The 252,902-nt window shown below is 41.7% G+C and overlaps 3 protein-coding genes and 1 long non-coding RNA gene across 9 annotated transcripts; 1 reads left to right on the top strand and 3 right to left on the bottom strand.

Moving 5' to 3' along the window:
* Positions 1-25,630: 25,630 nt before the first annotated feature.
* Positions 25,631-54,969, bottom strand: BTBD16 (BTB domain containing 16). Of its 2 annotated transcripts, XR_010085565.1 has the most exons (11): positions 54,823-54,969; positions 53,683-53,797; positions 41,742-41,811; positions 41,452-41,582; positions 41,083-41,202; positions 39,546-39,637; positions 35,997-36,079; positions 35,315-35,392; positions 33,521-33,619; positions 30,784-30,972; positions 25,631-25,813 (listed from the first exon to the last, which is right to left on the bottom strand). XR_010085565.1 is itself a non-coding variant. In XM_063434204.1 (8 exons), exons 1-8 carry the CDS (start codon positions 54,959-54,961, stop codon positions 35,336-35,338), a joined length of 807 nt encoding a protein of 268 aa, XP_063290274.1. In that variant the 5' UTR covers positions 54,962-54,969; the 3' UTR covers positions 35,302-35,335. The 2 variants fall into 2 exon arrangements, 1 of the variants encoding a protein (XP_063290274.1); XM_063434204.1 differs by lacking the exons at positions 25,631-25,813; positions 30,784-30,972; positions 33,521-33,619 and having other exon boundaries at positions 35,302-35,392.
* Positions 54,970-90,856: 35,887 nt separating this feature from the next.
* LOC134575647 (uncharacterized) lies at positions 90,857-96,327 on the bottom strand. The gene is made up of 4 exons (XR_010085713.1): positions 96,281-96,327; positions 95,311-95,474; positions 94,563-94,722; positions 90,857-90,939 (listed from the first exon to the last, which is right to left on the bottom strand). It is a non-coding gene; the product is annotated as an uncharacterized LOC134575647 (long non-coding RNA).
* Positions 96,328-111,026: 14,699 nt separating this feature from the next.
* TACC2 (transforming acidic coiled-coil containing protein 2) lies at positions 111,027-224,701 on the bottom strand. 5 transcript variants are annotated; one of them, XM_063433626.1, is made up of 22 exons: positions 224,397-224,701; positions 215,161-215,232; positions 210,909-210,971; positions 186,073-186,185; positions 179,409-179,537; positions 172,401-177,566; positions 143,437-143,600; positions 139,184-140,363; positions 134,247-134,307; positions 132,736-132,943; positions 130,043-130,104; positions 129,503-129,612; positions 129,018-129,174; positions 126,379-126,519; positions 126,046-126,135; positions 121,397-121,537; positions 119,181-119,257; positions 117,766-117,809; positions 113,325-113,485; positions 111,886-111,992; positions 111,657-111,777; positions 111,027-111,550 (listed from the first exon to the last, which is right to left on the bottom strand). In XM_063433626.1, the coding sequence occupies exons 2-22, from the start codon at positions 215,194-215,196 to the stop codon at positions 111,485-111,487; spliced, it is 8,397 nt and encodes a 2,798-aa protein (XP_063289696.1). In that variant the 5' UTR covers positions 215,197-215,232; positions 224,397-224,701; the 3' UTR covers positions 111,027-111,484. The 5 variants fall into 5 exon arrangements, with proteins under 5 accessions (XP_063289696.1, XP_063289698.1, XP_063289697.1 ...); XM_063433628.1 differs by having other exon boundaries at positions 143,437-143,597; XM_063433627.1 differs by lacking the exon at positions 224,397-224,701 and adding an exon at positions 216,094-216,173.
* A 4,182-nt stretch (positions 224,702-228,883) lies between these two features.
* NSMCE4A (NSE4 homolog A, SMC5-SMC6 complex component) lies at positions 228,884-247,877 on the top strand. Its single transcript, XM_063435100.1, has 12 exons — positions 228,884-228,983; positions 229,016-229,164; positions 234,923-235,003; positions 236,863-236,993; positions 240,693-240,844; positions 241,021-241,117; positions 241,288-241,378; positions 241,992-242,086; positions 244,207-244,255; positions 245,917-246,008; positions 246,094-246,153; positions 247,604-247,877. The coding sequence occupies exons 1-11, from the start codon at positions 228,979-228,981 to the stop codon at positions 246,145-246,147; spliced, it is 996 nt and encodes a 331-aa protein (XP_063291170.1). The 5' UTR covers positions 228,884-228,978; the 3' UTR covers positions 246,148-246,153; positions 247,604-247,877.
* Positions 247,878-252,902: the final 5,025 nt, after the last annotated feature.

Raw genomic sequence — 252,902 nt, 5'->3', positions numbered from 1 at the left:
TCTTGCAGTGTGTCCCCTGCTCCACTATTGCCTCTGACTGGGCCTGGGTTACCTTGGTAGTTCCCCTGTACAGCCTGTACATTAATTGGCACAGGGGAAGACTCCACCACCCACCACTCTCCCATCTCAACACTGGGATAAATCCTCTGGGGATTACATAGATATGCACCAGGGGGTCACTAATCTATATGAGCATAGCCCCCCCCCCCCCCCCCCATATGTTGTTGTTCGGATTTGCTGTCCTGTTGCAGCATCCAGGATTGGCCTGCCTTTGACTGTGCCCCATGATTGGGCTGCTCTGACTGTGTCACATGATTGGCCTGCCTTGACTGTGCCCCAGGATTGGCCTGCTCTGACTGTGCCATTGCCACTGGGTGACCCCCGGTTTGGCTATTTATATATATATTTATAAACACTAACTATTTTGCCACTGCCGTAATATTTGGAGTGCTGCCCCGGCTATTCTGTTTGTGACACTGGCCCTGTTCTACCATAGGTGTCATTTCCACTGCTATGGACCCCTTGGCCCAAGAGCTAAGCTTACAGGCCACGATTAATGCGGCAGTGGCTGCCTCGGTAGAAAAAGCCCTGGCTAGGACCCTCCCACAAGTGCCACAGAATAAGGGCAGTATGGAGACACCACACACGACAGAAGACTCCGCAGAGTCGGACTCTTCCAGGAGAGAACAGGCAAGAGCACCTAGCGCTATTGGAAGCGTGAAGGTCCTGAGCCACACACCCAGAAGGGCAAGACTCCAGCGACGCGCTCAAGACAAGTGGTCACAGACTCGCCCACCCCATCCATCCTAGACGAATGGCTGGCAGACCAGTCGCCCTCGGAAGATAAGGACAGGTGGGGCGACGATGAGATTGACGACTCCCTGTGGCCCCGAGACAAATGGCGCCCACCTCTCTGCTGGATGAGGAGGTGTTCCTGGATGCTACAGGCGAGCCTCTCTTCGACCCGCGGAACATCCGGCACCCCAGATCCTCTCATTTACTCAGCCTGATGCCGATATGGATACTAATTACATTATTAAGAGGGTGCGGCCCTCGCCTAAACTCAGCCGGATGCTGATAGGGTTACTTATTACCTTATTAGAGGATGCTGCACTCTTACATACTCAGCCCACTACTGATATTGTTACTATTTCTCTATTAGAGGGTGAGCCTCTCTCGAAACTCAATGCAACGCTGGTATTGATGCTAGCTACATTATTAAAGGGTGAGCCCTCCCATAAAATCAGCCGTACACCGATACGGATATCAGTTACATTATTAGAGGGTGCGGCCCTCTCATAAATTCAGCCTGATGCTGATATGGCGACTAATTACATTATTAGAGGGTGCGGCCTTCTCATAAATGCAGCCCGCTGCAGATAGCGATCCTAATTTCTCCATTACGGGGTGAGTCAGTAACTCGGCACAATACTGACTTGTTACAAATTAGGGTACTAGAGGGTGACCCCCTCTCATACACACAGGGGAGTACCTATATTTATTCTGTTTTCCGTCAGTTTACCGCTTACGTTACTGTTGACCGCAGCACAGGATACTGATTCCCTTATTGGAGGGCGAGCCCATCTCCTTCCTATGTCAGGATCTGATTGCCTATTAGAGGGTATACCCCTTCATGGACTCAGCCCAGTATTGATATTGATACTACATACTATAGTTTTCCCGCTGATGTTACAGCTCGTACAGTAAGTATCGTTGCCTTCCTCACCGGAGCCTCCCAGTGACGCTGTACCAGATCAGCTGGGAAGTTGGAAGGAATCCCTACGTTACATTTTTCAGCTGATCTACCTGCTTGATTTGGCTGTTCCCATTACAGCTCATATGATGGACCCACGTTAGTCGGGTCACTATACCTCCTTGATATGGCTCTCTCTGCTACAGCTACTATGTTTGGCCCGCTTTGTCGGGGCTGCTGTACCTCCCTACTGGATCGACTCCTGGAGGTTTGTTACACGTACTGGGTGATAATGAATGGATAATCAACATAGCACTCACAGGACTTGAATAAATATAAAACTTAACAAAAGTTAAGTTTTATATTTATTCAAGTCCTGTGAGTGCTATCTTGATTATCCATTCTTGTATTTTCGCCTGACAAGCACCGGGCAAGTATATTGATTTTTGTATGGAGTGCAGGATTATTTTTTCATTTTTTATATATATATATGCAGCACCCCATTTATGCCTGTTTAGGTGAGTGCAGCCATCCTCCCTTATTTCATATATTTATATTTGGGAGTCTAGCCAACTCCTTGGTTTTGCACCCCTCCCTGTCACAGGTGTCTCATCCCAGGGCCCTATTTAGCCTTGTACTGCAGAGAGCCCCAGATCGATTTTTTTTCCCCCCAAGTAAGTGGGTTAATCTCATAAGAGCAGACATTAGGCTGTTAGAGTAGGACCTGCCAAAGATGGGGTACATTGACGTTGTGGCAGGCTTATGCAACGTATGATCATATAATGTAACTATAATGTAACTAAACCCCCATTATTTTTGCCTAGATTAGGTGTTTTTAAAAAACAAAAACAAATAAAATCTGTCAACATTGAAGTTGCTGTTTAGTGGATAGGTGAGTGCGCTGGATCTTGTGTAAAATATATATATATATATACTATTTTCTACTATAACCGGATTGTATTGAGCAGGCGATCTCACAATGTTATTTTTGTTTATGCCGCTGCCTACCCAGGAAATTGAGCCTAACCTTGCCCCACGGGTGAGGCTCTTGGGATTCTGGATAAACACACCCTTAAGAGTTCTTGGACTACCACAGTCACAGTTTTCCTCAATCTGCTTCGAGTACCGGAGACATCAAGGGTACGGCCAGGGGCCCCTCCACACACTGTCCCGCGTAGTGGAATTTTTCTTGGATGAGACCACTCGCTTCGTGGATCAAGGGGACGGACGGAAATGTTCCATTCAGTCCTGTCCGAATTGTTACAGTGGACTCAGACACGCATCTTGGGGATTGGAAAACTGCTTGCGCGCCCACATCGACGGATGACCTTGGACAATTGGAGAGGCCTCCTTTCTCATCAAGGTTGAAATAGGGAATATTTCCCTCCCTTTTTCATCCCTCCCTTGTTGGGTTTGTTGTCATATGTTTTGTTTTGTTTTTGTAAATATGTTTATTGAGAAAATGGTTGCTTAGTCAACAAATAGAAACAACTATAGTATGACTCATACATCGAATCATGCTTAGAATACATAAATAACACAAGTGTGAAAGCAAAATCAGTGTCCTGAGAAAAAACAGACATCTTGCAAGCATGTTTGGATGCTCGTTTACGTTTATTTCAACATGGAGTAGTTCCAATTAACCACATTCTACATCAAGGTACATGTGAGCTTAATTCCGTTACAGCCTTGAAATTGACAGTAACAATGTATCATTGTATGGAAACCCCATATACCGAACCTCAATGGGAACCTGGCAGAAAACGTAACTTAGACTTAGTGCTCGGGGTCTAGAGTATCCCCATAACGATTAGCTATGGCAGAGTTCGCGCGGCGTTCAGGCATCCCCCACTTCTCCATGGTGTCAAAAACCTCATCTACAGTCATTGTATGAAGAGTGTCGAGATACCCAGGAAACTGGATATTACTCTTGTACGCGAACGAAAGAAGTCGTGTTTCTATCTAAGTGTCATGTCCTTGTCAAGCTTAGCATATCCCGTTTAAGCGTCGGGTGTCCAGGACACAGGATGTCCCGAAGTCCATGTTCTCGATTAGGTGTCAGTGCATTATCGTCAGTTTCCATTAGTGGGTATCCTTGCCGTCCATGTCTGTTACATGTCTGATGTATCATGTAACCTATCTTAAAGTCACCTCATCCGGCCCCGTTCCCAATCCCAGAGATCCCGGTGTGCAGGTAGAAGAGAGAAGAAAAGGGAGAGAAGCAGGGGAGAAGGGTAAGTAAGTTAGTTACGTAGGTAGAACCCCTCCAACCGGGTCCGCGCCAGCCTGCGCCCCCGCCGCGGGGCCCAGTGCAGCTCCACCTCCACGGTAACGGGAAATATACAAGAACCACGGCATCCACATTTCTGCGTGCCTGGTTCCCCGTCCCGTCAAAGCAGCACGTGCTTCTTCAGCTCCTTGGATCTCTTCCACCCTACGAATCCACTCCGTTTTGGTAGGAACTACACTCTGTTTCCAGTTGGATGGAATGTTGGCCTTTGCGGCATTAAGCAGGTGTCGTAGTATTGATTTCTTGTAAGATGATATGGATTGTGTCGAGACATGTAACAATGCTAATTCCGCGTTCCACTCCGGTAAGTCACCCAAGATAAGCACAATTGCGTCCTTAATCATCACCCAGTACGGGACGATAGCTCTGCATTCCCACCAGATATGTATAACCGTGCCTCTCGTTTCCTGGCATCTCCAACACACCGGCAGAATCGAAGGGAATATACGGTGTAGTAAAGCTGGCGTCCTATACCATAGAGAGAGCAGCTTATAATTCATTTCCTGGTAGTAAGAGCTCATAGAGCTCTTATGTTGCCAAAGCAGCGCTGCATCCCATTGCTGAGTTGTGAGTGATTTTCCGAGTTGCTCTTCCCATTGCCTTTTGAACGTCGCAGCTGCAGACGTGCCTCCGGTTAAGAGATGTTGATATAATGCCGAGAGTGCGAGTTCTATCGTGACTCCACGGTCTAGGTAAGGTCCCTACGCAGTCGGTCTTTGTGAGGCATAGATTCATAGAAGTGTTTCAGTTGCAGATATCTAAATTGGAGGAGAGGGGTCTGTGGTCTGTCACCTAGCAGTGACGGAAGGTCTTGTATTCTCCCGCCCATGAGGACCTTATGTAGGGGTATGTATGTACCAGTACTCTGGATGGGCAATGCTCCGGCAGGAAGTCCTCCTCCCAAGGCTGCATTATACGTGATCGGCATCATTGGGCTGGGTATGGAGGATACGTGGTCTTGTAGTCTCAGCGTTTTCCAACCATGTATGGTCTCTAGGATCAATCCGTCTTCAGCAAGATGAGTTGGTAATCTTCCAGGACTCCCCCATATCTTCGCCTCCATTGTGGGTCCGCGGAGGCCCCTGTCCAGTTCCACCCATTGTTTAGTCGACTGGGCTAAATGCCAGTCCAGTTTACGTTGCATGATCGCGGCCTGATGATATTTCTTAAAATCCGGCAACGCTAGTCCTCCACAAATTCTAGGTCGGCAGATGATGTCATGCCGGATCCTGAATCGTCCTCCCCGCCAGACAAAATTAATCACCGCTGTTTTTAGGGCGGAAAAGAAAGCAGACGGTAGTGCCAGAGGGGGATAGTCTGCATGAGGTATAGGATCCTCGGGAGAATATTCATTTTAACTACCGCAATACGTCCGTGCCATGTTATGTGCGGGTAGGACCATCTGGATAGATCTGCGAGTACTTTCTACAGTAAGGGTGTGAAATTATGTCGATACACATCTCCCAGAGCAACGGTCACCCAGGCACCTAGATATTTCATCTTATCGCGACACCAGTGAAACGCAAACTCCGATTCCTCTGTGGGGAGTGTTAAGTTCAGGACCTCACATTTCGAGATGTTAAGTTTGAATCCGGATATTTGTCCAAATCTTTCAAATTCTGAGAGGAGGCACGGTAGCGTGATCCTGGGGTTGCGCACAAATAAGAGGAGATCGTCCGCATACGCAGCAACTTTATGTTGTGTTCCTTGCCATTCGTAACCCTGTATATCCGGGTTCTGGCGGATAGCTTGTAGCAACGGCTCCAGGGTCAGTGCGAACAGCAATGGAGAGAGCGGGCATCCCTGTCGGGTTCCATTGCCGATCGCGAAATCCCGGGTCGTGGCTCCATTAACCCGCACTGACGCGCGTGGCCTGCTATATATGGCGGATATCCATGTGAGGAGTCTCTGACCGCATCCCTGCTGTCTTAGTGTCGCCAACATGTATGTCCAGTTGACCCGATCTAATGCTTTTTCGGCATCAGTGGATAGTAGGAGCAATTGGGCCCCCAGTTTCCTCGCATGGTGTTGGATAGAGAAAAGTCTAAGGGTGCTATCTCTAGCTTCTCGACCTGGGATGAAACCAGTCTGATCCGCGTGTATCAAGTCGGGGAGGAGATGTTTAAGTCGAGTAGCCAGGACTTTTGTGAACAATTTAGCGTCAACATTTAACTACGAAATCGGTCGGTAACTGCCGCATTGTAATGGATCCTTCCCCGGTTTAAATAGGACAGTAATGGTGGCCGCCAGAGATTCCTTTCCCAAGTTCCCCCCTTTGCCCTCCGCGTTGAGTGCCTTGTGAACCACGGTAACAATATTCCCGAGAAGTGCTTATAATACCCCGTAGAGTAGCCATCTGGGCCAGGAGCCTTGCCGGTTTTAGACGTCTTAAGGGCCGCAGCTAATTCTTCCACAGTGATCGGGGCATCCAACAATGATGCCGATTCTTGATTAATCGTGGTCGCGATCGTGTTGGATAAGAAATCCTGTATCTTTGCGCTTTCTCTCGCAGCCTCAGTGGCCCCATGGGGCGTGTACAAATTATATAGGCGCTCATAGAAAGACCTTAACTCCTCCGCAATTTTCTGTGGGAATGGGGAGATCTCCCCCGAAGCCAAACGTATTTTGCGTATTTGTCTATGGGGCAGAGGGCCTTTCAGTAGTCTGGCTAGGTACTTACCTCCTTTATTAGTGTGTACATAGTAGAAGCCTTTTGTGCGTTGTACAGATCGGAGATGTCTTTTTAAAATGAGATCTTTACGTTTCCGTCATTGTTCCATTAATTCACCGTAAACCGCGTTCAGCTGAGAGCATTTGTGTTGGCGTTCTAACGTCAATATTGATTGATACAATTCAATCATTTCAAGCATGTATGCCTTCCTTTTCTGGGATGCAATGTGTATGAGTATGCCACGAATCACACTCGTGTGTGCTTCCCATATAGATATTGGGGAGGTCTCCGGGGTGTCATTGTCACTAAAATATAGGTCTAACGCTTGTTGCGTCTGTTCCTTGATGGCCGGGTGTCATGGAGTAACACTTCAGGGTTAAGTTCTCAGCAGTGAGGAGCCTGACTCCACCCCCCTCTGACACAGCTCTGACAGTATTTAGGGAGACTGGGCCAGAGGGAGGGTGCTTGGTGATTGATTGTTTGAGCTAACATGTGAGCTCCCTCCTGGAAGCTTCATAGGCTCAGCTACTGGGAAACTGGCACCAGACAAACCCTTCCAGCCTTTGAGCAAATGCAAGGATTGCTGCAAGCCATAAAGGATTACTGGAGAAAGGAAACTTTGCTACTTTACAAGTGGACAATATGTCTGGACTATTGGAGGACTACCCATATAAACCTTAAGTATATCTTTCAGCTAATTGATTACAAAATCATTTATTCTAAGAACTGTTTCTTGCTCTGCAAATATATTCATTGCTACAAGTTACTAATCTCATCAAGGACAACTCCCATCATGCTTATTCACTATGAACTGTTTCTTGCTCTGCAAATATATTCATTGCTACAAGTTACTAATCTCATCAAGGACAACTCCCATCATGCTTATTCACTATGAACTGTTCTTGCTTTGCAACTATTCTCAGCTAATTGATTATTGTTCCTATTGAAGATTATTCTCATGAACTAATGTTACTTAATGCATCTCTATGAACTAAAGTTATTTAATGCATCTCTGAAGAAATACTTAATACTGAACTTTGTGTTGTTGAATTACTTGCAATTCTTATTATTGGATTATTGCCTAAATGCAATTCATTTAAGTTTAACTCTTATTAAAACTTCGGTTGAATCAAGTTACCAGTGATTCTCTCTTTTCTTAAAGCTACAGTATTGATACTTAAGGATTCTCAATTTCTTTACTATTGTAATTAGGGAGTTTACAAGCTGCAGTTGAGTTCCAACCCAAATCACCCCTTGTAGCGTAACAGAATCACCAAGCCCCTAACACCGGGTCTAGCAGTAGCGCTTCATTAAGTCTCCAGGTCCAGGACTGCAGTCTATACAGGGGCGAATCCAATTCTATCCTGACCGATCCATGATCCGACCAAGTGGCCGGCTCAATCTCGGCTCCGCGTAAGTGGGTAAGGCCCTCCTGTGCAATGAGAATATAGTCTATGCGGGAGTACCGATTGTGGAGAGCAGAATAGTAAGTATAATCTTTCACCGTTGGGTGAAGTGTTCGCCAACAATCCACAAACCGCAGGGCTTCCATCGACTGTCGAATGGATCTAATATGTTGTTGCGAGAGGCAGCTATGACCCGAAGAGGAATCCAGTGTCGGGTCCAGCGGGGTGTTAAAGTCGCCTCCTACCAGTAGTATCCCATCCGTGAAGTCCTCTAGTTGGTGCATGACATGACGGATGAATGGAGCCTGTCTCTTGTTAGGCACCTAGATATTCACAATCGTATATATCTTATCGGCGATAACACCTTTAAGGAAGAGGTATCTCCCCTGCGAGTCCTGCTGTCGTCCCAGTTCCCAGTTCCCAGTTCCAGCTCTGCCGCTAGTAATATAGCTACTCCAGATTTATGGGCCGTGGGATGACTCCAGAAGTAATTATCAGGGTAATGTTTGTTCTGTAGTCTAGGAGCCGATCCTTCCCTGAAGTGAGTCTCTTGGAGCATAGCTATTGCTACCCGTTTTTTCTTCAATTCTCGTAGCAAATGCGTTCTACGTTCAGAGATGTTGAGGCCTCTACAATTCTGTGTGACAATGTGCAAAGGTGCGCTTCGGTAGGCCATATCCACTACGTACGTCGGCTACAATACACTATAGTCACAGGGACCGGTGAGCCCTCCGGTAAGCCGCTACTTCAGGGAGATCCACGCGTCAGGGGCACAGGCAGGCCAAGACACGAGATGGGGTGGAGGAGGTAGAAGAAGGAGATGAGGGAAAACTGGGAGGAAGAGAGAGGAAGGCGGGACTTATAGCAGATGCTGCAAGGGCCGGCTGCGTCACGTAAAGTGTGAGATGTAAAAGGAGGCGTGCACCTATTTGTAGGTACCCCTCCAGATACCGGGAAGATCCCGGATCTAGTCCCCTGCCACGAAGGAGGGGGGGGAAACTCGCGCAGTGACCAGTATCCGCAGGGTCTCGGTCCGGAACCAGCCCAGGAGTCGAGGGTCCCCACGGAGTGGCCACTAACTTCTCAGCGTGAGTATTTGTGTGAGAGAACGCGGCTCGAGCTCCGCCCAAGTAAGGTGTCAAGGAAGATGTATACGGGGCATTCCGCTCCGCCGTAACCCCTCAAGTAAAAGTTAAACGGTGATAAGCTAGTAGCGCACAGTTTGCATTCACAGTAAAGGCACATAGGCATTTAACATCCAAAAAAGCAGTAATATACATTAATATACATTGAACTCAAAACAGCTTTCTCGGGGGGGCGGGGCCGGACCGCCGAGCTGGCCGGCCGCAGCAAAGCTGAGCTCCTGCAAACTAATAAGATTTAAGCCTGTAACCTACAATCCCCGACCCAGGAAGAAACCCGGCAGCACTGGACCTCTGTGCAAGGAGGCACTGGATCCAGGGAGAGGCTGGCTCTCCAAGTTACAGTCCCCTGGAGGGGAAAAGGTTCGCTGCCACAGTTGGGGCCTTCCCCGGCGGTGAGTGGGGCAGACGGCCGCTGCTCCGCTATCCCGCCTGATAGTGCCCAACCGGAGGCCCAGATCGGCGTGCAGCTGGCCCTGTTCCCCCCCCCCCCCCCTCTGAACCGGTGGGGGTCATCCCGGTCCTCACCCTGTGGCCCAGACTACTAAAAAACAACTGAAGCCCAGTGACAACACCTTGGTCGGCGGACCGGGCACATCAACCAAAATGGCGGATGCCATGTGCGCTGGAGATAAAGAGAGGGGACGGCTTACCCCTATGTACACTGTCAACCATAAGGTCTCCGGACACAAGATATAAGTGCCCTAACAGGCAAGCAGCAAGCAGACAGTCATGGCAGGCGGAGTGCTTCGGGTGAGAACCTCCCCTCCTGAAGAGAAGGGGAACCGGTATCCCAAGCAAGGTATCACATACTTACTCTGGACTGACACAGCACACATCCCAGCCAGCCCGGACGGAGCCGTGAAGCACACCGACAGCCGGCTACCAGCAGGACCACGCTAAGCTCACATGGGATAATGGCCAAGCAGAGACATAAGCGGACTTTGGTATATGTACCCCACTGGCCCAAACATACTCAGCACGGGTAGAGCACCAACGAGATCCACCTAATCACGCTCAGCCACCCTCATCAGCCATACCCAAGCGTGGTTATAAGGGCCTGCAGGGTGATCCACTGTCCCTAGCGGTTAAAGCAGCCACCCAGCCATACATAAACAGCATGAACTGCCTTTATACAACGTTTGATCTAGCCTGTATAGCATAATTCTTCTCTTCTTGTTTTAATTACACTGTTATGCCTGCTATCACTTACAAAAAATTGTGCTGTATATTCAAATGCCATGTAACAGAAATGTCTTGTTTTACTAATATTTCTTGCCAACGCTGTTGTGGCATTGGAGAAAATCTATGTTAAACTCATGCACACAAAAATAAAGAATTAAAAAAAAAAAAAAAACAGCTTTCTCCTATCCGGTGCACCCTGTCATTCCCCAATTACACCCCCGAACCAATGGGCGCTATCTAGTGTCCTCCAACCTCAATCCCCCCAGGCCAGCCCACGGTCACTGTGTGTAACCGAGTATCATCCCCCTCAAAGTAAACTCCCATAAACTCCCGGCTCATCACAGAAATCACCGGTTTCCCGGTCCACCAACTATGTACAGGTTGCGCCATATGGGTGTGATATACTGCAGTCTGGGTCCCGTCAGATCCTATGAAGGGGGCGGGAGAGGGGGGCGCACGCACCAATCGAATCATATATGTTGAGTGTGGTCATGGACGTGTATAGCCTGGGCTAGAGGGGGGGGTCAGAACTGAATATTTGTGTCTCAGGTATGTCCAATCCACGGTAAATTGCGTGTATATGTAATCGTTGGTTGCGGGGCCTTAACTAAGTCGGGGAATAGTGTATCAGCCCGTCTAGGCATACCAGGAGGCAAGAATAGCTAGTTAACGTAGCGTAGTGGAGCTTCAAGAATATATCACCCACGTGCTACCAATCAGTGCTACCTAAGTACAGCTGTGTAGGAGGTCGGCCGCAGCGGTGGCCACAGGACAGCAAAAGACAGGGTACATCACTACATAACATCAATAATCAAAAAAGTATCCCTCCCTCCCACACCAGCCCCGCGTATCAGAGTTAGTATCTGTAGGCTCTTGCGGCCCAAGCCCAAGGACCCGCCAGCGAAGAAGCGTCCCCTTCACGACATTTACATACATGGTGCAAAAGATCTCGGTGTACAGCGCCCCATCGTTTAGTGCGCCCCATCAAAGCCGCGTTAATATGCGGATTAGGCTGTATTGGGGTCCGGCTGAGCTTTCTCCCTATGCGGCCATCTTGGTCAGAGACGGAACCGGAACCCCCCAGTTGTCATATGTTTGGGGTAATCAGGTATGTATACAACACTGCTTGTTGTCTCTGCTACCTGTCACTTGTTCATGTTTTCACTTCCTACATAAGGGTTGGTATTTCTGTATATTACGGTAATTCTGGTTGTTACACTGGGTGCCTGCATGTTTGTTCAGAGCTCAAAGTACATTTCATTGTTTAACCAGCCCTTTCGATTCTGTTTCTCTAATTTCAGTTTACAGTCCATCCGTGGTGCCATGTTTGTCATTTCTTCTCGGATGCATGACGTTGTTGCATTCATTATATACTAGGTTTTTTCAGCCTTTTGATCGGTTTTGTCGCAGCTTGAAAGAGGAAGTTGTGTGTGGGGAGGGGAGTTTTATTGTACGTAACTTTTTTCTGATTGGTTGTTTTTTTTTTCTCTGTGTTAATGTGCTGCTGTGGAGTTCTACTAAAGATCGATTTAAGCAAATATTTGCCTCCTGCCATTAAAAAAAATAAGATTATAGGTTCACTAAAGCTAGCATAATCTACAATTCTCATTTTAAAGGGACACTATAGGCACCCAGAGCAGCTCATCTTGTCGAAGTGGTCTGGGTGCAGTGTCACTGCCTCCTTAATCCTGCAACGTAGCACATTGCAGTTTTAAAGAAATTACAAAGTTTACACAGTAGGGTTAAGACTGACTCTAGTGGCTATCTCCCTGCAGTTTCACTGCATTTATCTCAGTGAAACGGTGCTGAGCATCCTCACACTTTTCGTGAAGATACCCAGCATCTTGAAAAACCCCATAGGAAATAATTAATTCAATATTTTCCCATGCGGAAGGCTTAATGCTCTTGCCGCACATGCGCATTAGGTTTCCTGATCAATGTTACGGTGAAGGAGTAGCTTGATCTCGGCGCAGGAATCAGGTCAGGGAAAGTTTTTTTTAACCCTTTACTTGCCAGCAGGGGGAAGGGCACACAAGTACACTATAGTGTTAGGAATACAGTTTTGTATTAATAACACTATAGTATTCCTTTAATAATAATCTTGATAATCAATGTATAATATAGACCCATGAAAGCTGAATTATACATTTTTTCTGGATTAGCTATGTGTTCATTTCATTCATATTAACGTCACCTTGAATTGCTGCCAGTTCACAATTTAAGGAATAAACCAGTCCCAGAAAAGCAGTGACAATGCAGTGGAATTTAGAGGTAAAATACAGATATCGTAAAACAATATTTATCAAAGCTGATGTTAATTAACCCCTTTGGCTAATTGGATGTACTATTACATCACCAACATTTGCTTCCCCCAGCCATGTAAAGCATTAAAATAAACCTTTAAACACTTTCCTGATTCAGGAGCTAATGTCCCCTGGTCACTGGATCGGGCTCCGCCTCCTGCGACATCAGTGCAATCTGGGAACCTAATGTGTTGTAAGCACATTAGGCCTTCCCCAAAGGGAAGCACTGAGTTAGTACTTTCCACTGGGGTTTTTTAAGATGCTGGACTTCTTCATGCAAAGTTGTTCCATGGACTCAAACTCCTCCGTGAAACTGCGGACAGCACCTCTAGTGGCTGTCGCTCCTCACCTCCACTAGCTCAGCTAGCGAGTTCCTGCTTATGAGCTTCCCTGTGCTAAGCCTTGAGTGCAGTGTAGTGGAGGTAGCGAGTGGCGGCCGGCAGACCAAAAGTAAGAAGTCAAACCACTGCAAGTTGGTTCAATCCTGCTGGTATCCAGGTATCCAGGAACCCAGAGTGTGTAGCACTGTGCTCTGCAAACTTCACCATACGAGACATGAGGGTGGTTAAAGGACCACTATAGGCACCCAGACCACTTCAGCTCAATGAAGTGGTCTGGGTGCCAGGTTCATCTAGGATTAACCCTGCCTGCTGTAAACATAGCATTTTCAGAGAAACTGCTATGTTTACTTTAGGGTTAATCCAGCCTCTAGTGGCTGTCTCATTGACAGCCGCTAGAGGCGCTTCCGCGCTTCTCACTATGATTTTCACAGTGAGAAGACGCCAGACGTCCATAGGAAAGCATTGAGAATGCTTTCCTATGAGACTGACTGAATGCGCTTGCAGCTCTTGCCGCGCATGGGCATTCAGCTGATGACATCAGAAGAGGGAGGAGAGTCCCCAGCGCCGAGGGAGCCCGGCGCTGGATAAAGGTGAGTGTTTAACCCCCTTCCTCCCCCTTCAGCCCGGCAGGAGGGGGACCCTGAGGGTAGGGGCACCCTCAGGGCACTATAGTGCCAGGAAAACGAGTTTATTTTCCTGGCACTATAGTGGTCCTTTAAGTAGTTTGCCAAGAATAATTAAGAACTTAATTTGACCCAGTAAAGTAATCACAACCTAGAAAACAGCAAGGTGGTATTGCTGTGCTCTCTGGATATAGCAGAATAAAGGTTATGGTTTTATTTTTTCATTGCAGTAGCATACATCATGCTTACAAATTTCACAGAAACAATACAGTACGTGTTAAAACCACACAAAGACAGTAAAAATGAAGCTACTTATTGTGGCGGAAATTGGTGATAAAAATGGTCACATAGGATGAAAATGCTTTGAGAAATATGCCCATATTTGCAAAATGTATGCTTTTATTATGTCAAATGTACCACATGATGCATGCCTGTATGACAATTCCAAGACTAAATACAGATAAGGGGGCAGCTCACATATTCACAACTCCAGCTTCACAAAAAGCTTAGGCAAACCTAATGTGAACACATTTTCATGGGTGGGGGGGGGGGGGGAGGGAGGACACGCTATTGTCATACATTCACACACACACGAATACTCTCTGTCAGACACACACTCTCACAGGTAGACCGTGCATCAATGTGGATATGTGTGCATGTATTGCAACTCTATTTTTTCACTTTGATGTTAGTGGGGCCTCAAGTTTGAGTTTCGCCTAAGGCCTCAAAGTCTAGAGCCGCCTCTACTGATTGCTAAATTGAAAAGAGAAGATCTTCAGATAAACATATGAGTGGGATAGATAGAAAGACAAAACAGGCAGACAGATAGATAGGCGGACAAACAGACAGATAGAGAAAACAGACAGACAGAGATTAGATAACTGCTGGAATCAGATCAGATTGACAATATTTAAACCTGCTTCTACAATTACAATCTATTTTGTTAACCTGCTGGTTTTCGGCTTTTTTTCTTATACTATTTACTACATACATTAATATTTTCTATAAAATGCATCACTGTGTACTGAAAAACAATGGCATGAGGTGGAACACACCACGTTTCTAAAGGAAAATGCAGCTCTATCAAAAACCAGAGGTTGAGTTGAAAGGAATATTTTTTACTGCTTTACCATAAGCCTGACTCCTTAGCCACAGCCCTTCACGCCAACTAAAATCTTCCTTATGCAATGTATGTACACAGCTCAGCCACTGACAGCACTGACTGATTTTAATAACAAAGCAACCTGCATTATATGGAGAGGACATCCACGGAGACATATACAGCGTTATTCACTACGGTGAGAATTCAAAGTGGATTTAAAATTAAAGGCCAGAGGAACTGAACTGAAAGCATAGCTGACCTAGATCATTTTACAGTTCAACTATTTTGACCTTAAATTTGAAATTCACTTAGAATTCTCACTGTAGTGAATAACCCTCATAGTAAGAATATCACTACCCATTTTTATAGTTTCTCTGACAGTCTGCAGCCAGAGTGTGAATTAAAAGCAGCTCACTCAGTTCTGTTGGGGTTAAGTGTGTTTGCATACATTCCATAAGGAAGTCCAGTCTTTCTGGGATGAGAAGGCAAGGCAAAAAAAGTCAGGCTTATGATGCAGGAGTCTGCAAAACATTTTTTTTGTGTGTGTGCAAAACCTAGAAAGATTTAGGCATGCAAAAAAATAAATACAGTACCAAATCATACTATTTAAGCATTCCGCTGTCTGTGTGCTCCACAGGCTGGTTGGAAGAACAACATGTTTCCCCAACTGGCTCTGCATCAACCTTACTACATCGGGGGGCGTGGCTTGGACGCCGAGGCTAATGGCGGCGTAAACCGGGAGCTCCCCAAAGGCTCAGCACAAATCCTCGCCCGACAAGCGATAACGACCGCATAAATGGGAAGAAACCATCGGACATCACAGGCCAGTCAGCCCTCCAGCACCCCGAAGGGGGCACAACACTCAGCCATGAGGCAATTTCTCGTGCCGCCGGCCGAGCCGCCAGCCCAGGCCTCAAATGACTCCGAGGCCTCAGGCCTCTCCCGCCCGACCTCACCACATGTCGAGCACCCAGGGGGAAACAGCACCCATCACCCCCAGCCTGAATGGATCGAGATGATCCGAAACCTGCCCACTAAAGCCGATCTGAAAGAGGCCAACGCCGCCCTACACAAGTCCCTCTCAGAGGAACTGCGCACCATGCGGGAAGACATCCAGGGCACCCAGCAGAAGGTGGCCCAATTGGAAGCCGACTGCGACCACATGGCAGCGGCACAATCCGCAAATACCTGCAAACTCCAACAGCAGGGAGTCCAACTACGGCAAATGGCGCAGCACATTGAAGATCTTGATAACCGTGGGCGGAGGCAAAACATACGGATCAGAGGTATGCCAGAGGACTTAGATCAAACCACCCCTATCAGGGACACGTTGTCAGAGCTTTTCAACAACCTCCTCGGCCGACCGCCAACCACCCACATAGAATTCATTAGGGCACATAGAGCCCTCAGGCCGAGAGGACCCCCAGATGCCCCCCCTAGAGACATCATTTGCTGCCTTGCCCATTTCCAGACAAAGGAAGACATCCTACACAGAGCCAGAGACACCAAACAAGTGATCTCCAATGGGGTAGAGGTACAACTGTTCCCCGACCTATCACCAGCGACACTTGCCTACAGGAGAGCGATGCGCCCTCTCACACGGGCACTGCAGACCAACAAGGTCCGATACAGATGGAACTTCCCTACGGGCCTACAAGCAACCACACAGAACGGTCCTTTCACTGTGAAAAGCGAAGAGGACATGGAAGACCTCCTGAGAGAGCTACACCTCACGCCGGTCCAAATGACCTGGCCAGACCCTCTGAACTTTTACTCCTTTCCACAGGGGCCGAACCCCCCAGCCCCAAGCCAACAGCAACGAGTGAGGAGGCCCCGACAACAAGCTACGAGACCGTCTGGCGCACCACACTAACGGCCCGAAGCAGATATTACCCGAGATTGGACATTGTGAAAGACTTGGCCTAACACTGCACGGCCCTCCTGAACACCCCCGACCACATGCCCCCCCGAGACACTGCCTGAACTATTCACCACACGGAACCAGCACAGCAATGTGGAACTGTTACTGTAAGCGACCCTCCTGACGGGCCGCGCCACCGCACCAGCGGAACCATCGAGAACTGGGGTGGACTAATACTGGTGGACTAATACTAACACTGCCAAACCTGGCATACAGAACTGCTGAGAGCCCAGGCTAATACTAATACTGCCAGACCTGGCATACAGAACTGCTGAGAGCCCATGCTCGCAAGTACACCAGGGCCGAAAAGGAGGGGGGGGAGGGAGGGGGGGAACCTAACTCCCTGGCTGGGGCCTGTCGCCGCCACCCACCCGGCCAGTAACGACCCTCGGCGAGCGGGCCGGGAGGGGTGGTGCCGGCGGGCCACACCTGGGGAGGGGGATCCGGGGTGGCCCGGAGATACTGGAACCCGGGGTAGCCAGATCACAGACTTGACAAAACGCTGATGAAGTGACGACAGGGACTCACGGGGCCAGCACACACAGAGGGGCGACGACTTTGAGGGTGACCTCAAGCCCACTCACTACGCACACCCCGGAGCCAAGACGAAGCGACCAGACCGCTGACGGACAGGGAACACACAACACACACTACCCGCTGAAGTAGAGACCAAAAGGACGGGGGAGATTGTGCGGGAGGGGGAGGCGAGGGAGGGATCCGGGTTAAGGCACAGAGTAATAGGCCTATACAGGCAAGCTTCACGATGACCACAGCTAGTTGGCCAAAACTATGTTATCGTCTTGATAGACTCGTTGTCTAATATATGTAATGTTAATGTTCATGTTTTAATGATGTTTTCGATGTTATTGCTAAATTTCGATGACTTTACTCCCACACAGGCCGCGAGGCCACACAACCTCGGGCGAGGATTACGACACCAGCCACATACGAGACGCGCATTGGAGCCACAGGGGATCGACACGGGTCTGTGACGGCAGTAGGTGACCAAGGAGAGATCCGACGGTTACGGACCGGACTCAGACGTAGCCCGCTAGGTGAGCCTCGACCTCCTTTCACTACCCCACGGGACGAGGCGTCAATCCAAGGTGTGCTGCCCACACGGGTCACAAGTGGAACCGTGCGCCGCAGCTCCCCGACGCCTACACCCAGACGCCACCGCAAGGTGACGAGACCTATACACCCCCCCCACCCCCGTCACTTCCCTCTACACCACGCCCCTACACCCCCTCCCTCATCCTACACCCCCCACTACTGACGGAGAGGCCCCACTAGGCAAGACATGGCACTGACCCCCGCCCCCCTCACTATCATGACTGTCAACGCCAGGGGACTCAACCAGCCCGAAAAACGGACTGGAGCCCTGAGGGACTTTCATGCCCACAGGGCCTCAGTGGTCATGATCCAGGAGACGCACTTTAGGAAAGGAGACAGACCGAAACTGACGGACCACCACTACCCGCACGGATACTTTAGCGACTTCCAAGGAGGCAAATCTAGAGGGACTGCCATCCTCATTAACAAACGAGTGCCGTTCCAGGAGGGGGGGTGCCTCACCGACGACGAAGGTAGATACCTCTTCCTCAAGGGCAAGATAGCTGAGCAGACCTACACATTTGCAACCATTTACGCCCCTAACAGACGACAGTGCCGCTTCTTACTCCAGACACTACGCAAACTCCACACGTTCGCTGAGGGGACACTGGTATTAGGGGGGGACTTTAACATCACACTGGATCCAACCTGGGACTGCTCCTCCGGCACGTCCCATACCCCACCACAACAGCTACAATCCCTCAAGTCACTCCTTAGGTCACACCGGCTGGTAGACTGCTGGAGAGCTCATCACCCCGACGAAAAGGACTACACGCACTTCTCCCACCCACACCAGACATACTCCAGAATAGATCACTTCTACACCACACAATACGCGCTACCCCTAGTAGAAGACGCGACGATTGGTGTGGCGACGTGGTCGGACCACGCACCCGTTACCCTACGCTTAAAATCCCCGCTCTACCGACCCTCCATCACTAAATGGAGACTCAATGAGTATCTCCTGACCAGAACAGACCTCACGAACCACATCGGAGGAAAAATCAAGGACTATTTCCTAGACAACCCCCCAACAGAGACGTCCCCGACGCTTAGATGGGAAGCCCACAAATGTGTGATTCGGGGACACTTTATACAACAAGGGGCCCTACTCAAAAAACGCTCCGAGGCCCGCCTGACCCAGATCCTGACAGACATCCACCACGAGGAAGACCTAAACAAACACTCACCACACTCCACACACCAAACGAAACTCCTGCAGCTGAGACGCGAGTTAACCTCGCTGCTCCACTCTAAGTTCCACAGGGACGCGATAAGACACAAAGCGTTCTTTTCCATACACGGGAACAAGAGCGGAAAACTTTTGGCCAAAATGCTTACCAAAAAGAGACAGCTCACATACATCGACAAAATTAGAGACAAAAGTGGTAAACTCCATCGCCTCCCGACCGACATACTGACCGCTATAAGGACGTACTACGCTGACCTCTACTCCCTACCACAACCACACACAGAGACGGCGAAAACACGACTACGAGACAAAATACGCACATACCTCACCACCCACACATCCCCGACTATAGACGACACAATGGCAGCACTGCTAGACGAACCTATCACTCTGACAGAGCTGGCACAGGCGATTAAACAAACTAAACCGGGCAAGAGCCCGGGCCCTGACGGCCTCCCATTAAAATACTACAAGACCTTCTCGGACAGTTTATACCAGCCACTAGTAGACTCCTTTAACGCGGTGAGAGAGGGCCAACTCATCCCCAAACAAGCCCTGACAGCCCACATCACCATAATCCCCAAGGAGGGTAAGGATGGGGAACATTGCGGGAACTACAGGCCAATCTCCCTCATCAATTGCGATGTCAAACTCCTTGCAAAGATCCTGGCGTCGCGGCTACAGTCGCACATCCCCAGACTGGTCCACCCAGACCAGGTCGGGTTTGTGGGAGGTCGTGAGGCCAGGGACAACACCATCCGCACACTCACCCTCATGCACGGCAGGGGGGCGGGAGCCGGGGGCCTTCTCCTGCTGTCCACGGACGCGGAGAAGGCCTTCGACAGAGTCGGTTGGACATACCTTTTCGACACCCTGACACACGCGGGCCTGGGTACCCACATGATGCGATGGATCACTGCCCTATATCATGAACCGACGGCACACGTCCTGGTTAACGGTGCGCTGACCCCCGAACTCACAATACATAACGGCACCAGACAGGGCTGCCCCTTATCCCCACTTTTGTTCGTCCTAGCCTTAGAACCGTTCTTGACACATATCAGAAGCAACATTGACATCACAGGCATCACGACGGGCGACGTCCACCATAAAGTGGCCGCCTTCGCAGACGACCTGTTATTCTTCATCACCAACCCAGAAATAACCTTGCCCAACATCCAACAGGCCTTTAAGGAATTCGGAGAGATCTCCAACTTAAAAATTAACTATGCTAAATCCCACATCCTGAACGTTAGTATCCCCAAAAGACGCGCTGACCCCCTACGCCAGAGCTTCCCATTCCAATAGGCAGACCAAAAAATCAGGTACCTAGGAACCTGGCTGACTAGGGATAGCAAAGACCTCTTCCAAGCCAACTTCGCCACCACACTCACCACCTTCCAGAAAGACATGAAAGAATGGGCACACCCACATATATCCTGGCTCGGGAGAGTCCAAGTCATCAAAATGAATTTCCTCCCACGCCTACTATACCTTTTTCAAACCATCCCAATTAAACTCCCCGGGGCGTTTTTTGCCACACTAAACACAGCCATGATCAAATACATCTGGGATGGTAGACGTCCCAGGATGAAAACCACCACTCTAATGAAACCAAAAAACATGGGGGGCCTAGCACTGCCGGACTTCCGCTCATACCACACGGCCACACATCTCCAGAGGGTGATGGAATGGACGAAAAGCGGAGTCCGCAAAATGTGGAAAATAGCGGAGGAATCGGAAGCGAGCATGCCGCTTGCAACCATACCCTGGGGCAGGAAGGACCCAGACACCCGAGCCATGTCCCCATACATTAAATCCACTCTGGACATATGGCGCAAAACGGCGAAAACACATAGCTTGGCACCCTACCCATCCCCCCTGACACCTCTGGTACATAACGCAGACTTTAAACCGGGCTTCGACCCGAAAGCATTTCAAAACACCCCCCAGACCCCGATTCCGAGACTGCATCACATCATCACCAACGGCAAATGCACACCACTAGCAACCATGCTAGGGGGTGAGACACCCACCTTCACACAATGCTTCAAACACGCACAACTTACCGCCTTCATTCGCACCCTACCACAAGGCACCGCACTCACCAGGACCCGGACAGCGTTCGAGACACTGTGCGATAGCCCAGACCCACTGCCACACGGTGTCTCCCTCATATACACACTATTACTTACAGGGACACCCACTGCTAAACCTCTATTCATGGGGAAATGGGAAGCGGCACTGAACACGACGTTCACAGACGCAGAATGGGAGCAGATATGCTACCTCACTCACCACTGCTCGACACACAGCAAGACCCAGGAGACAGCATTCAAACTCCTGACAAACTGGTACCGCACCCCACACCTCCTCCACAACATAGACCCAGAACACACCAACCTCTGCTGGAGGTGCGAGAAGGAAACAGGGACCGCAATCCACGTATGGTGGGAATGCGAAACAATTAGACCATACTGGGAAGACATACACAAAATTGAAAAGATGTTCTCGGACGCCCCCCCCTGGAACCGGCAGCAATGCTCCTTCACCATACCACAGTATCTAGATCCAGATACAAGAGATCTATGACGGTTAGGATACTAAACGTAGCTAAACAGATAGTCCCCCTTTACTGGAAACAAAAGACCGCACCCCCGCTGAGGGTATGGTTTGCCAAGATGGAAGAACTTAGGGCTATAGAAAACCTGCTCATGTCAGCCTCAGACAAACCCCAGACCTACGCTGAGACCTGGACAATGTGGCTCCTTGAAACCGCCAAGGACACCTTCCTGGACAAGCTCAAGGACAGAGACACGACTGAACCCCGACCCCCCTCCCCCCTCCCACCACGGCTTAGACTGAACGCGACTCGAGACTGAAACCCAGGACCGGACCACCCTGGAGCTCCAATGCGCACCTCCATTCTACCAAAATAAAGACACGTTCACTCTGCGCTGCTACCTCCACAGCAGTACTCAATACACCACACTTCCAGACACAGGTTTAAGCATCTACCACAGCGGTCGCACACAACGCCCCGCTGCGACACACATAGCTAACAGATCCCGAACGGGAAGGGGACCCACTACCAAGCACTGCAACACTCCTCCCAGGAGGTGAATACTACCATGAGTCTCGAACACACACTAGGGATGCAACTAATTCATGTACACTGAACACGATTAACACAACGCTGCATACCCACATGCAGTACGGGACCTGCGTGTCCGACACTAAAAGGGGCCTGCGAGCCCAACTGAACATGCAAAGTACTGCCCTCAACAAGGGACAGGGCACACAGTATGCTCTTGCTCAAGCACATGTGAAATTGTATCAACCTGACTACTCACCCATGAGGGCCTGCGAGCCCGAGACCTTCTGATACTGAAAGTTAAACCTGTCTGCATATTCTAATATGACTAGAGACCTGCGAGTCTCCAAACCTCGAACGTAAACAAAACAAAAATAAAAACTATATTTACAAAAAAAAAAAACCTTACTACATCGAGGGAGCCTGTGGTCTGTACTTTCAGAAGGTTTAAAGGGACACTATAGTCACCAGAACAACTACAGTTTATTGTATTTGTTCTGGCGAGTAGAATCATTACCTTCAGGCCTTTTGCTGTAAACACTGTCTTTTCAGAGAAAATGCAGTGTTTACATTACAGCCTAGTGATAACTTCACTGGCCACTCCTCAGATGGCTGCTAGAGATCCTTCCTCGGTCATGGCTACCTAAAAAGCATCCAAACATTCAGTGTCTCCTCCCTCTGCATGCAGACACTGGACTTTCCTCATAGAGATTCATTGATTCAATTCATCTCTATGAGGAGATGTTGATTGGCCAGTGCTGTGTTTGAATCATGCTGGCTCTGCCCCTGATCTGCCTCTTTGTCAGTCTCAGCCAATCCTATGGGGAAGCATTGTGATTGGACCAGGCTACCACTTCTGCTGATGTCAGCAGGCAGTAGGCAGGTCTAAAGGAAACAGGGACAAAGTAATCAGCTCCAGACTTGAATACAAGTAAGATTTTACTATATTTAGGGAGGCATGAGGGGACCAGGGTGGCTAGATGGTGGTTTTAACCCTATAGGGTCAGGAATACATGTTTGTGTTCCTGACCCTATAGTGCTCCTTTAAATCTCAATTTTGCCTTCCCCTTTATGATCTAAAAGTTCTGTGAGAATAGGAACAATACCGCATGGCTACCCAGCAAATGCTCTGATGCATGTACAGGCTGAAAGGACTTTTCAAATTGATCTGGAATTGAAGACAAATTACCCCAAGCAGTACTTTCATGTACCTTAGTACTACCTACCCAAATATAAGAGGAAGAAAGCAAATAATAATGAAATGTGTGTGTCAGAAAACTGATAACTGGCTCAGTGTGGGGTATACAGCACTCAAGCAACACACAAGCCTCTCCACGCACATAAAGGCTACCCTTACCATTTGTGGGCTATCAAATTCTTCCAAGCAGAAAAACATTTGTTGAGTTATTAATATCACTTTGGTCACGCAGACATTTCTAAAAACATGGAGTATGTGCCTCCATAGAAATGTATTTAGTATAACAGGAAAAAAAAAATATTTATATTTTCATTATGTCATTCATCAGGTTCCTGTGAATATGTATACATTTGTTGCTTTAAAATGTTTGTGTCATTTTAGTTTTTACTTGTAAAAATGGGTTCCATTGTGTGACCACACTATCTCTTCATAAACCTGGATATTACTATCTATAAATAGTGGCAGCAGCAATCTGTCACAAACTAACAAGTAACTTATTGAATTCTCAATGCGTCTTGACAGGCGGCTGGTAAAAAAGGTTGTCAGTTATTAATAACAGTGCTGGGTTAATTATATATGCACTCACTTTAGTTTTACATTGTTGCTAAGTACTATAGCAAACAATGTGAAATAATACAGTGGACAGAAAAATACGTGGCTCTACACATAATGTTTTTACCTTTTCCTCAACCCATTCTCATTCTATGCACCTGTCCCAAATTTTATTTTATCCCCCCCGACAGCTCTTTATTCTCTTCCTTACCCAATTTCCCATCCTCTATTACCTTCAGTCTTATTTAGCTCCCTTTTTAAAGAAAATGAATTTTTCAGATGTTTAGCTCAACATTCCATCCTACGTTCGTCCTAGCACATCGCTGGTGTTCAGGGAGCATATGTGCGCATTCTAGCATTGATCCTTCGTGGTTCTGGGTCATATGCATATGGCCTGATGTACTGGTTCCCTTCAGTACACACGATGAGGACAAGAAAGCATTTTGAAAGACATTTTATTTAAAAAGTAAAATTTTAACTCCACTGTCACTCACTACAAGAAAGAAGATGCCTCAGTGAGCTTTATTGGCATAAGTCCTATTTAAAGGAATACCATAACTTTAGAAATACAAACATGTACTCTAACGCTATAATATTTTGCTATCTATGTAGGTGTCCCTACCCCCCCAGTGAGGGTTTGAAAAGTGGGTATTACTTGCCTTTTGACACTGCGCTCTTACCATGCCCACCCTGCCTCGATTGCTGAGATCATCAACTTGGATGATCTCAACCAATGTAATGCTTCCTCATAGGGAGGTATTATTGCGCATGGGCAGCAAAATGAGAACCAAGTTTGACTCGGGTCTCACAGTGAAGCACCTGGAAGACAGCCACTATAGGTGTGTTTAATACTGCAATGGGAATCTCACAATTTCTACAAAATTGCAGTGTTTTACATAGCAGGGTAAACACTAAACTGCCACTGCACCCAAACCACAATGAGATGAAGTGTCTGGGTGTCTTTAGTGGTCCTTTAACTTTAAAAACATTCTAAAAAAAACAAACATTAAATTGTGTATAGATCAATAGGTATCAGGTTTCTTTCTGTGGGTGGATTTGTTTGGATTTAGATTGTCCTTTATAACTGTCTCTGATTGTGTATTAGTTGCCTCCTGACTGACCAAACTTAAAGGATCACTATAGTGTCAGGAAAACAAAGTGGTTTTCCTGACACTATAGTGCCGAGGGTGCCCCCACCCTCAGGGTCCCCCTCCCGTGGCGCCGAAGGGGTTAAAACCCCTTCAGCAGCTTACCTTATTCCAGTGCCGGGCTCCCTCGGCGCTGGTGACCTCTCCTCCCCCACAGACGTCAGCTCCCTCTGCCGACGCCAGCGGGGCGAATGCGCATGCGTGGCAGTGCCGCGCGCGCATTCAGGCTGTCAATAGGAAAGCATTTTTCAATGCTTTCCTATGGATGCTCTACGTGATGGAGGCATAATATGCCTCCGGCGTCGCAGATGCGCCTCTAGTGGCTGTCCGGAAGACAGCCACTAGAGGCTGGCTTAACCCTGCAATGTAAACATAGCAGTTTCTCTGAAACTGCTATGTTTGCATCTGCAGGGTTAAAACTTGAGGGACCTGGCACCCAGACCACTTCATTGAGCTGAAGTGGTCTGGATGACTATAGTGTCCCTTTAATGTAAAAACTTAATCAAGCTAAAGTTTTCAAGAAAAATGGGTGGTCTCGTTAGTTATTATTAAAATACAACTGAGGTAAATAAAAGTGAAACTGCTCACCACATCATGCATAAAGTAAACAAAAATAGACAAAAAGCAGCTATATCGTAGTTTATTTCATGTGCACTTTTACAAGGTTTTAGCTTATGGTATTATTCAACGTTTCATATGTTCAGACTCCCAACTAGATATGAAGTAAGTTCTAACTGTTGAAATACGTTATGGCCTCCTGTGGCCTAACTTAAAGTTGGTAGAAATAGGAAGGAATAGGTGACGTATAACGGAACTGATGGCAAAAACAATCTCAAAACCTGTAAATGGCAAAAACTATTTATTAGACAATTTGTCAATTTATTATTTTTTTTCAAATTTTTCAGGGATCCCAGGCATATATGGAAGCTACAGGACAGAAAGACTGGGAAGGCAGCCATACATAAAGATAAGTGGAGGAGATTAAACCAGGCCAAGGGGTGTATATACAGGTAGCAGAGAGAAAAAAAAGTAGGAAAAGGGCCTGGGCAAAATAATGATTTTAGGAAACTTCTCCATTAGACAATAATGGTTATCTTTTATTAATTTTTTTAGTTTTCTTATCTAATTTACATAAAGCTTTACCACAGATTCACAAGTATAGAGTTTCAATATAGACTTGTTACTAGTGCATTTTTCCGATCTACCCAATTTAAAGGGACACTGTAGGCACCAAAACAACTTTAGCTCAATGAAGCAGTTTTGGTGTATAAATCATGTTCCTGCAGTCTCACTGCTCAATTCTCTGGAGTTAAATCACATTGTTTATACAGCTCTAATCACACTTCCTTGCCAGTAACGTATACAGGCTTCCTAAACACTTCCTGTGAATAGTCATCTAATGTTTACACTTCCTTTATTGTACAGTCTGTTTAATGTAGAGTTTTTCTCCTGCTCTGTTAATAGCTTGCTAGACCTTGCAGGAGACTCCTATGTGTGATTTGAAGTGGTCATGGTGGTTAGAGTCTGGGTGTTCAGTGTGTTAGCTTTAAACATTGCACATTCTGACTTTTTGTTAATTGTGTGCTAGCTGCACCCCTAGCACATGTGACAGTGGCAGTACAGAACTCTGTTCCGGGATGCCTAATGTTAATACTGAGCATAAAATATGTCTGTTGTCAAACCTTTGAATGGACCTCAGTTTGGCTCCTGTGACATCAGACGGGAAGCGCCGAGCAGTGCTAGGAGCTTTTCCAAGCACTGGATGAAGGTAAGTAAAACCTTCATTTAGAATGCTTTTCAAGCGTTTGGGGGTGGGGAGGGGTCCGGATGAATATTGCCAGCAGGTCTTTATTCACAGGTTAAAATAAAGGGTTGGAGAAGCTTTTTAGGAAGAAAATATTATACATACTCTTCATAGAGCAGGCACTGTAAGGCATAAAGTTTAACGTATGGAAACCACCTATTTATTTAGGGAATGCTATCAAAGAACAAAGAACTATACTATTTATATAATATATGCCACTCTCCTTGATCTTAGCTGAGAGAACTTGTTAATTTCCATTGGTCATGGCTCAGAAAGCTATGCCAACATTCCATTAAACCACAGAACAAAACAGAGAAAATTACATTTAGCGCCACACCATTTTACATGGACCTACCCAATTTCTGACCTGAGAAATTGTCTCTTGAAATTATAACTCAGTTCCTGCTACATGGAGAATTGTAGAGAGAATATTAATCCACATTCTACTGATCGTTAGCTGATTGGAAGGAATCCTAATGGGATAGAGATTAAAATCTCACTACTGTCCTGCAATCAAATCAGTTCATTCCAAATCAGTCCAGTTTAATAGGCATTGCTTAGTGCAGTAAAATTCTGGACATTGAGGAGGAATGACAAGAAAAATTTAAACTTTATGTAAAATTTATCTTACTCGATTATTTAGCTTTTTTGTTACGTTAACATTTTATAAGTAATTTGTCAATCCCTTTGGTTAGTGAATACACCATACACCTAATAATGATTTATCTTTTTTTTTTTTAATTCTTTATTTTTGATGTGCATAAAAGGTACATACACGCAGGTAGGCCCAATAGCAGATGCTGGCAACTCAAATTAAACAGTTATATGTACCGTATCTTGTTTTTTTCATACTTTAATGCATGGGTACCCAAAAGGTAGATCCCACTATGTTTTGGAACAACAACTCCCATGGTGTTTTGCATGGCTTTAGAATGACTAAGCATCATGGAAGTTGTACAATAACCAATGTGTGAGCGCTAAAATCCCATGCAGATAATATGGCAGCGTTCACAAATACAATGCACAAAAGATTGTGAAAAGCAAAACAATAGTTACCAAAAAGAACGCGCTAAAATAATCTGTAAATATAAAGAAACAAATAATGGTGCAGACCATCTGGTAATAATAGTATGGGGAAAAGGTGTTATATGTAATAAACTCACATGTCCCAGAGCCCTATCACCCCTGGCTCTGGGTTTGAAATGCTCCTTGGGAGAGGGGATATTCCCACACTGCAGGATAGTCAGGAGGATATGTCCACTGATGATTCCGTTGTGCTGTATATAAAAGGAAAGAAGGGCAGGACCTCCAATTGAATAGTATCACAATTCGTTTTATTGTATAAAAAAGGTTAAAAACCCTTACTTTGGATGTGGTGGGTACAAACTCGCAGAGTCACCCACATAAAAGCATAAAACACATGTACTCGAAAAAAACGCTTCCTGGTTATGGTCCGGTCACGTGATCGCTTCCGGGTCCGCCCTCCAATGACGTCCGTGTGACGCGTTTCGCCCGCCTCCACAGGCTTCTTCCGACAACGTCATGGGGTTTCAGTCTTCCTTTTAAGTCCATAGTGCCGCCCTTCTCTCGCCTCATTGGTCGGGGGGCGTGGTTTCACACGATCTTTTTCAATCATTCAATTGCACACTAATAAGCTTCATAGACTTAACCCCTTCCAGCACCCACACTAAAATGGTTATATTCAGTGCCACATAAGAAATGGAATTATCCAAGTGATGTTAATCACAATTATTTCTAATGCATATATAGACCATATCTAAATTATTCTACATAATGATTTATCAAAGAGACATCTTCTTACTTCATTAAATTATATTTTTAAGTATACACAATGGATATTATACGAGGGTGATTGATAAAAATTCTATACAAACAATACAACGAAGATCAATTATATGTAGAATAATTTAGATATGGTCTATATATGCATTAGAAATAATTGTGATTAACATCACTTGGATAATTCCATTTCTTATGTGGCACTGAATATAACCATTTTAGTGTGGGTGCTGGAAGGGGTTAAGTCTATGAAGCTTATTAGTGTGCAATTGAATGATTGAAAAAGATCGTGTGAAACCACGCCCCCCGACCAATGAGGCGAGAGAAGGGCGGCACTATGGACTTAAAAGGAAGACTGAAACCCCATGACGTTGTCGGAAGAAGCCTGTGGAGGCGGGCGAAACGCGTCACACGGACGTCATTGGAGGGCGGACCCGGAAGCGATCACGTGACCGGACCATAACCAGGAAGCGTTTTTTTCGAGTACATGTGTTTTATGCTTTTATGTGGGTGACTCTGCGAGTTTGTACCCACCACATCCAAAGTAAGGGTTTTTAACCTTTTTTATACAATAAAACGAATTGTGATACTATTCAATTGGAGGTCCTGCCCTTCTTTCCTTTTATATACAGCACAACGGAATCATCAGTGGACATATCCTCCTGACTATCCTGCAGTGTGGGAATATCCCCTCTCCCAAGGAGCATTTCAAACCCAGAGCCAGGGGTGATAGGGCTCTGGATCATGGAAGTTGTAGTTTCAAAACATCTGGAGATCTACCTTTTAGGCACCCCTGCTTTATTCCACCTAATATATGTAAAATGTATTCATTAAACATTGAATTGTGCAGAATTAAAAAAAATAAAAAAATAATATATATATATATATATAAACAAAATAATCCTTTAGGCACTCACCCCTGAATGGTGTATAGATAAAGCTTGCCTCCGGTGCTTCCAGCGTCGTATATATATATCCACCAATGAAGAGGAGCACTCAGAAGGACTTTACAATCGTGAATTTATTATTCAAATAGTTTTACATCAGCATGTAAATCCTATGATTCAACGTTTCGACCCATCAGGGTCTTGAAAAAGACCCTGATGGGTCGAAACGTTGAATCATAGGATTTACATGCTGATGTAAAACTATTTGAATAATAAATTCACGATTGTAAAGTCCTTCTGAGTGCTCCTCTTCATTGGTGGATATATATATATATATATATATATATATATATATATATATAATTCCATAGGAAATATAACTATAGGGATGATTTCTTTAGGATTTTGGTTCTCTTGTGTGTTATTATATTTAGACTCTGCTTTCAATAGAGCTTGATCCAATATATCTGTTTTATATCGTCTCCCATCGGCGTCCGTATGCATGTGGATAACCAATAGCCGAAAGGCATTGGTGGCTGCCCGGGTAACGCACCTAATAGACCTGATTGGATGGTGAACCATGCTGTAGACGGCTGGAGGGATCCCCAAGTGCTCCGTGTAGGCGCCCGGGCACGGGAAACATGTCGATCAATTTACTGAATAAGGCTCAGCTCTAGTGGTGAGTAATTAATGTCTTATTTGTCCTATATAAAGCCTCTATCTGTAAGATATGTTTTATGTCCTGATGAAAAGTTCCAAGGAGGAACTGAAACGTTGACTGAAGGATATTTGACAATAAAGGAACAATTCATTACAAAGCCAGGAGTGCCCGTATTTTCTAATAAGGTATTTACAGTGTTTCTTGGCACCGGGTATTTTTTGACTGGAGGTTGGAGTGCAAAGGCTTGGATTTATTTTTAATATATATATATATGGAGAGAGAGAGAGAGAGAGAGAGAGAAACTGTGGCAATAGCCAAGAAGGAATTATTTATTTTTAATATGCTAAGCTTGACGGTTTTCATTATACACCAACTCACTGTTTAGTACATAAACCTATCTGTTTTTATATATTTTAATGTTATCTGGATAGGAATTTCAAAATGAGTATTAGTGTGCTCTTTCAGTTGTGTCTTTCCTAAAGTACATTTTCTCCTATTGATTTATCTTACAAATAACATTAGGTTAGCCTGTTTACATATATATGTCTATTTTTCTTTTGAGGTGAGATTGTAGACATGGTAAGCAGCTACACCTTAGAACTCTAACAATTAAAGCTCCCCCTGGTGGTAAGACCGATGTTGGTGCATTTTTCTTACCTGGCTTTTTCGGGTTTTGGGTGTTACTCCAAATTTTTGGGTTAAAGTACCAGTGGTGAATTCTTGACATTTTTTGTCTGCCAACCTCTGCACTCTAATCTCATATTGAATTTCACGTTCCTGCCGCAGACTGAAACATTCGTTCTCCAAGGTTTGATGAGACAACATGGGGTCTGTGTGTTTCAACCTCTATTAAATTATATATGTTTTAATTATTAAAAAACAAATAATCATATAAAACAGAGATCTATCAATCCTTCTATCTATCTATCTATCTATCTATCTCTGATTCTCCTGCTGAAAATGCTTTCCAATCCCCATTATAGGGGTTTTAAATTTGAAGTTTATTGGCAAATCACTGCAGCAATCTACATTAAATCAGTGAATTTCTGCGGAAAGAGTTCAGCGTGAAGACACTGAACGTAGAACGTGCGAAGATTGGACCTCGCCCAGCAAGTCCACCTAGAGCAGGGGTGCCCAAAAGTTGGATCCCTAAATGTTTTAAAACTACAGCTTCCATGATGCTTTGGTATTCTAAAACCATTCTAAAGGTATGCAAAGCATCATGGGATTTGTAGTTCTACAACAACCGGGGATCTAAGTTTTAGGCACCCCTGCCCTAGAGACTGTTCAAGTGGCAGATACTATAGGTGGACGTAGGCAGCAATGTAAACACTGTCTTTTCTCTGAACATGCAGCATTTACACTGCCAACCCTGCATAGAGAGGCTCTATGCTCCGAACTATTACATTAAGCTGTAGTCATTCTTGTGACTATAGTGTCCAATAAAAATCAGATACATCTAAAGATCAAAATGGAATATCTGGTAATACTCTGATATACAATTAAAAATAAATTAAACATAGAGAAAACCCATCCAAGATATACTGTATACAGGGCCGGCCTTAGGGGTGTGCGAGCTGTGCGGCCGCACAGGGCGCCATGTAGCAGGGGGCGCCGTGCGGCCGCACAGCCGATTTAAAAAAAAAAAAAAAAAAAAATTTTTTTTTTTTTTTTTTTAAATTTGCAGCGGGGGCGGAGCTTACCGTGCGGCGGGGGCGGAGCTAAAAGCGCCGGAAAACTGCTGCAGGGGAAGCAGGAAGGAGTCCCTGCAAGGAGTCCCTGCTTCCCCACCAGTCACCAGGAGCTGCACTGCCTCCACAATTAACTCCACAGGTAACTGTGTGATTGTCATGTGAGTGTGACTCTCTGCCTATGTGTATGACTGTCTGCCTCTGTGTGTGTGTGTGTGTGTGTGTGTGTGTTACTGTCTGTGTGTGTGTGTGTGTGTGTGTTACTGTCTGTGTGTGTGTATGACTGTCTGCCTCTGTGTGTCTGTGTGTATGACTGTCTGCCTCTGTGTGTGTGTCTGTGTGTATGACTGTCTGCCTCTGTGTGTATGACTATCTGCCTGTGTGTGTCTGTGTGTGTGTGTATGACTGTCTGCGTGTGTGTGTGTGTATAACTGTCTGCCTCTGTGTGTATTACTGTCTGCCTCTGTGTGTTTGTCTGTGTGTATTACTGTCTGCCTCTGTGTGTGTGACTATCTGCCTGTGTGTTTTTCTGTGTGTGTGTGTATGACTGTCTGCGTGTGTGTGTATATGACTGTCTGCCACTGTGTGTCTGTGTGTATTACTGTCTGCCACTGTGTGTCTGTGTGTATTACTGTATGCCTCTGTGTGTTTGTCTGTGTGTATTACTGTCTGCCTCTGTGTGTGACTGTGTATGACTGCCTCTGTGTGTATGACTGTCTGCCTCTGTGTGTATGACTGTCTGCCTCTGTGTGTATGACTGTCTGCCTCTGTGTGTCTGTGTGTATGACTGTCTGCCTCTGTGTGTGTGTCTGTGTGTATGACTGTCTGCCTCTGTGTGTATGACTATCTGCCTGTGTGTGTCTGTGTGTGTGTGTATGACTGTCTGCGTGTGTGTGTGTGTATAACTGTCTACCTCTGTGTGTATTACTGTCTGCCTCTGTGTGTGTGACTATCTGCCTGTGTGTTTTTCTGTGTGTGTGTGTGTGTGTGTATGACTGTCTGCGTGTGTGTGTATATGACTGTCTGCCACTGTGTGTCTGTGTGTATTACTGTCTGCCACTGTGTGTCTGTGTGTATTACTGTATGCCTCTGTGTGTTTGTCTGTGTGTATTACTGTCTGCCTCTGTGTGTGACTGTGTATGACTGCCTCTGTGTGTATAACTGTCTGCCTCTGTGTGTATGACTGTCTGCCTCTGTGTGTATGACTGTCTGCCTGTGTGTGTCTGTGTGTGTCTGTGTGTATGACTGTCTGCGTGTGTGTGTGTATGACTGTCTGCCTGTGTGTGTGTGTATGACTGTCTGCTTGTGCGTGTGTGGATGTCTTCCTGTGTGTGTATGGCCGTCTGACTCTGTGTGTGTGTGTGTGTGTGTCACATACAACCAATACACGCATATCACACACTGTTAATATACCCATTACAAATATCACACATAGCATACATATCACACACAGTCATCACACGTACTATTACATACACAGACAACACAAACATAACAGCATACATGGATGACGGGGGGGGGGGGGGGGCGCTGTGAAGATTTTTCGCACAGGGCGTCTAAATGCCTAAGGCCGGCCCTGACTGTATAATATAATATTCTATGTGGTATCCTTTGACAACATTTTGAACCCTTTACAACCTAACACAGTTCTGTAATACTTAAAGAGGTTAATAGCAAATAGCACAGATATCCTTATTGATTACCTGAATGTAGAAGCTGAATAAACCTGGTTTATGTTGTAACGCTTTTAGTTCAAAAAAGAATCCATAACGTGACACAATTTGAAAGATATATTTTGGTTCCTGGAAAAACAATCACATGATTCTGATACAGTCCTGTGGGTGTTAATTATGTATATGTCAACTGAAAAAGCACAGGCAGGGCAACCAATCAATTTTCATTTTCCATGGCTTACATGTCCTTTTGGACACTCTAATTTTATGGTATGCAGTATTATGGATTTTTATTTCTCTTTTATATATTCACAGAGGAAAATCCACATCACCTATATCCTAGAGCGCAGATTATACCACTTCACACATTACTTCTGGAGCCAATACTTACGCTCCATAATATGTGAGTGTCCATCTATTTACATACCTACCCCTGCTTATTAGTTCAACATACTACACTATATACCTTTATTCTGTCTTTCATTTTTTATCAGGATACCCATTGCTATATGGATAACTTTAAGAATCTGTATCACAATATATCCATAGGCGGGTATCATTCAGCCCAGGCGTGCAAGTCAGAGCTGTATTTAAGCTCTCTGAAAGTGTGATTGTACATTTTTTTTATTTTCCTTACTCTATCAAGATGGTATTAACTATACTATTAGTCTTTTTGGTATTTCCCTTTTTCCCCCCAAAAGAACAGTTCAGGCGCTACACCTTCTTTTCCTGTTTTATACCTAATGTAAATTCTGGCAAAAATTAGACCTGTCATCAGTGCACACAGCAGCTGGTAACATATGTAATGAGCTTCTCCCTTGCAGGCAGTATCTAAAAGGGGAAGCTTGATCTTTCTTCCCTCCCTTGCTTCTTTCATTCACATTCTCCTTGTCTCCCGTCATTTACTTTAATCCCTATGTTTTTTTTGCCCCTCCCTCCCACTCTTTGTCCAATCCCACTCCTTTAGGAGAAGCATTTGATTGGACTGTGCGAAGGAGGCTGTGATGTTGGACATAGATATGGAAGCCAGCACTAGATTCCAGGTACATTTATTCTTAGTTGTATACCTTTATTTAGGAGTTTAATACCTTTTTTATGCAACTCTAGTCACTCCTCCCTGCATTAAACGTGCACAACCTTCCTAAATACTTCCTGTAAAGAGTCATCTAATGTTTACACTTCCTTTAACTTACAGTCTATTTAATTTAGAATTTCACTTCAGAGGGCACGGGAGCAGCAGGGTGCATTTGTACAATCTTATTCACTTTTGATTTATAAGTGCAGAAATAAAACAATTTTGTCTTAAGCTCTGTGCATGAAGCCTCCCTTTCACCACAGGTTGGGAAGTGTAATCCCTTAGTAATTGATGCAGTACTCTGAGCTAGTCCCAAAAGGCTCTTTCCTTATTACACCACCCAACATTTTAAATGGAAAATAAGGACACTTTCATTTTAGGGGTGTGAGTGGGGGTGTAACCAGGGGCGGTTTCCCTACTCTGGGAAATTATCAGTTACTTACTAATAACAATTTATGCAACTAAAATTAAATTTTGTACAAAAATAATGTATCTTATTTATATATTTATATAGGTATAATGAATAATTGAACTATAAGTTTGCTGATAGAAATAAGGTATTTGCAAATTAGAAATATAACACATGTATCATTTTTATTTTGTTTTGTTTTCCAATTTTGAATTGTTTTCCACAAAAAAATTTTTTAGCGTCTGTTAAAAGGACATATACACAGGTGGTATAAGTCCTCCTCACTGATCACAATTTTTTCACACAAGACTTTATCAGTACATGTCCCTACATGCCATACCTTGTTCACAATTAACCCAAATCAGACAGCGTGTGTGTTAAAATCCATGAGATTATATAGTTCTCCTCCATTCTTCAGCTGTAAAATATATGTTAAATATCTTGAACCATGTAAAATGCCTAATAAGGTTCAGTGTGGTGCATATTATAATTCACTTGTAAATATTTGCATTGGTGTGTCTATATTTATCACTCTAAAGATCACTATAGCATAAGGAATACAAATGTATCCCTATTCCCTAACACTATAGTGTTATAGTAGGGGTGGTCAACCTTAGGCACACCAGATGTTGTGGTCTACATCTCCCATAATGCTGGACTACATCTCCCATAATGCTAGCAAAGCTTGAGGCAAGATGTAGTCAACACCATCAGGGGTGCTGAAGGCTGCCCACCACTGCATTATCCTGACAATGTAGATTGCTGTCCTTCCTCCAAAAATCATTTTTTAAAAAGGGTGCTCAGGACTCCTTGTGGCCACCCTCCTTTGATGGCAGAGATCATGAATCATGTAGATTTCAGCTAATCCAATACTTTCCCACGGGGAAGCATTTGGAAGCTAGTGCCATGCACAGGAAATCGCCACTCTCCTTACAGAAATGCATTGACTCATTCTTTGCAGAACCTAACCGAGGAAGTTAATTTAGTGACAGCTTTACCCTTGTGTAAAAACAAAGACTCACAGCTTCACAGTGGTTGAAGAGGAGCTGGATCATCCAGTCCGGGGGTAAGATATTTATCTGTGTGATCACTTCTATCTGTTTACCTGCAAGACAGTCCCACATTGCAGTGTATGTCAAGTGTTTGTGTACAAAAAAAGCAGAAAATGTTCATCATGAACCCTCAGCCATATCATGAAGGCTGATAGACATTTATTCAAAGGAAAGTTGATTTCACTAGGAATACTGTAAACTACTAACATAAACCTTCTTAGCACTTCTGCTTTTTTTTTTTTTTTTTAAAGAATTCTGTCCATAATGCTAATTTATCCCCAGTTTTGATTCAATGGTTGTATCTAGTGAGCCAGATGATCAACCTGTACCTACAGATGATGTCCCACTACAACTGTCACACTACTACTCACTGACACACTGGGTACGCAGTAGCAGTAGACCATTTATTATCCATGGGATTAGCAAAGTAAGAATATATTTATTTCATGGCACTGGATATTAAGTTCAGAACCGTGTTCCATGCATATTGTCACCAAGAAATGGCAAACAAATTGTAACAAACTGTCCTTGGCTTGGAAATTATCTTCCTAATACACTATTTTCATAGTATAAAATGTATTATGAATGTATTATAAAATATTGTGTCTAAAAGAACACTTTAAGCACCACAACCAGCGTTCTGTAGTGATTATGGTACCAGGACTGCCACGATGGCCCCATAGTAAGGGTAGTCAAACCTCTAGTAGAAGAAAAAAGTTTGGCTACTTACATTTGGGGATGAGTCAGGGCACTCCTTGCACCATAATCCATAGAATGCACTGTAATGGTTATGGTGCTTTGAGTGTGCCTTTCAACCACAATCAAAATAGTATAGAAGTATTCAAACAATATAAATACAGCTTTATAATGATAACAATCTCTGAAAATAGTTGTCAGTCTCTCATCCTAAATAGGAGACAGGGCAAATTGGTGCAAGGAGTTTTGGCTACACAGGTAAAAATCCATTTTGCCATTTGCCATCCTCCTACCCCCCGTAATGAGTCTGTGCCTGTTTAGGCCTTTGTCTCTCAACCCCCCTTTTGTGAATCTTACCCCAATTTTGTGTATTTGTTTCCCTCTTTTGAGGATTGTATCTCGTTTTTGTCATTGTCATTGCTTTTTTTGTGTCTTTATATCTTATTTTGTGGTCTTTTAACCCTTTATTTGCCTCTTATCCTCCCTATTGAATGTCTTACCCATCTTTAGTGTATATTATCCCTTTTTGCCCCTCTTCTATCTCTTACCATCCGTGCGTATCTCTAATCATCCCTTGTCTTGCTTTTGTGTTTCTCCATTTCTGTCTCCAACCTCCCCCCCACCACCCCCCCTCCCCCACCTTTGTATCTCTCAAGCCCCTGTGTTTTTTTTGCTCTTCACCTTTTTGTGGCTCTCTCTCACACTGTCTGTAGGGTGATCTCATGGACTGCGGTAGAGGATATGTTAATTCCCCTCCAGCAAACAGTCGAGTGTCAATACATCCACTTCTCTGCTCCAGAAGGCAACACAAAGTAAGGTGACTAGCAAGAAGCTCTGCGTACCCTTGTCCTGCCTGTCACCTGTAAATTGTGCACTCTGGGCCAGTGCATCCTAAGGTGGCAACCTGTACCGCTTTATGGTAGCGAGGGCCCTTCTCACTACACACGGCACACCCCTTGCACATGTCTATGATGAAATGGTAAGTGTTGTCAGATCCTTTCCAGTGTATAGCCCCATTTTTTACTTAACAAAGAAGAACTGGGAGAGAGCTCCTGCCGAAAACCCGCTAAAAACGCAAAACTAACGACTTTCCACTCGAGAAAACGAGCTGGGACTCGGCTAAAATACTTCTCCACGCACGAGAGACAGCTTCTCAAGGCTCCTGGCTAATATACCGGAGGTCACACCCTGAAGCCTCTTTGGGCCTACTCGCGGGAACAGCCGAGAGGATACGGCCGGTCTCCCGGCTGCCCACACTGCTGTGGCACCTAGAGGTAAACGGGACCCCTGTTTCCCCCCCCTGCCGTGAGGGACATCACGGCACCCACATAAGCGAGACCATCCCGTTGGGAGGCATCGGACAGCGGGGACGAAGCTAAGATGGCCGCCCATCATAGGCCCAAGAAGCGGAGCACATACGCCCAACACGCCGCGAATCCTCTACTGGAACTCGATCGGCTCTGCGCGAGCCTCTGGGCACTATTATGCGACCGCGGAATGGCCCACAGACAGGCAGTCAAGATAGTGGCCACATGGATCCGTCCTAAAACCCGTCGCCTCCACTACAGGCACCCCCCGCAAGCACCCAGAAAGGCCGAAACGACACGCAAAAGCCAGCGACCTCACAGGCGGGAAAAGTCACCTGGCTACCTGGGCAAACGCATGGATCCACACATACATGGGAGCTATGCCGCAAAACCTGGTCCCCACACAAGCCACTCACCTGTTCCGGGAACCGGGAACTTCTATCATCCCCTTCACGCCACTGCTGCCAAGCGAGGAGCTGCAAAGCTGCACACTCTACGGAATGCAAAGGGAGTTGATTCCCGGCCCAGAGGAGCCCCTGAGACAAACGACGCAGGCAGGACACAAGTCACTGCAATGGGCATAGGCTAAAAAGACTACCCCTGTGACCTATGAACGAGCATGCCTCCATAGGGTCAGTCTACAGCCTTCTATCTATCCTATCAGCCCCCAACCTGATGGACAATGAGGGACTTCAGCTTACCTTCTCGTTTTCATTAAACGGACTCATTAACAAGCATAATAGGTCAACCATACATGGTTTTAAGCAAAATCGATACTAACTCGTTGCCGAGCATGTTTAATAATATGTCAGCATTAAGTGAACCACTTGTCAATTTTTGTAACGCAAACTAAGTTCAATGCTAGGCACACAGCCTGCTTAAATAATGCCTCAACGTGCTATCCAATATGTGCCTCACTTGTATATACCTTGTAAAGATATGCAGATTGCAGATTGTACACTTAGGCAGCCAGACGGTTCTATTAACTAAAACATTATCATATGCTCAGTAATCCTAGTTACATGGTCCAAGCTTGTTTTATTCCTTTTACTTTAACCTGTTGTAACATTTAATATAATCTTAAACGTAACTAAACTTAACAATTCATAGGCCTGTATAGCTTAGTGAATCTATGTATATCTACTATTGTCAGAACGCTAGAAATTTGCATGCTTGCCTCATTTAATATAATCTTAAACGTAACTAAACTTGACAATTCATAGGCTTGTATAGCTTAATGAATCTATATATATCTACTATTGTCATAACGATGGATATTTGCATGTTTGCTTTTAAAAAAAAAAAAGTGCTGTTTAATCTACCACAATTTAATTTGTAAAAATGTTATGAAAGGCCTGCAGCTGCTATTGTGGCTCTGCTCGCCTATTGTTATTTCATGCACAATGAAAATAAAGAATTAAAAAAAAAAAAAAAAAAAACAAAGAAGAACTGGTAAGGTTTCTCTCTCTAATATTCCTATTATTGGGCTAAATGTGTAGTAATAAGATACACTCACTCTCTGTAATGCCGTGGAGACGTAGAGACTGGAACAAAGCTATGTATTGCTCACCGTGTGCTTGCTGGAGGAAGGCACAATGTTTGGGAAAGCTAAAAAAAATAAACATAATAATAATGTATGAAAAATGAACTCCTATTCAATATATCATATTCTGTTAGTGTATTGAATTAAACACTTAACACAATCTATAGTTTCAGAGAGGTGCAGGTATTAGAAGGATATGAACATGAAATACCCCAGCAGAAAGAGGATGGACAGACGTATGAAAATAATAATAATGGTAAAATAAAGAGCCTCTGTACATGGAATTACATCTCCAAGCAACTGAAATAATAAATATAACGTTTCTGTTTTTCCTAGGCTACAGAAAACAGACTGAAGGCAAGTTAAAGGATTACTATAAGCCCCTTAAAACGTTTACATCAGGGGTGCCCAGAAGATAGATCCCCAGATGTTGTAGAACTACAACTCCTTTGATTGACAAAGCATCATGGAAGCTGTAAAATATCTAGGTATCTACCTATTGGGCAACCCCGGTTTACATCATTGCAAAAGATGTGGTACAGAGAAGACTTTGCTCACTGTCTACCTGCACAGAGTGGTTTAGAATTCGTAACATAATTCAGTGACATCAACGGATGAATTTTACTTGTAGTCTTACTATTAAAGACTCAAACAATTTATGCACATGGTGTGCGTAAAAAACTCATACTCAACTGGAAGGGTTATTTACTAAAGTGAGAATTTTCAGGAATTTAGATTGAATTAAAAAGTGAATTTCAAATTTAAGACCAAAATTGTCAATTTGGAAAAATTCTCCAAGTCAGCAAAGCTTCCAGGTTATGGCATGGTAATTTTGGTCCAAAATTTGAAATTTACCTTGAATTCACTCTAAATTCCTAACAATTCTCACCTTAGTCGATAACTCTGCTGGATGGACAATTCTTTCCATACTGTGGTCATATACACATGTGCTGTCAGCAGTTTGTGAAATGATTGCCACAGCTTGAATTGGGCTGTATGTATGAAGTGGTAGCAACAACGCATGGGTGTAGGAACTATGGGGAAAGGAGACACGGATCCCCAAAGAACATCTGGTTTGGTTTTAAGGCCATATGTGGGGCCAGGATTATTATAAAAGGCTGTCCCCCCTCAGATTGTCTTTGTTTCCTATGTTGATTCAGCCATGGGATGGCTGCTAACAGTTTATCGAGCAGTTTACCACTTCCATTCAGACTATGTAATGATTGGCAGATGGGCTGAGCTACCTAATCAATATACACCTGCTGGACAAGGGGTTTTGGGAAAGTTAATTAAAGCATAGACTCAAATTAGAGGTTTTCCTAACTGATTGAGCCAGTTCCCTAGTGAGTTCAAGACAAACCTGTGTGAAAAACTATTATTGAAAGTATATACAAATAATCACTCATGTGCTTCCATAAAAAACCCAAGATGAAATTTAACATATACTAGAATACAAGCAAATGGAACACATGAAGAAAATCCTAGATGTAATAAATAGAATTGCATTCACCTCTTGAAATAATTTAGGACATGGTGGGAATTTGGCACAATTTGTACAGTACGGTTGTGCTGTAAGTACACCCAATACAGAACAGTTCTAAGTAGTCTGTACTCACTGTAGGTAAAGAGCCTGTGAAAGAAGGAGATCGTTAAATATAGAAACATAGTATGTGACTGCAGATAAGAACCATTCGGCCAATCTAGTCTGCCCAAATATTGCAATATGTTTAAAGACACATAAAGGTTTAAAGGGAATCTAAACAAAAAAATAATTCAAATGGAACAATCAGCAGGAACCATTTTTAGAACTTGGCTTCAGATTTTTTCTTCATCTCTAACTCCCTGTTTTATGTATTGTGAAAAAAGTGTATTAGCAGACCTGTGGGATTTCAGCAGTCTCAGCAACAGCTCATATGGAAGATCGCGCAGCATGATGTTTGAACCAAGCTTCGCCACTAGATTTAGTAGAAGCCATTCTTCGCAGGCCTGAATGAGTGCGTACTGTTTATACTAAGGTGAAAAAAATATTGCCTTTAGAGTACTGAAGACTCCTCTTGTGGTACAGGAAAAGCCTGATTATAGTAACTAATTGAATTCGGCTCTAATACACATATTGGGAATATGTTTTAAAACTTCCCATCGATGTGAAACGGATACCGTGAATCTTACCTTGCAGGCGGCGCTGTAATATAAGCAGACATTTGTTTCAGAAATCCCACTCCTCATTGTTAGCACACACCTGCAGAAAAAAAAAACAATGATATTGCTCTAATACGAGAAAAATTAAACTCCCCTTCTGCACTCTGTCCAACTCCGGCGTGGAGTGGACACATTAAGTGTGAGGTCCCAACCAGCAGTAACTATAATGACTCCTGAGACATTGCAGATAAATAAAATGTAAAGAATGAAGCTAATGGAGAAACAAAACACTAAGATTTTAATGGAGGTGCACGGTCAAAGTTTTATGACAGTTTTATGTCAAAAGTAGTCTTTAAAAAAATGAATTATTTGTGGGAATATATGGCCCATGTATTAAAATATCACTGCATTAGAAGTGAGTTATTTAATTGTTTTTTTAAGGCATTGTATTCTTCGTCACAGGTGGTAGTATCTGTAAATGGCCTTAACTCCCCTCCCTTAGGGTCAGGATACATGTTTGTGTTCCTGACCCTATAGTGTTCCTTTAACCCCTAAAGGACCAAACTTCTGGAATAAAAGGGAATCATGACATGTCACACATGTCATGTGTCCTTAAGGGGTTAAGGTTATAATTAGGGTTAGGTAACAGGGTGATAGGGACAGTGCACCTAGATCATTTCAATGAGCTTAGTGGTCTGGGTGCCTATACTGTCACTTTAACCTGAGTGAAGTTACACAGCAGCGCACTTTCACTATATTCACAGATTTAAACACAGTACAGTTCAAGAAGAGCAGAAATTTGCACATACATACATACATTTATACATATGCAGTTGTCAAATATGAATTTTTTAAAAATGTGTTTTTAAGCTTGCAATGTCTAGTAAAAATATTAATCAAAACTTATTTTGGAGAGTGGGGACACCTTAGACTTTTGTGCCTGCCGGCATCTGACATGTAAATCCGGCCCTGGGGACACTAACACTAGCGTAATCTCCTTTACAAGTGCAAAGAACAACAAGAATGCATGTTAAGAAGGCCGCATTTTAACTTCAGTTCCAACATAGCTACACAACACAGAGACAGTAACACACTTGCCAAGGATGACACAAATTATCAAGGTAGATGGTAAAACGTAAACCTAATATCTTGGGTGGTCGGGGGGCGTGGCTTGGACTCTGATCGAAATGGCAGAATTGCCAGAGAGTTCTGCTCCTCTAAGCCCTAATTACACCTAAAATTGTTATTCACTCAGCCACCAAGACCCCTAATGGGGAGACCCCATCAGACAGACCCACCCAGACCCTTAGGAGCAAGTATCCAGGCTCCCAAACTGGACCCATGGACGAGTTCCTACATACCCTGGCAGGGGGCCTATCACGTGGGCTCCAGATCCAACATGGCGCCATCACCTCCAACCTCCCCAGGGGGAACAGAGCGTGCCACACTGGATAATATCTGTGCAGAACTGCTGTCCCTGACCGCCAATATGGCCAATCAAGCAAGACTTCCAGGCCCTTACTTCCACACTCCATGAGACAATTGAGTCAGAGATGACCCCCCCTCCGTGAGGAAGTCACCGCACAAAGTTCCAGAGTACAGGCCCTGAAAAACATAATCCAAGACCTCACAGCTCGGACCTCAGCAACAGACCACGCGATCTCCATACAAATCACTGTGCTATTAGAAATGAGGCACCAGATAGAGGACCTCAACAACTGCAGCCACAGAAACAATATAAGGGTGAGAGGTGTACCAAAGCCGAAAGGCGAGGAAGACGTGGAGGGGCTGCTCACCGCACTATTCCGCTGCATCTTGCAAAAGGACACACCAGAGCACATAGAATATGTGAGAGCACACCGCACACTACATCCTAAGTTGGAAAACTCCGCTCCCAGGGATCTTATTTGCCGTATGAGTTCCTACAAACTCAAGGACTACATCATGAGCAATGGAAAAATAGAAGAAGGTCCAAGCACTCCAGAATACAAAGAAGGCAACTTTTATTGAACCCACCACCACTCACAACATGTCAGGATCACAAACAAGACTTTTGTTCATTTTATTTCTGTTCCTTTAAAACAAGTTCCTGCTCTGATTTTTATTATTTATCACTAGTGGCCTCCCTTGCTCCTCCTAGTTCTGGAATCTCATGTTTAATTACTTGCTTCAGCTACAAAAGGCTACACCCAACTAACCTCAGGGCCTTTACATTGAAGTTGGTGATTTGCCTGAAAGACTTCAGTTCCTGGCTCCTATGAACCTGCTCCAGATTTACCCTCAACCCTGCTCCATACCAACCTGCTCCAGACTTGCCTTCAAACCTGCTCCACTCTTACGTATGATTTTGATCTCTGCCTCTGTTATCAGCCTTCCACTGTAATCAGCCTTCCACTGTAACCAGCCTTCCACTGTAACCAGCCTGCCTCTGTAACCAGCCTGCCTCTGTAACCAGCCTGCCTCTGTAACCAGCCTGCCTTTGATACCAACCTGACTTTGTTTCAACCCTACCTGGAGATCACAGACTTTCTTTATTATTTGCAAGTATCATGTTTTGTGGCATATTGCCTTAATTATGTTTTTTTCTCAAGTTTCATAATGTCTAAAAGCACCAATAAAGTCTCAAATAACAACCCTGGCCAAAGTCTCGAATCTGACCTACTCAAGATCATGACACAACGTGTCGTTTGCAAGTGACCATGTACAATGACCTATATCCACTTACCCTCGAAGCAAGAAGAGCACTCCGGATGGTGACTTCAACCCTGCAAATCCGCAGAATACCGTAAAGATGGGGATTCCTGTTTTGCCTCTTGGTCTGGCACCACAACGAATGACTGCAAATCCGATGGCCAGAAGATGTACCAGAGTTCCTGAACAAACTCCAACTACCACCGCAAGCCATTACCAACTGGGTCCTGGTGCCCTTGGACCGGGGGCCCCATCAGCAAGGAGCCCAATGACGCGCGAGAGAGGACGCTCCAGCAGGCCCCCCGGCTTGACGGCATCCGGACCCGGGACGCCCGGATGCCTAAATGAGTTAACATCCCGTGAGGTAAAGGGGGGACCCAGCTACACCATAGGTATATAGCCACAGGGGACATGGGGTCTGACCACATATTTGGATGGGGGTTTCTGGTGATATGGGCCCGCTCTCGCTTCCCCTCATGGTACCTGGGCCTACTACCTTCCGGGCAGAGATGACACAGTGCTGGGAGCTGCTGTCGGAGAGATCTGGCCACACTTCCCACATAGCAGTATACCTGTCAGGATCGGGACAGGGATCCAACACGCAGAGTACAAAGAGTGGAAAGGTACGTATACCGGGCCTTAGAATGGCCGGACTAACGTACCGAGAGTAATAGAGAATAGTCAGAGACAAGCCGAGGTCGAGGGAACGGGAAGACAGATAAGCGAGAGACAAGCCGGGTCAAGGGAGAACAGAGAAGCAGGGTAGTACAACAAGCCGAGTCAAAACCAAATAGAGTAAACTAGAATACCAGAGCACTGAGTGACTAGACAAGCTAGAACCACGACAGGGCAATGAGCTGAAGAGAGAAGTAAGCTTAAATACCCTGGCTCTGGATGGTAATCACGCCTCTGACAAGTGCCGATTGGATATCGGACACTTGAGTGACAGGTCGCTCGTGATAGCGTCATGACGTCACGTATTGAGCGTCCCGCTAGAAAAGGACGTGGATTCCTCGCGGCCGGTGTTTAAGTGACTGGATGAACCGCGAGGAACGAAGGAAACAGCTCGCCTGGACGGGCAAACCACCAAATCTCTACCTCCCTTAGAGGTAGAGGCCTCAGGTACCCTGACAGTACCCCCCCTCTCAGATACGCCCACCGGGCGGAAGGAACCGGGGCGAGATGGGAAGCGGAGGTGAAATGCTCTGCGAAGGCGAGACGCATGAACGTCCTCCTGAGGTACCCAACTCCTCTCCTCAGGACCATATCCCCTCCAGTTGACCAGATATTGCAATTTTCCCCTTGAAATTCTGGAATCAATGATGGAGCTGACCTCGTATTCCTCCCGACCCTCCACCTGAACAGGACGAGGGGAGGAAACCTTAGAGGAGAATTTGTTGCAAATAAGAGGTTTCAACAAGGAGACATGAAAAGAGTTAGGAATGCGTAAGGCAGGTGGCAGAGCAAGGCGATACGCAACCGGGTTGATACGAGTGAGAATCCTGTAAGGACCTATGTAGCGAGGAGCAAACTTCATAGATGGGACTTTTAGGCGAATATTCTTAGTACTCAACCATACCCTATCCCCAGGAACAAAAACAGGAGCCGCTCTTCTATGCTTGTCAGCGTGTTTCTTGAACAACGAAGAACTATGTAATAGAATTTGCCGAGTCTGATCCCATAATCTCTTCAGGTTGGCGACATGATCATCAACCGACGGTATCCCCTGAGAAGAGGAAACCGAAGGAAAAATCGAAGGATGAAAGCCATAGTTCATGAAGAAAGGGCTAGAGCGAGTTGAATCACAAACAAGGTTATTGTGTGCGAACTCCGCCCAAGGAATCAGACCGACCCAATCGTCCTGGTGTTCGGAAACAAAGCAACGTAGATACTGTTCGATCTTTTGATTAGTACGTTCAGCAGCTCCGTTAGACTGAGGGTGATAGGCAGAGGAGAAGTTCAATTTGATACCCATTTGAGAACAAAAGGATCTCCAGAAACGTGAGACAAATTGAGAACCTCTATCAGAAACAATCTCCGAAGGAATCCCATGTAGGCGAAAAACCTCTCTCGCAAAAATCTCCGCCAATTCAGGAGAAGTCGGAAGTTTAGGTAATGGTACGAAATGAGCCATCTTAGTAAATCTATCCACCACCGTGAGAATAACAGTTTGTCTCTTGGAAGCAGGTAAATCAACGATAAAGTCTATGGACAAACAGGACCAAGGTTTCTCAGGAACGTCCAAGGGGTGTAACAGGCCACATGGAGAAGCATGAGGTAGTTTAGTCTTGGCACAAGTCTCACAAGCTGCGACGAACTCCTCAATATCTTTTCGAAGTGAAGGCCACCAGAAATCCTTGGATATCAGAGAGTATGTCTTGCGAATACCAGGATGACCAGCTATCTTACTTTCGTGAAAACATTGTAAGAGCTCCAGTTGAAGTTCAGGAGGAACAAAGTTTCTTCCCTCAGGAGTGTTTCCGGGAGCTAGATGTTGTGACTTCAAGATCTGGTCAAGTAGCGGAGAATGAATTTTAAGACTGGTATTAGCAATAATATTGCATTTGGGTACAATGGAGGACACAAGTGGTTCAACTGAAGCAGAAGGCTCAAATTGGCGAGATAGCGCATCGGCTTTAGAATTCTTTGAGCCAGGTCTGTAAGTCAGAACGTAATTGAAATGGGTAAGAAACAATGACCAACGAGCCTGCCTGGAGGACAAACGCTTGGCCTCTCCGATATAAGACAAATTTTTGTGGTCTGTTAGAATGGTAACAGGATGTAAAGTACCTTCCAATAAATGTCTCCACTCTTTCAAAGCTTTGATAACCGCTAGTAATTCTCTGTCACCAATGTCATATCTGCTCTCAGTACCGGACAATTTTTTAGAGAAAAATCCACATGGATGTAATGGTTTATCAACACCCAACCTTTGAGATAGGACAGCACCTAAACCAGTCTCTGATGCGTCTACCTCAAGCAGAAAAGGCAGGGAAGTGTCGGGGTGAACTAAAATTGGAGCGGAAGCGAAAAGCTCCTTGAGAGTTTTGAACGCAAGAAGAGCTTCAGTAGTCCAATTCTTAGTATCAGCCCCCTGTTTGGTCATATTAGTGATAGGTGCGATAATTGAAGAATAGCCCTTAATAAAGCGCCTATAATAATTGGAAAAACCAATAAATCTCTGTACGGCTTTAAGACCTTTGGGTAAAGGCCACTCTAGAATGGACTGGAGTTTATCCGGATCCATCTTAAATCCCTCCCCAGAGATCACATAGCCGAGAAAGGTTACCTGGGTTTGATCAAAGCTACATTTCTCCAACTTGCAGTACAAACCATGCTGAAGAAGCTTGTGCAAAACCCTCCTGACTTGCTTGTGATGAGTCTCAATCTCACTAGAATGTATAAGTATATCATCTAGGTATACAATGACGCACTCTTGCTGAAATTCCCTAAGAACCTCATTTATCAGATCTTGGAATACCGCTGGTGCATTGCATAACCCAAAAGGCATAACCGTATATTCATAGTGACCATAGCGAGTATTGAATGCCGTCATCCACTCATGTCCCTGCTGGATTCTCACCAAGTTATATGCCCCTCTGAGGTCTAACTTGGTGAAAATTGTAGAGCCCTTCAAACGATCGAAGAGTTCGGTGATCAAGGGAATCGGGTAGGCATTTTTAATGGTTATCTTATTCAAGCCTCGATAATCAATACAAGGTCTCAAAGAACCATCTTTCTTTTTAACAAAAAAAAATCCAGCCCCGGCAGGGGAGGAGGACCTCCTGATGAATCCCTTGTCTAAATTCTCGTGAATATACTCCTCTAGAACTGAGTTCTCTTTCGTAGATAATGGGTATACATGACCTCTGGGAGGCATGGTACCAGGGAGTAGGTTAATTTTGCAATCAAAGGACCTGTGTGGGGGTAAGGTATCGGCTTTCTTTTTGTCAAATACTGCCTTTAAATCTAGATACTGAGGCGGAATTTGTGTCTCTGTAGGATTGTCAGAGGTAGTCGATGTGTTAGTTAATCCGAGAGGTAAGACCTTCCGCAAGCATTTTTCTTGACAATTCTTTCCCCACGAAACTATCTCCCCTGACTCCCAATTAATAATAGGGTTGTGTCTCCTCAACCAGGAGTACCCCAGGACTATGGGAATAGACGGAGAAGAAATGAGCATTAAGGATATATCCTCTTTATGTAGGATGCCAACAGTTAAGTTAATCGGTATGGTCTCATGGAAAATAACAGGCTCAAGTAACGGTCTACCATCGATGGCCTCAACAGCCAGTGGTGTCTCTTTTAACTGGGATGGGATAGCATGCTTGGCAACAAAACCCTGATCTATAAAGCTCTCAGCAGCTCCAGAATCGATTAGTGCCATAGTCTTTACTACTCCCTTCTCCCACCTCAAAGAAACGGGTAACAGAAGCCTGAACTCTTTGTAGTTGTGAATAGAGGACAAAGTAGAAACACCCAAGGCCTGTCCTCTAGAGGAACTTAGGTGCGAGCGTTTCCCGAACGATTAGGACAATTTAGGCGTAAATGTCCTCTGACTCCACAATACATACATAAACCCTCCCTTCTTCTGTACTGTCTCTCTCTCTCTGTGAGATGAGTACTGCCTATCTGCATAGGTTCAGAAATACGTAAGTCCTGGAACTCAGAATTTTGAAAGGTAGGCGCTAGTTTAAAGGAGGGTCTACGGGTCCTATCTCGAGTGTTCTGCCTCTCTCTTATGCGTTCATCAATACGAGATATAAAAGAAATTAAATCCTCCAAATTCTCAGGGAGTTCTCTAGTAGCGACCTCGTCAAGAATTACATCTGATAACCCATTCAGAAACACATCTATATAAGCCTGTTCGTTCCACTTAACTTCTGCCGCCAAGGACCTGAACTCTAGTGCATAGTCCACAAGTGTTCGATTGTCCTGTCTAAGGCGCAACAGTAATCTAGCTGCATTGACCTTTCTACCAGGAGGGTCAAAAGTTCTTCTAAACGCAGCTACAAAGGCATTATAATTATAGACTAGTGGATTATCATTCTCCCATAAAGGATTGGCCCATCTCAGAGCTTTCTCAATGAGTAAAGTAATAACAAATCCAACCTTCGCTCTATCTGTAGGATAAGAGCGGGGTTGTAATTCGAAATGGATGCTGATCTGGTTCAGAAAACCACGGCACTTCTCCGGTGACCCGCCATAACGTACTGGTGGGGTAATACGGGAAGAAGCACCTACAGTGGCTACCTCTAGACCTGAGACTGCAGGAGAAATAGAAGGAGTACGTGTCTCCTCAGGTGGGTTACTAGCACGAGACAAAAGTGCCTGTAGTGCTAGAGCCATCTGATCCATCCTATGCTCCATGGCGTCAAACCTGGGATCAGAAGAACCAAGCTGACTGTTTGTACCTGCAGGATCCATTGGCCCTGTCGTAATGTCAGGATCGGGACAGGGATCCAACACGCAGAGTACAAAGAGTGGAAAGGTACGTATACCGGGCCTTAGAATGGCCGGACTAACGTACCGAGAGTAATAGAGAATAGTCAGAGACAAGCCGAGGTCGAGGGAACGGGAAGACAGATAAGCGAGAGACAAGCCGGGTCAAGGGAGAACAGAGAAGCAGGGTAGTACAACAAGCCGAGTCAAAACCAAATAGAGTAAACTAGAATACCAGAGCACTGAGTGACTAGACAAGCTAGAACCACGACAGGGCAATGAGCTGAAGAGAGAAGTAAGCTTAAATACCCTGGCTCTGGATGGTAATCACGCCTCTGACAAGTGCCGATTGGATATCGGACACTTGAGTGACAGGTCGCTCGTGATAGCGTCATGACGTCGCGTATTGAGCGTCCCGCTAGAAAAGGACGTGGATTCCTTTCGGCCGGTGTTTAAGTGACTGGATGAACCGCGAGGAACGAAGGAAACAGCTCGCCTGGACGGGCAAACCACCAAATCTCTACCTCCCTTAGAGGTAGAGGCCTCAGGTACCCTGACAATACCCCAGAGACACATCCAATCAATCCACAAAATCCTTTCGAGACATGAGACTTGTTGTATTTTTGGAGAGTCTACCACTCGACAACCAAAGATTACTCAACTGTCCACAACCATTATGCTAGAATTGACTACCTCTTCATGCAGCAAGAAGACCTCACATGCCTACTTTCGGCATCGATAGTCACCTCTACTTGGTTGAACCACAGCCCAGTCTTACTCAAAGTGGGATCCCCTTTGACTAGACCGACAGAATGGACGTGGTGGCTCAATTAATCCCTGCTACGAGACCCAGACATCAAAGACCAAGTGACGCGCGCCTTGACCCTCTATTTTGAGCAAAAGGACACTGGGGATGTACCGCCACTCACAGTCTGGGAGGCACACAAAAGCGTAATACGGGTAATGCCTGATAGATCTCACAACCAAAAAAAGAAAGAAGCGACACAACAACTCGTAGAGGTCACGAACAACATAGCCAACCTAGAGACCCAACATAAACGATCACACTTGGAATCGGTATATGCGGCCATGATGAAGGCAAGACACACACTGACAGATCTTCTGACGAGCAAACATCTCAGCTGCATCCAAAGATCTAAAGGATTTTTCTACACTCACGCTAACATTGGGGGGAAATACCTGGCCCGTATGCTTAGGGGACCTATTCAAAGCACTCAGATCCACAAACTTAAACTATCCTCAGGAGGTACCTCCTAATTCCCACAAGACATCGCTAGCGAATTCCAAGTATTCTACTCCACACTATACAAAGCCACAGGGGATCCCACCCACACCACAGACTCAGAACAACCCAGGCATACCAAATAAACACCACCCTAACAAGATCTCTAGAGACACAGCCGACTCACATGACGCGCCGCTTGAAGAAGAGGAGATCAACGCCGCAATAAAGGCTGCCAAAGCCGGAAAAGCCCCCGGACTGGACAGCTTCTCCACCGCATACTACAAAACATTCACACATATCTTAACTCCGAGATTGACGAAAGCCTTGAATACGATCCCAGAAGGAGGAGATTTTCATAAAGAGTCCCTGGCCGCAACAATCACAGAACTACTAAAACCTGACAAAGACCCTGAATCCTGCAGCAGTTACAGACCAATGTCACTCCTTTATCTGGATGTCAAATTCCTCACGAAAACACTAGCAACTAGGATGCAGATGCACATACCAGACCTTCTTCACCCAGACCAAATGGGTTTTATCTCAGGTAGGGAGGCTAGAGACAACGCCTTCTAGCGCCACAACACCTAGCACGCACTCACAAAAAACACATGCTACTTCTTTCCACAGACGCCGAGAAGGCGTTCGATCAATTTAATTGGGCCTTCATGTTCGCCACCCTGACAGCAATGGGCATCGGCACCAAACTGAAAAACTGGATTGCTGCCCTGTACAGCCGACCCAATGCAAAGGTTAGAATCAATGGGGCATTAACAACAAGTTTCCCGATCCTCAATGGGACAAGACAGGGATGCCCCCTTTCGCCCCTGCTATTCGCAGTTTCACTTAAGCCATTTCTCTTTGCAGTGAGGAAAAACCGAGACATCACAGGATACCGTTGGAAAGAAAACCAAACCCAAGGTGGCCGCTTACATGAAAGACCTCCTCTTCTTCATAACCAGACCAGAGACCACGCATCACTGTGCCATGCCTGTTGAAAGAATTCAAAGAATACGGGAACTTATCCGGCCTTAAGCTGAATCTCACAAAATGTGATGTACTGAATGTTAATATCCCACCAGAGGACGTCACCAACTTAAAGCCCCACTTTCCCTTTCGATGGTGGAACCAAAAGATGAAATACTTAGGAACTTGGGTCACAGAGAAACCGGCCGATCTGTACCAATCTAACTTTACTCCCCTACTACGAAACATATTAGGGGATCTCCGTTGATCGTCTTATCCGCACCTATCCTGGCAAGGCCGGGTGGCGGTTCTCAAAATGAACATCCTGACAAGATTCCTCTATCTATTCCAAGCAGTGCCTCTTTCACCACCCAAGTCATTATTTTCTGCACTAAAGACAGCAGTGATCCGCTATGTCTGGAGGGATGAAAAAAACTAGACTCCGACATGACCTGCTATGCCTGCCAAGACAATGGGGGTGACTAGCCCTCCCGGAGTTCAAAAAAATCACCAAGCTGCTACACTACACTACAACGCATAATCGACTGGCATTCAACTTGCACAAACCAACAGTGGACCTCACTGTATTGGGGAGGAACCAACGCATCGATGCACGCGGCGGTCTGGATGGGAAGATCTGAACCACTGGTTGGAGTAACGGCGACATTTCCCGCCGCACATACTCTCAAGACATGGAGAGCTATGCGGGGACTGACGCACATTTCACCCATCCCGAGCCCTTTAATACCCCTACAACACAACATATCACTCGGTGGTGGCTTACCACAAAGTGTCTAGACTTACATTGACAGAGGACTGTGGTGAGACACGTGGCCTGCCCCTAGAAAAGCCCTAAAATAAGGCCTAGACAGACACAGACATATAAGCCTTTGGGACTTTCCCCCGGAGGAATAGAGTTATTGACCACAACATAGCAATGAAACTCTCCGACCCTACACACTTTGGGGACGAAATGAGATGACTGACAACCTTACAAGCAGCGGACCACCCAAGGGCCATCCTCACTCGATACGCTATCAATTCTAAAGGAGGTCTACACACACAGGGGCTAGCTTAGTCACTAGTTTATTTCACCTACCTTATATCTCCTAGCCCAACCCACCGACACTCCGGGTAGGGCACTTTGCATGGCTCACTAACTGACTTCAGCCAAGCCTGAATTATGTTCATGCTCATTATAGTATGCTAGATTTTCACTTATGTACACCATTGATTAATCTTTCATAACCAACTAGGAGCCTGCGCGCTCCCTCCCTTGTATGTTACTTCTTACAAAACAACAAAATCTCGCAATAAAAACGATTAACTAGAAAAAAAAAAAGGGAGATCACTCTGCAACATTAGATATTGGAAATATGTAAGTGACAAGTATTGTAGCAAATGTATGCATCTAAATTCCTGTCACTGTTATTACTGTGAGGCCTGTGTGCCTCCTACTTTGTTCACCTCTCATGTTCTTGTTCCCTGAAAAAACATAAATAAAGATTTACAAAAATATCTTGTGTGGTCAGTATTGCACAGACAGGAAACATATTATGGTACATGTACATTTTCTGATTTAAGACATTGGTTGTACAACTTTGAAAGATTTTATAATGTTCTACTCACTCCTGGAAAAGAGCTGGAAACTGCAACAAAAATGCAGCAGCGAGGACTCCTGCGGCCTCCTCTCCATCCACATGAATATCGTTCCTATACAGGTTCTGTAGAGCTATAGCCAAGGCTGCCTCCGTTACATGCAATTAAAAAATAAAAATAATAGTTTTGACTTGAATCAACTGTTTCTGAAAGGTAAATATTAAGGTAGCAATTTTTCGTGGGAGCATTTGGATTTTTTTCCCCTCCAAACTGCTCCATAATTCTTTTGACAAAAGGCAGGGGGGATGTACCTCCCCCCCCCCCCCATCCAAACTGTTCTATAATTATTTGACAGAAAACAGGGGGGGCTGTACCCGAACCCGTGGCACGAACAGCACTGCAATAAAGTGTAGTCTGTTTGGCAAGCGGACCCCAGGTATGAAGACAAATAGTTCAAAATTGTAACTACTTATCTTGGGGAAAGTGCCAGAGCTCTTCTTGCACCATAACCACTACAGTAGGCTGTAATGGTTACATTGTACAGAGGTTCCTTTAAATCTCAATTAAAAGGGACACTATAGGTACCCAGACCACTTCAGCTCATTGAAGAGGTCTGGGTACAGTGTCCCCATTGCACTTAGTGCTTCAATATAAAACATTGCAGTTTAAGAGAAACTGCAATGTTTACCATTGCAGCACTAATACAGCCTCTAGGAACATTAGCGCCAGGATCAGGTAAGTAAATAATAATTCAATAATAATAATAAATTCAACGCGAGACAGGGTGGAGGAAGAGGGAGCTATAGTGCCAGGAATACAGTTATGTATAATACACTATCCCTTTAAGCTGCACATGCCACATATTAAAATTGCCTGTGGTTTAAATACAGCTGAATATAGAGATAAAAGCTGTTTTTATGGGCATGCTGATGAGTAAAAACAGTTCATGTCTGGACTCTAAAATAAGGGTTAAGGGAAAGTAAACATCTAGCATGGAAAAACTGCAATATCCTGTAAAGGGTGACGCAGTATGGGTATTTTTTCGTAAATCTGCTTAAAAACTGCTTACACAACTAAGCTTGTATGTTTTAAAAGGTTATGAGTTAACTTAAAATGGCAAACAGAAAATGCACGCAGATATATACAAGTTCAACTGTTGAAGAACCTTACATGTTTGTGTAACTAGTTTATCTTGCACGTCAAGACTGATGTTTAGATTGCCTGTTTTCCTCTCTGTAGTGCTGCTGTGGCTTTGTGAATGTGAGGTATGGGAGGTATCTGTCCCGGAAATCAGTCCAGAAGATTGCATGTCTTTGCAAGCTGGGGAAAAAGAAAAAATGCATATACACACAATAGTAAAAAATGTATCACATGTATGTAATTCCAAGCTTGGAATTGGGAGGGGAGACACACCCAGAAGGGATGGGGAAAAATACACAGGGGATGTAGAGAAAGAGATACATAAAAGGGGCTGAGGAAGGGGAAAAGAGACACACATAGGGGCTGGAGGAAAAGACACCCAGAGGGGCTAGGGGGAGAAAGAGACACAGACAGGGGCGGAAAGAGATACACAAATGGATCTGGGGAAGAGATGCACAAATGGGACTGGGGAAAGGGACACACAAAAGGGTCTGGGTAAGAAAAAAAAGAGACATATAAAGGAGATGAGGGCAAAGAGACACACAGAGGGGTTGAAGGAGAGACACGCAGAGGATCTGGGGGGGGGTGGAAGAGACATACCGAAGGGCTGGGGGGAAGTAGGAGACAGACAAAGTGGCTGGGGATGAGAAAGAGACACACACAGAGGCTAGGGGGATACATAGAAACACTGAAGGGCTGGTTGGTAAGAGACACACAAAGGGATTAGGGAGAGGAAATAGACACACACAGGGGCTATGGGGATAAAGTGGCACACAAAGGGGCTGGGGGTGAAAGAGACACACAAAGGGACTAGATGGAAGAAAAAGGCACACAAGGGGGGTTGTAAAAGACACTCAGAGGGTGTGTAAGACACACAAAAGGGAATAAGATTCAGTAAAGGTGGCAATACATTTAAAAGTAGGGTGTAAGAAACACAAAAGGGGGTAAGAAATCCAAGAGGGGGTTTAAAAGACGCATTAAATTAAGATGTTTTAACTGAGCAATGAGGTGAGGTAACATGCTTTGCATGCTAGGAGAGCCTCATTTTTGTCAAACTACTAAAAATTAGTTTGACAATAGATGGTGGTACAGCAGCTCAAGTTTTCTTTCACTGTAACTATAGTGAGTAATAGTTTTTATGATGTTTAGAGTATCCCTTTAAATTATAATAATCAATAATAATGGGAAGGTGGACATTGGGGGAGTGCATGAAGACCTGTGGCTAATTAGAAGAGGCTAACACTCTAAGCACAGTCAATGAATTTCCAGACATCGATCGACTTAAAAGGTCCCCACTGTTTGTTTGTCTTACAGTCAAATGATATTCTAAGAACAGTAACTTTTACTAAACCAGCAGAAGCAGTCATTCTGAGGACAGTCATAATGATAAGGAAAGAGTAATGCTACCTACACAGGCAGTATAGGGGGTTCTGCTGGGTTAAACTAAAATGACAAGGTCATCGCCTCATTAATATCACCATTAATATTGTTATTAGCATTTACCACAGCACTTTACCATTTTAGAATGGGGATATCAAACAGCAAGTAATTGACATATAAAATTATACAGAGATATAGGAGTCATTAGTAAAATCTAGGGTCCGTAAAAATGGTAACAAAAAATTGGGGGGGGCAGAATGGAGATACCTGTGATTAAAGCACAGAACACTGCGACTGGTGACCCAGCAGGCTGGAATCCTCACATAATTACCATATATGCCTCATGCTGGTACAACACTTAGAGATAGCCAAGCACTGCATGGTGAAGGGACATACAAGGAAGAGTTTAAACTAACCCATGTAGTATGTATGTTAAGCTAAATCAAGATGGTCCAACACAGCATGTAGATAGTGTGCACAAAAGTGTCAGAGGTATTGTCTACTTTAAAAAAAACAGGTCTCCCACCTGTTAGTCATATCTTTGGCATAGACTAACTGACAAGGAAGAGCAGAAAAGACCTCTCACAGGAACGTCCTTCTGCTATCCACAAATAGCAAGCACAGCACATTGAACCATTTTTAATATTTTAATGCTAAACAAGAGTCCCCAGCAACCCAACCCCTATGTGCAGCTTGGGCTAATGAGGAAGCGTTAGCCTGAGCAGCAATGGGTAGCTGTGATTGGCTGAGAGTGTCGGCTAACCTCATTCACCCTGCCACAGTGCCCATTGCTGGTATGTATTGGTGTGGGTACAAGGAAGTGTGTAATCTCTGTCTTAGCATACCTCCAGGTGTATGGAGTGGTCAGGCTGTGGGTGGGTAGGGCCCCTCATTTAGTGTTAACTTTCTCTAAAATGGTTTAACACTGAATGGTGGGAGAGTGTCAGATGACTCCAGGTACTATAACTAATTCTGATACCGGAGAAACTGACGGAAGCCAAGCACAGAGAGATGGACACAGGTTTCTTCAGGAAGGAAGAGATTCTTTATTGGATCACCGATCGGGACTCAGAGGGACTAGCGTCACCAAAATACAGCAAAGTCTGAGTACTGAATACATAGAGTTCATTCCTTATATAGCACTGTAGCTCCTCCCACAATTAACTACACCCACACATACCCTTAACCTATTTAATAAATAGAGTCTAAACTCATCCATCCGGTCTAACCACGTGGCTCATCTGATACAAAGGAGAGGGACGCGTAATTCCAGTTCTTACATTCCTGCACCTGGTCAGTACAGTGATAACAGTATCTTAGCTACGTGTAATTAACTAACTGATACTACAAACACATATACATACATATGCCTTGTGGCAATCTTAGCCTGCTAAACTTGTATTTTACTGGAATTACATCACATTCCCCCCTTTGATGCCTCTGATATTTCACAATTACTTGAGGCATCACTTAACCTTGGTTTGCATATACCTCAGGTTACCATGAACCAGACCAGACTTATCTTATGATGTGAATCTTTTAACACTCATCTTCCTGCATTGGTTCTCCTTGATCTAGAGCCTTATACTTATATATCGCCATTATCTGTGCAGCAGCCTTCCTCTCTGCTATACTTCCTATCAGGCTTTGCACAGACCTAACTACTAAGGGTATAAGACACGGTAGGAGTAGACACAACAGTAAAATCAGTAGGACTCCACCTACCACTGCCTTAAGCCCTCCAAACCACTCATACCAGCTACCAAACCAACTACTTGGATTGTACCCTTTCCATACCTGAGTAGGCACATGCACTAGTTTAACCATATGGCTAGTAAGCTCAGCTATTGCTTGCCCTTCGTCATCTATTTGAAGACAGCAATTGCTCAGGTTAAACTTCCCACATACACCTCCCTCTACTGCCAAAAGGTAATCCAAGGCTAATCTATTTTGGTACACTGCTGTCCTCATCCTGGTATTATGCTTCGCTAGAAGATTGAGTGCTTGTGAGGTCTCATTAGTAATAATCTCAACCACCGCCTGTAATCTTATAATACGGTTGAGCATATAAATTGGGGTTCTATAACCAAAGGTACCATCTTCTGCCCACGTGGCTGGCCCATAATAATCTATGATACGCTGGGGAGGCCATTCATTATCTTCCCAGGTGCCTATCTCTAAGGGTCCCCTTTTCTTCCTATGATTCACATCATACACTTTAACACCTAAAGTCTCACCTGTTTCAATCGGTAACAAGAAGAAGGATGGTTTGAGCATACCCAACACACATGCCCCTTCCCAGTCCTGTGGCAACTCCGAATAGGCTTTCTTACCACAGATCCAGTACAAATTTGCTGGGGCTCTCCAGGTAGATGTGATGGATAAATCAAACCACACATCCTTTAAACTGGCATATCTAGCAAACGGGTTAGATGGTTCTGAGACATTTGAAGCCGACCACCAAGTTGTATTTTTAGTATCATCATCATAAGCTTTTTGCCCTAGACAAGTTAATTCTCCTACAGAAGTATTATACATTATTCCTTTCCTTGCTATGCAAACATAACCTATGATGGAGGTCTTTAATCTCCACTCAGATTTACCTCTAACACTCAAATGATAATCGGCTTGTGTAGATATTAGTTGGTCAACTGCCTCAGAACCGGACATTACCTCCTTTGCTTCCCAAGGCCATTGGTCTCCCATGTTAGTACCTCCACACACATAGCAGTTGGTAACATTAAGACTACCGGCAATACTTTCAGCTAGGTCAATGAACAGGTTTTTAGCGTTATGGGGGATCTTATTATCTATACTCATCTCTTCATAAAAGGAATGGTATACTTGAGTCTGGGAGGATACCGTATCAGTCTCTATTCCTATAAACAATAATGTCCCAGGATCTAAACCCGTCCCGTATATCTGAAACCCAAATAAATTTCCATACTTATCTAGGAACTTGTCGGGGTTATTAATAAGTATATGGACTGGGTTGCATTCCATAGACTTACAATAAGGGCTAGTCGGCAACTTAGTCACTATCATGTCTTTATCTACTGTCTGTCCCCAAGTCGCCCACCCCACACAAGACCAATATGGACAAAAGTTATAGTCTTTATTTGGGCATCTAGGACTCACATATTTATTTTTACTACTGGGACAAATATATTTATCATTAGACCCATACGTCCTCTCCCATCTAAGATCCCCACATACATTCCACGGTTTTCTACCACTTGATATCGCCTTACATGCATCAAATAGCAGAACACCCGAAGAATGTACGGATTCTAACACCGTCTTATTAATTAGGGTCCCCTGAGGATCTCCATTCCTGAGAGTCAACCAAATTGTACGAGGTTGATACTCTGGACTGAAGCACTTAGGTTCTCCTACTCCTAAATGGCACACACTATAGTCTATATTTAGGTATCTACATCTTGATACCTCTCCTTTACATTCGTATTGTGAATGCCAAATTAGGGTTTGGGAAATATGGTTACCTGTTCTCGTAGTCTTAATGCATACCTCACAGCTAGGAGTGTCGGTACCTCTACCTTCCTGAATATAAAAACACATATAAATAAACACAATCAAAAGCACATCTTTCGCCGTCATCCTCAGTCTTCGTCCGTGCGATGGAACCTCAGCTTCCAGGATGTGAGGGCTGCAGGGAATGGAGTTCTGCTCGTCTTCACAGGTGTCCCTTCGAGACTTTCCTGGCTTATACACTATGTGTTGGTAAGCGGACAGGCTTTATTATGGCCTTCTCACTCACACCTGTAACAATAAAATTTGTAATCCACAATAATTCCTCGTTACTCCGACTGAGTAGTGCGTTTCAACCGGATCTTGCAGGGATTCTCTGGATCTGCTGTAATTTGCCAAGAATCGACTGCTGCTGGTTTAACCCTGGAGTGATGTATCCACGGAGTTACTTCGGCTACTTTTATCGCTGTAGGGGTAGACAAAAGAACAACATAAGGACCTCTCCACTTGGGCCCTAACGGTACATTATTCCACTCTTTAATCCACACTTGGTCTCCTGGATGATAACTATGAACAGGGGGATAAATATTCACAGGTAATCTATCTTGTACCCATTTCTGTACCTCCTCCATAGTCTTACCCAACTCTACAACCTGCTGCCGGGTAATTCCTTCTCCCAACTGACTCAAGTCCCCCCTTAAGTTACCAAGTACGGGAGGTGGTCGCCCATACATGATTTCAAAAGGAGAGAGGCCCATCCTTCTGGTAGGGGTACTGCGGATTCGCAATAAAGCTATGGGTAAGAGAACGTTCCACTTAAGTTGGGTTTCCTGACACATTTTAGCCAACTGGTTCTTTATAGTTCTATTCATTCTCTCTACCTTACCAGAACTCTGGGGTCTATATGCAGTATGAAGCCTCCACTTTATACCAAGCATATGAGTCAGTTGTTGTAGGCACTGATGAACAAAAGCTGGACCATTGTCCGATCCTATAGAACAGGGTAGTCCATATCGGGGTATTATTTCTCGTAGCAGGAATCTTACAACTTCTCCTGCTTTCTCTGTACGAGTAGGACATGCTTCTACCCAGCCTGAATAGGTGCACACAATTACCAACAGGTAACGATGTCCACCCGATTTAGGCATTACTGTAAAGTCTATTTGTAGATCGGACATGGGGAGTCCCCCCATAAACTGGACTCCTGGTGGCTTTACTGGTCCTTGTCTTGCATTATTCTTAGCACACGTTACACATCTGCGTACAATGGCCTGAGTCAAGTTGGACAATCTTGGTATGTAGAAATGTTTCCTGAGAGATTCTTCAGTACTGTCTCTCCCAGAATGTGTCCCGTTGTGATAATTTTGGACAATTTCTACCGCTAGTGATGCTGGTATGACTATTCTTCCATCTTCTAGCTGATACCACTTGTTCTCCAAATACTTTCCCGGTTCAGTCTTTAACCACTCCTCTTCTTGAGCTGTATAAACTGGAGTCCATTGGGACAGTGGAGTTGGTATAAGAGCAGCTATATGCCCCACATACTCCTGTCTTCCTGATTCAGCAGCACGCTTAGCTGCACTATCTGCCATCCGATTTCCCTTGGTTACATCACCATCTCCTCTCAGATGCGCTCGACAATGTATGATACCGACTTCTTTCGGCTCCCACACTGCTTCCAATAGTTGTAGGATTTCAGCTGCGTACTTGATTTCTTTGCCTTCTGAATTCAGTAGTCCTCTTTCTTTATACAAAGCTCCGTGGGCATGAGTGGTTAAAAACGCATACTTAGAGTCCGTATAGATATTTACTCTTAAACCTTCAGCCAATTGTAACGCTCGTGTTAGTGCTATTAATTCTGCCTTTTGTGCTGATGTTCCTTTCGCCAGTGGCCGAGCTTCTATCACCTTGTCTATTGTTGTCACTGCATATCCTGCATAGCGGATCCCTTCTTTCACATAACTACTGCCGTCGGTGTAATATTGAACATCGGGGTTCTGGATGGGAAAATCACGAAGATCTGGTCTACTTGAAAATACTTCATCCATTACTTCCAAACAATCATGTTGACTTTCAGTAGGTTGCGGCAAAAGGGTAGCTGGATTTAAGGTGTTTACAGTCTCTAAATGCACTCTTGGGTTTTCACACAACATTGCTTGATACTTGGTCATACGGCTGTTACTAAACCAATGATTTCCTTTGTAATCCAACAACGTCTGTACTGCATGTGGGACTCGTACATAAAGTTCTTGACCCAGAGTGAGTTTATCGGCTTCAGCTACTAGCAGGGCGGCTGCAGCTACGGCTCTTAGACAAGGTGGAAGTCCGCTGGCCACTGCATCCAGTTGCTTAGACATGTAGGCAACAGGTCTTTGCCATGATCCCAAGTACTGTGTCAATACTCCCACAGCCATTCTTCTTTGCTCGTGTACATATAAGTAGAATGGTCGTGTGTGATCAGGTAGACCTAATGCTGGGGCACTCATCAAAGCCTTCTTCACATCTTCAAATGCCGTTTGCTGTTCTTGGGTCCATAAGAAGGGGTCGTGCTCTGTACCTTTGATGGCTGCGTACAGAGGTTTTGCCAGTATCGCATAGCTGGGAATCCATATCCTACAGAAGCCTGCTGCCCCCAAGAATTCTCGCACTTGTCTTCTATTCTTGGGTATTGGTATTTGGCAGACAGCTTCTTTTCTCTCTGGCCCCATAATCCTTTGACCTTCAGAGATATGGAATCCCAGATACTTGACAGTTGGCAAACACAACTGAGCCTTCTTCCTGGACACCTTGTATCCTGCCTTCCAGAGAATATGTAGTAGATCGTGCGTTGCTTGCTGACATTTTTCTTTTGTATCTGCTGCTATCAACAAGTCATCTACATATTGTAACAATACACATTCTCCTGGGATAGACTCGAAATCCAGTAGATCTTGACTTAGAGCTGAACCAAATAGGGTAGGTGAATTTTTAAACCCTTGGGGCAGTCTTGTCCAAGTCATTTGGCGTTTTGAGCCCGTTACAGCGTTCTCCCATTGGAAAGCGAAAATACATTGGCTTTCTGCGGCAATTCGGAGGCAAAAGAAGGCATCTTTGAGATCTAAGACTGTGAAGTAAGTAGCCCCGCCCGGAATTAAAGCAAGCAGGTTATATGGATTGGGTACAACTGGATGTATGCTAACAACCGCATCATTGACTGCTCTTAAGTCCTGTACAGGTCGATACTCATCTGTACCGGGCTTTTGAACAGGCAGCAATGGGGTGTTCCAGGGGGAAGTACAGAATTTTAGGATACCATACCGTATGAACTTATCCAGATAGGATTGGATGTTCTTCTTAGCCTTCTGCGGAATGTGATATTGTCTTAGGCTCACTGGATAAACCCCATGTTTCAGTTCAATTTTTATTGGTGGAATATTGCGGGCCAGTCCTGGTGGGTTGTTCTCTGCCCAAACTCCTGGTATGTTAAACAATGTCTCATCACTCCTAGGGTTTTGGCTAGTCAACACTGTATAAAGTCGCCACTCTTCTTCCTTTGGTACGGATAAAGTCATAATACCTGAAGGTCCATTAAACTTTAAGGATGTTGTTCCATTTGGTAGGAACGTAATCTGCGCTTGTAATTTTGATAGCATATCACGTCCCAGCAATTGGACTGGACATTCAGGCATATAAAGGAATTGGTGTTTTACTACGTGGCCTCCCAATGTACAGAGTCGACTTTTAAGAACCGGTTTTTCAGCACTTCTTCCAGTTGCTCCTATCACAGTAATAGTCCTTCCAGATGGAGGAGCAACTAGATTAGTCACCACTGAATGTTCAGCACCAGTGTCGATCATGAACGCACTCCTTTTCCCCCCTATTGATACATCGACCATAGGCTCCGCTCGACCAAGGGGGAAGGAGCCCGGTCGGTATCAATAGTCCTCCATGACAGTGTCAGCCAATCCTACAAAGTCCCTACCTTCTCTATCGCGGGACCTTTGCGCTGCTGGAATATACCTGTCTTCCCTAACACTTCCTCTGTTCCCATTACTCCCTCTATAACCATTACTCCCTCCGGGGCCTCCTCTACCTCTCGCTCTACCTCTAAAGTTTCCGTAGCCTGCCCTGGGTTGGTCTCTCTCGTACTGCTCTCTTTGCGGACATTCGTTCCTCCAATGCCCTTCTTCCTTGCAATACGCGCATTGATCCCTACTCAAAGGCTCCCTACTCCATCTATTATTGCCTCTATCTGGGCCCCGTTTATCTACGCCTGCGATCGCTACCGCTAGCATATCAGCCTTTTTACGCATCTTGCGCTCTTCCTCTTTCTTACTTTCTGTATCCCTGTTCATATAGACCTTATTTGCTACCTCCATTAGTTGGGTGATGGACATACCTGCAAACCCTTCTAACTTTTGTAGCTTGCGCTTAATATCTCCGTATGCTTGGCTGACAAAGGCGGAGTTAACCATTCGGGAATTGTCTGCGTCTTCCGGATTAAAGGGGGTATACAAGCGGTATGCCTCCAATAATCGGTCATAAAAGACACTGGGCGCTTCATCGCTTTTCTGGATCACCTCAACTGTCTTCGACATGTTAATGGCTTTCTTTCCTCCGGCTTTCATGCCAGCAATTATAGCGTCTCTATAGGCTCTGAGTTGAACCATATCAGCACCATTTACGTTCCAATCGGGATCGGTGTTGGGATAGTGTGTCGCGGCCCATGCTGCTGGATTGGCTTGGTTCAAAGCACGGGCTCTATCCTCTAATGCTTTAATGGCTGCTTGATTTATTCTTGTCCTTTCCTCATTGTTAAATAAAGTCATTAGTAACTGCTGGCAATCAGCCCATGTCGGATTATGCGTCTGTACTATTGAGGTGAACAGATCAGTCATAGCTTGTGGTTTCTCAGTATACGAGGAATTATGGGTCTTCCAGTTTAAAAGATCGGTTGTGGTAAATGGGACATATACGAAGACTGGGTCAGCGTGTGCCATTTGACCTGCGGCATCGATATAAGCTGACCCGGGATTCAGACGAAGAGGCATCTGATAGTGCTTTAATTGTTGGGCACCAGTCAACTGTCGGGTTTGGATGGGGCTACGTAGAGAGGCGTCAGTCATGGGTTCCGGTCGGGGAGAGATAGGGTATGGGGATGTGGGAGGTCGGTTTTGGGAAAAGGTCGTAAATAAAACACTTCGAGCCGAGCTAGATGAAGCTTGACCGGAAGTCTGAAGTGGCGCCAAATCAGGATATTCGTTTCTAATGGGGGTGGATTCTGGTTCCGGAAGGGGAGATTTAGTACGAGGGGGGGTGGATCCTGTACTGGAGGAGGAAGCGGAAGTGGATGAGGGTAATGAGGGGAGGGGTGCAGGACTTCCTGCGTTTGCGTCACTTCTTCTTAACGGAAAGTAAGGGGGCGGCAAAGGGATCTCGGACTCAGGGGGCGTGTCCAAAATGGGCCTAACACCAGTCCTAGTGGACGAGCAAGTCCTAGCTACCATGAGGCGACACTGCTCCTCGTGGCATGTCTGGAGCCATTTTGGCGAGTCATTTACGGCCTGTCTCCAACAGTCAATATAAGGAAACTGGCCGTAAAGTTCAGGCCTACCCGATACAGCCACGTGTAAGCGCTGTACCAGAGTTGGATCCAAACTGCCACGTGGCGGCCATGCCGCAACCAAAGTAGGCCACTCCCTAGTACACAAAGTGACCAAACGTACAGGAGACATCTTTACCCCAAAATCACAAACTTTGAATCCCTTTTTAAAATTCTTAACCATACATCCTAAGGGATCCGGAATCGTTGACTGCGACGCACCCATACTTAACAATGGAACGTCGTCGACAACGAATACTATACACGCGTACTATTCAACAGTCACACCCGTTTCCTCTGGCAACAGCACCACGTGGTACGGTTACCAAGTGAAACGTACACAATAACAATAAACACTCAGGGAATTCCCGTACACACACAGCTGTTACACCAGTCACTATATAATCAATATTATGCCCTTTGGCGTAACTATACAGTCACCCACGCTATAATTCTCTATATACGAATTACCCGTCTATAACACACCCCAGTAACATCGTCTTTTACAAATAGCGGTTACAGTACGGTTAGCATAGGTCAAAGCACAAGTTAAGGTCACAATACAATTATTAGTGGTTATGGTGTTAAACATGCAATGGACGACAATGATTAGTACTTATTATATAATGTCAGTAAATATACAGGGTTATGGTACCGTGCACTATAATACAGCAACACACTATTAACACTCTCGCTAGACGGCTGAGCTCGCGCTATCTAACAAGATATACACTTTACTAAAACAATCGTTAACACATTTACAATTCCCAACTAAACTATTGGCCAGTACCTTGAATGGACTACCTAAAACTATATACACCCGTTTTGGTTAGCCACACTGCCCAATCACCACATATATAGCGAGCTAGAGAACCGAATTTACACAGGCGCCTCTTAGTCGCACTATCAAAAGTCTAGTGGGTTCCAAATTTACACGCCTTCCCACTTAGCCCAGATAGGATGAGAACTAGCGAACCGAATTTACACAGGCGCCGCTTAGTCTCCCGGTCCCTCCGACCTAGCGAACGTAATATACACCCTAGAACGCTAGTCTAGACAAGACACCGGTGTCCGGCTAGGGCTATTTACACCAGGACCCCGCCTGACTAACCAAATCAAACGGTCTGACTAAAGAGCGTTCGATCGAGCGGTGCGCCTTCGCTCCTTCCCTCCGACAGAGGGGGCAGATACACAGATTCAAAACCCCTTTGGGCCTACCGCACAATCGGTATACCCCTAGTGGGTCCTGCCGTCTAAAACAGCAGTTGTCTTACCTCCTCGTTCCTGAACCTGAGTTCACACTCATCGACGGGGACACCCCAGCACTTCTCACGTAGAGGCCGATGATCTCCTGGACAACAGACCAGTGGCGCCGAGACGAAGGGAGGTCCACGCAGAAGTTCAGGGGTGCAGCCGTAGAGAACGTGGGCAAAGATAGACCGTCTCACGCCTCTGCCTCTCAGCTACCGTTGAACGATGAGCTTCCCGGCCAATGCACCAAATGATACCGGAGAAACTGACGGAAGCCAAGCACAGAGAGATGGACACAGGTTTCTTCAGGAAGGAAGAGATTCTTTATTGGATCACCGATCGGGACTCAGAGGGACTAGCGTCACCAAAATACAGCAAAGTCTGAGTACTGAATACATAGAGTTCATTCCTTATATAGCACTGTAGCTCCTCCCACAATTAACTACACCCACACATACCCTTAACCTATTTAATAAATAGAGTCTAAACTCATCCATCCGGTCTAACCACGTGGCTCATCTGATACAAAGGAGAGGGACGCGTAATTCCAGTTCTTACATTCCTGCACCTGGTCAGTACAGTGATAACAGTATCTTAGCTACGTGTAATTAACTAACTGATACTACAAACACATATACATACATATGCCTTGTGGCAATCTTAGCCTGCTAAACTTGTATTTTACTGGAATTACATCACAATTCAATTAGATAAAATGGTTATAGTGCCTACAGTGTCCCTTTAAGTCCTATTTGGTCAATAAGCAGAACTCATATGCAAGACCATGTACAATTTAAAGGCCTGAAACAGCTCAGAGCACATATTAGGATGCCTAGAGGAGTTGTGTGACATAAGCTAAATGAGCAAGCACTATCTCTTAATTACTTATATTGTATTTGGTTGAATATGAATTCCAAAGTTATATTCACAGATTGATTATAATGTATGTAATATTTTATTTTAATAAATTTTTGTAATTGCTTTTTAATTGCATTATCCACTGATTTGCCCTCTGAATTTGTTCTCTTGAAATTTGCTTTCTTCCAAAAGGGCATTCTTCTGCCATCTCTTCCCCAGGTAAACGAAGCACAGTCAGAGTATAGAATAACCCAAAGCACACCAGAGTAAATTTGCACATAAAAATATTTGTATTCATACAGTGGATTAATACACGTTATACAAAGAAAGTGCAAAAAACAGTTCAGGCATGTAAACAATTGATAACATACCCATAACCACTTTAGATACAATAGTAAGTCCTCAAATTTGAAACCTATAAACCCCTAACAATGCAGGCATACTGACCTAAAGCAGGCGATAATACAACCCCAACATTTCGACGTCTAGCCTTCCTGAGGCTGAAGCCCCCATTGAAAGCGCTTTCAGTTGTGGACAGTGGTCATCATGGCACTCTGACCGATTTGTGGCTATGCTAACCCATACGCAGCAAACTGCTTACACTGTATGTTCTGACCCCTTTTTATCATGGCCAGCATTTATTTTTAGCAACTTGAGCTACAGTAGCTCTTCTGTGTGATCAGACCAGACGGGCTAGCCTTCGCTCCCCACGTGCATCAATGAGCCTTGGGCACCCATGACCCTGATGCCGAGTCACCAGTTGTCCTTCCTTGCACCACTTTTGGTAGTCTTCACGTTTTGGAGATGCTCTGACCCAGGGCTGGTGCAAAGATTTTTGCCACCCTAGGCAAACAAAAATTTGCTCCCCCTCCTCCACTATCACATTGTCCCACCCATATGATCTGCCATATGGGCCAACGCCAGTGCTGCACACAGTGTCATTTTTACTTAAAAGACAGTGTGTTTACATTAAAAAGCCTGCAGAGACAGGCTATAGACACCAGCACCACCACATTAAGCTGTAGAGGTTTCTGGTGACTATATTGTCCCTTTAATGTGAGGTAAATTAGGGATTAGTGTCACTAGTAATATACTGGATTGCCTACTTACCAACAGATGAGGACAAGAGGATGATGATGGGCTCAGGCTGCAGTCTGACTCCACTGGTCTGGTGTTAAAACAGGCTCTCTGGAGGCAGTGTTCACAAAAACAACGAACAGGAAGCAGCTCCATTTTTTGTGACCCCTTACACAGATCACGGTCTGGGCACCCGGGGCCTGACCGTGAGTATGCCTACAAGGCCCGCCCATAAGCCTGATGCCTACAAGGCCCACCCACAAGTTCGCTCACAGGGAGTGGAGTGTATGTGTGTAGGGGATGCGTTATGTGTTATTATAGAGGATGTAATGAGTGTGTTCTTATGGAATGGAATGTATAGGGATACCAGTTTGTGTAAGGGATGTAGTCGGTGTGTATAGGGGATGCAGTGTGTGTCTGTGTGTGTAAGGGATGCATTGTGTGAATCTGTGTTTGTATGTGTAAGGGATGAAAGGTGTGTTTCTGTGTATGTAATGTAATGCAGTGTGTGTATGTAAGGGATGCATTGTGTGGTTCTGTGTATGTGTGCAAGGGCTGCATTGTGTGTGTGTGTGTGTGTGTGTGTGTGTGTAAGGGATGCATTGTGTGTTTTCTTTGTGGGAAGCATGGTGTGTTTCTGTGTGAGTGTGAGTGTAGGATGCATTGTATGTTTCAGTGTGTCTGTGAATGCATTCTGTGCATGTGTGTTTCTGTGTATGTGTAAGGATGCATTGTGTGTAGTGTGAAAGAGAGGGTTGTGGGGTAGGATAGGGGCTGAGAGAGGAGCAGCTCTTTATTTTTATTATTATATTTATTTGTTAATATTATTTTTTTGCATTTATTTTCTTTAAGTTTTGTGTCTTACACTCCCCTTTAGTGTATCTCTTACAAGCCCCTTGTGTGTCTCTTACCCCCTTCCCTCTTTGTATGTATCCTACATCCTCCCAACCACTTTGTGTGTCTTACTCCCCCAAGCCCATTTGTGTCTTACTCTTCCCAGCTCCTTGGTGTGTTTCTTTCCCCCCCATGCCCCTCTGTGTGTCTCCCTCACAAGCGACTCTGTGTGTCTCTCTCCTGAGCCCCTCTGTGTGTCTCTCTCCTGAGCCCCTCTGTGTGTCTTTGTCTCCCCTACCATCCCTTCTGTGCTTCTCTTTCACCCATTCCTCAGCCTCTCTGTGAACTCTGAACTCTGAACTCTTCCACTTCCCTCATACCTCAGTGGTCTCAACTCCTCCTGTCCCTTAGTGTTCTCCCCTCCTGTCCCTTAGTGTTGTCCCCTTCACCCTTTCCCATCCCCTCCCATCCGTTAGTGCTCTCCCCTCCCGTCCCTTGGTGATCTCCCATCCCCTCCCCTCCTGTCACTTAGTGCTCTCCCCTCCCCACCTGTCCCTTAGTGATCTCCCCTGCCCCCCTGCCCCCCCCCTGTTCCTTAGTGCTCTCCACTGTCCTCCTGTCCCTTAGTTGTCTCCCCTGGCCCTTAGTGCTCTCCCCTGACCCCCTGTCCCTTAGTGCTCTCCCCTGCTACCCCCTTCCCATAGTGCTCTCCCTCCCCCTGTCCCTTAGAGTTCTCCTCTCTCCCCCATCTTTCCCTTGGTGGTATCTCCTCCCCTCCATCTTTCCCTTAGTGGTCTCTCCTCCCCCCACCTTTCCTTTAGTGGCCACTCCCCCCCCCCATCTTTCCTTAGTGGTCTCTCCCCCCCCCCAATCGTTTCCTCAGTGGTCTCCCCCCCCCACCACCACCTTTACCTTAGTAGTCTCTACTCCACCCACCCCACCTTTCCCTTAGTGGTCTCTCCTACCCCCCCCCTTTCCCTTAGTGGTCTCTACTCCCCCCCATCTTTCCCTTGGTGGTCTCTCCTTCCCTCCAGTGTCCCTTAGTGGTCTCTCCTCCCCACCCAGTGTCCCTTAGTGAGCCCCCCATCTTTCCCTTAGTGGTCTCTCCTCCCCCCGTGTCACTTAGTGGCCTCTACCCCCAGTGTCCCTTAGTGGTCTCCCCCCCATGTGTCCCTTAGTGGTCTCTCCTCCGCCCCCCCAGTGTCCCTTAATGGTCTCTCCTCCCCCTGTGTCCCTTAGTTGTCTCGCAACCCCCCCAGTGTCCCTTAGTGATCTGTCCCCCCACCCAGTGTCCCTTAGTGGTCTCTCCTCCCCCCCACCTTTCCCTTAGTGGTCTCTCCAACCCCCCCCCCCCACACCTTTCCCTCAGTGGCCTCTACTCCCCCCATCTTTCCCTTAGTGGTCTCTCCTCCCCTCCATTGTCCCTTAGTGGTCTTTCCTACCCCACCCCCCAGTGTCCCTTAGTGGTCTCTCCTCCCTCCCCAGTGTCCCTTAGTGGTCTCTCCTCCCCCACCTCAGTGTCCCTTAGTGGTCTCTCCTTCCCCCCAGTGTCCCTTAGTGCCATCTCCCATCCCTTCCCTGTTGTGTCTCCTACCTCTTTGTAACGTGGCCTTGGCGGTGCAGACAGGAGCTTCTGTTTCCTTACTGAGAGAGCACTTCCTTTCAGTTCGGACGGGTACAGGAAGCTCGCCCCCAGTGTCCCTTAGTGGTCTCCCCCCCCAGAGTCGCTTAGTGGTCTCTCCTCCCCCCCAGTGTCCCTTAGTGGTCTCTCCTCCCCCCCACCTTTCCCTTAGTGGTCTTCCCTACCCCCCCCACCTTTCCCTCAGTGGCCTCTACTCCCCCCATATTTCCCGTAGTGGTCTCTCCTCCCTTCCAGTGTCCCTTAGTGGTCTGTCCCCCCCGCCCAGTGTCCCTTAGTGGTCTCTCCTCCCCCCGTGTCCCTTAGTGGTCTCTCCTCCCCCCCACCTTTCCCTTAGTGGTCTTCCCTACCCCCCCACCTTTCCCTCAGTGGCCTCTACTCCCCCCATATTTCCCGTAGTGGTCTCTCCTCCCTTCCAGTGTCCCTTAGTGGTCTCTCCTACCCCAAGTCTCTCCTGAGTCTTCTCCCCCACCCCAGTGGCCCTTAGTGGTCTCTCCTCCCTCCCCAGTGTCCCTTAGTGGTCTCTCTTGAGTCTCCTCCCCCACCCTAGTGTCCCTTAGTGGTCTCTCCTCCTCCAACCCCCAGTGTCCCTTAGTGGTCTCTCCTCCCTCCCCAGTGTCCCTTAGTGGTCTCTCCTGAGTCTCCTCCCCCACCCCAGTGTCCCTTAGTGCCATCTCCCATCCCTTCCCTGTTGTGTCTCCTACCTCTTTGTAGCGTGGCCCGGCGGTGCAGACCGTGGTACAGGAGCTTCTGTTTCCTTACTGAGAGAGCACTTCCTTTCAGTTCGGATGGGTTCAGGAAGAGGTAGGAGACACAACAGGGAATGGATGGGAGATGGCACTAAGGGATGGGAGATGGCACTACTGAGTGACTGGCAGGAAGCCTAAAGGATGTGCTGGCCCTGCTCTGACCCAGCCATCTAGCCATCACTTTTTGGCCCTTGTTAAAGTCAGTCAGATCTTTTCGCTTACCCATTTTTGCTGCTTTCAACTCATGAAATTCAAGAGGTGACTGTTCACTTGCTGCCTAACATATCACATGCCTTGACAGATGGCATTGTAATGGTAGAATCATTGTTATTCAGTGGTTTTGATGTTGTTGCTGATCGGTTTACGTGCTATTAACATGCATTGTAGTAATGAAAACGTTAAGTAAAAGGAACAAGGCCCCTCCAAGGGTAAAGGGGAACAATACCAATAACAGAGCTGGGTTGCCAAGATACAGTAATAAAAACTATATTAACTGGTTGCCTCAAGCGTGGTGTTTGGTTGCCATTAACAATATTCAATGTTAACGGCTTGTAAAGATAGCTGCAAGGTAACCAATATCTAAAATGCTAAGCACAACTCTTGAAAGCAAATCTGTCAAAAAAGAATGTGGGCATGACATTGAATTACAATAAATAAACAAAACTGAAAGACAAAAGTAATGGCTATCAGAAAATAAGAGGGAACAAGACAGAGTAATACGTGGAAGCTCGAAAACTGGAGTGAGTGGGGTTTCACCAAATCCCAAGGATTAACGTAGAAAAGATACAATTTATACAGGAGCTTTTACAATAAAAAGAAGAGAATGCCTTATAGTTACACAATAAAATTCTAATTTCTAAAAATGAGGAAATTCTTAAAATGCAAATGTGTGTACTCAGGCAGACAAAGTTATACTCAGTATAAAATCACAGCAATATGTTTCATAGCAGCAAATAGTCCAAGTATAAATATATAAGTCCCAAATTGGATGAATAATATATACCAGTCTTTTAGAGTGTGTATCATAAACCACCTTTGATCTGCTGGATGAAATAGCAAGATCAACTGGGGTATTTATGAATTTATATACTTTCAATACAAGAAAGATCGAGTGCAAAAGTAGAAAATTAGTGATAATTCAAAAAAATAGATCCAAAATGTCAGTAAATAAACCAAAACATAAAAATGGAAATGGAAATAAAATAAGGGCTAATTAGTATTGCTGACTAACAGCCAAAATGCTTAGTCTCTCACCGAAAAAAATCTGGGCTGACAGCCTGAAAGTGATAATTGTGGCTGTAGCAATCAAAGATAAAAAATATATTGTGTTAAAGTCGTGACAGGATCCGTGTATAATCCGTGTAATGCCAATAAAAGATAAAAACTTGTAGGTGAAAAATAGAGTGTTATTTTATTTAATTAAAAAAGGTAAATCATCTAAATATAGGTGAATAAAATATTATAGAACTGCTCCAAAAAAGAAGAAAGCAAAATTGGCTAAATAACCTGACTGATGATACTGGATGGCTGTGGATGATATTCGTCTTCTACCAAGTGGGTGTTGCAGCAACCGGTGAGGACGGCGTCCGCAGTCTTGGTTAGTCCACCTCCGACCTCACATCGATAGGTGAGCCATCTCGGTGATGTTAGGCAGAAACAGTAGATAGCCAACAGATGCTTTCTCCAAACAGGCCTTAGTTCTCAAACCTTTCCAATGTGGATTGTAGCCTTACGCGTTTCAAAGGGTATTGCCCAATTTCATCAGAGGCATGATGAAAATGCCCCACCCCAGTGGCCCTTAGTGGTCTCTCCTCCCTCCCCAGTGTCCCTTAGTGGTCTCTCTTGAGTCTCCTCCCCCACCCTAGTGTCCCTTAGTGGTCTCTCCTCCTCCAACCCCCAGTGTCCCTTAGTGGTCTCTCCTCCCTCCCCAGTGTCCCTTAGTGGTCTCTCCTGAGTCTCCTCCCCCACCCCAGTGTCCCTTAGTGCCATCTCCCATCCCTTCCCTGTTATGTCTCCTACCTCTTTGTAGCGTGGCCCGGCGGTGCAGACCGTGGTACAGGAGCTTCTGTTTCCTTACTGAGAGAGCACTTCCTTTCAGTTCGGATGGGTTCAGGAAGAGGTAGGAGACACAACAGGGAATGGATGGGAGATGGCACTAAGGGATGGGAGATGGCACTACTGAGTGACTGGCAGGAAGCCTAAAGGATGTGCTGGCCCTGCTCTGACCCAGCCATCTAGCCATCACTTTTTGGCCCTTGTTAAAGTCAGTCAGATCTTTTCGCTTACCCATTTTTGCTGCTTTCAACTCATGAAATTCAAGAGGTGACTGTTCACTTGCTGCCTAACATATCACATGCCTTGACAGATGGCATTGTAATGGTAGAATCATTGTTATTCAGTGGTTTTGATGTTGTTGCTGATCGGTTTACGTGCTATTAACATGCATTGTAGTAATGAAAACGTTAAGTAAAAGGAACAAGGCCCCTCCAAGGGTAAAGGGGAACAATACCAATAACAGAGCTGGGTTGCCAAGATACAGTAATAAAAACTATATTAACTGGTTGCCTCAAGCGTGGTGTTTGGTTGCCATTAACAATATTCAATGTTAACGGCTTGTAAAGATAGCTGCAAGGTAACCAATATCTAAAATGCTAAGCACAACTCTTGAAAGCAAATCTGTCAAAAAAGAATGTGGGCATGACATTGAATTACACTGGGTTTTATTCACTATATAAAGCATTGAATAGAATTGCAAATCATAGGTTGGAATTAGCAGAGATGGAAACATATGGTTGGAGCATTTTTACAGTTTTGGGCTAATTTGTAATTCTCTTATGAATTCTCCCCAATACCCTGTTTAGTAAACAAACTATAAACTGTATTAATGGAAATGTTAAAGGAAAACTAAAAGGCAAAAAAAACATCAAATTTTTAAAAATTATTATTTTTTAAATAACGGTTTCCTTATCTTATTTCCAGACAGGGTTGAAAAAGGGTCTGGAAACACGAGATCCCCGCAATATGTGTTTGAGTGTCTTGAATGGACCTCTACCCCCCCCAAGGGGTCTTTATGATCACCTTCCTTTTGTCCTTATGACCAGAACTCCTATTGTCTCCTCTTTCTACCTTCTTTTTTTTCTTTTCAAGCCTTTTATATTCTTTTTTTGTTTTTGTCTTTTTGTTTTATTAAGATTGTATGTAAGAATACAGAAAGTTATAAATCAATCTGTGCCCATATTTGTAGTGTGGGCGTGATTGTGGGGTGGGTGTGCACCCTTATAAAGGTACTCCCTTTATTGTGCCATGGAATCGTGTGTAGCGGGGCGGCAATCTGTGAGTTTTTAATTTGGACCCATTGTTTCTCATTGTTTGGTCTGGTCCATATGTATATTCTGGTGAGAACCACTGCATGGTAATACACCTCTATGTTACACCTCTAGGTCTAGGCCACCTTCTGATTTTGGGCGTGTAAGCAGAGCATGGGCCAATCGTGGGTGTTTATATGACCAGATGTATGCTGTCAGCATTTTGCGGATTGTGTTGAAAAAGAGCTTGGGTACCAGGATCGGTAGGACTTGGAGAAGGAAAAAGGAAACGGGGTAGGATGTTCATTTTGAGGATGTGGCTCCTATGTAGCCAGCCAAAATGGGGTTTGTGCCATCTCCTGAGGTTCTGTGATAGATTGCAGAATGAGGGGAAGTTAAGGTCGTAGAGTAGAGACAATTTGCCTTATCAGCTCATGAGAAAGGGAGCAAAGTCTTGAGGCTTTGTGTCCTGGGACAGTTCATGGTAGAAGCTCACATTTTGTTAGGTTGGCCTGAAAGTTAGAGACCTTGTTATAGATAGTAATATCTTGTAGGATATGGGGTTGCGTTACCGTAAACAAGAAATCATCTGCGAAAGCCGAGACCTTGTATTCGGATCCTGCCGTTTGGAATCCTTGTATGTTTGGGTTATCTCGGATGCCCTGTAGGAAGGGCTCCAAAACCAGGACAAAAGGGAGAGGTGAAAGGGGGCACCACTGCCGTGTGCCGTTACTTATCGTGACTGTGGGGGGTCTTCGTGAATGGTGCGACAAATACGTCCTGAAATACTTTTAAGTATTTAGCCGAAAAACCATCTGGCCCTGGGCTTTTACCCAGGATTAGGGCCTTGGTGTCTTATTTGAATTCGCTGAGTGTGATTGGTTCATCTAGAGCTGTCTGGATATTGGCAGGTATTTTTTGTGCAATTCTTTGGCTAAGAAAGACTTGAATGTCAGTGCTCGGGTGGTGGGTTCCTTAGGTTGTACAGATTGTAAAAGTCTCGGAATGCGAGTAGGATGTCTGACATGAGGTGTGAAGTGTTTCCTGAGCTTGTTTTAATGGGGGGGATGAAAGTTGTTCATCTCCTCTGTTGTAGTGCCCCAGCTAATAATCCCCCGCACTTGGCCTGTAGCCAAAGGAGAATTTGCAGTTCTGATCTCTTCTGAGTGAGGCAACTATATACTTGAAAAACTGGATTACATTTATGTCTGTCCTCAATGCATCTTATTTCAGCAATTAAGGTGTTTGTTTTGGCGAGTCTGGCTTTTTTGTGAGCTGAGGCTATTTTGATAATCGTGTCTCTCAGGACACATTTGTGAACCTCCCAAATGGTAGGATCGGGAACATCTGGTGTGGAGTTCTATGTGAAGTATTGAGTTATGGCTTCTTTCACTTGGTCTATAACCGTAGGATCGTTTAAGAGAAGGTCATTCAGTTTCCAATGGGAAGTCGTTGTCGGGAGGGGGGGGGTGGATATGGCAAGAGACAGGTGTGCGTGGTCGGACCAGGTTATAGGTCTCTAGAAGCAGGATTGGACTAGGTTGAGGAATCTGTGAGAAAGAATTCTGGTGTAAGAGCCCATAGGGGGGAGTAGAAGGCGTAATCTCGGGTGTTGGGGTGTAAAATATGCCAGCTGTCAAATAGTTGTGCCTGGTCTAGCAGCGACCTGAGGTGTTTGCGGGTTTGAGTCAAATATGTGTGGGAAGTGGAGGAGGTGTCCATTGCACTGTCTAATGTGACTTTGAAGTCGCCCCCCAGAATTACCATACCCTCTGAAAACTGCTAAAGTTTACGTAATTTTCCTCAGTGCATAGTTTTGTTTTTTATTGGGGAGATATTCTTTGGCGAAAGTGATTATAGCATTTCCCACCATCCCCTTGACTTATACGTATCTGCCCACGTCATCGGAAATGTAGGCTTTGTAGGTGAAAGGTACGGTGGCAACGAAGAGTATGGTCACACCCCTTGATTTGGATTCTGTGTAATTGCTGAAAAAACCTACAAAGTACCTACGGTTTTTAGGAGTTTGAGCCCCAGTGTTGCGGAAATGTGTTTCCTGTATGTAGACCACTTGTGCTTTCAATCTGTAGAATTCAGCTAAAGCCATAGTGCGTTTCTCAGGAGTGTTGAGTCCCCTAGTGTTCAGGGACACCAATTGTAGAGTGGCCATGAGGTTTGTACAGGGTAAAAGAGGGTTATGCTCATGAGGTCAGATATTATGTGGCTACAGACAAAGTTTTTCAAAATACAAATGAGACAATTGTGGAGAAATAATACAGAAGAGGAAACAAAAACTAATATAAAACATAGAACTAAGTACAATAATCACAGATGTAGTAATGTTATCGCAGACTATATCGTATTGGTATAGGGGGTAGGGAGAAAATCTGTTGGTGTCGGTACTTGAGAGCACACCACTAGTATAGGTGCGGGTTACGCACTTTAGTGCATTTGGGTAATAAGGGGAATAGAAGGAGTGGGGGGGTACGTGAGGGAGGTGGTCTTATAAAAAAGGCATAAATTGTGGACCTTAAAAGGAGCCGAGTGTGTGAATGAGGTGATCGATAGGGTAGGGCCTAGTGACCCTTGAACCGTCAACCTATTATATAGGTAAAGATAATAGTGTCACCACTACTACAGTATTGTGGGGAAGTGGTTTTGCTCAGAACCGTTGTCCCTCCACGGATTGGTAACTATGTTTGATTATTCGTTTATTTATTTCTATCTATCTATATTATAATTTTTTTCCTTTTTTTTCTGTTTGTGTGTTTGAATTTTGTATCTACCGTACTTCCCTTAGATATCTCAACGGTGGTCTAGGGCGTGTATTTAGCTGTGCTCGTTGTAATATGGTATTGGGGAGTAGTGTCAGGTGAAGGGGTTGGCCCGACCACCTAGCCCCATGCTAAGACCGTGACAATGAGGATGAGATGGGGGTGACAACCAGGCAGTATAGAGAATGGTGGCGGTAGTTTCATATGGAGGATGTAGAGGAGGAAAAAGGCATAATAGTTACAAATACGTTAGTATTAGTGCATGGGCCACCCGGGGGGCCTCCTTAGTGGGCAGGCCGGTGCAGCGCTGTGCAGCCGCATCGCCTGGTCCATGGTGGCTGTGCAAATCGCGGGGCCCACGGGGCAGCTGCTCTGGGGCCCCCCAGGAGCAACTGGGTCCAGGGCAGCTGTCCCGTTTACCCCGCGCTAAAGACGGTCGTGATGATCAATACATGTGAAATTTGAAATTCACTTTGAATCCCAGACAATTCACATTTTAGTGAAAATTCCCGTACAATTAGTTAAATCCATCTAGTTGAAATAGAGATTTGTTACTTATATATTTACCTGCATAATTGTTTGGATTATGGAGATCCTGGGTGAAATCTTCTTCTTGGTAGAGCAGAGCCTCTCTGAGCAGTTCTGTTAATGTAGCAGATTTTTTCATGTATATGCGATGAAGTTCCCACTCTAGCCCCAAACAATGCAAGGTCACATCTGCAAATATAGAATATCTTATATGTTTCTAAAAGAAGTATATGTTGAGAATGCATTGTTACATATGTTTAATTTATTAACCACACACCAAATTCTAGAGAACTGGAAACCAAATTACAGAACCAAGTCGCAAGTATATCGAAGTTGGAGAATTTTTCCAAATCGGATATTTTGTGACTAAATTTTACAGTACACATTTCAATTCACTGAAATCTGATGTTAGATGAATGTGTGTCTGTATGTGTGAGAGAAGAATGCTGTGTCTGTATATGTGTGTGTGTGCTTGTGTCACTGTTTTGCTGTGTCCAGTACTGACCAGATTCTGTGCAGGCAGTCACTTTTTGGGTGTAGTAGAAAAACATTTTCTCTGGATCTGTCAAATGGCACCTAAAACACATCAGAAAGGAAATCTATTAAAAATAATAATAATAACATAAATAGATGTTGAAATCTATTCCTGTGCTTCTTATTTGTTAAAATATGATCTCCTGTCAGATATTTTCAGATCAGTCGGCAGGATAAGTATCCAAGACCTCTAAAGCACTTTGATACAAAAGAGATAGGTCTATAAGCCTTTTTGCTTCAAATCTATTTTTTATCGCAAAGCATCCCTGTTAGCTCCAAGTGTGCTCTGGTCTCTAGGTGAGAATTGATGAGGTTGAATAGATATAGAGAGTGGGTGCTACACTCCCACCTGTATGGACAGATTGTTTTTGACTGATTTGCATGAAGGTGTGCATATGTAGTACTTACCAACAACCCTACACACACTTACACTGTGGCTGTCCTGTAAATTCAAATGTAATCTATGTTTGATGTACAATATATAAGTAGGGGGGAAATTATATAATGGAAAAGCATCCAAGACCCCCACACCCTTCCCCACAGTGACAATAGACCCTCTTAGGGGCTGCCCACACAGCAGGAGGTGGTGTGGGCAGGAGGCTGGCCTTCGGCCTCTTCAAAAGTCAGTGGCACTGGAATTTCCATCAGTGTCCACCTATTTATCCAACATGTTTTGTCATAAGTAGTAGTGATATATACTGATCATCCACAACATTAAAATAACCTGCTGTCAGGGTACCTGAGGCCTCTACCTCTAAGGGAGGTAGAGACTTGGTGGTTTATCCATCCAGGCGAGCTGTTTCCTCCGTTCCTCGCGGTTCATCCAGCCACTTAAACACCGGCCGCGAGGAATCCACATCCTTTTCTAGCAGGACGCTCAATACGTGACGTCATGACGCTATCACGAGCGACCTGTCACTCAAGTGTCCGATATCCAATCGGCACTTGTCAGAGGCGTGCTTACCATCCGGAGCCAGGGTATTTAAGCTTGCTTCTCTCTTCAGCTCATTGCCCTGTCGTGGTTCTAGCTTGTCTAGTCACTCAGTGCTCTGGTATTCTAGTTTGTATTTGGTTTTGACTCGGCTTGTTGTACTACCCTGCTTCTCTGTTATCCCTTGACCCGGCTTGTCTCTCGCTTAGCTGTCTTCTCGTTCCCTCGACCTCGGCTTGTCTCTGACTATTCTCTATTACTCTCGGTACGTTAGTCCGGCCATTCTAAGGCCCGGTATACGTACCTTTCCACTCTTTGTACCCTGCGTGTTGGATCCCTGTCCCGATCCTGACATTACGACAGGGCCAATGGATCCTGCAGGTACAAACAGTCAGCTTGGTTCTTCTGATCCCAGGTTTGACGCCATGGAGCATAGGATGGATCAGATGGCTCTAGCACTACAGGCACTTTTGTCTCGTGCTAGTAACCCACCTGAGGAGACACGTACTCCTTCTATTTCTCCTGCAGTCTCAGGTCTAGAGGTAGCCACTGTAGGTGCTTCTTCCCGTATTACCCCACCAGTACGTTATGGCGGGTCACCGGAGAAGTGCCGTGGTTTTCTGAACCAGATTAGCATCCATTTCGAATTACAACCCCGCTCTTATCCTACAGATAGAGCGAAGGTTGGATTTGTTATTACTTTACTCATTGAGAAAGCTCTGAGATGGGCCAATCCTTTATGGGAGAATGATAATCCACTAGTCTATAATTATAATGCCTTTGTAGCTGCGTTTAGAAGAACTTTTGACCCTCCTGGTAGAAAGGTCAATGCAGCTAGATTACTGTTGCGCCTTAGACAGGAGAATCGAACACTTGTGGACTATGCACTAGAGTTCAGGTCTTTGGCGGCAGAAGTTAAGTGGAACGAACAGGCTTATATAGATGTGTTTCTGAATGGGTTATCAGATGTAATTCTTGACGAGGTCGCTACTAGAGAACTCCCTGAGAATTTGGAGGATTTAATTTCTTTTATATCTCGTATTGATGAACGCATAAGAGAGAGGCAGAACACTCGAGATAGGACCCGTAGACCCTCCTTTAAACTAGCGCCTACCTTTCAAAATTCTGAGTTCGAGGACTTACGTATTTCTGAACCTATGCAGATAGGCAGTACTCATCTCACAGAGAGAGAGAGACAGTACAGAAGAAGGGAGGGTTTATGTATGTATTGTGGAGTCAGAGGACATTTACGCCTAAATTGTCCTAATCGTTCGGGAAACGCTCGCACCTAAGTTTCTCTAGAGGACAGGCCTTGGGTGTTTCTACTTTGTCCTCTATTCACAACTACAAAGAGTTCAGGCTTCTGTTACCCGTTTCTTTGAGGTGGGAGAAGGGAGTAGTAAAGACTATGGCACTAATCGATTCTGGAGCTGCTGAGAGCTTTATAGATCAGGGTTTTGTTGCCAAGCATGCTATCCCATCCCAGTTAAAAGAGACACCACTGGCTGTTGAGGCCATCGATGGTAGACCGTTACTTGAGCCTGTTATTTTCCATGAGACCATACCGATTAACTTAACTGTTGGCATCCTACATAAAGAGGATATATCCTTAATGCTCATTTCTTCTCCGTCTATTCCCATAGTCCTGGGGTACTCCTGGTTAAGGAGACACAACCCTATTATTAATTGGGAGTCAGGGGAGATAGTTTCGTGGGGAAAGAATTGTCAAGAAAAATGCTTGCGGAAGGTCTTACCTCTCGGATTAACTAACACATCGACTACCTCTGACAATCCTACAGAGACACAAATCCCGCCTCAGTATCTAGATTTAAAGGCAGTATTTGACAAAAAGAAAGCCGATACCTTACCCCCACACAGGTCCTTTGATTGCAAAATTAACCTACTCCCTGGTACCATGCCTCCCAGAGGTCATGTATACCCATTATCTACTAAAGAGAACTCAGTTCTAGAGGAGTATATTCACGAGAATTTAGACAAGGGATTCATCAGGAGGTCCTCCTCCCCTGCCGGGGCTGGATTTTTTTTTGTTAAAAAGAAGGATGGTTCTTTGAGACCTTGTATTGATTATCGAGGCTTGAATAAGATAACCATTAAAAATGCCTACCCGATTCCCTTGATCACCGAACTCTTCGATCGTTTGAAGGGCTCTACAATTTTCACCAAGTTAGACCTCAGAGGGGCATATAACTTGGTGAGAATCCAGCAGGGACATGAGTGGATGACGGCATTCAATACTCGATATGGTCACTATGAATATACTGTTATGCCTTTTGGGTTATGCAATGCGCCAGCTGTATTCCAGGATCTGATAAATGAGGTTCTTAGGGAATTTCAGCAAGATTGCGTCATTGTATACCTAGATGATATACTCATTCATTCTAGTGAGATTGAGACTCATCACAAGCAAGTCAGGAGGGTTTTGCACAAGCTTCTCCAGCATGGCTTGTACTGCAAGTTGGAGAAATGTAGCTTTGATCAAACCCAGGTAACCTTTCTCGGCTATGTGATCTCTGGAGAGGGATTTAAGATGGATCCGGATAAGCTCCAATCCATTCTAGAGTGGCCTTTACCCAAAGGTCTTAAAGCCGTACAGAGATTTATTGGGTTTTCTAATTATTATAGGCGCTTTATTAAGGGCTACTCTTCCATTATCGCACCTATCACTAATATGACCAAACAGGGTGCTGATACTAAGAATTGGACTACTGAAGCTCTCCTTGCGTTCAAAACTCTCAAGGAGCTTTTCGCTTCCGCTCCAATTTTAGTTCACCCCGACACTTCTCTGCCTTTTCTACTTGAGGTAGACGCATCAGAGACTGGTTTAGGTGCTGTCCTATCTCAAAGGTTGGGGGTTGATAAACCATTACATCCATGTGGATTTTTCTCTAAAAAATTGACCGGTACTGAAAGCAGATATGACATTGGTGACAGAGAATTACTAGCGGTTATCAAGGCTTTGAAAGAGTGGAGACATTTATTGGAAGGTACATTACATCCTGTTACCATTCTAACTGACCACAAAAATTTGTCTTATATCGGAGAGGCTAAGCGGTTGTCCTCCAGGCAGGCTCGTTGGTCGTTGTTTCTTACCCATTTCAATTACGTTCTGACTTACAGACCTGGGTCAAAGAATTCTAAAGCCGATGCGCTATCTCGCCAATATGAGCCCTCTGCTTCAGTTGAACCACTTATGTCCTCCATTGTACCCAAATGCAATATTATTGCTAATACCAGTCTCAAAATTCATTCTCCGCTACTTGACCAGATCTTGAAGTCACAACATCTAGCTCCCGGAAACACTCCTGAGGGAAGAAACTTTGTTCCTCCTGAACTTCAACTGGAGCTCTTACAATGTTTTCACGAAAGTAAAGTAGCTGGTCATCCTGGTATTCGCAAGACATACTCTTTGATATCCAAGGATTTCTGGTGGCCTTCACTTCGAAAAGATATTGAGGAGTTCGTCGCAGCTTGTGAAACTTGTGCCAAGACTAAACTACCTCATGCATCTCCATGTGGCCTGTTACACCCCTTGGACATTCCTGAGAAACCTTGGTCCTGTTTATCCATAGACTTTATCGTTGATTTGCCTGCTTCCAAGAGACAGACTGTTATTCTCACGGTGGTGGATAGATTTACTAAGATGGCCCATTTCGTGCCATTACCTAAACTTCCGACTTCTCCTGAATTGGCGGAGATTTTTGCAAAAGAGGTTTTTCGCCTACATGGGATTCCTTCAGAGATTGTTTCTGATAGAGGCTCTCAATTTGTCTCACGTTTCTGGAGATCCTTTTGTTCTCAAATGGGCATCAAATTGAACTTCTCCTCGGCCTATCACCCTCAGTCTAACGGAGCTGCTGAACGTACCAATCAAAAAATCGAACAGTATCTGCGTTGCTTTGTTTCCGAACACCAGGACGATTGGGTCGGTCTGATTCCTTGGGCGGAGTTCGCACACAATAACCTTGTTTGCGATTCAACTCGCTCTAGCCCTTTCTTCATGAACTATGGCTTTCATCCTTCGATTTTTCCTTCGGTTTCCTCTTCTCAGGGGATACCGTCGGTTGATGATCATGTCGCCAACCTGAAGAAATTATGGGATCAGACTCGGCAAATTCTGTTACATAGTTCCTCGTTGTTCAAGAAACACGCTGACAAGCATAGAAGAGCGGCTCCTGTTTTTGTTCCTGGGGATAGGGTATGGTTAAGTACTAAGAATATTCGACTAAAAGTTCCATCTATGAAATTTGCTCCTCGCTACATAGGCCCTTACAGGGTTCTCACTCGTATCAATCCGGTTGCGTATCGCCTTGCTCTGCCACCTGCCTTACGCATTCCTAACTCTTTTCATGTCTCCTTGTTGAAACCCCTTATTTGCAACAAATTCTCCTCTAAGGTCTCCTCGCCTCGTCCTGTTCAGGTGGAGGGTCGGGAGGAGTACGAGGTAAGCTCCATCGTTGATTCCAGAATTTCAAGGGGAAAATTGCAATATCTGGTCAACTGGAGGGGATATGGTCCTGAGGAGAGGAGTTGGGTACCTCAGGAGGACGTTCATGCTTCTCGCCTTCGCAGAGCATTTCACCTCCGCTTCCCATCTCGCCCCGGTTCCTTCCGCCCGGTGGGCGTATCTGAGAGGGGGGGTACTGTCAGGGTACCTGAGGCCTCTACCTCTAAGGGAGGTAGAGACTTGGTGGTTTATCCATCCAGGCGAGCTGTTTCCTCCGTTCCTCGCGGTTCATCCAGCCACTTAAACACCGGCCGCGAGGAATCCACATCCTTTTCTAGCAGGACGCTCAATACGTGACGTCATGACGCTATCACGAGCGACCTGTCACTCAAGTGTCCGATATCCAATCGGCACTTGTCAGAGGCGTGCTTACCATCCGGAGCCAGGGTATTTAAGCTTGCTTCTCTCTTCAGCTCATTGCCCTGTCGTGGTTCTAGCTTGTCTAGTCACTCAGTGCTCTGGTATTCTAGTTTGTATTTGGTTTTGACTCGGCTTGTTGTACTACCCTGCTTCTCTGTTATCCCTTGACCCGGCTTGTCTCTCGCTTATCTGTCTTCTCGTTCCCTCGACCTCGGCTTGTCTCTGACTATTCTCTATTACTCTCGGTACGTTAGTCCGGCCATTCTAAGGCCCGGTATACGTACCTTTCCACTCTTTGTACCCTGCGTGTTGGATCCCTGTCCCGATCCTGACACCTGCCTAATATCATGCAGGTTCCCCTTGTGCTGCCAAAACATATCTGATGCTTGGAGGCATGGATTCCACAAGACCTCTGAATGTGTCCTGTGGTATCTGGTACTAAAACAGCAGATCCTTTAAGTACTGCAAGTTTTGAGGTGTGGTCTTTGTAACGGACCGTTTTGCTTACCAGAGGTTAAAAACCATTTAAGCGATATTCCCCTTTCCAGATGCACAGGCAGCAACTGTAAGCACCAATTTCCCGAACGGTAAACTCTATGAATCCTGGAAACAGCCGAACAGGAAAACCATACAAAAGGGTTACACTCCTGGCAGTCAGTATACAATCCAATTCCCCCAATAACGAGACGACACTTAGTTTTGAGGGTTAAGCAGAATCTGACTGTCCTGGCACATACAGTCTCTTTTATTCCCAATCCACAACCACAGTACAGCCCACAGGGTATTACAGAACAACCAATCAATCCGTACAATACACACAGACACTCCCACACAAAATCCTCCCCTCTGCCTGTGATCTGATCACTGAACACAATGGGTAATCTCATTATCACAGGTAGAGGAATACAGTTTTTACACAATATGTATAACTTCTAAAATATACATGTCACAAACATAAAACATACATTTTCATAAGCAGCATACTCCAAATACAAACAGATGTCAAAATCATCCAAATTGGTCCATTGATTCAAAAGATAGATCGAAGTCCTTTGTGACCAAATGAAGCATGGCTTTTCTGCCCAAAACCAGTTCCACAGAGTCTTCTATCCTGGAGATAATTGAGAAGTAATCCAATTATCTCCAAGGACAGAGGCAAAACTCCATTAGCCACATGGCAGACAAAGGACAATACAATACATAAAAATACATACTGTTACATTTATCACACAGAACATACACATTCTACCTATCCCCAGATAGCTTAGATCTGAGCGCACATTATTACCGTATGGCGCTCAGATCACATACATACAGTTCAATCGCCATGGAGCCAAAGTCTTTCATACAGTCTTTCAGTATAAGGCTGGGCTCCATGGTATAGCTATCTGGGGTAACATGGCTTTAACAGTCCGCAGAAAGGTGCAAACCAGCCTTTCTGTAGGAAAAAAGAACAGGGGCCATAGTCTAAAGGCAAGAGGCGGGCAAGCAGCCCCCTCCAAGGACATGTGGCGAGGTCGGTTTCAGCACATTTCTCCCCTTTTCCAACCAGACTAACAGGGTATCTGACCTCCTGTCGGTCAGTGCCCTTGTTTAGTCCAGCAACCCACCCACAGAACACAATTAGCAGTACAGCCCACCCACAATAAAGAGTTACTACACCTGGAGCAGTGGGTCGCTTGTCCCTGTCCAGGAGCTCCACGTCGGCTTTGGGGTTTACTGGCGCTCCGGATCGGTGGGTTGCTGAGTGGGCAGAGACCAGCGGTACTCTGCCCTGCTGCCAGCGCTACCCTGTGAGTAGCCTGGTTGGAGCTCAGTGGAGGGAATGGCGTAGTAAGCTCCTCACTCTGGACCCGGTACTACTGCTGGAGGGCACGACAGGATGTCTCCCCTTTGGACGAACCTCCCTGCTGTCAGAGGACAGGGCCGACCATCCCTTGCCTCTGGGAGGCATATGCAGAGACCACGGTCCCATCTGCACTGGTGTGGGGCTAATAATCTCCCCTTGGTGGGCTAGGCTGCCGCTGGGGAGAGGGGGTAACAAGTTCCTTTCCCTGACTCTCTCTACGCTGGTGGAGGGGGGGACCGACTGTCTCCCCTTCGAATATACCGACTGTCTTCCCCTTTGGGAAATAAGCTGCCGCTGGGGAGAGGTGGTCACCGACTTCTCTCCCTGGCACACTTTCAGCCGCTGGGGAGAGGGGGGAGCAGGTTCCTCTCCCTGACACTCTCTGCTAGTGGAGGGGGGGACTGACTGTCTCCCCTTTCAATATTTTGTCCCGTGGCTGTGGTGCAAGACCGACGGTCTCTGCTCCCTGCAGGACACTCTGCCGCTGGGGAGGAAGGACGGTACCTTCGGCTCCCTGGTATACACACTGCCGCTGGGGAGGAAGGATGACACCTTCAGCTCCCTGGGACTCACACTGCCACTGGGGAGGAAGGACGGCACCTTCTGCTCCCTGGGGTACACACTGCCGCTGGGGAGGAAGGACGGCACCTTCAGCTCCCTGGGATACACTCTGCCGCTGGGGAGGAAGGACGGCACCTTCTGCTCCCTGGGGTACACACTGCCGCTGGGGAGGAAGGACGGCACTTTCAGCTCCCTGGGATACACACTGCCACTGGGGAGGAAGGACGACACCTTCAGCTCCCTGGGATACACACTGCTGCTGGGGCGGAAGGACAGCACCTTCAGCTCCCTGGGATACATACTGCCGCTAGGGAGGAAGGACGGCACCTTCAGCTCCCTGGGATACACACTGCCGCTGGGGAGGAAGGACGACACCTTCAACTCCCTGGGATACACACTGCCGCTGGGGAGGAAGAACGACACCTTCGGCTCCCTGGGGTACACACTGCCGCTGGGGAGGAAGGACGGTACCTTCAGCTCCCTGGGACTCACACTGCCGCTGAGGAGGAAGGACGGCACCTTCTTCTCCCTGGGGTACACACTGACGCTGGGGAGGAAGGATGGCACCTTCAGCTCCCTGGGATACACACTGCCGCTTGGGAGGAAGTATGACACCTTCAGCTCCCTGGGATACACACGGCTGCTGGGGAGGAAGGACAGCACCTTCAGCTCCCTGTAACTCCTTTTTGGCCAAATCTGGTAGGAATTGCAGGTACTCTCCTACTAGTTTCCTGGCGAGCTGCATGGCTCTCTCCAGGGGGGGGGGGGAGGGGCGCACATTATTACCGGATGGCGCTCAGATCACATACATACAGTTCAATTGCCATGGAGCCAAAGTCTTTCATACAGTCTTTCAGTATACGGCTGGGCTCCATGGCATAGCTATCTGGGGTAGCATGGCTTTAACAGTCCGCAGAAAGGTACAAACCAGCTTTTCTGTAGGGAAAAAGAACAGGGGCCATAGTCTAAAGGCAAGAGGCGGGCAAGCAGCCCCCTCCAAGGACACGTGGCGAGGTCGGTTTCGCCACAGTCTTCATGGATCGGATTAGTTGTTCCAGCACATCCCAGAAAATCTCAATAAGATTGAGATTTGGGCAATTTAGAGGCCAAAGAAACACCATAAACTCTTTTTCATGTTTCTCAAACTATTCCTGGCCAATTTTTGCAATGTGGCAGGAGGCATTATCCTGCTGAAAGAGACTACTGCCATCAGGCATGTATGTGGTCTGCAGCAATCTTTAGGTAGGTGGTACATATCAAAGTAACGTCCATAGGATTCAATGTTTTCAGCAAAGTTTCCCAGTATAAAATTGCCCAGAGCGGGGGCGGGGCTGGACCGCCGAGCTGGATAGTCGCATGCACGCTGAGCTCCTGCAAGCCAAACTCAGAAACTATGATTTTCAGCACTAATACCAACCACCAGCGGCGGACCAAGAAGCAAAGGGGATACTGCATCCAGGGCGAGGCTGGCTTATCGAGCTGCAGTCCCCTGGAGGAGAGGGCATCGATGCCCCAATCGGGCCGCTGCCCCACTGTCCTGCCTAACAGAACCTGGGGCCCAAACGAATGTGGACAAGGCCCTGTTCCCCCCCCCCCCTCTGGACCTGCGGGGGTGATCCCGGTCCTCACCCTGGGGCCGAGACCGCTGTGACAGAACCCGAGCCCAGCAACACTAGCACCCTGGAATGGAGCCCAGACACCCCAGTTAAGATGGCGGACGCCATGTGCGCCGATGCCAGAGGGAGGACAAGCACTCTCCCCGAACATACAGTAAGCAAAATGACACCCGAGCGCAAGTTGGCTCGACGCCATCTACCGCAGCATGTGAATATCCGCTACGACACCCAGGCAAGACATCCACCCCCCCAGGGGCAACGCAACACCGCGGCTCCAGAAGCCAGGGAAGGCCCAAAACAGAAAGAAGAGGCGGAGCGGAGGACCGGAGAGTGCAACACATAGCAGACAATCGCCACTCGGCAACCATCGACATACCCTCCAGGCACATCGGGGAGCGGGACTCCCAGGCAAGGTACCATGCTGCACTCCTAGACTGCTTAGCGGCGCATCACAGCCAGCTCCGACGAGCCCACGACGTACAACCCCAACCGACTGGCAACCGGACCACATTGCGCTTAATGAGGACACCAACGAAGCGGAGACCAAAGCGGAATACCCACCACAACACCACCCCGATCCCCTACTGGATCAACTCCCCACAGAGATGAACTCTCCGTTAAAGTCGAAAAGTGGTGTGGGCTGACTGCCCGTGCAGGACTTCGCAGAGGGGCAAAACACAGCTCCTTTACATCTTGTCAGCTCTGACACCAACACGGACGCTACCTGCAGAACATGGACAAACATGCTGTGTATACTATGAGAACTGACCCGCAATTAAAATTGGTTTCACACATGGAAATCACCTAGCATATAGGGGCTGTTTAATGCTTAACTTGTAACCCGCTCTGTCTTTACCATGCTCAATGGTGGGAACTGTGGGGACCTGTGACTGATAATGTTTAACCTTATACTGGGGCAGGGGAGGGTTATGCTGGCTTGTCTGGATCAGGGGCTATATATACCTGTCTAAACGGATGATGCCCCAGTGGTGAACGCAGTAATTCCCGTTTACCTAGCATGCAACCATACAATTACTGCTTTAAACGTAAATATAACCGTTGATATAAGCATCATGAATATCTAGCTAGCATGTTGACCACAAACTACTGAAAACCTACAACCTATCTTACCATGTTATTGTTGCAAGCAACCGCACCCTATACCCTAAAAAATGTGCAAGATATATCAGATACCCCATGTTAATATTGTTTATTTGCATAAGCACGTGAAATGCCGTCGGGGCATCACATGCCTGAATGTTAAACTTTTCTGCACTGCAAAAATAAAAAATTATAAATAAAAAAAATTAAAAAAAAATTGCCCAGAGCATGCCTCTGCCAGCCTGCCTTTTTCCCATAGTGCATCCTGCTGCCATCTTTTCCCCAGGTAAATGATGCACACGCACCAGGCCAAAGGAAAACGTAATTTAAGACCAGGCAACTTTCTTCCATTGCTCCATGGTCCAGTTCGGACACTAATGTCCCAATTGAAGGCACTTTTGGTGGGTGAAAGTGGTTATCACGGGCACTCTGACCGGTCTGCAGTTACACAGTTCCATATGCATAAAACTGTGATGCACTGTGCGTTCTGACACCCTTCTATCATGGTCAGCATTAAGTTTTTCAGGATTTGAGCTACAATCTATGTTAATGGATCAAATGTGCTAGCCTTCTCCCACCACATGCATCAATGAGGTTTATTAGCTGTACTTCCTTGCACCACCTCTGGTAGGTATTAACCACTGCATAACGGGAACACCCTACAAGACTCGCCATTTTGGAGATGCTCTGACCCAATCTTCTAGCCTATCTCACTTCTTGACAGGTACCATTGTAACAATATAATCAATGTAATTCACTGCACCATGTCCTATCCTAGGCTGATGTATGCTATATTTTTTTTCTTTGGATTAGATTGGTTGATTTTGTGTGTTTGCTCATATAAACATGGCTCAGAATCAGTATCCGAGTTGAAAATGTATATTGTATACGTTCTTAATTTGTCATATATATTAAAAATATAATAAAATATTGGAAAAAAAGAAAAGAAAATAAATTACTAAACTGTGATTAGGGAATTTCTTTTAAATTCCACTCGACATTCCTTCACAATACATGGACGCTCACAGAATCACCACAATAAAGAAAGACCTTAGCGGACATGTATAGAATAATTGTTTGAAGATGGAAGAAAAGCTGCAAAATTTCAACCAGTCCCCTGGTGTCTTCATTTTCCACAGATCTTTCAGTTGGAACATGTGGACAAGAAGATGAAGCAATCGCAGTTTGTGTAATGGAGTCATAACCTATAGAACAGAAGAATTTCAAAATTCCAGTTCAGATTTTAAATTGTGCTTTATGGCATGGATTATTTCATGAAACACAAAAACAATATTTAAAACAAACAATAAAATCTACTGACCTACAAATAATGACTGACCTTCCAGTTTGGAACTCAATTTTTGTTTTAAATATTCTAAAATCTAGAGGGTAAGAAATCTAACACGAAATGTTGTATAAAATAATATATTTTTCAAATCAGTCTGAAAATACACTGGGCTGGGCAGAACATTCAAAAGTGATTTTAATTTTTTTTTTTTTACAGGGACCTAAATTGTGTACATGTGCCGTTGATTTTCATGCAAGAGAGTACGTATGCACGTAGTTATAATGCTTTGTTCAAACTATATAAACACCTGTCTTTTACCTGTTGTAGTTTCTCTTTACCCAAAAATACATTACTTGGGAATATTGTCTTTTGTTTTTCTTTTATGAAATGTTTATCTTGTTTCTGGTAACCCTAACCTGGCTTGTTCCAACATCTTCTGTATCCTCATTCCAGACGGTTCTTACTGTTTGCAGACAAGCTATTTCGCCTTTCTATACAGTTTAGCCCAACATTACCCACATACGCCCCTTTCTTACGCAATATGCTACCAAGGAGCTTGTCCATGCTCTAGTAATCTCTAGCATGGATTACTGTAATTCTCTCCTAATTGGTCTCCCCAGCCAGGGCCGCCATCGGGGGGTGACAACCATGACGGTTGTCACGGGCCCGGCGGTCCTGGGGGGCCCCACAATTACTCTCTGCACCTATATATAGCGATGATCGCTATATATAGGTGCAGCCGCGGGCCCCTGGCTCCCTATACTTGCAGAGGGAGCCCAGCGGACTGCAGCTGTACTTTACAGCATTTCCCTCGCTCTAAATCCCGCGAGACGTGTGGCCGTTAACCCATGGCAACGCTCCGCGTGGCGCGCACACCACATCTCGCGGGAGTGAGAGCGAGAGAAATGCTGTAAAGTACAGCTGCAGTCCGCTGGGCCCCCTCTGTAAGTATAGGGAGCCGGGGGGCCCCACAATGCCACCGGACCACCAGGGATCATGGAATCTTCCCCCTTCCCTGAACCAGGTAAGAAACAGGGAGGGGGGGAATAACAGTTATTACATTTACATGCATACACTACTAAACACACACACACACACTGCATTCACTGCACTAACACACACTCTGCATTCACTGCACTAACACACACACTGCATCCACTGCACTAACACACATTCTGCATCCACTGCACTAACTCACACTCTGCATCCACTGCACTAACACACACTGCATTCACTGCACTAACACACACACTGCATCCACTGCATTAACACACACTGCATTCACTGCACTAACACACACTCTGCATCCACTGCACTAACACACACACTGCATTCACTACACTAACACACACTGCATCCACTACACTAACACACACACTGCATCCACTACACTAACACACACACTGCATCCACTACACTAACACACACACTGCATTCATTACACTGACACACACTCTGCATTCACTACACTGACACACACACTGCATCCACAACACTAACACACACACTGCATCCACTACACTAACACACACACTGCATTCATTACACTAACACACACACTGCATTCACTACACTGACACACTGCATCCACTACACTGACACACACACTGCATTCACTACACTGACACACACTCTACATTCATTACACTGACACACACTCTGCATTCACTATGCTGACACACACACTGCATTCATTGCACTAACACACACACTGCATCCACTACACTAACACACACACTGCATTCATTACACTAACACACACACGCATTCACTACACTGACACACACTCTGCATTCACTACACTGACACACTGCATCCACTACACTGACACACACACTGCATTCACTACACTGACACACACACTGCATTCACTACACTGACACACACTCTGCATTCACTATGCTGACACACACTCTGCATTCACTATGCTGACACACACTCTGCATTCATTACACTGACACACACACTGCATTCATTACACTGACACACACACTGCATTCATTGCACTAACACACACACTGCATTCATTACACTAACACACAGTCTGCATTCATTGCACTGACACACACACTGCATTCATTGCACTGACACACACACTGCATTCATTACACTGACACACACACTGCATTCATTACACTAACACACAATGCATTCATTGCGGGGGAAGGCCGGCCAGGGGGGTAGGGGGGGCCCAGACCTTGTGCTTTGTCAGGGCCCCCAAAATTTCTGGTGGCGGCCCTGTCCCCAGCAGCCGTACTGCCCCCTTACAATCTGTGATTTTTTCTCTAATGTCTCTACTCTCACACCTCACCCCTCTGTCGATCCTTACACTGGCTTCCTGTCCCCTACAGATGTCAATTTAAAATATTAATCCTTACTTATAAAGCTCTAACCAACTCTAGCCCCTCTTACATTTCTTCACTGATTCATAGGTATGCCCCCTCTCGGTCTACGCGGTCTATTGGTGATCTTCTCCTGTCTGCTGCTCGCACCCTTACTGTAAATTTACGCCTGCAAGACTTCTCACGGGCGGCTCCTTTCCTTTGGAACAGCCTGCCTACCCCTGTCAGACTCTACCCTAGTCTTCAATAATTTAAGAAGTCCCTCAAAACCCATCTTTTCAGGATTGCTTATGGCCTCCAAGAGTAACTTCTATCTCTCAAACCTTCCTCTTGCTCTCTCCTAAAGAGCCACGCTCCACTCTCACCTCCAGTTCTGCCACTTTCCCACCATGTCTATTTGCTGTCTCCATCAATACCCTTCCTATTGTGTTTTTATACCTCACCTCCGCTAGACTGTAAGCTCAGGGTCCTCAACTACCTATTGTTTCTGTTAAATTTTGTTATTGTCTCATTTGGTAAATTCCCCTCTAATTGTAAAGCGTTTGCGGAATAAGCTGGCGCTATATAAATACCAATAATAATAACCAACCATAAGGACTGGTAAAATGTAATACTCTGCTATCCAGCTATTATGTATCCTTATTTCAGATAAAGGACAAGAGTTGAGCTGTGCAGACAAGTGTTAATATGTAACCCTACCACATTAACGGAGCCAATTGTCTTAGGTGGACATCACTTGTCTTGCACAATACAAAAAGGGACTGATTTTTTTTAATGACGTACTAATAATGGAAGGGCTTTTAAGGAAAAAAAAAAAACACAAGATTTTTGTTAAACATTATTTTATTCTGGATATGTTATATGAGTACAAAAGGTATCTATTGCTTTATAGACGTCTATACACTTCCAGAGTCTCTAAGTAAAGGGGAAGATTTTCAATATCTTGGAGATGACTTTGTTAGAGGCTAGACAAAAGTTTTAATATGTGGCCCAAAGAAGTGGTGCTTTAGTTTAACTCCTTTATTTAAAATTAAGAAAACTTTGATTCCACGTTAGTTACGATATCTGCAAAGATTTTGCCCCATCTGGTTCCCATAATTGGCAAGTAGCTTCAGAGAGTTTTCAGGATTGGCTATTGCTGTTAAGATGGGTGAAAGGAACAGTTCATTTAAATATATGTTAGATCTTACTATCTCACCTGTGAGGTTGTCCCTCATGTTCATGTTGAAGCTGGGCCCGATAGTTTTGACAGCCTGGGAGAGACCTAAAAGATCACCCCCTGTGTCATAGGTCCGTTGCCAGCGGTTAGTCATCCCAGCCTGTTTACGATTCATTCTCTCTCTGTGATTGGAAGGTGCCTACATAAAAAAAAAAAAACAACGGTCAAAATAAATGTTGTGAAATATATATATCACTGTAAAGAATCTAGTCTGGCTTCTAATTAACAATAAATAATAGCATGTCAGCTATATATGAAATTATCTCATTATATCTGACACAATTGTTTTTGACAAATCAGTCCTGACTAAAGGGACATTATAGGCACCCAGACCACTTCAGCTCATTGAAGTGGTCTGTGTGTAATGTCCCTGCCCATCTTCTTGCAATGTAAATCATTGCGGTTTTAGAGAAACTGCAATAATTACATTGCAGGACTAAGACTACATCCAGTGGCTGTCAATCAAAAAACAAACAAACATAAAACATTGTTAATTAAACACAGTATAATACTGTGTGAGATCACCACTGGGTGCATTATTTAAACCAACAGGCTATATGCAATAATATATGTTATTATATAAATCTAGATAAGCATTTACTTATAGACAAACACATAACAGTGACTTGTGTACTTTGGGAATATAATGCCATTGAAAGTTCCTGAAGACTTTATATTAAACATGTTATGTCAGGAAACGAGGTGGGAAGAAGTGCATTATTCTTACTTCTCAGCTATACTTCAACCATATCATGACTGGCAGATGGTTGAACTAAAATGGCGGAGGCTGCAAATAATATAGCATACTCTAGTCTAGGGAAGGCTGCAACATGTACATCCGAGCGCCGACTTGAAGTTAAGGGCCTGTGACTCTCTGGTGCCAGTCAATACCTTCATTAGGGAGAATAACACAGATCACATCATATGCAATACAGGATATTTAAACAACGTCTTCCCATTGATATCAAGGGTAGATCGTGAATATATCGATATTGTACAAAACAGTATCACTACACATTCACAAGTGACAGAATTTACAAACACCTACATAACATTGGCAACGTCATGGTTTTTATTCTCTAAACTGTAAAATGTGTATCATTAACAAGGCGATTGCAAGGTTTAGACGGCCATATTTTGCCTAAAAGTCACATTTTTTTTTCCTCATTAATCTACAGTAACCTGTTCAGTGAATACACCTCATTGTGTTATGGTCAGCCCTTTCCTCTCCCTATCTCTTTGTCACAAACCCTGCTTGAAAATTATGACTGAATTACCCCATAGACACTAATAATAATAATAATAATAATAATAGTATTAATAATTTTAACAATAATAATGATGCACCAAAACTGTGCCCCTGGGCTCTTGTAACTGAATAATGGAGTCAGCACATGATGTGAGCGTTAAGGGGATTTATACCGTCTACAGTCGTTTTCTATAACATTTATCCCAACATACACATGCAAAGGGTTATTCAAAGAACTGTGAAATGTTGGCCATAGGAAGTGAACTCAATGTGGATTTCATACATCTACATCTTCCAGTAATTTGGCTTTAAATCTGAAATTCAGTTTTAGTTTGTAACAATTCACACTTTAGTGTATAGCACTCACATTCAGACACACTATATACATCTCACTCCCATCAGGCACAGCCAACCCATGTCTAACATATATAATCAACCTATCACACACCTATCTCCCACTATCCATGCTAAATTGTAATCGCTGCATTGACTCCGCCCCCCATTAGAAAGCATATCCTTATATATATTCCCTGACTCCTCCCCCCACCCCCCCTTGTAATAGTCTTGGTATCTTCCAAACTCTACACCATAAATATAAAATCTGTAACATCAATTGCAAGTGTATAATCAGTAAAACTCATTAGCAAGCAGACATATATAGCACATTTCACCACAGTATTCCTTTTTTTTTTTTTTTTTTTTTTTTTAAATAAACGCTTATTACATGCACACTGAGAAAACAAAGTTTTATTCACCCAATAAATTACAGTTTAAATGATTGCGGCATTTTAAAATGAACAGATACGCATTACTTAATTTGAAGTTTGAGATAAAATGTGTTCGCTCAGAGAGTATAAGAGGGGCGGCTGCCAGAGAATCACTGAATGGACCACAGCCGCTACAATGAGCTGTAGTGGTTATGGTGCTTACAATGGCTCTTTCAGAAATTAGGTAAACAATACCACATTAATACATGCTTGGTGGCCATGGATATATAATGATGTAGTTAAAGGACCACTATAGGCACCCAGACCACTTCAGCTCAATGAAGTGGTCTGGGTGCCAGGTCCTCCTAGTTTTATCCCTACCGCTGTAAACATAGCAGTTTCAGAGAAAGTGCTATGTTTACACTTCAGGGTTAATCCAGCCTCTAGTGGCTGTTTCCATGACAGCCACTAGAGTTGCTTCCGCGATTTACACTAAATCGCACTCATTTGACGCTTCACGTCCTCAAAAAAGATCCCCATAGAAAAACATTGAGTAATGCTTTCCTATGGGCGGGTTTGAATGCTCGCACGCCTCCGGCCGCGCATGCGCATTCGGCTTCACTCGGGAGCTGACGTCGATGGAGGAGGAGAGGGAGCCCGGCGCTGGATTAAGGTAAGCAAATAAATGGTTAATTAACACTTTTTTCGCCACAAAACGGAGCCCTAATCACCGTTTAGGTGACCAGGGCCCTATAGCGTTAGGAATACATATTTGTATTCCTAACATATAGTGTTCTTTTAATTTTAATGATCTTTATCTCTAATCAGATAATGAGCTGGCACAAGGAAATATGTTTTTAAAGAATGTAGTATTAGTTTAAATATATAACAGAACATCACATCCCTGTCAGCAAAAATATCTAGACTATGGTACTTGTAAACTGCCGTATATTATTCTGGAGACATAACTTGTCCCAGCAAAATTGGTCCTGTGGGTCTGTCTCACATTATCAAATCTGTCCATCAGTTCAAATCTGCCAGTCAGGTTTCAGTATATGGAAGGACAGGTCACTAGGACCATTTACAGCAGAGGTGCCCAAAAAAGGTAGATCTCCAGATGTTTTAAAACTACAGCTTCTTTAATGCTTTGTCATTCTAAAGGCATGCGAAGCATCATGGGAGTTGTAGTTCTACCACATGTGGGAATCTACCTTTGATTTACACCCCTGATTTACAAAGGGATTTAGGTGCGCTGTGTAGATAGTCTGACTTGATTGGTAGCTGCCAGCCTTCCCGGCCACTATAGGGAGATCCTACTCATTGTATGGACTATTAAATGACCTCTTTTAGAGGTTGTTTTCATTGGCAAGTGTGCCCACCTCCATCCCAGATAGTGAGCACAGAAATTGTGCCCTTTGTGGCTTTTATCCAAATATCTGACACCCATCTTCAAGTTAACTTTGTCATGAAATTAGCTCAAAAATACAAACTCTATATATGATACATAAAATTACCAAAACATAGTGCAGTACTGTATGATAGCATATAAGCGCGTTGTTAAATGAATTGCACTCACGACCATGAAGTTATTTAGAGCACCTCAAAAAGCACCTTTGCCGATCACACTTGAGGTGCCAGGACCTCCTGCCTGCGTCCTCCTAGTTGCATCCAACAGGAATCAGGTCTCCAAATCCCGCTCAGTAGTATAAATAATTTACTGACAAAAAATAAGACAATATAAGCAAAAGGAAATAAAAGAAACCAAATTGTCTTACAGGTCCTACGCGCGTCGTTCCTATTTGGAACTTCTTTAGGGACCAAATTATAAAAACAATTAAAACTAATTTTAACAATATGCCAAAATGAAAATTTCAGCCTACCAAACTCCTGAAATTTACTTTTTGGCATATTGTTACATTTTGTTTTAATAGTTTTTATAATTTGGTCCCTGAGGAAGTTCCAAATAGTAACGAAACGCGTTGGACCTTTAGGTCTTTGACTATGCATGTAATAGTGTGTCTATGCATGTGTCTGTATATGTTTCTCTTTGACTGCGTGTCATTGTGGTGTGGTAAATTTTGGGAGGGGGTGTAATCCACGACAAATATATTGTAGTTCCTTATGTTCCATCTTCCTTTTATGGATTCTTCATTACCATTTGAGATTTCTCCTAATAGGTAATTTATTATAGAAGAGATGATAATCCTGAATCATTGAACTCCACACATAGCAACTTCATCCGATTTCCTGCCCACACAACAATAGTGAGAATCAGATCATACATTGATCATATCACCTCTAGTTAGTTTCGGCAAAGATTATATTATATTTAGACAGATATGTAGTATAAACATTGTATACTGTCTATTTGTATAAGCCAAGCCTTTGGACAGTGAGGCATCAACTCAGTGGCTTTGATGACATAGCAGATATTGCAGGCAGCCAGAGGCCTGGGAGCAGGAACCAACGTAGATTGATTTAGGATAAAGCTGGAATACCAAACTGGGCTCGTATAATATATGAGCCGGATGGCCCGGATCTGAAAACACAGGGCACCGTTTGAACTAGAAGTTGGTGCATGGAGAAATAAAAAAATTAAAAAGAGCAAAGCATTATGACTCAAAATAAAACTAGGCTCACATGCCAGGACCCACCACCCTAACTGTATATAGTTTGAGAATGTGCCAATATTTTTTGTATGTGCTAGTACAACACATGTATACCAAAACTCGGGCTGCAATTGTGAAATTAAAGATGTGAGAAAGTAAGGAAGAACTATGGTTGGGAGCGAACCGGGTGGTCTTGTCTTCTGTTTTGGATCCAGGCTTGTTGGTGACATTGTAACAGATCCAGGTAGAGAACATAGAACATTTCACCTGTTGACCGTAAAGTGCAGGTTCTGGGTACAGCACGTTCTTGTAAGCTATGATTATTATTTGAACTCTATCCATTCTAGGAGGTTCTTCTATTCTCGCGCAGTTATTTTGATTGCCAGGAGAATGGGGTTCCTTGTGTCATACTTACTTTAACTGGTGGAAAGAGATGAACAAACAGGGACAAAAATGGCCTGACTATTAGGGTTATTCAATAAAGTGAGAATTCAAAGTGAATTTAAAATTTATGGTCAAAATAACCATATTGGAAAAATGCTCTATGTCAGCTATGCTGCCAGTCTGGATACGTTGGCCTAAACTTTGAAATTCACTTTGAATTCTCACTTTAGTGAATAACCTTCTTTGAGTCTGCCTGGTAAGACAACATCAGAACCATCTTCTGAGGCTTCAAACTCAACAACTACTGTCAAGTCAGGCCAGGTCAGTGCTACCGGGAGGATGTATTGTGGTGAAAGTACAAGTCTGGTGAATGCCAAGGGAGTTTTTGGAGACAGTTCCTGGGTGAGCTCATTTGCTACTGAAACCAGGCGTTGTGAAGATTCTTTCGAGTAATTGTAGATAAACTATAATAATAATAAATAAAAACCCTAACAATCACTGGATCACGTTAAAACCATGCACCGGTTTTCCTCCATTTAGTAACAGCCCTGGATTTTGTATGTCTATCAGAATCAAGCTAATTCTCTTGCATAACTCTGTTTTATGTAACATAGTCCCAAGGATATGACAACCTTGTTTTTTGGTTGTTTTTTTCTGAAGGAAGAAATAATTCTGCATTGTGGTATTTGGAGCAATAGCAAAGGATATTGTGAAAAATTAAAAGCATGTGTACTTGCACATCTAGTGATTCACTGTCGTCCTGCAATTTTGCAAGAATACAGAATGGACATGTGACTCGTTGAATCCACATTTTAAAGAGAAAGTCATCTGCATTATGAGACACTGGAATTGATAACCAATGAACAGTGATTGGATTTATTTTGCTGTCAGTATTCTGCAATACCCATACCCCCAAGTGCCCCTATTTCGGGCCCAAATCCCTCTGTCCCTCTTTTCTAAGAGCTCAATATTGTTGGTGTATACGAGTATATTACAGAGCTCTACATCAATAATACTTCATAAAATAAAAGTGTTTCGAAATCAGTCTGTGCACATAAGATATATTGTTCAACATTTTAGTTGAATTAATTATTAGTAAGTCATCTAAAAAAGCCCCACCACTGTCCACACCCCTAAATTAAAGTGTCCGTCTTTGTCCATTTGAAATGTTGGGAAGGTATGACTATCCATTTGGTTGACTTACACTGTAAACAACACATAACTGTGAAGTTAATATGGTGGAATGATCTCCTGGACAGTGCGTCATCCATCTGCATCATATCACTAAAAATCTGCTATGGATGGAAGAGTGCAAGCGATAGAGCCCAGTGGGATGTGGCCATGTTGAATTGCTGCTGCCATTTACCAAAAGGGTTAATGAAGATTGTACAGAAGGAGCTACATTGATTCAGCTTAGCTGAATCCTGCTGTTGTTCCTGTGTTCAATCACATTTCCCTACCTTGTGAAAATCCCCTACCCTCATCACTTCCGCCTGCACCTCACACAGGTAAGCCGCCCTACACTTGATTCGGCTCACTTACGGTGGCAGTCTTAAAGGGACACTCCAAATGTCTAAAGCAGTTTGGCTTGCTGAAGTGCTTTATGTGTGAAGAGTGACCTCTTTTTTTTCATTTTACAAAAAGTGCAGATTTCAATAGAAATTGACACTTTTATCAATTAACCGTGTTACACCCCCTGGCTGTCAATCAGACAACTGGGCCGATTACTTCCTGGTTGCTTAGCTCCGTGGAGCTAAACTCAAGAGCAGCAATTGCCCAGAGCACCTGCCTTGCAAATACTTCTCATAGAGCTGCATTGGGAGGGGGGTGGGATGCTTGCCTGGATACAGACAAGAAATCTGCATCTTTTGTTAACTATTTTCAGATATACCCCCAATGAAAAAATACATAATTAAATGCATGCATATTTTTATTGCAGATATAACTACTAAATAGTGCTTTGTTTTCTCTTTAATTTGGACAGTGCAGTTTTCCTTTAAGGGGCAGCCTAAGTACCATTACCACTAAATCCTCTTATAGTAACTATTGAGCTAGCAGGCATTTGTCGTATGCACCTGATTATGTTTTAAATTATTTTCAAGCAATTTGGACACAAGCCAAGGTACCTCCAGGAGCTCAAAGAATTGGTCCCTCACTTCTCGTATTGAAGACTTTACACTTTCACATTAGCAATATCAATTTAAGTATCAGTGTCTCCCAGATTTACATGGCATTGATTTGTCGAGAGTGACAGTTTATATGCTCAGTCAAATCAATGCCATCCTAATAAACATAAATACAGGAAACTAAACTTGGGGAAACAACATTTTTTATGTTGAAAAAAGGGCAGAAAAAAAAAATTCATAATTTTACCATCTTTCTTTCCACCATTAGCCAGCATTATTTGACACTATTTGCTGGGACATACGTCATTAGATACGTCATTAGATCAGAGGTGTCCAAAAGGTAGATCCCCAGATGTTTTAAAAGTACAGCCTCCGTAATGCTTTGTCATTCAAAAGGCATTCTAAAAAATGTAGGGATATAACTTTTGAGCACCCATGCTGTAGATCTTTGTGGAACACTTTGTCCACAGAGTATGGGTCAGGGTCATGGGAAGCAGACAGAATTCTATTGATGTATACTATCCAGTTTTCCGAGACAATACTTTGAGAAAAATCTCCCAACGCACATATGGTTTTCCCCGGAGACCAGGCAAATTCTGTGGTCTGTTGACTCCAAGAGGAAGCTTATTAACTTTCTGCGTACTCCCAAATAGTTCCTCTACTGGGGAGAAATTATCCATCTTTACTATCCAAATTCATCTGTCCCTCCATTCAAAGAATTCCTCCTATAATAAAGGTGTTCCTCTCTGTCTATATATAAAGTTCATAAATACACAGTGCACTTTAGTTAACAAGTTTGGAGGATTTTTTTTCTTTAGTATTTTTCATGAAAGTCAGACATCATATTTAAAGTTTGAACACAATTTTATTACATTAACTTTTAAAATATTTTTTTAATATTGTGGAATCATCGCCTCAATTCATCAGTGAAATAATTTGTGTACTTGCTGATACTGTATATGGACGTAAGCAAGACATGTACATGGCTATTGTTTCTGTTAGGAAGGATTTGTTAATATTGGGATATGATGTATCTTGCTTTCCATGGTAATTTAATAAAGACCAAGAAATAGAGCTCTTAATTTTAATACAAACAGCATTTGTTGTGTTTTGTTACACATACGGTTTTATAGGGTATATTATATGCATATTCTGCAGTTAGCACTTAACATGGGTAGTTGGAACCTTTGGTCATTGAAAACACACTTTTGGGGTACGTTGATGTTCTGGAGTATGGAGCTACCAATAGTCCAGTCGGAGTGTCAGCTGTTCAATATACAGATCTGCAACTGATATGTAACATGTTATGGAAGTTCTACCTCAGCAGGAGCATTAGCTGATGATCAGGAGACAGAAACCTATGGCAAGGGATGCAAGAAGACGGGCATAGCTGGCATTGAGCTGGCTGCTGGATCCCTGACTGCCACTATTACAGTTGTTAGAGAAGCAGCAACTAACAGTGACTCCGGGGGTTTTTGACGCATCCTGCAAAGCACGGTCACAGAACGACTTAAAAGAGCAGGACTTCATCACTCCGGCTGCATGGAAAAAGAACATCAGAAAAGAGAACACAAATTTAATTTACCAAAGTGATGGTTTACATGTTTTTGTTTTGAAAGAACATACATATTATACACAATGACGGTATTCAGATAGTGTGTGGGGTGGAGTGTGAGTATTGGACAATAAGAGTTGGTAGATAGAAAAATTTTAATATTAGGTAGATGCTCAGGGGGTAGTAAAAAAAAAATCTATGAATTTTAGGTATTTCTTAGAAAATCCTTATTAGGCCAATATATCTAGATGTTTACAGGGCCTGTGTTCCATGTCACTTGGCATACACATCACTAGTGATGGTTTAGTTTTAATTATGGTATGAGCTGATCTCAGATCAGTGTGTACACTCGTACACTCCACACAGAAAAACAAACAAAAACTATTTAAATGATATATACACACACACAGTATATCTCTACCAGTGCCACCACCTATAATTCAAATAAAGCAAGTGGATGCGGGTTTGATTTCCACCCCAGCTAAGGCATACTCACTAGACTGTCCACGGACAACTGCACATGCATCAGAGTCTCGCGGGCATTGTATGGAACCATGGCGATTGCAGTCACGGTCATTAGCACCCAAACATGAGAAACACTGTAATCCTCCACCTGGCAAAGGGAAATAAACGAGTACAAAATATGAGCTACAAGTGCAAATTATAATATTTATTCAATATTAAGTCAAAACTGTTTGACTTCTTACAAGTGGCACACTGAGTGATGAGCTGACGTTCTCAGCCAATGAGCTGATACTTCAAGGCATAGGTCAAGAGAGTTTTCCTGACCAGAAGGTAAGGGGCAGGAAGTGGCACCCAGCATAAGGACCCCAGGTAAGAAGTCAACCTGTTAGCTGTGACTGAGGGTTTAAAAATAGTGATGGACCTCAAAGATGGCCACTACCAAAGTAACATGTGCGGGTAACCTTAGCATTTTATTTACTTTATTAGGTGGAATCCGTACTATTTAGAATGAGAAATCTAGTTATAGAGTTGGGGGACAACGACACACTGTAATACCTATATTTTAATATAATGAATCACATTTTCCATTAAAATCTGGAACATTGCACAGGGTTTGGCTAAACCCATTATCACTTTCATTTTCTTATACAAGGGGTGAATTGATAGGTTCTCATACAGTCTAATAAGTAATTATATCAACTACCGTGTTTCCCGAAAATAAGCCCTAGCTTATTTTCAGGAGATGCCTCTAATATAAGCCCTACCCTGAAATTAAGCCCTAGTCGTTCGCTAATCTATTTTCCCCAAACATAGATTCGTGGAATTCCATTAGCGAGTAAGCTTATCTAAGTTCGGGGAAAATTCCACAAACATAGATACACAAGATTCCATTCACGAGTGAACTAATCTATATTCGGGGAAGTTTCCCCGAACATAGATTTGCAGTATTCTGTTAGCAAGTAAGCTAATCTATGATCGGGAAAGTTTCCCTGAACATAAATTTGCAGGATTCCATGCCCTAGTGAATAGGTCTATGTTTGGGGGAATTCCCCCAAACATAGACCTGCTTTCTAGCACACGTTTTCTCTGAAATAAGACCCCCCGGTCTTATTTTCCGGGGAAACACGGTACCGCAAAAGAAAAGGATAGGTCTTGTTTTGAACCTAAAATCTAACACGTGTAGCACGTATACAGAGTGCGGAGCAAGATGGCCTGGGAACGTTTCAATCTGAAGGGTATAATAATTGAATTAATTGAAATCTGTAAAATGTAAAAGGCAGGAAACAAATAAACTGTGAATGACTCTCCATGGAGGAAAACCCACAAGATGTTCAAGGCGGACACCCATTCTCCTCTTTGGTTTTAAGCCAAATGAACTGGCCTGGTTTTATTTGAAAAACTATCACTAGCAATACACCAATAATTAGAAACTCTGCAATAATCAGGGGTGGTTTCCCATACCAGGAGGTCTCCTTTGCTGCAATAAAAGCAGCAATTAGTGTAAAGGGATACTAGAAGTAACATTCTAACCACTTTTTTCTCCTTGTTTCCTTAATTCAGGGCCCCGATAAAAATTGTGTTAAATAGATTGAATAAACTCCAACCTTTAGTGGCTGTTTCAACATTCCATTTACTATGATTAGGCAACACAGCATATTGCATATAAAATGTGCGCCCCCTAGTGTCAAACTTTAATAAGTAGTCCAAGTAACAATTTCACATCCAATAATTGCATTTTTACATATACTAAAACTGACATGGTGCTTATTCATGACTAGACACAGAACTATAGTGAATTGGAATCCAAATACAACAAAATATAGCAAAGTAGGGCCCATTTGGAAAAAATGGCTAACTTATAGTCACTGGTTTTTTTTTTAAATCAAATTTCAATTTATTACAGTACAGTGTTTGGTGAATAAACTACATTGCTACTGCACTTGCACATACATAAATGTAATGCACTATTACTATAAAAAGAAGGCTCACATTTCTAATACCATTATAACATTTGCAGTAATATATCAATATGCTGGTTCATAATTTAGTATCTATATGACATGACGTTAGTGAAAAATACATAAAAGGAAGTTTGAAAGATATCTATAAATGGGTTTATTCTGTACTTAAGTTTAATTATTGTGGGATAAAATATATATATTTTTTTAAATATCAAAATTTGGACTTAAAAGCCAAAGGGGAAAAAAAACTGAATTTGAGAAAACTGCCATCTTGTCTGTTATAGCCTACATTTTACAATTTGGTTTTGAAATGTGACTGCCAGTTTGTATCGGAGCAATAGCAGTTTATAAGGAAGTCGAGGTTGATGTAAAATGTTTAAAAAATATATACTGTAATATTCAATATTCAATCTATTAATATTTGAGTCATCAATGGAATTAAAAAATGTCCGTACAAAATGATTCTCCAAACTGCATATTTGTTCTAAATCTTGCAAGATGAATGTCAACTCAATCACAGCTCACCTTGTTATCAGTTTGACAAGTTATGTAATATTTTTCACTGCTTGGTATTTGAAATCTGTGCATCCTGTTTATTCCCTTGATGTGTTAAAGATTTTTGAGTAGAACTGTGTTCTACAGATATCAATTAACAGATCTAAATGTGCAAAGGCCCAATTTCATTCACTCCATTTCACCCCCTCTCCTTTTTTCCTCTTTTGTGACTGCCCACTCTGTTCTTCCATAATCTAGCCATTTGTGTTCCCCATACCATATCTGCTTCTCTCCTCTTTAGATAAATCTCCTCTCCGTTCACCTCTCCGCTCCATTATCTGTCTGAAATCCATCACCCATATTAATATTTATTCTTTATCCCCACCAAGTCTTCCACGACGAAGAGAATTAGCCAAATGTTCCTTGCTATAAGATTAAGACAACCTGTACACTGGAACATATTGTAATCAGCCTGTTGATTAACAGAATTACACATTTGATGTGAATGATTTTTATTCTGCATTGAAAATAAAATCCTGCATCCACCCCCACCTATATATTCTTTACATTGTAATATCTCATGAACATGACCCTTTTGCCCCTGCATTTTAAAACAAATCTTGTTTGTCCATAATGTTCTGTTGTTTTACTCACAGCTGACCAGCATTATACGTTATCACTGTGCTTTTTCCCCAAAATAAAAAAAGCAATAAGGCTAATTGCATTCACTAAAAGTAGCTTGTCAGCTAATAAACCACTCAGGAAAGGTTAACATATGGCCACAGTGCTGCATTTGTTAAACTAAAGGAAAAAGCTGCTTATGTGATCAAGCAAGACGTTGTCTGCAAGCTTTCTAAATTTGCCCAGAATCTTTTTTTTTTTACAGTTTAAAATAAGTTTGTATTTTTTCGTCCATGACTAGTTAAACGGTTGTACATATCATACCTTCCTTATAGTTTAACCCTTGAATGGGACATTCATTGACCCCCCTTTGGTATTCATATTTTATGTTAAAAAGGTAAAACACAATAACTATTGTCTTCATGACAAATAAAGTTTGTGATTGTTATTATTCCAGTATAGTGATGGTTAAAAGCTATTGCACAGGAAATAAATTAAATTACATCATAGAATTTCAGGACAAGTCGGAGATCCTTAACTCAATCTTTACTTAATTTGTTACCACTTCTCCTTTCCTATCATAGAGCCGTATTTCTACTTTCCCCATATTCTATCGTATTTCTTTATTTAGTTTATACTGTTATTCCGGCTACACATTTGCATCATTTGTGAACAAAATTCATAAACAACGGTCACACCTAAATTCACATAAAAAAAAAAAAAAAAAAGCAAGTCAAAATCCTTTAAGGGATAAATGAACCAGAGGTGGTGTTGTGATCTGAAAATGTAAAACATTTAGGGTAAACTGCAATTGTTGCAAAAAAAAAAAAATAAATAATCTCTCCCAATAAATTATTTTTGCCAATCAGCAATTTACATTTTGGTTTTTTAGAACTTACACCTCAAGTCACTACTAATGCCAGAAACCCATTTGTTTTCAAAAGTACTAACTTACCTTGCTGTATAGCGAGAACAGAGAGGAGCAGTAGGGTGTACACAAGCAGCATGATAACAGTCCCAATGGCGTCCTTTCAGACCGGCTAAGAAGAAGATGGTCCTCGTTAACCCAAGATTATCGTCTTTCTTTAATCTCCTGGTGAAGGGGCTAGAACACATTGCTATAAACAACTCATTCCAATTAAAAGCTCCTTCCATTCACTTTATCCTTCAGAAAGACACCCAGCTCTAAGTCTGTTATTCCAACTTTATCCTGAAAGACTGAATTCTATAGCTTGTTAACCTTGTGGATACGCTTTCACATTTCTACATTTTGGTAAAACACTGTATGAACTTTATTAAGATATACAGACACACACATGAAGACACAAACACAAACAAGCACACATTTTCTGCTATAGTGATCAATAATAAACAAAATAACTAGAAAAAAAAAACAGATGTAGTGGTGTACAGGGAGTATACATGGGAGACCGAGGAAATGCTGGATTTCTGTGTTAAGGTGCTGTTTTTAAGGCTGCTACCATGGATTGCACAATAGTATAACACAATATAAGGATAAATCAGAGGTACAGTGATTTTTTGTAAAACAAAGTGTGACAAACTCCCCTTTTCAAGTGAGTTTGCCACGAGTTCTTGGAGGGGCCTTTTTGCCAGCCTCCTACCCTGTGACTATGGCCCCCCGTGTTAAACCCTGAGTAAAACCACTGTCTGTGCCTTTTTGGACTTGTATGGCCACACTTCGAACTAACGAAACGGCACTTAGAATTACCGAACAACCACACGAACCAAAGACCACCATGGAGCTTGTTAACACCTATTAACAACTTGGAACGTTTCTCACCGCAGTGTTCTAATTGTTCGTCTGGGTGGCAAAAATTCCTATGGACAACCACGAGGTGGCGCCATCTAGTTCACATGAAAGCAGGCAGCGGTGTTTGGGCATGAATCTCATGGAATTAAAATCAGATACAGAAACTCCCGAACACCGCTGGACTTCCATCATCGCCTGTGTTTGTTTCTATACAACTTAGAAGGGCACTGTTCGGTGAGATCATTGGTCTGGATGAGGGGAACAAGCTCCAGGGTAAGGCTATTGACTCTGTTAGGTAGTTTGTTCGTTTTCAAACTACCGAACTAGACTGACCACAAGCCCTGATTCTCTGGAACTGTTGTGGGCATGGGACCATGCCTGCGGTCGATCAAATAAATGACTTCCATAAAATTCCTGAACTGAACTGGGTGATTTTTTGGTCGCCCAGATCAGGGCTATCCGGGGATGTAACATTTGTGGGGATATTATGTTTTTTTGTGGTACTTTTGTGGTTTTATAGAAATGTGTTTTTTTCTGCCTGGAGATAATTTGGTTAAATACAGTAACTGACTCCATTATCTCCCAGGAGAAGGGAGGAATTGTGTGCTGTGTGTGGGAGTGTTGTGCCTTGTAACCTTATTGTCATTGTGATTTTGTGCTGCAGTCCCCCACAAAGTCCAGGAGGGGAGTGCCTCTTGCATGGGGACATGCGTATAAGGCCAGTTGTGGCTGCTATAAAAGCCTTCCAGCTTGCACTCCAAAACTGTGTCGTCCTATTATTGGAGGTAAGGAAGATTTAACCCCTGTGTCAGCTTACAGGGGATTCAATGGGGAAAGTCCTTGTAAGGACTAGAGTTCCCAGGACTGAGTGTCGTCCAGTGCCAGGGGGTTTCTAGAGCTAATTCCCCATTCGGCTCCAGGAAGGAGCGGTTCCAGGGCCCCAGTCAAGCCACGGCGACTGTGGGCAGAAGTGCTGCGGTTTTTCCCCTGTTCCAGCTAGGAAGCGGTCCTTGGCGGAGGCACCCAGCCAGGCGTAAAGGGAGCTCCGTTACACAAAGTGTACAGTTTCAGGAGTTTTTAAGGATTAGACACTCAACTTAGGTAGCCGTGCAGTTTGTAGACAGCTTTGTTTATGAAAGAACCAAGGTAATTTGTCTCAAATATTTAATAAATTTGAATGGTAGTGAATAAATCCCATAGTATGGTGCAGGGAAATTAGCTGGTCCAACTAGAGCATCCTAATTTCATGGCAGACAAAGTGTAATGGGAAAATGCTTGTCAACTTTGACCATTCATGAAAAATGTCTCACATTGTGCAGTAAAGAAAGATGAGTGTCATTTTGGTTATGGTAAAAAAAAATACAAATTGACTATGACACTCAGTTACCTATCTCCTCCTCCCCCTCCCCCACCCAACCCCCTCTCTCCTGTCCTCTTAGAACATCTCCTTTGTAAATGTATGTAATTGTTTTCTAAAAATAAATCTTTCTAAAATTGGACTCTTATCTAATTACCCCTTTAAATATTCCACCTTCATCTATCTCCCTACAGATCACTGGAACACCTGTTATCACAACTCTTTAAGCTCGCTGCCTTGAGAGTTACTTTTGACTTGCGTCTCTTCTCCCCACAGCCAGTCTGTCTCCAAATGCTGTAATTTCCATCTGTAAAATATTACTCACATTCGCATCTATCTAATTCAAAATGCAACAAAAAACACTCACTTGCCTTCCAAATAATTGTATTGCCCCCTCTACTCTATAATGAATCCTGTCAAGAGTCTCATCCTTCTGACTAGCTGCTACTGCTACTATACGTCACCCCTTTCTCCAATCCTTACATTGCTTTATCTTATCCTTCAGGATTCAAACAGTTGACAAGAGCTTAAAAAAATTGTTTGTAAATTCACTCCTTACTAAATTTACTCTTTACTTAACAAATACACAAATTTTATTCCATTCGCCGTGTGACCTTATCCTGTGACCATGTTAATGAATAACTCTCATTACAATTGTCCTCCACACCTCATTTGTTTCTACAGCCCAGTTTGCAATACCTCTTTACGATCTTCGTTTAGTTCAACATTTTTAAAAGCTTAATTTTACTCAACTTATCCATCAATCCCTCTTCCCCTCTGACATACTATTCTTCCACTTACGTTTCTTTACCCCATTCTCATGGATTGTAAGCTTATTTAAGAAGGTTCCTTTTAATCTCTCGTAGGTCAATATAATTTTGTATGTACATTACTTATCCCATGTCCTGTAACTGGTCCACGGTGTGGCTCAGTCTCTAACCCCTTTGAAACAAATAACATGATTTGCCCAACTCTAGATCAGATGCTGTGGGCTGAGAGTTGTGAATCATGTATACACGTCTAGAAACAAAAGCAGATATAAAATCTTGCACAAACATGGCTGTTTGGGAAAAAAAAGCTGTTGTGGAACAGGTAACCCCAAAACAGACAGTAACATGCACAAAAGAAATGAGTTCTCCAAGATTCTCATAAGATAAGATTTATTTACAGCACACTTTCTCATGCGTTTATATATCTCTCTCCAGCTATGGATCAGCTGACACTGTTTCAGTAACAAGTCCAGGATGGAATGTCCCACCTAAGAATCAAAAGGCTTTAGACACAAAAGGGTCTTCCTCAGACGTGAGACACAATGAGCTCTAAGCTCTTTTTGACACGATGCAGCATGGGAAAACATCCATATAAAATACAACAAGACACGTGGAGATGCAGGGCCAGGTTTCGGCCTCCCTGATACAGGAAGGACATGCGGAGGGAAGCCTGTGGTACACGCTTCCTGAGCCTTCCCTGTGCCGCAGGTGCCTCCTCTCCACAATTCAACCGGGGGACAGGTACAAAGAATACATGAAATCCCATTTTCCTACATCATCCAGATTGCACACCGCTCGAAAACCAAGCATCCGAAGAAAGGCAGAGGAAGGCTAACTCTTTCCCATCTTCATAATAAGCTCATCACAAATCTTAGTGAGTTCTTCAATCTCTTTATTCTGTAAAAAAGAGAAGAAATAGGGAGAGACTGTTAGAAACCTACCTACAACACCATACTTAATGGAATAATAAAAAAATAAAAAAATAGTGTTTTTGTTACATAACCTTTTGTTCAAGTGTCCTCTCCAAAGCATCCACCTTGAGCTGTTCCTTCCTCAAGCTGGCCTGATAAGCAGCATGTTCTTGCTGAGACTTAATGCGCACTTGGGCAATATCGGCATTGGCCCTAGGAAAACACGGAGCAAACTGTAAGGCTATCTTTTATTACTAAATTCTAAATACATTTAGGGTGCAGTGATGTATTTTGGAGCTACGGCATGCATCCTGTATTTACCTGTCTAGCTTTTCCTCCGCGTGGATTTTCAAAGCATGGTACCTCTGTTCCTCTTTTTTAACCCGCGACAGATATTCCTGAGCGCACTTCTTCAGAACCTCCTCATTCTGTACGAAAAGTAAGAGTTGAAGGCGATCAATCAGATTGTGAATATAAACCTTTCACACTGTGATGTATTCTACATCCTTTATTTAAACAGAATGGTAATGGAGAGCTACAGGAAACAGGCCAATAGCACGGTCATCTTCTATAATTATATGTACCAGTTAAAATTCTTATCTTTATTTAGTTGCACGCTACACATACCATAACTTGGTTTAACTGGACAACAAAGAAGTAAAAATAGTCTGCTGGGTGGTGAGCAATGTGGAAAGAGTACATGTTGTCATGGCTTTTTATTTCAAGAATGGAAAAACGTTATTGAAGAGAAGATGGGGAAAAAAAGAACATCTGCGTTATAAACAGGCCTGTTTATAAATAGAAAATATGCAGGAAGTGGTTTCAAGAAAATGAAATATATATTTTTTTTTAAATGAAAGAGCAAGAAAAAGAAAACACTCGTGAAATGTAGAGGTAAAAAAAAAAAAAATACACAGAAAAATAAACCCCAAATCAGTACAGGAAATGAAACAAAATGAACAGTGATACAAGAAAGACATTGTTTGTGTGATATTAGGGCGCTTTAGATGTAAACGAAAGAAAGTATATATATATTAGCAGCTATAGCACTCTTTGCCCAGACAAACAATAGTGAAAAAAGGAACACTCTGTGTGTGAAAACCAGGTTTAGGTGATATTACCTTTGACATACACAACAGAGTATAGTGCCGCGCTAATCAGGCTTACCCATACAGCATGGGACGTTTTCATATGAACAGTGAGCTTGGGTAAGGTGTGTGGGGGCCTCGTAATTCTGTTACATCTGCCTGTAATTCTACAGAATATACACAGTTGGTTTAGAGACTTGTTGAATTAAGGCAGAGGTGGAGGGTGGATTAGGGTAGATTTTAATTGCCCAAGAAAGATAGGTAGATAGTTTGGAGGGGGAGGAGGGGAGCTTTTTGGGAGGGGGAGGGGAAAGTTGGGGTGAGTATCAATTCTGTTTTCTTTCAATATCGTTTAATGTAAATCTTGGGTGTTCATAGGTGTTCCTCTATGCATCAACTGCGACAGCCACCCTCGCATGAGCAGAAATGGATATATTTAAATATAATTCCTTTAAGAAATGTCAGTGTGTGAATCTTGTTATGCTGTTATAGTGGATAAATTATTTATTAACAAGGAACGAGTTCTAGTTGTAAAAGTAACAGTTTGCCGAGTAGGATATTGACGTTCCATGTGTTCTATGTTCTATGTGCACTGAACAAAATGAAGATACTATGGCCAGATACGATACGCAGAAATAGAGGATCGATAAGAAAATTTTTGAGAGCACTTACTTTTCTGAATCCCTCCAAAACATCCTTCATTTTCTCATATCTACGGAAGAGTTCCGCCAGAGACTTTTCAACAGAGTTTAAATCAGACAGTGCTTGCTCCTTTTCAATGATCAATTGCTGCACCGTGTGGTGTGACACCGACTTCTCCCGCTGCTCATCCTCTGTTAAAAAATAAGTTATAAATAAATGACATGGATCTTCATGAATTATTTAGCCATGGGCATATACCAGAAAACATATAAAAAAGATTAGTTCTCATATTTGCCCCAGTCCAATGTAGTGGTAGGCAACCTTCGGAACTTCAGATGTTATGAACTGCATCTCCCATAATGCTCTTACAGCAGTAACGCTGGCAAAGCATCAGGTGAAATGTAGTCCACAACATCTAGAGTGCTAAATGTTGCCCATCTACAATCTAGTGGATTATGTGAAATATACTTCATTTCAATTCCATGGACAAAAACGACACATAAATATAACTTTTTACAATGGACATTTTAGTGAAATGTATACTATCGAACGGCATTATAATTATTTGTGTTTACAATAATGACTTATGGCACATAGGTAATTGATGGAGAGAGGAATTATGATGTAACTTAGATGACGAATGACTTGTAGATGATGTGATTCTGAGCACCTTAAGAACATCCTTATAAGAGACAAATGTGATGGTAGGAGTACCAGTTGGCATAAACATTGCATCTTGTTTAAGAATGGACTAGACTAGAGCATCCCATCCCAGGTATCGATGTTATTTTATATCTAATATTAACTATCGAGTTGAATGATGTTCCTCTAAAACTTGAGCTAATTAGGGTGTTCAACACTTATTACCAATGGTGTAGGCCTGGTCATAGTGGTGTGCTAATTTTTGGGGAATTGTTGGCCTGTTCAGGACGAGTCTTCCTTGGTTTCTTATGGCTCAATGTTTCTCCTTAGGCAAAAATTTTAGAGTGGTGTTGATTGTATCCTTCCAAGGCGTTTGGGTACACTACGCTGATTCTATATAGTTGTACATGGTGACCTTTGATGGAATCTCTTCTATTCTAACTTCTTTGGCAATGTATAATTTCGATGAAAATGTTATAGCAAGATTGTAAAAATGTTTTTTTAAATATTAGGGAACTGCTTAGACAGGTGTATGCAATATGGGGGACTAGCACTTGCAGATCTTGTTACCTTCATTCCTTTGAACATTAATGGATTTGTGTCCTAACATTTTATCCCTTTTAATTGACCTTAAGAAACATTCAAGATTTACATAATTTTATTTTTCCACCTGTCCTGTTCCCAAGTTCACCTCCCTTCTTCTGAAGCTGACAGAATATTTCCACATCTATGAGTCACCAACAGTAAACTCACAGGGCGAATAAATGTTTGAGGATGGGAGGTGTCTAGGGTAAATATCTACCAAAATCAGTACTTTTCATACATTTCAGGGACATGCCACAGTTACTCTAGTTGGCTTTAATCACTGGTAGGAATAATGGAGATGTAAAAAATAGGAACTGCAAAACACCAGATCTGGAAAAAAAAAGTCAAAGCTTTTCAGCTTTTTTTGTTAAAATGTGTAATTTACCTGTTAATTCTCAAACATACTCCAGCTTTACTGAATAGGCATACAACGTTTCTTAATACTTCATAAAACATTCTCAAAACCTGAATATTCTACAATATCACATATCAATTTTATTGCGATACATAAAAAAAAAACAAAAAACATTTAACCCCTTAAGGACACATGACGCAAATATTCCGTCATGATTCCCTAATCATGATTATTCCAGAAGTTGTGTCCTGAAGGGGTTAAGCAAGCTTGCTATTGTATTTGTGTGTCATTGATAAGCCAGACATTAGTCTTACATCTAGATACATATGAAAATATACTGTTTATGGAAAGGGTCAGAAATGGTAAATTAGTCAAGACAACTTCTGTTATGATGACAGTATGATTTAACATTTTGGTCCTGGAATTGGATACAATAAAGAAATTATTTTACAATGAAATCAGTGGGACTAGTCGTCTTACCTGGGCTGCCTTATGTGTGCAAACAAAAATAAAAGCAAAAAAGCGTAAGGTAAAATAAAATAAAGTGGAAGGAAAAACATAAAAAGGTTAATCAAGAAGCGTTCAGGGTTTGAGATGCAAAGCAAGTTAGCTATTTGAGAAAACAAAAGAGCTAAATCAGAGAATGACAGGTTGGATGGGGAGGGATCAGAAAATGACAGCTATCCTGATGATTGCCATCAACTAGCTTTTGGACTGCAACTCTCATCACTCCTACAAATTCTGCACTGGAATGATAGAATATCAAGTAATTATGTAACCCTGCAAAAAGAATACACACTAAGGGGAAATAAAAGATATTTTACTTTTATAGAACCCTTGCTGGATGTATTTTTTTTATTTATTTATTTCTACAACAAGTTAGGATCAATGCACTCAATATTCAGAGCCCACTAAACATCAGTTAGCTACTGCTGTTGAAAATGATAATGGACAAATCGACCACAGACTCCAAATACTCTTTGTGTCCATAGAACTGTGACTTTCATTTCACATGCAGGAAGTGCAAGAAGGTATTACTGACACTTTCTGAATGTGGATCACAAAACTCTCAACCTTTTTCCAACTCAATGCCACCACCTTACAGAGTGTCACAAATATCAAATAATTTATAAACAAAGTGCCATTATTCTACCAAATTTGTAAGGTGTTCAAGCCTCTCCTGTTCCTTTAAAAATTAGCCCATAATAACTAGGTACCAAACACTGACAATAAAACACACACACGATATGAAGGCCTGTTTTACTTCATTTCACAAACTGGTAGTTTTAATTGATAAAATGATGAATGAAACTCTAAAACACTTACAAGTGTACTCAATATGTTGCGAATCTTTAAAACCACAAACATCACACTTTCCTCTTACTAATTATCATTTTCAGTTGACTAGTGGAGATTAAAATATCTTTACAATTTGGTTTCTTAAAGGGAAACTCCAGTGCCAGGAAAACAAATCAGTTTTCCTGGCACTGCAGGTCCCCTCTCCCTCCCACCTCCCAATCCCCGGTTGCTGATGGGGTGAAAACCCCTTTCAGTAACTTACCTGAGGCAGCGACGATGCCCCACGTCGCTGCTTCTCCCTCCGCCGCCGCTCCTCCTTCTGATTGCGTCGGCCGGTGGGGAGACTGATCCCGCCCACCGGCCGGGAAAGACCTAATGCGCATCAATGCCGCGCATGCGCATTAGCGCTCCCCATAGGAAAGCATTGAAAATGCATTTCAATGCTTTCCTATGGAGAAATGAGCGACGCTGGAGGTCCTCACACAGCGTGAGGACATCTAGCGACGCTCTAGCACAGGAACCAGGAAGTGCCCTCTAGTGGCTGTCTAGTAGACAGCCACTAGAGGTGGAGTTAACCCTGCAAGGTAATTATTGCAGTTTATAAAAAACTGCAATAATTACACTTGCAGGGTTAAGAGTAGTGGGAGTTGGCACCCAGACCACTCCAATGGGCAGAAGTGGTCTGGGTGCCTGGAGTGTCCCTTTAACCCGATATTAGGGAAGAATGTCTTAAGCATATATGTTCAAGGACCTGGAGAGTCAGGTAAGGAGTTCCCATCTTTTAGTGGCAAACTAGAGCCATTGAACTTTTACCTTGCCCTGTACTGAAGTTAAAGGGACACTATAAGCACCTACACCACTTCAGCTCATTGAAGTTGGTCTGGGTGCAGTGTCTCTGTCCCCTTGACCCTGCAATAGTAATTATTGCAGTTTTAGAGAAACCACAATAATTACACTGAGGGGTTAAGACTGCCTCTAGTGGCTGTCAATCAGGTAGCCATGAGAGGCACTTCCTGGTCGCCTGACGCTGGATGACCTCACACTCTGCATGAGGACGTCCAGCTTCAGTCAACTCCAATAGGAAAGCACTGCAGCAATGGGAGGGCCTAATGCAATATTTTTATGGATATGTGTAGGGAGTCTCTGTAGGTCACATGCAGGGGAGGTGGTACTAGGGCTGCATAAACAAAGCGATTTAACTCCTAAATTAAATGAAATTTAGTGATTTTATTTTTTTAGTTTATTTTATTGGACAGATTGACAGTCCTTTAGCTTTACAATGTGTCTACTAGAAATAGCATAAATGCTAAAATGCTAGTAAAGTTTCAGCAAAATATGGGTACTTTTCAGTGTAGTTTAATCACATGGAGTAATTCCCATAGAAGTGATTTGTTCCACTTCATAAAATTTCAGTAAGAAATTAAAGGGACACTGTAAACATTATATCTATTTCATCTCATTAAAATGATTATAGTGCATAGAGTCCCTTCATTCAGTGTTTTCTAGCAGCTGTTACATCACATTTTTTTATTTTCTTGGTAAACTATGAATAATTTGCTGTGAAATATAATTGACATTGAAAACACTTACCAATCATTTGAGCTATTGTCTTCTCATATTCTGCAACAATTTTCCTGAAGAAAAAAAATAAAATAAAATATATATATATAATTTTTTCATTATGCTCAATAGCAGTTCCTTGAAAAATAACAGGTGTTCTATACATGGTGGGTTTATTCACCAAGCACATTTAAAGCTGATCGAGAACCAAATTTCTAAATTTATACTAAAAACAGCCAAGCCGTGAATATAGCGGATCTAGAGAATTTTTCCAATTCAGCCATTTTGCTCTAAATTTTTAAATTCAGTTTTCAGTTCACGAAAAGCGTGCGTTAAACCTTATAGTCTTTAATGCTGAAGAGTTTGTACGTCTCTGCTCAGGGTATATAGAGTAAAGCAGCCTTGCATCAAAACGACCGAAAATATTATTGTATTCTTCTCTTTCTCACTGCCTGCCTGACATATTTGGGGATTTGCCTCAGTAGTTACAATACATATAACATTCCTAGCTTCTAGATTAAAATATATATATATATATATTTTTTTTTTTTACTTGCAAAACGATTGCAGTAATAAAGAAGCATACAAACACTGAAAACTAATTAGCAACTAACCCTTTACATCTGACTGAGAGGCTTTACCGGTGATCTATGGAAGAGGAGTTTATCTCATTGCCAGATGGAGGGGGTTTAATCGCTGAGATTTGTTAGGGCGTCTGAGGTATAAAAATGCTGCTTGCTTGTTATGGAAGAAAAACTGCAGGTTTGTTGGAGTCATGGGTCACTGATCTAACTTGAGGTCTCTACAAGAGCCAACACTTACCAAATTCTGAACTCAGTACGTCTCAAACACCCAGTAAGGTTAAAAGAACACTATAGTCACCTAAATTACTTTAGCTAAATAAAGTTTTAGTGTATAGATCATTCCCCTTCAATTTCACTGCTCAATTCACTGTCATTTAGGAGTTAAATCACTTTGTTTCTGTTTATGCAGCCCTAGCCACACCTCCCCTGGCTATGATTGACAGAGCCTGCATGAAAAAAAAACGGGTTTCACTTTCAAACAGATGTAATTTACCTTAAATAATTGTATCTCAATCTCTAAATTGAACTTGAATCACATACAGGAGGCTCTTGCAGGGTCTAGCAAGCTATTAACATAGCAGGGGATAAGAAAATCTTAATTAAACAGAACTTGCAATAAAGAAAGCCTAAATAGGGCTCTCTTTACAGGAAGTGTTTATGGAAGGCTGTGCAAGTCACATGCAGGGAGGTGTGACTAGGGTTCATAAACAAAGGGTTTAACTCCTAAATGGCAGAGGATTGAGCAGTGAGGCTGCAGGGGCATGTTCCATACACCAAAACTGCTGCATTAAGCTACAGTTGTTCAGGTGACTATAGTGTCCCTTTAATGATTACCAAGCAATGGCACTCTAAGAATCTCACCTCATCTCCACCACCTCACATCGACTTCCCTCGTACTTTTGCTTCCATTCGGTCACCTCCCTCTCTTTAACGGCAATCTTAAAAAGCAGGACAAAAACTCAGTAACAGTAATGGTGGAAAAGAGTTTAAAGATTATTAAATCGACTATTGTAAAGTGTCTGAGCAAAAGTAATAGGACGAAGAGAGAATAATTACAAATGAAGGATTAAGGTCATAAAATAAAGAGTATAAGACAATGGAAAAAAGCAAAAACAAACACACATTGGTGAAAATATTATCCTGGAACACATTTGTTCTATTTCAAAGCGCTAAAGAGACAGTATCCTCATCTCATGGAGCACAAATGCGATTGTACTAGTTGTTTAGTGAATTTCCTGATTATGTTTAAAATACTTAATAATTCAAGTTTCATTTTGCTTTTCAGCACTGAAGGGTTTTTCCGTATTGAATTTGAGCGAGTTTTAGAAGTTTGAACAATCTCAGGTTATCAAAAAGGAAAAGTTAATTTTATAATCTAAAACTGACTGAATTTCCAAGTCACCATTTTACAGAGAAAGAGAGACCTTTAAGAAGAGGATTCCTCTTCACGTTACTATTTACAATGTAGACTGGCCACTCCTGTTACATAGTTACATATTGGGTAAAATATACACTGCACTTTACATTTGACTCAACAAAGCTCTGAAGAAGATATTTTCTATTAGTGTTCTGATGGCAAAATGGCACCACACATGCATTTGACTTTAACATTGCAGGTTGTGTTCAATTGCTATTGTGTCCCATGTTATTTGCACACAGATATGGGTTAAAAACACCCAGGAGTGGCTTAAACTAATCAGGCAAAATCCCTTTTTTTTGCCTCAACTGAGATTTTCGATGAGTGCACGCATCTAGGGAACTCAATATTTTGGTTGTAGGATAATATACAAGAATATACAAGTACCCATGGATGATATTTCTGTCAATATTACTTAAAATAATCAAGATTGTTAGACAGCTTTTCTGAACCACAAACGCTCTACTTGATGTTTAAATACCAAAAGTTATTTTACAAGACAAGTAATTGCAATGTTCTACATAATATACAGAGATGGCACCCGCTGGTCTTGTATGGTATTACTGCTAAACAGCTAGTTTAAAGCTGATCTTCCTCCACACTATGGGCATAGTATGCAAACGTAGCTGCAAGCAGTGTTGGAGTTGGCCAGGAACGTGAGCACAGACACAGCCCATTCGCAGATATTGCGAATATCTTGTGTTGAATAAGAGGTCATTTGTGAAATGAATGCAAACATACAACTGGCTTGCAAGAGTCATCTTGATTTAGATATTGACTTGCTTTGAACATCAGTGGTAGAAGACCTAGCTGAGGACACATTCCAATTTTTCTAACAAACAGTCCAATATGGCTGCCGAGCCACGTAACTAATTATCTTCCTTGGTTTTAAAAAGGAATGGCACTCACCAATAAAGATAAAGGATCAACACTATGGTGCCACACAGCCCAGGGTAACTACCACTCCCTCATGAATTGTAGACCAAAACAAAAATATCCGGGCACACGTAGACTCTATCCTAAACTGGAGACTTTATTAAAGTTGAACAAGCAACATTTTGGCTCACACAGGAGCCTTTCTCAAGCCAAGAATTATCTTCCTTGGTCACAACATAACCTCATACAACAAGCGATTCTGGAGAAGGAGATTTTTGAATATTTGTAAATAGGTCCCTAAATAAAAAATGGCTACCAGACCATGTAACCTCTAACCTTTAGGATAAACACAGGCCAATTAAATAATTTAATGAATTACTGGTGAGCTTTACGTAACACTGTCTAACAACGGAACACACAGAAATCTACAAGAGAGACCTTAAACTTTAAATGTAGTATAATTGGGTACCATGAATAAATCCTTTTTAAATGTTTAATACTAAGAACATTCCATTTGGTCATGGTACTGCCTCTCAGCCTGAGTGGTATTAATATAAATCATTAGATTTGAACTTTTGATAAAAAGACAAAAAGACGCACAGTTGGAACTTTTTATCCCGACATTGTAACTTTTTTTACACTACAGATAACAGCAACTGGCGTACTGGTGTTTGTCTGACAGTAATAATTTCAAAGGCAAACAATGTGTAAGAATTGGGCTGCTTTTCAGAATTCAATAAATGGTTATTATACTACCATTACATGGGGATTTACACGAGATTACCTCTTCTCTGGCAAGCTGGAGAGCCGTGTCTATATCAGATTGCTGGAAGGGAAGTAGGAGTCCACCGCTTGTTGTCTCCATTGCCACAGCACGGGAGTAGAGCGAGGAATGAGAGAGGGCACCATCCACCGGCTCCAGTCCCTGCAAGTCAGAACAAAGTGATAACTCTTTAACACTCTCCTGTCTGGGACCAACGGCAACACTCCTTGTCAATGCATGCCGTGCAATCGGGAATGTGCAGGCAATCACAGGCAAGGTCACTCCAGTTCTAACTGAGGAAGGGAAATTTGACACCAGTTAAGAATGATGGGCCTTGCAGTCCTACAAAAGCTAAAGTGCCAAAGACTGTCCTATTGTTGGGTTAGAAATCACCACGGGGCACAGCACACTGCACACAAAGGGCATCGGTAACTAGTAAATTGTTACATACAACCAATCTATAACTTTCTACCCGGATCACAGAGGTGACTTCTAATAACTAACTTATTGGCCCAGAGGAAATCCATGTATAAATATACGAATAGCTTCCAGTGTTTATGCTATTTAATTTAGGGCTATTCACTAAAGTGAGAATACATGGTAAATTCAAAGTGAATTTCACATTTAAAGGGACACTATAGTCACCAAAACACCTTTAGCTTAATGAAACAGTTTTGGTGTATAGATCATACCTCTGCAGTCTCAATTCTCTGCCATTTAGGAGTTAAATCAGTTTGCTTATTTAGCCTTACTCACACCTCCCTGCATGTGACTTACACAGTCTGTAAATAGTCTGCTAATGTTTACACTTCCTTTATTGCAAATCCTTTTTAATTTAGAATTTATTATCTCCAGCTCTGTTAATAGTTTACTAGACCATGCAGGAACCTCCTGTGTGCAATAAGAGTTCAAATTACAGAGCTGGAGATAAAAACTTACATCTGATTGAATACAAAACCACTTTTTTTTTTTTTCCATGCAGGTTGTGTCAGCCACAGCCATGGGATCTGTGCCCAGAGTTGCATGAACAGAAACAAAAAATGATTTAAATCCTAAATGACAGAGAATTGAGCATTAAGACTGCAGGGCCATGATCTTTACACCAAAACTTCTTCATTACGCTAATGTTGTTTGGGTGACTATAGTGTCCCTTTAAGGTCAAAGTAGCCACACTGAACAATTCTCTTTAATTTCACTCACTTTCGTGAATAACCCTGTATGTAATGAATATGTAAGATTAACGGCAAGTCAGGTTCCAACATAGAGAGCGCATTTCTTTACACAAAGTGTGAAATCTCCCCTATTTATCACAACTTCTTACACCTCCCTCGCAAATTACCAACTTTGCAGCAAGTGGGGGCTGTTCTCAATGTGTATCTGCTCAAATTAGGAGGGGTTAAGGACACACTCGACAGCCAGTCAGAATCAAAATGGCAACTAATATTGTTGTAAAATGACTAAACTAGGATTCTGTATTCTCCCCCCCCCCCCCCCCCCCAATACTCAGTTATAAGTGAAAAAGCAGATTCAAGCAGGTGCCATAGATGTTGGTTAAAACATGAGATCACTCTGATCACTCTGAGCTGATTCCAACATGTTTGGAGCCAAGATACAGAGTATGCTTTCTCTTGCCAACCTTTTAAAGCAAGAGTTTAATTTAAGTCTAATACATTTGTCAAGCATGTGGGGTTTATCTGTGTTTATTTGCATACTTAGTATGGCATTCTGGGAGCATTGTGCAAACATGATCTCTCACAACTACTGTGTGGTGTTTCTTTTTCTAAATGCATATTGGGATAAATGAATAAATTTATATAAACATTTAAACTAAATCATTTTACATCTCTACAACACTACTTTCATAAGCACTGAGTTTCATACACCTGTTAACCCCGTGTAGCCAAATGGGAATAGCTTTGGGACGTTAGGTGAATGCCTATTACAAGGGATTTTTCAGGCTGCAATTGAAGATTTTTTAACGCATCTTATATAGTTTTTAATCCCTGGTTTGGTACAAATGTGGGACTCTAAGGTTACTTTATTTAGTCCACAGTGGTTGTAATAGGCACTTGATATTGATACTATCCTAGCCAAATGCCCACAACAAATTGTTTACTGTAGCTGCCCTAACTTTTGGAATACGGTGGTGTCCTCCGACAGTGCGAAAATTCTAATGCAACTTGTTTTCAGATATAATTTAAAGGACCACTATAGTCACCCAGACCACATCAGCTCAATTAAGTGGTCTGGGTGCCAGGTCCCTCTAGTTTTAACCCTGCAGCTGAAAACATAGCAGTTTCATAGAAACTGCTATGTTTACATAGCAGGGTTAATCCAGCCTCTAGTGGCTGTCTTCCTGACAGCTGCTAGAGGCGCTTCCCCGACACTCAATGCGAAAATCGCATTGAGCACGCAGAACGTCCATAGGAAAGCATTGAGAAATGCTTTCCTATGGTGGGCGTTTTTAAATGCGCTCGGCTCTGGTCGAGCATGTGAGTTCGGCTCCACTTGGGAGCTGACGTTGGCGGGGTGTGGGAAGAGGTCACCAGCGCCGAGGGAGCCCAGCGCTGGATAAAGGTAAGTGGCTGAAGGGGTTTTAACACCTTCAGCCCAGCAGGAGGGGGGCCCTGAAGGAGGAGGGGTCCTAAGGATTATATAGTGTCAGGAGTTTGTTTTCCTGACACTATAGTGATCCTTTAACTACAGCTTTAAAAGCACCGCACAGTGTTTGTTTCTTGTCATTCAGAGCTGATCCTTTACCATACTCCCTAGTTTTAGGGTGTACACTCTTTATCACACAGCAGCGCGGCCACATGTTATGGTGGACCCGAATTAAGCACCCCTTTTCTTTCAACATGGGGGCTGTAAATTACTAATACTCCCAAGGCACCTACAGTACCCGAGACCACACAGCGCCGCATACAACCAACACACAGAAGTCAGGCCACTAAGGCACCAACCACCCCTCCCCCCTGGGTTACAGGGCATTTTAATTCATCTAAAGTGTCACGAGACACAAGTTCCTAGCTCCATGTCAAGCACGTATCACCGTCCGCACTGGACACATAGTAAGCTGAACAACCACAACAAGGCAGCGCCGGTAGGCATCTGCGGCACACCGAGCACACCTACTATAACATGATCCTAGCCCACACACCACGAACTACACATCTCCACTACAGATAGGTCTGCACGATATTCAATAAATAATTATAAAATTGCAGTTTAAACATAGGCCATGTAATTGATACATGCTGACTGTTTTATCACGCTTGTTACAGCGATCATGGCTTTTCAAGCCGACTTGTTATACCTTGCAAATGAAAAATAAAGAATAAAAAAAAAAAAAAACACCGCACAGTTAAATCAAGTGTAAATTAACATGTGGGGGTCTCTAACTCATAACGCAGTTGCTGTTGCGCACGCACAGAAACGCATTAATTTGACACTGACATATGTTTGTGATTTAAACAATGTTGTAAAATGTGTTCTCATACTAATTAGCAGTCCATGCTAGTAAATGTTCCCTATTATTTCCCTGCTACAAAGAAAGGATTCATTTAGTTTACGTAACGCATTGCATGCCCGTGGTTGTTGTTTGAGACCGCCATAACGTGTTCTTGATATTCTTTATTGCGGAGTACATTCCAGGGGGAAAAAATGGATTACCAACACATCAAACAAGCATGCATTTTAATTTTTGTGTATCTAGGTAAATGTAACTATTGATTTAAATGCAAATATGTCCCTTTACTGCATATGATCTAGTTATTTAAAAAGTAGATCACAAGTATATTATCTGTGCTGCCACATAGATTACCCTTAAGTAAAGAAAATCCACTGTAAGGGGGTCTTATTGCAGGAGTGTTTGTAATGTGATCACAACAAAAAAATGTTCTAACCATTTTCTGCAGCTGAACTTCGGAATCATTATCAACTTAAGAATCTGGCTACATGTCATTGTTAATTACATGAACTTGAGAACAATGCTTTAAGTTCATAAAGATCAAAGACAAGAAAATGGATTGCGATGATCTGATGTTCCCGTTTGACCTCTTTCATAGCGCCAAGGTCGTTAACCTTTCCAAATCAACATTAATATATGTGTATGTTTCTTTAAGCATGTTCAAATTGGACAATTTGGGAATAACATATAAGTGTATTTGTCGTGTTCTCCATTTCTCTATATTATTTAATTTTTACAGTGCTTTTTTGTAGTTTATTTGATTAATGAGAAATGGTAAGTATATGTTGTCAGATTTTTATCAAGTCTTTATTGGTGTTCAATTCACTACGTCTTTTAATGGTTCTGTTAATCTTTTTATACATTTGCGCCTGAAGGATTGTGACTGCTTATACTTGCATGTTTAATTTAAGATGCAAGGCCCTTTTAAACCAAATTTATAGGGGTAAATATGCTGTAAACAAGTATAGGACTGATTTAACAAAGTATCAATAAATATCATACGATAGGTTGTAATTTACCCATGAATACAAACGATCTTCTCTGATTTGAAGAGTTCTGGTTAGCATTTTAATGGGTACAGAATTAAATGTGGGCACAAGTATTTCAGTGCTGGTGAGAGAAGATACATTGTGCTTCTAAGTTCTAAGGACACACAACAAAAATATAGATGCATTTTGGTACACAACACGCACATCCCAGATACCTCTGTATGCAGAGAGCATTGGGAGGACAGGGATATATGTCTGGCTAACTTCAATGCCTCTATTCGCATGGCTGCAAACTCTAACTCCTCCTGCTCCACGAGAGGATAAGCCATAAAAGACAAAGGAGTAGCCAGTGTTATATGAAAATATTAAATTCTGAAATAAATCATAATTAAGAAGAGGAGAAAAAACATATGTATGCAGAGTCTGGTGAAAATGAATGAAAAAAATAGGAATTATAGTAAAATCAGATCCACAAAACTCACAAAAAAACACAAAAAAAGAGAAAGAAATGGATTTAGCAGCCATAGTTTGTCCTTTTAAACACACACCTGTAATTTCTGTGCAAATGCTTGGGGGTTCTTCTCTGCTAAATCGGGTTCCAGGTAACTGAGCTCATCGCAAAGCGCTGCTTGGTGGGAAATCCGCGACAGCAAAGTCTCAGCTGTCACGTATGCGTCGTCTGGGGAGCCCTGTGACCACAATGACCTTGTAAATGAGCTAAATGGGCTTACTGAGTAGCCACACACAGAGTAACAGGTTCACAAAAAAACAAACAAAAAAAAACCACCACAACAAATTCTAAAGATTAGCCACTGCGTTATATAATACTTAAATAAAGCAATGGCAAAGTAAGGGTTAACATTTTTTTTTAACGACATGACTTGCAAATTCTTTATGGCAATTAAAACCTTGGCCTAGACTGTGAGAGGTGGTAACAAAGCTGCCATCCAGCTGCCTTTCGGCATAGATGACAATATTATTAAAACATTCTGTGCTTAAAGGATTTGTAAACCTTTAACCCCTTAAGAACCAAACTTCAGGAATAAAAGGGAATCAAGACATGTCACACATGTCATGTGTCCGTAAGGGGTTAAGAAACACAGTGCTTGTCTGAGCAATTGAAGAGATAATGTATTGACTAGAAGAGGCTAAATAAAGCATTATGTACTGGTGTGTGAAGATGGACACGGAGATTATTCACAAGCCTATTTAGTACAGAACTAAATATACGAAAGACTGTCAATATTTACCAGCACACATTTCCGTTTTAATCCCTTTATTTTTCTCGTAGGATCTTTTTCCCTAAGTGTGGAGGGCTGGGTAGGGTATAGTATATGTTAAATAGAAGAAGCTGTAACTAGTCAAATAAATAGTTCTAACAGACATTGTGATACTGAAGCTTACAATAAAGATATGGCAAAGGAAGAGTTAATAATGCCAATGATAAAGCCTGGCAAGCCACTTCTGGTAATCAAAGAGCATGTTAAGAGCAGTGATTTTATCTCGGCTTCATCAATGCAATAAACATGGGGTACCTTCTACTGATACCAATGTTACACCTAGGAAGTATAAGTAATTGTATTGTACGCTTTACTGCCGCGTTGAAACATTCGCACAAAGAAAATAAAAAAATGGCTTCTAAAATTCATGATAACATATCAAGAGAGACTGTAAGCTGGTACGTTGTCTAGATTGGATCAGGGAAAGAACAGGAGTTGTGTGATTAAAAAAAAATAGAAATGTCTCCATAGGGTTTCTATTTTTCTAGAGATCAGGTATCTAAAATAAAAAGACATCCAAAAGCTGCTGTCAATTTGTTATGGGTAAAGTGTTTTTTTTTTTTTTTCTTGTTTTTTTTTTTTAGAGTTGCAGGTGCATAAAACTGCCTACCAGCAGAGGGAGTAGAGACGAAGAATGGAACATTTCAAGAAAACCTGGGATTGACATACAGTAGGTAACACGATCCAGAATAGAGTCTATGCTCACAGATAGGAAATTGGCAGACTAGACAGGCCAATTGGCTTTTAATTGCCACAAAATATGTGTCTACAACAACTCAGATTCATCAAACATGTTTAAGAACAAACTCTAGAGATGTGAGTAAATATAAAGAGTGCGTAAATGGCCAGATGGGGTAGATTGTATTTAATTCTACTTTAACAATCTATCAGTATTGTTATACAGCATGCGGAGGTTAAAGTGTTTATCTGTGCCATACTGCTGGAAGTGTAGCGTTCCCAAGCAATGAGTCATCTCCTGGGTGGAGATTAGTTTCTAAGGATATATGACTGTCTGCAAACTGTGTAATTAGACTTTTGCGTGCTCTGTTATTAAGTGCCACCCGCCCTATGTTTTGCTTTGTCTTTAAAATTAGACTAAATACAGTGATACAAAAGTAACAAGCATACTTTAAAGTAATCGGAAAAGGCATTTCTAAGTAAAACCAGACACCTGGGACTTTAAAATACCCGTAACAGGTGAAGAAAAGGGCCACACACCGGCTCAGACTGAAGATGTCAAATTTATGTGTAGACAGAAACATCAAAGTTTAGACATATGAAGTTATTTACAATCAAATGTTTTTGAAGTATTGAGCAACGTCCCTAAAGCCTGACGAAGATCAGTTGTTCATGGGGCTAAGCACTAGTAAATTAAACTGATGTTTGCCTAGTCCACTGGATCATGGTCCAACAATTTAGCTCAGGGGAACGTCGTATCAGCGATTTGGTGCAAGGTCTGCTCTAAAGTTCAGAAAAAAGCAGGTCTAGCAGCAAAGGCCCATGATCAGTTTATCAGATTTAGTACTTTTTATACTTATAATTAATGTTTTCATTTTATTATTCAGGGCTCTATTTCCAGTGATCTTAACGCATCATTTAGTTCAAATAACTTGCTTTGATTTCACCACTGTGTGCCTGAAACACATCCATGATCAAATGCGGAGTTACACAAAATAAGAAAGTGAACTCTGACAGATGAGCACTTGATCTGAACCCTTTGAGTCCTATCCTATGCCACTATTCAGTTAAAAGGAAGAATATTTTAGGCAATGCTTATCACAGTGGGTTTGATTATAACTCATATCTACAATTTTCTGTTCAGCAAAAATGAAGAAAAAAAAAATAACCCCCCCTCCAAAAATAAAAATATAAAATACAGACAAACAAATAATAGTGTGGATCCTCACCAGTTCCATTTTCCCACTTCCCAATGAGCTAGATTCCTCTTCCCTCTGTCGGGTCCGATCTAGGGGTTGGCGCATTGAGTCCTGCAAGATTGGGGGAGTCCGTGGGCAGGGAAGCTGTCCAGAGCACAATGTAGACTCCATTCCATCAAAGCTAGAACTGCACAAGGATATAACAGTCAATATGTTAAGTAACGCAAGGTCTAAAACAAAGACATACAAACTAATTAGCTGATCCAGCCTAGTCACATGATCAGTGCTATGAATCTGAATATTCTGCTCATCATTTGCAAGGCAAATACTAACAGTATGTTGTTCTGACACATAACAATAGGGTGCTCAAAATACAGACCTCCAGTGTTGCAAACGACAACTCCCATGATTAAGGAATGCAAGGCTGACAAAACATTATTGGAGTCATTACAATAGCCGGGGAGTTTAATCAAGTCCTATACTAACAACTTTTTTTTGCTTTGTTTTAAACTTACTCTGTTCCTGGGGTGCATGTCTCTGAGAATTTAGCTGGAGTTTTCACTGGGCTGTCCTGGGTTGCCTCAAACATAAGGTATACGGATTGTGTCTGAGGCACATCGCGGAGCTGGGATATAAATGAGAAAAGCAGGGATTGAGTAAACATGAGTTGCCAGGTCATCTGCTGTCATAATACACACCCTGCTCATATACTCCATCTTACAGATTACTAGTTTGCTTGATTATATTTTATTTTTTTATGATGAACATTCAGTTCACAAGCCAAGAATAATACTGTGTATATAAATTATTCAGACAGGTTTACAGGATGTGAAAAAAAAAAATACTTTTCCTAATCAGACTTTGTTCCCTTACAAATTCTGCAGCAGTACTGTAAACTGATTTTAAAGGTACAAGCATGAAAATGTCAAGCTCAACATACAGAGCACATTTATTGCGGCATATACGGAAAAATGCCGCCAAGTTTTCAGGATAATAATTTACACCGCACGGTACTCGGGGATAAACAAGTACAAATTTTGACTGATTGTTATTACCGGAGAACAGGTTCCTGTTTTTTCCATGTATTCGATATTGTATGAGTTCCCGTATTCAATGTCTGGGAAAAAAAAAGCATACGACATTAGGCTTATGATATTTCGCTAAATTTGCTCACAAATAGATCAGCTTCATTCATTTAGATATAGGTAACAGTGACTGACATACAGGGAGTGCAGAATTATTAGGCAAGTTGTATTTTTGAGGATTAATTTTATTATTGAACAACAACCATGTTCTCAATGAACCCAAAAAACTCATTAATATCAAAGCTGAATATTTTTGGAAGTAGTTTTTAGTTTGTTTTTAGTTTTAGCTATTTTAGGGGGATATCTGTGTGTGCAGGTGACTATTACTGTGCATAATTATTAGGCAACTTAACAAAAAACAAATATATACCCATTTCAATTATTTATTTTACCAGTGAAACCAATATAACATCTCAACATTCACAAATATACATTTCTGACATTCAAAAACATAACAAAAACAAATCAGTGACCAATATCAGTGATCAATGACCTTTCTTTGCAAGGACACTCAAAAGCCTGCCATCCATGGATTCTGTCAGTGTTTTGATCTGTTCACCATCAACATTGCGTGCAGCAGCAACCACAGCCTCCCAGACACTGTTCAGAGAGGTGTACTGTTTTCCCTCCTTGTAAATCTCACATTTGATGATGGACCACAGGTTCTCAATGGGGTTCAGACCAGGTGAACAAGGAGGCCATGTCATTAGATTTTCTTCTTTTATACCCTTTCTTGCCAGCCACGCTGTGGAGTACTTGGACGTGTGTGATGGAGCATTGTCCTGCATGAAAATCATGTTTTTCTTGAAGGATGCAGACTTCTTCCTGTACCACTGCTTGAAGAAGGTGTCTTCCAGAAACTGGCAGTAGGACTGGGAGTTGAGCTTGACTCCATCCTCAACCCGAAAAGGCCCCACAAGCTCATCTTTGATGATACCAGCCCAAACCAGTACTCCACCTCCACCTTGCTGGCGTCTGAGTCGGACTGGAGCTCTCTGCCCTTTACCAATCCATCCATCTGGCCCATCAAGACTCACTCTCATTTCATCAGTACATAAAACCTTAGAAAAATCAGTCTTGAGTTATTTCTTGGCCCAGTCTTGACGTTTCAGCTTGTGTGTCTTGTTCAGTGGTGGTCGTCTTTCAGCCTTTCTTACCTTGGCCATGTCTCTGAGTATTGCACACCTTGTGCTTTTGGGCACTCCAGTGATGTTGCAGCTCTGAAATATGGCCAAACTGGTGGCAAGTGGCATCTTGGCAGCTGCACGCTTGACTTTTCTCAGTTCATGGGCAGTTATTTTGCGCCTTGGTTTCTCCACGCGCTTCTTGCGACCCTGTTGACTATTTTGAATGAAACGCTTGATTGTTCGATGATCACGCTTCAGAAGCTTTGCAATTTTAAGAGTGCTGCATCCCTCTGCAAGATATCTCACTATTTTTGACTTTTCTGAGCCTGTCAAGTCCTTCTTTTGACCCATTTTGCCAAAGGAAAGGAAGTTGCCTAATAATTATGCACACCTGATATAGGGTGTTGATGTAATTAGACCACACCCCTTCTCATTATAGAGATGCACATCACCTAATATGCTTAATTGGTAGTAGGCTTTTGAGCCTATAAAGCTTGGAGTAAGACAACATGCATAAAGAGGATGATGTGGTCAAAATACTCATTTGCCTAATAATTCTGCACTCCCTGTACAGATTCAATTACTGGCATTAAAAGAGAGTACCAGCTAGAGCAGATCCAATTGTTTTTAATACATTATATATAGATAATAAAATTAAACGAGCAATAAATAGGCAAAACAGGAAAGCAGGAACTCACTCACATGACAGTGGGTGTATAGGATTTCTATTTCACACACGTGTAAAACAATTAACATTCCCAACACGCATGCTATAGCAATACTTTCACTATTATATCTATTTAAGTAAAATAAATAGAATAAACTGCAGTCCAGTTTCCAACCTGCTACTCTTTAGATCAAACTCCAGCAGCCAGATCAATGCAATACTGATCCAAGCTCGTTAGATGCAGCAGACTTGTTAGTAGGTCGCGGTTATGTCATTCCAGGTCCAAACTCAGCTAAAATAATGCGAGCTGCGACCTTTCATTGGTTATTCTCTGTGTCTCTATTGACGCAATGTGCATGCGCAAGATTGATGCAAGGGCCTGGGCTGATACAAACTATTGTCATCATTAGCCCAGTGCCCCTTTGTGCTTTCATAGCATGTAAGTGCGTCCCTGACTGTTCATGATTCTGTGTATATGACCTGGCTAGATCTGACAGTGAGTTTCTGTATTATGACCTAGGTTTACCTGACCCGGCTAGTCCTGACTGCGAGTTTACTTTTACCATTTCTTTTGTTAGCTGATCCAGCTTTGCTCCTAACACTGAGTTTAGTTAATCATGACAGCTATCTGTGTGCCAGTTCAAGGCAGTTCTTGACCTTGGTTTTCCCTATTTGTTATTTTGGACCATTTAGTCCTTCATCATTACTATCCTTGTATTCTTAGTTAAGTTCTGTTACTTCTTGTTTCTCTATGAGCGTTAAGATCGATCACTCTAAGGATCGGTAAGTCATCTGTAACTTCCTCCTATTCCTTTGGCAGGTTTCTGCCGATGCCTTAGTAATCCAGACAGAGGACTGTGCACACTTACCGTCAGAACACGTATGGAACTGATTCTCGTTTACAAAGCTGGTTAGGTCGGAGGGCTGGGGATAGTCTTGCTTCTCTGGTGCTAGATCAACTGCCATGCAGGTCCATTTCTGACTGCTGACCGAGGAGGCCAGCTTCTCTTCGTCAGTAGCATGTTCTTCGGATGTGATGACAGGAGGTGTTTCTGGGTTGGAAAGTACTGTGAGCTCCTGGAATGGAGTGGACCATGAATCATTTTAAGATATGTATTATCTGGTGCTGATGAACATACACACAAGTGCAAACACATTCCACCCTTTAAGGAATTCTATTAATGGAATCATAGGATTCATCACTTTAGTTATAACCACACAGCAGATAAGACAAACATAAAATCTATCTGTTTATGTTCATACCAAAGATACACACAATATCACAAGAGAAAAAGACAGCTGGAAGTAAGAGAGATATAACAGGTTAAATGAAAGCGGACAAGTGGGTAAGAGTTATTCAGAAATAACGACATGAAACAGGAGAAACAAAGCATGGTATTGCAGAGTCTCTGGTTTTAATCACTAAACAGTGAATTGTGACGAACTGAAAACAAAATTACTAGACGAAGCCCCAAATAGCAAAGCAGCTAAAACAGCTGTACTGGAAATATTAGGATTAAAAGAACACTCCAAACACTATAACCACTACAGCCGTTGTATTAGTTATAGTGTCAAGAGTGTTTATCCAGTGTAAGCAGTCAAATTGCTTGCTAGCGGTTCGCCTTCTTAACAGGCTTCCGCCAGAAGCTGCTACCTGCCTTAATAAGGGCCGGAAGCTCTCAGCTCTGCAGTGCAGGGCTCAGCTCATTGGCTGAAAGTGATCAGCTAACACCCTAAACCCCACGTACGAAATTAAATCACTTTGACTAGTTACATTGTGGGGAACACCTGGCACCATAACCACGACTGCATGTTGTTGTGGCAAAGTTTTCCATTTAAAATTGTAATTTTCTTTTCAAACTGGTTTCTAAGGACAGGAATTATTATTATTATTATTGCAATTTATATAGCGCCAACAGATTCCATAGCGCTTTACAATATTATGAGAAGGGATTTAACTATAGGACAATTACAAATAAACTTACAGGAACAATAGGTTGAAGAGGACCCTGCTCGATCGAGCTTACATTCTATAGGAATAACAGCGTAAAAGATAGTAGAGGGGAAGAAAGTGAGAGAGGAACTGAGAGGTAGAGGCAGAGGGTGAGAGAGGGGGGTTAGAAGAGAGAGAGAGAGAGAGAGAAAGAGAGAAAGTACAAACATAACTGGATCACACAGACAGACATCATAAAAACATACCCACACCACCTTGAAAGGAAATCGATAAACACATACAAATCAGATAATGACATAGACCAGTCCCTCTGTTCTACATTATGAACTATAGTTAAATTGAAGTCAAAATGCATGTGTTGCTCAACGTGTAAATATTTCCCAAACTGTAATTATACAGAGAATGAATAAACCTTGTTATACAAACCTCGGAGCCATTTTCGGTAACTGGGGAACGTTTAGGTGATTTCTTTACCCTAAAAGTATCACTGAAACAAAAGATAATCACAGTTAATGCCTTGTTAACCAGAAAAAAATATAGGGTTTAACTCGCTATATATAGTGAAATGTGGTGAGCATCCACGAAACTCGCAACAATTAATACAGAAAAGAAACAAATCAGCTCATTTACCGGGGTATTTTTCAAACTCTGCAATATTGCACAAAATTTAGCAATTCAGTTACCGTAATTCACCACAAATTAAAGTTTAGAGAACAAACCACAAGAAAGTCTTTGCAAAACATTGTGGTGAACGCCGAAGGCATGTAACACAGCTCAGTGTGGGAACAAGCCATATGATTGCTTTTCTTACTTAATATGGTTATATAATCCTTTTGTGCAATATGACATACAAGCCTTCTAGTGCTTTGTACACATGATTGTACAGTGATACAGAATCAGTCAGAGAACCCACAGCCTCCTACTGTAGATCATTTCTGACCTGTATTTAGACAGCAGGTGATGCCATATGGAAAACCAGAATGTATTCCCTAGACTCAGAATTACAGAGAAATTAAACATGAATGGCAAAACTGAGGTTAAAATAGCCAAGCTGGAGAATATTTCTGGAGTAGGTATTTTTGCCTAAATTTTGAGAAAAAAAAAATTAACATGTATGGGCTGTATGAATAAGATTGCCTTTATAATATCATCCAGGTCTAAGGGATAATTGCCAAAATACCCGCACAGGGGAAACCAGAACATGAAGCCCAAACATAGCCATGAGTTTATGGGCTAACCGGGACATAAGAGTGTTCTCCAGGTGCCAAACAAGACATTAATTATATCAGTAAAACAGCACTTGAGTTTTACTACTAAACAATAGTAAAGAATTTAGACTGATTGGGGGGAAAGAAATCTATAATCTATCGAAATCCATCTTATAATGCTAACAGCTGGTAAGTGATATATCTAATGTAAGGAAGGAGCACTTTACTAAATTGTTTAGCAGGCCACACATGCTTATATGATCTTATTAAGGGCTGTCTTTTTTGATTGATTGATTGATTGATTTGTTATAGTAATCCCTGGATGAATAATGTAAATACAGACCAGGTTGGTGCTGTGATGACAAGCCCTTGAGGGCACAATGGTCCCTATATAGCTAGTCATTGGTCCATTTAGATCCTCTCCCACACCTATGCTAAAAATACTATGTATTAAAAACAGCCTATAGCTAAAAGAACCAGCAGACATGTGTGAGACTGTCTGTTATTCTTCTAATAAATCATACATTAAAGCCTGCTTTTCTCCGGAGTTGTTCAATGTGTGACATTCTAAGCCAGAAAAAAAATGCAAGTTGTCTCCTTCCTAATGCAATATGCTGGACAGATGTAAACTTGTAAGATAAAGAACACACAATCTGTTTACACACTGTAACAGTTTATACCATTAGGAAAGTCTACTCCTTTTTTGTGTATTTCATTGCTGTGTAAGTGAAATGGTACAGCTTTCATAGTACATACTAACATACTAACAGTCTCTGCGTTAACAAGAAAATCTAAAACACTTTTTGGTTCTACTAGAAATGTGGCAGGTGGTCGAAGATCTTTTAATGAATTATTCACCGTTTTACTCCTGGCACCATAATCACTAGAGCCCTAACCAGATTTAGCATGAGTTTGGTTGATAGCTATGGTTACATAGCAAAACTGTAAGAGTTCACTCGATAAACGCTAAATTGGAGTGAACTAAAAACTGATCAGCAAAATTCAGGCGCAGATGTCCGTCTGAAAAAAACGTCCAACTCTGTTACAGTCACAGCTTAACTATTTTAGACTAAATTTGGCAATCTGGTTTACTGTCCACTACATTTTAATGCTTAGTGCATAAACACAAACATTCCAGCATTTCTGGTAGTGGCGCTCATACGCACCTTTCCCCCAAAAAAAACAATCAGAATTCAGCTTCCTCCCAAAACATAGTCTAATAATTGGAAACATTGCATTATAAATATGAGGCCATTACTCCCACTTCCCTCATATATTCAAAATAGGAATGTTTAACCCCTTAAGGACCAAACTTCTGGAATAAAAGGGAATCATGACATGCCACACATGCCATGTGTCCTTAAGGGGTTAAAGGGGCACTCTGTGAGTCAATACAACATTAATGCATTTGATAGTTTGGCCAAATTAATATGCTGTATTTTTGCAGCTCAATTCTATAGGTTTTTCATAGCAAAAAAATACATGTTTTTTTTGTTTTATTTTTTACAGAATGCTGCACCATAAGGAAGTCTTTTCCTGGAGTGAGGGGGGTGGGGCTAGAGAGATAGGCTTATGGGGCAGAATTCTGCTAAACTTTTTTTGGTACAGTTATAAAAATGTATAGCATGCAAAATATACAGCATACTAATGAGGCCAAAACCTTACATTTGTATTGGTGCTCAGAGAGTCCCTTTAATTCAATTATCCATGAAGACCATCAATTCAAAACTTGACGATATATTACTAAGAGGTTACAATGTACGGACGTCACTGAACATGCAACAACAAGACAAACAATACATGCGAGACAAGAGACACAGACTGCTTGGGGTGATGTTACTTACAAGAGAGAACAGACAGACACGACATCTTCTACCATCCTACAGACACAGAGACAGACAGACAGAGGGCTGTGTACCTGACTTGTGACGCACACATTGTGTTTACACAAACGTTATGCACCAACAAACACATTACAAGTATTAACAAGTTTTTCTATTTTTCCTCCCCCATATCATTTTACTTTCCTCTCTCATTGCCTCCCCCTCTTTCTCCTACAGTTATTCCATTATTTCCCTCTCTATATTTCCTTTTTGCCCGCAATTACATTGTAAATTTTTATTCAGATATGTATTACTGACTTATCAGAACACACTACAGAAAAACATTTAACATACCTCTTCTTTTCATTGCTTCTATGCATATTGTTTTACCCCAGGACGTACTTGAAAACCAGAATAATCTGAATGTACCTTTCCTGGTTAAATACTTTGTTATTAATATTATATTGTTTTTCTTTTTGAAAACTGTAATAATCAATTGACTTTAATCAAGATTGAAAGCACTATCGAGGTCAATCCAATAACCCTCAGTATCGCACAGTCTCTTTCCTTCATTTAGAGATCTTTGATAAAAGATTTATCGAAGGCCAGAGGACAGTGTGAAGGGGGCTTGTAGGTATAAATCCCTGCACTAAACTAAACACAACCTAGAATATGAAAAGTGGGTTATAAACAAAGTAATTTTTTTTTTTATATAGAGATTTTTTTATGTATATATATATATATCTGTATATAGTAAGGTCACTTAGGTGACTGTGCCACTTTAACAAGTGTCCCACCACTAGAAGTCGTTTGGCAAGCTGCTGTACGTACTAGTTTTCTCAATGGAATGCTAGTGATAGGATGAAAAAAATCAGGTGACACTCTCGGGCCTATCACCTGCCACCCACCTATCAAGTTTGATGATCTCAGCCAAGGAGGCGAAAACAGTCGTGACAAGACCAACGCGGCACTGGAATACAATTAAGTAAACTCACTTTTTAAATGCAGGAGATGGGGTTGGGGGGGACTAAACAATTTTATTACAACTATTGTGTCAGGAATACACATTTGTATCTGACACTACAGTGTTTCTTTAAATGTGTAAAATGAATCGAAATGCTTTATGTATTGTATATTGTTTATATTGTTAAGTATTTTCAGTCAAGTTTCTATAATTTGGGATACAATGTGATATTTTTGCACTTTATAAACCAACATATTAGACTGTGTTACCATTTCAAAATATTCTTTGTCCATGTGTTCTTGTTATTAAAAGACAAGGTAGGGCCCCAAACCTCCACTCTCAAGTGAGAATTTAGCCATGACTAGTAGAAATGTACATCTGGCTAAGTATGCTACAGCTTACAGGCAAGTAGCTTAATATCTTAAATGTTAAGCCCTGAAGCAGATGACATACTCTCAAAGGACCACACAATGAAGTGAGCCTGGTGCAGTGGTCCTGTCCTTTAGAAACTGCAATGTTTCCATTGCAAGGTTAAATCCAACTCTAGTGCCTGTCCTCAGTGCTATGCTATTGAACCATTGCAGAGGAGACCATGCCTCCTCCGTGATGTCTACAGAGGAGGATAGGTAATCAATGCAGAAGAAGACTGTTTGTATTCCTAACATTTTAGGGTTCTTTTAAATGACTAACTTTGGAGTGTCTGTGCCTCCCGGTTGCTCACCGTCCTTTCTCTATTTTAATTTTTTTGTAGTGTATTAATTCATGTTGTATTATTTTATATTTTCCTCTTTATAACTAACAAATTGTATGAGTTATATGGTAAATTTTTATATTGCTAACTGAAAATAGCTGTCTTTGCATCATTCTTTGATTTTACAGAAATATTGTTCACCAAGTCAGAAGATACCAGCAGACTAGACAGGTCATATTGATGTTTGCTCACGAATATAATCTAAGGTTCTACCATGTAAAGTGACAAAATAATAGATGTACAGTGAGAAAAAAAGTGTGTGGTAGCTAAACAGCTACAGACCACCTAAGTGGAAACCCCTTCTACCACTTACATAGAAATACAAATAATACATACAATAGGCTATTTCCTACTGCTGCCTGCCTACCATTCAAGGAGGAATACCAAGAAGGATGGGGACATCCTATTAAGAGTCCCACCACGCTGCACATAAGAGCCATATGTCATATTGGCTCTAGGCTTGTGAGTAGTATTGCATCTTATTTTTACATTTTACACTATGATGCTTTGTTTTCTCTTTTAGAACCTACAGATGTGTGCTCCACCTACTGTATGTATTAAGGTTCTACCATATTTATCGTATGTTTCACGACTGGAAAGACACAAACATCACTTACGTCTTCAGAGGTGTCTTTTTCTTCTTAGCTGGCTTATTGATTTCTACGTTGTTCTGTTCAGTGACGTTTGTTGGTATCTCAAATGAAGCGGGCAATTTTGCAGGAGATTCCGATCTAGGTACAGTTTTAAATTGTTCTGGAGACTCCTGAGTGGCTGAAAGAGAGTCTAGCATTTTTCCACTAGAAGAGAATGGATTAAAGTTGGGGTCATCCCATTTATCCATGTTGTATGTGTAGGAGCCCTTGCCGATGGGAATGTCAACGGGATCGACAGTGATGTGGCTAGGAGATCCAGGTGGAGGATCTGTCTTTTCTACAGGTTTTTTGGGCTTAGGTTTCCGCAGTGGCATTTTGCCTGAGGGTTTCTTTCCCTTCCTGATGGGAGGCTGCCCCTCACGTGCCTCTTCTGAATAATCGAACTCCAGCCTCACAGATTGTCCAATCACCCCTGTGGTATCTGGTACTTCAATGTCACCAGTAGTCACTTCAGGTTCCTGGTGACAAACTAGCACCGGGGAGGATTTTCCAGTTTCTTGTGAAGGACAAGAGTCACCGAAAGGAACAGTTCCAGCACTGACCTCCTGGACGTCCAGAGAGGAAGTCTGTGAGGATGGTAAAATCAAGGTTTGTTCCCCAGTTGATGGCAAGTCTGATTCTGCCTGAGGCAGGGGAGGATCATCCCCTGGGACCACCTGTGATGTCTTCTCCACTTCTGTTTCCTGTGACTCTCCTGTCAATTCTTGCTTTGCTTCCTTGGTGCCAACAGCTTCGGGTTCTTTCTTTATTGGCTTCTTTTTCAATGATGTTGGCCGGGGTTTCTTTGTCCTTCGAAGAGTACTGCAGGCGCTGTCTGAGCCCCCTTGGCTGCAGATAGGGTCGTCAATCTGGAAGTCTGAAGCCTGTAAACTCAGGGAACGAGACAAGGTGTTTCGGGCCACAGGCACAGAGTCTGTAGATTTGCGACGGGCTCTGGCAGGAGCTTCTGAAAAGTTAGAAATGTCATTCGTTGGTTCAGAGTTGGCCAAGCTGTCCAAGTTGTAGGTGCCACTGCTAGCTATGGGCTTGTCTTCATCAAAAACAACTGAAAAGGAGCGAGAAGGTGGCCGGAAAGCAGGTTCCTCACTTTTGTCAACCTCTGATGTCTCGGCAACCAATATATCCTCCAAGCAGGACAGCAAATCTAAACACAGGAAAAATATACATATATAAAGTTAATCCTCATTTGAATGTGTGCATTTGTATTGATGGATAGATATATAGATTGATAGCAACAGTTAGTATTTTAATTTGTTGTGAATAAAAATAACACACTGTTTTTAAAACTAAAAGAGCATTCAATACTAATGTTTCATCATAGTTTGGCTCCCCCACCAGACTACCAGGGAATGCTCCCCACCCTACCAATGGGAAAGGGCCTCAACCGGACCACCAGGGATTATATTGCTTCCTGTCGAAAGGTGAGCAGGAGAGGGGCAAAATGTTTAAAAAAACACAACCTACTAAAACAACATTGTATAGCCTTCAAACACACAAGTATATTGAGGGCATTTATCAGACCATGGCCGGGGCTTCGATAAGGCGGCCTGTGCCGGAGCAGGGGGGGAGCAAAAATCAGACTTGAATTTTTAAAGTGCCTGCAGCCTCATCTCGCTTTCCCTGCTCCACTCACTCAACAAATCGAGATGGCTGACCTCTTCGGATGATGTCAGGAGGGTGCATCCTATACCGCCCTTCCTGCATTCTCCCCATTAGTACTAACTCCTCCAGCATGGCAGTAGAGTCTGCAGCCACTCTAAAGGAACATAGAGGGCAAGACGTCTGCCATCCTTTCCCTTCTCCTACTAAGACTCCCTAGCGAGTTTAAGCATGGCAGGTGAGTCGGCTGCCTAATTTATACAAAGACTGTAGAGCAGACTTCTGCTGCCCTTCTCTATGTGCCTATATTCCCCAGGTACTGGGGACAGCCCTACAAATATGGAGATGGACATCCAGGTGGACAGCCTCCCCAATGCCCTACAGAGCCTCCTCAGTCACCTAGCAGAACCAGCAACAAAGGGTATAAGATAAAAATTCAATCTAACCCCCTTTCCCCTGTGTCTATCAGGGCAACAGAGGGACAGACAGACCTGGTGTTAAGGCAAAATAGTAAATGGTGGTTAGAGACTCCAACCCCCTGTCCCACAGACATGTGTCACTGTCAGCCTATTGTCACTCTGATCCCCCTAATCCCTTATCTCCTTAGCCTATTGTCCCTCAACTCCCCTGTCCTTCTTGCCATTTATCAATGTGTCCCACAAGCCCTATTTCACTTTGTTGTCCTGATTCCCTGTCCCCCTAACCCTGTTTTACTCTATCCCCTAATCCCCAGCCCCCTAGCCTTTTGTCCCTCTGTTCACCAGCCCTCTTGCCCTTTGTTACCGTGTCTCACAATCCCGGTTTCACTTGGTCGCCCTAATCCCCTGTCTTCCTAGCCCTAGTTGGCTGTCCAATGTGGCAGTGTGAGGGAACACTGCTATATTAGCCCCAGAATGGCACTTTCAGTGTTCCCTGACTGGAGGTGGTTAAACATCAGCCTGCTTTTGAACACTAATTGTGGAGCTACATAAACCCTATGCAGAGGGGAATCAGTTTCTCCTGTGACGAGCTGGGGTGGAGACAGAGAGACTGTGATCCTGAGCGTCAAAGAGACTTCTAAACCAGTATAGCAAGAAAAGGTATTTTGCAAGCATTTCTTTTTTTTTATTATTTGTTAAACTACTGGGGTCTGCTTATCTGCTAAGTAGCATAGAAGGAGTACTCTATGTTAGTTAGTCTCCAGTGTGGGGTGGGATTTTATTTTTGTTCAATGTTTTGTTGTGGCTGAAGTAAGGCCAGCTTGCTAAATAAAGCTTCCCTCATATTGGAAGAAATAACCGTTTCTGTGGTTTATGACCCAAGACCAGGCCAGCCGGCTACACCACCTAATCCCATGCAACTCTATCCCCTTATCTTTTGTCCCTCTGGCTTTTTGTCACTGTATCTTACAAGCCATAAGACACTGATTCCCCTAGCACTGGTCCACTACACCTAATTCCATATTTCTCTAGCTTTGTTGTGTAACTCTATAACCTTAATCCCCTGACCCCCTAGCCCTGTCACTCTGTACCCCTAATCTCCCGTCCCACTAGCCCTGTGTCACTCTGTCCCTACTCTGTGTCAGTCCGTCAACCTAAACCCTTATCCCTCTAATCCTTTGTCATTCTGCCTGCCATCTTCTCAGGGGTTAGCATGGTATTTAATGTTTATTTTTGATATACCCAACTATACATTCCACTGTTAAAGATGCAGTAAAGGTGTCTGTAATTTATTTTAAATGAACATTCAACTGCTCAACCCCTCCCCCCCCCCCCCCCCACCCCCAAATAAAAAGTACTGTTTAGTACATATACCCACAATGAAAACATGTATGCACTTAATTATGCCTCTGTCCTCTGCCCTTGCAGGACCATTGTTTGCTAAGAAGGGCTTGGATTGGCTGAGTGTTTATTTTGGTTATGGCACTAGGAATGCCCTGATGCTCACATATTGTAAGTTAAACTATTCCAAAACTGTTTGACTACCTACAGTGGGCAGATATGGACCCTCTACTTTGACTGAAAGAGGTCTCTGTACATTGAATGTGGCTGGAACATCTGAGATCATTATTACATTTGATCTCTGCCAGGGGAAAAATGGCGGCTGTGGAGAGACTAACGCGGTGCGGGATATGGGAGTTAAATGTCTGAATGAACAGTTCCCTATTCTATATAAAATCAGATTAGGTCACGTTTTTGTATGCTTGTGGAAATCTGCATCCTTTCGAATTATAGATGAAACAGATAGCAATCTTGTGTTTTCGGTTACATCTCTAGAACAGAAATTGCAACAAAAAAAAATGTATGGGGCAGGGGGGTGCAAAATGCACCTTTGCTTGTGTACACCAAAATCCTTGCACCAGCCCTGTATCAAACAGAGCAGAGACATAGAGAAAAAATAAAAAATAATGTCTGTCAGAAAACAAAACTTCATACAACAGATGAATGAATACAAAGTCTCTATCAATGGTCAGGGCTTGTTCACTAAATTGCCAATTTTTTAAAATTGCAAAGTTTACCAAAATGGAAAACTATTTCAGCTATTGTGACCCAAAGGTTAGAATTCCCTGTGGCAGCTGAATATTCATGATATCGGGCATTTCTGCAGAGACTATTTCTATAATTTTTAAAGGGTCTTACCTGGATTTTCGGGTGGGAGAGGGGGTGATGGAATGTCCTCCTCTTCTCGTTGCTGCGGCTGTTGTTCGAGAACCTCAGGAAGGGGAGGGATGGAGACCGGAGGGGCAGATTTCACTGGAGTAGTCGATTCTGGAGTCTCAAAGGCTTCCTCAGAATCAGAGCTCCTGGACACCACAAAAAGAAATGTATTGACAATGGATACTTTACACAAATAGTTTCAAATGTCTGTGTGGCTATGGGAATATATCGAACATGAATCGGTCACATGTGTAATAGGATCATAGAGTACTAAAACAGTGGGTAAGATGAAAAAAACTATTCTGCATAAAAGAAAGCCTGTTTAGCAAGTGACACCTGTTTAGCGAAATGAATGCAAGTGACACTTGTTGAGATAAATGAATACAGAGATAAAAAAAATGTGGACCAATTAAGCAATAGCTCAAGGGTACATATGAAACGAGATTTGCCGGGAGATGAAACAGTAAATATGAAGCAAGTTAAAAGGTTATATAAAGGGGAAATACACAGAGGTAATATTGCTGAATGGTTATTTCAATAAATAGAAGCCTGATACTACATGAAAAGATCATAGATAAACCCCCGTAATATGTTTACATGTGGTATACAAAATATTCAGCTTTAAAGGAGCAGGACGCATGGGCAGAAAGGCGGTTTACACAAAAACACAGATATTTAAATGGGAGAATTTAGTTATCAACAAATGGTTCTTTAGAATGCTCCTAATCACACACTAACCCACATGCTGAGGCCAAAGGTCCAAGTGCTACAATTGCAGACAAATAAAAAATGTTTTAAAAAATTATAACATAAATCCTGAGAAGAGTCAGGTGGCTACACCATGGGGCTAAGGACACTCTGGAGCACTTCCAGAGGTGCTTGAATTTACAGTAAATTTGTGGGAGTTTGGAGATAGTCTTGTGAAGTACTACTGTGTGCAGCTATTATTCTTTCACAGATTTTTGTATCATAATTTATGTTTGCAATTCGGATATACATTTGGAGCTTTGTCTTCAGCCCCCAGAGTGGCTCCTGTCAATTGCTAGATCTTGGATATTGAGCCAGACAATCTAGGAACGGCTTCCTGGGATGCCTGTCGTCGCATTCGTACATGCCAGGGCTGCTGCTAGTATGTCTTGCCTGCTGTTATCATGCTTAGTGCGTCCCAATTGGCCAATACATAGTATATTAAAAGAGACAGCTTCAAATTTAAGAAAGAAAAAAAATTAAAATAAAAAATATATATGTATATGTATATGTATTTTATATTTATTTATTTTTTCATTTCTCTACTATGAGAATTTCTAGAGGCCAAGGACACTTTAGGTAGGACATTGCATTCTAGTCACTGTACTATCTGCCCAAAAGAGACATCCTGCTGTTGTTTAACCAGAACTCCAGATTCTCTGGATGCCAAAGGATTCTGGGTAAATACTGGCAAATAAATATCCAAGAAGGCAGGTGTAAGTTTAAGGAGACTGACACTGTCTATCTGGCCTGCTGAATACATTGCTCATTGTAAGGCAGAATACTGCATGTTGATTTGAGTGAATACTCTTTAGCTGACCTTAGACGGGATACTCCATGTGCAACAAATCTTTAAACAGAACAGAAAGGAGCCCAATCCTCAATAATTCACAATAATTGAGCTTAGGTGTTAATTCATTTTAAGTGAGATCTATTAAAAAAAAAAAAAAAAAAGTGGCCAATTCTTGGTGTCGGATGAGTCAGTGACTGCAAAGAAGTTTTAGAAACTCCTTGCGTATGACAAATAAAAACATAAAACACATTTCCAATTGCCTCCAATCCAAATTCTAGACACTACTAGTTAGACAACTAAAAGAAAAATATATAGATATAGTTGCATTTTTCTCCATTTGCCCCAGGTATGCGGGCAGTTAAGGGATAGTCTCATGCAATTACTCATAATGAGCAATAGGTTATGGGATCCGTACCCAGCCCCCATTATAAACAACAAGAGGACTAGCATGGAGAGAGATCTCAGTCACTTCCTGGTCTATGCATCTGCTACTGAAGATAAGGTGGGTCTGTACCTTTTATTTATTTAATTTTTACGAGCTATATTTTGCATTCGTTAATGCATTATCTCAATAATCTGGTTGTGTTGCAGCCTGGAGTATCCATTTGTAGCAAACCGGTTTAGCATGTGCAGAATATAACCCCAGTATCTCACAGCGGCCGGTTTGCTTTAAAGAAAAGGCCCAGGGCACATCAATTTCAGGAAGAAGGTTCTTCTTTCTATATAAAAGCCTGCGGTAGATGGTTACTCAAGTAACACCCCCCAGCAGATATGACACCTGCATGAATGTAACCGTATGTGTCTGTACTTTTACATCTATATTAGTGTTCAATAAACAGTAGGGGCGCTGGCAGTTCAAATTTTGGATGTTTTAGCTGTAAGTGTTCCATGTATTGCTGAGATCAGCACAGAGATAGGAGTCAGGAGGTACAGGGGGTGCGAATCTCACAGCACCGGTTTCAATCAATGAAGAGTGACATTTCTCACTTCACTAAAAATATACATTATTATCACAGTTCATTCCGCTCTGTACACGTCTCCATTGCTTCCACTGCATAGTTTATTCAGACGGCGGATACCTGTTGTGTTAACTCCTTAACGGCCACATTTATAGACCCTTAAATCTAATGCAATGTGGTCCCTAAAGACCCTATGCTAGTAAGATATATCCTGCTTATTTTACATTTGCTCAATTTTGATATAGGATCCTTAACTCCTTAAGGACCAAACTTCTGGAATAAAAGGGAATCATGACATGTCACACATGTCATGTGTCCTTAAGGGGTTAAAGGCTGGCATAGTATTATGTCTTTGGTCCTCAAAGGGTTAAAAAGAACTTCCAAAGACTAGCTTCACTGGAAGCTTATTTTCTTGTCAAAATACAGAATAAAAGTGACAATCTAAACAACCCAAACTTAAACAGATATTAAGCACCACAACCACATCATCTCACTTAAGTGATTATGGTGTCTAGAGTCCACTGGAGCCGTCACACTGGTTTTAAACAGGTTTAACACAGAATAAGTGTTCCCATGCAACTATAGCCTAGTCCCCAAGCTTTAAATCTTAAATCTCTGATCAGTTGCTGTTGAGGCACGACAAGTCTATATGTATTTTTCTGCACTACCAAAATAAAGAATAAAAAAACACAAAAAACTATAGCCTGGTCCCTTTCTGCTGCTAGGGTTAAAACCTCCCTGTTAAACCAAGCTGTGGTAGGCTGAGTGAATCGGCTGAGTACTCTCAGCTTATAACAGCTAACCATGTCTGGTTTGAATCGGCATGGCTAATGCAGAGTTATACTCCAGCTTAGTTACATTCCTAGTGGGGTACAGCGACACGTAATCCTGGGGACACTCAGTTAGAAAATGGTTTACCACCGAATAGAGGAACGGTACCTAGGGATTCCAAGCACCATAACCACTTCAATGAGACTGTAATAGGTTTTGATAAGAACATTGGACAAACAATACAAACGTTTAAAAGACAATCACTGAGAAAGGGAAAAAAGGCCCCTAGATTGTACCCTACGAATGCCACACTGTCCTATCTTACCAGACAGCTATACACTGTACAATCAATACTAACATACATGAATAGTGTTAAATTCCCATACCACCAGAGCAATTTAACAATTTAATCATAGGGCGATCCTATACAAATTGAAGTGACTAACTGAATTCCCTGGCTGCATATGAATTCTACACATTGCTGGACAGCACTATTATGAACCCTCTAACGAACATCTGTCTGAGAATGCAAGGCAGAGGTGGAAATACAAGGGTAAATACGTTTTAATTCATCTGCAGGCAGTACTACACTGTTATAAAATCAAACTGCAGGATAAGTCAAGTTACAGAAAGACCAGAAAGGTCGTGTCCGCATTAGCACGATAGGGCTCATCATAGACGTAGGGTGTTTGGTCCCGTGGGCAAAGTGAGCGATTTAATGAAATCATGATTACCATTTTAGACTTACGGAGACCCTAAAAATATTCAAGTAAGCAAAAACAAATCAAAACGTAAAATACATTCACAGAGTTTATCCTGCCATTCTTTGTTTCCTGCAGTTATAAAGTATCTCGACGTACATAACGTTATATGATTCTTTGTAATGAGATCTGTGTTTTTCGGTCACAATCATTAATCCATTCGCTGGCTATAGGAAGCACCATGTGCTGTGTAGCTTTGGGATCTATTAAATGATTGCAGCAATACAGTAAAACTAATACATTTTCCAGATAGCCCGAGGCCAGAACATACAAGTTTGGTAGAAGCGTCTGACCTACTGGCTTCCCATTAACAAACACCCAAACAGGGTGAGCACAAAACAGCCGTATGCAGAAACCATTAAAGGCAAAAAAACAATGTAAACACAGTTAGATTTTAAATAAAACATAACAGCAATATCGGCTTCATCTTCCGAAACATGTCTCGTCTCACAGCGTACATTGCATATCTATAGAATGTAAGTTTGTTTGAGCAGGGTCCTCTTCAACCTATCGTTCCTGTAAGTTTTCTTGTAATTGTCCTAGTTATAGTTAAATCACCCCTCTCATAATATTGCAAAGCGCTGTTGGCGCTATATAAATAGCAATGATTGTAATATCGGTCTTCATTACAGTAACTTTGTTGCAGCCAATCATGTTCTGCACAGACAGAAACTATCCCACCATCGTATAAACTACACACTGGGGAACAATTCTCTGTCTTCAATATATATTCCCCTGATGTAATGAATTCCTAATTAAATTAGAGCCTAGGGTAAGGAAAGGATGGATTAATGCGATCTTGATGTGGCCTTCAAGTAGGATCAGGTAAACACTCTTATTTTAACTTTTCTGAGCCTCTCTTCATTCAGCCACGAAGAGCAGGTAATCACACAAACTTCCTGCCAATATGATTAGACCAACTGCACTTTCTATTCATTTAATTAAGGAGCTTGGAAGAGGTTCTGTTTCACATTACACTTTTTCCAGATGCCTCTGCAAATCCTGGCTTTTAAAATGAGATTATTGAATATGCCGCGTATGTCTTGAAACTTCCCATAATGTCCCATGGGCTTCAAGGGACTCCGACAAGAGGATTCTAATGACTGGCTACCATTCTTGGGTCTTTCCTTACTGTCTGTTCTGCTCCACAGAGACAAAAACATTAAATATATTATTAAATAGCACTCTCCCCATACTAACCCAGCAGCCAATCAGAATTGAGAAACCGCACCACAGTTGCCAAGTTAAGTGTCACAGGGCAGAAAGCATACCTGCGTAAGTGTTAATAGAGGTATTTGGAGAGTTTACACTGTGGGGAATTTTGAGTGAACAATAAATAGTGGAGAAGTGACAAAAAAAAATTAAGTCAAAATTGCCAAACGTATATTTTTCCAATATGAATAGTTTGTCTTAAAATGTTCGATTTTTTTTTGTCATTTCTCCACAGTTCACAGTATAGCCATAAAATACCAATGTGTTGCGTACTGTTCCACCATTCAAAGAGTTAAAGGATTATATTGTGATTTACTTAACAAGAGTACATAGATACAACAGTTCTTCTAATATATTGGTATTTAAACAGGAAGGGTAAATTTAGCTTCCGCTAGTTTCTGCGCTCGGCGTGGTGCCTTGATGCCTTGATGTTATAAGAACACACTTAAATAATATCAGAAGGATGTAAAGCTGAGATGCCTTTCAGTGTTCGAATTTTTTAATTGCCCATAATTGGGGTTTGGATAAACCTTATTGGCTACAGTATTTTTATTTTCCACCCATTATTTTGCTCTGGTCTCTGCATTGCAGGTTCTAAACAAAAATGGTCTTTTTGAAGATCCCATAGAACTGATTTCATTTAGAAGTACAGGGTTGGCACGGGCTTAGTTTAGATCTGTGATATGCAACAAAACGCATAGGCATCTGTTCTGCAGGACCCAGCGCCCAACCACTCTGACTCACAATTGCCCCCAAGTGCCTGATAACAGGCCCAAAATGATGCCAACAGAAGAGGGACAACGTACAGCACTGCACATTCTTTAAATTGTAATTCTTAAATTATAATATTCAATATGGTGATATCCTGGGCCCTTTAGATTTAAAACCCAGAATCTGGATGCACGTTTAAGTTTCCAGAGCTGCGTATTAAGGGAGTTCAGTGGAGGCAACAATCAATACCTGAACTCAGTTCAGAAAATAAGATGACTTTACAGTTTGCACTACACTCATGGGATGTCTGTTGACCAGCAACCCTGCTGAGTTCATCTACAGACTAAAGCATTTTCTGCTATTTTCCTGAGTTGACTATTCTCATTTTTAATAGAGATGTAAACCTCTTGGGAGTTCTTGGCCAAAGGAGCCTTTCGTGATCAGCTCCATATTTGCTAAAGGTTCCAACAGGAAAAGCTAGTCAGAACTTCAATTTACTGGCTAAGCATCGTGAGATAGGCAGTACTCCGCAGCTGGAGAGCTAGAGGATAAGCCTCATTGGTCTGTTCTTATGATGCTGTTGTGACGTATTCTGTTGTTCACTGACATTACAAGTGCCCAACAGGGTTTTTTTTACTGTAAAACATCCGCACTTTAAATGTCTAGCTAAATGCCAGCATTTGCCTTTAGAGTACATATTTTGCATCTCTGTAAACAAATTAAAGGAACACATGCCTTTAAATAAATTTTGTTTGATTTCCTTTTTAGAAGGTGCAGTGTTTCTCGCCACCAGACATTTTGATGAGTGCTGTTGCAACCCTTTCATATAAGAGAATAAAAATCATCACAATAAGGTAGCTGTGAGCAGCCATCTTGTACCAGTCTACAGTCGTCAAGGCTTAACAGCTAGTAACTGAATTTTTTTTTTAAAAGAATTCTAATTACATTACATTACTTGTAAAACACTGATCCAAACAAACAATTTCCAAGTCCACTAATTTACAAACGTATCCCATTTATTTATTTCAGTCATATTTAACAACTTCACCAGTGTATATCAAAAGACCTGTAAAAGGACACTGCATATTTACTTTACAAATAACTGTATCTCTATGAAAATGAATAGGGACCCATGAATGGAATAGAAAGAGTGATACAAATGATTCTCTGACCAAGTGGGAGAATTGCAAAGCTTTTGAAACTCGACTGATTGCTTTATTTGAGGATTTTCTTATGAACGACATCTGGCAGCGAGGAAGTGAAAGAGGGGGGGAAAAATGTGTGGAGACAAATTTTCATATAAACAAAAAAAAAAAATACAAAAATATTTTTTACCCTGTGTTTTCTTGCTAAACAAGAAACACAATCCATCCCTAGAGACAATAGCATTCCATTTGAATTTATACCCATGTTCAGCTGTAGACACCAGGGTTCCTATGTGACCACTCGATGCCAGTCAGCAATCACACACATGCTTTAACATGACAGGAAACCCATGTGCCTCACAAATCGCTAATTACAGTTGAAAGGGTTCAGAGGTAAAATAGCAGGGGGTGCTGTCTGGCCACAGTAAGGGACGCGGGCAGAGAATATTCCAAAGGAAAAGCCTGAGGACACGGCAAAGCTTTACTGGCACAGACCCATGGGCCAAACAGCTGCTTGAACGTTATTAGAAAATGTTCTCTCCTGCATGCATGAGAAACATAAAAGGCCTTTTTCAAAAGGGATAAAAGAATGTGGAGATAAGGAACAGGCAGTTTAATTATAATAATAAAATTAAATAAAAAAAGATTGTTTGCAAGATAAATGCTGTGATACCTTGCTGCTTAAAAAAAATAAAAGGAAATTGAAGAAAAATAAAAATCTAAGAATTTCTTAATTCCATAAAGCAATTCTCGAAGCCCAAGGTTCTGTAAGTTTTATACAAATAGACAGTGTTTTTAACTAAACCGAGAATTGCAACTTCCAACCAAAAGAAATTGCATTTATTGTCACAGCTGGCTATTTGGGAGTGAAATTTACAATTCCCTTAGTAGTTCTGCACAATTCCTAGTTAAGTAATTCATCCTAATTGGAGAAGAACTTTAGACAGGTAAATGATGTTAGACAATGGTTATGTTTAGCATTTACATCCTCAGCTTAGCAGAATATTGGATTTAAAGAGGAATACAGACACCTGCAGCCTCTCAGTAGCAGTTATCCCATACCTATCATCACCAGCAGCCGACCTGTGTAAGAGAGGATTATTATTTACGTTTTTACCCAATCTAAAAGTTACGCAAAGATTATTAGAGTCTAGCCAATCGCACTCAGAGGCAAATAGCTGACTGACGTATCAATAATCAATGATGTTCGTGAGTAAATGTATCAATGGAATATACGTCACAATCAACTATATTGTTATTTTTATAACACCAACATATTGCAAAACCCTGTTCAGTGGAAATATAGAAACATTTAAATGATAAAAAGTAAAAGTGGACGGAAATACAAGGCAAAAAAAAGTGCTTACAATAGAGTAATGTGGTTAGACCCTCAGAGTGCTGGTAGGTAAACATTGCAACGCAGTCTTAACACTGCCTAAGACCCCGTATGTAAGCCAATTCCGTGGTTAGGTTCCCAGAACACTCAAAGTTCATGAATAAATGACAATGTGCATGTGGTTGAGCAATTCGTACCGCAGTGCACTATAAAAGGCAAATTTAAGGTCCCAGAACAGATGACACCATCTCTAAGAAGATTAATGGAATACTTGAGTTTAACGCACTGAGAGCTGGACATGTGTCAACGAGAAAGCAAGATTACTCACATGTTTTCGGAAGGCTCACTTCCCAGGCTTGTGGCCTGTCCCTGCTGCAATGCTGACTCAGTCCCTCCCATCCTCAGCAGCCTGCAGGTCGGCACCCAGCCTCCTGCACTGTCCAGACAGCAGTGCCTGGCCCAGAGCAGGACAGGAATCTGCAGTGCGGAGGATAGCAGCCCACCGCTGCCAGCTCTTATATCCAGCACGATGGGAAGATAGGGGGGAGCTGGGGACGCAAAGTCAGCCAGTCCTTCTTAGCCACAATCCAACGTCTAGCACGCAGTGGTGATGCCAGGGATGGGAGATCAATGGCACCTGTGCTCACGCAGCACAAGAACGGACCGTCATCTCCATCACAGGATAAAAATCTGTGCCATGCCTCGTTACAGCCACACGCTGGTCACAGAGCGAATCTGTCAGGTTCCCAGCACAATCACTGCTAAAATGCAAATGGCTGTAGCACACCGTGCGAGGATGCTTGTCTTAATAGACAGCACAATGAAAAAGCAGGCAAGAAGGGGGAGGGGATTACGGAGGATCAGAAATGCTCCGTACTGAGAGAAAATTAGGAATCCTGCTTCCACAGGGACGTAGCTCCAGTTTGTAAAAATAGGGCTCCTTTTAAGAGCAGGAGAATTGCCTTAGGTGCTTGCATAGAAGGGAGATGTGATGGAGATAGCAGTAGCCACAGCAGAATGAATAGCAGCAGCGCAGGCTCCGAAGCACTGAGAGGAGAGGAGGGGGGGTGACACTGGTTTTGAATTAACTCTTGTACCGCTGGTCTCTACTATAACAGCCTCAGGATAGGTAATAGGATACAATGTTCCCAAAATGGCAGATGTTCAAATAAAGCATTTCTTCAAACGGAATACACAAACCTATATTGGCAGTCACACAATTCACATGTTCTACCCATATGGAGTAGATAATATCATGTACTGCTCGTTGCATCACAAACACCCCCTTTTAATGGAGATTATTTTGATCCAGAAATACAGGAAGACATCTGATCCACTTAAATGCTGATCTAGGAGATTGTCAATGTACACAAAAAAAAAAGAATATGGACCACAACCCAAAATATAATATGAATTCTAATGTATGCGACCTGGAAAAACACTCAGAATTGTCCATCCTTTATTGGACCGTACAGGTGGGCTTGGCAATGCATCCTAATAGACCCTGTGTATCTGCTCGTCTTTGTGTTTGTTTTTTGTTTTTTTTAAATATTGGTTATTGTCCTCATTATGGAAAATTGGTAAGACAATAGGAGGAAATGTATCTTTCCTGGCGAAACACAGTTCAAAACCTACAAACAATAGCAATGAGCTTTTGAATGAGTATCCATTTTCTACATTCGGAAGAGACAAAGGACTAGATACAGATCACTTTCTGACTCCCGATGAGCGAGGTGGCACTAATTCCTATTAAAGAATCACATGGCATGTCATCACAAGTCACAGACATCCAAGCTTAAATACCCTTTCCTTATATAACCTACGTAACATATACAGCGGATGTTATTGGGTTTATTTACTAAACTGGAAATTGGGGAGAACCGACAAGGGAACTGCTAATTTTTGGCTAAAGCTGACACACACTGTATCTGTCACCTTGCATTTCCTACTGAAAAGCTCAATATACTCTTTAATTATAGGATTAATGCATACCTAATTATGGTTTATAATCAGTAGCAGTATTATTATTATTTTATTATTTATATAGCATCAGCAAATTCCGTAGCGCTGTACAGTATCCTAGTGTACTTTCAGAGTGACAGTTTATTACACAGTAAGATGTACATAACGTTGACAGACAAGAATATTATACTAATTTTCTTTTTAGGTGATGTGCTATCATGCTTAGTCCACATTTTGGATACAAATTCAGCTCTTCTCAAGCCCTGGACATAATCGGTTACATTTAGCATGCCTTGTCTGTACAAAGATGCCAATACTCATTTGCCTTATTAAATCTTTTTTCTGAAATGTCCAGTTTCTGCAATCCTGGTGTCCCAAGGCAACCTGACATTAAATGCCAATGTGTGTGGCGCTTCAATAATGGTGACTGAATCGGACAGTTGGGCATGGACTGGACGCCAGAGGCTGCAGTCTGGGACAGCACAGATGGTGGCATCATATAATGCTCCTATTACAAAGCCATCTGTCAAACAGTAACCATTAGCCTGGCACAGACCGTAGGGCTATCTCAAGCTCTTGACCTAAGCAGTGAGTAGGAGTTAATGGGATCACAAGGGCTTTCAAGCATCTATTACCCAGTGCCTATGTAGAAGAACTGCATGTATACGATGTATGTGCGCACATGTCATATTATATACCGGTAGTACACAAACACACAGAGGCACTATATACAGAGAAGCACTATATTCAGAGTATACAAAGGACTTTAATGTGAAATAAATTAAAAGTAGAGTTCTTTGATTCACATAGCTGGTGTCTAAACTGAATCAGATTCACTTGTGAATCCAACAGGGAAACAAAACAGTTTGGTTTTTTGATCTATAGATATCCATATGTGGCCAACAGTATTCGGTTTTACAAACCCATTTACCAGGATACCTGTATTACAAATGTTTATCAACAATGACCAAAGGAGAAGGACCAAACCCACTAATAATGAATGGTATATGACCTATAATCGGTAGAGTAACCTTTCCAACTGGTTTCCAGTGTCAATTCACATTTCAAACTTTGCACTGGGTGTCTGACTTCACCACTCTATTATTATTAAGTGTTCTTGCATAGCAAGACCACTTAATGTTATCTCACATATATATTATTATTATTATTATAGCCAAATTTACCACCCTAACTCCTCCCACAGTTTTTACACTACATAGACAAAAATATACCAAAACGTGCGGATTGTTCCCGATTGGTGTGCTATTACTTTGTGGAACGTTTCGCCGAATGGTTCACGGAATATCGTCGTTCGAGGCAAAATTGGTCCCATAGGAATGAATGGCAAAATGTTCAAAGCTAGAGTGGGAGCTGGCAAAAGCTGAAAAATCAGGACATGATTTCTAAACTGCCACCACTCCCTTATTTTCAGGCCCACCTACACAAAAAGTAACATCCACACGAATACCAGGTTTCAAGATTTCCCAGCAGAACATTGCCCAGAGCATAACACTGCCTCCGGGGCTTGCCTTTTTCCCCACAGGGCATCCTGCTGCCATCATTTCCCAAGTAAACGATGCACACGCACCCAACCATCCACCTCTCTAAAAGAAAACGTGATTCACCAGACCAGGTATCCTTCTTCCATTGCTCCATGATCCAGTTCTGATGCTAACATCCCCACTGAAGCTGCCTTTGGAGGTGGACATCATGGGTACTCTGACTGGTCTGCCGGTAACACAGCACTATATGCAGCAAACTGCAATGCACTGTGTGTTGCGACACAATTCTATCATGGCCAGCATTAAGTTGTTGTTGTTTTTTTAGCAATTTGAGCTACAGTAGCTCTTCTGTGTGATCGGAACAGACACACATCAATGAGCCCTGGGTGCCCATGACCCTGAGGCTGAGTCACCAGTTGTCCTTCCTTGCACCACTTTTGATAGGTATTAACCTCTTAAGGACACAACTTCAGAAATAAAAGGGAATAATGACGGAATATTTCCGTCATGTGTCCTTAAGGGGTTTTAATCACTGCATACCAGGAACAACCCACAAGTCTGATGATTTGTTATTAAATTACACTAATCCATCATTGGCCCTTTTAGGGTAAATTAATGGGGTAATTGGAAAGACTTCTCTACGCAGTCTAAATCCCATCTCAAAATCATAATGCCTACATCTCTTGCAGACTATGTGCTAAGCTAGTGAAGGTCTCCCTCATTCAGCACTCTTTCAACTTAAGGTCATTACATTTTACATTTTAACTATGTAAAATCTCTTTTGAGTCGGCCCTGTTGAGCTCAACTGTAGTGTATGTCACGGCTGTATGAAGAAAAACCTCTGTAGAAACATGTACGCATTGTCAGACAGAGCAGAAAACCGTGTGTTTTCTAAATGGAACACCGTTTTCAACATACAGAACTTTAAAAATGACTTTGGCTTTGAATGAAAACAAATAAAATAAAAATTAAGAAAGACTGGGCAAAAACAAATCTCTCTTTCACCATGGGCACGCTAAGCCTTACAGCATACCAGAAACATGTAAGATTTATTTTTCTGCATAACAGTATCTAGTGTCTATGGTATAATGAGTCTATAAAGCCTTTAATGACCAATGAAATATCACTGATGGCTTGATATAATGGGAGACTAGCCTTTCCCCTTAGTCATGCAGGGTTTAATGGCATTTTGATGACAGATTTTACACACAATGTTTCTAAGATATTAAAAAAAAGTTCAAGTATGGAATGTTGTACAGTATATTATTTGACACAATGTGGTAAGATAACAATTATTGTAAAACGGGTCACAGCAGGCTAATATCTATATTAGATCAATTCCAACTGGCTCCCCTAGAGCTAGTAACAGGCTTCATCGTTATTGTCACTTAATATCAGTTTTACAATCTAAATTGATTGGTTTCTGCACGTGTAAACTGCAAAGGAATTAGGATTTATTTACATAAATGGGTTAAACTATAAATGGCAGATGGCACATGGGTAAAATTCTCCTGTCTTAGAGAGCACATTTTGGCAGTCAATTTTCTCTTATTTCAGCCCATTCCTTTGTATTGCTATTCATTAAGAAAGCCTATAAAAAGGTATACATTAACTTTAAGAATAAAAGGCTCACCTTTAACCAATATAACTATATATATATATTATGGCTGCAGGATCCTGATGAAAGTCCACAAGTTGGACTGAAACGTCGATTCATTTTAATGGAACCACAATAAAAGTTATATTTTAAAGAAATTCCCGTGAGTGCAGCTATACAACTTGAATCTATTATGTTTTGGCCCTGGTAATGCACTCGGTTTTGAAACAACTGGGAGCTTGTGTGCAAGGTACAGTATATATTTTTATATATATATATATATATATATATATATATATATATATATATATATATATATATATATATATATATATATATATATATTCATTAAACTGTTTCTGTATGCGAAGCCCTTCAAATTCCAGAATCTTCCACACACATACACAAACACTAACATTGCCTTTTTTAGAAGACAAAATGTTCCGATGCACTGCTACAGTTTCTAGCACAAAGATGATTAATATGTCAAATATTTGATTAAATAAATCGTATGTCAATGAGCACTTTATCAGGGACACTCCGGGCATCAACACACAGCTTGTGAATACCTTTTAAACCTAAATATTTAGATTTTTTTTGTTTGCTTGTTTTCTTAAACATGGCAATTTTCTTTTAATCGTTATTGAAAAACATATAAAAAGCCACCTGGCAATCATCCCTAACCTGCTGTGTGCAATAACAAATTTGTCATTTATCAACTGCAAAGATTTCAGGAATTTGAGGTTCTGCTACATAAACTGATAGCTCATCTACAGATCCTAGAAACCTACGCTCTGTAAAGCGTTAAAGGAACACTATTGTGTCAGGAATACAAAAAAGGATTAAACCTAACCTTTTCTCCACCTCCTCATCGGTCTTGTTGTGGCTGGCTCCACCTCCATGGCAAAGATACATCTTGATGACCAATCCAATGCTTTCCCACAGGAAAACATAAGGAGCAAATTGCGCATGCGCAGCAAAACAACATCTCCTTATAGAGATGCATTGAATCAATGCATCTCTACGGGGAATGTTCAGAGTCTGCATGCAGAGCATGAAGACGCTGAATGTAGGTGTTTCACATTGTGCATCACTGACACAGGAAGCACCACTAGTGGCTATGTGAGTGACTGCATTGAAAGGTTTTTACTAGGTAACAATGTAAACACTACCTTTTCTCTACACACCGGAACCAGTTCATTACCTTGAGTGGTTCTGGTGACTATATTGTCCCTTTAAGTGCTGGGCAAAAAGAGGGTGGAACTTCGTTAGCACCAGTTATGCAGTTAATAAAAGGCAAGTGATTATGGGTTAGGGAATATTTGTACAAATTTTAGTACATTTTTTTTATCAACAATTAATTATATACATTTAAAAAATATATATGCATTTTTGGTGTATAGAGGAATATATTTTGGATTATATTTGTAAATATTTGTATTACTTGTATTCCCTATATGATGAATTACTTCAGCACCATGGTTCCTATCCGACACCCTTAGTAACTCGCTTAGAAACTTACAACCTAAATATTCTCTGCTTAGGGTGAATTCCATAATGTTTCTAGCATATACTACAGGTAATCTGAGAACCTATAAGGCTTTATCCTGCTCGTATAAAAATACATACAACTTCACGTTCCAGAATAAAATAGGAAGATGCGTTTTAATGGAAACAGAGATTAAAATTGATTGCTCCTCATCACTAATTACAATATTGAATTTATCAGATACTGTGAATTACCACTACATTTCCTAAGGTCAGTAAAAGATCATCTGTCAAATAGCATTACTGTTAACTAGAACTAATCAACTTCTCATGCGGTTTTAGGTTGAATAACTCACTGCTTTGCAGTGCCTTACCTGCCCTGGTACTTAACGACTTGATAGAGGTACCAATTTCCTTTTACGTAAAAAAAAAAAAAAAAATGTATGTAAAGGTCCGCTGTCTGCTCAAAGCTAGCAGAGGCTAAATAAAAATTCACTGAATTATTGTGTTTATAGATGATAGCTTAGTTTGAAGTAAACAATTATCATTATGATGTCTGTGACTATGGCTTGCTCATGTCCGGACATTTTTTTTTTTTACAAAGAGGCTTTTGTCACAGCTAAGAGAATAAGGGTATGCTGTGAATACTCAACAGGAAGTAATAATTACATTGATGCTAAAAGTGCAAGTTTACACTGCAAGACTCCCCAACTATGAAACCAAGTATCCCTTGCCATTTATCTAGTGTTCAGTGTATGATAGGGATATCATGAGAGGTTAGGGCAAGCCTGGTTCATGCCCACCTACCTCTGGGCATGCTTACTCTGCAATTTGCTTTTATAGGGGATTTTTTGGAGGGGAAATGGTGCTATTTGAGCCCAGAAGACCGTGTTGTATAAATCAGTTTCCGCTGGATGTTCTACAATAAGTTATGCTTACGTGTCCTCTATAAATAGTAGATGTATATATGTGAAATTGTAATTATACCATAAAAATGGATAAAAAGGTCTCAATCTCCATTATCCAAGCAATGGTACCAGGACAGACGTTCCTGGCACTTTCTGTGTGTCTGCGTATGCATAACCTATTAGTCCGTTTTTTTATGTGTATACAGTGGTGCATTTACCAGGGTTGCAACGGTCAGTATGCTGTTCCCCGGCTCTGGAGCAGGTTAGCACAGTTTTTTTTTTTTTTTATAACTCTTTATTTAGCATTGACATGTTGAACAGACTTTTTATAGCAATACTGAGAGTGCAGCTTCCGCAGGGGAGCAGCATGGCAACAATGGAGGCATAAAGCGGGAGAAACAAAGCAGATCTGGGGGCAGAAAGCTCAGGGCCAGCAGTTTTCTGTCTCCTCTCCCACACTTGGCATTTGATACAGATGGAGGAACTTGCAGTTATCTTGTCTGAAGCCTTGGCAAACCCTCCCCCTTCTAACCCTGCCCAGACTTTCTGTGGCTGTCCAATCACAGACTTTCCAATGCAATTCAATGAGAAGTCTTTGCAAGACAGGTGCTTTGGGCAATTGCTGCCTCTCAAGTTTAGTGCAAATGAGCTAACCAAACCAGGAAGTAACAGGACCTGTTGTCTGGTTCAAAAGCCAAGGGGTTCAACTAGGATTATATTTTATTGATTTTATTGATCAATTTCTATCAAAATCTGCACATTTGGAAAATTAAAAAGAAATAGTAAGTGCTTTATGTGCCTGGATTGTATCTTTAAGTGTCTGTCTGTGTCTATGTATTCCTGGATGTATGTGCATGTATCTGGGTGTAGCCTGTGTGTGCATGTCTATTTATGCCTGTGTCTTTATATGCCTCTTTGTACCTGTCTGTTTATGTCTGTGTCTTTATATGCCTCTATGTACCTGTCTGTTTATGCATGTGTCTGTGTGTGCTCTTTCATGTATGTCTGTGTCTGTGTATCGTTTATGTGCACGTCTATTTGTGCACCTGTTTTATAATTAGAATTATATGTTAATATTATCACTATTACACACAACCCGAAATGCAATCACACTTAGACAACTCAACACTTAAACACACTTAGTCAGCAGTCACACAATCAATATAACCAGTCCCAAACAGTGAGAGTTTGAACGCAAGACTTGTTTTTTTGTATTTGTATTCACTTTTGTATCACACAGCTATGTAACAATGCTGCCGCCCATCCCATGTGTTCCCTATTAAGGGTTAATAAGTATGTAGGGGTGTATATAAAAAATACCCCTCTCTGTCTCATTAAAAGATATCTTTGCATTGGGCCTCACAAAAGATACCTACCGCAGCGATGTGCATTCAGAAGGTGAATCAATCACACCACTATGAATCCATCATCAGAAAGTATAATACCCCTCCCAATAAAAAGCACCCGCAGTATCGACAATATTGGGAAATAGCATGGGACAAATGGGCAACGTTCTGTAATAGCGCCCCCATTAACAATGTAATGACCCAATGAAGAATATTACTTAACTGTACCCGATAGTACACATTAGTCTAAAACTGCAATAGAAAGCAAGAAACGGATAAACCTGACACAGAAAATTTATATCTACCTAGACTAAAAATCCCAAATTAGAACTGAGGGAAACCGGATCACCCGCCATAAATACTGCCCGCTTATATATCTCAAAAAAGTATACACTAGGTATGATCCAGCAACCTCAGGTGCAACTTACATTAGGACATAGAAGCGACCCAAGGTATCGCATAGCAACCCTAATATAATAACTATGACTACAACCAGAATCTCGCACCACGGCACGACGCTGTACAAAGCCCATAAAAATGTATAAAAATGTATAAAATGCAACACGACGTGAATCTTATAACAAACTGTGAAATGTCCAATGTAATACTGCAAATGTATGCCTGTAATATGCAAAAATGTACGAACATGTGTGTATTATCTTGAGCCTGAACTGGCAATTACAAACTGTCCCCCCCCCCCCACTCTTCCCTTCTGTACCCCCCCGTTTATCACTTTGTTTACATAATGACAAAATAAAAATTCAGAAAAAAAAAAAAAAAAAGATATCTTTGCCAGAAGCTCAAGGCAGCAAGGTGAATGGTTAGTGTAGGACCCGCCTGAGAGGTGGGCATTCCCTCCAATGGCCATAGGAGTAACTAAATAACCTTCATTTGTTTAAATATACATAGGGATTTGGGAGAGAGCGCAGGTAACTTTTTTTTCTTTGGTTTTTACACAATCAATATAGCCAGTCCCAAACAGACACACAATCGCACTCAGCCAACCACTACAATCATACTCAGCCAATTCCTGCAAAATCACATACGGTGTCAAGTTAGTTATCGCTACTGAGACCACCCGAGTGGGAATTGCAATCAAGGCAAGTTACTAACTTTACATCCACTATTTTTGTGTGTCTGCATACTCGGGGGGATATAGATGTGGACTACTAACTCCCTCAGAGGGCTGCCAACCCCAGTAACAAGGCATATTAGAGTCTATAAGAGCCTGTTAGGATCTCGGCTCTTGGCAGTCCATGTGGGCGTGGGAGGAGTGACATACGTTCTTGTACAAGAAAGATAAGACTCATCTGGTATCTCTCGAGGGAAAACTATCCATTGCACAGACTATAAAACTTGTGTCCATTTTTTTTGTTGCTTTGTGCTATTATATGTGTCCATAAATGCTTTGTCGTGTAACTAGCACTGAAATAGAACATTAAAAAAATGTAACTCACTAAGAGCAGCTCGAACGCAAAGCTGGGAACGTGCTGCACACCTGTCTGCAATTAAAATAGTCTGAGCATGACGTCGATGTGTCACCTGTGAAAGGAACTATAGAAATAAAATGAGCTGGCTGCTAGCGGTTTGCAGTAGCATACAATGTACTTTTAAACAATGTTCCTGTCAAGTGTACACAAAGGGGCAACAGTGACGGAGTCCATCCACTTAACGTAGACTCTTCTACCAACTTCTGAAATAAAGTACATTAAGGACTATTGTTCTATGTCTGTTCAAAACAGTTTCTTGAAGCCAGGCTATAACTTCAAAATCCCATATTGGTAAAATAATTACTCCACCACATTGAATTGAACCCTGCATTGCTATAGTTATATAGCTTTGCTGATATTTCACAGTCCCAGACAAAGGACTGAAAAAAAAGTGTAAACTGTTAATGTAAATAAATAAAAATTATAGTCGGTCCTGAGACCTAGGAGACCGTGACTATCACCTCCCCATCTCTCACATGACGTTGGAAGGGGGCCAGCAAAATGTGTAGATCCCCAATTATTCCCAGATGACTAGACAAACTAAATTGTATTATTATTATTATTAATATTATCAAGAGGAAAGCACTCAGATCTCCCCTGCTATATCCCAAATATTGTTGGGTTATGAGGGATGCCAAAAACATATGTTATTCCCCAATATTCTCAAAACTGATGTGTAACAGATTAGACAAGTAAACTTGAGGAGGAGAAATTGCAGGCCAGGTGCCTAGTTAATTGGCTCATTAAAAGAGACACCCTCTTAAAGTGATAACCTCCTAACAGTAACAGTACAAATAGCCACAAGTAGTGTGTCAGGGTTATCTCATTATCGAAAACCCTAACTGCCCAAAAATGGGGAAAAAGTTGATTTCACATCTTCATATTCCATATTCCCAAAAATACTCATTGCTACAGAGTTGGCACAAGTGGACCTCTAACAGATGCAGGCACTAGAACATGAATGTATTACTAGAACTCAGTATTTATTTTTTGGAATGTATGTTATATTGGCACAAACTGAGCCGGCCTTAGGGGTGTGCGAGCTGTGCGGCCGCACAGGGCGCCATGGACCAGGGGGCGCCATGTGGCTGACACAGCTCGCACACGGGGAGCTAAAGCAGGAACTCGGGTGGAGGATTTCATTATTCTCCACCCGGGTCTATAGCAGCAGTGGTGGGGCTTATCGCGAGGCCCCTGGTAACGTCTATACAGGAAGAGGGAAGGAGTCCTTCTTCCCTCTTCCTGGGGGGGCGCCGTGAAGACTTTTCGCACAGGGTGCCTAATGGCCTAAGGCCATCCCTGGGCACAAACATGAACATTTGCAGCCGCAGACAAAAACCTTTCATAACAATGTCAAAATCCTGACATTGTAAACCCCCCCCCCTCCGCCCCCACCCAACCCCAGCCAGGAAACTGGTATTACACACTTAGACATATAGAATTACTGAATGACATAATCAGCCCCAGAAACAAATGATTTCAGACCCACCAGGGAGATCGTAAATAAGGCAGACAGGAGGATTGGTGATATTTAATAAGATATTTTTTTTTCTACATTTAGGATTTCCAGCCATTAAACTAGCAGATGTTCTTCGAAGCCCACATTCTTTGCTGCTTCTGTGACTCACAGGACCTAACCAGAACAAATTCTCCACCATATAAACACCAATGACTCTTTGATTAGCACATGTGTAGCTGTCAAATTTGTGGAAAGTGCTCCGCTATGGCCATTTTAAATTAACCGCTTCAATCCCAATAACTTTTAAACATGAGGAGGAGGAGATATGAATCTAAACTTCAACACCTTTGATAAGTTTCCCACTATTTAACAACATGCAAATAAGATAACAGCCTTATGCCTATCCCACGCATGCTTAAACTCCCTCACTGTGGCAACCTCTACCACTTCAGCTGGAAGGCTATTCCATGCATCCACTACCCTCTCAGTAAAGTAATACTTCCTGATACTATTTTTAAACCTTTGCCCCTCTAATTTAAGACTGTCTTCTTGTTGTGGTAGTTTTGCTTCTTTTAAATATAGTCTCCTCCTTTACTGTGCTGATTCCCTTTATGTATTTAAATGTTTCTATCATATCCCCCCTGTCTCGTCTTTCCTCCAAGTTATACATGTTAAGATCCTTCGACCTTTCCTTTATACAAGGATCGATGAAGATATTGTAATATTTTTTTAATAAGTAACCTGAAACAATTTTACATATTACTTTCTAAAATCCAAAAATATTGGTTCTGGTGATCTTTTTTTTTGTAAAGATCTTCAGAGTGAATTGGGGTTAATGGATTTTGAGAGTATAAAAACAAATGCACGAAAGAATTTATTTTTCATACCTAAAAAGTCTATATAGCTTATCACTTGTAGCCAGTCATTGGCTGCACCCAGCATGCAGGATAAAGGCGGCCAATAATCTCTGAAAGCATTAACGCAGTCTGGCACTGCAAAAAGTGAACGCAGTCATACGTGAAATATCCGATATACTGCATTTTAGAAATGTAGATGCTTTTAGGGGGTGAGTTTAGAGCAATTTGTTTTAATTTCCATTGACAGCTTACTTTTTGATCGTTCATGTAGCTTGTAATGCAGCATTAGTTTGTATGTGCAGTAATGCATTTAGCCATAGATGTCATGTTTCAATGGAGCAGCTAATAAGCTGCCCTGGTACCAGCTGTTCTGTGTAAGCACTTAACCCTCTACCCGAATACAAAGCACACTCAAAACTGCGCAATGGGACTCTGATGTCATTACCGGGGAATCAAAACAACCTCTCTCTCTCTATACTATCTCCAAGTTGTATTGACAAAAAACATGATCTGCTCCACAACAACAGGGTTATTCACCAAAGTGAGAATTCAAAGTGAATTTTTCACATTTTAGACCAAAGTATCTGAACTGAAAGAATAGCGGACTTGGAGGATTTTTCCAATTCTGCTATTTTTGCCTTCAATTTGAAATCCACTTAGAATTCTCACTTTATTGAATAACCCTGCAAGAGTTATTAAGCTCATTCAACTTCACTGACAAATTATAGGCAACTTGGTATTTCTTTAAAACTGGTTTGCAACATGTGTAATGCCAGTCTGCCAAAATTCTCTGAGGTCTGAGTTATGAATGGTCAGTGAGTTATGCTTCCTGTGAGCCAGTCAGTGTATTGCTCCATGGAAACCCCAGTGTTTTCACTGCATTGTCTCTAAATAGAATTATACTACTTAACATATTCCTAATAACTCACTCATTGTCATTTCGATTGATTTCATGGGTTCACCTTATGAATAAGGTGCCAAAGATGTCACCACATTGAATCTCTCCCCTCTCCCCCCCATTTACATACAGTAAGCTCTTTTTAAAAAATATATATTTTTTAACAATATCGAAACATTCTTAAACATCTATAATATAAAAAGATACAAAAGGGCGAATTGTGAAGAGAATTACAATGGGCTATTCAGTCTGGGATTGGAAACTGCCAAATCACCTTCCAAATTCTTCCTAGTTCCCAAATTAGTGTGTCAACCCTAAAATGTTGACTAACTCTCTTATTTTAACCTGAGAAAATACTGCAGGGAAACTTATTTTTCTCAATGCTGATAAAAAAAAAAAAATATCACTTACCCCAGCTCAGTAATCCCCTTACCCTCTTTTGGCACTGTAAGGGTTAAATCCTACCCTGTAAGGAAAAGAAATCTCCAGAATGTGACAGGAAAGAGACACTGCAGGCTCTGGTCGGAGAGAATGGAGACTGGGACTTGCCCCAAACTAAACTTAAACCGCAATACTTTGTCAGGGTGGTTTTTATAGCTCTTGGAGAATCAAACTGGCGGCAGGGAAAAGTTATCACATGCCGCACGGTATAAACTGAGATGCCAGAAACAGAAAACCTCCTCCGTGCACGGATACGAATATCATACAATACAACTGCACACAAATACTACGTTGCCAACATACCTGCTTTGTGTATTTTAAAACTCTTCTCCATGACAAACCTGTCAATACTGTACGTTACGATTCCACTGTGCTCCATGTCATGTCTTAACAAACATATTACTGCCATGTAATACCATCCCACCTTAATACTATTATATCCATCAAACGTTACCCCCCACGTTACAGTGTATTCAATAATACATGGCTCTCCTACAGTATTATTCTTATTGGTATTTATATAGCGCCAAACTTATTCAAAGCGCTTTACAATATTATGAAAGGGGGAAATTGAACAATAAATGAGACAATTACACAATGTTACAGGAACAATAGGTAGATGAGGACCCTGCTCAGACAGGCTTTGTACTGTATCTAATTAGCTTCGTCACTTTACACTATATCCCTTAATATTTGTATCCATTAATACTTTGATAACCATCACACTGACTGCAGTCAAAACACTGTGCTCCCCCACCACAGTATACTACATACCTAAATACCCAAAGTACCCTGTTCCTCGACAAATGTATATAGAGATTCCTATTATTTTGCTTTCCTTTCCATAACTCTGATCACCACAATACCTTACGATTCAGAATACTATAATAATACTAGCATATTATGCTGCACCTCTTAATACTCCGCTCCCTGTCATATTACCTGGTATCAGTACTCTGCTGCTGATACAATTACCGATACGTGTTACTCTATATCCACTGACAGTCTGTTCCCTGCCCATTTAACTCTATCCACTAACACTTTGCTCACCGTCCCCCTGTACTGTATCATCCACCGTCTGCTGACTGCAAAGCTTTCAAACAATCCCTGCGTGTCATTTAGATCTGCCACCTTACTGCATTGTGACATATTACACCTCTGGGTAATCACATTTTCCCTGAGTATCCCGTAGATCACTCACATGCCACATTACGCCACACAGTTCCTGCTTCTAAGATGCAATTAAACTCTGCTCCCATCTTACACTCAGCTTCCTGCACTTTAGTCATCGCTGTCAGACTTTCCGATGCCAAAATCTCACCCTCTTCATTCTCACGTCTAGAATTCTAAACTGTGTCCCTGTTCTAAAATTCCCATATATATTACAGACCGATAGATGGCAAGGGTGGTTTAAAAGGTAGAGACCCATCTCTTGTAGAATTCCAAATCAAAATCCCAAATCAAGGAATTTTGCCAGTTTACGCAGAAGCTGTTGGACTAAGTTATGGCAAACCATGCTGCCCCCTCTCCAATTATTATTATCCCTGCGTACCCAGCATGTATACCCTAACTACCTGTAACATGTCATGGTAGAAAGGGGAAGGAAAGCAAACACCAAAAGTAAATGATAGAAAGTAAGAAGATGACTGGCTGCCTAATGCTGTATCTTTGTCCCTGGCACTGCCCTCCACTCACCAGGCTCAGCATCCAGTGTAGCTCCTGGGGGGGTTCAGTAATCCAAAGAGAGCCTTTCCTTCCTGGGCAGTGAGCGACTGGAGAAACACTACGGATACCCCATGTCTGTGTGTGTCAGTGTCCCACGACAGGCAGCGTGCATACCCGAGGCTACAAACTTAGCTTCTTCTCAGTGAAAGTTGAGACACAACAAAAGGCCAGGGAATGGAATGAAGCCGAATCGGGGAGGGGCTGAAGCTGTCTCTCCCCTCCTTAGGGAAGGGCACTGTGCAAGCTCCCAGGCAGAGAAGGGGTCCTGAACAGGGCCAGAGGAATCTGTGACACACTGTAGCAGCATGTCTGGGCACTGGTGGGATATTCCTCCCCGAAGGGCAGGCATCTGCAGCCTTTCATTTGGGAATGATGTGCAGACATTTGGGGTGTGTTTCATACTCTGCATGAAGTATGCTTATTATGTGACACACAAACACTGTAAGAGACACACAGGCTGCCTCGAGATCACACAACGCACTGCCAAGGAAGTAACCTGACTTCCTGCAAACAATCTGCTTCACCATCTACCTAAACAACAAAGACTTCAAACAGGAGGTTTTATGGTAACTGAAACTCTCACGTTGCACTGCCAGCCTTAAGGGTGACGTAGCATCCGGAACTTTGTAGTTCAAGAACAGCTAGTGATGTCGCTTTGACATCCCCTGGACATGTAGATAAATGTACCATTTCAGAGAGCTTTGACCTGTTCAGAATTCTTACAGTTATCTCCAGAGAGAACAAGTGCACGAAGTTACTCTGTTTAATCCCATATTTTACAGGATCTGCCAAATTCCTATTGTACCACTCACCGGGGTTATTTGCCCCAAGCTGCTGCCCAGAGAACCTTTGTGTCTGAATGCAACATGATACATCACCTCCTTCACTAAAATCAGCAACGGATGCCGTCAGCTTGTCAACACAAGTTGTCAAGGAGTATGTTGGGTTGTGAAGAGAAGGATTAAGATATTGTAGCAGGTTATCCACAACTAATCTAGCAAGGTGATACAAAATAACAGCCCACAATATCATACACTTACTGGTAGTATGTGAAATGAAGATAGAAGTAGCTTGTCTCTCATGGGCTTAATTAAAAAAAAAAAAAAATTAACAGCAAAAGCTAAAATCATGCTTCAGCATGTAAGCCATGTAAATCATGGATCTCTAGAAGATATACATTGTTCAGTGATTTGTTATTGAAAAATTGCAATCCATATGCAATCCATACAGAAAAGTGATTTTTCTAAGTAAAATCCATTTATCAAATATTTTAGAATGGCAATGGACAGATATAGTTTTGGAATCTATAGCCAAAAAAAATGTATGGGGAAGTTTTCGTTTATGTCAATTTTTCAGGAGTTAACACATTAAAGGGACACTCCAGACACCAAAACAACGTCATCTAAATTAAAGATGTCATGGTGCCAGGAGGTCCCAGGAGGCAATCTAACCTTAAGGGGTTTACCCCAAAGTTGCTTCCAGCATTGGTCCCCACTCCACCCATGGCGGCTTCTGCCTTCTGAATTGTCAGATTCAGACAATGTGGAGTGCAGCAGGGCAGGGGAGCTGCTGATTGGCTGAGAGCGATTAGCTGACTCTCTCAGCCAACCAGTGACTCCCCATTCAATAAACTGGCTTGCATGTACGTTTCTTTCATGCCAATTTAGTAAAAGGGAATTCACGGATTGGTTGAGAGCTTCAGCTGACCGCTTTCAGCCAATCAACAACTCCTTATGGTAAGAATGCCTCCAGGGGAACCCTAACAATGTTATTTAGATTAAGTTGCTTTGGTGCCTGGAGTGTTCCTTTAAGGGACTATGGTGAATAATTCCAACCAGCTTTTAAAGACCTTATAGATCTGAAAAAACTAAATAGGCAGTACATTCTATACTGCTAGAATGCACAACATTTTGATCCTTAGATCCCATGATTCTTTTAGAATCACAAAGCATTGTGGATGTTGTAGTTCTAAACCATCTGAGGATCTAACTTTTGGGCACCCCTGCTATACTGGTATAGGGTCTTTAGTAACCAGAGTGTGATGATGACATGCAATATCATTGGTCTTTAAGGGGTTAAAATTGTAACAATAAGGAAGAGTCAACATATATGGGGTGTCGCTTTCCAACTAGATTGTTCCACAGCCTTTTACCACTGACTGGTGTCTGGTTAACATTCATTTGTAGTTTTAAGAAAAAGATTAACAGCCTGTCTCCAAACAGCCCATTAACTGACCAAATACTAATCAGTCCTTGTACACTCCCTCCCTACTCCACAAACAGGAACCCAGATAAGCGCAGTCAGGAGGGACATACACTGCGAACTATTGCTATTCATGAAATAACAAATACATTTCACATGGGTAGAGAATTCTGTAGGCTTTGTGCCTTAAACACATCCACAATAAGAAGAGGATTGTTCGCTGAGATGTATAACTTAGCAGAAACTTGTTAATGAACTAATTAGAAAATTATTTTTCTATATGGCTAAATCTTTCATTTCTATGGATATAGAAAATAAATTTTTACTAACATTGTCTATTTTGTTATTTTATAGATGTGTGATTCAATGCCAGTTTTATTCTGGTGTTATGCTAGTTAATATTATTATTATTATTACTATCGCCATTTATATAGCGCCAACAGATTCCATAGCGCTTTATATGGATCTAATACAGAGCAAAACATTTTTTAAATAAAGCATTATATTTATTTTAGTTGTGCTACAAAAGAACCATAGGGGAAGCACCAATAGAGAACATGGTAGCACATATTACTGGCTACATCAACAAAGTTATAATTTCATACCAATGCTTTCTATGTGATTGTCACATTAACCGTTATAAATATCTCCAGGAATCCTGTTTCCACTTCTCGCGATGACGTCCCGGATCAGGGACTTATCATTTATTTATTTTTTTGCATTTCAGCAGTGGAGTGAGTGTGCCTTTAATCTGGAATACTCTTAGCACTGGTACTCAGGGGGTTGTGAGGAAGGCCAACAGGGTCAATGATGAGAGAGAAATAACATCTCCAATTATTTACTTTGTACCAGGTCCACCTTAATGTATCGTATTTTAAACTTAGGATTTATAGAACACGTTTTGTTTTAGGCTTGTACTAATGGCATGATACAGCGATGGTTTTAGGAGGGGCTCGAGTCAATACATGCAAGAGGGCCATGAAATTCACCCTTGCGCTGAAGCCTCTGGTATTTTTGCCACCGAGCAACACCCGACTGGTAAGATATATCTATCCATTGTTCTTTAACATTTATATGTCACCTATTCCCCAAGATCTAAGGTTAGATGACTCATATCGAGACAATACATATACATGAATAGTTCTTACGGTGAAGAATGCACTATAAAACATCAAAAACAGAAACGTTGACAATTCCTCTTTAAAGGTCTATGATTAAAGAGCTGGTAAGTCAGACGGGACATGCTTTTGTTCTTATAACCCTCTATAGTGTTTACTTTCATCAGGGCATAAATACCGTAAATGTATTGGTGAATGGAAGATTTTATTACCTACGGAACTACAAAAGAGTCTCTGTTGTTGGACTATATCTCTCATTAAATTTTCTAATGCAGAGCAGTGATTGTCTGGTGTCTCTCTATTGTGCTTTATTACCCATACAGGTAATTGAGGAGAGGTGGGGGCAGGGATTGTTATTACAAAGTAGCCAAACTGGGAACATTTTTAACACTGCTATTTCTGAAGCTCGGCTAGTTAGGGCTAGCTCTTCACTAGTCAATGGCTCATAATTATTAGTTTAGTAAACAGTCCAGAAAATATTCTGCCTTCCTTCAAATCAATATAGAGATTGCTATATCACATGTCATGCCGGTCTGTCATTTGTAAAGTAAAGAGTAGTTGCTCGTTATGTATTTAACTGTCAAAAACAGTTGGCATGTCTTTTGTTTAAAACACATGAGTGCTACAACAACAACAAAAACCAACAACAATTCATTTTTTTAAAAGCAGAATTTAAAAAAAAACAACAAAAGACATTCAAAAAAATAGGATCAGCGCTGGCTGTCACGTAACCCTTTAGCAAACATCCAAACTAGTGCACAATTACCATGTGAAAATACATTTAAATGCATTTGTGCCTCTTGACACCTTTAAATAAATGTTTCTTTGTTCTCTTTAAATAGAAAAAAAGTTGATATTATAGCACTGCAGGTATTTAGCGGCACAGGTTTATGCTAATTTCCACTCCATGTTTCTAAACGCATTGACAGATTATCACCTGGATTCAGGTACAGTGACCACGTTGTGTGTGCTTACCAACTGGTGCAGCTATTGGCTACTGTCAGTGAGGCCGATTGTCTAGCAAATGTAAAGATTATCAGATATTGTAAAATAAAGCAATACTTTCATATCAGATTGTAATGGTGGTAGAAGGAGGAGCCACACTGAAATATGATGTACACATACACCTTGCGTGGCCATCCTTCAGATAAGGAGCCTTCACTAGCAGCCGGTGTTGGAACCAAATATAGGGTAAAGATTATTGTTATTATTGTTTTTATTATTTTATTTTTTAACTAAATCTCATGAATATGAAGATCCGGCCTGGTTATAGATGATAGTGTTGCTAGGAAGATAATGTCCCTTTAAAATACATAACTATAGTATCCTTAAGTCTGCAACCCAGTCCAACTTTTTTTGTACATGTGTAACTGCCCTGTGCCCTAATATAGTGTCACTATATATTATATAACCACAAGGAACATAAATATAAACTAAAAAGAACACTACTGTAGTGTTACATATATTGAGAAAAGAAAAGAAAAAATGCCTCCTTAATCTATGCTTTGGTCAAGGTACCTTTCAGGGAACGCTCCTTCTGTGAGCAGTCTGGGGCTTGAAGGAAGTACCAAGAGATCAGGAGATGTTGGTGTTCCTGGCTTTTTAGGGAACGGTCTCTCAGAGTGAAGGACACTGCGAAGCTTCTGGGTGAAGTTGTATGAATCCGAAGTTGGAAAGGTGGGGCTTCTGATAGCAGGAGACAACGGTGCTTGTTCTGTGTCAGGGGAAATTAATTTTTCATTTGAAGAACTTGAAGGCTCGTGTGTTCTGCTTGGCTTCTCTGTGTCACTGTCTGATTTCAATGGAGGTATGTCTAAATGAACTGAAGAATGCATAGTATCCTCAGTGGGAAGGTCTTGCTCTTTCAAGGTAGTTGCTGGTGACTCACAAGTTGAACCTGGCTCCTTGGATTTGTTTTCTCTCTCTGAAATCCCTGTTTCTACAGGTGATGGACCACATTTATAATTTATCATTTTTGCATTCTGTAGTACAATGTTTGGCTCTTCATCTATGGCACTAAGTTGTTCTTCTGCTGCCAATTCATCAGGAAGAGGACTAGCATTTTTAGACAGGCTTTCAATTTCTTTGGGGGTGAAACTAAAGTCATCAGATACATCAGAAAGTATATCAGTCTCTTTTGAGGCCAGATATGACCCATCATATTTTAGTACTAACTCTCTTGGTATAGCACATACAATTTCTGGTGTTGTAGCTCTCTCTGGGACAATTAAACCAGGTTCCTCTGGTGTTCCAAGTATTTTTTCGATTTGTATTTTTTCAGATAAAACACTTGGTTTATCAAAAGTAGTTTCTTTATTGTTAAGCTGTAGATTATTTGCAGAAATATCAGTGTTTTCTTTGTGTTTACCTGGGAGATCATTGTGTTCCTTCACAGAATTAACATCCATTGTTTTAGGTATATGTATACTGTCTTCATTTAACTCAGGAGAGGCCACATCTGTTTTTTTACATCCAGAGCCATCTTCATTTGGAAAGTCTTTGTGACCCTCTGCCTCTGATTGTGACCTGACCTTTTCACTGGAGGCAACTTGATTGCAGGGTCCAAAGTCATTACTGTGGATGCTGAGTACTTGGCTATCACTCACTGTATTTGAATCTTCTGATACAGATTGAGTAGTTGAGGCATTTTCAAGGATAGAGATGGTATCAACAAAACTTGTAGGTTCTGCTAAAATGTCCCAGTTGGTTGATTTTCCAATCTCGTCATTTTTTACACTGGTGAGCTCCTGAACATTTTGGCCTATCACCTCTCGCATGTCACAGCTAATGTTACAAATTTCTTTACAAACTATGTCAGGATGTTTCTCCTGAGGGTGTATTTCCTGATGTGCATTATGATTTTGCTTATCCAGGGCTTCCTCTAATTTTCCAGCAGTAACAATGTGTTGGTGTGCAAATTTCAAAAGGTCACATTTTTGATTATCAGACACAGATTCCATTAAATCTGACCCATTATTGTCTGCCCCATTATTGTCTGCCCCATATTTTGATACCAAAGAATTGTCATCTGCAGGTTGAATGTTCTGGATATTGTCCAAAATCTCGCTCTTACAGTTACCTTCAGAACTAAGGAGCATTAATGGAGCTGCTACAGTTTCCACAGCCTCTGAAACAAGAGGTTTGTTGGTTTCATTGTAATTAATTTCATCTTTTTGATCTAAATTCCTGTTTTTTGCACCTTGAACTAAAACATCAATTTGTAACAGATTCCCTGCATCAGCACTTTCAAACATCAGGACATGTTTATCCAGTTGTCCCTGTGTATTCTGTGAGCTTTCTCCAGGCATGGGCTCAACCATAACATCCAGGTCTGACATCTGATTTTTCATTTTTCCAATGGAAGCTTCCAAAACTTTTGGAGTGTAAAGATTCTCTATCTCTGAAGCCAAAGGTTTACCATCACTCACCTGGTCATCACATGACTGACTCTCACAGTTTATTCCTCTAGCAGATACTTCATTAGTAGGAATCTCACCAACTGACAAAGACTGTCCTGGAATATTAAATCTATTGTACACTGTCCCATCCATAGGGTCGTGTGAGGATGTACTATTCAGAGAGCTGGTGTCACATCCAGGCAATTCAAGAAACTGCTCCTTGTGGGTTTCTATCAAACCTTCAGTCGCTGGACCTTCATACGGGACTTCCTCTTTACTTTGAGAATCTGAAGATAACTGATTGTTTATGTAGACTTCTCCATCAATCATTTCACAAATATCTGTCCTGGTATACTCTGTTTGACCACTACAGTGAGTGTCGACAAGCAGACTCCCTTCATCATGACAAATACTTAAAGTTGCCTTAGATTGATTGGTTTGGTCCAGTATATCTCTTTGACATGCAGTAGCCTCAGATTCTACTATTAAACTGCTTGCAGACAACCCCTTCTCTGTGCCACTGTTTACAGCAATCAATGGTAGTTTATCTTCAGTCCTTTCCATGTTTAAGTCTTGGGACATCCCAGCTATGCTGCCTTCTGATGCCAAAAGTGGAGTGTTAGAGATTCCCTGTGTAGGTATATCAAGGGCATGAGCTTCTGACGAATAATGAAGATCACTGTTGGTTTTTGCCCCTTTCTCCTCTCCTAATGTTTCCACATCATCAGAAACCATCCCATCTGAACATGACACACTTACTGTTCCAGTTGTTTTGCTCAGTAACCGAGGGAGTTCGGCAACATCAAAAACAGTATTAGATACAGCTTGGGTTCCACTTTGACCACATGACTTGGGGTCATCTTTGTCCATTCTGTTCTCTGTTATCAGACAATCTGACAAGGACGTCATAGGAGGCTCCTTCTGTTCACAAATAATGTCTTTCTCTTCCACCATTTCTTCAGGTTGAAGCAGTTTGTCCGATAGTGCACAGGGTGTGTTTTCTGGGGACGTTCCATCTTGCTGACTAAGCTTTGTCAGGGGTTCCTCCTCGTTCTCAGTTATCATGCTGACCAAGTTAGTGCTGATGTTGCATTCCTGGATAGATCCAGAACAGTTAGGAGGTGTGTCCAGGATAAGCTGAACCTTGGATGACTCTTTCGTGCCATCTGGCATGAAGTTCAGACTTCCCACATCACTCAGGACGAATGATTGCAGCTTTCCATTAATGTCACAACATACAGTCTGATCTGCAGACGTAAAACACGGGTCAGACCCACTTTGGTTTTGTCTGGTGTCATCCTCAATTTTAGCTGGGGTTTCCCCAACCAATTCCTCTGGAGCCTCTACACTTTGTTCCTTTGAAGATGCCAAATTTCCACTGTCTATGTCAGAAGTAGCCCTTTGTTCAGTAAAAGGAAAAATTGTGTTAGTTGCAGGCTTCATGATAACACGTTCGTCTCCTCCTGAGACTGTTTCAAACACTGAATTCAAAGGCTGGGTCGACTCTATCATTATATTCTGAAGCTCACTGGGTGTGGTGTATCCCATTTTATTAGGACTTTCAGAAACAGATAAATGAGTGGTTTCTGTATCAGCCTTTGCAGCTTTCTTTTTCTTATTAGTCGATTTACGTTTCTTGCCAGTAGTGACCTTTTTTTTATCACTACTCACTTCACCAGCATATGTGTTCAACTCTTTTTGGTCTTGCACAATTAGTTCTTTCTGACCTAAGTTTGTGGGCGCTTGGGTCTCCATTTCAGGTGCTAGGTAATAGGATAGTTCTGGAACACTCAGTACTTTTGTATCCATTACCATTTGCTCCTGATCCTCATTTCTAACTACAGCTTGAATTCTTACATCTACTTCTTTGTTGATGGCTTGTCCCTGTTCACTGGAAGATTTCTTCACAATATCAAACACTGTTTCCCCACACTTTGCCGTACATGAAGCCCAAGAAAGTAGGTCTTTCTCCAAACATTTTTGCTCTTCTTTACAATTACTAAATTCATGAGGGGTTGTCTGACAGAACGTTATCCCTAGATTTTCTCTATTATCGGAGGTTCCACTCTGACTGAGGTGACTTGTTTCCTGAATAAGGTTGTTAATACCGCAAAGATCCTCATTCTCTTTGTCCATTTGTCTAACCTGAACACTTTTTGAATTTGCGTTCTCAGAAGTAATATTTTTTTCTTCTATGCTTCTTATTATTTCTGCACTAGCTTTCCTTTCAGATTCATCTTTTAGGTTGAAATATTCCACTGCCCCTGTCGTGGCAGTCACATTAGGGTAACCACGAATTTCATGGTTTGTGTTCCCTGGCTGAAAATGGTCAATCAAGGACTTCTTCTCATTAAGATCACCCTTAAGATTAGCTTCATCGGATTCTTTAGCATGTTTGAAGGAGTCTGTATCTTGCAACGGGCCTTCAGCAAAAAATTGGTGGGCACTTTTTTCATTCATCTGGTTAGGAAGGAGATTTTTGGTTTCCAAAAGCTTTTGCGTAGACTGATTATTAATATTAGAATTATTGCATAATCCACCTGGACTGCTATACTCTGATGCTATTATATCGGGTTCAATATCCAAAAAGGCAGGGGGTTCTCCACTACGAACACAGGCCTCTGGCACTGGTTTAGATGAGACTGAGATTTTCTCCTTATTCATGTCTGAGCTCCCATCTGTCGAGCGAGGCAAGATTAAGCTGTTCTCACATCGTGTCTGGTGAGCTGCAGTAGAAGCAGTCACAACTTCACTGTCATAAGTGTCATAAAATATCATCTCTGATTCCAGAGCAGTAACAGTATCCCTGGAATCTCCTTCTGCTTGGATGCAGGTGCTGTCTGGGCGTCCTGGCTCTGTCAGCTGAGACAATACTGCATTCCTGGAAAATAACTCTGAGGGTTCTGATATGAACTGGGATGGGTCATTAAGAGACTGATTACTCTGCTCTTTTCCTTCCCAGCTGTTAGGAGTCTCAGCAGCCTTGTTGTTGAAATTGAGAGCAGAAGGAACTTTTTTGTCCACTTTATTAACTGTATTTTCCAGCATAGTGGGAAACGTGGACACAATGCCTTGACCTTGTAGATCCCATGGACTGCTGTGGTCTGACAGAGAATCCTGAGGAATCTGAGGAGTTGCGTCTACCCAAGATTCTTCTTGTTCTTTCTCATACCGTGTAGTGATTTTTTCAGGAAGTACATCTTTTCCCCATTCTCTCAGAATCCCAATCAATCCTATTTCATCTGAGCCAGAAGTATCATCCTTGTAGTCCTCACTGGTGGAAACACTGTAGTCAACAAGTAAACAATTGAAACATTTCCATTTAGTCTTGAGAAGCAGAAAATAAGGTGACAAAGAAGAGGTAAGGATAGGTCCAAAACCAACCGTATCAAGCCGCAGCCACAGCTCATGCGATCCAAAGCTTAGAACACCACAAGGTCATGCATCCCATGCTGAATGTTACCCAAAAAATCCCACTTTCCAAAACCATTCAAACAATATTGCACTAGCTAACAAGCAAAAAACTTCACTGCAGACTAAAAAAACTGAATTCAAATAAACCAAATATCCAAGTTGTAAACAGTTAGACTAATCGCATGGATATATTTTCGTGCATGTACATGCATTACCTTATTTAAAATATTAATTCATTAGCTCATGTAAGGTGGCATTTTTATTTAACCCCTTAAGGACCAAACTTCTGGAATAAAAGGGAATCGTGACATGTCACACATGTCATGTGTCCTTAAGGGGTTAAGGATGTCTTCGTGTATATGAATTACGAATGACGGCTGAACACTCAGAGAACAGACAATTCCAGTAAGCAAAAAGAATGATAGCATTGGAAGTATGCAAAAAAAGATGGGCAAGACTTATCAGCAATAAATTATATTCTAAGACCAGCTGAATTTGCAAGCCTTAACTTAAAGGTGAACTGTCACTTCTCTGGAAAGTACCCCACTGAATAAAGTGTTGTGTTAACCTTTTATTCATATGATGTTCAGTTTTCTTTTAAATTATTTGGGAAGTGAGTTCACAATCCAGTTCAGTCCAGGCACAGCTAAGGCACACAATGCAAATGAGAAGGTGAACATAAAGATTGCTTCTGCTTCTCATCTTCAATGGCAGACAAGGACAAGTTGTGTTAAATGTATGGGATAATCGAGCATAAAATAAAATCCTGGTAAGTGACAGTTGCCCTTTTCCGCCATAGCTCACAGTAAGCACACAAATAGTATAAAGAATGCAGGAACACGGTTTAAAGTTTGCACAACAAATGCACCAATCTCAAAGCCAGAATAGCGAACTTTAACATGGTTCAAACCCCACTCATTTATAAACATACTGAAAGTAGTAACTATAGCATTAAAACCCCTGGTTCTAATAAAGGATTTTTCCATAATTCAAAGAGATGTTCCTTAATTGACTTAGCTGAATAGAATAGAGCATGCAAAGAACTAAAAATCGGAAACTCGGGATGAAGTCTACCAATTCAGATTACACTGTATTACTAGCTCGGGTTCATTTTCCCCATGTAGAACTTTAGTTCCCAAAATCACTTTACCATATGTGTAAATGACAGAAAAACAAAACAAGAGGAACTGTCACTAACACAAGGACACTGTGTGCGTTAAGATATTATTAACTATTCATTTTGCTCAATCTACTATAACATATGGGTCTATAATCTAGAGAACTGACAAAGGAAATGTAAATTGTAAGGAAAAATAGCCACGACAGAAAGCAGAAAGTTGTTTTGGCTCACTTTGGACTGAAAATATGCCTTTCTCATTTGATTTCGTTATAAAAACAACAAGAAAAAATAAGAAAGGATTCCTTCCTTCCCTGCTAATCCCAGATGAAGACAGCTGGAAAGTAAAGAATTCAACAGGTCTGAACGTGATTTTTGCTTGGCCGTAGCTTAACACAGAAACCCCAGAAGCGCAATCATTGCAGGCATACCCAGCAAAAAGGATGCAGCAGACGAGCTCAGACCGTAGCCCCAGACTGGCTGAAAGAAGGAATATTGAAGAGGTTTGAAACTTAAAAAAGTTCAGTCCATTGCCAAAAAAACCCACACACGTGCCCGCAGGCACTGGATTACTGAACATGCATTAAACAAAGATACCTGATGGTGCCAGGGTGTAGGCCGGGCCCAGATTCCTTATATTCCACACCATCTATATAAAGATCAGCAAGCGGAAGGGTAGGAAGCAGCTGTCCCGCTTCCCAAACATTCGACAATAAGTTGTCACCACTACAGGGGAAAGAAAAGACAAAAAAAGGATCACTGAACAGGGAGAAATAAGGGAAATATGGATTTATCCTGCAAATCCACCACAAAAGGAGAACATATAATTATATCCATAAACACAAAAATTCACAGTGACACATGTTATCACCTGAGCCTTAACTGCAATGTATTGGAACACAGATAAGAATTTATCTTTACTGATGTGCCAAGCAGGGAGCAAAAGGTGTAAAGCCTGTTTATACTAACAGAGATGTCAGACTTTTAAAGCAATTCATTAACTAGTCATGTTTTTATAAATGTGTTAAAACCTGTATTTCTACAACTTACCATGAACAGGCCATTAAAGCCATTAGAAGGTTTTACTAGAATACTGTGTCCTAGTGAGATGATGCTCTGCTAGTGATTGGTTGGACGCTAACAGGAAGGTGATAAAATGACCAGGGGCTTCAGCCCATGGGTACATTATGTATATACTGTATATTAAATATATATACTCATAAATGGTTAAGCCCATCCTATACCCTGCCCTATGCCACACCCTACATCTAACATAAATCTCAATGTGTTCTATAAATTACATTTAGCTACAATTATAAAATCCACCCCGGCTGTATTAACCCTTCAATATTCTGTATTAACCCTGTACATGAAGCATTAAATCTCTGCACCCACATTAATATCACCACGCTGTGGTGTATAATGAACTCTAAATGTGGCAAGTTAAAGTGGCACTGTTGCCAATTACGCAATATAAAGGGTTATTTTTCTCTCAATATTACATTTGGCTTGGAGTCAACAAAGAAATGGTGCCAAAATAAGACTTCCATGGCCCACACCAGCCTGGGTAAAGATCCTCGGCGTTGGATCAGTCTCCACCTGCTCTTCCAATGTCACGGGCGATGGGGGAACCTAATGTGCATGCGTAGTGAGCGCCACATGCACATTAGGCCTTCCCCATAGGAAAGCATTGTCTCAATGCTTTCCTATGGGGATTTTGAAGACGCTGGACATCCTCATGCAAAGCGTGAGGACATCCAATGTCGTTTCACTGTGTTAAACTCTGTGAAAAGCCAGAATGTGCCCCTAGTGGCTGGAGATGAAGTTAACCCTGCATCATAAATATTGCCGTTTTTCTTAGAACTTTTTTCTCTGAGGGGACAGGGCACTGCACTCAGAATGCTTCACTCTCACATCCTACAAACATGCACAGGGATTTACTGGGACTGAAATTGCAAACCACATAACAGACAACTTTATTCCAAATATACAGCAGGCAAGTCAAACCACATAATAGTAAGCAAACTGGCATGTACAGGACACAGACAACTCTGCTATACCATGTGTCTAACTATAAGCAACATGATTATACAGTTGCAATGCAGAATGCAATCTACAAAGAATGTTTACATTTCTAAAACAGTTTTGAGGCCTTTAACTCTTTGTGCTCTGGCATAAGAAACTATAGCGTTATACTATCAGTTATTTGAGAAAACATTTTGAAAGATGTTTTGTATGACCCATCCTTATTACATTACCTATATTAGTGCTATCTAACTACCGTATTTATTCGAGTATAACGCGCACACGTGTATAACGCGCACCCCTAATTTTCGATTAAAAATCGGTATAAAATTTTGTACCGATTTTTAATTGAAAATTAGGGGTGCGCGTTATACTCGAATAAAGGGAGGGAGTGGGTGCTCCGATAATACCTCCCAGGACCGCCGGGCTCATTACAAGCCCGGCGGTCCTGGGGGGGCGGGCAGCAAGCGTTTACTCACCTCCCTGCAGCTCCTCCAGCTCCCCAGTGTAAATCTCGCGAGACCCGCGGCCAGCTCTGATTGACTATTTTGGTTTTCTGATTGACTATTTTGGCAAGCAAATTAGTTGTTTTTTTTTGTTTGTTTTTAAGCCTTTAATGGAAGGAATGGGGAGAGACTTGGGGTATTGGGAATACATTTGTTTTTTTATTCCTAACACCAGTATTCCTGGCACTATCGCTCCCCCTGTCTCGCCCCCTCCCTTGCGCCCTCCTCCCCGGTAAATAAAAGGTTTAAAACACTTTATTTACTTATCAGATCTATTGAAGCTCCTCCCCCTCTGACAAGTGCCCTGCGCTCACATTGGACCTCCCAAATGCCAAGTCAATATAGGAAGCCTTCTAGTGGCTGTTTGGGAGACGGCCACTGAGGAAAGACTTAGTGCTGCAACGCAAACAGCTCTGTGTCTCTGGAACTGCAATGTTTAACAATTAGCTGAAGTGGTCTGGGTGCCTACAGTATCCCTTTAAATTTGAAATTCCCTTTGAATTCATGACAATTCTAACTTTAGTGAATAAAACCTGTTTGACTTCCCAAAGATTCCCACTTTACTGAAGAAAATTTACATCTTAGCATATAGTAATATCTCAGGAACCATGCTGCTCCAAAATAAACTTTTTTTTGTCTTAAGGTGTTGTATCCACTAAGCCGTGAATCAGGAAGGGAATTTAACATTGTGGAACAGAAAAAAAAAGGAAAATTTTCATAAATATCTGTGGGAATTTAAATAGATTTTTATGATGTCATTCCCTTTTCAATTCACTGCTTGGGAAATAAATCTCACTACTTGAAGGAATGGGGAATCACTTAATTTGAGTGGGAGTGCTCGGTAATTTTCCTTTCAGTACTGCTAAAAAAAAAAACTGGAAAAAAACGCCAAGTCCATCCACTTCATTTTAATAAAGTGGTAATGGTCTATTGCTGCTTTAGTTTTAACCCCACAATGTAAAACATTGCAGTCTTTTTAGGAATTGCAATATTTAAAATGCAGGGATAAATCCACCTTTAATAGCCGTTATACTCACAGCCTCTAAACTATAGGAATGTCTGCAGCACTGTCCGAGTAAAACTCGGTGACGTTATGCGGAAATAGGAAAGCATTACTCTGGTAGGCTAGGATGTGTGCGGCACTCGTCAAAAAAGCACATCAAGTCCCCAGTGATCATTTGTATTCCTAACGCTTCAGTGTTTCTTTAATAACATGACAAGTATGTTTTACATCAAACAGACAGAAAGCATACAGTAAAACCTGTCTCCTGTCTAACAGGTGTGGAATATTTATCCATACACACCACATGTCTGACAAGGACAGTATTTACTAATAACACCAGTTTTAAATCACATGGAATCGGAAGGAATAGAGAGGAAAGTCTCATTCCTCTTTTCTATTTGTGTTCTGTTTAAGAAGCCTCACTCTGCAGGCTTTTTAAACACAACAAAACCTCTTTCAAAGATAAAGGGGTGGGTAAAGTTTGCATGATTTTATTAGCATCATACAAATAAATAAATAAATAAATAAAAAGTGAAAAAAACATCTACCTATAACCTAATCTCACCCGCAGTATTCCAGGCTGTTATTTTATCTTGGAGTCACTGTGCATCATATGTTGTTTCTGACTAACCACAACTTATTTTTTGCTAAGGGGATAATTTACTACACAAAGAGTACATAGTCAGTTGCAAAATGTTTTCAGTGTAGCTGAGGTGGAAAATTAGAGAGGGCAAGCTGTTATTTCAGCTTAAATCATGAATGTCGGTGTTTATTTTGCTGTTTTGGTGAACAACCCTCAAAGTCAGGAGTCCACACCTACCAGGCGTCCCAGATCCAGAGGGAAAGTCCTGATTTTGTTCCCCAGTCTCCAGGCCCGGGTTTTTGTTTTTTGTTGTTGTTGTTTTTAAAATTAGTGTCACAAATCATTAGATGTGCTATCACCGAGAACAATACAGGGCATTTCTGCCCTTCGGAAAGTGTTTTTCACAGCTTCCTGGTTGGTGCATACCCAGCGTTGGCACATTTCCAGTTGCTACATCACATGTGACTCATTCTGCGATGCTGGCACACCCTACAATCCTGCCCCACCATCATCGCACCCTGATGGCATTTAATGCTCTTTTTCCAAGACATGAGATTCTTGTTAAAAGACAATCAATCTTACTGTTTGTTTTACTTTTTGGGAAACAGAAAAATATATTCAGCTCACGGTAACCAAGCTTAGAGTTTTCTTGATTGTGGCCACCATGCTTTAAAGGAACGCTCTAAGCACCACAACAACTGTAGCTTAAAGGACCACTGAAGCCACCCAGACTACTTAACCTCAGTTGTAGTGGTCTGAGTGCAGTGGACCCCTGTCATTTCAACCCTTTCATGGAAAACATTGCTGAGTTGTAGAAATCGTAATGTTTACATGATATGGTTAAATTCACTTCTAGTGGTGGTCTTCATGATCGCCACTAGATGTGCTCCTTCCTCCATAGCTCCAATTTTAATTTGGATATTCAATCAGATGGTTTCATATTGTTCCTGGAATGTAGTGGTTCCAAGGTATAAAGACTGTTACTGCAGTTTCAGCAATGTAAAAACTGCCTTTTCTTAGAAAAAGCAGTGTTTACATTGTTACCTCATTCAGACAGCCACTAGTGGGTCTTACAGGTTAGAGTCCTGCAATCTTTGCAGGACTGATATTCAGCCTGTTCTTGCTCTGAGCGGAGAAACCGAACACTTCCGGTAGAGATGCGTTGAGTCAATGCATCTCTACGAGGAGAGGCTGATTGGTGCAGTGCAGCTACTGCCGTGTTTGTGCACGTCCCACCAAAAGCTTCTCAATGGAGAAGCAGTGGACTGGTTAAGATGATCAGTAATGATGATCTCAGCCAGAGGAGGAACGGCGGTAAAAACAGCAGGTTAGTAAAAAGTTTATTTTATTACTTCTGTGGGGCCCAATAATCTAACGGGCCTGTACAACACTCCACTTGGAATATAGATTTGTATTCCTATCATTAGAGTGTTCCTATAATCTTGTTTGCCAACTAACCAGTAATCTTTTAGTGAATAAACCACCTAGTTTTACTGTGTGGATTGTTACTGGAAACACAAAAAAGCCATATTTTACAAGGAGTCATGACTTACAGAAAGCAGTAATTCAGGAAGTGTTTAAGAACAAGGTCAAAGTATTTTATTTATGTAAACATATTTTGTACACATGCAATGTGTAGTTTAGTCAAGTATTTTGTATTTAATTTTTTGCTGCTGCTGAATGGAGTAATTGATTATAAACCATAAATTCTGAAGTCAGATAAAAAGAGGAAAATATCACATGGTGGTGTTGGGAAAATCTGGGACCCAAATAATCACCATCTATTCTAAAAAAAGGAACCTTGGTTAACATCACCCAAGGGTAGATCACTTAGCCTTGTCATCCTGTGCTAATACAACAATACCTAACCCCACTTCTGTTTGTTGTTGGGTTGTTGTTTTGGGAGAGGTGGGGGAAGCATTTTTTAAAGCACTTAGCATTAACTTTGTCATTAGTTATTTAACTGTAAAGTTAATATGACAAAACACTAAATAGGTGAGCTTTATCTGCCCATTGATGCTGAATTGAATCTTTGTGAATTGTATATTGTATCTGCTTACAGAGATGCGCAATTCCTATTGCCCGAAGCCCGGGACATGCAGTTCCAGGCGCCAGGCAGGTAGTTATTTTTTCCTTTTAGCCCTGCTTCGGGCTAGCAGCAGAGTGACTGGTCAGGTCCTCGGTCCATCCCGCACCACACCAGGTTTCCTACACACACACACGCTACATCCCTTTCCCACACCGCACCATATTCCAAACATACACTACATAACGTACACACATACACACTACATCCTTATCCCACATCACCCTATGTTCCTTACACACACTGCATAACCTACACACTACATAGCTATTTATTTTTAAAGGGGCGCTCTAGGCACCAGAGCCACTACAGTTTAATGTAATGGTTCTGGAGCAAAGAGATTGACCCTGTAGGCTCAGCAGTGTTGGCACTGCCTATTCTGTAACCAAGCATGTCAATGGATATAAATGGCCTCATGATATTGCCTCAGTTAATTATAGTTATATTTTTTGATAAAGTAAGCTACAATTTTTATTTGGAAATGATTCTGTTTAAGTTCACTACCTACTTACATTGTCTCTCAGCCCTGGAGAAGTCTGGATTATATGAGCTTGATTGAATTTTGGACCTTAGAAAACCCTGTACTAACCACGGATAGAGCAGCTGCGTAGGTGCGGAGAAAGATCGGAGAGTGGAGAATATCGTACGAGGCAACAACAGCAAGCGCCTACATAACCACTTACAGATACTTTATTATTCACCGCCATTTATTGACAGAATGTCCCTGAATGCAATTTTGCTAATCAAAGACATCCGAGCTTTTACTTATAGATCATATATTTGACTCCCAGGATAACTGGAGTCTTATTTGTTAATATCTGAGGCTAATTTCTCAATTTGTGCAATACTACTCCAGTGTTTTGATGTCCTGTTTTTGTAAGGTATATTTTATGGACAGGAATAGAAATCCTAATGTAAGAAAGTTTTTGTCAAAGAATCCAAACTGGAAAAATTCTGTAAATCAGCTATGCTTTCAGTTACTATGGCCTTCAATTTGAAATTCACTTTGAATTCATTTTAGTAAATCAAACCCTGTATGTATATTTATTCTCTCCAACCTGAGAATGGTTGCTGAGGCTCCTGCACTCTCATGGAATATGGAATCAGCTTCCTGTAATCTGTCCTCTGCGATCTCTTGGTGCGATTCTCTTCCTGGGTCCGGCTCTGGCTCCTGTACACAAAGAGATGAATGGTTGCAAATCCCATTAATACCATGTCAAAATATACACATGCACTAATAATATGGGGGACCTTATAAATTATAATAATATTAAGGACATTATAAATCATATGCAAGCACACTGATCAAATTTCCACACTTTATAAAGGGAGTCATTACCAGTCTGTTTAAAATGACTGATTTTAGAATAGTTACCTTTTTTGTTTATTTTATTATTCTTTTCAACTGGAGTCACTAAAAGCAGTTACGGTCATCAAATCTACCACACTTTCGTAGGCACATGCGATATCAAAATATCAACTATAAGTGCACACAGGCAGCACACGAAAAGTTCTGCCTTGCAGTAACAGCCTTGATTTGTAAATTCAAGGCTGTGTATGTATACATTGCATATGCATAACAGATTACCTTAAGTAGTGTCAATGACGTTATATACATAAAGTCACAAAAATCAGAAGGACATTCAATTCGATCCATTTGTGCACGGCTATTTCCCAAGAATCTGAATAAAAATCACTCATGTTGAAAGCTGTGTTTTGTAGAATATCCTTATAAAATCAGTTCCATGCTTGGGTGATAAACAGGGTTAACCCACGCAAAGTAGGTCAAACCTACAGCTTACGATGGGTTAATGGTACATGGCAACATTATCACTTCATTAAACTCAAAGCTGTCACTGCAGGGGTTGCAGAACACAAATTAAAAGGGCAGCTTCAGACACTACCCTACTATGGCAGTCTGAGCAGAGGATTCTTATGTTTGGAGCGGGTCATGGTAATAAAGACAGCATTGTGGGATTGTTTAGAATTCTCACGCTCTTCTGTCCCTGAAGATTCCTCTAAGTGCTACTCTGTGACCAGATGCCGACACTTTAGATTCTCTCCATAATATTCTGTGGCAGCAATTTTATAGTTAGTTGCAGTTCAGTTATTTTAAAATGACACAGACCCAACGTATGTTATTTTTAGAAAACCTATTCCTCTCAGAGTTTAGGCCAAAATGACTTAACTTGGAAAAAATTGAATCAAGATTGTTTTCAGTTTGATTATTTTAATCTAAATATTAAATCATTTGTGTTTTTTTTTCATTTCCTCAACCCATCATATTTCCCAACTGTCTTGATTTAGGAAGGACAGTCCCTATTTTGAGTCCAAAATCCTCTGTCTCTATTTTCTATGCCAGTGCCCCTTTTTTCTATGAGCTCCATATTGTTGGTGTGTCTGAGTGTATACCAGAGCTACATAACAATAATACTCACAGTAAACTACAATAAATGTGTTTAGAAATCAGTGTCTGTTACGGCCCTACTTCATTTAGAATGGCCAAATAATGTTTAGAAATTCACTGTTTTGTATCAATAAAAATTCATGATTGAATGCAGCTGGAGACAACCAGAAACTCACACTTGGAGTCATATTAAAAATCAAATAATTACACAATTAGTAATGGGACAAGGTTTTAAAGGACCACTATAGTGCCAGGAAAACAAACTAGTTTTCCTGGCTCTATAGGGTTACTAGGTCCTCCCCACCCTCATGGCCAGCCTCCCGCTGGGCTGAAGGGGTTAAAACCCCTTCAGCCACTTACCTTAATCCTCTCCTCCTCCTTAAGACCTCTCCTCCTCCTGCCGACGTCAGCGCCGAATGCGCATGTGCGGCAAACCACCCATAGGAAAGCATTACTCAATGCTTTCCTATGGACATCCAGAGTCTTCTCACTGTGATTTTCACAGTGAGAAGCGCGGAAGTGCCTCTAGCGGCTGTCAATGAGAAATCAGTCTCTGTAAATAAGATACATTATTCTTTTTCTAATTTTAGTTGCATAAATTATTAGTAAGTCACCTAAAATGTCTCAAAACAGCCCAGCCCCTGGCCACGCTCTAATTAAAGGGACACTATAGTCACCAGAACAACTACAGCGTATTGTATTTGTTCTGGTGAGTATAATCATTACCTTCAGGCTTTTTGCAGTAAACACTGTCTTTTCAGAGAAAATGCAGTGTTTACATTACAGCCTAGTGATAACTTCATTGGCCACTCCTCAAATGGCTACTAGAGGTGCTTTCTGGGGCAGTGCTGCACAGTGTGACTGACATTCAGTGTCTCCTCCCTCTGCATGCAGACACTGAACTTTCCTCATAGAGATTCATTGATTCAATGCATCTCTATGAGGAGATGCTGATTGGCCAGGGCTGTGTTTGACCTGTGCTGGCTCTGATCTGCCTCCTTTACAATCTCAGCCAATCCAATGCTTTCCTATAAGAAAGCATTGTAATTGGCTCAGATCACCACTTCTGATGATGTCAGCCAAGCAGGCAGAGCCTGCAGCAGACTTTAATAAAGGTAAGATTTTACTATATTTAGGAGAGGCAGGGGCACTAGATGGTGTTTTTAACACTATAGGGTCAGAAATACATGTATGTGTTCCTGACCCTATAGCCCTATAGTGTTCTTTTAATACACCTAAAATCAAAGTGCCCCCCTTTGTCCACTTTAAATGTTGAAAGGTTTGCCCAACCTGTGATAATTCCCTTTATAATATTTTTATTGTTCTCTAGGCCTGATAGATCATTATTTCTGACCTGCATACTATTAAGAAATAAAAGGGTAATTTATACCTCACTCCTTTGTTGGAAGAAAATAGAAAGGAAGTATTTTAGGAATTTACCGTTTAGACAGATGACCATGTCACTAAAATAAACATTACTGAAAAAGAATACCCACAAAATTTCCATGAAAAAAAAAAACTAAGATAGTATGCTCGCGCATGCAGGGAATTAAGGATTATACATTTAGACTGGATATCCAAATAAGGAGTGCTACTAAAAAATAGTTAGTCTTTAGTTGGCTTTAGAAATGTTCCATTGCCTCCGAAATGACACTTGTAATTAGAGTTGCTGTTGCTAGATGTTTGGTTTCCTGGATACGCTATTCATGCGGATGGGCAGCACATGAGAGGTCTTCCCCTGTACTATGCATCATTCATAGGATGTAGGAGGAAAATCAAAACATTTCTTTCGGCATCTAGCTTGATTAAAGAACTCCTTTCCATTGTTCAGCGTTTGCATTCTATATATGGCTTGTGCATTCATTACTTGTGCCGCCTGGGACAGTTCGCCGTGTCCTCAGATGTGGGACACCAGGTAACCAACCCGGGACAGCAGGACAGGACTTTGAAACACGGACTGTCCCACCAAAATTAGGACTGTTGAGTGGCCCGACTTTGCAGAAATAAAGTATTGTAGGGGGGAAATCTAGTTCTTAATTATTGAGGAATATGAAAATGTTAAATATTACATGGTAGACCACTTTTCCCGTCCTGCCCATCAATACGTAGAAATGATATGTGCCCAGGTAACCATGGTGGATCTTGGTCAGATATCACGCATTAAAACACACCAGACATTTATTATTTACATTGGATATCAATTTATGAAGACAAGACCTTCACAAATCACAAAACATGGATTCTCAAGTGTAGATACTAATGTGGTAATAATACATTAAAATCGTGGTATTTTCAGTTGTCCCTTTAAATCACACATGTTTATTAAGAATGTATTAAGAATTATTTGTTTGCTTTCATGAAAAACGATTACTCTGCTGAGCTTGCTGCTGGAATGAGAATAAGTAGGGAATTCAGAAGTTAGTACGTGTCTGTGTGTAGGATCAGGTGGAAAATTCATTAGCGCATCGAGTCAGGACAATACGTTTTAATGGACAGAAGAGAAGGTTGGCACATATTTGGAATGTTAGGAACGAAATACACATTTGGGGGAGCCATCATTCTGTGTGAATGTATTTTTCATATTTTTGTTACATTTTCTTTCTTTTTTTTTTTTTAGAAGCAAAAGAAGATGTACTTGCTTACTGCCAGAATTTCTTTCATACTCTGATATCATTTTTATTTGAATCTGTAAAGCCATATGCTACAAATAATAAACATCAACTTTTTGTATTTTCCACCTTTTTCCTCCCAAGATTTATTGTTTCGTTGTTCCAGTTCTGCTTTTTAGTGTTCACCACATTTTAGCTTTTCCTTTCCCAGGTTCCCATCACACTCCTCTATCCTACCTAGTTTGTTTTCTCTTATTACACGCTCCCCTTTTGCACTTTTCTCTCTCTCGAATGCCTCCACGGCCCAATTATGTTCTCCAATTTTTTACTTCCCTCCTCTCTCTTTCCTTGCACCTTGGCTTTCTACCCTAATATCACCCACTATCTTTTATTTTAACTTCCATACTGCAGTTCACACTTTTCTGTACCAATATTCTGCCAGCAGTGTGCTAACGGGGGAAAGAGGACGGTCCGTCCCGGGTGCCACCTACATTGGAGAGAGGGCGACACACTACGTTCTGTTTCCGGAAGCTCCTCTTTGCAATATTTGCGAGCCTGGTATGCTGCGTGGTAACCCACGGTAACACTTTGATGGCTGGGGGCTCGCAAGAATTAGAGAGGATCTGAAGATAACGTGCGCTGGGTCTCTGCCACCGCCCGCCATATTGCCAATATCGGTATTATTATTATAAGCATATACCGATAATTGTGAAAATGCCGAATATCAGCCGATTACATCAACCAAACTATTAATTACTATTAATATTTTATTATTTATGTAGCACCAGCAAATTCCGTAGCGCTGTACAATATTAATCAGCAGATCCCTAATCAATAGTGTATCGGGATATAGAAATCACCAGCCTCAATAATTTGTTATTCCACATGGTAATAGTTTTTACTATTTGTGTACTATCTAATGGCACGAGGATCACATAGCACTTAAGGAAAACCTGGCCGAAGTGAAGACTCTCTAGTAATACCCCCTCAATGCCAGATTTAGTGCTGGTGAATATTAAAATACACAGCTCTATAGGTGTTACTAGGGTGGAGTTTTGGATGCAAGACTCTTTTGCCCCGGATCTCTACAGGTAGTGTGTATGGCAGTAAGATATAAGTTTTGTTCTGTTTTTCCCTTTTTGTTTTTTGTTAGATTGATTTTTAATTTAAACTTTACTCAAAGCAGCTGTCTGATATATAAAGAATAGCACTGGTACAGTGATCCGCAGGTAAATGTCAGGAGGTTTTGCTGGGAAACAGAAATTTGTTAGGAGAAATCTTAACTTCTCTGATAGTATAGTGGTTTTTGAGTTTTCTTTTAGGCTGAAGCCCCAGGTGCTGAAACCTAGCAACTCTCTAGCCCAGCTCGTACACAATTACTTGTAATTGCTGTAAAGCTCTGTAACACTATACAGCATTCTACAGAATTATCACAGAGCTCCACATCTATTAAACTTACAGTAATAGGAATGTGTCACATAGCTCCAAAGTAATTTTAAAAAAGGAAGTTAAAGGGACACTGTAGTCACCAGGACAACTGCAGCTTAATGAAGTGTTAATGTTATGGTGAATATAATAATTCCAGGCAGGCATTTTCATGCAAACACTGCCTTTTCCAGGAAAAGGCAGTGTTTACATTTCCCCACAGTGACACCTCCAGTGGCCACTCCTCAGATGTTGAATTTTCCTCATAGAGATGCATTGATTCAATGCATCTCTATGAGGAGGTGCTGATTTGCCCCTGCCCCATCCCCGCTTCCTTGCCGATTTCAGCCAATCCAATGCTTTCCCACAAAAATTGTGATGATGTCAGCAAGGAGGCGGATCGGGGCAGGGCCAGCGCAGGCAGACATGCGCGGCACTTGTAATAAGGTATGTTTTATTACCTTTTAAGGGGGGGCAAGCCATCTAGATGGTGGTTTTAACACTATAAGGTCAGGAATACATGTGTTCCTGACCCTACAGTGTTCCTTTAACTTGTGTATGTGTAAATCACAGAAAAAAAAGCAACTCATAGTAGCGGATGGATCCATTAAAACAAACTAAATAAATAAAACAAAACTAGTGATTGGGGGCCCCAAGTAGCCTATAAGCCCCTGACATCTCAGGGGGAGCACTTACCCTAGCAGATCCAGCACTGTTCACGTCTCACCCTAAAAAACACAGGTTTACTAGTACACACAACTTTTTACACTATTGCCATGAATGGTACGCCATATTGCATTGAAACCTCATATCTTACTGACAGCAGAAATGCAAGTCACGTGTTTAAAAATCTGGAACACTGGCAGACACACCTGTTAATAAGCAGGAATGCCTGTTGTTAAAACGCATGGAATGCCGTGACCTGTTGTTATGCCCCAGTATCATTTAAGTTAGAAATGGGGAAAAACACATGGTAATCACCTGCCAGTAGCCCCCGCTTGGAGCAGCTGAGAGATCAACCCGCTCTGAGCTTTTAGCACATATCACACAGAGCTAATCCTCTCTTCTAGAGCATTAGATTGTAATAAAGCTGCATCTTAAATGGCATTCCTTACAACACACACGCACTTTCCAGATCTGTGCACTACATTGCCAAAAGATTCGAGTCACGTCCCAGCTCAAGAAAGGTCAGAGAACAATTCATTTACTGTGCTTATATTTACATTACTCAACTCAAACATCAAAAGAGCCCAGAACGAAGCCTCCTCGGGCGCAGGGTGCCGCATGATGCAATCGTAAATAAAGAAATACTCAAGGCGCAAATGGTTACTTTCGTAGTTATTCTCTAAGCTTGAAACTCAATTTTTTTTTTGAAATGCTAATTTTAGACCAAAATATCTAACCTAAAAAAAAAAGTTAGCAATTTGACTATTTTGAGCCTAAAAAGTTTACTTTGGGCCTAAAGGCGTAGTAATGAATAACCACACAAGTTTATAGCACGCTCTGATTATTGGTCAATTGGTATTAAAACCAGATGGCTAAACTATACATCCCCAGCACTGGCATTAGCAGTAGAATTTGTAGTTCCGCATCAGTTGGTACCTCCTTCCAGGAAACCTCTGGTTTAAAGCAGTACTGTCACCTTCTGGAGTCTTTGCATATTTCGCAAACATCGAAGATCATGATCGCTCTGCTTTAAGGTAGTTTTATGTTCCTGAACCTATTCCTCGTGGGCGCCGCCATCTTATTCCAAGGTGTCCTCTTTAGGTCTTGGTGCTCCCAGGAGCCAAGGTCAGCGGCGTACTCTCACGCATAGACTAGAGTACAACACTGATGTCTCTAGAGGATCCTGCAGGATCCATAGTAATAGCTTTTCCCTCAGCTGTCATTTGTGATGACTGGGGGCTTTGCAAAGCTTGACGGCGGTAATGCCGCCTTTTTGTCAAGCTTTGTCCAGCAAAGGAAAAATGAATAAGACAAAATAGTCCATACTTTGTCTCATGATATCTTTTGACTGGGTTGGATTTCCGGAGAAATTCCAACACAGTCCTTGTGAGAATTTCATATAAGCATTGTCCAGACTTTGGGGTTAAGCCATTTGTTAATGGTTTAACCCTGCACTCAGGAACCTCCTTGCACCATAACTTTATTATGATGACATCACCATATTAGTATATGATTGACATCATGATAGTATGATGATGTCATTATGATGACGTTGTTATGCCACTCGAAGTGTCCTTTTAAGTGATTGCACCAGGGCCCTCTCTTCATTGGTTCCAACACAAGAAAGAGAGAGAGAGACAGACAGACAGACAATTTTTACATTTTATTTATGAAACACACATTTGACAGGGTATGCTATATCCGTTTCACAACCCCGTGGTACATATACCCAACAGCATGCGTAGGCAACCTTTGGTACTCCATATGTTGTGGGCAACCTTTCCCCTGATGCTTTGCAAGCATTATAGCTCTAACAGCATTAAGGGAGATGTAGTCCATAACATCAAGAGTGCTATGCCACTTGCAAGGGGTACACAGAGAGGGTACTCAGTAGAAGCACAGGGAGATCAAAAGAACTCTCGGACTGGCCCTGCACCCAGGTGTTTCTATATTAGTCAGAGGTTACCCAGGAAGAATCTGTACCCAGTGGAAATGCTGAGCACAAGCTCCAACCACTAAACCACCATGGGGCAAACCCCTGGAAAAGGGGTCCACCAGGAATGGAAGTAAAAAATACTGCCTTCTCAGTAAGCTAAAGGACACGTTTTGAGTCCTTGGAAAGCCCATGTTTTTTCAAACCACTCAAAAACAGCTTGATAGAAATGAGGGGACTCCCAAAGACTCCTTACAACATAGGTGCCACAAGAGACTGTAGTGATTATGGTCTTCAAATTTCCTTTTAACAAAGGAGGCAGAACGCACTACTAGTGGGACATAAGGTTACCGTAACGTGAAAGAACAGTGTTCACAGTTAGCATAACACATCATAATACGGCATAGTAATACCGTATGCGTAATAAACAGATCCTTCATCCTTACTTCTTTGAACAATTGAGTGTGGACAAATTTTATTGATTATTTTTCTTTACACTAAATTTGTGTCTAAGACCTGTCCTAAAGTATATCCAGTTTTAGTTTAGATTCAGGACCCCAACCCTGACATCACCAGGACAGAACCTCCATAAATAGTAGCTTACAAAATACATGTTAAGATTACACATATTCCACTTTACCGAATAAAAGAATGACATTTCACTTCCACTGACAACCAAGGCTCAGTTTCTTTATAAAAACAAATCACATATTTTCTCTCAAGGGTCTTAGCATTAGCCGCATATGATGAAAATTACATTTTGTGGTTTGTTAAAAAAAAAAAAAAAAGGAATTTTTTTGAAATTTAAAATAAAATAAAGTTTGGAAGTACGATATTTAACAAATCGTAGAATATCCAACATTCAGCAAAAAGAATATTTGGCGCACATATTTAGACACTATAGGAAAAGGATTTATCAGTCAGTAATCACAGAGAAGGTTAACAGAACTCTGACTGTCTCTCAGGACCAAGCGCGCTCATCTAGGGGCCATGTACTAACATTTTCCAGTAGCTCTGCCAATATAATCTATTCCAGACAGCTCTGCTGTATGTGCTAACAGTATTGTCTCCAATCTTTCCAAGCACGATTCCTCAAAGCACACTTCCCTCCCTGCAACCTGTCCCCTTTACAAAACTTTCAGTTGTCTCATCAACATCAAAAAAAAGTAAAATAAAATTGTAAAAAACGCTACAATACAGTAAAGTTTCAGAATGCATTTCCAATATTCTAAACCAAACATCTAGTAAATTCTGGGAAGGGTGTTAGGTGTTATTTTAGGATGGAGACGGACAACTCCCATAGTTCATTGGCAAGCTATAACCAACAGTGTATTATGGTAGTTGTAAAGAAAAATTGAATTAAAAAATAATAATCTGGAGGCATAGTTTAACATTGCTAGTGCTGTGAATAAAGCAATGCCGAGGGAGTTTTATCAAGGCATACAAGTAGCATTCTGAGACAAAGTGATAAAGCTTGGGAGACATTCTATAGGTTTCTATGGTGACAGCTCCTTATTTTGCACAATAATAAATACAATGTTTGGGCTGCTAATTTTGACTCTTACATCTCTTGACTTCCATGAATAACATTTAAAAAAAAAAAAATATATATAGTAAAAAAATAAATAAAAATACATTTTTAGTAAGGAAGTGAAAGCAAGTTTAATCTAGTAATCCTGTCACTGCCCGCTGATTCAGTAAGAGAATAATTAAAGAACTGGGAAAGTTCAATTGTCTGGATCCAATACAGGAATTATAAACATATGGGACAATGGGCGTGATTGCTTACTATACAACAGAGCCAGGATGTAGCTGGTTAATTGCACAGGCTCCACTTAAGCTCAGCAGCAGTTTTGGCTAAGGTCCCACAGCTTCTCCCTCCCTGCTTAGCCAGCTCTGCTAATCCCAATTTCATAACAAGTGTGCACATCCTGGCTCTGTTATAATCAGCTGCTAAACCAGCTTTTATTGGGCAATGCCGACACCCTCCCCAACCAAGAAGCCATAAGATCTAAATCCCTCACCCTCCCAAAACAATAACACCTAAAATCTGTGTCATTTTAAATTTTCTCATAAAAAAAAAATCCCCACTAGATTACAAGAATAGTTAATCAATTCTTTGGTGAAAATACAAATACTCACTGTCTTTTGGTATCTATTTTGTGTATACATTAAAGTTAAATATACCTTGATTTTCCAGCACACAACAAGTCCCCCACAATGGCAAGAATGAGAGTCAGAATGAAGAGATTTGCTGCTTCCAGGCAAAGTTCAAGGAAGCATGTGGCCCAACTGTAGGTGAATTCTGGGTAATAGGGCATAGGTCATCCAAATGGAGTCAGATTGCAGAAACAACAGTCAGACTATCTAAATATGGGCTGTGACAGGCTATAGAGAGGGCACAGTGGCAGGGACAACGGTTCTGCTCAGTGCCCCACTATCAGCAGGTTTGGAATTTCCAGATATTTCAGAATGTGTTGGCAACAAACAGGAAAAACTGTCATCCCTGATACAATGAATTAATACAAATCAAGCTGTGAACCAGACCAGTGCTGAGTGTCCAGGAGCTAGAATCCTCCTCTGCTCCTGTGCCACAGGGCATAAGCACAGAGATGGGCAATTTGTTGTAGTCCTATGCTGTAGCGCCCACAACACTTTACCATTCTTGAGACTAGCAAAGCACCATGGGAGTTGTAGTTCTCTTATTGCCCACCTTTGTATTATCTACTGCAGATAAAGATTGTTCACCACAAAGATGTGAATTGCTACACAAACCGTCAGTCGGTGTTGAAAGACACAGAAAATACGGCAGTGTAATGCCACTCTCCATTAACATGCTTCATAAAACATAACTAAGACTGTCTGAATGAATAATGGATTCTGGCAAAAGGTAAAAATGTAATTGCATCTAGCCTACGCTGCATATCATCCAACCGCCAACACACTGCCCATTACTTTACGCTTAAGCAGATGGCAAACATAATTCAGGACTATCCACGGGCAATCGAACTGCAAAATCCACACTTTGCTCACAAGATTTATCCATGTCTGCGGTATCATGAACTTGAATCTCAGCCAGATTTCAGCCTATATTAAAGCAATCTAATGGCATCAAGCAACAGAAATCCTGGACCGGATTGTGAAAATTCCAAAAGGAATCTATTAAAAATGTGCCATTTGACCGCTGTCGGTACTAGCTGCCACACACAGACAGCAACTCATACAGACTGTGAAGAGGGAGCACTGAGAGGTCTTTGTCCCCCCTTTACCAAAGAACTAATGGATCTTTTTCCAGCCAAAGGTGAGCCTTCTAAGAAATTTAGCTACCGAGAGTGTTAAAGGGGAAAAATACGTACCCTAACCATAACAGCATTTTTTAGTGGTGATGGTGGCAGAAGTGTCCTTCGGTGCCATCCCATTTTTTAATAGTCTGGCACTTACCGGCACCTGCAGTTTGGCCCCTCTATAGATACCCTTCAACAAATGATATCAGCAAATTAATTTCATCCGAAGATGTCACTAATGAAGTAGTAGAGGCTTTTGTTTTAGAAATATCTGAACATGGGACCAGACTGGAGGTTCCCAGGGAGCCTTGGTTAGCATAAAACCATTAGAAAACACTTTGAATACTTCCGTGGGGTGGCGCCAAGTGACATCAAGCACCATAACCATGATAGTAAGCATAGAAGGTATGTTTCTCCATGGGGATGACCTGTGCACCTTAAAATGAACATGTTTGTAAAGGCTGTAATGATGGGGGGGGGGGGGGGAATAACGCTTTGTCATATGCCACGGGAAGGAATGGTATTAATTTAATTAGATAGTTTTGTAGGGGTTGACATTTTATTTTACACAGCAGGGTTTGGGCTTTGTTTTACATTGCTATATTTTTGTGGAAGGGTGAAGAGATGGCATTATTTCCTAAGATGTCTAGCCAACCTGACAGATGTCACAGTCTTGATGTGGGATTATTTAAAAAACCTTATTGCACTTGTATTCAATTATTGCACTAACTCCATTTTAACTTTATACTGTGACAATCCTCCATTTTATCCTCCTAACCTGACTTCTTCAATCCTCCATTTTGTCCTCATAACCTAACTTGTTCATTTTAAAACTACCTTACATGACAGAATTTCCCAGCACATCTAATACAATAGAACAAAGACTGTATTTTCTATAAAGACATGATTAACACAGGAATTGCTGACTTTTCCTTAGATTTGCAACATAGTATAGTTTGAAGGCCATGAGAACACAGTAGTAATGAAATGTTCTATTCATAAGAGACCTTGCACCTGGCCACGAGGCCTGAGATCACCGACCGTGTAAAATGACGCTCAAGACCCCTTGTCCCCCACCCGTGTCCAGAACAATCCCACCTCTTGGTGGGTGGACACGGGACTAACCACTTAGTTGTTTGGACCAATTAATAATATTGATAGGAGGACACTGATCACGACACTTAACAATTAATCCAATTAATGATGTTTATTTGCTGATATTCTAATAATCAATGATGACGTAAAATGTCTCTTAAAAGGACCTGCGCGTCCGCTTTTTAATCACTTGCCAATAAATTTTCTCGAAGTTATTTTAACCTGAACCTTGTGTGTCAGACTTAATTACTTCAGCGTATATACGCAATTTATTTTATTAATTTGGACAGGAACAGATAGACATTTAAACATTTTGGTTTACTGCTAAAAAGTACCATAACAACTTGGCGCCCAACGTGGGGCACCGGGCTATGTCTGGCCGGTGAGCCGTCCTAAGGAAGACGCTGTTGGACGGAGGAATCCAGGGGGAAGGAAAGGAGATTGATCACCTCCAGGTACACGGTAGAGACTTCTGCAGAGCCACCGGTATGTTCCGGCCCCTTTGATTGACCCGTCCACGTGTCTGTGACTGCTTCCCGGGAGGACATCAAAGACAGGTAATATCTTGCCCGGTGTCTCGTTACTCATTTGTTTACCTGCATTTTAGTCTATCTGTTGCCTGGGTGTGTTTGAATTGTGTTTGAATTGTTTGCCTGTTTCCCCATTTTGAGATAAAGGGGGGGTGGACCTGCAGGGGATTTGCCTGGGGTTCTGTCTTGCTTGTTTTCCCCTTTTTGGGATAAAGGGGGGTGGACCTAAGGGGATTTGCCTGGGTCTTCTGTATATCTGTCTATCTGTTTGTATTTTGCCCCTTTTGGGATAAAGGGGGGTGGACCTGAGGGGATTGGCCTGGGTCTTCTGTTACCTGTTTTACTCCTTTTAGGAACCACGGTGCTGTGGTTGTAGGGAAAAAGGGGGGTTGACCTGTGGATACGTTCCTGGGGGTCTTCTTTGCCTGTTTACCTCTTTTAGGAGCCTCGTGGCTGTGGCTGTAAGGAAAAAGGGGATTGTTGGAACTGTGGATTTTGTGTAGACTCATAATTTCCTGTGATCCTTCTGGTAACACTCTGAGAGCTTAGCTAGCCTCAGTGTGCACGTGGTAACCCACAGTTTCGAGTACTGGGGCTAGTGGAATTCCAAGTTTGGTAACCACTGTCCCGAGTACCGAGGCGGGGGGGATTCCAGTTTTGGTAAACCTCAGCTTCGGCTGGGGGGATTCCAGTTTTCTTTTGGTAACCACCGCCCTGAGCGCTGGGGCTGGTGGAATTCCAGTTCTTCTGTTTATTTGTGGTAGTGAGACTTATAAGTGGGTTCTATAGAGGCACTACGGGGTTGTTGATTTTATTCGAACTGTGATGCATACACTGTATTTCAACTGTATTGTTGTCTTGTTTGTTTAATGAGGAGTCTCATGTACTCCTGTGTCTGTCTCTAAGGATTTTTCCTTGCCTTTCATCTTTTCTACACTTTCTATATTATTATACTATCCACTCCCATTCCTCTTAAAAGAGAAGTGATTGGTCACACACTTCTCACCTCGCTCCAATCCGTGTCTACCACCCCGGGTAGGCGGATTCAGTGACTAGTCTACGTTTTGGGAAGACGCACCTGAGAAAGTCCCACGATTCTCGGGTGGCAGTCGAGCATTGTAGACGTTCTTGTTCAATTTTCCTTCTCTCTCTCTATATCTAGGACGCTGGTATAGGGGTAAAGGGATTATGGGACAGGATTTAGATAAGCCCAGCAAGGGCTGGTTAGCATGTGATTTGGTAGAGAACAGAGAGGGTGAAGAGATGGTTAAAGGTGTTGAAAAGATTGCAAAAGTATGTAAAATTGCTGTACCGACATGTGGGAGATTGCAACCAGAAAGTTGGCGCAAGTTACTAGCAGAAATGAAAGGCAAGCTTACAGATAATGGTTTATTAAAGACTGCTGAAGCATGGTACAGAGTAGCGAAGGCTATTCAGTTAGAAGGTTGGGTTGAGGAAGAAGTAAATCACAAAGGTGTGAAATTGTTTGTGTATCATAAAAATTGTGTTGCTGGGGTTTTCCCAAGCCCCAAGGTTCAGTCAGCCATAGGTGATAGCCCGCTGACTATGTTCCCCACTCCCGATCCTCCCGAATCCCATCCCATCACCTCCCCTGTCTGCCCGGTCCTGAATTCTGATGGATCTTTCTTTACCCCTTCCCTTTCTCTAACGGTCCCATCATCCTCAGCCATCCCCACGCTTCCTTCCATGTCTAATCCTAACATCTCATCTGCCGCCTCCCCCCTGCAATCCCTCTCTATGGTTAATCCCCTTCCATCAGCACCCGTCCAGCTAACTACCCCTCCCTCCCATGCTACGACTCCTCTTTCTGCATCTATCCCTACTAATCCTGTCCTGTCTCCTCCGATAACCAGCTCCGCCCCAGTCCAATATCCTACCTCCTTAACCGTACCTGCCCACCCTACTCTTTTGCCCTCCCCTGCCTGGCCCTACCCCTTCCCATATCCCATGGCCCTGCCCTACCCCGGTTACCCTCCCTTTCCCCAAGCCACTCCCCAGGTTCCGGTCATGCCCAGTCCGGCCCAATCTGCCCCGGAAGTGCCCATATCAAATATGGCCGCCGCTTCTTCCCTTAATCCTGAAGCAACTCCTTTCCCCGCCTCCAATATGGCGGCTCCCAGTTCAGCCCTGATGCCAGTAATTCCCGGCGACTACCTGTCCCCAGGTTACGACTCGCTAGCCACCCCTGCATCTGGGGCTCATTCCCAGCCACCGACCCTTTCACCTCACGCGGGACCTGCACCGCGTAGAAGAGTCAATATCATAGAATTCGATGATGACGAGATGGACAGGGTGTCCCATGTCTCATCGGAACTTGCTGCGGGAGCCCCATCTCATCGTTCTATCGATGATCCCTTCGGCCACAAGGGTCGGGGAGAACAGGCCCCTCCTAAATATGTAGCTTTTAACCCCACTCAAGCTAGTGCTCTGATGAAATCACTCCCGGACCCAGAAAAGCAGCCTATGCCCTTCTACCGAGGGATAGTTCAAATTCAAAAGACTTATTCAGCCGCATGGCGTGATTTATTGAGCATTTGTGCTATTAAAGCAGGGGATGCGTATTGGCCAAGTATGGCCCGACACCTCAGTACAGATCAGCTCAACAGTGATGTTGATTACCCCTCTGGAGTAACTTTTTGCACCCAATTAAAAGAATGGGCTAAGGACAAACTTGCAGATCAAGCTGCTGGCCTTACTGATGTTATTCAAGATAAAGGAGAATCAGTGGAAAGGTTTGATGCAAGACTGTATCAAATGTTTACAGATTTGGGGTTTGATCTTACTGACAAGATTCATTCACAAATGCTGTCAGGTGCGTTTGTCCAAGGTGTTAAGGACTCTATACGCAAGGGAATCATTGCTGCACGCCCTGAATATAAGGTTGTTCCCCTGGACACCCTACTTTTAGTTGCTAGAGGTTTGGAATCCGCCCAGACCCCAAGAAGATCCACTTCAGCGCCTCTCATGGTATCCCGCTCCACCCCAGTCCCAAAAGGTACTAGACCGGAGGAGGGGGGACATTGTTTTAATTGTGGAGCCAAGGGGCACTTTAGAAGTGACTGCCCAGAACCTAAAAAGGAGCCAAGGGAGCCCAGAAAGCCCTCTAAACCTGCCCCAGCTCCCAAAGCCACCAAACAGGTTCCGATAATTGAGGAACCTGATGATTAGGAAATTGGCAAGCCTGTGTCTGCAACCCCTGTCATGGCAGTGTCTACAGGGGATAAGGGGGGGGCCACTTGCCACAGTGACTTTGCCCATTGAAGGCCACCCTACCACATTTCTAGTTGACACAGGTGCAGCCCGTAGTGTTCTGCGAGAACAAGACCTGCCAGACCCATCCTTTCTGTCAAATATTGACGTCTCTTGTGTTGGAGTGGATGGCCAGCCGAGACATAGCCCTTTAACAACTCCATTACGAGTTGGCTCTAGCCTGCTTGCTCGCTTTGTGGTATCCTCCACATGCCCAATTAACCTATTAGGTGCTGATGTTCTCTCGCGCCTGCAAGCATCCATCACCTTTACCCCGGATGGGCAGGTAGAAATGTCCACACCTCTATCTGAATCAGACACCTCAGCCTTGTGCTCCTTGCCTCTAATGCTGCATTTAGAAAAGCCCCGTGAGAAAGCAGCAGAATTAAGGTCCAGTTTCCCAGAGGCATTAAAGATACAGGTGCCCGCCAAGTTATGGTCCTCAGGCCCAGAGGACATAGGTCACCTAAATGTTCCCCCTGTGGTAGTAAAGCTCATTCCAGGAGCTAAATTACCAAGAAAACCACAATATCCATTAAAACCAGCACAGGCCGCTGCCATTTCTACCCACATCAAGGCACTCTTGGAGAAGGGTGCCCTGGTGAAATGTAAATCTGAATGCAACACCCCATTATTCCCTGTGAAAAAGAAAACTCCCAAAGGTGAGCCAGAGAAGTACAGGATGGTTCAGGATCTCCGTGCTGTTAATGAAGCTACCGTCCTGGACACCCCTCTTGTACCAAACCCCCATACTCTGCTCTCTGGAGTCCCACCATCTGCAAAATTTTTCACAGTCATTGACCTAGCAAATGCTTTCTTCAGTGTCCCACTGGACCCATCCTGCCAATACCTGTTTGCTTTCACCCATGAGATGCAACAGTATACCTGGACTGTCATGCCCCAAGGGGCACAAAATTCACCAAGTCAATTTGCAAAGGCCATGGCCACCATCCTTGACCCATGGCAAGCCGAGCACCCAGAAGTTGTTCTGCTTCAGTATGTGGATGATTTGCTGCTCTGTGGAGATGATATGCCCACTACTGAAAAGTGCTCAATTAGCCTGCTTTGTTATTTGGCAGAACAAGGATGCAAGGCTTCGCTCATCAAGCTACAGTTCTGCCAACCCTCAGTCATTTTCCTTGGACATTGCCTATCTCAAGGTTCCAGACATCTTACCCGGGACCGGGTGAGAGCCGTACTGGATATTCCAACTCCAAGGACTTCAAAATCCCTCCATGCCTTCCTAGGCCTCATTTCCTACTGCAGAGCATGGATCCCAGAAGCCTCCCTGCTCATGCAGCCTCTCTATGACGCACTTAAGTCTGACCCTTTTTGTTTGCCTAATGAAGCTCTGGACAATTTCAATGCTCTTAAACGTGCCATTGCTTCTGCTCCTGCCTTGGGCCTACCTGACTACTCAAAACCTTTCAAATTATTTGTCTCTGAAAGACAAGGCCACGCAACAGGAGTTCTCACCCAAACTAATGACTTAAGAGGCCGCCAAAGGCCTATTGGATATTTCTCATGTCAACTGGACATTGTGGCCAGAGGGACTCCTTCCTGTCTCAGGGCTGTCTTTGCTGCAAGAGAGCTCATAGAAAGAACCTCAGACCTGGTCCTTGGCCACCCTCTGGTTGTTTTGGCCCCTCATGACATCTCTGCCATCATCAACCAAGTCCAGCTTAAGCACGTGTCTCCAGCCAGACACCTACGTCTCCAGTGCCATCTTCTTCTACCTGACAATATTTCCATCCAAAGATGTCAAGTTCTTAATCCATCCACTCTTCTTCCACTCCCTGAGGGGGGTATCTATTATGGATTTATCACAGATGAAACCTACATTTACCTGCTTTGTGGATGTATCAAGAAAGTCATGCATCCACATTTGACATTTTATGAAGATGAGAAGCCTCTCTGTGAAGGCCCAGATTACGCCTTCTGAACCATGTGGTACAAACCAGACATTGCTCCCGAACCTTGCTATGAAGATGAGCTTTACCACTGGACTGATGTGAAGCTCACTGCTCAAGATTTCTATTGTGACTCTGAAGGCAATAGCATGGTCTTAATCCAACTACCTCAACAACTTAACTACCTCTACCGCCATTGGGATACTGCTATCCCACATATTCCTGTTACCAAATTGAAGACAAGGTCATGGAATGACCTTGGGCCCATGGCAAAGCTATGGGCCACCATGAATGAAGAACAGCTACAGGAAAATGGTATTGTCAAATACCCAACAACTGACCTTCTGGAAGCATGGCCACGCCACTTCCTAGAAAAGGAATTTCAAGATCTGGTCATAGTGAATGATTATGACCCCGAAACACCTCATGACTGTTTTGAACAGATGAAAATGGAGACAGTGCACCTACCAACTGTGCATGAGAATCCATTACAAGATCCAGATTTTACCCTGTTTGTGGACGGCTCAAGATATGCTGATGAAGAAGGAAGATATCATACAGGATATGCCGTAACCACAACAGACGAAGTTATCAAATCATCATCTTTACCGCCAGCAATGTCTGCGCAAGAAGCTGAATTACAGGCTCTGACTTCAGCATGCAAAATTTCCGAAGGAAAACGTGCCAACATCTATACAGATTCAAGATATGCTCTGGGTGTGGCACATGACTTCGGCCTAATTTGGAAGACAAGAGGATTTCTTACCACCGCCGGTACACCAGTCAAACATAGTACTGCAATTAAAGAGCTAATGGATGCCCTCCTACTCCCTGAAGAAGTGGCCGTTTTGAAGGTAAAGGCCCATGGGAAATTGGATACAGATGAAGCAAAGGGCAACCATTTGGCTGATCAGGCTGCTAAGCTAGCAGCCAGGGATCTGCAGGAAGTGGATGAAGAAGTGTCCGGACAAGAAGAAGAAGAAGAAGAAGAAGTCCCTATTTTTGCTCTGCAAACTCTTCCTACTGATTTGCGAATTTTGCGAGAACAGCAAGCTGCAGTCACTCCTGAAGAAACCCAAAAATGGAAAAACAAAGGAGCTGTCCAAAAGGACGGAGTATATTACAACAACTTCAAATTTTGCCTTCCAAAAAATTTATATCCAGCAGTTGTCCAATGGGCACATGGGCCTGCACACCTGTCAAAAGAATTGATGGCCGCCCTCATACAGAAGTATTATGAAGCACCCGGAATCACAACATTGATCAGCAGCTTCTGTAAGGCCTGTGTTATTTGTGCAAAATGCAATCCAGGAAGACCAATCAAGGTGCCTGCAAAACACCTGGCAAAGCCCATGTACCCCTTCCAGCGAATTCAAATTGACCACATCCAAATGCCCAAGAGTGGGCCCCATGAATATGCACTAGTCATAGTGGACATGTTCTCAGGGTGGCCAGAGGCCTACCCAGTGGCCAATATCACTGCAAAGACAACCGCAAGACGCCTACTTACAGAGATAGTATGTAGATTTGGACTCCCAGAAGTCATTGAAAGTGATCAAGGCCCAGCCTTCACAGCAACAGTGACTAAAGAAATTTGGACTGCTCTAGGTGTGACCCTAGCCTTCCACACCCCTTACCACCCACAAAGTAGTGGTAAAGTAGAGCGCATGAATGGCACTCTAAAAGCCAGAATGTTAAAAATGTCGCAAGAAACAAAGATGCCCTGGCCAGAAAGCCTGTCAATAGCTTTATTTAGTGTTAGGCACACACCTAGAGGGAAGCATTCACTGTCCCCATATGAAATTCTATTCGGGACAGCACCCAGACTAGGTTGTTATTATCCGCAGCAGTTACAGCTCCAATCAGATGTTTTAGTAGATTATGTAACTGAACTTGCAAGTGCCTTGAACAAAATACATGCCCAAGTTTTCTCTTCAATTCCAGATCCCGATTTGGATACAGGTACCCATAACCTGCTTCCCGGAGATTGGGTTCTGGTCAAGAAGTTTGTGCGGAAAAATACCCTGGAACCAAGATTTGACGGTCCATTCCAAGTCCTCCTGATTACCGCAACCTCCGTCAAACTGGCCGGCAGGCCAAATTGGATCCACGCTTCCCACTGCAAGAAATCTCCAGCCCCCGAGGAAGCAGATACCGCACAAGCATGTACCTCTGGTACACCTTCTCCTTAATCAGCCTTATAAAGGCCCAACAAGTAGCCATCACCAAAGATATTAGTGGGTATACCTTCTGGTACAATTCATCATGCACCCATGTGGCTACTTACACCTTTGACTATTGTGACATTGTAGAATGCCCGTTCCCCACATCACAAATCCAGAGTATTTACAGAGATATCCCTCATTCAAAAGACCCATATGTTTGTGTAGTTGACAAACAATGGGGGCACAATTGTAATCATTGGGGGGCGGCGGGATGGAATGCCGGGCCTGCCTGGGGTTACAAACCAAAAAGTGCCTTATCTAAAGTAGATGAACAAGGTAGATCCCTTCTCCAGAGAATGACTTTGAGAAAGCCTGGGGGAGGTACACCAATGAAATTAATCCTTAACATTGAGCATCCAAGCCCAACGGATGCAGACCAGTATGTGATGGGAATGTATTGGAAAAAGGGTTCCTACCGTAAATTAGGGCATTTCTTCCTAAAGGATATGTGCAACTCTTCCGAGTGGCAAGGGGCCACCCATATGGTCCCTAACCCATTAAAACCTCATATCCAGACCTTTCAAGACATGATGGCCATTGCTAACCCCACCTTTGAAGATACCATGGCCGCTGAAACAGGTTTTAATGATGTAAATTTATGGTTAGAATGGATGAAATATAATGCTAATAAGCATAATAAGACTGCATGCTATGTGTGTGGTGGTGCCCGGCCTCACCTGGGTACCGTACCTCTAATCCTGCCAGTAGATATAGAGGAATGTGTTTTAAGCCTTTTTGCCTATCACTATGATTTTAACAGGTCCATATGTAGTGCATGGACAAAGGAGTATCCTCTCCTAACCAAGGATGTCAAACCCCCAGACGGTATTACCGTGTATAAAGGTAATTACACTTGTTATGCTAATTATGATGGAATTGGTAGATTCTTGGGTAACTTCTCTAAGGGGTATTGTGCTACCTACAGGAGTGTCTCTATGGACTTGTTGCAGTTTCACACCAGGTCATTAGGGGACATCTACTGGTTGTGTGGGGATTTACAGCTGAGATCCAGAATGGACAAGGAGTGGTGGGGGGAGTGTACTTTGGCTAAAGCTATTATGCCTATACATATTATCTCTGACACACACCTCGTCACCCATGAGTCCAGGCACACTAAGGTTAAGCGTGACGCCCCAGTGAAAGGAAGTTTTGATCCTCATGTTTATATTGATGCTATTGGGGTGCCTAGGGGGGTACCCAATGAATTTAAAGCAAGAGATGAAGTTGCTGCAGGATTTGAATCACTTTTTGCCATAGTTACCACAAACAAGAATTTAAATTGGATCAATTACATTTATTATAACCAACAGCGGTTTGTTAATTATACCAGAGACGCCCTCCAGGGGTTGGCCGAACAGTTGCAGGCCACATCCCAAATGGCCTTCCAGAATAGAATGGCCCTAGATATGATCTTAGCCGAAAAAGGAGGGGTTTGTAAAATTTTACCTGACACCTTGACCTGTTGTACCTATATCCCAGAAAACACAGGCCCTAATGGTAAAGTTACATTAGCCATAGAAAAATTAAATGACCTGTCTATAGAGTTAAAAAGGAATTCTGGGATACAAGATCCCTGGGAAAGATGGTTTGGTTGGATGACAGGATGGCAAAAGGCTTTAATGCATATTGGTATGGCTATACTAATTTTTCTTTTTATCTTTGCTCTTCTCTTTTGTTGTATCCTCCCATGTCTGAGAAAATCCCTCCTGAAGACTGTTGACCAAGCGGCACCCACTTTCACCCATCTCGAAGTTGATGACCAAGAGCTCCAAGACATCAACTCACCCTGTCTGCCGCTGCAAACAATCCCTTTTGTTGATAAAGTGCAGGAATTCTAGGAAGGGACTAACTTAGGGACAGCATCTGTCAGTGAATGGTAAAGGCCCCGTGTTGGAGAAGTGGTGGGTTAGCTGCCATGGGATACCCATGGGTGTGAAGTGTTCGAGAGCCATACTGACGGATGAGTTAGCCTATCAGGGTCAGAACTAGGGACAGCCTTGCACTTTGCATTAACACCTAGCTAGCGGCCACGGGGTTTCTGTGCCTTTGGGTTAACACGTCTTCCTGGTACTAACTTAATAAAGTTTTATCTCTTAGAATCTAACATTTCATAGGGGGGACTGATGTGGGATTATTTAAAAAAACCTTATTGCACTTGTATTCAATTATTGCACTAACTCCATTTTAACTTTATACTGTGACAATCCTCCATTTTATCCTCCTAACCTGACTTCTTCAATCCTCCATTTTGTCCTCATAACCTAACTTGTTCATTTTAAAACTACCTTACATGACAGAATTTCCCAGCACATCTAATACAATAGAACAAAGACTGTATTTTCTATAAAGACATGATTAACACAGGAATTGCTGACTTTTCCTTAGATTTGCAACATAGTATAGTTTGAAGGCCATGAGAACACAGTAGTAATGAAATGTTCTATTCATAAGAGACCTTGCACCTGGCCACGAGGCCTGAGATCACCGACCGTGTAAAATGACGCTCAAGACCCCTTGTCCCCCACCCGTGTCCAGAACAATCCCACCTCTTGGTGGGTGGACACGGGACTAACCACTTAGTTGTTTGGACCAATTAATAATATTGATAGGAGGACACTGATCACGACACTTAACAATTAATCCAATTAATGATGTTTATTTGCTGATATTCTAATAATCAATGATGACGTAAAATGTCTCTTAAAAGGACCTGCGCGTCCGCTTTTTAATCACTTGCCAATAAATTTTCTCGAAGTTATTTTAACCTGAACCTTGTGTGTCAGACTTAATTACTTCAGCGTATATACGCAATTTATTTTATTAATTTGGACAGGAACAGATAGACATTTAAACATTTTGGTTTACTGCTAAAAAGTACCATAACAGTCTAATAACTGAGCTTCAGGTTCATAAAAGGTTACTAACTAAACTGATTACCAACACACCTCCCCTCAACTTTGTACAAAAAGGGTTTTGCGTCCAGCAGAGTACAGTATTAAATATTCAGAAAGCTGCAGTATTCCACTAAATGGCATGGCAACTTGCAGTTACAGAGTTTGCGGCCATAATGCTCCCCCTCCACACGACCATGGATCATACTCTCAGTATGCCTCCGTTTGACCACAAGAGATAACAATCCTCTACTGACAAACAATTAGCAGGATGAGAGGGAAAAAGAAAATTCACACACACACACACACACACACACAACCGTCTGTCACTACACACATACAATATTCAGCTACTGCAACAAACAAACACACAACACTCACAGAACAGAGCCCAGGGTCTTGATCTAGCATGATGCCTAGGGCAACATTAACCAAACTGTGTACGCTGAAATACTGAGTACTATGAAAATCACATATAATCCCCGTACAATGTAAGTATGTTGGAGTAGGGCCCTCAACACCCTCTGTGCGTCCACCTCGTCTTGTAACAAATACATTTCTGTTAGTCCACTTATTGTACAGCACTGCGGAATTTGTTGGCGCTTTATAAATAATAATAACAACAACCACAATTCACAGAAAAGATATTAAGACTAAAAGAAACACTCACACCCAAAATAGCATCCGCTCAATTACATTGTTATGGGGTATGTGCCTAGGCACAATCTTACCTTAGGGGTTAAACCGTTTTCCAAAATGAAGCATATAAAAGTAAATACGCAAAATTCAGACTTAAAAAGATGATCTGGAACATTTTTCAAAACTTAGCTAGAGCCTGGCTGTTGTAGCCTACATTCTGTCATTGGATTCACAGTTTAGAGAATAAATCTAATAGTTTCCCATGAGTATTTATATTTCCTTCTGATTGTAAGCTCTTTCAAGCAAGTCCTCATCAACCTTAATATTCCTGTAACAACGTTTCATTGTCTCATTTATTGTTAAATTATTCCCATTATAATATTGTTAAGCGCTATGGAATATGTTGGTGCTATATAAATACCAATAATGATAATAATTACTATACAGCTATTGTACTGGACACAGAGGTGACCTTAACATTTGGTGAGATAGGCAAACTCTATTAGAACCTCTACTATACCCTTTAAGTTAAAGTTATTTAATTTGAAAGGGGGCAGCATCAACAGCAGACATGTTACCAGATCCCCCCAAAATATACTCATGGGCAGTAAATGACACCTCTCCTGCAGAATGTATTCAAATGTTGCAGGAAGGAATGTCAGTGATTAAATAACAGAACTCTTGTAGCATATGAATTCTACATACAGCTGGAAATCACTTTTCATTTACTGCTCCTTAACAGTAAAAATTAATGTCAACAATACATTTAGATCTGAAAGCTCACTGTGTGTGTTCTACAGTGCTTTCTAACCCAGAGAGTTGACATAATACCTGTATTAACATTAACACCAGTAACAAGATGCATGGACAAAGGGTTCTAAATGTTGCACTGTGAAAGCTTTACAGCAATACCTGTGTGTATTTGCATTGCACAGAGGGAATTATAATCTGTAGTAGTGATAGCAGCCTAGCACCTTAGACAGCCAAACACACATTCATGATGACCTTACCTGCTTCCTATCCACACTGCTGACCTGCACAGGGACTGGGCTGGATACTGCTGGAGCCTCTTTCTGTGTAAACAGACAGCACACACAGGTTATTGTAGTTCTATTGTATGAGTCTTAGTCAGACCATGTGCTCCTGTGTTGTTGTTTTCACACCCACCAGACCATCTCATTTCATTAACAGCTTGCATGCTAACCCCCCTCCCCATTCCACAGAGTTCTATCCAGTTCACCAGATCTCCAGTAGGGGCGCTATGAGGTAAAGTACTACTTATCTATTAGAGCATGGCGCCCCTTAGAGTTCATCGCAGAGAACTACAGGGCACAGTTACACAAAGTTAATAGAGTAATAATTAAAAAGGCACTGTACTTGTATTAACAATAATAATAATAATAATAATAATATTTCTACAAATTTCGTTCTCCTCAAGGTTACTTAATTCTTAAAATGTGAATTTATCTTCATCATTTGGAAGGCTAAAAGATTGACATATTTCCTGCCAGACTCCTGAAAATTAAATCTGTAGTAAAACGTCCCCTTAATAAACTGAGCTTTTTCCCTGATATTGAATAAAATTGATAAATATAAAACCTTCACTCATGCGGTATCTCATTCGAAATTCATTGCAACTCAGAGACGTTTTCAGCCATTGGTTGTATAAACTAGGTTCAAATGAAGCCCTTCATGCCAGATGACGAGTCAACATAGGTCATCACACTATAAGATTTGCCTAACCCCTAGTCACGAGAGGCTAAAATGTCTACATTGTATTATTTATGGTTGTCGGTGCTCAGTACTGGCAATAGAGCCAACACAATATTTTGCATGCATAAAAAAATGTTTGAATAAATTAATCTTTAAAACTTCCCAATATTTTCCCTGTAGTGATGTTAATTAAAGGGCTACGGGACATTCTCCGCGCCGGAACCACTAGTACGTTCAGTTCAGTGCGATCAGTGGTTTTGTAAGTGCCCCCAGTTCCTGTTGGAAGTTCAGTGAAATCAGTGGTTTTATAAGTGCCCCCAGTTCCTGTTGGATGCTTGGCTTTTACTTATTGCCTTGTTCTGCTCTCACCTGCATTATCCTGTGATTTTTCTCTGGTTTATTCTTCCGTTTCATGTTTCTTTCTCTGTCTGTGTAGGATATTATTCCCTAACTTGCAATATGTAGAGGGAGCTGTGATGTTAGGCAGTTGTGATGATACCAGTTAGGCATTGCACTCAAAGTTATGTAACACAGGTTTTTGTTTTTTTTAAATATATGTAAGCATAGTTTAAAATTAACTACGCTAATGTTTGTTTATACCTTTGGTTAATTATGACTGTAAATTATTTGGTTAATTATGAATTGCATTAATTATTAGAGACTGCAAGACATACTTTAAAGAGTCAGTCTAAGCACCAAGGGCTTACAGAAGTGGTCTTGGTGAATAGGTCATGCACCTACCGTTGCTCAAATCTCTGCTATTAACGAGTTTAAACACTTTATATCTGTGACCCTAGCCACACCTCCACTGGCTGTCAATCACAGAGTCTCTCTGAAGCCTTCATTTTGGAACCTATCTTACACTGTATTAGCACTTGCTTACCTATGGTCTCAGTCCTGTCTGTGACACTAGACAAAGTTATTCACTAGAGAGTTATTGTCAGGAGTTCAAAGAGAGTGCAAAATAAACTTCAAATTTTATGCTAAAGTAGTGGGAAACCATGCCGACTGATTGCGTTATTTTGGCCTAACAACTGGAATTCATTTAGAATTTTTGACTATTTGCCCTTTAGTGAATAACTCTGCCTACCGTCACAAACAGGACTGAGTCCATCTATGGAACACAACCAGAACATGGTGTTTTTTTATGAAGCTTTTAGGCAGCACAGTTACTATCACTATTTCCCAGAAACATTTGCCATTTCAGAGTAGGTTTAGGAATTATCACAAACAACTATTTCCAGTAAAAATTCTCACAGTTTTTAACAGCCATATTCTGCTACGGATGGTTGATCCAAGATCCATCAAACTTGAGAGTCAAAAGACCTCTTTGAATCCTCTGGATTTTTTTATGGCTGCAATATAAAGGAATACTATAGGCATCAAAACAACATTAGCTTAATGAAGCAGTTTTGGTGTATAGACTATGCCATCAACAGTCTCACTGCTAAATTCTCTGCCATTTTGGAGTTAAATCACTTTTGTTTTGGTTTATTCAGTCATAGACACACCTCCCCTATCTGTAAGTAAAACAGCCTGCATGAAAAAAAATTGTTTCATTTTCAATCAGATGTTAACTTACTTTAGAGATTTGTATAGCCTGCTCTGTAAAGTGAACTTTAATCACACACAAGAAGCTACTGCAAGGCTTACAAGCTATTAACAATGCAGGAGATAAGAAATTCTAAATGAAACAGACTGTGAAATAAAGGAAGTTTAAACATTAGATCTCACTTTACAGGAAGTATTTAGAAAGGCTGTGCAAGTTACATTTAGGGAGGTGTGACTAGGGCTGCATAAACAAAGTGACTCCTAAATGGCAGATAATTGAGTAGTGAGACTGCAGGGGCATTATCTATACACCAAAGCTACAGGAAACCAATATTCAAAATTCAAAACATCAGAGCCTCGTGGCAGGGATCTGCAGTCCCCAAAATGGTAATCAGTAGGAGTAATCCACGGACATCACAATGCTTTGCGTCAGTTAAGGGTTTATTGGATCATTAGGACAGAAAAACGTAACACTCTAATACAAGATTAAGGTCTGAAGGCCAAAATGTTGCATGTTTTTTCTGTCCTAATGATCCAATAACACTTGACTGATGCACTTCAACATGATGCCCATGTATTACTCCTACTATACACCAAAACTGCTTCATTAAAGGGACACTGTAGGTACCCAGACCACTTCAGCTCATTGAAGTAGTCTGGGTGCAATGTCCCATGTCCCTTAACCCTACAGTTGTAATAATTACCTCTGAAGGTTAACTCCTCTAGTGGCTGTCTACCGGAATTAAAACGGACCTTCGGTCTGTTATCTGACACTGTACGTCCTCACCCTCTGCATGAGGACCTCCAGTGTCAGATATTTCCAATGCTTTCTTACGGGGAAATCCTAATACCAGCGCGGCCATTGCCGCCCATGCGCATTAGGTCTACCCCGCCAGTTGACGTCGGCGGTGGTGGAGTGTGGGCGGAGCCTGACCCAGCGCCGAGGGACATCGGCGCTGGATTCAGGTAAGTGACTGAAGGAGTTTTAACCCCTTCAGCGGCGCTGGAGGGGGGACGCGAGGGAGGGGGGCACTGCAGGATTCTACAGTGCCAGGAAAACGGCTTTGTTTTCCTGGCACTATAGAATCTCTTTAAGCTAAAGTTGTTTTGGTGATTAGTGTCCCTTTTAGTAAACTAACTGCACATGATCAAATATTGGAAAAATATTTCTATGATAACTGGTCTAAACAAACAGAACTCTCTAATATTTTAAATGTAACAGTCAGTTTATAGGATTATCTGCCAAATGTGGCTGGAGAACTGAAACAAGAATTTGAAATTTTAAACTGAAAAAAACAAAAAAACTGGTATTATTTCAACTCGGCTATTTGACCTAAATGTGCAATTCCCTTGTCAGTCCTCTGCATTGGCCAGTTTAGTGAATAACTGCAAATGTCCTGATTTTTTGAAAATCTTTTTTGCTACCATGAAACGCAAACTCCTCACCAAACCAGAAGAATGTGTGTAGTTGATCTTCTACATTGTAAGAGCAGCGTCCTTATCAATCTATTGTTCCTGTAACATTTTGCAATTGTCTCATTTATTATTAAATGTCCCGATTTATAATATTATAAAGCGCTGCAGAATAAGTTGGCACTCTGTAAGTGCCAATAATGGTAATAACAAAAGTGATGGTAAAGATTAAGAAGCAAGTACTGATCACGAGAAATTACTAATATCACATATGTACGCAAATACTCTGTTATAAGTGATCATTCACTAAACTGGCTGAAAAGACCTCAGCCAGGGTTATTCAATAAAGTGAGAATTCAAAGTTAATTTCAAATTTATGTCAGAAATATAGACAAACTTGAAAAATTCTCTAAGTCCGTTATGTTTCCAGTTTACCTTCTCTGGCCTTAAATTTAAAATTCATCTTGAATTCACTATGAATTCTAACTTTTAGCAAGTAGCCCTGACTACGTGTTCTGTGCCAGCAGCATATCCCACCCACCCCAAGTTACGTATAAACTGTCGGATAGGTATGACATCTCTCACCTGGCTCTCGGCTTGGCGGCTGTTGTCGTTTCCCATCTTGCATTGAGAGATCAGACGCTATGGATAAAATACCTGCAAAAAAAAAATTAAAATGCTAATATTTTTTATACGCTGAAACATCACTCATTCAAAACTGTTATTCAAAGTAGCGTGAAAGTCGAAGGCGATTCGCAATGCTGGATCTGCATTTGTTGACTTTAACAACGGTGTTTAACCCTTTCAGCACCATGGAGTCGGTCAGCGCCTTGCTGTATAAAGTGACGCATTCACCCGGCTGGTTCTGAAATGGTTAACACATCCCTGCACTAACTACATTTCTATATTTGGAAGCTTCCTCTCCAACGGACCGTGCTGGCAATGATAATTACAGCTCCCATCCCACTGTCCATCTCCCATTCTTAAAGTGATTTTACAGGAATCTACGGAGACAGTAGATGTTTTTATAAAGGCATAAAAAAAAATGACGATATTATGAAAGTGAAGCATTTAGAATCATTAGACTGGTTTCCATAGGGAATGTTCCATGTTTAGAACTTTGCCCCAGAATTACTCTATAAACCACATATGTTATCAGTGACAACAAGTCACAGCTCACAGGCCATACACTGATAACCAATCATAGTCCCGATGCACCTTTCAATTTCACTTTCTATCCAAGTAAAGCATTTCTGCTATGCAAATGACATTCTACAGCACGCATTACACTGTATAGCTTAATAAGGCACAACTTAATGCTTATTTGTACATTATGGTATTTAATGGATTGTAAGGTGCACTGCCCACAGTCTGCCAATCATGGAAGCACTTGCATTCAAAACAGGAACCCCCATGCCTTCTCACGCACTGTATTTTGCAAGCACCCTGCATCACCAAAGACTTGCAAAGCATTGCTCCTGGATCCCAAATGCAAAAAAAGTTATTCTGCTCACTTACGGACAGGTCTTCCATCTGATATATGAAGACGGTGCAGCTCCAGAGATTATGTTCCCAATAATAGTGCATTAAAATCTAGCCTTGGCAAGAAAAAGTATTTCATTCACTTCCTCCCACATACACAGGTAAAATGCACCTTCTATTTCAGACCCACCCATCATAACACCAAACCTGGTAAACATGTATAGTGAGCCTCCGCCCTATGCTACAAACTTACAAAGAGCCAAGTCCACCTTTCAGAACTGGATCAGCTGACAGAAGGTGCAGCTGTGCTACCCGGGATGTTCTATTCTCAGCTGTGATGCCTTCAGGCATTGACACTACCTATTGTCCCTCTTTAGAAGCCAGAGTCCCTTGCTCAGTGCCACCTCTCACATCCTTCTTTCTCAACTTGATTCCGCTCTTCTCTAGGGCTTTAGTATGTGTGTGAGAATATCACTGAGCTCAAAGGAATTAAAACTCAAAGTAATATGTGCTGAAACTGCAGAAAACAGAGAGATTTGTTTGCACAAATCAAATAATGTTTTATTCCGAATCTAAGTGAGTCACAACATTACATAAGAGCTATGGATATTTAGCACAGTTGACTAAATATTCTTGATATCGTGTCCCCACACATCCAAACCGTCAACCGTCACAAATCCAGAGGGAGTGTTCTGGTTTCTCCCTCCCACTGAAAAAAATCTTTGCCTGTGTAAGTCAATCTATATCCTCACGCATCTGTGATAATTTACAAAGATGCCTGCCCATGAAGAAGCATCCTTACAGGGCTCTGTACCTGCGCGGAACGGGAAAGCTTTGAAAAATGTACGCGTTCCAGACAAAAAAATAGAAACAGAAGATGCATCACGTAAAACACTGTCAGTGCTCGTAACATGGTCCTTGTCCCCTAACAGAGTGCAAGCGAGTCTAATGAGGTGCTGTGCTTGAAGTGGACAGTTCCCTGGTGTCCCCAAAAGCAGGACACCATGGAACTAAGTAGGGATGGTGGGACAGGACCTGAAAATCTGGACTGTCTGAACGAAATCGGGACTGTTGGGAGACATGGCTTAGGGCCCAGGGGCTAGAAAGGAGCCATGGAACTATGAATTTACTTGGCTCCACTCCCCAAAAATATATAAATAATGAAGGGGGTCCAAACCATTAACCTGCCTATGGCAATCAGCACTAAATTTGCATCACTTGTAGCAAAGATAAGATGAAGACAACCATACAGAGTGACCAGAGTCACAAGGAGTGTCCATTATCACCACAATTAGCACACTGGCCGGCGGTGGCAGGTTAGTGCTGAGACAAATTCCAAAAATTCACCAATTTACAATTGTAGTTTTACTTATCAGTTTTATACATTTTCTCTATGAACCCTTTCAATACCAGCAATTTTCTTTTCAACTTGGTATACATGTTTTTATCTTCAATTTGCTTTGCAATGTACTACAAAATGAGAATAACCCCATAACGCCTCACGTACCTCTCTTGGACAAGAATTGAAGATTCTTATTTAGAGATACAAATTTCTTTAGCAAACCTTAATTTCTGCTTCAATGTTAAGTTTTTAGACCACGTCTGGAAAATTGCACAAAAAGGCGTACCATACAATTTCTGTAATCTAAAACTTTTTTCGTTCTCCCCAATATTTCTGTAAAGGATGCACGCCAAAAAAAATAAAAAGAAAATACAATTGTGCAAAATATGTTTTATTTCATTTCTCTGCACAGAAATCAATACACAAAATGTCAGTTTTATTCTTCACTCATGTAGGGTGGTTAAATGAAACATAATCTGGAAAATACAGAGGCGTTGGCTAGAATGTTGGATTTATTTCTGTATAATAGCGTCATAAAATATATACATGCTGCAATTATTTTAAATAACTCTTTATATTCTAAGCTCAGTGATTATTACAGAAGGTATCCTTTGTGCTGATGTCAGTAAGTTGAACGTTTGTCTTACATCATTTCACCGAGGTTATATTTAAAGATATATGCAATATGCACCCTACACACCACTAAACAGTGACCTGTTGTGAATTGAAAACCAATTTTTAAACTTCAGGCTGATGTAGCATTTTTCGTCTAGATTGTGTAATTCGGTTTTCCAAATCAACACAGATTGCTATTTTACAGTATAAACCAAAAATCCAGCTGCTGTTACTCCCATATTTTCATGGGAGCAACTGCAGGGTCACTTTTATTGTTGTGTCAAATTATGCTATGTCTAGAATGGTCTTTAAAAATGGCCACTCTGCTTTGTACTTGGATCTCACTCTTTGTGTAACTACCAGGTTAAAGAAGTCAGATCTTCCTTGGATGACATATAATATACTCCCTGCCCATCTAGCGTAACATCCTACATGGGGAAACTATAGATTGAAATAGAGGGCTTTAAGACCTGCCCTAGGATAAGAGCCCCAGTGGAAAGATTTTTACTTGTATTCCTTTAAAACCAGGCGCGACACTGAAGTCACCCCACTTTGGACTTGTGTCGGAGTTTACCATTTTACTCTGGTCCCATGTCCCAGGAATAGAATAAAAGTAATGTCTCAATGTCTGATCAGAGTTGCAACTTGTACACATTCCATAAAAACTTATTTGAAGCTAAGCAAAAGGCCTGCTCAGATTAGACCATGACCAATGAATGGTACTGGACGTGAACCATCAGTTTAGTTACAGTATGTGCCAAACGCTGGTAACTTGTGACGGTCTGTACCAGAGAGGACAAAACGAGGGCAACAGCCTTTCTTAACCTTTTCATTGCTATGCAGAGCTGTGGGATTTAGATGGTTAATTACACATTAACTACATCTAGCTTGAGAATGGTGGAGTGTTATAGATAAATATGCCAGCCCTTAATAATGATATTATTCATAAAAAATTATTTCTATATCACCGACCGATACTAATATAATATTTTTTGATGATAACATAACTGTCAGTATCTTTTAGGTTGACATTGATTCAATCTATCCATCTATCTATCTATCTATCTATCTATCTCTGGTTGTCTGTCTGTCTCTGTCTATATTACCAGCACCATGAAATATTATTTGTACAATATCCCTGGATACTACAGTATTTTAAAGGAACACTACAGTAACCTAAATTACTTTAGCTAAATAAAGCAGTTTTAGTGTATAGATCATTCCCCTGCAATTTCACTGCTCAATTCACTGTCATTTAGGAGTTAAATCACTTTGTTTCTGTTTATGCAGCCCTAGCCACACCTCGCCTGGCTATGATTGACAGAGCCTGCATGAAAAAGAAAAACTGGTTTCACTTTCAAACAGATGTAATTTACCTTAAATAATTGTATCTCAAGCTCTAAATTGAACTTTAATCACATACAGGAGGCTCTTGCAGGGTCTAGCAAGCTATTAACATAGCAGGGGATAAGAAAATCTTAATTAAACAGAACTTGCAATAAAGAAAGCCTAAATAGGGCTCTCTTTACAGGAAGTGTTTATGGAAGGCTGTGCAAGTCACATGCAGGGAGGTGTGACTAGGGTTCATAAACAAAGGGATTTAACTCCTAAATGGCAGAGGACTTAGCAGTGAGGTTGCAGGGGCATGTTCTATACACCAAAACTGCTTCATTAAGCTAAAGTTGTTCAGGTGACTATAGTGTCCCTTTAACTCATAACTGAGTTTTGTTATTCTCTGATACAGTTACAAGATGCAAGCAGTCTTAGTACCTAGACAATCAGGCAAATCACAAAGAACGTCCACTTTACCAAACTCAAATAAAACTAAAATAACTGGATGAATCAAGAGACTTATAAAACAACAAGAACATCATACCATCCAGGCAGCTGAGTTTGTGTTTGTGGGCATGCTTTTAATAAATGTTCCTGGTATATTTAATAGTTACTATTTCTGGTCACAGTTTTTTTAGAGCATGAGAAGAGGAATTATTTAAAGACTAAAACTCAAAACTCTCCTATGATCAATGGCTTGTGCATTACAACATTGTTTTATATGGGCCCAAATAACTGAAATTAAACGTAAATGAAGAGGCCATTAGTGAATTACAAAAACACATGATTTCCTACAGTTACGAGGTTCTGTACATATGCTTCCTCTGTACTTGTTTGATTGCCCTTTTGACTCTTTCTAAATGCTCAAACACTGTAATAAACTATTATCCCATTTAGGGACGTCTGAGAATTTTCCAACTGGATTTCTGGGAGAAGATCCACACCAGCTTTTCCAAAGATAGGGAGGCTCGTTAAGCTTAAAAAAATGTAAATTATGCCAAGCAGCTATGTACATATCAACTAGATAAGGCTGGATTTTATTAATAAAAATTGCTTGTTTGTCATCCTTATATTTGTTTTAATTAAAATCCCCCAAAAATGACACTTAGATATTCACTAATAGTGATTCAGTTTAAACAGCTGCAACAACACAGTGCCATTTATAGGTGAAAATATTTGGCAAGTACAGGACATGGGCTGTTCACAATGATGGTCCTTTGATACAATTCATAAAACAAACTTAACAACCTAGGGTGGAAAAACCCAAGCATGACTGCAGCTCTCATATATTGTAACTCTAACCTAGTATGATTGGTCCTCTAAGCATAGTTTGGCAACTAGTAAGCTCAGTAGAATATAAAGTTGGAAAGTCGTATTTCAGACCAGTTAGCTGTGTAGCACTACTCAGACTAGCCATGCTGTTAGAATATGCATTTTATAGAGTTACTCTCACAAAACCTACTACGTTGAGCTCCCTGATGTTACTGCTTGTCACTTTGGTAGCTTACAACTCGATGTATGTTTATCCTCAAAAAATACAAAAATGTGCCAATAACCCTATGCCATCTATGTGAATAGCCTTGCTTTAATGGGCTTGTACTATGCTGTTGTGGCATCGTCAGCTTTTATGTTATCTTGCGCACAATAAAAATAAAGATTAAAAAAAAACATTAATGACAGTACAAAGACGATGTACAAAGATTGCACCGAATACCATTACCACGTCAGTGATTTTTAAATAGTGATATTGTCCGGGGTCTGTATGTGCATCATTTAGCTATTTCGACAAAAATTTTAAACTCATTTTGCATTCTCTCTGATTCCCCTCCCCCACCCAAAAAAATTAATATATCAAAATTTACTGAATAACCTTTTAAAAATGTTCCTCTATGTCTATTTTGACATACTTTTTTTGTGTCCATTTTTATCTTTATTACGAAACGCCTTTCTCTTTAAACGCTTTGTGATGTCTTATTTTGCACCTTTAGCTAGGATAAAACACCGGACTCAGATTACATTACAGGAAAAGACTGCTACCAAGATCCAATTGAGTGATGCTGCAGCTGGCTTGAGATGTCAGATTTCAGTATGACATAGAGACGTGTCACATATCACACTTTAAACTCGATCATTATGTAAAGAAATTTAAAACAAAACACACGAAGAACATGGAGAGGGTACTGGAAGATTATTGCCCAGCTATAAAATGTATCTAGAGATAGATTTGGTTTTAAGTATAAAAGGATGTAAATACTCCTAAAGTATTCAATCTCAATGTTTAGCATATGAACATAAGGAGATCTCCCTTTAAGTAATATTGGTGTCTTTTTCATCCCATAGGCTTTTAATTTATTGTTTGATTTTTTTTATTATTAGTTAACCCTGAGGTTTGTTTTTGTTTTTTTTTAACTGTTTGCCTGCTGGCTGCCAGTAGGGCAAATAGTTTAGATTTTTAATTATGTGGACCGGGATTTGAAGCATTTGGCTCTGGATTTTAACTGTCCAGAGATGTTCCGTCAGGCTGAAATCCAGACATAATCCGGCTGATTTGGAGCCTTGTAGGTAAAATCCGAACATTGTTAAATACTGCACAGAATGTCTGGCTTTTGCGGTACAAACGGCCCGGTACCGCACGGGATGCAAAATAGAGATTATACCGCGAGACGATATTTACGAGTAATTTCAGCATTTTCTATGCAAAAAATAAAAACAACAACATTTTTTTTTAAAAACAAAAGCACTTGTTTATGTCTTTATAATTCGTCATCTGTATTCCTGTGCAGAGTCTGTGAGTGCGTGGACATACTGCTCGCCTACTGTGTATGTGTCATGCTCTAAATTTGCCACCCTCCAGTCTGATGATTACAAACGAAACCTGATCACAGCAGCTAATCCTCATCTGACTGCACAGAAACCATGCCAAACATGATCAGTCCAAAGAACAAACGTTGTCGAGACACAAAATCCCAACTCCTGCTAGAATCCAACTAATTTTTTTGTATTGTTTTGGTTTTGCTATGTCACTGCTAAATTATCCCTATTACTAGCATTCCATGTTAACGAGCTAGTTCACGCTAGTTCTGTTACCCAGATCAAACACTGGCTGGTAACTTTTAATCATTTTATTATACTGGCACCAAAATGTGTTGTGGCCACTTGGTTCTATTCTCATCTCTAATCATTTATCTTAGTATTTATTTACTTATGTGCTAGTTTGTCTGTTTTGTCGGACGGTCTGTCTGTGTGTATATAGATGTTTGGGTGTATATGTCTGTGCAGGCAAGTGCATACTGCAGCTGGTAACATGACTTTCTAGTTCCCACAGTTACATGTTTGTGTGTCTCGATGCTTAGAGTTGCTGTTTTTGGCATTTGATTACAGTTCCTGTGTCTGTTTATTTGTGTCTGTGTCTGTCTCTTCTTAATTGAGTTTAGTTTAACAATAGTTACCTCTGATTAAAAAAAATAATACTTATCTATTATGTAATTTAAGTTTATTTGACTGCAATCTAAATGGATATTAATTATATATTCAGTTACATGTCTTGCGTATATTATATATGTTTTTGTGTGCTTATAAGATGATATTAAACTATGATCTTGCTACAAAAAATCAAATAGACCATTTTTGGAACTACAAATATTACAGAACACTGCAAAAAGACCAGATACATGGAGGTGGAGGCTTCCATATTGATAGGTGCCACCTTTTCCAATTTAACCAGAGCAATCTCACCAGTAACCTCTACGTCCTGAGAGCTAACTATACCAACTATTGTCGTAATTGCCATCAGAGACAAATTAACTTGTGACGTAGACACAATTAGCAAAACTTACATCTCCACCTGGCAGTCTCTGTAGGCAGTATCGAATGGACAATATGTATGCACAAAATAGTCATGTCCACAGGTGTGCACAGCACCATACAGGTGCTGTAAATAACACAGGTGTGCACAGCACTATACAGGTGCTGTAAATAACACAGGTGTGCACAGCACTATATAGGTGCTGTAAATAACACAGGTGTGCACAGCACTATACAGGTGCTGTAAATAACACAGGTGTGCACAGCACTATACAGGTGCTGTAAATAACACGTGTGCACAGCACTATACAGGTGCTGTAAATAACACAGGTGTGCACAGCACTATACAGGTGCTGTAAACAACACAGGTGTGCACAGCACTATACAGGTGCTGTAAACAACACAGGTGTGCACAGCACTATACAGGTGCTGTAAACAACACAGGTGTGCACAGCACTATACAGGTGCTCTAAATAACACAGGTTTGCACAGCACTATACAGGTGTGTACAGACGTCTTAAGAGTTTACGTTAAAAAAATAATATTGTTTTTTGTTTTGTTTTTTAAATACTTTATTTTTGCATCTTGGCGGACAAATTGACATGACAGCAGCGTGCGGGCTTACGCAGAAGCCACGAAATATATTCAGTGTAAGTACATCATTGCCATGCTATGTGGTTATTCTGTGACTAGTCCTTTCAAGTGTTGATGACGTCTTTGTCACAATCCGTCAAGGGTTTGTTTTTTTTCTTGATTTCTTCATTACATTGTGTAAATACAACCATGAGAAACATAACATAACGGAGCATAACATAACAAACAGGGTCATCTTTTCCCGTAACATGTCTTAACCGTGATCGTGTTACTGTGTGCCTGCCTTGCGACTCAGTTCGAGTAAAAAAAAATAATATTGTTAACTCAATAAACCCTCACTGACAGTCACACTCTCACTGCCAGACGCACGCTCACTGATTTGACACACACTAACAGTGCTACTTGACAAATATTTTGAAAATAAGGTACAAGTAAAATACACATTTCTGCTCTCTAAATTATTAGGTGCATTCGTTATTTATTTAGCTAATTCATTTTAAAAACATAATAAGCTAACCCAAACTCATGCTAAAGTAACTTAGCTTTGCATTAGGTGCAACTGACACCTGTTGTGCACACATATGGCTAGGTCTCTAAAGAACGGGTGTTATGCATTCAGAACAAGTGCTGGGGAGGAACATTAATTACTTACTTTATTCTGACTTCCGATAAGAAACCAGACGTTACCATTACTGCATCCAATTCATTGCTATAATTTTGTTTTTGATTGCATAGTGATAGTTGCTCCTTTCTGTATTTTATATATCACGTTCTGCTGTCTTTAACCTTTGTCCTAAAATCTCTCTCTTCGTTCACTAATCTTCCTTTTCTCCAGATGTTTTTTTAATGTGCTTGGCTTCTACTTTTATTCAATTCTCTAGATCCCGGCCCATATGCTTTAATTTTGTTTCACTGTGAGACTTGCTTCACTCTCCTGTCCCTGCTCTCTGTGAGTGCTGATCCTCTCTCCTGAGCTGATCACATGCAGCAATTCTATAAATGGGATTTGGAACTCTGATGAAGTGTGAGGAATCTGACCCCATGGCTACATTATGGACCTGGCAATATTACGTAGATTGTAACAGGGGAGAAACATAGTCCTGAAAATAGAACGGACTCGTCAGGTGGGTAAAGAAGAATCAAGATTCAGTCAGTGGTGAATGAAGTCTTAAAGGGACACTAAGCACCAAAACCACTTTATCTTAACATGCTGGTTTCTGTGCAAAGACGCTTACCCATTTTATCTGACAATATAAAATGCTGTTTTTGAAAAACGTCAATGTTTACATTTATCAAAGAACACCTCTCCAACTGTCAGCTACTAGAAATGCTATCTCACTGGATGGAGGGGCTTCATGTTCAGCGTCATCACGCACATCATAATGACACCGAACGCGTCCAGTGCTTTACATAGAGAAGCAGTGAATTCACGGCAACTCTGTGAGAAGCATATGATTGGCGGAGAGCGTCGATTGCTGAGTATGCACTATATGTCCCCAATTTTTCTCCAAGAGAATTGGATAAATTTCATCATAACTGTTGATTTGATCATAGGGGCTGCATTACAGGTAAGTTTTATAGATTTTTGTTACTTTTTTAAAACAGGAGTGCCCGGTAATCTAAACATTATAAGAGTTATTAACCAATCTTCAAAGAGTTATATCATATCCGCATTATCAATATCGGCTTCTTTGAATCTGGATAGCGTGGATTTGCTGAGAGCGCTGGGCTGTCCAACGCTGGGCTGTCCAACTCTAGCACTCTTATTGATAATTTTACTATAAATAAAGCATAATGTGAAATAAGTTACATCATATTAACATTCTACAACACATTCTCAAGATGCAGAAGTAACCTAAAAGAATGATCATTCCAGTAAAGACGGGAAATTATATGCACTAAGTCAAACAGCAATGAAATTGCACGACTTATTCAGCCAAATTTAACCCATTCTGCTTTATCTCAGACGGCGAATTTGGTTATCTTAATTTGCACAACCATTCAGCAACTGCTCAACCAGCAAAATTAGGGATAGAAATAGCTCATTTGGAAATTAACTACAGTCACAGTTTGGTTACTTTGAGCCCTAATGAAGTGGTGTTGGTGCATAGATAGGGTTACCATAGCTACCATGTTTTCAGGGACCCATATCACATATCCATATTGATGGGCGGGCAGCACATGAAAAGGGAGAAGAGGTATAAGATTAATTAGGCAATTAAGAATCTTGCAGAATATACAGTATACATACTGCAGGGCAACCCTTTTCATGCGCTTTCATAAATATGACAAAATTATGTGTCCCTGAAAACATGGTGGACATGGTAATCCTATGTATAGATCCTGTCCCTTTTCTGTGGAAATGTAAAGTGCTGCTGTTTCAGAGAAACGGCAATGTTTGCCTTTTGCCATAAACACGCCTCTGGTGGCTGTCAGAGTGACAAACACTTGAGGCACGTCCTAGTAAATCCTTTATATAATTTACAGTGTTAACTCCAACCAAAAAACAATGTTCTTTAAAAAAATAGTTTTCCGATATTGGACGCCCTCCCCCCAAATAGCGAAGCACTGCACATACAGATTCCAGGCACAGTGACCACTTCAGAAGGATGTAGTGGTTATGGTGCTTGAAATAACCCATTAAAGCCTTCTCACACGACATGATGACGTGAACACTGTAAATGCTTCTCATTGAAAAACAGTGGATTCTCTGTAAGAAGCATTTGATTGGTTGTGAGGAGTGATTGATGTCTTACTAGTTCCCCAGTTCTTTTCTACAAGAAGCACTAGATTGGACCTGAGATTATCCAGATCTCATAAGAATAGCAACAGCTGCCTGGCCCGAGATAAAAGATGCGTAATTCCCTGCTTTCACTACTTCCTTTGGAGAGCCAGAAGCTCCTTTTTAAAAAAAATCACTGTTTAATAGATATACCCTAAAACGAAAGCTTGCATACATTTAATTATGGATTTTTCATTGGAGTTATATAATAAAACAGCTTGGAGTTATATATAAAAACAGCTTGCAAAAACTGCAGTTCTCTTGTGTGCTGCCTTTGCAAGACCACCCCTTCTAACCCCGCCCAGACATTCTGTCACTGTCCAATCACAGTCTTCCCAATGCAGCTCAATGAGCTCTGGGCAATTGCTGCATTTTGAGTTTAGCTACACTGAGCTTACCAAACCAGGAAGTAACAGGACCAGTTGTCTTATTGACAGTGTTACAAGGTAATTTATAGGGTGACAATTTCAATTGGAATCTGCACTTTTGTAAACTGAAAAAAGAGGACACACTCTTTATACATAAACCACGTCAGCAAGCTGAAGTGCTTTAGGGGTCTGGGGTGTCCGTTTAAGTGCAGGACAAGCTCATTGGCTGAGAGTGTCAGAGAGGTTCATGTTCTCCATTGGAAGTAGTGCAGATGAGAAGTGGCGCCCAGTGGTGTATTTACCACGAGGCTGACAAGGCATTTGCAATGGGCGGCTAGTTCAGGGGGGCGGCAAAAAAAGCTGCCCCCATACGCCCTGGCAAATGCCTTGCCTGCCTCTTGTCCTGGGGGCTCGGGAGCTGGCTGGGTCGCCACCTCTAGGTCCCTCAGAGGCTGGCATGGGCTGATGTGGGAGGTGGTCGGCGAAGGAGAACTCTAAGCTCTTCCCTGCTCAGCTCTCTCGCACGCACCGCAGTGATGCCGGAGCCGGAATATGACGTCACTCCGGCTGCGGCATCACTAAGAGGCGCGTGAGGGAGCTAAACAGGAGGATCACTGCTCTCTTGCCGCCTCCACTATAAGCCTGCCTGCCCGCGTGCCTGCCAGCCCAGCCAGCAGCAGCCCCACTGGACCCAAGGGAAGAAGCCCCCAAAATATAAGCAAATAATAATAAAAAAAATTGTGAGTGTGTTAGTTTGTTTGTTAGTGTGTCTGATAGTGAGAGTGTGTGTGTGTCTGTTAGTGAGAGTGTGTGTGTGTGTCTGTTAGTGAGTGTTTTAGTGTGTATGTCTGTTGGTGAGTGTGTTAGCGTGTGTGTCTGTTGGTGAGTGTTAGTGTGTCTGTTAGTGAGAGTGTGTGTGACTGCTAGTGAGAGTGTGTGTGTCTGTCAAAGAGTGTGTGTCAGTGAGAGTGTGTATGTCTGTTAGTGAATGTGTATGTCTGTCAGTGTGTGTATGCGTGTCTGTCACAGAGAGTGTGTATCTGTCAGTCAATGTGTATGTCTGTTAGCGAATGTGTGTCTCTGACACTGAGTGTACATACGTGTGTCAGTTAGTGTGTCTGTCAGTGAATGTGAGTGTGCGTGTCTGTTTGTCAGTGAGTGTGTATGTTTCAGTGAAAGTGTGTGTTGGTTAAACAGTGTGTGTGACAATGACTGTGCATCTGTCAGTGAGTGTCTGTTAGGCAAAGAGTGTTTTGGTTTTTAACAGGAAGTGAAATTAAGAAGGGGGTGCCTGAGAATTGTCATGCCTAGGGCAGCACAAAAACAGAATACACCACTGGTGGCGCCCCCATAAATAAAACAGCAAACGGTCTATAGCGGTCTAGCTAATTAGAAATGAGGACATCAGAGGACTTCTGACACCACAACCACTATTGAAGACTATAGTAGTTATGGTACTTTTAGTGTTTCTTATATTCTCTACAAACATGAGTTTAATTACTTGAAAATAAATATATGGATATGTATTCCAAGGTAAGTTGATGAAAAATCATTATTCTGTGGATATTTTGGGATGGATCAATACTATTATCCTGCTAGAAATTCTAGCTAATTTTATTTATTGTTCACAAGAATAATCCACTATTTCTCACATTCTGTATATACTAATTGTTTATTTTTCTTCTAATTGTAAAAGTCACACTGCAAACATAAACACATGCACTGGGTAATTCCTGAAACATGCTAAAAAAAAAAAAAAACGACTAGTTTCTCTATATGTTTATCAACATCTGCAATAATGTGTTCAGTTTTCTTTATTTATTTTTTGTTCTTGTTATTATTGTTGACCTGGCCCCAGATCTATGAAGGGCCTGACAGTGTGTCACGTGACACAATGTGACAGTTAACGGGGGCGCGGCCTCGATATCACAAGAAAACTTTCCTGTTAGTGCCCCGCCCGGTTTGCACCTTCCAAGGTTCTGATTGGCTAACTTGACTTCCGAGGGCGGGCATTCCAATGTTACGTCATTTTGCTGCGTCGGCGGGAAAGGTTGCTGGGTGCAGTGGCGCCAGCATCGTATTTAATGTAGTTTTTTTTTTTTTTAACTGAAGCTCCTTTAGTGAAAAGACAATGGCCAACAGGAGGAAAGAAGCCGCGGACGTGGAAGGGGATGAGGCCAAGAATGCAGACATGGAGGACGAGGAGGGAGACGATGGGAACAGGAGGCAGCTCAGACATCATTACAGGGAACTCATGCAGAGCATGCAGAGTGAGTACCATAACCACTTACAGGCACCATGACCATTAATAGGCACCATGGAGGGGGGGAACTCACTGATCAATCACTTCTTTTTTTTTTTTTAACTCTTTTTATTATTAATTTTTGATTTATTTTTTTACAGAAAAAAAGTATATAAAAACATTTTATACAGACATGTAGACAAAACAACAAAAACATTCATCCCCCCCCCCCTCTCGAGAGCTCAACATATTTCCAATTTCTTTTCCTTTTTTATCAAATGGTAATCATATTGCCTTTACATTTGTAGTAATTTTTTTTCCCAAGTTACCCATAGTCTCAAATTATCATCCAGGGCCCTGCAGTGGTCCTTCTCCATTTTGATTTGATAAATCAACTGACTTACTATCAATTTGATACTGAAGACAGAGTTTCCCTTCCAGTTTCTTGCAATTATTATTTTACATGCTATTAAACATTGAATAATTAAAAATTGGTTTATTTTATTTAATTTTGGCCATTGATAGCGTAATAGCATTGTTTCTGGTTTTAGAGATATTTCAACACCGCAAAGCGTATGGATGATAAATTGAGCCCACTGCCATACCACAATCACTAGTCTACAAGACCACCACATATGAATGTAGTCGCCTTTTTCCTCTCTGCACCTCCAACAGTTTACGTCCTTATGTGTGTCAAATTTAGCTATTTTAGTTGGCGTCATATACCATTGATGTATTAACTTAAAGTGTGTTTCTGTCAGTATAAAGGAATGTACATTTTTATTAATTTTCTGTATAGTTGATAACCATTCATTTACTTCTACATTTATTTTTAGTTCCCTGTTCAGTTTTTTAATAGCATTAGGAAGGACTAAGTCCTCCATTGAATCCAGCATTCTTACACATCTCGAGAACATCTGCTTTGTTCTGTTCGGATGTATAATTGGTTTTAAAATATCATACAGCTTGCCGTCTTTTACTATCTCTACTTTCTCCAAAAAATGTTTAACTCTAAGGTAGGTGTATACTTCTTTGGTGGAAAACTTAAACTCTTCTATAAGTATTTTATAGGGTTTGATTTTTCCATCCGTAATCAGTTCTTTTATTGTATTTATTCCCTTTTCCTTCCACGTTTTTAAGGAGATATTCTCTATATTTGCTTCTATTGTGTCTATTCTTTGGAAATCAAATATTTTGTTGGTTATGTCCATTTTTTTCCTTATTTTTTGCCAAACTGGCATAATTTGGCCTAGGATATATGATCTAAAAAAATCACACTTTTTATTTTTCCAGATTAAATTTTGGGAATCACTTAAGTGGCTAGATTCTAGTTCAGACCACCACCATATTTCCTCTTTATTTTGGGCTATCTGAGTAGTTAAGACGTGCATTATGATCCCTGCTTCATAATATTTTCTTATGTTTGGATATCCCATACCTCCCTTCTTTAGTCCTTTTGATAATACTCCATTTTTAATTCTGGGTTTTTTCCCTTGCCATACAAAATTGGAGAAGGAAGTATTAATCATTGTCAGCCATTCATTTGGGATGCTCAAAGGGAGCATTCTAAAGATATAAATCCATTTTGGCAAGACATATGATTTCAGAATATTTATTCTCCCACCCCAAGATACCTCTATTTTCCTCCATTCTTTTAGATTTTTATTTGTTTCTTTTAGAAGGTCCATAAAGTTAATTTGCATAATATTTTTGAGATTTTTGCATATTTTAATACCTAAATATGGAAACGTTTTGGCTCTGGTAAAATTATAAGTTTTTTGATAAAAATCTATTTCTTGGCTTGACATATTGTTATATATAGCTATTGATTTTGTTTTATTTAATTTATAGTTTGATACTGAACTGTACATTTCAATTTCAGTCATTACATTTACTATTGATGTTGCAGGCTTATTTAAAAAAAGAATAGTATCGTCTGCGTAAAGAGAAATTTTCAATTCTTTCTGTCTTGCTGTAAATCCCTTAATGTTTTCATTATTTCTAATTCTATTGGCTAGAACCTCTAAAGTTATTATGAACAATAAGGGAGACAATGGGCAACCTTGTCTGGTTCCGTTGTTTAGTTTGAACCAATCTGCACATATGCCGGGGCCTATTGTTCTAGCCATTGGGTCTCTATATAGCGCGAGAATTGCATTAAGCAGCCATCCCTGAATGCCTATTTCTTCTAAAGAAAGCTTCATAAAGTCCCAGCTGACCCTGTCAAAGGCTTTTTCAGCATCTAGAGACAGGATCAGCATGGGACTTTTTTTACACTTTGATATGTCTAATGCATCTATCAGACGTCTAATGTTGTTATTTGACATTCTGTCAGGGACAAACCCTGTTTGGTCGGGATGGATTATTTGGTTAATTACTTCTTTTAATCTTTTAGCTAGAATAGAAGAGAATATCTTAACGTCTACATTAATCAATGATATTGGTCGATAACTCTGAACTTTTGTTGGGTCCTTGCCTGGTTTCAGTATAGGTAAAATATTTGCTTTAAGCATTTCTTCTGGAAAACTACCCTTTTTAGCTGCAGTATTGAAAGTATTTTTTAAATGGCCTGTTAATTGAGTTTATTACTTTGTAGAATTTGTTTCCAAATCCATCTGGGCCTGGCGTTTTATAGGTTTCTAATCTATCTATTGTTGTATTAATTTCTTCTTCCGTAATTTCTTTATTTAAATTTTTTACTTGTGTTTCTGTTATTTTATTCAATTTTGCTGATTTAATGTATTTTTTTTATTTTTTCTAAAGAGGTGAATGTTGATTGACTATATAAATTTGCATAGTACTGATTAAATGCTTTCCCTATCTGATCTGGTAGAAGGGAGATAGTGTCATTTGTTATTATTTTATCAACCTTATTAGATATATTTTTTTTTTTCAGCATATTCAACATAATTTTATCGGCTCTGTTGGCTTTATGATAGTATTTAATTTTAAGTTTATGCATATTTATTCTTATTTTTTCGTAAGTTTTTTCCTGAATCTCAGCTTTGATCTTATTTATTTTTAGCTGATTCTCCTTACTTGGGTTTACGTTGTTTATTTTATTTAAGTTATATAGATCGATATATAGATTTTGTGCACTTACTCCTTTTTTTTTTTTGCTTTAGTTTATTAAGCATTATGCAATGTCCCCTTATTACTGCTTTAAATGTACACCATAGAGTGTCATTCTCCACTTGTCCATTATTATTTTCTTCAAAATAGCAGATGGTCATTTTGTTTATATGATCTTTATATTCCTTGTCATCTAGTATGGATTCGTCTAACCTCCAAGTTATGTTCTTACTACCTTTAAGTCTATTACTCTTTAGTTCTAGGCATACACTATTGTGGTCTGACCATATTACTGCTTTGTTTTCTATTTTATATGTTCTTTCTATCAGTTTTAAATCTCCGAAAACAAAATCTGTTCGAGAATATGAATCATGTGGCCAGGAATAAAATGTAAACTCTTTCTCTGTGGGGTTATTGAGCCTCCATATGTCGAATAGACCTTCTTTTTTCATCAGGTTGTTAAAATTCCTTGCATTTTTCAGTACTTGTTTCTCCCAAATATTATTTTTTTTTTCAGAAAACTTGTCTAATAAAGGGTCTTGTATACTATTAAAGTCTCCTGCGTATATCTTTAGTCCCACTGCTACTTTCTCAGCCTTGTGTAATACTTTTCTCAATAAGCTTATGGGGTTTTTATTGGGCAAATATACATTAATTAAAGTAAAAAGTTCGTCCTCTATTGTCGCTACTAAAATAATAAATCTCCCCTCTAAGTCTGTTTCCACATACTTTATGTTTATTTTTAAATCTTTTGAAAAGAGTATTGCTACTCCTCCTTTTTTTTTTTTTTTTTTTTTTTTTTGATCAATCACTTCTAAACAGAAATGCAAAGTTCACACTAAACTAATCTGGGAGAATGCGTCTAACAAAAAATAAAAAAAATCTGTTTTAAATGAGCAGTTTCAGTAATAAATCCCAGGAGTTATAAATTATAGTGAATTGGCAAAGAAAAAATAAAAAAGCTATAATACTGCAAAATATAGTATAAAATAGAACGCTGCAGAGCAGAGTTGGCGAATTGTTTTCCAAGTTGGCGAATTGTTTTCCAAGTTGGCGAATTGTTTTCCAAGTTGGCGAATTGTTTTCCAAGTTGGCGAATTGTTTTCCAAGTTGGCATGTTATGTCTTAAAATTAGCTGGCGCTCTCAGTCTGTCACTGGCAGCCCTTAGCGAGTAATGCTTCAGAAACATTTTAGGAGCTGGACCATCATATGGGGAGACTACACTTCATTGTTAAACTGTTTTAACACCGTTTATCACTTGAAGGCAGGAAGGTGCATGCATCCAAGGTTTGAATTAATGCTTTCCCATTGGGGCGTCATGTGACCAGGTTTTACTCTAGAGGTGGAAGTGCCTCAACTGGTTATCTCCCTTGTCCCTTTAATTTTAAAGAATAAAAGTGTAAAAACAAGGTATAAAGTTGCCTAAAACCAAACGTCAGGCGAAGCTCCTGCTCCCCACTCCTAGCCTGACATCACTGGTGCAATCATGAGGTCCAATCAAATACTTCTCATGTAGTAGCATTTGATTGTACGGTTTCACTTGCTCAGAACATTTTGAGAAAAAAAATAAAACACAAAAACTGAACTGAATAGGTAGACAAAGGCTTACATGAAAGGTAGAAGAGTATTATGCCTGGGGCAGTGACAGATGTCATTCTTGTACAGATTCAAAATAAGTCACTTGTGCCAGGGGTGTAACTAGCCCCAGGCACAAAAATAAAGATATCTGTGTGTGTAGCGTTTCAAGCAGTAATGCTGCATATACAGACACCTACTACCATGACCACATCTAAAAGCAGAAGTGGCCATGGAAGTTGGAGTAACCCTTTAATCTACTTCATTATCATGACTTGGTTCTGGAAAGTTACTTTAAAGTGGTTCTGTCACCAGTGACGGCTGCAGGAAATTTGCTTTATCTATGGAGGTTACCATGGTCATGTAAGGTCCTCCTTAGACTGTCCAGAAGAAGATGGCAGCGGCCGTGACGAACAGGTTCAGGTAAGAAGTACTCGCCTTTCCCTGCCTCCCCTGGCCACCAGACCCGCAGCATTGATGTCAAATTCTGAAAAGTCCCCAGACGGTGACAGTGCTGTTTTAAATGCAAGCATCATAGCATTACTGAACGTGAGAATACCTAGGCATTTCTACAGCCTTTAGCAGTTAAATTATACTGGTTTTATTTGCAGTGTGTATTTATTTTGGTATAAAAGATCTCTAATATATAACTTCCATATTAAGCAAAGTAAGTTATCGTTACTGAAACCATAACGGTCATTTTTTGAGTTTTCAATGAAGATTTACATTTTATGGGATAACACATAAAGAATGAGTTGGGATTACCCAAAAAAAGTTGGGCTAAGCTTCTCCCACAATATCTAGCCATTTTCCTACAGCATCGCTGTTATGCAAGTGTTGAAATTTGATGGCTGTACCGGATAAGTACATACAAGGTCACAAATGGTATGCTTAAACACAATTCAGGAAAGAAAGAACATGTATGTATATGTTTAATAAAAATTAAAAAAAAAAAAACTGCAGAGAATTAAAACTCTGAACTCAACAATTAGGTGGTTGGAAGGCTAATTGACTGGTGCCATTTATTAATTTGTTAACAAATGATCCCTAAACATGCTGTATGTTTACATTTCTTACCTTTCTCCATAGAGAGTGTTATGTGACTAATATGTTGTGATGTTGTTATTATTATCTACAGATAACAGAGAGGATATGCTGAGCTCCAGAAGCAACAAACTTACAGAAACTCTTGAGGTGGCCAACAAACTGTTTGAAGGAGGTTAGTGACCTAAAAGGGACATAAAAGTTTCTTATCACTCTAAAACACCATCTGTACGTGTCCACTGTAAGAACGTGGCACCAACTCACCCAGCTTCTATGTCCACCACACTCACTACATCATGCTGCTTCTGACATTTTAGAGTATAGCACTGGATGTCCTCACGCTCTTCATGAGGACATCCAGCATCAGTAAAATCCCCATAGGAAGGCCTAATGCACTCGTCACACATGCACATTAGAACCCCCGTCAGATGATATAGGCGGAGGCAAAGCACCCAGCGCTAGAATCGGGTGAGTAAATAAAGTTGTTGGTTTTGTGTTTTTTTTTATTTTTTATTTTTTTACACTTTATGTGCTGGGGAGAGGACCAAAGGGTCCTCTCCCCTTAATATTGTTAATAAAACAACTTTGTTTTCGGGACACTATAGGTTCCTTTAAAATTTTCACGCATGACATGATTTAAATGTTAATAACAGTGAAGTTAGTAAAATGTTACGAATGCATTATTAAATTCATTGTGATTACACCTTGTCTCATTTTAAGCTTTCCTGCCCAACTAGAAGGAGAAATGATTTACTCTTGATCTATCTTCCCTTTAAATATGTAAGCCGTGCTGAGAGCCACGCTGGCTATTTGCTACAACCTTTTAAATGCCTTCTGCAGAGATTTCAACTTCTCTGCTCTGTTGTTTAACCTTTGTAATGTTGGAGAGTTATGCTCTCCATGTTCACTCATAGGAGCATGAAACTGTTTGCTTTCCCTCAGACACTGTCACACTGACTGCCAAGTTGTAAGGAGAATGACAAGCAATAGAAACATGCTGCCCTTGATGTAATAAATGACAACTGCATTTCTTCTAGTATCTCAATTAATCTGTCCTGGGTTGCTCTACTTTTTGGAAGCAACTATAGTGGCCGTCTGTGTGACTGCCACTGGAGGTGTCCCTAGGGAGCAATGTAAGCACTGTCTTTTCTCTGAAAAGGTAATGTTTACAGCAAAAAGCCTGGAGGGACTGATTAGACAATAAGCTCTAGTTGTTTTGATGACTATTGTGTCCCTTTAAATTTTGCATTGTCTTCTTGAGCTCCTAGTAGCATATGATCCTTGCAATATATTGTATAATTATGCTTCTCTCATTTTATTATTGCTTTCTGGGGTCACATATATTCCAGCTCTCGATAAATGATTAGCCTGTTGCATGTAATGTTGTTACCCATAAAAGAATCACCTGTGGGGTCTTTGCATATATTTCTCTCTCTCAAAGACCCCATGTGGTGACCGGTCTGGTTATATCGTGGCACCAGGGGGGAGAGCTAGGTAGACTTGATTCCTCTTATTAATACTGCCATCTTCCAAGTCCTGGTCTTTAGCTCCAGTTAAATAGCTGCCTCACTACTAGTTTTCTGTAAGTGCAAGAGAACAGCATGTGGATCTGTGAAAAACAGCGTTCCCTTCCATATCTGGCAAGAACATATCTGGAAAAAAATGGAAAATGGGACCTTTGCCACATGTTCAGAGTTAAATCTCTAATTTTTCAAATATAAATTTCCCAACACAGGCTTTGTGCTTTCAAGATTCTATCTTTAATTTAAAAAAAAATATATATATGCGCACTACGTTTGAATCCAACTGTCTAAACAAAAAATGTGTGCCTGTTATCTATGTGCCCTGCATGTTAAGTGTGGGGAAAAGCCAGAGGACTGCTATTGGGACACCTCTCGCCAGTTTGTATTGTATATTTGCACTGCAAAAATAAAGAATTAACAAAAATAAAAACTATGCAAAAATAACAAAGCCACTTTAATTGTGTGGCTTCCACTTTTTTTTCACGTTTTATTTATTTTATTTTGTGTGCAGTATCCCGTGCCAGAGAAGCAGCACTTGATGCCCAGTTCCTAGTATTGGCATCAAACCTTGGGAAGGAAAAAGCCAATCAACTTCATGCTGACATGACTGTATTTGACCCAACATCATTTGCAGAAGACCTGGTATGTAAGATTTAAAGGGCATATCTTGCTGTTCTCTGTCTATGACCAGTGTGATGAATTTTCATTCGTTTTTTAGGGGACTATAACTACTTTTTGTAGTGGGTATAATGCTAGGAAGCTGTTTTTTGCAAACTGACCTATTACTACTTTACACTTTCCTGTATTGATCTGTAGAGCGCAAACTCTGTCTTTCCGTCTGTTGTCCTACAGAAAATTATAGATACACAATCAGATGTTGAAGTATTTGTATGATGTGAGCGCTCCCTGCTTGCTAACACTATGCATGGCAGTCTCAATACTTGTAGAAGCTGGACTTTTGCACATGCAGCATTGTTCCCTGCCTCGCTCAATAAACAATTACGGCACAGCTCTTAGAAATGGAGTGGACCTGGAACTCCAAACTAAACTTCCCCGTGTGACATCTGTGGTTGTGGGGTGTAGCTTGTGCGCAGCAGATTTAAATGAGAATAAAGAATGCTTGGTATTCACAAGGTAAATGTACATGGACAGCTAAGTTGCTAACCATAAATGCATACAGCTGTGGCTTTGGTCTATCTGGAAGGTAATAGAGATATTTCCAGTGTCTCTGAAACTGACACACCAAAAGCAGAAGTAATATGTTTCTGGTGCTTAGACTAACAATTGTAACCCTTTCTGACAAGGAATTGGCTTGGCTAGTCATTCTTACATTGTAATGTAATAAAATAAATAAAAGTATTGCATATCATTTAGATGTCAGAAGGTTCTCAAATGCACTGAGAAAGATGGGGTCAATGGAGAAAAGGTTCCATTGTTTAAAAATTGCTTGGACTCTGATAGACTTTCTGGTTCTAACCAATGAGGACCCACTGAAATTGTGCAGACTCAATTTTGGATCCCAACCCAGTGGTTAATGGCTAAGAACCACTTCTGTATATGCAGTTGTGGGCACAGGAAGTGGATCAGATCCCTGGTAAAAAAAAAAAAAAAAAAAATCTTCTTTAAAGTGGCACTGTCATGCCGAACTTACCTTTCCTCAATCTCTTCCTCTTCTCCCCCTCTCTCAGGATCTGTTATTCTTTTCTTCCTGTCTTCTTTAGTTTTCTTTAAAATCATAAGACAAAGTAGGGACTCTTTGCCTTATGGAGGATTCCTCCGCTTGACCAACTCTGACCAGCGGAGAAGCAAAGGGTGCTTCATTTCCGCTGGTCAGAGCAATTTTCCCATAATTCTTACCTTTCCTCTGTTTCCGCGATTCTTCCGGTCATTTTAGACGAAACTGCCGAATTGCGTTCTAACTGAATGAGAACAGTTCCTTTTAGAACGCAATTCGGCACTTTGTTCGGATCGCAATTTCATTCTAATGAATGAAACTCCGATCCTATTCGTGCTGTGGCTGCATCTTGCAGCCGCTTAGTAGATAACTCCCTAATTCCCACGGTATCAGGGAGCGATCTACTAAAAGGCTGAAAGACCTAAATTGGTGTTTCAGCCACATTTACTAATACTAAGTAAAGATTACTTAGTATTAGTAAATAATATGCCCCTTTCAAGCCATCCAATCACAGTGCTCTGTGTCATTTTACACAGTGTGGGAAAGTTCTTTGGAATTTTCCCACGCTGTGTAAAATGACACAGAGCACTGTGGTTGGATGGCTTGCTATACCGCGAGTAGGGGCATGTCTTGTAATGTCTAAAAAACAAACAAAAAAACCCAATAACCTCCCCTCCCCCTTGCATGGCTGGTCGGGGCCCCCTAAATAACAATAAGGGAGGGGGAGGGGGACCTACTGTCCTCCCCCACTCCTGAGCGGTGGGTGGGGGCCCTAAATAAAGATGATGGGTGGGGGCGGGGGGGGGGCCCTAAATAAAGATAGAGGGGGGGAACCTACTGTCCTCCCCCCCCGGCCCCCACCCCTGAGCGGTGGGTGGGGGCCCTAGATAAGAATGGTGGTGGGGGACCTACCGTCCTCCCCCACCCCTGAGCGGTGAGTGGGGGCCCTAAAAAACAATAAGGGGGGGGGGGCTACTGTCCTCCCCCCCCGGCCCCCACCCCTGAGCGGTGGGTGGGGGCCCTAGATAGGAATGGTGGTGGGGGACCTACCGTCCTCCTCCACCCCTGAGCGGTGGGTGGGGGCCCTAAAAAAACAATAGGGGGGGGCCTACTGTCCTTCCCCCCCCCACCCCTGAGCGGTGGGTGGGGGCCCTAAATAAAGAGGGGGGGGGGGACCTACTGTCCTCCCCCCGGCCCCCACCCCTGAGCGGTGGGTGGGGGCCCTAGATAAGAATGGTGGGGGGGACGGGACCTACTGTCCTCCCCCCCCCCCCTCCCCCCTCCCGGCCCCCACCCCTGAGCGGTGGGTGGGGGCCTACTGCCCCCCCCCCCCAGGCCCCCACCCCTGAGCGGCGGGTGGGGGCCATGAAGATAATGAGGGGGGGGGGACCTACTGTAAACTGACGAACAAACGAACACTGATACTCAGTGTTAGTTTGTTCGTCTGATTTTATTCATTCATTCATTCATCTGTCTGAATGAATGAATGAATAGAGGAAATTCCCGTTCGCATGTCCAGGTGTTTCACTGGGCATGTGCGGGAATCTCACGGGCTATCTAGTGTGGGAGATGACGTGTCCCACAGGGACTTCACCTACCCACACAAAGATGGCGGCGCCCTGAATAAAGATCGGGGCAGAAAATAAAGATTAAAAAAGAGGTAATCTGGGGGGCTTAGGGGTATTTGGGGGTGACTAGGGGGTCAATTGGATGTAGTAGAGGCGGGTTAAAAAACAAAAAAAAAACGGGATTCGGCATAACAGTGCCGCTTTAAGGCCTTCTCTATATAATGCATTAAAATTGTGGATAATATACATGAACACTTTAGACTGGAGCTTTGGACTGTTATTAAACAAACTATAAAGCAATTCAATTTTCTCACGTTAATATTCCATATCTGCAGTGCATATATACATCACAAAATACTGAACGTCCTCAGGATTTATTAATGCTCAGATTTGGTAAATCATGAACATGGGGAGTGACTTAACTGCTACATACAATTCTACCAGCAGAATAGACCCCTTGTTTAGGTGACTTGGGTTCTCTGCTCCATTCTAGATTTGGGAAGTGGTCCTGGTATTGTATTGCTTATTGAGTCTCTTATTTGCATTTGTTAAGATTCCTATTGGTTTCTGATTTACGTACAGTTATATCTTTAATTTTTTTTATTTGGAAGGAGGCTGCGTGTTAACATTTAAAATTCTGCAAAATATAATAAATCTTTAATTGCGGCGGGGGGTGGGGAATATTGTTGCAAACATTTCTAAACGTAGCAGGAATGTATCTTTGTATCGTAAAGGGAATTTGTTGGCTAAACTTTGGTTTGTAGTAGATTTGAGAGAATTTTAAAATGTGTGTCAAAATAGCTAATTTTGGAAGAGGAAAAAATAAATGGTGAAACAAAACAAATGAGAACTGCAGTTCAGTTTAGTGAATAATATCTTACTATAAAAATAAAATCGGTCAAGTGGTGTTTTTTTTTTTTAGAAGAATACAGCTAGATTGCATAGAACAGAGGACAGATACAGCTCTGTTCGTATTGCTTTTATTTAAATTGTTTGCATGACTTATTTGAGTTACGGTACTTTGAATTTTTTTTAATATTGTGAGCTATAAAGTATTTTTACGATATGAAGTAGTCATTTCTTGTCTTTAATTACTAGCTCTCATTTATGGGTCTAAATCGCTTGGAAAATCCTAATAGTGATAGTGAAGATGAAGGTTTCGCCAGAGGATTTTTACCATCGGATGCCTGGGAGAAGCTCGGAACTGAGGCAGATAAATACTTCAAAAGGACTACAACATTTCATTATATGTAAGTCTTGCTTGAGTAAAGTTTTGTGTGTTTTTTTTTTTGTTTTTTTTTATCTAATTCTATTTTGGTGTGAAATGCAGGAACATGTTATATTTCATATATGATTGCCAAGTCTGCGAGGCTGATTTGTCAAAACGTAACCTTGTTGGTATTAACGAATGGTCCTTATTGTCTAGGTTGGGCTCATTCAAAACTGAACCTCCGGTTGCCCGTCCACGAATTGAAAGACAGAGAAAGAACAAGGTGGAGGAAACACGAGCTATGCCTGCACAGGTCTGTTGATGATAGTTGTAGCTCTTAGTACAGCTACAACGGTAAAAGTCACCCATCCCCCCCCCACAAAACCACCATAACTCTCCCTAGTCTGAGCATACTAGCAGTTAAATAGTATATTTAATATTGTTCATGTGTTTTAATATTGTATTTTTTTTGTTTATTTTAAGTTGAAAAAAATGGAGGAATCTCATCAAGAAGCCACAGAGAAGGAAGTAGAAAGAATTCTGGGATTCCTACAAGAGTACTTTAATCAAGATCGTAAGTCCAAGTCAAATGGATAACATTTAAAGGACAAAAATGGCTTTACAACAGACTGCAACATCAGCATAGTTGGGCAAATACTGCTGCTTAGCTGAATTGGAAATTGATTTTTTTTTTTTTCCCAACTTGGTTTGTTTGACCAACATATTAGCAAGTTTGTTTTTAACTTACTATCTAATGAATGTAAAGTAGTGGGCTATAATTGAAAATGTAAAAATCACTATGTTTAACCATAAGTAAATAAAGTGATATTAGAGTTTTTACAATTGTATAATATATTAATACATTTTTTAGTATATCACACATTAGGACAAATCAGCAAAATAAATTACACAAATGTGTTTGAGGGACATGGGAGCCAGAGCTCAGCGGATGCCACTTAGATACTGCTGCAGCTATCTCGACGTGATCCAAGGTTCCTGATTGATCTGATTGTTAGTTTAGATTTTTTTTCATTTTTTTTTTTTTAAACAAGTGCCATCTGCTAACTGCAAACTATTTAGAATTGTAAAACTTCCTTTTAATATTTGTTTCTGGCATTTGCTAAACTTTGTTTTATTAAATGCTTAGTGAACGTTTTTGTAAATTCTGCTATTTTGTGTTTTCACAGCCGATGCACCCATTTCCTTTTTCGATTTTGTAATTGATCCAAAGTCCTTTGCTCGTACGGTTGAAAACATTTTTCACGTGTCTTTCATTATTAGGGTAAGTACCCCTTTCTGTATACAGTTAGGGGGCGGGGGAAGTATTTGATCCCCTGCTGATTCTGAACATTTTCCTACTGACATAAATTATTCTATAATTTTGATGGTAGGTGTATTTTAACAGTGAGAGACAGAATAACCACAAAAAAAATCCAGAAAAATACGTCAGTTATAAATTAATTTGCATGTCAATGAGTGAAATAAGTATTTGATCCCCTATCAATCAGCAAGATTTCTGGCTCCCAGGTGTCTTTTTATACAGGTAACAAGCTGAGATTAGGAGCACTTTTTTTAAGCGAGTGTTCCTAATCTCCTCTCCTCTCTTACCTCTATAAAAGACACCTGTCCACAGAAGCAATCAATCAGATTCCAAACTCTCCACATGGCCAAGACCAAAGAGCTGTCCAAGAATGTCAGGGACAAGATTGTAGACCTACACAAGGCTGGAATGGACTACAAGACCATTGCCAAACAGCTTGGTGAGAAGGCGAGAACAGTTGGTGCGATTATTCGCAAATGGAAGAAATACAAAATAACTGTCAGTCTCCCTTGGTCTGGTGCTCTATGCAAGATCTCAACTCATAGAGTTTCACTGATCATGAGAACGGTGAGGAGTCAGCCCAGAACTACACGGGAGGATCTTGTTAATGATCTTAAGGCAGCTGGGACCATAGTCACCAAGAAAAAAATTGGTAACACACTACGCGTGAAGGACTGAAATCCTGCAGTGCCCGCAAGGTCCCTCTGCTCAAGAAAACACATGTACAGCCCGTCTGAAGTTTGCAAATGAACATCTGAATGATTCAGAGGGGAACTGGGTGAAAGTGTTGTGGTCAGCTGAGACCAAAATCAAGCTCTTTGGCATCAACTCAACTCGCCGTGTTTGGAGGAGGAGGATGCTGCCTATGACCCCAAGAACTCCATCCCCACCGTCAAAAATGGAGGTGGAAAACTTATGCTTTGGGGGTGTTTTTCTGCCAATGGGACAGGACAATTGCACCGCTTCAAAGGGACAATGGACAGGGCCATGTACCGTCAAATCTTGGGTGAGAACCTCTTTCGCTCAGCCAGCTCATTGAAAATAGATTGTGGGTGGATATTCCAGCATGACAATGACCCATAACACACAGCCAAGGCAACAAAGGAGTGGCTCAAGAAGAAGCACATTAAGGTCCTAGCCAGTCTCCAGACCCTAATCCCATAGAAAATATGTGGAAGGAGCTAAAGGTTTGAGTTGCCAAACGTCTGCCTCGAAACCTTAATGACTTGGAGAGGATCTGCAAAGAGGAGTGGGACATTAACCCCTCCTGAGATGTGTACAAACCATGTGGCCAGCTACAAGAAACAGCTGACCACTGTGATTGTCAACAAGTGTTTTGCCACCAAGTACAAAGTCGAAGGGGTCAAATACTTATTTCACTCATTGACATGCAAATCCATTTATAACTTTTTTTGACACGCGTTTTTCTGGATTTTTTTTTTTAATTTTTATTCTGTCTCTCACTGTTGACATACACCTACCATTAAAATTATAGACTGATCATTTCTTTGTCAGTGGGCAAACGTTTAAAATCAGCAGGGGATCAAATACTTTTTTCCCTCACTGTATGTATGGACTTTCTGTGGGCAGCCTCTTTATACTGGTCTTCTTGGTTTCGCTTACTTTATAAGAACTTCAGCAATTACTATTATTAGACTAATTACTAAGCCTCCTCCCCATTATTTATCCCAAACACTCATAAATGAAAACATTGTATTTTCCTTTTTTTTTTTAAATAACTATCAACAGAAAGGCTTTGTCTTCGTTTGTTCTAACAAAGCATCTCATCTTTCAGCTCGTTCTGTCTTTTTTTTTTTATGTATTTGTGATAAATTTCTAATCTTGTCATATATATATATATATATATATATATATATATTTTTTTTTATATATAGTGTTTGGCATCTTTCAGTGTTCTCTTGTCTACTCTTTAGAAGAAGTTTGAGTGATCTGCTACACCACAAAGTCACCCTGGTGTCCATGATAGTCTTAATTGACATTAGTTGTCTCTCTTGCTTATATTCCAGTTCTGTACATTGCAGTTTACACATTGTTTTACTTTGACTTTTTTTTTTCCCTAGGATGGATTTGCAAGAATAAAACTGGACAGTGACAAGCTTCCAATAATAGGCAAGTAGTCACTGTGTGTTAGCCACCTTCCGGTTATCAAGCAGATTTAACAGTATATCTGTTTCTAAAGATTATAATAGCCAAACGCTGTAACTGTAGCTGTGCAGTGGGAGAAGAGCTTTAAAATCTGCTCTTTAATTTTAGACCACAGATCCATATGACACTAGACATTGTTACTGGATTGGATAAAGGCTTGTGTACGTTGCATATTCTCTGAATGGGAAACTGCTGCCAATTTAACAGTTGTTAGTGTATAATAACCATTCTAAGACAGTTTTTCAGAAAATATTGTTAATTCTACCTGCAAAATGTTTTAGCTAATCATGTATAAGTACTGCATGTTTGTATAGTGTAAATACTAAACGTAATCCTAATATCCTTTGAATACTGTTAATTATTAATGTATACGCAGGCTGGTTTGTACACGCCAAGCAGTCACATCTCACAGCTGCAATACTCTGCTGTCAGCCATCTTGGTCTGACTTCGCATCTTAGGTATTCTAGCCCAAAAGGCTAGAGATAATCTATTAGTGGTGTAAGGTTGCTTAATCCTTTTGTTGTGGATGACGACTGATCATACACTGCACTTCTGGAATAAGGAGGATGACACAAACGCATCCACTGCATTTTGGTTTCCCTGAATCATTAAAGTCAGACCAAATGATCTCTTTGTGTTATACTAAAGAAAGATGGTATTCAGTGGCATATGATGTAACCATACAGTGCATGATGGTATCACATGCAATAAGGAGGTTCAGAGAACCACTGGTACATCCTTATTACCCAGTACCAGCTAGAGAGGCAAGAGTCAGAATCTGCCTGTTTGCATATTTCGATCTTTTAACCCCTTAAGGACCAAACTTCTGTAATAAAAGGGAATCATGGCATGTCACACATGTCATGTGTCCTTAAGGGGTTAAACAAGGGGTTTCTTGTCCATGTAAGTTGAAAAAAAGTTTCAACTTCCGAAAACCTAATTTAAAGAGGTGGACCCTGTCCTGAACCGTCTCCTCAATACACCCCTAACAGTCCAGCATTTAGAGATTACCCAGGTTTGTTTAAAAAGAAAAAAACACATTAGAGTCGAAGATGTCTTTAGTTGTTGTTTTAGAATTTTTTTTTTTTGTTTATTTTTTTAACACCTCAGACACACCTGGTTATTCCCTAAATCCTGGAATGTTGGGTGTGCCTTGAGGAGCACTGCTTTAGAGACCTGCATACAAAACCCTCACTGGAATTGCAATCACCTGGCTGCCGGTTAAACTATTATAGTGGTTAACACTCTAAATGGGACTATAGAATTCTCTTATAATATAAAGGTTTTGAAATGCGAGAGCCCTCTCTTTCAAATGATGGGCCACATGCCCAGCTTGCCATCAGACTGTTACAAAATTATTAGGGGAGGGAGCTATTCCATGTGTCCCTAGAATACATAGATATACATAACTTGGATATAACTCTCTTCCACTGGTATCACAGCTAATCTCGGTGAGGTGACTGCTGGTACAAGCTGCATGAAATGATTTAGGGCACATGATCGGTACTTTGAAAAATCCTGTAGCGAGCTTCTCCATCCTTTAACTTATTCAACTTAAACCTGTTGTGTGCTTTGTTTTTGTTTGTTTTGTTTTTTTCCTTCTTTTCATATATTAAAAAAACAGAGCCCATACCTCAGAATGGTAGTGAAAGAATTGATAAAGACAACCAGCCCCGCTATCAGAACGTTGTATCACTCAGCCACCAGGAATGGATGGTAAGAATCCTTTCAACTACTTAAATAACCTGTATTTGATATACTTATGTCAGTCCTTTATAATCCTTCATTTTACTTCTGGCAGGACATTGTAAAAACATTTGAGATAACAGAACCTATGATTCCTCCTCCAAGCTGAGTGATTGTAAGTATGTTGTGCATATCAACACTCTTTGTGTAAGTTACATACACAGTTGCCTTTATTGACTACCTATAGTTTATTGACATCTGTTGGCAACCCATATCAGTGCAGATGTTGAACTGTTATGACTCATTACTGAAAGCCATTTGTGGATATGTCAGAAGATACTGAAATTCTGCATTGTTGACTGACAGGGAAGCTAGGTCTCAATCCGTATTCTTAAAGAAAAAAATGTTGAATATTTTTGAATTATAAGTCAGTTTCCATTTATTTGCGCATGCACTGCAGAGTTGGTGTCATAACCTTCATATTGCAATGGTTAACAGATAAGTGGTGCTTCTGACTAAATGGGTCACAAGGGGGAGTGAAGAGTTTCACTGAAAGGAGGTGTTAACTTCTGTATTACTAAATATACAACAGGTCTGTATTTTATGTAATAAAATTTGTTTTAAAACCTAAAAATAAATTATGACTGTTTTCCTTTGAAGCTAGAAGAATGTCAGCAAAAACATTAAAGGACTATTTAAATATTTGGGTATTTAATTCAGTTTTTTGTTTTTCCTTCCTCTTCTACTTTCCACTAAACATTGAATTGTTAAATATAGGCTTAAAAAAATCCGCTATTTGAATGTACACTTCTCAATTTTCATTTAACCTCAATTCCCTATTGCATTAATAAACACTAAAGTGTTCAACACAGTAGGTGGAAGTTTACGAACATCTGAAGAATGGTATCACAAGTCTTCCACCCTAGAATGTGTCTGCTTCTTTCCTAGATCTGTGTGTTTTTATATGGGGGACAAAATTGCTGCAAAATGTTGCTCCAGCCTTTTTGACAAATTGGTCAAACTGACAAAGCTTTAAAGGAAATCTTACCGATACACCTGGACACCTTGTAAAAGTGAATTGGTCATGACCAGTTCACTTGAGCAGAAATCCCCCAATATCCTATGGATATATTATTGATCATAGAGACTAATTATATTTTCAATTAAAACAATTTGAGATAATTATCTCTCCTCCAGTCCAGCATTGCCGTGCCTGCAGCTGCTTGTGTGTTACCCTATTGCAACATCCACCTCCAGTCCACCAACGCTCTATTTTGAATTGCCCTCCCTCCTTTTCTCTGGGAGAAAGTGCTTGCAAGTACAAAAACGGTTCCATCTGTCTGTGGCCATGCATGTTCAGCACAATGAACAACGGGGGCAGTCTTTGGACTTCTGAGGTGTTGCTCAAGGGGCATTTTGGCATGCTGCATGTCCACTTTAAAAACCTATTATGTCCAGTGTTATCAAATGTAAGGATGCATTCTAACCATTTTATTAAGCTAAAGTTTCCCTTTTGAAATGATCTATTTTCTTATCCTTGAATAAATACACATTTGATGTATGTGTTTAACCAGACAATTAGTTTGAAATCCTAACTCCCTGTTTTTTGTTTTTGTGTTCTCTAGGTTCATGCGCTGTATGTTTTACTACCTCATTCCTAAGGCAAATTTGTTTTATATATCTGTAAATTGTTGAAAATGTATTATAGCATTAAAACACCTGTGTAATCTATTTTTTTATTTAAAAAAGTTGTGTGTGTGTAGAGTGACATTCTCCTATCTCTCCATGCACATACATTTAAACCTTCTTAATATAGGTGTACATATTTATATATAGACAATTTTAAAATGTATTGTTATGAGTACCATACCGTACATAGTAAAGATCTAGTTTTTCTTGCTTGTGTGTGACTTCTAGTTCTTTAGTGTACCTGCTATGCCTATACCGTTATCATTTTTTTTTTAAAGGGCAGCCTAATTCGCAAAGCTACAGCTCACCTAGAGTGACGTGGCACTATTCCCCCCAGTTTAATATTAAATCATTTAGGAACTGTTTGATTTATTTATAAAATATGTTTTACCAGGAAGGATACATTGAGGTTTCTTTTATTTAGATTTACAAATAAATATTTACCCAGTTTAATATTTCATAATTTAGGAACTGTTTGATAGAAAGAGGAGCTTTCTTGAGGGCCCAATATCCCAACCAATCTGTACTAAAAAATACATAGATTGCACTTCCACGTTATTATTAATCATTTGGTACAAAACTGGACAAAATTGTTTGGTTGAGAGTGCTTGGGGAGGAGGGGGAAGGGGGATGGGGAGAGTGACAAGTTAGGCCCCCAAATGAATACAGCACCAAGGTACTCTAGGCAAGATAACCAGTATTGTGTGCTGCAGTGATATTGTTACTTAAGGTGCCCATCTAATGTCTCTATTGCTTTAAATCTGTATGCTCTACAAAGCCGAATACATTGGTCTAAATATATAACGTTAGAAGCACGGACACTTGGTAGGATTAATGCAGAACAACCCAATAGCTAGTTAAGCTAAATTGGTTAACTGCTGGTGAAAACTCCAACCCTGCATCTGCTTGTATAAAATTAGCTGTAGATACCCTGGTGCACATGAGCAGGCTAGTGGCACGATTGGACCGTTTAGTTGCCTGCAACACAGATTTGCAGCAGTGTTAAGTATGTTTTGCATACATACAAATATTTCAAACTTTGAGTGTGAGCTGTTTCCTATGCAATAAAACCCCGGATTAAATGTTCCTTCTAAGTGCTGTCTCTTTCTGTAATTGTACGTGAACCCAAACTTGCACCCTGGCATTTGTAAAGACCGAAAAGCTGAGTGCAAGGTACCTTGGGTGAATTGTATATACAGCACTTTACAACAGGTAAAGTGTTTTGTTTTTTTCTTCTCATTATCTATATACACAATCCCCCTCAAAAATACCAGAAAAATCAATTAATCTCTCAGCTTAAATGTTAAAGGATTTCCTTAAGGCACCATAACAACCCAAACGCAATGGTGTGATGGGGTCCTAAGCGCTGTCTTATCTTAATGAGTTAACCGGTGGTTCCTAACCCAATCCTTAAGTCAGTGGCGTACTCCCAAGCCATGGGGCCACCCCATACAGACACACAGAGATATACAGAGACATATACATACATACACACAGATAAATACAGACAGACACATACATACAAAGACACTAACATACACACATGCTAAATCTTTTAGTCACCCTCCTATTACCTACCTTTGAGGTGCAGAAGGATGACTTCCCTGGGGTCCAGTGGCTCAGGTTGATGGGAGTCAGAGTTCCCACTCTGACATACTCTGCTTCCTCCTGGGCGGCTCATGGTGGTCACTTCCTCTCAGTGTCTGACATCATCAGAGTGGGCCTGGTCGCGTTGTTATCGGGCCCACTCTGATATTCATTTCCACCGGGTGGCCCTAACAGCATGGGCCCGTTCACCAGCGGCCCCGGCAATTATACTGCGCGGCCGGGGCCGCAACACCTGGTGCAACTGCGACCGCGGTATGTACGCTGCTGCCTCAAGTACTCCTTAACAGTCTTGGATTTAGGGATTACCCAATTTTTATCTAAGGTGTTTTTAGAAGAAGGAAAAAAACACTTTAGACACAACCGGAAAATCCCCAAATCCAAAACTGGTAGGGGTACTTGAGGACTTGGGTAGGGATCCCCTGCGTTAGACTGTTTAACAATACACTCTAAAAATTGGGGCTTTGCTCGCTACAATTTTATACATTTACCACCTTTCTGCATGTATGGATCCCATTCTACTGAATTATGCTGTTCTAAAACAAAATAAAAAGTAAGGAAAACAGTTGTCATCATGCACTGTAGAGACCATTTCTTGGAAGAATTCTTATGTTCAGAGGTGGGTCATGAATAGCTAGGTTCTATCATCCACTTCCTCCAATCAGCCAGTTTGCATAAAAGGGACATTCAGAGGTAACCTTTGTTTTTACTTTTATTTTTTTACGTTCTTGATAATGCATTACAAAGTGGTCCATTTAATATAGTCTCAGTATACCAAAGTAAAGATGAATTGTTTGGGCCCTGTAAAATCTCCGTTTTAGTCACAGTAAAACCCTATAACATTCACTCCCACCTCATTTGATTGCTATTCCCTGTCCTAATGTGTTTTATACCCCACCTTCTATAGACTGTAAGCTCGTTTGAGCAGGGTCCTCTTCAACCTATCGTTCCTGTAAGTTTTCTTGTAATTGTCCTATTTATAGTTAAATCCCTCCACTTATAATATAAAGTGCTATGGAATCTGTTGGCGCTATATAAATGGCAATAATAATTATTAGATACACTATGTATTATAGTGGTAATGTGACATTCACTGTGAATTTCTGGCCATGCTCACTTGAATGAATAAACCTATTAGCCCAAAAGAATGCCTGTGAGGTCAAACCATCGGCCTGTTTAGGCCCGAATCAGGTGAACATTTAACAAATCTGCTGGCCTGTTAATGTTTAGCATCACTTATGCTTCAAAGATCAGGAGCTTGTAAAATTGAATACATGAATGAATACATACATACATACATGAATGAAATAAATGAATACAAACAATCAAGCTTAGGTTGCCACATCATCTACTGAATAGTTTAAAATGTTATTTTAAAAAAAAAAAAACCCTGTTCCTTTAATTTCTCTCGGTAAAAAAAAGTTGATTTGGAGTCTGAGTCTGCCATTGTCACAGCTTGACTGCTTGAGCCTAAATTATATTTCATATATTGCTGAACAACCATGAGAAGAGATTAATAACTATACATTTAACTGTTGTAAAATCTAGGCACGAAAATCTGATTTAGAGAAATATTCAAGTCAACAATACCAGTATGTATTCAATGGTTTGTTTTATCAATATTTGCATTTTGGTATCAAGTTACTATGATTTGAATAAACACACATTGTTATAGCCTCCAAACTAGTGAACTGAAAAAAATTGCAACGTTTCAGCTGAAATAGCAGATCTGTAAAAATGCTTCAACTTTGATATCCACAGCTTTGCTCTTCTATCCTAAATGTCACCAGAATTTAATTAAAGGAACATTATAGTGTTAGGAATATAAAGCTGTATTTTTAACATTATAGTGTCCCTTTGTCTCTCCCAGACCCGCCTCCCCCCCCCCCCCCCCCACACCCATGTAAAGGCTTTAAAAACACATAAAGGCCTCATGCGCATTGACGCAGTGCTTTCCTACAGGGTTCTTCAACACACTGGATGTCGTCCTGCAAAGCGTGAGGACGTCCAGCGTTGCGTCATGGAGTCAAGCTCCTTGAAGCACCTCTAGTAGCTATCTGGTAGTTTCTCTATCACTGAGTTGAAGTGGTCTAGGTGCCTATGATAAGGGAATCTTTTAAGCAAACAAAGAAGTTTGAATGACTATCTGTTCCTGTCCAAATTAGAGATGTTTAAATTGCGTATACGCAGAAGTAAATTCACACTGACACACGGAGTTCAGGTTAAAAGCACTTCAGGAAATTTATTAGCATCTGGTTAAAAGCAGGCTTGCAAGCCCTTTTTAAAGGTAAAATTACATAATTGCAAAATATCAAGATATAAGCAAATAGACATTGTCAATTGGCTTAGAGAAGAAGGGGTTAGTTAAATGCCCTCCCTGTTGGGTGTTACGTCTTACATCATAACTGACGTCATAAAGTTCTACAGATTTCAGCGCCATCTTGCTAGCACGAGGAGTTCTCTCGATGGGAGGGGGCATTTTGGCAGCTACGAGGCATGAGAGCTGAATATGAGAATATAGTATTAAAAGGGGCCCAGTAAGGACTATATAGTTTATAAGGGGCCTAATAATGGATATAAGTTATAAGGGGTTAATAATTCTACAACACCTATAGTGCCCTTTAAATACAATATATATTATAGAAACACTGTAGCCATTAGGGATGCATATCTGTATTCCTAATGCTACAGTCCTGATGTGCCTAATTATTTGAGGGCCTCTGTTTACAAAAAAATAACCTGAAATAAAACAAATTACTGACCTGCTGCCGCAGTCTCCACTTTGGATGATCAGTCTGGACGCGTGTTTATAGACCTTTTCAGAATGTTTGTAAACATTTCTGCCAAGATACTTGCAGGTGGCAGAACGTGCGCTGCTTCCCCTACCGGACATTCTTGTCTGGTGCCAGGCTGGCTCCTTCCGGCCGTTTTTTGGTGCTCATGCGGTTCTTAGGAGTCATCGCCGTGGACCCTGGCCTTTTGGTGTACTTTGTTGGTCGGGGGGGCGGTGCACTTTGCTTCCGTGCTTGTGCCTGCTCTTTCGTTGGGCGCGCTTGTCTGCAGGGCTGGTGGTGAGGTGGGCTTCCATGTTGATTTCTTTGGTTGGAGCCTTGTCTTCCGCTACTCAAGGAGCGATACACTTTAGTGGTGGAGGATGGGCCTTTGGCTGGAGATGTTGGTGCTGGGGTTCACCTCGTCGCCAGCACGGCAGGTGACTGTGCCAGGTGGGGAAGTGGGTGTGGGGTGTGTCGCTCCATGATTGCTTTCTTTGTAAATGGGGGCTCGCGGCGGTGGCTTTAGCATGTCACATGGGCTCGGGGCGGTGGTTAGCGTGGCTGGCCAAGTGCCGTCCAGCGGGGGCTCAGGTTCAGGATTGCCGGTGTCGGCTGTGGAAGTGCATTGACAAGCATTTTTGTGATACTTGTTAATCTATGGAATGCACGTTAGACAGAAAACTGTCTGAGAATTGCAGTATATGTACAGGGCTTTTGCCACCGGAAGAACTTCTAGCATTGTTGTGACGTCATGGTGAAAGCTTGGCAGTGGGACAGTATAGCGGTTAGGAATATGGATTTGTAAACCAATTGCTATAATGTTCCTTTAATAGCTGTTTTTTGTGGGGTTTTTTTA

The sequence above is a fragment of the Pelobates fuscus genome, chromosome 10 (genome assembly GCF_036172605.1).
Source record: "Pelobates fuscus isolate aPelFus1 chromosome 10, aPelFus1.pri, whole genome shotgun sequence".
NCBI classification, from domain to species: domain Eukaryota; kingdom Metazoa; phylum Chordata; class Amphibia; order Anura; family Pelobatidae; genus Pelobates; species Pelobates fuscus.
The sequence above is the reverse complement of the archived record's forward strand: the minus strand, read 5'-3'. Positions and strand labels throughout refer to the sequence as shown.

Bases quoted from the DNA above. Each gene is read 5' to 3' on its own strand.
- BTBD16 (XM_063434204.1), bottom strand. From the start codon at position 54,961: ATGCAATCTTCTGGACTGATTTCCGGGACAGATACCTCCCATACCTCA. The intron at 41,203-41,451 runs GTCTGCTAATAC...CTTCTTTCACAG, and splicing joins AGACTGCTGAAATCCCACAG to GCTCTTTACCTACAGTGAGT. The intron at 39,638-41,082 runs GTGAATGCAATT...TATTTTTTTTAG, and splicing joins GTCCTAAATTATTTCAAGAG to CTTTCCCAAACATTGTGCCT.
- TACC2 (XM_063433626.1), bottom strand. From the start codon at position 215,196: ATGGGAAACGACAACAGCCGCCAAGCCGAGAGCCAG. The intron at 210,972-215,160 runs GTGAGAGATGTC...CTGTTTACACAG, and splicing joins GCCGCCAAGCCGAGAGCCAG to AAAGAGGCTCCAGCAGTATC. The intron at 129,175-129,502 runs GTAAGTTTAAAA...ATCCTTGTGCAG, and splicing joins ACATGCACCCCAGGAACAGA to TTCTAGCTTTGATGGAATGG.
- NSMCE4A (XM_063435100.1), top strand. The intron at 240,845-241,020 runs GTAAGTCTTGCT...CTTATTGTCTAG, and splicing joins ACTACAACATTTCATTATAT to GTTGGGCTCATTCAAAACTG. The intron at 244,256-245,916 runs GCAAGTAGTCAC...TTAAAAAAACAG, and splicing joins TGACAAGCTTCCAATAATAG to AGCCCATACCTCAGAATGGT.